This window comes from Lynx rufus, unplaced genomic scaffold (genome assembly GCF_022079265.1).
Source record: "Lynx rufus isolate CCGP_SWC_20201006 ecotype Redwood Valley unplaced genomic scaffold, mLynRuf1.p SCAF_8, whole genome shotgun sequence".
Lineage (NCBI taxonomy): Eukaryota > Metazoa > Chordata > Mammalia > Carnivora > Felidae > Lynx > Lynx rufus.
The window spans coordinates 46,133,980-46,382,153 of record NW_025814896.1 but is presented as its reverse complement, the minus strand read 5'-3'; the positions used below and the strand labels follow the sequence as shown (position 1 = coordinate 46,382,153).

The 248,174-nt window shown below is 40.6% G+C and overlaps 1 protein-coding gene across 1 annotated transcript; it reads right to left on the bottom strand.

The window, feature by feature from the left end:
* Nucleotides 1–48,515: 48,515 nt before the first annotated feature.
* KIZ (kizuna centrosomal protein) lies at nt 48,516–191,997 on the bottom strand. Its single transcript, XM_047068778.1, has 13 exons — nt 191,831–191,997; nt 184,417–184,479; nt 178,947–179,109; nt 170,019–170,111; nt 132,529–133,174; nt 131,824–132,142; nt 90,580–90,700; nt 79,660–79,825; nt 78,720–78,785; nt 64,291–64,395; nt 61,327–61,423; nt 51,056–51,099; nt 48,516–48,665 (listed from the first exon to the last, which is right to left on the bottom strand). Exons 1-13 carry the CDS (start codon nt 191,995–191,997, stop codon nt 48,562–48,564), a joined length of 2,154 nt encoding a protein of 717 aa, XP_046924734.1. The 3' UTR covers nt 48,516–48,561.
* Between the last annotated feature and the right edge of the window lie 56,177 nt (nt 191,998–248,174).

Below are 248,174 nucleotides of genomic sequence, written 5' to 3'. Positions count from 1 at the left end.
GGAGTCATTGCTGAGCATTTTTGTACTTCGAACCATAAGGAAGGTAAGGCACCCCTCCCATATGGTTGAAAGCTGAAAGATAAGAATGGGATTTATTGCCAGTCTGCAACCAAAGAAGCAGATTTAAGTCCCTGTTTCCGGTGGCTTTTGAATACAGCTAAATCCGTCTTCCTGCAGTTCGGTTGCTAAACCTCTCCTTTAATTCCATGAACCAATAAATTCTTTTGCCCTAAGCTGGTTTGGGCTAAGTTCCTATCCCTTGCCAAGGAAATAGTACAAACAGCCCAGTAACAACATTTGAGGAGTACACAACTAATTCACTGGGTGCTAAAATTGCTTTGCGTAAATTAGGTACAAAAATTGAAATTTTGGGCAGAAAAGGGGAGAGTGAAAGGTAGAGAAGAGAGGGAACCTGAAAGTGGCAGGAAGATATAGGCTGTGTTGTGAGATACCTTTCTCAGCCTAGTGTTTCCAGTAAAATCTACTAAACTCAGGATGGGTGTCTGTTTTGTTTTGTTTTGTTTTGTTTTGTTTTGTTTTGTTTTGTTTTGTTTTGAAATCAAAAAAGAGGATGAGTCTCATGTTGGGGTCACTGTTGTCTAAACCCACAGAGCTACACAACATAGCAGATTTCGAGAAGCAGAAGAGGTGAGGAGAATTTATAAGTATTGGAAATTAGAAGGAATATTTAACCAGGTTGTAAACTTCTAAAGGCTGGGAACTATTAGGTTTTGAAACATTAGGTTTTTTGCCTAAGCCTGAAGGGGGCAGAGAAAGGCCCCCAGCTGACATCTGGATTACATTAATATGAAGATAATATGAAACATATAGAAACCAGTATTTTTAAACATTCATAAATTTATTTTAAAAAATTTTTAAATTTAAAATTTAAAAAATTTTAAAAAATTTAAAAAAAATTACAATGTTAATACATTGTAATTATAGAAAAGAGTCTTTGTGGGGCGCCTGGGTGGGTCAGGTAGTTAAGTGTCTGACTTCAGGTCATGATCTTGTGGTTCACGGTTGCAAGCCCCACGTCAGGCTCTGTGCTGATGGTTCAGAGCCTGGATCCTGCTTCAGATTCTGTGTCTCCCTCTTTCTCTGCACCTCCCCCACTTGAACTCTGTCTCTCTCTCTCTCCCTCTCTAAAAAATAAATAAACATTAAAAAAATTTAAAAAAAAAGAATCTTTGAGAAACTGTTGCCTGTGATTGCTCTCTGGATTACCAAGTGCTTCCTTTCCCTCATTGTCTTTATAAAATTCATTTTGAATAATGTGATATGTTTGAAATAATAGTTGTGATGGTTAATTTTATGTGTCAGTTTGACTGGGCCAAGAATGCCCAGATACTTGGTCAAATTTTATTCTAGGCTTTTTTTTTGTGTGTGTGTGAGGGTGTTGGCATAGGAAATTAACATTTTAATTGGTAGAGTAAAGCAGCTTGTCCTCCATAATGTGAGTAGGGCTCACTCAGTCAGCTGAAGGCCTGAATAGAACAAAAAGACCAGCTTCCCAGAGCAAGAGGGATGTCTTCACTAGACTGCCTTCAGACTTCACCTGCACCCTCCCCTTTGCTGGGTCTCCATGCTGCCAGCCTTTGGACTGGAACTGCACCATTCGTTCTCCTGGGTTATCCAGCTCATACTGCAGATTTGGACTTGACAGTCTCCCTAACTGCATGAGCCAATTCCTTAAATATATATCAAATAAATAAATAAATAATCATTCTGTTTTTCTGGAGAACCTTGACTAATATAGACTTTGGTACCAGTCTGGTTTTAGAGGACTAGAATCTTCAAGATTAATTTTCTGAATTGGTTTTGGGGCTTCTGGAATTGACTGTCCAATCTGATTAGAATTAAGCACACTAATGACTGTCTCCATTAGTAAAGAGAGCACTGAGAGTCCACGGTGTGACCTGGCAATAGAGAGATGCAAAATATCACCATTGGATACCCTCATCAACCTAATCAACTTTAAGAAGAACAAAGCATTTTTGTCAACCAACAAATATGTAATGAGATTGGCTGGTTGCTCCTGGCATCACGGAGCAAAGTGGAAGAAGAAAAAGATGAGATCAGGGATTCAATTTCCCAGCTCAAACATCATATAAATGACCTCACAGTGTCTATGTCTGCCCTGAAAGAGACATTTATCACCTATAGCAGAGCTGATATTGCTGAGAGCCAAACTCCGAACCTCATCATGGGAGTGGCTGACTTATAACACAGATGGCAGTCCCAGCCTCCCAGGTGTCTGCTGTTAAGATAAAGGCACTGACTGGAAAGGAATGAGGTCCTGAAAACTTGAATGCCGACATGTGAGAAAATTGATGGAGTTGGGAGCCTATGACCATTCATTCTGATTCGTCTTTGCCCATAGAAGCAACCTCTCTATTCCCACCGTGGAGATTAACTCTGCATTGCTTGGGGAAACTATAATGGCCTCCCCTCTTTCAAGGCTGTTGCCTTGAAAGATGATACTGATTCTCCTCAGGACCCACTCCCACCACCCCTCTTTGCTTCTAGGCAATGTCTTAGTCTCTTTGGACTACTGTAACAAAATACCATACACTGAGTGGTTTATAAACACCAGAAATGTATTTCTTACAGCTCTAGAGGCTGGGAAGTCCAAGATCAAGGAGGTAGCAGGTTCAGTGTCTGGTGAGGACCTGCTTCCTTATTGACAGTCCTCTTCTCAGTGTAATGTCGCATAACAGAAGAGGCAAGGGATCTCTTTAGAATGCACAAACATTCATTCTATCTATAGCAACCTGTAATTAGACACAAGTCCCAGCAGGCCACTAAAAGTGAGGTGCAAAGTGTGACCCATGAGGTGCACTACATTCCAAAAGAACTACTTAGATTTTCCAATTTATACAGACAGAAATCCAGAGAGTATGTGTGGGAATGGATACAAAGTGTGTGAAATAATGTTAGAAGAAACCTGAAGTTGGGTCAGGGCAAATTTATTGATGTGGGCACACTAAGCAGGGATTCTGCATTGAAAGTAGCTCTGGGGGTTAGAAAGGGGTCTGACAATTTGGTTGGCTGAAAAATGGACAAAAATATGGCACACTGTGAGCAAGTTAAAAATGCTGGACCTGCCTTGGTTTAATATAAAAGAAGAGAAAACTCAAGCCTGGTTTACAAATGGTTCTGCATAATATTCAGGCACCACTGCAATACTATAGCCCCTTTCTGGGACATCCTGAAGGACAGTGGTAGAGGGAAATCTTCCCAGTGGGGTGTACTTTGAGCAGTACACCCTTGTTCATTTTTCTTGTTAGGAGAAATGGCAGATATGCAATTATATACTGATTAATGGACTGTGGCCAATGGTTTTGCTGGGATCAAGGACTTGGGAGGAGCAGAAGTGGAAGATTGGTGACAAGAAAGTCTGGGGAAGAGGTATGTGAATAGATCTCTGTGGAATGGTAAATCTGTGTGTCGTGTCAATGCACATGAAAGGGTGACCTCAGCAGAGGAGGATTTTAATAATCAGTTGGATAAAATGCCCCATTCTGTGGATAACAGCCTCTTTCAGAGCCACCCCTGTCATTGCCCAATGGGCTCATGAACAAAGTGACAGCAGAGGCAGAGATGAAAGTTATGCATGGACTCAGCAACATGGACTTCCACTCTCCAAAGCTGACCTGGCTACAGCGATGCTGAGTGCCCAATTTGCCAGCAACACAGACCAGCACTGAGTTCCCAGTATGTCACCATTCCCAGGAGGCATCACCCACTACCTGGTGGGAGGTTGATTATATTGGACCACTTCCATCATGGAAGGGGAAGCATTTTGTTCCTAATGGAACAGACATGCACTGGATATTAATTTGCCTTCCCTTCACACAATTCACGTACCAAAACTACCATCCGTGAACTTACAGAATGTCTTGTCTATCATTATGGTATTTCAAACAGCATTGCTTCTGATCAAGGAACTCACTTCATATCAGTGAAGTGTAGCAATGGTCTGTGCCCATGAAATTCACTGGCCTTTCCATGTTCTCTACCATCCTGAAGCAGCTGGCTTGCTAGAACAGTGGAATGACTTTTTAAAAAATGTTTATTTATTTATTTATTATTTTTTTTTTAATTTTTTTTTCAACGTTTATTTATTTTTGGGACAGAGAGAGAGACAGAGCATGAACGGGGGAGGGCCAGAGAGAGAGGGAGACACAGAATGGGAAACAGGCTCCAGGCTCTGAGCCATCAGCCCAGAGCCCGACGCGGGGCTCGAACTCACGGACCACGAGATCGTGACCTGGCTGAAGTCGGACGCTTAACCGACTGCGCCACCCAGGCGCCCCAAAAAATGTTTATTTATTTTTGAGAGGGAACGAGAGAAAGAGTGCAAGTGGGGAAGGGACAGAGAAAGAGGGGGACAGAGGATTTGAACCAGGCTCTCTACCAACAGCAGAGAGCCTGTTGCAGGACTCGAACTCTTGAACCATGAGATCATGACCTAGCTGAAGGTGGACGCTTAATTGACTGAGCCACCCAGGTGCCCCTGGAATGTCTTTTTAACTACTCTGTTACAGTATCAGGGGGGCAATATCTTACAGGACTGGAACAAGTTTCTCCAAAGAGGCTGTATATGCTCTCAATCAGCATTCAGTATATGATGCTGTTTCTCCCATAGCCAAGACTCACTAGTCTAGGAATAGAGGTGTGGAGATAAGATTGGCACTACTCACTATTACCCATAGTGACCCAGTAGCAAAATTTTTGCTTCCTATATTTGTGACCTTACACTCTGCTGACCTAGAGGTCTTAGTTCCAAAGCAGCAATGCTTCCAACAGGAGACACAGCAATGATTCTGTTGACTGAGAAGTTAAGACTGCCACCAGGCCATTTTAAACTCAGGCAAAAAAGGAAGTTACTGTGATGGACTGGAACTACCAGGGGAAATGGGGCTGCTACTCCATGGTGGAGGTAGGAAAGGGTGTGCCTGGAATGCAGGAGACCCCCGTGTTATGTCTTAGTGAGATTAACATTCAAATAGGTGGACTTTGAGTAAAGCAGATTACTCTCCAGAGTGTGAGTTAAAGTCTTCATAGAACAAACATAGAACAAAGACAGACTTCCTCTGCACAAGAAAGAATTCTGCCAGCAGACTGCCTTCAGACATGAACTGCAACTCTTCCCTCAGAATCCAGCCTGCCAGCCCCACTCCCCATCAGATTTTGGACTTGCCAAGCTCTCTCAATCTGTGTGTGTGTGTGTGTGTGTGTGTGTGTGTGTGTGTGTGTGTCTGTCTGTCTGTCTCTATGTCTCTCTCTCTCTCTCTCTCTCTCACACACACACACACACACACACACACACACACACACACACACACACTTTTGATTCTGATTATGTTTCTCTGGAGAACCCTGACTAATATATTGGTCAAGATACCTAACCTTTCTGCACCTTAGTTTTCCCAACTATAAAATGAGGATTATATACTTCATGGGGTTTCTGTGAAGATTCAATGATACGACACTCGGAGCATGGCCCAAAACATGCCAAGCACCCAGCAAATGTTAGCCATTGAATGGTTATCTGTTGGGTTTTTGCATTGAGGAACCCTCACAATTTTGTTAGTGTGATCCACCTAAAAGATCTTGGACAATTTAATCACCTAATGGAGCTTCATTTTTCCATCCCCCACCCAGCATTAACTTCCTGGCATTGAGGCTGTCTTCATTCTTTCTTGGTTGTATTTCCTACACATTCTCACCTCATTGAGTGTATGCTGCTAGTCTTCCCACCACCTTCCTGCCAATTCAGATTACACTTTTTCTCTCTCCTCTTCTCCATGAATGTCTTCCAGAATGTGAGTGCAAACTGGCTCCTCCCCACTGTCATCTTCCATAGCATTCCCTGACTTCTATATGGCATCTCATCTTCCATTTCATTATTCCTATGAACATTCTGTTTAATCTATCAGGGTAAGCTGGGTTTTGCTATGGTAATAAATAATGCCTGAAATCTCATTAACTTACTGTAAATGGGGTTGGGCTACTCCCCAGGGATATCCTCCATAAGGTGACTCAGGGCTTCAGCTGCTTTCTTCCTGTAATTCTGCCAGCTCAACACATGACCAGACCATTGTTACCAAAAGGAAAGACTGAGCAGGAGGGATGTCCTGGGTGTTTTTTTTTTCTTAAAAAATTTTTTTAATGTTTTTATTTTTGAGAGAGAGAGAGAGAGAGAGAGAGAGAGAGAGAGAGAGAGAGAAAGTGAGTAGGGGAGGGGTAGAGAGAGAGGGAAACACAGAATCTGAAGCAGGCTCCAGGCTCTGAGCTGTCAGCAAGAACCCAACGTGGGGCTCTAGCTCCTGTACCATGAGATCATGACCTGAGCTAAAGTTGGATGCTCAACTCGGGTGCTCCAGTCCTGGATGTTTTTAAAGTCCAGGCTTGGTTGTGGCTTATTCATTTCCACTTTGGTCCATTTGACCAAAACCCAGTCACATAGTCCCAACCCAACTGCAGAGGAAATAAGGAAATATAGTCTTGCATGCCCAAGGATAGGAAAAGGAAAGAGGATTGGTGAACACATGGCTTTGTCTCTGCCACACTCCTCAGCAAAGTTGCAAATCAAATTGGTAAATATATATTTATGGTCCACAGTCTTTGCTATGTATGTTGGGTACCATAAGCAAAATAAATTATTTCTCCCAAAGAGCCTACCATCAGTAGCAAGGATAAGTGACAGCCACAAAATATAAAATAATAAAATAAGTCACAGTTTAGCCAACAATAAATAAGTCTGATATCATGGTGTATGACTGCAAGTCCAAATGAGCTGCATAGATAATAATTGCTACAGACATTGAGAAAAGGCAGAGATCTAGTCATCTAACAGGGTCGTCAGATGATAGGGAGAAAGAATACACTGAGTCTTGCAATAACAGTAAGATTTGATTGAAAATAAAGAGGTGTGGAAGGAGATACTGTAAGTTCCCTGGAATCCAGCAGATTCTCAATAAATACATTTATTGAATTGAGTTCTTAGAGCAATAGTTCTCAAAATGTGGTCCAGAGATCCCTAGGGTCCCAGAGACTCTTTTGAGGGGGACTTGAGGTCAAAACTATTTTTATAATATTCAAGTGTGATTTACCCTCTTCACTTTCATTCTCCAAGACTATAATGGGATTTTTCAGAGGCTATGGGATCTGATATCTTAACAAATTGAATATCAGAAGTAGATGTGACAGTAATCCAGTTGTCATCTATGAAGCCAGACATTGAAGGATTTCAAAAAATGTAAAACAATGTCATTCTTCTCACCAAATTTCTTCTGTTGGGGAAATATAGATACTTTCATAAGATATGTTAATGTGCATGAGTTTCCTGCTATTTTAAGTGAATTAATAAATTAGTATTTTAAAATTTTCTCAAGTTTGATTTGTAACATGGGAAATATTGATAGATATAATGCACAAAAGCCCCTTGGAGTGGTCATAATTTTTAAGAGTATAAAAGAGCCCTGAGACCAAAAACTTTGAAAATCTCTGTCTTAGAACATAAAATGGAAATGGAATCTACATGTTTCTGCTCTTAGAAACAATGCAAAGCTTATTTTTCAATTTTCCAAGATTTTTGTATATTCAGATGTTGTCTCAAGTGCTCCTTGCTACCTAAAACACTCTGCAATCATTATCACCAAGTACAAATAATAGCTACAAATGAACATGACATTGGCAAGCTGACACACAAACATGTTTGTTGATACACATCCTATCTCTGTTGAACTTCAGACTGGAGCTCAGAAATAAAGGTACAGGAGGGCAATACAGGGATGTAGATAACCAAAAGATGTATTTTTTAAAGTTTATTATTTATTTTGAGAGAGAGAGAGAGAGAGAACAAATGGGGTAGGGGCAGAGAGAGAGGGAGAGAGAATTCCAAGCAGGCTCCACATTGACAAAGCACAGAGACCAACGTGGGGCTCGAACCCATGAACCGCGAAATCATGACCTGAGCTGAAATCAAGAGTCAGGCACTCAACCAACTGAGCCACCCAGGCACCCCCCCAAAAGATTTATTTTTAAGGCCGTAATATACACATTGCTAAATTTATTCAGAAAGATTATTTAACTCTAAACTTTCTCAGTGTATACTCATGCCTTAAGTTAACCAAAGAGCTATAACAATAAGTAGTGTACTCCAAAGTATGTGAGAAATAGGATCTGTGGTCAAATAATTTTGGGAGCTTTGGGTTAAATTGAGCTGAGTAGACCGCAATTCTATGGCCCTCTTTGAGCCTTTTTGTATGCCCCATTTCTACATTTCTCTAACCATGGGAACCCCCCCCCCTTTTTTTTTGCAAGGCATTTTGCAGGTTTTGTATCCCTGGGAAACAGTATGAATAGATGCTATAAGTGTAAGTGTGTACAGGATGCTACTGATGTTTTAGCAAGCTTTGGCTGCCTGTACTCAGGTTGCCAAGAATAGGATTTGACCAAAACCATGAGTCTAAATCCATACTTGTTATTACATGGATTTAGATGACAAATCCCATGCTCTAAAATGTAACCCCAAACAGTCAAAGCCTGCTAGAACATGATTCGCTTGTAAAGCAGGTACAAGATGTCCTAGATCCAGCACTATGAAAGGGTCCTACTACATTTTATTTCCTAATATGACATCTGAGAAAATTCTGGCAGATTTCTGTTTAAGGCCGCAGGTTGTATTGTCTCCTAAAGCAAAAGACAGGGAGATGACAGAAGGCACATATTTCAGAGTTGAACGGTAATAATTCCCTCTGGGTGTATAAATGGGGGAAGCTGGCTAGAAAAGACCTTGTTTAGAGGATAATAAAGTGTAAAGCACTCAGAAGTGTTGAAGGTAAGACCTCAACCCTACAAGCTGATAAGCAGGCCCAGACTTTTATTTATAGTGACATGAGTGACATTTATCTGCCTTTCACTAGAACATCTAATCCACTTGTCAAGGTGTGTCTTGAACAGAGACCTGGTTTCTGGCCATGGTTGGCAGGCTTCGCATACAAATGTGACTACCCTGGCTGAAATTCCCGATTGAAAAACACATCAATGGTATATGAAATTATGGAGTAAATATATCAACCCAGTTTCAATTTGCCTCGGAGACAACATTGTCTGAAAAGGGTCTTGGCTTTGTGATAGAAATTATAGTCTGTCCGTGAAAGTAGAAGTAGAGATGAATTACTGAGGGGTTCACAAATCCCAGTGTCTCGCTCCTTAGCCCCAAAGTACAAGCATAACAGGGCCGTAGATGTCTCTTCCTTACCCTCAGTTGTTAACACAGTTCACTTTTAGGAACTGAAAATCAGAATGAACCGAGAACACCTACAAAAACTGCCCAGCTGCTATAGTTAAGGAACCGTTAGAGATTCAGGATACAGTGCTCTCTTAAGGAGCTTTTTACAGATTATAAGGCATGACACATTTAAAGTTAGCAGTGATAAGCAATTTGAATAACAGTTAAAGAAAAAGAAGGCCATGGTTATTTACAGACAAATTAAACTTACTAGAAGAGTACAGAGGAGAGAAAGAAGAAATAGTTGCTGTGGGTAGGGACTCCAGCTAGAATTTATGGAGGAAGTGAAATTGGAAGTGGGTCTTGATGGAAGAGTAATATAAACAAGATCTTCAGCAAAACTGATATGTTATTAATTAATTTCAGGCCATAGGGATCCTTACACACACACATACATACACACACACACACACACACACACACACACTCGCATGCACACTCTCCTCCTCTATTTCCTGTTCATATGCTGCTTTGGTCACTTAATCCACACTGCCATTTATTGTTCTTCAATGTAGGGTCTTTATGTCATAAGACTTCACCTCATCTTCATACTAGAGACAAGTACCTTAGGAAAGTTTCTTCTGTCTCCTCTTTGCCATGTGTAGAACTGTGCCCAAACAGTTCTTTTGTTCTTCACTAATCAACTTTATTAAGATATCATTTACACACATTAAAATGAATCCATTTTACATGTACAGTTCAATGAATTTTGACAAATGTATGTACTCGGGTAACCACCACTACAACCAAGATACAGAACAATTCCATTGCCCCAAAAGTTCCCTGTGCTCCTGTGTTGTGGCAACTCCTTCCTCACCCCTGGTCTCAGGCAACCGTTGATCTGCTTTATATCCCTGTAGATTCATTTTTTTCTAGAGTTTCCTATAAATGAAATCATACCATTTGTAGTCTTTTGTCTGCATTCTTTTACTCAGTATATGTGTTTTTAGAATTCATCCACGCTGTATGAACCCATCGTGTTTTTACTGCTGTGTAGTATCTTGTTGTGAACATGGTACCATAGTTTGTTTACCCATTAACAAATTGATGGATACTTGATTTGTTTCCAGCTTCTTGAAATAAAGCTCCTATGGACATTCCTGTACAAGGTTTTTTTGTTGTGAGGAAGTACATTTTTACTTCTTTGGAGTAAATACTTAGGGATAAGGGTTGCACTGGAGGTATATGTTTAGCTTTGTAAGAAACTACCAAACTGTTTTCAAAGTAATTGTACCATTTTACCTAACTATGTTTGCTGATTATAGGAATGACCTCCATGAGCATTTTTGTCACTGGAAACCTTGGAAGGCTCTCTGATTTCCATAGAATAGAATTCACACTCCTTAGGCTAGCATCCTTGGCCCTCTACAATCTCCCTTTATTTTATTTTATTTTCAGACTTTGTCTTCCACTGCTCTGGTATATGCTCACTTCACTCTCTTCACTCTCTCATGCACCACTGTACTACTTGCTCATCCAGAAATGAGCCATACCTAAGTCACAGTGCAAGTGGATTTGTACAAGTCCAGCTCCTCTGTTTACCTTGTTGTCCATGTGACCAATGTCACATGCTTGACAGCCAAATGGCCAGGGTTAGGGCTCAACAGGGTCAGGATTAGGCAACAACTTACATGTGTGACTCAATACAGCCCTAAGACAGATTTCATAAACATTATTTTTTTGAAGTTTTTATTTCATTTTATTATATATTTTTTAATTTACATCTAAGTTAGTTAGCATATAGTGCAACAATGATTCTAGGAGTAGTTTCCTTAATGCCCCTTACCCGTTTAGCCCATCCCCCCTCCCACAACCCCTCTAGTAATCCTCTGTTTGTTCTCCATATTTAAGAGTCTCTTATGTTTTATCCCCTTCCCTGTTTTTATATTATTTTTGCTTCCCTTCCTTTATGTTCATCTGTTTTGTATCTTAAAGTCCTCATATAATGAAATCATATGATATTTGTCTTTCTCTGACCAATTTCGGATAGCATAATACCCTATTGTTCCACTCCACCAAAAGTCTGCTAGAACTGATACATGAATTCAGCAAAGTTGCAGGATACAAAATCAATGTACAGAAATCAGGTGCATTCTTATACACTAATAATGAAGCAACAGAAAGACAAATAAAGAAACTGATCCCGTTCACAATTGCACCAAGAAGCATAAAATACCTAGGAATAAACCTAACCAAAGATGTAAAAGATCTGTGTGCTGAAAACTATAGAAATTGAAGAAGATATAAAGAAATGGGAAAACATTCCATGCTCATGGATTGGAAGAATAAATATTGTTAAAATGTCAATACTACCCAAAGCTATCTACATATTCAATGCAATCCCAATCAAAATAGCATTCTTCTCGAAGCTAGAACAAGTAATCCTAAAATTCGTATGGAACCACAAAAGGCCCTGAATAGCCAAAGTAATTTTGAAGAAGAAGACCAAAGCAGGAGGTATCACAATCCCAGACTTTAGCCTCTACTACAAAGCTGTAATCATCAAGACAGCATGGTATTGGCACAAAAACAGACACATAAGACCAATGGAATAGAATAGAAACCCCAGAACCAGACGCACGAAAGTATGGCCAACTAATCTTTGACAAAGCAGGAAAGCATATCCAATGGAAAAAAGACAGTCTCTTTAACAAATGGTGCTGGGAGAACTGGACAGCAACATGCAGAAGGATGAAACTAGACCACTTTCTTAAACCATTCACAAAAACAAACTCAAAATGGATAAAGGACCTGAATGTGAGACAGGAAACCATCAAAACCCTAGAGGAGAAAGCAGGAACAAACTTCTCTGACCTCAGCCGCAGCAATTTCTTACTTGACACATCCCCAAAGGCAAGGGAATTAAAAGCAAACATGAACTATTGGGACCTCATGAAGATATAAAGCTTCTGCACAGCAAAGGAAACAATCAACAAGACTAAAAGGCAACCAACAGAATGGGAAAAGATATTTGCGAATGACATATCGGACAAAGGGCTAGTATCCAAAATCTGTAAAGAGCTCACCAAACTCCACACCCGAAAAACAAATAATCCAGGGAAGAAATGGGCAGAAAACATGAATAGACACTTCTCTAAAGAAGACATCCAGATGGCCAACAGGCACATGAGAAGATGCTCAACGTCACTCCTCATCAGGGAAATACAAATCAAAACCACACTCAAATATCACCTCATGCCAGTCAGAGTGGCTAAAATGAACAAATCAGGAGACTATAGATGCTGGAGAGGATGTGGAGAAACGGGAACCCTCTTGCACTGTTGGTGGGAATGCAAACTGGTGCAGCCACTCTGGAAAACAGTGTGGAGTTTCCTCAAAAAATTAAAAATAGACCTACCCTATGACCCAGCAATAGCACTGCTAGGAATTTACCCAAGGGATACAGGAGTGCTGATGCATAGGGGCACTTGTACCCCAATGTTTATAGCAGCACTCTCAACAATAGCCAAATTATGGAAAGAGCCTAAATGTCCATCAACTGATGAAGGGGTAAAGAAATTGTGGTTTATATACACAATGGAATACTACATGGCAATGAGAAAGAATGAAATATGGCCTTTTGTAGCAACGTGGATGGAACTGGAGAGTGTCATGCTAAGTGAAATAAGCCATACAGAGAAAGACAGATACCATATGTTTTCACTCTTATGTGGATCCTGAGAAACTTAACAGAAGTCCATGGGGGAGGGGAAGAAAAATAAAAGAGGTTAGAGAGGGAAAGAGCCAAAGCATAAGAGACTCTTAAAAACTGAGAACAATCTGAGGGTTGATGGGGGGTGGGAGGGAGAGGAGGGTGGGTGATGGGTATTGAGGAGGACACCTTTTGGGTTGAGCACTGGGTGTTGTATGGAAACAAATTTGACAATAAATTTCATATTTAAAAAAAATACCCTATAGTTCCATCTATGTGGTTGCAAATGGAAAGGTTTCATTCTTTTTGATTGCCGAGTAGTACTCCATTGGTGTGTGTGTGTGTGTGTGTGTGTGTGTGTGTGTGTGTGTGTGTATACACATATGATGTGATATACATATATATATATACACACATATACATATATATGTGTGTATATATATATGTGTGTGTGTGTAGTGTGTGTATATATATACGCATACACATCTTCTTTATCCATTCATCTATTGGTGGACATTTGGGCTCTTTCCATACTTTGGCTATTGTTGATAGTGCTGCTGTAAACATTGGGGTGCATGTGACCCTTCAAAACAGCATACCTGTATCCCTTGGATAAGTACCTACTAGTGCAATTGCTGGGTCATAGGGTAGTTCTATTTTTTAATTTTTTGAGGAATCTTCATACTGTTTTCCAGAGTGGCTGCACCAGTTTTCATTCCCACCAGCAATGCAAAAGAGATCCTCTTTCTCCAAATCCTTGCCAACATCTGTTGTTACCTGAGTTGTTAATCTTAGCCATTCTGACAGGTGTGAGGTGGTATCTCCTTGTGGTTTTGATTTGTATTTCCCTGATGATGAGTGACATTGAGCATTTTTTCATGTGTCGGTTGGCCATCTGGGTGTCTTCTTTGGAGAAGATTCATGTCTTTTGCCCATTTCTTCACTGAATTATTTGTTTTTTGGGTGTTGAGTTTGATAAGTTCTTTATAGATTTTGGATACTAACCCTTTATCTGCTATGTCTTTTTGCAAGTATCTTCTCCCATTCTATTGGTTGCCTTTTAGTTTTGCTGATTGTTTCCTTGCTATGCAGAAACTTTTTATTTTGATGAGGTCCCAATAGTTCATTTTTGTTTTTGTTTCCCTTGCCTCCGGAGACGTGTTGGGTAAGAAGTTGCTGTGGTTGAGGTCAAAGAGGTTTTTGCCTTCTTTCTCCTTGAGGATTTTGATGGCTTCCTGTCTCACATTTAGGTCTTTCATCTATTTTGAGTTTATTTTTGTGTATGGTGTAAGAAACTGGTCTGGGTACATTCTTCTGCATGTCGCTGTCCAGTTTTCTCAGCACCACTTGCTAAAGAGACCGTCTTTATTCCATTGGATATTCTTTCCTGCTTTGTCAAAGATTAGCTGGCCGTATGTTTGTGTGTCCATTTCTGGGTTCTTTATTCTGTTCCATTGATCTGAGTGTCTGTTTTTGATTTCACAAACATTATTAAGTTTGAAATTATGTTTGTCTCTAAACATGCCAAACATGTATCTAGGATTTGAGAAATCCTTTTTTGAAAGGGAAGCGAGGGGCGCCTGGGTGGCTTGGTCGGTTAAGCGTCCGACTTCGGCTCAGGTCATGATCTCATGGTCCGTGAGTTCGAGCCCCGCGTTGGGCTCTGTGCTGACTGCTCAGAGCCTGGAGCCTGTTTCAGATTCTGTGTCTCCCTCTCTCTCTGCCCCTCCCCTGATCATGCTCTGTCTCTCTCTGTCTCAAAAATAAATAAATGTTAAAAAAATTAAAAAAAAAGAAAGGGAAGGGAATACAGAGGGCACTCTCTCTTCATAGATGCAGTCCACAAACATTTAGTGAGCATCTTTTATGAGCAAAGCTTTGTGGGACATACAGACACATGGTGTCTCTGCAGGATGAGTGTGAGTCACTGCAGCAGTAGGAAAGGGGAAATAGCAGATGGCTCTTAGAGAGCCTAAAGTATCTAAGTGGGTAGATGTGACTTTAACTGAAGCACAAACTGGAAAATTAGAATATATGATTCATGACAATTACAAAGAGGAAGAAAAAAGAAAAAAGAGCAATGTAGTTCACCCTGCCTCATTATTCATTCACTGCTTAAGCAAATAAACTTAAAATCATCCATTTGGTGATGCTGAATTTGAATGAAGTCTATTGCTATTAGAAATATCATCATGGGCAAGATTAGGCTCCATAATTTCTCCTGGGCTCAGCTTGTGGTTTCTTCAAGGTAATGCTAATCGTGAGAATGAGAACAAGGTTAGAAAGGAGCAGAATCGTGCACTTAAAAAATCTCCAATGGCTGATTTTGCTTGTAACACAATGATATCAATTTGAACAAGAAAATACATCAATAATTTAGTGTATAGAGTGTGCAAGCACTATTTCTCATTTCTTCTCTCTTTTTTTTAAAACCTGATTCACACTGTTCTGCGAATCCCCATATTCTTTCCCGAAATGAATCTTCCACCTGAACTAGTGTGTTTCTTTGTCCTAACAGATGTTGCTTAAATAGAATCATTCAAGAAACTTGAATAAGAGCTAAAAGATAGAATTGGACTCTTGTTTTATGCAAAAATGTGTCATTATTTGGTTTATGGCTGCACAATGTGTACTGCTCATACTCCAGATGTAGTATAGCATAATAGAAGAATGCCTTAAATTAATTAGCACTCTCAGAAATGCAACAAAGGTAGGGATCCAAAAGCTTTTCAGTGAGTGAATAGCAGTAAACATGTTTCTATCTTTATATCATGGAATCACTTTCCTGAGAATTGGCTCAAATCTCTAGCATTTACAGAGAGTTCTTTAGCTGATGAAGGGGGTGGGGGAGGAGGGTGGGAAGGGAGAGGATTTTATGATACCAAAGACCAGGAAACTTTTTCACACAGCTTATCCCACCACCCAAGACAAATCAAATGACCTAAAAACTCCAAAAGGAATGCATTGCCCTTCTGTGTAGTACACAGAGATTTTGCCCAACACATGAGCCTGAATTGTATCATCCAATTCGTATCATCCAACTCATAGTCTTATTTCTTTTTTTTTTTTTAAATATTTTTTTAGGTTTAAGTTTATTTATTTATTTTTTTTTCTTTTTTTTTTTATATGAAGTCTATTGACAAATTGGTTTCCATACAACACCCAGTGCTCATCCCAAAAGGTGCCCTCCTCAATACCCATCACCCACCCTCCCCTCCCTCCCACCCCCCATCAACCCTCAGTTTGTTCTCAGTTTTTAACAGTCTCTTATGCTTTGGCTCTCTCCCACTCTAACCTCTTTTTTTTTTTTCCTTCCCCTCCCCCATGGGTTCCTGTTAAGTTTCTCAGGATCCACATAAGAGTGAAACCATATGGTATCTGTCTTTCTCTGTATGGCTTATTTCACTTAGCATCACACTCTCCAGTTCCATCCACGTTGCTACAAAAGGCCATAGTCTTATTTCTAAAATCTCATTTGTTTGTGTACAGCCAGCATTGCCAGGCTAGGAATGCTCATTTCCAAAAAGGTGCTGTACTGAAGAGAGGGCTGTCCTTCTCTAGAAGAATAAAATACCTGGAGTTTTAACTTTACCTTGTTACCCAAGTCATGGATCCTGGTTCCTAAACCTACTGCTGTGTGACCTTGAACAAGGGTCTCCCCTCCTTTGGATCCTACCATCTTCACCTGTAAAATGAAGAGCAACACCAAGTCACCTCTAAGGATCCTTCTGGCTCTAATGGCTCAGAATTAGACATTCCTTCCATTGTCTGAAAGCCTGTGACAATTGTGATCTGTATTTAAAATGTTGATATACATGGCCTTAGTACCACTTATTTTCTGCTGTGTGGGTCTTCCTTTCCTGGAGTCATTCAATGCAGTCAATAACATTTGAGAAATCTGAACTGAGCAGCTACTGTGTGCCAGACTCTGTTGTATGTGCTGAATATTGGGCACAAAATGCCTGGTCTCCTAAATTTTACAGTTTTATTTGGGGTGGGGGATGGGGTGGGAGAGAGATAGCAAATAAGTGAAAAAACAATGTGTAATACTATGTTGAGTTGTGGTAAGTGCTTTTTGTTTTACTATAAAACAGGGCAAAGGGATGGGAGGTAATGGTGGGGTGGGGCCTCTTTTTTAGGGTCAAGGAAGGTCATTTTTCCATTTTTTAAATCGGGCTATAATTGAAATACCATAAGATGAACAGTTCTTAAAGGTTCAGTCAATGGGTTTTGGCAATTGTTCAGACCTGTGGTGTGTTAAAACATGTCTGACAATTCTGTGGCCTTAGTAACTTGATTCCAATGCACAGAATGTGGTGGAAGGGACATAGTGTGACTTTTGAGGCTAGGTTAGAAAAGGCAATACAGCTTCCATCTGACGCTCTTTCTCCCTCTCTTTCTCTCTCAACCCATCGACCATGCTGTAAGGAAGCCAAGCAGTCACATGGAGAGGCCAGTGTAGGTATTCCGGCCCACAGCCCCAGCTGAGGTCCCAGTCAACATCAACATCAACCACCAAATATATAAGTGAATGGGCCTTTCCAGCTCCCAGCCTTCAAGTTTTCTAGCTGAGGTCCCAGATATCACAGAATATATTGTTCCTGTTGTGTTCTGTCCAAATTCCTGTCCCACAGAAATTCTCAGAGATAATAAATAGTTGTTTTGCATAACTGAATGTGGGGTCGATTTGCTACACAGCAATAGATAACAGAAACATCCATGGGAGAGTCACCATCCAAAATGAAATATAGAATGTTCTCTTGTGCCCCTCCAGGCAATTCCCCCTCTACCCAGAGGCACCTCCCTCTAACTTTTACTGTCATAGATTAGTTTTGCTTATTCTAGAGAAGGAAGACGCTCAGGATGAAATGAGTTTTGATTAGACACCTGCAGGTAGTAAGGGAGTGAATGACACTGGCAAAGATCCATGGGATGTAGACAAAGGGAATAGCCAATGCAAAGGCCCTCAGACAGGACAATGACTAGGGAGTTTGAGAAACATCAGGGACTAATTTGGCCTGAATGAGGTGAGTGAGAGATAGGAGCTGGGAAAGGGGGCAAGGATCAGATGAGATAAGGTTGACAACCACAGTGAAGAATTGCAGTTTTAGTCTGGACAAGAGGAGAAGCTACTAGAGAGTTTTTAGAATAGGAGTGACATGGTCTGGCTTATGTTTTCAAAGGAATTCTGGAAGTTATGTGGAGAATTATGGGTGGTAAAAGTGGAAACAGGAGCTATGGGGGGTTAAAAATGATCACAAATTCTTGGCTGCTCTGCTCATCCAGAGGTGGACTTTATTCCTCCTGATTTAAATCTGGCCCGTCCTGTGACTGCATTGACTAAAAGAATGCACAGCAGTTATTCTGTGTAACTTCCGAGACTGTAATTTAAGGACTGTGCATTTCCCTTTCAGTGCTACTCCCTCATAGAAGTCATGCTGTGTGGCAGCCTAACCAGACCCCTGGCTAATAACTCCAGCTGAGCTCCTAACTGGGAAGTCATCACAAACTGCCAGCCATGACAGTAAGGTCATAATAATCCTTCTAGCCATCCCACACCCCAGCTGACACCACATTAAGCTGTAGAACCCCAAACAAACAAACAAACAAACAAACAAAACAAAACAAAAGCTGTAGAACCACCTGTTCAACTCACAGAATCATGAGAAATAATAAAATGGTGTTACCTTAAGCCATTAATTTTGGGATGGTTTGTTACACAGCAATAAATAACAGAAACAACCTGTAGGAGACTATTAGTCTGGGTGGGAGATAATGGTGGTGTGACCTAGAGTAGTAGAAGCAGAAAACAAAGATGACAGGATTTGTTATTATGTAATAAAAGAGAGAGACAAGCTCTGGGTGATGCCGAGGATTTAAGCCTGAACACTTAGAAGAACAAAGTAGTCATTTACTGAGATAAGAAGAATGCCTGAAAAGCAGGTTTGGGGAGAAATCAAGAACTCAGATTTGAACGTGTTGAGTGTGATATGCTGATTAGACTTCCAAATGGAGATGTTGAGTAGGCAGGTAGATCTGTCGGTCTGAAACCCAGGGGAAGAATTTGGGCTGGAGACTTAAATTTGGAAGTCTGCAGTGTATGTTATTTAAAGTCATAAATAGAGATGCCATTACTTTGGACTAGTGCTAAAAAGGAAGAGAAGAGTTCTGAGCACTAAGCCTCAAGGGAACTTCAATATGTAGAGTTCAAAAAGATGAGGAAAAATCTCAAAGGAGACTGAAAAGAAACTGCCAGTGAAATGAAAAAGAAATCAAGGGACTGTGTCCTAGAGGCCAAGAGAAAAACATGTTTCAAGAAAGAACAACTGTGCCCAGTGCAGCTGATGGACTCCTTGAGTACAGCCATGAAGTCTGCTATTTTACCAATCATTTTATATTTGTTGAAACTTGCTCTGTGGCTGAGTATGCAATTGATGTTTGTTAATGTGTCTTCTGCAGCAGAAGGGAGCAGTATTCTGTACATGTCAGATAAAACTTGCTAATTGTTTTCAAATCCTTTATATTTTTCATTATTCTTTTGGCTTGTTTGATCTCTCTATTACTGAAAATAGCTTATTAAAACTACCCACTAATGGGTGATTTTATATATTCCTCTTTGTAGTTTTGTTAATTTTTTCCTTTATATATTTTGAGGCTATGTTATTAGGGGCATTCAGATTTAAACTGTTTAAATTATTATAGTGTTACATCCTTATGAAGTAATTCTTTATTTTGGGAAATGCTTTGTGTCATAAAATCTAATTTGTATAACATTAATATAGCTATACTAGCTTTCTTTTGATACTTGTCAAGTATATAATTTCTCCTTTTTCTTTCACTTATCCTATATTTTGCTTTTTTTATGTGTTTCTTTCAAATGAAAAACAGCTTTTTTTTTCCTTTTTAAATCCGACCATCTCAGTTCAGGTGCCAGACAGAGAGTTAAGAAGCCATCCTAGACATCCAGCCCAGGTGAGCATTCAGATGACTCCATGTTCAGCCATGGGGTTACCAATGCAAGATCCCAAGCAAGCACCGCCAAGCTAATCCCAGTCAACCCACAGAACTGTGAGAAATAATAAATTATTATTTCAAGCCGTTAAGTTTTGGAGTGGTTTGCTACACATCAGTAGGTAGCTGAAGAGAAAACTAATAAGAGAAAATAGAATAGTGGAAATACTCCCTCCCCCATAAAAAAAAAGAGCTAATGATTTGACTATGTATAAAATATTAAACTCTTGTATGTTCAACTAAAAAATATATAGAAAGATAGAGACCTATTCTGCTTCCAGTATCATGTGAAACCAAGAGCTCTAGGCCCCTCTAGCCCCACAACAGGTAGATACTACACATTCTTTTATATGTATATATATATTTTGTATATACAAAATATATATATACATATAATTTATTGTCAAGTTGGCTAACATACAGTGTATACAGTGTGCTGTTTTGGGGGTAGATTCTCCTAATTCATCGCTTAAAGACAATACCCAGTGGTCATCCCAACAAGTGCCCTCCTCAATGCCTATCACCCATTTTCCCCTTTCTCCCACTGCCCCCCGCCCCGCATCAACCTTCAGTTTGTTCTCTGTATTTGAGTCTCTTGTGGTTTGCCTCCCTCCCTCTCTGTTTGTAACTACTTTTTCCCCTTCCCTTCCCCCATGGTCTTCTGTTAAGTTTCTCAAGTTCCACAAATGAGTAAAAACATATAATATCTGTCTTTCTCTGACTGACTTATTTCACTTAGCATAATACCCTCCAGTTCCATCCACATTGCTGCAAATGGCAGGATTTCATTCTTTCTCATTGCCAAGTAGTATTCCATTGTATATATAAACCAAATTTTCTTTATCCATTCATCAGTTGACGGACATTTAGGCTCTTTCCATAATTGTTGAAAGTGCTATTTTGCTAAAGTGCTATTGTGCAATAGCTAAGTGCTATTGTTGAAAGTGCTGCTATAAACATTGGGGTAAATGCGCCCCTATGAATTAGCACTCCTGTATACTTTGGATAAATTCCTAATAGTACTATTGCTGGGTTGTAGGGTAGTTCTATTTTTAATTTTTTGAGGAACCTTCATACTGTTTTCCGGAGTGGCTGCACCAGTTTGCATTCCCACCAACAGTGCAAGAGGGTTCCTGTTTCTCCATAACCTCCCCAGCATCTGTTGTTTCCTGAGTTGTTAATTTTAGCCACTCTGATTGGTGTGAGGTGATATCTCAGTGTGGTTTTGATTTGTATTTCTCTGATGTTGAGGGATGTTGAGCATCTTTTCATGTGTCTGTTGGCCATCTGGATGTCTTCTTTGGAAAGGTATCTGTTCATGTCTTCTGCCCATTTCCTCACTGGATTGTTTTTCAGGTGTTGAGTTTGGTAAGTTCCTTATAGATTTTGGATACTAACCCTTTATGCGATATGTCATTTGCAAATATCTTCTCTCATTCCATCAGTTGCCTTTTAGTTTTGTTGATTGCTTCCTTTGTTGTGCAGAAGTTTTTTCCTCAATGAAGTCCCAATAATTCATTTTTGCTTTTATTTCCCTTGCCTTCGGAGATATGTCAAGTAAGAAGTTGGTGCAGCCGAGGTCAAAGAGTTTGCCGCCTGTTTTCTCCTGTAGGATTTTGATGGTTTCCTCCATTTAGGTCTTTCATCCATTTTGAATTTATTTTTGTGTATGGTGTAAGAAAGTGATCTAGTTTCATTTTTCTGCAGGTTGCTGTCCAGTTTTCTCAGCACCATTTGCTAATGAAGCTGTCTTTTTTCAATTGGGTATTCTTTCCTGCTTTGTTGAAGATTAGTTGGCCATATATTTGTGGGTCCATTTCTGGGTTCTCTATTCTATTGCTGTATGTGTGCATTTTGTGCCAATACCATGCTGTCTTGAGGATTACAGCTTTGTAATACAGGCTAAAGTCCAGGATTGTAATGCCTCCTGCTTTGGTTTTCTTTTTCAACATTACTTTAGCTATTTGGGGTCTTTTGTGATTCCATACAAATTTTAGGATTGTTTGTTTAGCTCTGTGAAGAATGTTGGTGCTATTTTGATTGAGATTGTATTAAATGTGTAGATTACTTTGAGTAGTATCGAAACTTTAACAATATTTGTTCTTCCAATCCATGAGCATGGAATGTTTTTCCATTTCTTTGTGTCTTCTTCAATTTCTTTCATAAGCTTTCTAGAGTTTTTTTTTTTTTTTTTTTCAACGTTTATTTTATTTTTGGGACAGAGAGAGACAGAGTATGAACGGGGGAGGGGCAGAGAGAGAGGGAGACACAGAATCAGAAACAGGCTCCAGGCTCTGAGCCATCAGCCCAGAGCCCGACGCGGGGCTCGAACTCACAGACTGCGAGATCGTGACCTGGCTGAAGTCGGACGCTTAACCGACTGCGCCACCCAGGCGCCCCTCTAGAGTTTTTAGCATATAGATGTTTTACCTCTCTGGTTAGGTTTATTCCTAGGTATTTTATGGTTCTTGGTGCAGTTATAAATGGGATCAATTCCTTCATATCTCTTTCTGTTGCTTCATTATTGGTATATAGAAATGCAACTAATTTCTGTACATTGATTTTATATCCTGCCAATGGGATCAATTCCTTCATATCTCTTTCTGTTTCTTCATTATTGGTATATAGAAATGCAACTAATTTCTGTACATTGATTTTATATCCTGCAACTTTGATGAATTCATGGATCAGTTCTAGCAGGGTTTTTGGTGAAATTTTTTGGGTTTTCTATGTAGAGTATCATATCATCTGCAAAAAGTGAAAGTTCCACTACTTCTTTGCCAATTTGAATGCCTTTTATTTCATTTTGTTGTCTGATTACTGAGGCTAAGACTTCCAACACTATGTTAAACAACAGTGGTTACAGTGGACATCCCTGTCATGTTCCTGATCTCAGAGGGAAAGCTCTCAGTTTTTCCCCATTGAGGATGATATTAGCTGTGGGCCTTTAATATATGGCTTGTATGATGTTATGTTCCTTCTATCCCAACTATCTTGAGGGTTTTTATTAAGAAAGGATGCTGTATTTTGATAAATGTTTTTATTGCATCTATTGACAAAATTATATGGTTCTTATCCTTTCTTCTATTAATGTGATGTATCACATTGATTGATTTGCAAATATTGAACCAGCCCTGCAGCCTAGGAATAAATCCCACTTGATCATGGTGAATAATTCTTCTAATATACTGTTGAATTTGATTTGCTACTATCTTGTTGAGAATTTTTGCTTCCATGTTCATCAGGGATATTGGCTGGTAATTCTCCTTTTTAGTGGGTTTTTTGTCTGGTTTGGGAATCAAGGTAATGCTGGCTTCATAGAATGAATCTGGAACTTTCCTTCATTTCTGTTTTTTGGAACAGCTTCAGAAGAATAGGTATTAACTTTGCTTTGAATGTCTGGTAGAATTCTTCTTGGAAGACATCTAGCCCAGGACTCTTATTTGTTAGGAGGTTTTTGATAACTAATTCAATTTCTTTGCTGGTTATGGGTCTGTTAAAATTTTCTGTTTCTTCCCTTTTGAGTTTTGGTAGTGTGTGGATGTCTAGGAATTTGTCCATTTCTTCCAGATTGTCCAGTTTATTGGCATATAATTTTTCATAGTATTCTCTAATAATTGTTCATATTTCTGTGGTATTGGTTGTGATCTCTCCTCTTTCACTCATGATTTTATCTATTTGAGTCCTTTCTCTTTTATTTTTGAGAAGTCTGGCTAGGGGTTTATCAATTTTGTTTATTCTTTCAAAAACCAGCTCTTAGATTCATTGATCTATTCTACTGTTTTTTTTTAAATTCTATATTATTTATTTCTGCTCTAATCATTATTATTTATCTTCTGCTGGCTTCAGGCTTTCTTTGCTGCTGCCTTTCTAGTTCCTTTAGGTGTGAGGTTAGGTTATATATTGGGGACCTTTCTTCCTTCTTGAGATAGGCTTGAATTGCAATGTATTTTCCTCTTAGGACTGCCTTTGCTGCATCCCAAAGGGTTTGGACTGTTGTGTTTTCATTTACATTTGCTTCCATATATTTTTTAATTTCTTCCTTAATTTCCTGAATGACCCATTCATTCTTTAGTAGGATGTTCTTTAATCTCCATGTATTTGGGGGCTTTCCAAATGTTTCCTTGTGGTTGATTTCAAGTTTCATAATGTTGTGATCTGAAAATATGCATGATATGATCTCAATCCTTTTATATTTGTTGAGGGCTATTTTGTGACCCAGTATATGATCTATCTTGGAGAATGTTCCATGTGCACTCAAGAAGAATGTGTATTCTGCTACTTTTGGATGAAAAGTTCTTAATATATCTGTTAGGTCCATCTGGTCCAATGTGTCATTCAGAGCCGCTGTTTCCTAATTGATTTTCTGCCTAGATTATCTGTCCATTGCTATGAATGGAGTATTAAAGTCTCCCACAATTATGGTGTTATTATTAGTAAGTTTGCTTATGTGTGTAATTAATTGATTCATATATTTGGGTGCTTTATATTGGGGGCATAAATATTTACAATTGTTAGCTCTTTTTGATGGATAGACCCCTTAATTATGATATGATGCCCTTCTTCATCTCTTGTTAGAGCCTTTGTTTTAAAATCTAGTTTGTCTGATATAAGTATGGCTATTCCAGCTTTCTTTTGACCTCTATTAGCATGATAGATTGTTCTCTATCCCTTCACTTTCAATCTGCAGGTATCCTCAGGTCTAAAATGAGTCTCATGTAGACAGCATACAGATGGATCTTGTTCTTCTTTTTTAATCCATTCTGATCCTATGTATTTTGATTGGGGCATTTAGTCCATTTACATTCAGAGTGATTATTGAAAGATATGGATTTAGTGCTATTGTATTATCTGTAGGTTATATGTTTGTGGTGACACCTCTAGTCCTTTGTAGTCTTTACAGCATTCCACTCAGAGTCCCCCTTAGAGTCTTCTGCAAGGCTGGTTTAGTGGTCGTGAACTCCTTAGTTTTTGTTTGCCTGGGAAAGCCTTTATCTCTCCTATTCTAAATGACAGCCTTGCTAGATAAAGGATTCTCAACTGCATAGTTTTACTATTCAGCACTTGAATATTTCCTGCCACTCCCTTCTGGCCTGTCAAGTTTCAGTGGACAGGTCTGCTACTACCCTTATGTGTCTACCCTTGTAGGTTAAAATCTGTTTGTCTGTTTGTCCCTAGTTGCTTTCAGATTTCTCTCTTTATCTTTGTATTTTGCCAGTTTCACTATGTTATGTCATGGTATTGACATAATTTTGTTGATTTTGAAGGGAGTTCTCTGTGCCTCTCGAACTTGGATGTCTGTTTTCTTCCCCAGATTAGGGAAGTTCTCAGCTATAATGTGTTCAAATAAACCTCCTTCCCCTTTATCTCTCTCTTTTTCTTCTAGAACTCCTATGATATGGATATTATTTCATTTCATTGAATCACTTAGGTGTCTAATTCCCCCATTGTGGTCTAGTAATTTCCTTTCCCTCTTTTTTTTCAGCTTTACAACTTTCCATAGTTTTATCTTCTGTTTTACCTATTCTCTCCTCTGCTTCTTTCATCCTTGCTGTCACTGCATCTGGTTTATTTTGCATCTCATTTACAGTATTTCTTAATTAATCGTGACTATTTCTTAGGTCTTTGATCTCTGCAGCAATAGATTCTCTGCATCTTCTATGCTTTTTTCAAGCCCAGCTATTAGTCTTATGACTAGTATTCTAAATTCTTGTTCAGATATATTGTTTATATCTGTTTTGAGCAATTCTCTGGCTGTCATTCCTTCCTGGAATTTCTTTTGAGAAGAATTCTTCTGTTTCATCATTTTGGCTAGGTTTCTGTCTTTTTTGCTTATGTGTCCTGTACTTGTAAGTACTATATTAAGGGGTCATATGCTGTCCAGGGCCTGGCACTTCAGGAAGTGTTTTTGGAGTGTGTTGCGTGCACTCTGTTGTTGCATATTTGGCTGCCCTATTCCACTACGAGTAGTGGTGGACTATTTGGACCTTCCACCAGGTGTGCTTTGATTTGCTTGTTGAAGTAACCCTGGAAAAAAGGAAAGAGGAGGACACCTTATCCCATACAAAGAGAGAAATGAAAGGGGTGGGGAAAAAAAAAACACCAGGCAGAGCTTCAAAGAAACTATAAGGCTTAATTTAGAGGGGGGGGAGAATAATGAAGAAAGAGATACAGGAAATGTGTAAAAAAAAATAGAGTAAAAATGCCTGATTAAACAAACAACGAGAACAGAGGAAGAAAGAAAGAAAGAAAGAAAAAAAGAAAGAAAGAAAGAAAGACATATATGATAAGAATGGACCAAAAATCAAATCAGAAACTATGAGCCTGATTCCAAAGGAAAAAAAAAAGAAAGAAAAAAGAGAAGGGTAGAAAGAAAAAGAAGGGAAAAGAGAAGAAAAAAAGAGAAAAAAATAAAAAATAGAAAAAAAAACAGACTAATGTACAAAACCGTAGGACAGTTGTCAGTTGGTGCCTGGGACTGATGGCTGTACTGGTTTGGAGGTGAGGCCAGCTGGTTCAGTCAATGTTAGTCCCATTCAGTATACAAGCAGTTACCAGGCTCGGAGAGGTGAGGCTTGGTGTAAGTTGTCCTGCCTCCACTGGGGGCCCTCTGTTCTGTTCCCTGAAGGAAGATGGGGAGAAAAATGGCAACAACCCAATCTTTTATCCCCAGACCAGGTGCCTCAAACCACACTGTTCAGGCAGCCCTCACAGAGTAGTGTAGGTGACCAGCTTGCACTGCTCCACAGTCTCCCTCACCTTCTGGGCACTCGGCTGAGATTCAAACCCCAATGTCTTAAAGGGTCTCATACCTCGCAGACCTGGTTCTGGGGTAGCACCACTCTGCCCTTGCCCAGCTGACACAAGGTCTTGAACTCCTGGTTCTTTTGTCTTGGGGGTGGCAACAAACTCTCTTCCCACAGTGCTCAAGAGAAGGGACTGTTGTCTCCTAATGTGCCCCTGAGATGGCTACCGCCCTCCCCCCCACCCCAGGGGCTGGCTCCCTCTCCTCCAGATGCACCCACAGGGCAGGAGCTCCCGTCTAGAGAACATTGGCATCACTGAAAATTGCAATCTTCAGCTCCTAAGGCTGTTTGTAAAGTAGAAACTGTATTTATTGCTCCCTGGCCCATGGTCTGGAGAGGTTTTTCTCTTGTCCAAACACAAAATACCACACTTCCACAGCCTCTCTTTCTCATCCTTTTGTTTCTCCACAGAAGGGGTTCCCTCCCTTCCATGCCTACATTTTATCTCTTCCAATTCACGTAAACGCACCTCTGTCCAGCCAAGTTGTCTCCATCCACCTGTGGAGATTTTTCTGTCACTCCACAGCCTGTATACCTGGGTGTTCCAGTGTTCTGACCTCAATACAGCTGAGTTTGAGGGATGAGGGCAATCCCGGTGCCCCTACTTCTCCACCATCTTAACTCCTAGTCTAATGCAATCTGCCTCTGGTCGTGCCTGTGGCTGGCTCAGCCTCCAAACAGACTGCAGTCTGTGTCTTAATTATTTGTAGTATAGTGCATTGTAAAATACTTATTAAAAAGAGAGACTTTTGGTCATGGTCTCATGGTTCATGAGTTTGAGCCCCGTGTCTGGCTGTGTGCTGAGAGCTCAGAGCCTGGAGCCCACTTTGGATTCTGTGTCTCCCTCCCTCTCTGTCCTTCCCCCCCCCCCCATGCTCTCTCTCTCTCTTTCAAAAATAAACATTGAAAAAAAATTAAAAAGGGAAACTTTGGGGCACTGGGTGGCTTAGTCGGTTAAGGGTTGACTTCTGATTTCAGCTCAGGGTCATGATCTTGCTGAGAGTGTGGAGCCTGCTTGGAATTCTCTCTCTTTCCCTCTCTCTCTGCCCCTCCCTTGCTCATGCTCTCTCTCTCTCTCAAAATAAATAAATAAACTTTAAAAAAAATTTAAAAAGAGATACATTTGATGTACTCTATATTTTTAAATGTCTTATGAAATATAATAAATATAATATGGTTTCCTACCTTTTGTTTTGGATAAAATGAATATTTTTGGCCACACAATGGGTACATAAGCTTCTATAGGCTTATCTGAACACCTTCCTATAATCATGTAGAGTACAGTATGGGAAAATGCTTTCTGATGGTAAAAACAACCAACTTGTAAATGGACTTTGAAAGATAAATTATTCATAAGATGGGTTCAAAGGCAGTTGAACTATCCAGTAAAGTTTAAATTCTCCATTACTCCTGAAATTCTTCTGCTTCTATTCATCTGTAATTACCTTTAATTGGGAACCGACTCAAAGCTTGACTCTTGCCATTGTTGGATGGTATTATTTTAGCATGTAACTCAGCTCTTCTATTCTTTTCCATGTTCTACTAGGGATCAGTTCAGAAAAATTGTCTAATGAACTGCAAGAAAAAAAGGGATTTTCTACCATGTCACATAATTTGGAGACATGGTTCTCCCAAAGTATGAGGATGTGCAAAGAAAACAAGGTGAGAGAAGGTAATCAATGCCACCGAGATCTAAGTCAGTGTTTCTGAAACTGTGGCCCCTGGACCACCAATAATAGCATCTCCTGGAAACTTTTAAGAAATATATGTTCTCAGCCCCCACCCCCAGACCTCTGGATCTGAATCTTTGTGGGTGGGGCCCAGGAATCTTGGTTGTAATGCTTTCTCCAGGGGATTCTGATGATTCTGATGCCACTCAAGTTTGGGAATTGATGTTCTAAGGAGTGGGGGAGGAGGGTTAGAGCCACACTGCCTAACAAGCCAGCTGGCTTTCCAGTGGACACAGGCATGCAAGCAGGAAAGGGAAGCATCTTATACTAAAGGGGCAGGCTCAAACAGTGCCAGGTTTGTGCAGATTCAGGTGTTCAGGTGAACCAGAAACTGCAGGAACATCTCCAAGTAAAGAGTTTTCTATGTTCACAGAAAATCCACAGGGAACATGTTAAAAGACAAAGTGAGGCATATTAAAAATTATAAGTTAATTTTTGGAGTGCCTGGCTGTCTCAGTCAGTGGAGCATGCAACTCTTGATCTAGGGGTTGTAAGTTTGAGCCCCAAGTTGGGTGTAGAGATCACTTAAAATCTTAAGTAAAAATTATAAGTTAATTGGAGGAAAAATTGATTTGAATCAGGGAGCACCAAACAAGAAGTGGTTAGGAGCACTCCATGCACAAGAGCTAGAAAAGGAAGGACTTCCCTAAAGAAGAGGCTGAAGCAAAGCAAGGAAATGATTGATTGGCTGTAACCTGAGTGGTTGCCTTATTTGAAAAAGTCTAGTTGACTGTGATTGCTTGTCTGTGGGTTTTGATTTCTAAACGTTGAGAGATTTATAGGCTTGAGTTTTGGTTTGTTTATGCAGGCTACTAAGGCATTAAGGCCGCCTCATCGACTGGCCTCCTTGTTTAATTAATTTAACACTAGTAAGAGCAAAAATAATTTCTGTTTGCTGTCTCCACTGACTCCCCAGCCTATACCTGATTCTGTTTCAGAGAAATCTTCTTGGGATGTTGGTTTTCTCATTGTTGAGTCTCACCAGACAAGTAAGAATGTGGAGGTTCCAAGACAATAGCTATGGGAAGCCTTGGCAGAATAATCTTATGGGGAAAAGTTTGGGGGCCAGGGGCTGAGGGCTACTGGGTAAAGACAAAGGTGCAGGGAGCTTCTCCCTGACCTTGTGGTCTGCCTTTCACAGGCCATGGAGCATCCCCCAAGTCCATCCCTTCAATAAGAATGTGGCCACCTCAGAATCTCTGTTTATAATCATGAGGATGGGAGAAGATGACCATGATCCCAAACTGCAGCCATAATACTATTTGACATCTATTTACAATTTCAGGATTAAACTTTTTGCTGTCCTAGAAAAAGAGACTGATGGGTTTGGCCAATGGATGCAGAGTTACAATGGAGGGGTGAAGAATGGTTTCAAACAAGCCTTGTAAATAAGCTATGCAAACAGGACCTGGTGTGCTATTCTGGACTCATGTGGGCCAATGTTATCTCCCACTTTCTGCGAAGAGAGGCTCAGAGTGACTTAAACCTTAGGCTTCTTCAGCAAATTACAAAGCTAGGAGCTGTGACAAATGCTTTCCTGACCAGGGCAACAAAGGCAGCATGAAGATCTAAACACTTTGTATTTAAAGATGAATTCAGGCCAAGACTGGCCTCAGAGGGAGAACCGCTTAGTCTCTTTCTGCCCACTCAAAGCCAGGCTTGAGAGTCCTACTGGGCTGAGAGGCTCTTCAAGGATCTCAAGTTTGCCCAGCAGGGATGATGTTGACCTTCTGTTTTAATCAACGGTTCTTCCCCTGAGGCCACACGGAAGATGGAGCCTGCAATCTGTCCTTTCCCCTTCTTTTCTCTCTCTGAAGCCCTTCCTTAGTCCTTGCAGAGCTATTTCCTTGGGAAGAAATAGGTAAACATTTACATCTGACTTCCATGGTCCTAGGGATAGTCTGTGGGGTTCCCAAAGTAGTCTGTTTTCTGATGGTTTCCTGGGGTAGAAGGTGGAAGAGGGGAACTGTCCAAACCAAAGGTCATGCATGGTCCCTTTCCCTGCAGGCAGAGGACTTACAGGAAAGGGACTGTGCCTTAGAGAACTGAGAACATGAATAAACCTTCCAAAGCCCTTGTACACATTTTGGTGTCTATTAGAATAAAATAATGACTTCCCTACATGATGCAAAAGCAGTAGAAGCTCATCAGGACCCTTCAGGATCCTTCCATGCAGTATCAATAAGAAACTTGTGAATTTATTTGACTTTAGGCTAGATAATGTGCAAACCAAGAAAAATTAGAACAGTGTATGTCTGGTTCTTCCTGCAAAAAAAAAATTCCTTTTGTTAATGCCATGACTAGTGTTAATAGAGTCTTGTATTCTGGACTCCTCCCTGAATCTGGAGATATGCTACCATCTCTTCCACCAACAGAAGCAAGAAGGTCCTGAGCTGACTTACTTTCACTCTCTTGATACCACATTGCAAAAACTGTCCACCTTCTTTTCTTCCTAATCACCGGGTCTCATTCTTTCCAACCATCACTTCCCAGAGTGATTAATCTCTACTCAAAAAAGGTACCCTGAAGTAAACATTAAGGAGGTAGGCATTCCCATAGAGGAAATTACTTGGAATTACTAATATTATTACAATATACCATATAAGCAAGGATACTAAGTGTTTATGTATGACCATAAATGAAAATAATATATATGAAACATGTTATAACCTAGAAAAGACTAGTTTAGAATAGTCTTTACCACAAATGATAGCTCCTGTTAAAACTCAGGACCTGTGACAAAGGTAGAACAGGTGTTGCTCCCCATTCTGAGAGGAGCAAATTGCTGCCCAGGTAATAATCACACTGTGAATTTCTAGTTATGATCCTTTTCTTCAGTAAGTTCAATAATTCTACATGTCTCTAAAAACCAAATGCAGTGAGTAAGCCTCAAGTAGCTTCTGCAGCTTAAAAAAAAATTGCCCTAAGGATTCATTTGGGCACAAATAACAAAATTCAAATATAGACTATCCGTTGAATGCCATTGCTGAGTTAATGTTAATTGTCTTAAATATGACCATAGTAACGTGATTCGGTAGGAGATGTCCTTATTCTTCAGAGATGCAAGCTGGAGGATGTAGAACATCCATCAGGGAAAAGGGTACCACAGAGGAAAGGAGAGTAGAGGTATCAGAAGCCCCCACTGGTTGGCTCAAGACCCCACTCAGTTAGATGAAAAACATACTTTTTTGCACATCTCTTGCTGCATAAATAAACCAGTCTGAAACATAGAGGCTTACAACAACAATTGCTTGTTTGTTCCCAATCTGCACTTTGGGCAGGCTGCTAGTATCTCCTTTGTGTGGCATCACCTCTGGTGCTCAAAGGGTTGAGGGCTGGACTTGCTGTTGTCCAGGTTCCTTGGTTCTCCTCCTCAGATCTTCTCATGTTGTTAGCTTGGACTTCCTTACAGCATGGTGTTCTCAGAGAAGTCAGATTTCTTACACAGTAGCTGATTGCCCTTGAGCAAAAGTTGGAACCTTCCAAGTGTTCATAAGTCTTAGGCCTAGAATGGGCACTGTGTCAGTTCTGCTGCAGGCCATAAGGCCAGGCCAGATTAAAAGACTTAAATACCAGAAGGAGAGGCTCATTGTGGGGGTCACTAAATGAACAGTTTGCCACACATAGGGATCAGGGACTGTGACCAGTGATATTTCCAATGGGCCAGGAACGGCTGGAACAGGGTACATGAGAGGTGACTATGTTTCAAAAATCTTTGGCTCCTTGATCTCTGTTAATAGTAGTTGAACTGTTCCGTAAAAACAGAGGGAAACAAAGGTATTCTTCTTGCAGCTCCTCTACAAGAATTGAAGAAGCTCATCTACATTGGGATATAGTATAAAATATTTCCCAGACATATTTGACCATGGTGAACACTTTATAAGAGTATGCTTAGAGACATTAAGAACTGTAAAGACTCAAATTTGGATGAAAGTAAATTTAAAATTTAATAACACTTTAAAAAACTGTGGTAAAATATACATGACATAAAATTTACTATCTTGGGGCACCTGGGTGGCTCAGTTGGTTAAGAATCCAACTCTTGGTTTTTGCTCAGGTCATGATCTCGAAGTTCACAAGTTTGAGCCCTGAGTCGGACTCTGTCCTGATGATGCAGAGCCTGCTTGGGATTCTCCCTCTCTCCCCTCTGTCTGCCCTTACCCCCCCCCGCCCCTCTCAAATAAATAAATAAATAGAAAAAAATTACTGTCTTAACCATTTTTTTTTCAACGTTTATTTTATTTTTGGGACAGAGAGAGACAGAGCATGAACGGGGTAGGGGCAGAGAGAGAGGGAGACACAGAATCGGAAACAGGCTCCAGGCTCTGAGCCATCAGCCCAGAGCCCGACGCGGGGCTCGAACCCACGGACCGCGAGATCGTGACCTGGCTGAAGCCGGACGCTTAACCGACTGCGCCACCCAGGCGCCCCTGTCTTAACCATTTTTAGGTGAATAGTTCAGTGGTATTAAGTACTTCACATTGTTGTGCAATGATCACCACCATCTGCAGAACTCTTTTCATCTTGTAAAACTAAAAGGCTATATTCATTAAACACTGATTCCTCATTTCTATCTCCTGTCAACCCCCCAGCAACCACCACTGCACTTTCTGTCTCTACAAAATTTATCCACTCTTAACTATGTAAGTGGAATCATACAGTATTTGTCTTTTTGTGATTAGCTTATTGATAGCCACCCTTGCTCTCTTTTTGTTACTATTTGCATGGGAGATATTTTCCATACTTTCACTTGCAATCTGTTTGAGCCTCTAGGTTTAAAGTGAGTCTCTTGTAGACAGCACAGAGTTTGATCATTTTTTTTTAATCCATTCTGCCAATCTCCGTCTTTTGATCAGAGAGTTTAGTCCATTTACATTTAAAGTAATTACCAATAATAAGGGATTTGCTTGTGTTATTGTGGTATATTTTATATGCCTTGTAGCTTTTTGGTACCTCATTTCCTTCATTATTATCTTCTTTTTTGTTTAGTTGATTTTTTTTTTGCAGTGAAATGTAATTCTTTTCATTTCCTTTTGTGTATATTCTATAGCTATTTTCTTTGTGGTTACCATGGGAATTACACTTAACATTCTAACATCATAACACTCCAATTGAAATTTATACCAGATTAACCCCAGTAGCATACAAAAACCTTGCTCCTATACAACACTGTCCTCACCCCCTTTCAGTTACTGATGTTACAAAATTACATCTTTATACATTGTATGTCCAAAAACATAAACTAGCAATTGTTTTTTAATGCATCAATCTCTTAAATTATGTAGGAAGCAAAATGTGAAATTATAAAAGCAAAGCTATAATAGTAGCTTCTAAACTAATAGTTTTAGAAAGTATATTAGTCTCTTAAATCATGTAGAATACAAAAATTTGAGTTATAAACCAAAGTTAAACTAATACCAGCTTTTGCACTTGTTTGTGTGTTTATATTTACTGAGATCTTTATTTCTTCATGAAACTTCAAGTTACTGTCTAGTGTCCTTTCATTTCAACCACAGCATTCCTTTTAGCATTCTTGCAGGGCAGATCTAGTGGTAACCAACTCTCTCAGCCTTTGTTTATCTGGGAATATCTTAATTTCTCCCTCACTTTTGAGGGACAGTTTTGCCAGATGTCAGATTCTTGGTTGACCGTTTTTTTTTTTTCCTTCAGCACTTTGAATATAACAGTCCACTACCTTCTGGCCTCGAAGTTTCCAATGGGAAATCTGCTAATAATATTACTAAGGATCCCTTATATGTGATGCATTGCTTCTCTCTTACTGCTCTTAAGATTCCCTCTTTGTCTTTGTCGTTCAACAGCTTGATTATAATGTGTCATGGTATAGTTCTCTTTGAATTCATCCTACTTAGAGTTTGTTGAGCTTCTTGGATGTTCATATTCATGTCTTTCATCAGACTTGGGAAGTTTGGGACATTATTTCTTTGACTAATCCCTCTGCCTCTTTCTCTCTCTCTTCTTTTTCTGAGACTCCCACGACGCATATGTTCATCCAATTTATGGTGTCCTACATGTCATCTAGGCTCCATTCACTTTTCCTCAGGCTTTTTTCTTTCTGTTCTTCAGACTCAATAATTTCAATTGTCCTATCTCCAAGTTCACTGATTTTTTTTCTTCTTCTGGCTGCTCTGCTATGCCTTTGAATCACTCTAGTGAATATTTCTTTTCAATTATTGTACTTTGTATTTCCAGAATTTCTTTTTAGTTTCTTTTTATGTTTTATATCCCTATTGATATTTCCATGTTGTTCACATTATTTTCCTGACGTTCTCCCTGTCTTTCTTTAGTTCTTTGAGCATCCTTACATACAGTTGTTTTAAAGTCTTTGTCTAGAAAGACTGCCCTCTGGTCTTTCTTTGTGACAGTTTCTGTTGGTTTCTTTTTTTTTCTTTTTCCTTTGAATGGCCATACTTTCCTATATACCTTGTGATTTTTTTTTTTTTAATACTGGACATTTGAACCTAATAATGTAGTAACTCTGGAAATCAGATTCCTCCATTTTCTTGGGATTGATGCTTTTTGTTTTTGTGTTTTGATTTTTGTAGGCTGTGTCTGTGCTGGGGATAAGCCTGAGGCATAAACTTAAGGTCTTATCAGGGCTTTTTTTAAGCCTGTGCCTTTCCTGGCCATGTGTGGTGATTTTTTAAGTGCCCTCATGTATGTGATTCCTTTTGAAAGTCCTAGACTTTATATGTCTGGCTCTCATAAAGGGGAACGGAGAAAGGAGAAAAATGAAGAGGATAAAAAGAGGGAAATAAAAGGAGTGCTGGCCCTTGAATTCCCCTGGAAGTTGTTTCAGTTGGAGTGGGAAGGGCTTGCAACATTGTGAGGAGAGGTGCAACAGTGGACACCTGCCTGTGTTTCTGCATCTCCAAGATCAGAAGCAACAATCAACAATCAGAACACAAATCCTCAATTTTTGGAGGACAGTGTCCTTATTGCCCACCCTGGCACCCAATAGTTGACTGATGCCACGTGCTATATGGCTGAGTGCAGGAGGAGGGGAGAGTGCTACAATGTTGGGAGCTGAAATTGTCCAGAATTAACTGCAACAGGCATTCCAATTTTCCTCTGGAAATTGCAAGTCTTGAAGCATACTCCAGAGTTCCAAAATAGTTAGATCAGCCAGATTCTGCCAATGCAATCACTGCATAGATCAGGAGACAGATTCCTGGTGCTTTCTACTCTGCCATCTTCCCAGAATCATTTCTTCTCTAGTTTGGACTCTTGTCCTCCAAACATAGAGGATGAGTTTCTCATTGTATTATAATTCTGGTTTTTCTGCTGTCTGTCTTCAGTGCCAACATGACACCTGCCCCTGAGTCTCATGATGTATGTTGATAGTCTTTCTTCTCCTATATCCTGCCAAGGGGATCTGAGGTTCAATGTCACTATAGAGTCAGAATGTGAGACTCAGGAGCCTAATATGAGCTCCTTTGGTATAAGAAAATCCTAATTGCTCAAAGGTAAAAGTAATTATGTGGTCACGTAGTCCCTTTGGCACATGCATGCCCAGAATGACTGAACTCCCACTTGCTCAATTTCTATTGGTCCTTTGAGACTTAGCCAAAGTTTACCTTCTTATATAAGCCTCATAGGACTCACTCACAGACAGTAGTCTATTTAATCCTTTAACTGTATTTCCATGGAATGGCAAATAATATTCTTATCTAATACTAATTGGGTACCTACTATGTGAATGATATTGTGTTGTGTACTGGGATTCAAATATAGGCTTGTTTGCCTCCTGAACCTGAGTGTTTAACCATTTCATGATTTGGCCTCTCCAGAGATGTTCCTCTATCAGTATTTAGCACATAGCATTGTGTGCCAAAGGCTACCAGTTTTCCACCAAAATCCATTTTCCTCTTTTTCCTGGCAATATGGCTGCCCAGCTGGAGATTGTTTCCCAACCTACTTTATAGCTAGGTATGGCCAAATAACTAAGCATTTGCTGATTAAATGTAAACAATAACCATGTCATCCCTTAATAGAAAAATTCCTTTCCTAGGACTTCCAGTCTCTACCTCCTCCTGTGTCTGCAACCCAGTTTGGCCATGCAGACCAAGATGATGCCCTAGGAATGGTAGAGGAAGAAAATGGAAGGAACCTGGATTTATTTTTTTTTTAAGTTTATTTATTTATTTTCAAGAGAGAGTGAAGGAGCAAGGGAGGGGCAGAGAGAGGGAAATATAGAATCCTAAGTAGGCTCTATGCTGTCAGTGCAGAGCCCAGTGTGGGGCTCAAACACACAAACTGTGAGATCATGACCTGAGCCACGATCAAGAGTCTGACACTTAACTGACTGAGCCACCCAGGTGCTCTGGAACCTGGATTTCTGAATGTGTAAGAAAAGACCATCTGCCAAACCTGGGGCTGTTAATGAAAGAGAAATAAATTTCCATATTCTCAAAGCCACTGTATTTGGGGGCCTATTTGTCATAGCAGCTAAAACATCACCCTAAACAATTTGCATATAGATGACCTGTTTCTTTCCTATGAGACAGGGAAGTCCTTGATTCATCTCTCCATATATTTGGCCTGGCATAATGGCTGGGGCATAGCAAGTGCTCCAGAATGAATGCTCTTGTTAAACAAGTGATTGAATAAATTGTTACTTCTTATACAATTGCAAAGATGCCTGTGAGAAATGTTTGAGCACTGAGAGTACATACAGGCATATCTGAAAAGGGAGAAAGAACTGGTCCTTGGCAAGAACTGGGACCAGGATGCAAGACTGACAGCATTCTTGTTGCACCAGAGGGAGGGATGTATTTTGATTTCAGCTGATTTCATACAGTTGCCGTAAGTATGCTTGCAAGTGCTATTAAGGCCTGGCCAGCAGGGCCCTATGAATACCATTTAGTAAACTACCATGGTGATTAAACCACAGGATGCTGCAGAATGGCTTCCTAGCTCTTTTCTCTAGCATGTTCCCTTGGTTGAGAAGCATCCAGCTTTAAATTTGGGAAGGCAGGGGATGGCAGCCATACTGTCCATCAGTATCATCTGTCGCCATCTTTGAGCTGCCAGCATGACAGCTGGGGTAGAGCAGGATCAGGTTGACTGGCAGAATGTTTTACATCTAATGAGTTTGTGCACAATAATAGTATAATAAATAAGGCTCTAGAGGAACTCGGTTATCGCTTGCATTCCAAAAGTGAGATATGGCCTTACCAGAAGCTCACAGAGCCATCTGTCATCAAATATTAGTCTTTGTGTCAATGGCTGGACTGGCCTGAGGAAATGGAAAACATCAGCGCAGTGAGGCAAATGGCGACACCACGTCGTTCAAAAAGATTTAAAGGGAACTACCTTAAGGAGCCAGAGATTTCCAGATGATTCTGAAATAAATACACAGGACCACTACCAGAAGCAGTTAGACTTGAAATCTTGGCTGCTGAATGCTAATGAGTGTTTCTACTGGATGAGTTCAGTTTCTGTCACTCGGGGTAAGTTCTTGAGTAATATAATCCTTATCTGCTTGGATTTGGGGCTGGAATTATTGCAATCTTCTTTAATGTGTTTTTGCCAGTTTGATACATCGAAATCTGATCGTCACCGAAGCACTTTGCTGATGACACAGCTGTAGTGACAGGAATATTGAAAGTGGACGAAAGCTTGAGAACTGGATAAAAGCTTTCAGGATTCATAGTTTGGTTTCCTTATTTTTTCTTGAGGGTAGGGAGGAGGGAACTCATGAGCTGTCACCAATGGAGAATTGGTCAGTGAATAACTCCACTAATGCTGAGAGTGGCAAACCACACGGTAATGAGAGAAGCCTGGGAGGATACAGTGGCGACCAACAATTTAAAAAGCAAGTGCAATTAGAAAAGCAATTCACCGAGATGAAAGGTTCAAGGCTAGCCAAATCCCAGTGGCAGAAAATGTGGGAGATTTTATGGGCCTTTTTCTAGATCATGTCTTCATCCAGCACTGACCTTCGTAGGATTTATGCCTGGAGGAAATGTGATTTCCCACTGTTGTTGGAAAACCCTGCCTACACTTCCGTGGGGAGCTACAGGGATGGATCCCAGGGACAGACTTCAGTGAGGGCGACTTTGGTCATTCAAACTCAACGTGATCCGTCCCTGAATTTGGCTTCCCTGTTTAGAACAACCCTTCCCAAGTGTATTCCAGGACCAGTACTGGTAGATCTTTACAGTAGATATGGTAGGATGGTGCTTAGCATCCATTCCAGCAGCCTGTGGTACGCTTGCTATACTGCAGATCCTGGAAAGCTAAAAATTACATTTTCTAGATTCGCCTCAGCTAGAGTTCTTTGTGATTTAGGCAGGTCCTACCAATCAGATGTATGGGATTTGGACAGTGGTTTCATAACAGTGGCTGAGATTGGTCAGTTGGTGTTTAATAGGCACAGAGCTGCAGTTGTACAAGATGCAAAGAATTCTGGAGATGGATCGTGGTGATGGCTGCCCAAAAATGTGAATGTACTTACTGCCACTAAACTGTGCCCTGAAAATGGTTATGATGGCAAATTTTACTTTATGTGTGTTTTACCATAATTTAAAAAAAAAAACTTAAAAAAATATTCCACTTTTGTGCACATATAAAAAGGCAAATGTAGTAGACCAATTAAATGTCACTGCTTTCCTAAAACTCCTTCACATATAGAATGTGCATCTTCTAAACCATTTTTTTTAATTTTTAAAAAATATTTATTTAGTTTTGAGAGAGAGCGTGAGTGGGACAGGGGCAGAGAGAGAGGGAAACACAGAATCTAAAGCAGGCTCCAGACTCCGAGCTGTCAGCACAGAGCCCGACGCGGAGCTTGAACCCATGAACTGGAGATTATGACCTGAGCCAAAGTCAGACGCTTAAGTGACTGAACTACTCGGGTGCCCTTAAATCACTTTTTGATTCAGAGTTGCTGATGTCAACAATTCTCCATGTTTTCCTTGTCTGTGCCATGAGGTGTGTTGGCAGGGTAACATTTAAGAGTGCTCCCCAGGGCACCTGGGTGGCTCAGTTGGTTGACTGTCTGACTCTTGATTTGGGTTCAGGTCATGATTCCAGGGTTGTGAGATTGAGTCCCACCTCAGGCTCCACACTGAGCATGGAGCCTGCTTAAGATTCTCTCTCTCTGTCTCTATCTCTCTAAAATAAAAAAAAAAAAAAAAGAGTGCTCCTCTAGTGTCCCCATAATTTTCACCAAATGGCTGCCGTGCATTCTGCACATTGGTACATCAGCTGAGGCAATGACGTCTATGCCCCGAGTGTTAACTGAACAACACGATACATGCCAATTGCAGAGTTATTCAAATAAAAAAAAAATGTGTTAGAAGCAATGACATATTTTTCCTGTTATTAGATGATGAGCTGGATAAGCCTAAGATAAGAGTGCAAAATTCTCTCTCTAGATGGAAATCTCTTCCTCTGTTTAAAACTCTTCAACGGGGGTGCCTGGGTGGCTCAGTCGGTTAAGCGACCGACTTCGGCTCAGGTCATGATCTTGCGGTCCGTGAGTTTGAGCCCCGCGTAGGGCTCTGTGCTGACAGCTCAGAGCCTGGAGCCTGTTTCGGATTCTGTGTCCCCCTCTCTCTGACCCTCTCCCGTTTATGCTCTGTCTCTATCTGAAAAATAAACAAACGTTAAAAAAAATTAAAAAAAACAAAAAATAATAAAACTCTTCAATGGCTTCCAAATACTGATCAACAGAAGAAAGTCCAGACTCCTTAGCATGTGATACAAAGTTCTTCATGACTCGTTTCTTTAAAAAATTATAAACTATTTTATTTAATTTATTTTTTATTTTTTTTAAATGTTTTATTTATTTTTGAGAGAGAGACAGAGACAGAGCATGAGTGGGGGAGGGGCAGAGAGAGAAGGAGACACAAAATCCAAAGCAGACTCCAGGCTCTGTGCTAACAGCTCAGAGCCTGATGCAGGGCTCAAACTCAGGAACGAGATCATGACCTAGGCTGAAGTCCGACACTTAACCGACTGAACCACCCAGGTGCCCCCAAAATTTGTAAACTATTTTAAACACACAAAAAATGCAGAGAACAGCATTACATGAATGACATGAAACACCACCCGAATTGGACAGATATTTGACAAATGTTACCATTTGGCCATATTTGCCAAGAATATTTGCTTGTTAATCTAAAGAAAGAAGCTGTTACTGATGCATTATACTTCTCTATTTACCACTCATCATAGTGTCTTCTTTTCTTCCCCAGCGCTGATCACTTTCTTGGAGATGTTGTGAACCCCTTCCTTGCATGTTTTTATACTTTTGTCATATACAAACCTTCTCTTCCCTTTCTATAAACAACACACTGCATTGTTTCATGTTTTTCACTTTTACATGTATTTTATGAACTGTATAAATCCTCCAGCAATGTGTTTCTTATTGTTTTCTTGTTGGTGGGCACTAAATGTCCAAATTTTTACTATTTCAAACAATACTGCAGCTAAGTTTTTGTCTCTCTATGTACTACAGTGAGAGTTTCTCTTTGTCCCATAGAGATATCAGAGAGCCACAAATGTGTGTCACATGGTAATTTAAATTTTCTAGTAGCCACATTAGAAAATGTAAAAAAAAAACAAAACTGGTGAAATTAATTTTAACAATATATTTTAACTCAACATATCCAATGTCTCTATTTCAAGCTATAACCAATATACAAATTAATGAAATAATGAAAAATATAATGATTTTACTTATATGTGGAATCTAAAAAAACAGTTAAGCAGAAACAGACCCATAAATACAGAGAACAAACTGTTGGTTGCCACAGTGGGGGATAGAGGGATAGGCAAAATGGGCGAAGGGGAGTGGGAGATACAGGCTTCCAGTTATGGGGTGACTAAGTCACGGGGATAAAAGGCACAGCACAGGGAATATAGTCAGTGGTACTGTAATATTGTTGTATGGTGATAGATGGTAGCTACACCTGTAGTGAACATAGCGTAATGTATTTACAAAATTAGCGAAGTATGTTATGTTATTTCTTTCAGAGACAGTCTTGAGATCCAAAATGAATTTCTCAGTTTGGACTAAGCCAAACTGCTCACGTGCTCAAGAGTCACGCACGGCTGGTGATGACTGTATTGGACAGTGTGGCTCTATATATTTAGAGGGAGAACCATAGCGTCATAGGATCTGATATGCCATCTGCAACCTTACTTGATGTGTGTTTCTTCATAGTTAATGAAAGTCCTTCTTTCCTGCTATCCTACCCAAACCTCAGAGTGATCTGCCTCCAATCTTGGCCAGTCTACTGGCTATGAAATGACACCCCACTGTACTTTTCTTTTGCTGTTTGGTATACTAGTAACTCTAAGTACCTTTTATGTTTACTGATCATTTGGTTTTCTTTGTCTATGAATTGCTCATTCTAATCCTTTTTTTCATGTTCTGCTGAGTTGTATTTTTTATTGATCTATGCTTCTCTATGTATACAGATCTTTGATGGGCATGTATCCTACATAAGTCATCTTCTAGCCTATAATTTGTCTTTTAATATTGGTGTTTCAGTTATACAGAATATTTTCATTTCAATGTGGTAGTATTTATCAATATTTTCTTATGTGAGTTTGTGCATTTTCCTCATGGGTTAAGAAATTCTTCTTTGTTCTGAAGTCATAAAATTAATTGCCTATTTTTTTTATTTAAGAGTTTTCAAGTTTTTCTTTTTCACATTTGCTTCTTTATTTGAGCTGAAATTTCCTTTGTATTGAGAGTGAGGGGGGTGCCTGGGTGGCTCAGTTGGTTGGGCATCTGACTCTTGATTTTGGCTTAGGTCATGATCTCATGGTTTGTAAGATTGAGCCCCACATAGGGTTTTGCACTACAGTGTAGAGTCTGCTTGGGATTCTGTCACCCTCTCTCTCTCTCTGCCCCCCCACCCCTGCACTCTCTCTCTTTCAAAATACATAACTAAAAAAACTTAAAAAGGAAAGAGTGAAGTAGAAATTTAATTTTACCACCTCACCACCTGAGGATGGTTACTATCAAACAACAGAAAATAACTGTTGGTGAGGATGTGGAGAAGGTGGAATCCCTATGCACTGTCCTTGAGAATGTAAAATGGTACAGCCACTGTGGAAAACAGCTTGGTACTATAATTATCATTAAACAAGCAAAAAATAGTATGGTGTTTCCTCAAAAAATTGAAAATAGAATTTGGTTGAGCTTCCTACATAGGCTCAGGTCTTGAAGTTTGTGAGTTTGAGCCCCAGATTGGGCTTGCTGCTGTCAGCACAAGCTGTCCCCCTCTCCCTACCCTTCCCCCACTTGCACTCTCTCAAAAATAAACATCTAAAAAAAATAAAAATAAAAATAGAATTGATGATCCATATGATCCAGCAACTCCACTTCTGGGTATATATCCAGAAGGCCTGAGATCAGGATCTTGAAGAGACGTTTGTACATCCATGTTCATAGCAGCATTTTTCACAATAGCGGAAACATGGAAGCAACCCAAGTGTCCATTGACAGATGAATAGATAACCACATATCCATTCCACATATCCATGGAATAGATAACCATGTATATGTGGCATATACATACAATGGAATATTATTCAGCCTTAAGAAGGAAAGAAATTCTGACACACATCTCCAGTGTGGGTGAACCTTAGGGACATTTATATGAGTGAAGTAAGCTGGTCACAAAAAGACAAACACTGCATGATCCCACTTATATGAGGTACCTTGAGTAGTCAAAATCATAGTGACAGAAAGTAAAATGGTGGTTGCCAGGGGTTTTAGGGAGGGGGAATTCAGAGTTTTAGTTAAACAAGATGACAGAGTTCTAGAGATGGATGGTGGTGATGGGTGCACATTGTGAATGTATTTAATACCACCAACTCACACATTTAAAAATTCTTAAGATGATACATTTTATGTTACCTACATTTTGCCACAATAAGAAAGCTTGGGAAAAAATGTACTGGGGGGAGTTGGAAGGGCATCGAATGTACCCTGAATGAATAAATGAATTAATTAATGGTGGGAAGGAGTGAGGCAGGGAAGAGGGAATGGCCTTTACTTTCTTTAATCTGGAAAGAAAGGAGATGTCAGCCACTAAGAGGTTGCAGCAAAAGGAAAACAAAGCAGCTTATACTTCAATCTCAGCAAAATAGGGGACAGGTTACATCCTTCAGCCAGGGGAAGAAAGAGGTTCAGAAGGGCTGGGGCAGTGGCGTGCCATTGATAAAGGGCCCTAAAGATGTCACTAGGCACTGAGAGTGAAATTTATGCAAAAATAAACATTTCATGATGACCATGTTAAAAAAAAAATTAGCTTGGTGTCTTGCCACGTGGTTTGCCAATTGGTCCAGTACCATTTATTGAAAAGTCTGTTACCGCCTTCCTGATTTCTAATACTACATCTGTCTACACTCAGTTCTCCTGCCTGGGAATATCACTAGAGCCTCCCTTCTGCTCCATGTTTTTATCTCTGAGCCACTACCACAGGGATGGTATTACTATATTATCTCCGACCCACTACCACAGGAGGATTACTATTCTTTATAATAAATCCTAATGTTTGCCACCACAAGACCTCCTTTCTATTCTTCAAACTTGTCATGGCCATTTTGGTCCTTGAAATTCCTTCTCAGTTTTATGACCAGTACTGCAAAAGACCTGTTGGGATTTTGATTGAAATGGAGTAACTTTCTGGATTAATTTGGACAGAACTGTGAATTTCAAGATATAGGATTGTCCCCAAAATGGAACATGTCATTCTCTCTTGTCTCAGTGTGTACAATTTTGTCTTTCAATAATTCCTTAAAAAAAATTTAGATTTTTGATACATCATTTTGGTTGTTACTGTAAATGACATCTTTCAAAAATTTAGTTTCAAACTGGTTTTCCTAGTGCATTGCTGAACTGTCACCAACTTTGCTGAGCTCCATGGTTCTGATACTTTGCCTTTAGAGTCTCTTGATTTTCTTTGGAGATCATCAGATTGTGTGAAAATAAAACACACACAGAGACCAGTCTTGAAAATTCTGGGCAGGGGCACCTGGGTGGCTCAGTTGGTTAAGCATTTGAGTTCAGCTCAGGTCATGATCTCATGGTTTGTGGATTTGAGCCCCGTGTCAGGTTCTGAGCTGACAGCTCTAAGCCTGGAACCTGCTTTGGATTCTCTCTCTCTCTCTCTCTCTGCCCCTCCCTCGCTCATGCTCTGTCTCTGTCTCTTTCTCTCAAAAATAATAAACATTAAAAAAACAGTTCTTGCGGTTCATGAGTTCGAGCTCCACAAACTGCTGTCAGCTTGTCAGCGTACAGCCTGCTTCAGATCCTCTATCCCCTTCTCTCTGCTCCCCGCCCCCCAACTTGCACTCTCCCAAAAATAAATACAAAATAAAAATAAAAATAAGAATATTCTAATGGAACCAATCACTATGAAGAATAAGTCACTGGTTCTGCACTGTTAAGCTGCTTGATGAAAACAGACCCCTGGGCCTCATTCCGTGTTTTGGTTTCAGTGCTCCTGGTTTGCATTTTGGCATGTGCATGACAAACTTCTATGAATTACTACTTCAGTGATTGAATAGTTTTGCTTCTGGTCTTTTCGAAACATTTGACATCTGTGGCTGAGCACAAATTCTTTCCCTCCCAGCCAGAGTTGCTACCTTCTCTTGGTGTGCCCCCCTGCCTTCGCAGATGTGTGCTCATGCTTGCTGCACACATGTCTTGTGCTAGCCTCACGCAAGCATTGCTTGTTTACACACATTCTTTTGGGTCTCAGTCTTGCAAGAGTCATCTCTCTGCCTATAGTCCCTTATTCCTCCAGCACCGCCCCATCCCAACAAATGTTACCTTCCCTAACTCAACCCAGGAGGGACAATGTTTTCACTCCTCTGAGCCTGTGTGTGTGTTTAAGCTTATCTATCATCTGTCATCATCTTACTGTACATAATGTACCTCGCTTCAAGCTTTGTCTCCTTTGTTGAAGTGTGAGCACCCTGAGGTCAATGACTATGTTAGATCCATCCTTGTATTATTCCCAATGACTAGCACAAACAGTGCCTGACATGCAGAAAGTGTCAGAAGAGGCTTGCTAGTAAGCAGATATTAAAGCTGTGTCTGAAGCTAGATTGGTAGGTGCTGGAAGGGCAGTTACCTCTGACATAGAGTTGGGTCCTTAGCACTGAGCTATAGCACTTGATTTTGTCAGGTGTTCAGGTCTCCATGCTAACCAAGCTCACCAAAGTCTCATTTATAAATTTGATGACCACTGGGAATTAATAGAGAATGTATATTCTGGTCTCTGCTCTCTGGTTCCTGACACAGAGCTCTAAACAGTTTTAAACTCTTGGAATTTCCCTGGGTGACAGGAGTGTCTTTTGTTCTGATGAGGTGATTCTGGGTGCGCTCCTGGTAGCTTCAGATTAGGGGCTCGTCATCAGGAAGACCAAGTCATGATGAGAAGCTTGGAACTTTCAGCCCCATCCCCCCATTCTTTGGAGAGGGGAGTGGGGCTCTGTAGAAGTGGGGTTGATAATCTATCATGCTTACATGATGAAGCCTCCATAAACATCCTAAAAGTAGGAGGTTTGGGAGCTTCCAGGTTGCTGAACACAAGCAGGTGCCGGTAGAGTGGCCCACCTGGCCAGGGCACGGAAGTTCCGCACCCCTTCCCACACACCTTGATATGCACTTCTTCCATCTGCATGTTCATCTATATCCTTTATCATACCTTTCATGATAAACAGGTAAAAGGAATTGAGTGTTTTCCTTAGTTCCATGAGCCACCTAGCTAATTATCAAAACCAAGGAGGGGCTGTGGCCATCGGATTTGTAGCCAAGTCAGACAGAAGTTGTGGATAACCTGGGGACCTACTACTTGTGACTTGTGTCTGAAGTCGGGCGGGGGTGGAGCGGTCAGCCTTGTGGAACTGTGTCCTTAACCTGTGGGGTCTGCACTAAGCGCAGGTAGTGTCAGAACTGAATCGCATTGCAGGACGCCCAGCTGGGGTCAGATAATTGGTTGGTGTGGGAAAACCCCACATGTCTGGTGTCAGGAGTGTTGTGAGTTGTGGTAGTGGTATGAGGGGACAGGAGAACGCGGTGGGGGGACGGTGGTTCATACAAATAGTTTACAAACTTACATTGTCCCACTGCCTTTACCTGGGGAAACAAGACCACCTATGGGCCAGTGCATGACCCTCCAGGAATTTAAACCCCTGGAGACCCCAAAATGGACCAGAGAGCTGTCTGGTGAGCACAGCACAGTGGAGCTTAGTTAGCCAGCCCCTTAGCCATGCCCACCAATCACTTGTCCTGTTATTTTCTTAGTATAATTTAAAAAGTCAATTATCTTCTTTTCTTTACAATGTATACAAAAGGGAAACTTTGTATTACTTCTATGCATTTTAAATCAGGGTCACTTGAGGTCAATAGGAAGGAAAAAAAGAATGTTATTAAATTTAGCTGGAAAATTTGCCTGCGAAGGGTGTTGGGTCCCAGGCCTACTCTACCACTATTCAGAAGTAAGATTAAGCATTAGGAAAGTGGTAGACTGCACAAAGCTAGGCTTTGTTCTGGGTCATCATCAGTACACATGACATGTGATCTCCAGCAAAAGGTGTTCAGATGTAGGACTCTGTATTCCATGAGCACTGCTGACAAATACCTGACTAGTGTGCTGGCTGAAGGGCTGTGTTATTGTCTGCTAAGATTTAAGAATTAAAAAATGAAATGTTCAAGACAATTTGAAAAACAAAGAAAAGGTAAAAACATAGAAAAGGTCTGGAAGGGTATCACCCAAATGTTCATGTTTACTGCTGGATTTTTGTGTGTGGAATAATTTTAGATTTATAGAAAAGTTGCAAAGATAATACAGAGTTCTTGTTACATCCCTCTGATCTTACCTTACCACAGTACATTTGTAAAAACCAAGAAAACAACACTAGTATAATTACTATCAACTAAACTCCAAACTTAATTTGGGTTTCCCCAAACTTTCCATTAATGTCCTTTCTTGGTTCGAGGATCCAACCTAGGATCCCACACTGCATTTAGTTGTCATGTGTCCTTTAGTTTGTGACTGTTTTTGTACATTTTCTTTGGAGCAATGTCGATTCAGAACTTTTGCTCATTTTTAAATTGAGTTTGTTGTCTTTTTATTGAATTATAAAAATTCTTTATATATTCTGGATACAAGTCCCTTTTTAGATATATGATTTGAAAATATTTTCTCCCATTCTTTTCACTTTCCTGATGGTGTCCTTTGCAGCAAAACGTTTTAATTTGGGTGAAGTCCAATGTATCTATTTTTCTCAGTTAAGGATTTTTGGTGTCATATCCAAGAGACCATTGCCTAATTCAAGGTCAGAAAGATTTACACAATGCTTACTTCTGAGAGTTTTATAGTTTAGCTCTTACACTTAGGTCCTTGATGCATTTTGAGTTAATTTTGTATACAGTGTGAGGTAGGGATCTAACTTCATTCATCTGCAGTTCTTTGGCTCTTCAGTTGTCCCAGCACCATTTGTTGAAAAGATCACTCCTTCCCCATTGAATGGGTTGGCACCTTTGTCAAAAATTAAGTGACCATACACATGAGGACTTATTTCTGGATTATCAGTTCTAGATTATATATAAATTGATATTTCACTGATCTGTATGTCTATGCCAGTCCCATACAGTCTCAATTACTACAGCTTTCATTTGTTTGTTTATTTCAGCTTTTAAGTAAGTTTCAAAATTGGGAAGTGTGAGTACTCCAACTTTGTTTCCTTTTTCAAGGTTGTTTTAGCTCTTCTGGGTCCCTTGGATTTCCATATGAATTTTAGGACCAGCTTGTCAATTTCTACAAAGAAAGCAACTTACATTTCAATGGGCATTGCATATCACTTTGTTTTTTGATAACACTTCAAATGAATATGCTAGTTTATGTTTATGCCATGGAATTTCACTCCAGTAGCAATATGGTCCCAAGTGCTCCTTTTAAACAATTAGGAAGCTTTAAAAGACATGTTTGTTTAGGACATCACATACAAACACAGGGTTTTAGGTTATTTAATGACTTTATTTCCAATGGTTGTTACCGCTTATTAGTCATAAAAATCACCAAAGTCATCGGCAGATGTGTTATGGTTTCTAGGGCGTAAAGCAGCTTCAATTTCTGAGTTACTGTCGTCGGATTCATCCCAAAAGGCTGGAAGAGAAAAACAGACAGCTATTTAACACCTCTCCACTCTGATAAGCTTGGCTTCATCAGTAGACTGGTTCCAGTGGACTGGAAGCACTGGCCTGCAAAAGGCCTACTAGGGACACTGAGGGCTGAACCTGACCAGGTGCATCTGGATGCACGTCCATACTGCACAAATTTGCACATCTCAGTGTGTTCTATGGAAACACTGCAGAATATTTCCTTCCCCTTTTGTTGTGCTCAGCTCTTTACTGCAGGATGGGGATTTAAATCAGGATTAACACAGAAGCAGGGTTAGCCAGGTATTTCACCAGGCCTGAGACCACCTCAGCTTAGCTGCTCTTGCACTTTGATCCCCTTCTATACTTCACAAGAAAGACATGGTGGAAGAATAGGAGGCCTTGGGTGCACATGGTTTACTTGGGAGGTGATCCTGGGAACGATGGGAGGGGCTGGAATAGTGACACAGGAAGAGAGGAAGCCAGCAGAGGGTGTGTTAATGAGGGGGGCTGGCAGTGGACAAGGCGGCTCAGGCCTGCAGGGCACTCTCTGAGAAACTCAGAACTCTCCTCAAATTGTCCCAACAAAGAGTAAGGCAGTGGGGTTATTTATTGACCAACTTCCATTTCTCATTGGTTGAAGGTTATTCTCATTCTCAACCAGGGCATCAACTCCCGGGTACTCTGGGCTGCCCCATTGGGGCTTGGCATGCGCCTGCAGCCAGAGAAAGCCCTTAGGCAGATGCACAGCTGCTTGTGGTGGAAGGCCACAGCATGCCCGCGAACTGCACTGTGATCTCCAGCGTGGTCGGACAGGATGTGGTGGGACACGGTCTGCTATATGGACAATCTCCATGACCACCGCTATCTCCATGGCACTCACTACCTGCCATTCTGTGATGACTTCTTATACACAACCCCATTTCATCCTTGTACCAACCTGGGGAGGTAAGTGTTAATGTCTCCATTTACTGAGCAAATGGGCTGAGAGAGGTTAAGTAACTGGCCCCAATCACAGAATTAGCGGGTGTTGAAGCCAGGAGTCCCACCCAGGTTGTCGGACTTATACCCACGCTCTCGACCACAACCTACTGGGACGGGGGTCTAAGCAGACAGGAATAGAGCAAGCCCAAGCTCTGCATAGGATATACCACAGTGTTAGCATGGAAGGTGGGGCTGAAAGGCAAATAGGAGCTCATGGTGCTAAAGAAAAGGGGGGAACAGCATGAGCAAAGGCACAGAAGTACAAGCGTGGTATACAGGCATACCCCATTTTCCTGTGCTTTGCAGAGACTGTGTTTTTTTATAACTGAAGGTCTATGGCAACCCTACACAAGGCAAATCTATTGGTGCCATTTTTTCAACAGCATTTGTTCACCTTGTGTCTCTGTGTCACATTTTGGTACTTCTCTCATTATTCCAATTATTATTATTTCCATTATTATATTTCCTACAGTGATCTGTGATCAGTAATTATGACTCACTGAAAGCTCAGATGATGGCTAGCATCTTTTAGCAATAAGGTGTTTTTTAATTATTTTTAAAGTATTTTAAGTTAATTTAATGTTAATTAACATTTTTTTAGACATAATGAATGCCATTGTACACTTAAGAGACTACAGTACAGCGTAAACACAACTTTTACAGGCACTGAGAAACCAAAAAATTTATTTGGCTTTATTACAGTGATCTGGAACCGAACCTGTAGTATCTCTGAGGTACATCTATATTTGGAAAAAGCTGACTGTGACTAGATCCACAGAGGACAAGATCTTGGTAGGGACTGAGCTGGAAAGTAGGGATGTGGCCAGACCACAAAGGGAGAAAGTTGTGGACTCTATCCTGCACATAGCAGGAGGCATTAACAATTTTTAACCAGGAAGGTAAGAAGGTTACATGAGATTTTAGATGCTGGTGGCCAGGTGGAGGACAATGGGGAGTGGGAGAGGGGCCAGATGGGAGGAAACCAGTTAGTGTCTACTGTAAGAGCCCTGTCATGTCATGAGCAGTGGGTACTCTCAGGGCATTAGCCATGAGGATGGGGACACAGTCAAAAACCATTTCACAGGTAGAATATACCAGTGTTGTCAATCAATTGGATGTGGAGGCTGGGATACCCTGCAAATTCATACTTGCAAGTTAGAATGCTATGCCACCGTGGCCCATGGCACCCCATATATTGTCAGCTCATAGCCCTGTCACCGAAGAATGGTTCCTCGATAGCTCTCCAATCCCCTCAGAGACCATAATCACCCTGGGGAGAGCCACAGGGCGCCCAGTGATCGCACACACGCTTCACAGTCCTTACAGGAGGGTGCAGGAAACAAGAAACACGTCACAAAACAACTCTGGGTTAAAACACAAGATGAAAATCTAGCCTCCAGTGATTTCTCTTACCTTTAGACTCTAAATTGGTAGTTAGTTTCTTTTGATTTTCATGCCTGAAAAATAAAGAAATAGCCTGAGTCTTGCAAAAAAAATGACAATCAGACTGATATTTTTACAATGAGCACATTAGCAAAGAAGTACTGCACTGAAAGGCCAGAAATTTTACACGTTCTCCCTGAGTCTTAAGAGCAAGAAGAAAATGTCAGGCGGCGCCTGTGGGGCTTAGTCAGTTGAGCTTCTGACTTGTGATCTCGGCTCAGGTCATGATCTCTCGGTTCGTGGGATAGAGCCCCGCATTGGGGCTGTGCTGACAGCATGGAGCCTGCTTGGGATTCTTCCTCTGCTCCTTCCCTGCTCTCTCTCTCAAAATAAATAAATAGAACACTTTAAAAAAAGAAGAAGAAGAAACTGTCAGGACCTCGGTGGCCAGAGTTACTTGCTGATGCTTTGGTGGGTGGGTCCCTATTGTGACAGCATCACCAGTATCCCTGAGTGCATTCTCTGCTGGCCCTGCAGACACCGGGTCATAGTGTGTCCTGCGGGCATCCCTTGCAGCGCAGGACAATGAGCACATGGGCGGTGAGGTAGAGGATCCACTTCCCTTCAACAGCCTTCCCAAAACATGTCCAGACAAAGCTTTGGCACTTTTAGACAAGCTAAAAGTGAAATACCCGAAGTAGAGAATCCAAGATAGAATACAAGGAGAAGCTGGCGGGGAAGATAAGATCCTCATCTCCATCAAGCCAGTGATACCAATCCTTAACGGCTTGACAAGGGAGTCCAAGATAAACTCTTAGTCTGCTTAATTAAAAACAGGAACTTAAGACAGAAAAACGTAAGTATCCTGGACACCGAGGTGTAGGTTTCTGGGTATCACATACACAAAGATGCTAGTGTCTATGGCATCTAATACCTAGCAACCTGTTCTTGCCAAGGTATTTGCTGGGATTTACATTGATATATTATTGCATTAAAACAGATTCCAGTCTCTTAGAGGAGAAGAATGTCAAGAAAAGACAGACCCCAATGTGTATGGTCACTGCTCATGGCCAGAACCCTGGTCCTCTTAACATAGGAAACCCTGTGAACTTATCTTCTCCCTCCTTTGTGTCAAGTCTGGCTAACCTATGGCTTAAAAATTTGCTGTTTTCCATAGCTGCCATACTTGTTTTTTTTTTTTTTTTCTGTAAAATAAGCTCCATTTAGGTATAATTTTCCAGGCTCAATATCTGTCAATGCTTCCTTTAAACTTGGTGCCTGTTTCATTATCTGTCATGACCAACTAGTGGCCCACAGCTGTTTCTCCATGAAGAGTGGATGGTCCTATGAAAGGGCCCAGCACTAACCATCAGTCATGGAGGCTGCAGGTAAGGTGGCCACTGACCATATGAATCCATCTTTCATAAAGTACTAGTGTATACACACACACATACACACACACACACACACACACACACACACAATGCAACTATGGGTTGTATGTCTACTATTTACCTACCTCTCATTTCATGAGGACTAGTCTAGATGCTGGAGGCAGAGGTGGGTTAGAACAGTGCTGGTGGGGGCCAGAGAGTCTCCAGCTGTAGTCCAGGTAATAAGAGCCACAGCGGGGAGAGGGATAGAGCACTGAGGGCTGGGAGAACAGGGAGCAAAGGGTGGGGGATGGGTGGCTGCAGGACCCCTGAGGAAGCAGGGCATCTCCTGGACTCTGCTTTGAAAGCCAGAGAGGATTGCACAGGCCAGTAAAGGGGTGGGGGGATGCAGTGGGATGTAGTAGCAGGGAGCCCTTGTTAAGAGCAAGGGCACAATGACAGATAAGCATGGGCCAGATCCCTGTGGCCCCAGCCACTTCTCTGAGCTCCAGAAACATGGCCTGTGCTCATGTGCTAGTTCTACTTGGCCGCCTCCCAAGCACCTTGTGGGCAACATGCTCATCCATGACCAAATTCACAATCTCCCTACTGTGATTCTCTTCCCTTGCCAGGCCAGGTCCCTCCTGTTTCAGTCAAGGGCACTCGGATCCTCTGCTCCCTCCCCAACCCTTTCCACTCCTAGGCCCTCCTGCACCCAGTCAGCTCCGATGTGTAAATCAATAGACGGGGCTATATTACAACTCAATCCTTGCTCTTCCCTCCACACTGCCACAACCTGGCCAACTACACCAGCATCTCTTGCCTGGACCTTTGTAACAGCCCCTAACTGGTGATGCCACACACACCCTGTCCCCTACAGTCCATCTTCCACTCAGCAGCAAGAATGAACTTCTCACTCCACTTCCTTGCTAAAGCTCCTTAAAGCCTTCCCATTGTTTTTTGATGAACTCCCTAAATCCTGAACAGCACCTCAAAGGCTGATCCCCAGACTTGGCTGGGTCTTTCTACTACAGCCTCACTTCCCCTACTGCTCCCCCACCCACCACTGATTCCTCACCCAAGTTGCTGTTTTACACTCATTTGTGTAACTAATGCATGTGTGATCACTTCTGCTATAGACTATGAGCTCTGTGAGGGAAGCGATGGCACCTGCTTCAGCTCCCCTGGGTAACCCAGGGCTTTGTGCTTGGTGATTATGTGCAGAATGAAAAGATGAAGCTCACCAAGAGCAGGGCCCTGCTTAAAGACACTCGACCTAGTTGCTGGCACATTATTTGACTTTCATGTTTCTACTTCTGTGACTTCAGAATCAGGTTAAGTTTCTTACCGGAATCGTGCAAGAAATCTGCAGAACTAAATGCATGTAGGTCACCCACTGAGAAAGGTGGACGCTGCTTCCAGGTGTCTCCTACTCCATCCCCATGCACTAGGGGCAATTATATTTCCCTTTGGGAAGCCAGCTCTGCCCACCAATGTGACACCCCAATTCAAAGCTGACCTAGAGTCACATGCAATTCTTAGGGTCAACAGTTCTTTCTGAGTCACACCTAATGTGTAAAGCTAAGACAAGGCCAACGGGCATAGTGGGAGAACTTTCCCTGGAATACTAGATATAGTCAACTTGTTGAGCTACTATAATAAATAAGACGAGGAACACATTCACTCTGGCAAAGTATAAGAAATGGAAGAGTTAATCTTATAGGCCATGGGATTGGGTCACACATACTTGGAGTCTGACTGCTTCGTCTTCCCTAAGAGCATGAAAGTAACATTTTCATCTTGTAAAACAGAGGTTGGCAAAGGTTTGCTGTAAAGAGCCAGAGGGTAAATGGTTCAGCTGTTGTGGGCTATATGGTTGTAGGACAACTCACCTTTGTGGCTGTAGCATGGAAACAAGCCATGAACACGATAGGTGGGGCTGTATTGTAATTCAACCTCACTTATAGGCACAAAAATTTGAATTTCATAGAACTTCCAGGTCAGGTGTCATGCAACATCATTCTTCTTTGGATTTCCTCCAACCATTTAAAAGTGTAAAAACCTGGGTGGCTCAGTTGGTTAAGCGTCTGACTCTTGATTTCAGTCCAGGTCATGATCTCATGGTTGTGAGATCGAGCCCTGTGTTGGGTTCCATGCTGAGTGTGGAGCCTGCTTAAGATTCTCCTTCTCCCTCTTCTTTGCTTCCCCTCGCCCCCCAAAAATGTAAAACCCGCTCTTAGCTTGAAGGTGTACAAAACCAGGCAGAGGCCAAGACTTGGCCCTGGGGCCACAGAGCACCGAGCCGGTTGAACAGGTGACACTGCCATACTTACAGCACACCAAAGGGTCTGCCTGTCCCCTGCATGGTCTTTCATGGGTAACTCTTAGAATCCAAGATGGCAGACTTGATTTTTTTTCCCCAGAAGGTTACAATTAGATTGGAGGTCCTACTTCAAAACAAACCATTTTCAGGTAAAACACCACAGACAATGTATTAAATTAAAATGTGACCATGTTCTGCTGGTCTCATCATAATGGGACAATGACCTCTGCAGAATTTCCCAGCAGGTTAGGTATTTTTTTCCCCATAGCTGTGCAATGAACACCACATACCCATGAAGGGGATGCTTAATTTACCTTTTGCCATATTGGCTTTATCACATATCTTCCCTCTGTCTACCCATCAAGCCATCTCATTTTTTGATGCTTTTCAGTAAGTGTTTATGAATTCCCCCGCTATTGATAAACCAGATTAGGACAACTCTAATCAAAGTCACTTTTGTTCTCATCCTTGCTAAACTTAAGAAGTAAAGGTTGGTCAGGGCCTTAACAGTTTTCATCCGAAGAGCAGCACCTGGCACCCACGTGCACAATCCGCAATCGTGGTGAAATAAGGTATCACTGAAATTATGTGTGTCAACTATTCATGTTATATGAGCAAAAGGCTAATGTAGCTAGGAATACTTAGTCAACACAGTCAACATAAATACAAAATTAGATGGCAAGGCCTACTGTAAGCATGAAGTTTTGCTTTGTGGAACTGGCAAGTAGAGACAAAATGAGAAGTGGAAAACCTATGAGCTTCTAAGAAACCCATTATTAAATTATAGCAGAGCACTTATAGATTATCCAGCGCTTTCACTGTATGGGTGGTGGGGCCCAGAGAGGCTGTGAAGGCTGTGCTTCAAGACACACAGAACTGTCAGATGGGAGTGGGGGCAGACGAGGACAGAGCCCCCCAGCACATGGATGCTTCCCAAATGCAAACACCTGTCTCACCTCGTGAGATGTGGTCAAACAGCAGGGTGGAGAGAACCTGGGTTGGGGCAGCCGGTCCCTGTCCCAGTGCAGGACTGCTGATGGGAGACAGTGTCAGCTCTGGGGCCAGACAGCCTCTACTCCCTTGATGCTCTACTCTGCTCCCTGTGTGGCCCTGGGCAAGCTCCCTACCTCTCTGAGCACTGGTTTTCTGTCTGCAAAATGGGGAAGTAGGCCTTCATTGCAGTGTTCTGGTAAGTTTAGAGAGAATCCTGCTTGACAGCCTGGCTACGGCAGGTGTGGGGGAGTGGTGCTGCTCACTGTCACAGCATTCGGGTGCACAACGGCATGTGCTTGGTTTGGTGATGGCACAGTCATGGGTTCTAAGTGAAGGTGACAAGTACTCTGGCACAGTGGCCAAGGAAAGGGAAAATGTGGGGACAGAGAGAAAGGAAACAGGCTGAGATGCATGAAGTCTACTCCTTAAGGAGCCTGATGGGCAGGAGCACTTGGGACGGGGAGGACACAGGGAAATGGCCTCTGCCAGGTCTTGCACAAGCAGGTCGGCAGAGCAATGGTTTGTTCATTCATCCATTCCCTTACTCCTTCACTGTCTCATAGGTCACACTACACATCAGCTCTATGCTGGGCCCACAGCAACAAACAATACCCATTTGATCTCTGTATTTGGGCCTCTCATGCTCCAGTGGGGAGACAGATACCAAAATAACTGTGACACAAGCCAAAAAGGGCAACTGTGGGGTAAGCTGAGAACTGACAGCAGCAGAATTAGGGGGTAATGTCCAGACCCCTAGCACATACCAAGAGCCCATGTCAAGTTCAGGGCCAAGAGCCAGATATCCTTTTACCAATAGACAGGACAGCAGTTAGGTGAGGACCCCAGTAATGCACTGTATGAGGGTGCATGCCCAGTGTGTTTCCTGGAAGCCAAATGCAGGGTGCACGATTGGAGAGGGTGCAATCGAGGTTGACTGCAGGAGTCTCCCTTGGGAAATGTGTGTGTGCCCTCCCTCTCCTATACACTCATGCAGAGACCTTTGTGGAATGTATGATTTCCTGCAGCTTGGGTACGTGATGCCACCCAGAGGTAAGGGCATCTAAGACAAATGCTTGAGTGAACAGTGGAGCTATACACAGAGGTTCACTTAGCAAGTCCAACCGTTATTGAGCACTGGTAATCAGAAAAGCCCTCCAAGCCCCCAGTGAGGAGCTCACAGTGAGGGGAAGGTACCTGCAAATGGTTACAATCCCTATGCTACAGATGATGGTAGAAATAGCCATGGGGCCACAGGAGGGGCGTCTTGTATGACCAGATCCTTTGCTTAGGAGACTTTTAGAAGGTTAATAGTTAAGCCCTGACAATCTAGTAGGCATCATCCAGGTGAAAGTGTGGGGCAGAAGCATTCCAGCAAAAGAGCAGGAATAGAAGCTGGGGCTCATGACATAGCTGGTTGTATGAGGGCATGACATGAGGCTGTCAAGTGGGCACAGGGGCATGGGGGAGCAGGCTGGAAGGCGCTGCAGACTGTAGGCCATGCAGTGCTTGAGAGGGGTATGGGTAACAGAAGCCCCTGAGAGACTCACAGCAGCAGAGGTGCAACAGTCAGGCTAGGATTTCAGACACTCATTCTTGGCCCTGTGGGAGGAGGAATCTGGAAAACAGCAGACCTGGGGGATGTCCTAATATTAGTAACACAATGATTCTCAACCTCATGGTCAATACTGTGTTGAAGGAAATAAGTATCCACAGCCTGTCAACAAACTACCCAAGTTATTGTGACCTTGAGGTCATGTCAGTGGAGTCTGGCAATGAGACTCTGAGGGTCCTGCCAAGAGCAGGGGTCTATGGGATGGGAGACCATGAGGGGGGGCGGCTACTAGTGGGAAGTGTCCTTCCTGTTCTAGGGTCTTACTATATAAGACTGAAAATATTAACTAATGAGAAGATGTGGTCTCTAGACTCCAAATTCTGTAATTTTTAATGATTTTGACTGCTAGCTAAAATCGGTATTAAAATGTCTCAAACAGCATCTTCAGCTACAATTTTGCTCAAGAGACATATATTTCTGAAAAATGGAAGGCATAAAATTATTCAGGAAGGAAGAACCCCATGAGTATGCCAACAAATCTCTGTAAATTCTAATTTTAAGGGCTGACCAAAGGCTGAGACAGTTTTAATTTGACAAAGTCCGAGCGCCCCCTGATGGTTAGCCAGGGACCCTGCAGCAGAAGCCTTTTTTTTTTTTTTTTTTTTTTTTTTTTAAGCTGCCTGGGGTCAATTTGCTAACTCCTTCCCTTCGGCTAATCTAGCAAGTTACTGTTCTTTCATGCTCTGTGTAGAAAAAAATAAAGTAGGTGGGTCTATGAGGAGAACACGTAGGATATTTAGGCAGCTGCTTATTCAGTAGGATTTAAGGCGATTGCAGATTTGCTAAGCCAGAGACAGAGAACGGGTGCTTTAATAAAACCTAAAGGACTTCCAGGAATACCTGATTTTTATTTCACTGGTATTGATTCCGTGCAATCTTTGTATTCTCCCAAGGGAAAATGGCCCAGTGACCACGCAAGGAGAGAGACACACGGCATCAGCTGCGGCCAGGCGCCCTCCGCTGGCCACTCTGGTGGTTGCAGGGTGGACACAAAATGCCACCCACAGCGGCCCTGCCAGAGTGCCATGGCTGGGTGACTTCTGCTACCTTTCCCCCAGGCAATTATGTTGCAAGCACACATCCTTTTCTTCGGTAAAATGTTATCTCGATCCAGACGGTAAACTGAAGTTACATGGCAGGCTGTTAAAATATACTCTCCATTGAATAAATGGATCCGGGAGCGTGAAAACCGCTTCCTGGGGAAGGTAAAGCGAGACAATGTTTGCAGAGGAGAGGAAGCTCTGGCATGCACCCCTGAACAAAAGGGAACAAGTGGTCTTTACTTGGAGAACGGCTTCCTATTAGGACTCACTCCTTCGTACATTATGCCTTTCATCCCCACTCAACCACAAAATGATTTTGCTGAAGCAAATACAATGGTAGAAAAAGATTTACACTGAAAGAATCTTTAATAATAAACTGTTGCCGATCTGCCTACTTGCCCGTGATTTATAATACAATAAACATCGGATTCTATTACGGCTCATGCACTGAAGCTGCTGCTCGGAAAAACGGAATATGAAAGCACCCGGATCCCACCACCATCACAATGAAATGAGCATGGATAAATGTGCTAAGAGTATCTCTTTGCATCTTTTATAGCTGGTGTGTATTAATCTGTAACGCTTATTAAGAAAGTCATTGCTATGCAAAGCAGCACCCAATCCCTTTCTCTGGCTTTTCAACAGAGTGCACTGTTTAGCCAATAGGACGGACCCTCTGGCCCTCATTCTGCATTCATCACAGGCAACATTTGCACAATGTATCTCTCAAAGGCGGCTGAAAAGAAGGCCTTAATACTCATGTAAACAACTGCAAACCAATTACTTAATGAATCAGGCCCACACATAATGAGGTGCAGACAAAGAGCTATAAATGCATTTTTGCACCCAAGCCGCTGCTTTAAAGTAAAATCCCTCAGCTGTAGTTTGGGCTTAACTAGCACATCATAATTATTGTCTCTAGGACATCAGAAGAAGCCATTTTTTTTTTTTTTTTTTTTTTAGGTCCAGCAGGGTCTTTTTTTTTTTTTTTTGAGGTTGCTCATCAGCTCACTGACAAAATAGAGCAAAGAAGAATTTTTAAAAGTGCTACAGCAGCACTGCACTGTTATGTTTATTCTCAAGTACTGGGTTTCGAGACCACTTGTAAAAGCAATAAAGCACGAGGAGTGACTGCAGTAAGTGGGATCCTTAAATGTAAGCCTCTAAGAAATTTCAGTGAATCCAGGCACAAACAGCAAAACCAGAGCTCTCCAAAGCCCAGGGTGGTGTATTAACAACACCAAACCCAGCAAAAGAACTAAACCGTAACAAACAGCACGCCAAACCCACACACTCAATGCCCAGACCTTTTTCATCACTGGATTATTATCAAGTGTCTAGAACCAAATGTTCCTTGAAGACCTTTTTTTTTTTTTTTTTCTTAAAGAGGGTTATGAGATTACTCATGATTTATTTAGAAAATTAATTTCATGCAGGAGCAATAGTAACACAAGGTCCCTGCCTCAAAATGGATGGGGAAGAAAGTTTGAATTTAGTTTAGTGAAATATAGACACAAGACATGAAATTACCAGGCCGAGAAAACATTCTTTGGGTCTAGCTGCTTTCTGAATGTATTTTAACATTGCCTGAAGAGTATATACATATAAAGACAAGTTCAAGAAGAATTGGGTTTTTTAATGCCTCTAAAATATAATGGAGATGACCATTTCCAACGATCTTTTAACAACTACAGGATGTGTTAGTGAGCCAGATGGTAACAGTGAGGGCTGACACCTACCTGTAGAACTTACTGTCTTTTAAAATATCCTTTAAAAGACCTAGAACTTGAATTTACAGGATAATCAAAAATATATAACACTTGAACATTCTTCCTGTCCCATAATTCATTTCCTCTCACTTCTTTCAAAACTAAGGATGAAAACCCAGGTATTAAACATGCTAATTTTTGGTAACTATATGAGTAGTTTTCTAAAACTGAACTTGTCGGGTTTCTAAAAGCAGCAACCTAATTTTAGAAAATCCATCTCATTTTAAGATATTCCAGTCCTAAAAATAGTATAATGTTTTTCAAAATATAAGTGAAAATAGGATTTTTTTTTCATTTAAAAAATACTACATTTCCGGATCAAATCGCTTTATATTATGGGATACTGGATATGATGTTAGAAATGTAAAGTTTCTGTTTTAAAATTTTGTCAGGGCAAGTTAATTCTAATGTAATGTAAGCATCTAAAAGACACCTTTTTAATGAGAAATGTTATTAGAAAAGGAAATTTGTGCAGTTTTAAACAATATGCAGCCAAAGCCTAAAAGGCAGGTATTTCCTCAGACAATTGCTTTGATTCCCATCTATACATTTTTTCCGACCCAATGCCATCGCATGGCTAGTATTTTATGTCGATGACAAATCCAGCACACAACTCACCAACTCACTTACGTTGCTTGAAAAACTTATAAGAGGTGCTGGGGTTCAGCAAATGTTGGATACATCTTGTTCTTTATGGACAATAAGCAAGGAAGTAGCAGAAAAGGGAAGACTAATCTTGCCCAAATGCCTGGTGAAAAAGAGGAATACAAAAACAAATACCCAGCAATTGCCAGTATATATATCAGCCGTCTCAGAAAGCAGAAACGGGCCACTTTATTTCTTTTAAGGCCCTATGTTTTCTCTCTGCCCTTTTCCGACACCCTCCATTGTGTGGTCTCTAAGCAGCCCTACTGCGAGCAGCTGTAGACGCTAATTTGTGGTTCACTGAGGTGTCAATTGAGTCTTAAACCAACGAAACAACAGCTGCAAAACAATACTTGGCTCTCTGGCACAAATATTTTCAAAGGTAGACTGGAGTTTCAACTGTTATTTTAGATAAACAAAAACCCAAACCATAACCTTCCCTCAAGTCACACAACAAAATAATATGCAGCCAGAGTTGCATTCATTACGGAGTGACAGTTCTCATCTTGTGACCGCTGTTCAGAAAGGCTTTCACGACTTTACCTTGACAAAGGACTTCCTTCGCTCGATGAAAAACTAGCCTCCGAGGCGATTTTGTTAGTTGTCTTTGTCTTGAGTATACCGCTGCCAATGTTCAAACCTGTGATAAGCACAAACGTGGAGAGTGAGTGCTGGCCGCCACGCAGCAGAGAAATGCACTGAATGAAGAAGCAGCCTCACAATAACTTTGGTGAAACAAACGTCGACGGGGGAAGATGCTGTCCAAGCCACAGAAGGCAAAGGAGCTTCTGAGGCAAGGAACAACATGTTGGCAGAATACTGAAAGGAAGTGTGTGTGCGTGTGGGTGGGTGGAGGGGCTTCCTGTGACATGCAGAAGCCACAAAAACAAAATCATTCAAAGACCTAAATTTTAAATGACCAAGTCACATGTCTGCGCATATGGGTCTCTCCTATGACACTAAATGCTGATAATTTACCTTGTTGTAACACATGGGCAGTGAGAAATCACCAAAATGATGGGTGCTGGGAACCAGGTCTCAGAAATCACTAACATCCCAGGATGACAGATACCCCTCTGCCAAATCCTCTCTCTTCCATCTTGCGGAGAAGAATGAAACTCCACTGAAAGCCATCAAGGCCACTCTTTAATCAGCCTGAAAAGGTTGATGGGGAAGATGACAATCCACATTTTCTCTGGAGCAGGGGAACCAGACCATGCCCCTGGTACATCCAGCTTGCAGGGCAACCCTCACCTCATCTCCTGGGTGCCCTTGGATGTCAGCTACCAGTCTGATTCTCAACTGGTCACTGGGGTCATGGATAGAGAGTGCATGGGCATCGCTGGGAAAGGCACTGGCAGAGTTTCTGACCTGTAACCTGCCTGTCTCACAGAACCTCTGCAGCCAAGTGATTCCCTTAATGAGGTGTCCATGTTTGCCCAAAGTGAGTCCCCCATGCTTAACAAGACAAGGTCTTCTCAGACATGAACATGAAGGCACAAGGTTTAAGTGGCTTGCCTTAAGTGGTCCAGAGACACAGCATAAGACCTATGAGCAGAAGTTAATTGAAACCTGAATTTCTTCAACAGTTAGATGAACTCTTGAGTTCAGGGTCCACAGCGCTATGGCTACCTGTAACAACGCTGTGAGGTCTAATACGGGTACATGGCTTCCATTTCCCTTCACCGTCCCATCCCACTTCCTGCTTTTCTTTGGAGCTCAGAGAAGTCCCTAGGCTCAGAGTAAGCATGAAAGTGAAAAGGTAGCCGTGACCAAACGTAAAATAAATACAAGAAGCAATGTCTAACTACAATGACAGCCAGGACCATCAGAAGCACCTCTGTGATCCCAGTGTTAGAAAATATGGAATCTTGCAAAGCATATAGTATAATTGTGAGGGTAGGTGAGGAAATTGGATCTAGGGCTGCTTGACTTGATACAACCTATCACTTCACTTATGAATAGATTAAGAAATGAATATATTAATTATTACTATCTTAACAGTACCAAACTGTTTAATATACATCCAAGGGACTATAACTTATGTCAAACTTACTTATCCTTTGAACCTGTCCATGGAACTATCATGAATATACTTAGCAGAAACAGACTTGTGGAGTCCCCTTCCAAATGTGTGTCTGCTAACAGGCTGTACTGTTCTGAGAGAGACATCACTGTCTTGGGGCCTCATTTGTAAAATAAGGGGTTGGATAAATACTTTCTAAGATCCCTCTGGACTCTAATACTGTGACTCAAATGTGAAGAAGGTGATGAAAAGCACAGTTGCAGGTTCACAGTGCTGTATCTTTCCATCCGGGTAAAGGCCCTGCATTATACAGCAATAGACTGCAAGGTCTCATGTTTGCGGAGTTCAAATAATAACCACCATTCTCCTAAGGGCTTTTCTCTAACAGGCACTGTGCTGGCATTTAACCTGCAAAGACTCACTGAATCCTCAAAATAGCCAAAATAACTGAATTTTACAGTAACTGATTCTAATACTAATATTATCTAAGAAATAGCTCTCCAAAGACAGCTAAGTCTGATACACCGTAAGTATGTCCCTCAAAAGAAAGGTCTGTCTCATGAGACAACTGGGAAACTTGGATATGGACTGGAAATTACATGATATTAAAAAATCACTATTCATTCTGTTAGGTGAAATTATGACACTGTGGTTTATGTGAAAATAAGGTCAATTAAAGTATACTTTAATGCATTTACTTTCACGAAGGGAGCTGAGGTGACTCCAACTAAAAAAAAAAAGGTACAAGATAAAAACCACTGAAAATAATAAAAATACAATAACACAATATATGAAAACAAAGAAAGTTACAGTTGAAGGAACTACATTTAAGCTTAAAATTTAGCTTTACTGGGATTTGCAGTATTTTTATTTAAAGAACCAACATTCTAAGGAGGGAAGGTAGCCCAGCCTGATGCTCCCACTGATGATTAATAAACTGGGAGGGGGTGCCTGGGTGGCTCAGTCGGTTAAACATTCGACTCTGGAAATCGGCTCATGTCATGATCTCATGGTTCGTGAGTTTTGAGCCCCACATCAGGCTCTGTGCTGACAGTGTGCAGCCTGCTTGGAATTCTCTCTCTCTCCCTCTCTCTGCCCCTCCCCTCCTCAAAGTAAATAAATAAACTTAAAAAAAATGAGAGAGAGAGAGAAACTGGGAGATATTGGGAAAAGAAGGAGTTTGGGGTGTTTCCAGTGGTACTTAGTGACAAGTTACTATCATGACATACCAGGTAGAATCCAAGGGACTGTTTGGGCCATTGCCATGCTGGGGGCCTGTACATATCCAGGAGGGAAGACTTCCAAACTGTTGTTCGTTAAGAACTGAAAAAGTATTGGCTTATTCTGACCTGATGGCAGCTTATTACAAAGCAAACTCCAGAAACCTTCAGAGGGTGACCACCCTTGCTTGAACCAGGCACTGGCTGCCCTCCTAGGTCCCCTGGATCCTCACTTGGAGCATTGAATATGCCCTTGCTTACCTGACAGTTGTATTACAGAAACATCCACTTTTTGGAATCTGTCTTCAGTGTGATTTATATTATCCTGAAGGGTAGACTGCTTCAGCAACTGGTAGGCTTTTGTTTCTACAGATTAAAAAGAAAGACACAGATAACTGGAAATTCACATGCAAAAGAATAAATTTGGACCCTTGCCTTACACCATACACAAAAATCAATTCAAAATGGATTACAGACTTAAACATAAGACCTAAGACTATTGGGGCGCCTGGGTGGCGCAGTCGGTTAAGCGTCCGACTTCAGCCAGGTCACGATCTCGCGGTCCGTGAGTTCGAGCCCCGCGTCGGGCTCTGGGCTGATGGCTCAGAGCCTGGAACCTGTTTCCGATTCTGTGTCTCCCTCTCTCTCTGCCCCTCCCCCGTTCATGCTCTGTCTCTCTCTGTCCCAAAAATAAATAAAACGTTGAAAAAAAAATTAAAAAAAAAAAAAAAAAAAAAAGACCTAAGACTATTAAATCCCTGGAAGAAAACGTAGCAGAAAACTTTCAGGACATTGGAGTTGGCAATGATTTCTTGGATGACACCAGAAACATAGTCAAGAAAATTAAAAATGGACAAGTGGGACTCTAACAAACAAAACTTTTGTATGTCAAAGGAAAAAATGAACAGAGTGAAAAGGCAACCTATAGAATGGGAGAACATAATTGAAGTAATATATTTGATAAGTGATTAATATCCAGAATATATACGGAACTTCTACAACTTGGCAACAACAACAACGCAACAATGACAACAACAACAACAACACAAATGACCCGGTGAAAATGTAGGGAAAGAACTTGAACAGACATTTCTCCAAAGAAGGTATACAAAAAGCCAAGAAAAGATGCTCAAAAATCACTAATCATTAGGGAAATGGAAACCAAAACCACAATGAGGTAATCAGGTCTGACCCATCAGGATGGCTATTATCAAAAGAACAGAAAATAACAAGCGTTGGCAAGGATGCAGAGATGTTGGAATCCTGTGCACTACTGTTGGGACTGCAAAATGGTGCCACCATCATGGAAAACAGTGTAGAGGTTCCTCAACAAATTATAAATAGAACTACCATATGATTCAGCAATCCTACTTCTGAGTATATATCCAAAGGAATTGAAAGCAGGATGTGGAAGAGATACTGGCACATCTGTGTTCACTGCAGCATTATTCATAATAGCCAAGAAGTAGAAGGAGCCCAAACATTCATCAACAGATGATACACAAATGTAGCATATACCTACAGTTGAATATTAAGCAGCCTTTAAAAAGAAGGAAATCCTGACACCTGCTACAACATAGATGAACCTTGAGGGTATCACGTTAAGCGAAATAAGCAGTCACCAGGAGATAAATACCATATGATTCTGCTCATATGAAGTATTGAAAGGAGTCAAAATGATAAAAACAGAAAGTGGAAAGGCGGTCACTGAGGGCAGGGGTGAAGGGGAAATCAGTGTTTAGTGGGTAGAGTATTTCAGTTTTGCAAGATGAAAAAGCTCCAGAGATCTGCTGCACAACAATGCGAATGTATTCAACACTATTGAACTGTACACTTAAAAATGGTTAAGATGGTAAACTTCATGTTATGCATTTTTATTCACAGTTAAGAAAAAAAAAGGAGAATGACCAAACATCGCAATTGGTCCATGACAATTCAAGTTTGTGCCTGTTGTCCCAGTATAACTATTAATAGAATCCCCTTTTGTTACCAAATGTTTCCTTATTTCGATGGTGACTTATGTGGTCACCTAAACCAAACACAGTGTGTTGGCATAGTCTGGCTACTGACTCAAGAAAAAAAAAAAAAAAAACAACTGTAAGGAAGAGTAGAACACTAATGGGATAGTTGATGATACTGATACATTATCATTAACTGTTTTAATTGTGGGAAAAAAGACACATAAATACAGAAAATTCTACTGCCCAGAAAGAAGTTTCTTAAATTCCTCCAGTGATGATACTTTCAAATGCATGCAGATTATTTTCTTGAACTGTCACTTTTTAGAAATTCTGAAGACAAACAAAAAACAATTTAGTTGAAGCCAGGTTTCAAAACTTGAAGATAAGTTGTATGAGTTTATCTGAAGTGGCCAAATTCCAGCCATTATTTTGAGTTGGTCTGTGGGTAGTCTCAACATCACAGTAAAATGGTTTCTCTCCTCTTTGGGCCTTGCAGAAGCCACTAGAGGAATGAATCTCAAGAGACAGAACTGATTTCCTTGGTTTCCTGGTCCCTCCAGAGCACTCCTCACCCTGGAGTGAAGGGGGACCAGAGGAGAGGCTGGGTGGGGATAGGAAAGTCAGGAAGACTAGCAGCCACAGGATGAGCTCCGAGGCCCGCAGCTGAGAAAATCGAATCTGGGCTCATCGTGCGGACAGAGTGTTTGCAGGGAGCAAAGCCAGGCACCCCTGAGGGATCAGCAGCAGCACAGACCTGGCTCAGGTCCACTTGACTGAGGTTCCCACAGGGCTTCTCATTGTGTCTGCTGTGAGTTAATATGGGGACGACTGTTGGGAACAACGACAAATAAAAAGAACCCGAGTGACACAACCTTCTGTATCCCCTCAAGTCTCAAGGATACCTGAATGAAACTGATAGCACAAACATAACAAAACAACATCCATGGCTGTACCTTCAACGTGGCCACAAAATAAAAGGATTTCTGCTGTCAGCACTGGGGGCTGGCAATCAGCTGCATCCCTGTGTTTGCTGGCTCCATTTAAGAACTTAACCATGAGGCCCTTCTTATTGGATTAAAACTACCATCACACTGAAGAAGAAGAATATAACTTCTCTTGCCCTACTGAGAATCAATCAAGATAAAAATAAGTATTGAAAATGAGCATCATATTTTGGAATGTTAAATGATATATAATTAAAAATACGTACAGATCAAGAACTCTTAACTCTGAAAATAACAAATTCTAAGGCAACATTTTTTTTTAACACTGCTGGATTGTGAACACACTGGAGCCAGATTTAGTACAGAAAACACCAGAGGCAGTGGATGCAGAATGGGAAAGTATTGTTTTGTGTGATGCGTGTGTGTGTGTGTGTGTGTGTGTGTGTGTGTGTGTGTGCGCGCGCATGCATGCTCGTGCGAGCTGCCCTGGGACAGAAAGTGTTTCTTGCTATAGGTTAGTCTCATTGTCCTAGGATGGCTTCAATAGGATGGCATCATAATACTCTCTAATTAAAATCATCACGTCCATATTACTCCAGACTTGTAAGGTTATTTTGGAAGAGGGGAGGTATTAATAAAATCAAAGACAGAGCATCTGGATTCTAAGTAGGTAAAGAATCATTGTAAAGGAGGTGAAAATGCACAGTTTTGTTTTTACTATATAAAAACTTTCCAGCCTTTAGGATACGAGTCCAGAGCATAATGACCATATGCTATTTCTGCATTCAATTACATTTATTTGGTCAAGGAAGAGATAGCAAAGCCAGACATTTAACAACAACAACAGAACACAAAGATTTTGTTTCCTGGCATCTGGAAACTTGAAGTGGGGTTTTCTCTCAGCTGATGTTTTAAGTGAATCATTTCACCCCAATGAGCTGGCTCTCCTGCTCCTCAGAAACCAGGAAAATGTGTACCTTTTATTTTCAGCTTGAAAAATGGCAAGCTAGTAGTTGAGAGGTAATTTCAGATTTGGGGGGATTAAATGTGTGGTCCAAATATTAGTGCTGATATTGTTACTGGTCTGAGTCTAGCAAGGGAGAAATGTAAAGTGAGTTCATGCTTAGCAGTAAGGGGCCATTTTACTACTCTGGAAAGATAAACCATTTCCACGTTCTGTGTACTTTCTATTCTGGTTTCCTTCCCTTCTTCTTTTTAAAAATTGGGGTGTAGTTGGCATACAACATTATGTTAGTTTCAGGTGTACCACTTAATGATCTGATAGTGTATATATTGTAAAATGATTATCACAATAAGTCCAGTTACCATCCATCACCTTACACAGTTACACTTTGTTTTTTCTTGTGATGAGGACTTTTAAGATCTACCTTCCCTTCCTTCTTGAGGGACTTGGGCTCTGTAACTGGGCTCTGGCCTTTCCCTTCAAGGTTGCCCCGAGTGTGCTTTCAACTTTACAACAGTTTTGGAGAGAGATAGCTCATCTCTCCTGTTCTTTTCAAGCAGAACCCAACCCCCTTCCCAAACACAAATCCTTGTTGGTATTTGATCCTTAAACCTCCTGTGGCCCTTCTCTGAGCAGGGTCATCGAAGCCCGCCTGGAAAACTTTTGTCTTGGATGTAGCTGCCCTGAACTGAGTGATAGAGGGAGGGTTGGCAAAATCAAGCTGGGGACTGCTGGGCACATCGCCTGCCCCATCCCCATGTGTGATTCTTCCAATGGTTTCATGGCAAAGTGAAGCTTAAAAGGTAAAAGGATTAAATGCATTCACTTGGAGGAATAAACACCAGAGACACCAAAACAGCTAGAGGCATTGGAGCAGCCAGGCGCGTGCTGCTGGCTATGAGGAAGTCTGTGTTGGGGATCAGACACTCAGAGCTGGGAGTCACTCTCCCATGGCATGTTCACATCCTTATTTTAGCCATTAGAGCTGCAACAAACAACATATGAAGGGCTGGGAGTGGACTCGAAGGCAATTTGCTGAAAAAAATAATTAGGGGAGGTTGAAGGCTACAGAGCCTATAAAGAAAGAGGGGAAGAAGGGTTCAAGTCCATAGATACTGCATACAGACTGGACAGGGTGGGACCATAAATGCAGACACTTACTGAGGCCGAGCAGGTACCATACAGAAGTAACTCTGGCGTAGTGGGAACAGTGGGCAGGGGAGCCCTGTAGCAGGGCTGGAGCCCTATCCACAGGGGACAGCTATTCTCTGGTGACAGCCAATTGCTGCCAGTTGGGAGAGTGGGCCAGACTTCTTGCCAGACTTCTGGCAAAATTAAAAAAAAATGTTTTTAATGTTTACTCATTTTTGAGAGACAGAGAGAGACAGAGAGTGAGTGGGTGGTGGAGGGGCAAAGAGAGAGAGAGAGACAGAGAGACAGAGAGACAGAGAGAGAGAGAAAGAATCTGAAGCAGGCTCCAGGCTCTGAGCTGTCAGCACAGAGCCTCACTTGGGGCTCAAACCCATGAACCGCAAGATCGTGACCTGAGCTGAAGTCAGACGCTCAACTGACTGAGCCACCCAGGCGTCCCTGGACTTGTCTTTTTTAAAAAATAAAACACTGCACGTGTCAAACAGAGAATACCTGTAACCTCAAAACTGAAAGGCAGTGAGCAATTTTTTCTTCACTGTGTAAGCACAAGAACCCTTAGAGAAAAACTTCAGCCAAGGGATACAAGTTTGATGTTAGGAAAAGCTTTTTTTAGCTGAAAGTTGATTGGAACATATTATCAAGGGGGGCTGCAACAGCTGTATGGAGATTTTTAATGAGCCATCTTTGGAGGCAAGACTCTAGTTTTTGCTAGGGGTGCTCCAACAATTCAGACATCCTCTTGGAGTGGTTTAGAAGGTGAGTATATCAACTTTATAAAGCAAAAGAGCAAAAGTTACTGGCATGAGGTTTGTGGCAACTAAGGCCCAGGCATTCCTGGAAGGAAGGGAAATAAAGGATCAGGCTATTAAAAGTTGCACTGTGTTGCCCAGCAAATTCATAGTTACTTAATGAATGAATGAAAAACAAAGAACGAAAAGTAACAAATGTAGAGGTTCGAGTTAGCTGGCTTAAACAAGGTAGGGGCAAAGTTCATATGGTTCCAAGGGGTAAGACTTTAGTTTTCCCAACTGCAAGTAAACTTTAAATCTGCAAATTGGAGGCCTGGGTGGCCCCTTAAGTCTTCATTTTCCAGCCTGTGACTTAGAACTCCAGAAAAATGTTTCTTCCCATTGGTAATGTCAGACTCTCAGGAAATTATTGAGTAGTGCAAACAGTTTGATAAAACAAATGTGTCTAAAGAATAGATTCGAATGTTCTGGTGTACACAGAAACAAATACACATGTGTCCTCAAGCCTTCCTTTCTGGGTCTCTCAGTCAAGCATCCATTGTATACTCAAATCTGTGTCAAGATTTAGTTTAAAAGTAGAAAATAGTGGAGGTTTAAAACATAAAACATGGCAAGAGGTCCCGGGGGGTTAAAATCTATCCTTGGTGATTAATTCCAGAGCAGTGACACAAGATAAATATATTTTTTCCTACTTTGTTACATATGCTGGCCAAACCCAATCATGTCTTCCTGCAAAGTGGTGAGGGATCACTGAGACTGTGTTTTTTTTTTTTTGACATGCATTTTGTGTCTAGAAAATGGAACAGCAAGGGAAAGAAAGAGAAAACATGCTGAATAAAGGGAGGTAGGAGATGATGTTGGTGAGAAAAGGAGAAAGAAAAAGCTTCAACTTCTTATCGGTCGTTCTCTTTTATATGCAAATGTACACCTGCTAAAATACTTCTAAATCTACAAATAAAAAGAAAATATCTGATGAACAAGTGCTTTTAACAACCCGTTACAAGAGCCAGATAAATGTGGGGTTCACCAGCCTCGAAGGGGTGTCTCCGAGGCAGAGAGTCTGCCCAGGGCTTTCGCAGAAATCCCCCATGAAGAAAGGGAAGAGCTGGGCCCGGAAAGGGAATAACAAAGAGGGATGCAAACAATACTATCACTCCGGCTAGAAAAAAACGACCTTGAACTGACAAGAACTGGGCATCTTCGAGTACAGAAGGATAATTACTATTCCCATCTGAAGTGTGCAGTAATTTTAAAATGAAATTTGAAAAGTACTTTCCATCTGCTGAGTTTCCCACTGCTATTACTCACATATTCCTACACGCATGCAATTTTCCCCCCACCCTGTGCTAGATATGTGGCTGATGCAGCAAATCCAGTCATCTTTGCAAAAGAAAATAAAAATTGGGGGATGCATTTCTAAAATTAATTCTGAAGATAAAGATTATTGCTTAAAATTCAGAATTATTCGTCTAAGTGTAATCTGCTCAAATGAAAATGAGAGACTATGAGGATATGGGTGCTTCCATGATCTGAAAATACAGAATACTCATTATATTTAGGATTTTTAAAGTTAAAGGCCGTAAGTCTATGTGAAGGTGAGACATACAAGGTTGGATCCATAACTACAATCGCTTTTCATGTCCAGATTTTCTGCCATTAACCTCACTCCATCAGTTGTCCTGGGCTGGTAAACCATCGCCAGGGAGAAGGCTGATGCATACAGAAGAGAAGAAACGCTGGATTCAGCTGACTTGCCTGGAGCTGCTTCAGAAAATAAGTATTTACATCACATTCTTAAATTCTATGGAGCAATTCAACAATTACACCTGAAAATAAACGGCAGGCTTGAAACTGCCCTTTAATGAATGTTCCAAAACTGAACTGAAACACTTCTGCTGGTATTACTTCCCATGTAAACTTACAGCTCTAGTGCCTGCCACTTAACACTGCTCAGTCCTGGGAGGTAAGTTTTCAACTCTGAAAGTCATAGAAGCTTTAACTTTTCAAAGATGGCACAATCTGATGAGGAAGCTGTATTTTATTGGCACTATTTGTTTTTCAAAACAGTATTTTTAGTGGCTTTGCAGGCAATGATTTATATGAGAAGAATCAGAAACAAAGACAGTAATATTATCATTTCATCATTTATAGTAGAACCAAGAATAATTGCTGTATAAAGATGAGCTGGATGCTAGAAACATAAAATACACAGAAAACCCCTCCTCATCCAGTGTAGTGAGTTGAAAAGTATCTCTCCCCAAATTTATGTCCACCCAGAACCTCACAATGTGGTCTTCATTGGAAACAGGTTCTTTGCAGATGTAATTAGCGATGGACCTTATGATGAAATCATCCTGGATTTATGTTGGCCTTAAATCCAATGACTGGGGTCTTGGTAGGAAGAGGAACAAACAGAGACAGAGAAAAGAAGTCAGTGTGAATATGGGGCAGAGACTGGACTGATACTGCCACATGTCAGGAGCCATCAGCAGCTGGAGCAGCCATGGAAGATTCTCCCCTGAAGCCTTCAGAAGAGCACAGCCCCCCTGACACTTTGATTTTAGACTTCCAGCATCCAGGACTGTGAGATAATACAGTTCTGTTGGTTTAGGTTTGTGGTACATTGTTATAGCACTCCTGGGAAAATAATACACTCCCTGTTCCCCAGTTTTACTGAAATATCTAAAGCCCAATCTCTCTTCTTTCTCTTTCTTCACTTGAGTCTCTTGTGTAAAATGGCAGTGTTTCACCACCTGACTTGCAAGGGCTCTCTCAGCTTTGAGACCCCCTGCTCCATGGTCCTCAAACTTGGGGGACCACATGGGTCTATGTAAGACTGATGCCTGGGTCCCACCCCCTCAGGGGTTCTGATGTCACCGATCAAGGGTGTGGCTGGGGCACGGATGTGTAAAAACCCTGCATGGGATTCTACTGCACAACCACTGAGAAGAATTTCTCTAGGCTCCTCTGAGTTGATTACCTTGAAGGCAGGAGCATCCAATCAAGAGCACTCTACAGAAAGATATCTTTAATTCTTTACTGACCACTTTAAATCAACACCACCACCCTCAATGTCACGAGTGAGGAATATTTTGCTCTAGCAAGCAATAGGCAGTAGGCCCCATGGGTGAAGCCCCAGCAACCTGACCCCTACCATATAGGAGGGCCATGGGGACTGCACTGGACAGCCCAGCAGCACATGGCAGGTTCCCTCGGTTTTGCACGAGTTGGGCGCTCCCTGTCTCAGGTACAGCAGGTAACATGTCTTCACATGATTTTTGTGCATTTCTGGGACAGGACAAGTGAGACACACTCTTAGAAAAGTCTGAGCAGTGGAGGTTGTACTCTGGCTGCCAGCAGTTGTCACTGCAGTCTTGTCTTCCAGGAAAACTCTAGTCACCAGCGACCACCTGGCTGTTGTGTGTTTCCAGCCCTTTCCCAGTGTGATGAGAAACTCAAGTAATCGTGTTTTGGGAAGCAGCGCCCAGAACCCCAAGTGGCAACCTTCAAATCTATGCTGACCTCCCACAAAGCTTTTAAATGGACGTACCTCAGTATGACCTTGAATATTTCAGCTTGCCAAAGAATATCAGTGAGAAATGGCACAGTCAGGCAACCACTTTCAACACAGCTTGACCAAGAGAATTGGTGTCAAAAGAATGAGAGGCTGAATGGACATTCTTAGAGGCTTAATCCTCTTGAGATAAAAGCTGAGAGGCCTTTTCACATGGAGCTTAAGGAGATGAGTTTTGCCAGGATGGGCACGTGGGGTGGGAAAAGAACTGGTGGAGTGAATGACTGAAAGAGATAGTATTCTGGCCTGAATCAACAAGCATTAAGGAAACTCCTTAATACTCTCATTTTTATTCATTCATTTGACGAAATAAGTACCCACTGTGTGCCAGATACTGTGTTAAGGGATGGGTTTTTATGAAATTTAGCATAAGCATGCATTACTTGCTGAAAAACTCATTTACCCCACAAAGGTAAATTTAGTGCAAATACAAGGAAAATTCCCAATGTGGTAAATTTTACTCGGGGGTACAAGCTGTTCAGAGGGAGACTTTCTCTCATAAGGTAGGTAAGTATCACTTTAATCCTGGCTTAAGTGTTTCAGGGAAACACTGAGCTGAATATCCAACTACTGGCACATAGTCTCAGGCCTAAGTGCACTCAGGCTCACCCCTCTTTATCAAGGGCAGACCTCTGGTACAAGCTATGCCCGGAAAGCCTCACAAGCTGCCCACCTCTCTAGGTCTAACATAAGGGAAATGAAACACACGGCTTTGTTCATCAGTGCTCTCAAAGCATCCTTTGCACAGCTCCTCTTTCGCTGGGATACACACTGACATTTCACTGACCCAGACATCCTGATGCAGTCAACTCCAACATAAAAAGAAATTGGAAGAGTGGTGGGATGGAAGGAGTTCAAGGCTTAAATCTTAAAGTTTGTGTTCAAGATCTAACACTCTAGCGACATGGCCTTGAGCTGGAATCTTAACCTTTCTAAATTTCTGTTGGACCATCTGTAGAACAAGGCACTGATGTTTATCTCACAGGGCTGTTATGAAGATTGGGGGTGATGGAGGCTTAGTGAGGGCAGGGTCGCATGCAGTCTTTTGCTGTCCTGGTATTTCCAGGATGCAGCCCAAGTAAAGATGCAGCATACATGCAAATGAGAGACTACTTAGTGTACACAAAAACCACATATTCACTGATATTCAAATTCATCTTTGATTTCTACCTGGATTCTTTAGTGTGAACAGCCAGACTCATAGAAGGAGCAGACTGCATTAACAACAGCAGATCATACAGGCTGTGGATGTGGGTGTGGGTGTGTATGGAAGGATTTCTGTGTAAATTTAAGCACAGATTATGGGAACCAGAGTTATGAAACTCACACTCTCCCAAATGATGATTAACAAAGCAGATGCCTTCAGAGTGACAGCAAATTCTTTAAAGATGAGCCCCCTTGCCAAGAAAACCTGTGTTTGAGAGTGATAAACAAATAAGAAAAGGAAACGAAGAAATGAGAATGGTGATACACTTGATTCCTTCAATATGGACTGAGGATCACAGACTTCTAGCATTAGAAGGAATGTCAGCATTCCCAGAAACAGGAATCCTTCCACAGAGCCCCTCTAGACAGTGGGTTCCTGCCATGGTTCAACCACCCGGCAGCTGGAGGACACACTTGCTTTTGCTGAAATGAAGAGTGAGGAAGTTCTTCCATGACTGAGCTGTGAATTCCTTCCTGCAACACTCACATAAGGGGCCCCTGGGCTACATTCTGTAATTATGCCTGATAAATGTTTGGTATGTGGCAGCCCCACAAATATTAAAAGATAGGTTTTGTGCCCTTTTCAGGTTAAACTTTCCCAGGACCCTTGTCATTCTGAAAACAGTTCTATTTCAGAGCTTCCCACCCATTCTGCCCAGCTTCCTGGTGCCTGCCCTGAATTTTGCCTCAGCCTCTTTCTTTACTACATCTCTCCTGAGATGGCTGTAAAACAAATAGTGTCACACAGAGGACCCACGCTGAAGAGGAGCACTTTGGACTGTCATAAGTTACTACTGTAACCTGCTGGTTGTCCATTCGGGGAGCATTTTAACATATAACTAACATATAACTTTCAATCATATCATCTGGGTTTAGTTACACTAAAGCAGCCCAGGGTCTTATTAGAAGCTAGCTTATCCATGAGGGATGTTTCCACAAAAAGGAACCACAGGAAAACACTGAAGATAAATTTAGACTGCTGAGAAAACCAGTGTCCTCACTAGACTTAAGGTTTTAACAAACGTTTCACATATATGTGTGTATATTTGTATTTCCCGAAATGTGTCTCACAGAACATTAATTCTGTAGGCCATTTATAGGAAGGATTCCATTTTCAGATAGGAGATTATTTGAAACTCTAAATTCACACTTTTAAATGGCTCATTTACAGGGCGCCTGGGTGGCTCAGTCTGTTGAGTGTCTGATTCTTGACTTTGGCTCAGGTCATGATCCCAGGATTGTGGGATCGAGCCCGGACCTGGGCTCTGTGCTGAGCATGGAACCTACTTGGGATTCTCTCTTTCTTTCTGCCCCTCTCCCTGCTCACACGTGCTCACTCTCTAAAATTAAAATAAATAAATTGTTCATTCACTGAAAGTTCTAAAAGTCTTTAGCAAGCTCCAGAGCACTGTGCTGGCTGTAGAGAGAAAGAGGGGTCAAATAGGGTTTGGTCACAAAACACGTATTCCTTGACATATCTTCTGGGTGGAGCACTGCACAGAGCAGATTTGGGGAAATGCTGCATCAGCTCATCAACACCTGTGAGACCACACCAAGGGAAGACTTCTCTGGTGATGAAGGACGCTGCAATGTCCTCAACTGTGGGCACCTCAGGCTTATGGTACATAAGCCCTCACAGAGACATCCGGCCTCCACCAGGGTAAACTCCAGGAACTACTTCATTAACTTCTTCATGGGACTAAGTAGAAGTTCCTAAAATATCATGGGACTCTCCTTAAGATTCTTTTTTGATAAAGTAAACATCCTTCTGGATTCAAACCATTCATTGAGTTTTCAAGTGGAAATTTCCTGCAGAAACTAATTTAGCAGTACTATGCAAAGTACTGTCTATGAGAAATTATGGCAGCAAAAGGCTTGGGGGGTCTTGGTCCCAAGTGGTTACTACAGTTCAGGAGGTAGCATTCATGTATTGAGTGTGTAGTACATGCTTGGTGCTTTCACACACATGACCTCATTTCAACTTTAGGACAACTTTTCCAGGTAGTATGTCTTTCCCAATACAGAGGCTCAGAGGGGTGGAGAAATAGAGCAGGGAGTAAAGAGCTGACATAGACAGCTGATGCCAAAGCCCAGGCTCAGCTGCCACATCTCTCCCAGAGGACAGCCCCTGGAATATTCTTTTCCTTTGGAATACTCTAGAAGGAATGCAGCTCACACAACAGGAAAGCCTCAACAAAATTATTATGAAGAGGGTGGCGGACTGTATCTTAAGCCAAACAGGACATCTGCCCTACTCTACCAAAGGCCAAATCTCCAAATAATTATGCCAAAAGTCACAAAGACCTAATAAAGAGACGATGGTCAAGAACTTGGAGACTGAACTAATACAATGTTATATGACAATTATATCTGGAAAAAATGAAAAAAAAAAAAAGAACTGAAGATCAAAGTAACTTCAGTGACACATGATACAATATAGTATTAAGCAGAGCCAAGGTGCCTGAGGCCCTCAGACATCAACTTCATGGGAGGTCTGGTGGGTGGGAAGCACAGAGGAGAGTGTGGTAGCCAGGACAGAAGGCAATGCTCAAACAAAGTCACTGGCTTTGCAAGTTTTTTTTTTTTTTCTTTCACATTTCCCAAGTTAGTTTATGACTACTACTTTGGCATAGAACCAGGCGCAAGGCATTTTTTTTTAACTGCCAACTATCAATGGGTCAATGGCAGGATGATGGAATTGCAATTTCTTTAAAGATCCTAATGGCAAATAATCCTTGTTACCTCTAGGCTTGTCACACCCCTTTCTTCAGGAAGAGGAGAAAATTTTGAAAGCCCAGTATTTAACTATCTCTTCTATTCTAAAGAAAGTCTATGAGAAAATACCATCTGCATTAATTTGGGGGAGAGTCATCTATATGCAAGGGATGATTCCAAAGAATACTGGAGAAGTAAGAATGGGTAAGTGGATCATTTCCTGGTTTCCACCCAATAAGCCTTTGTCATTTCCTCTGAAATAACTTCAGGGGTCATTAGATACTTGTGCATTCAAAGGTAAATTGCAAAGGAAAAGCATCTAAATGACTTCTTGGTTATTTGCAGTTTGGAATCATCCATACTTCTATTAATAAGAAGAGACTCTACCAGAGTTCTCTCAAAACGAAGAATAAGAAAGCAATAAACATCTCGCTGGGAAAAGGTTTAAAAGAAAAGAAAACCTCTGCATTTTGGAGTGAAATATTATCTGATGCAGAATATATACAATAATTGCTCTACTATAAACTCCCTTTTCAAAACCAGAGTTCATCGCAGAAACATGGGCTTAAAAAATTAATCATCAGGCCATGAATTGTACTGCCATAAACGAAAGCCATTCTTTTCTGCTTATAAACAACAAAACTACCACATATGCAGATGCATGCCTCAGTACCTCCGTGCAATGGTGTATTTACTTGTATAAATATTTAAAGTCAGACCTTTGAATTTCTAATGAAGTAGGACACCACTTTACAAAATAAGGTACTAGTAAATTTAGATGTATGACAAATAGAACTCTGTTCAGAATACTAATTGCTGCTGTTGATATTCTAAAAGTAAAAAAAGTAATGATATTCAGATTCCACATAAACAAGCCTAATACATGTGCAGAAATCTTAATAGGTCTTGATGAAGCCTTACTGCTAAAATTGTTAAATTATCAGACAGGCTAACCACCTCCTATTTTTGGTTAGTTTTAAGTTATCAGAGGTACAAGGCAAGCTTCCCGGATGGCATTTCCCCCTCCCTGCTCTTATTTTAATAATACACATTCAATTATCACAGGAAAGAAAAGAGTAACATCAGAAACATCTGTAGTTTGCCATATAATGACTGGGTGTTCCCCATGGAGACTGACCTTGTCACCCAGACGCAGGTGCTGAAAGGCTGTGTGATGGGGGTGCTCACATGTGTAAATGTAAGACATGATTATGAAGAATTCAATAGACACGGTTATTTTCCACCTTAGTTTATGTTAACGTAAACTCACACATCCTGCTCTTACAATTTAATCTCCTGCTCCAGCATGTAGCAGTTGAATATCCTCGCTCTTAGCGGAGTCCACAAACCACTAACCTAGAAGGTTCTGATTACATAATAAGGTTGAATCCTGTGTTTGAAACTCACAGGCGACCGTAACTTTACCTGTGATGGGGATCTTTGCTGCCATGCTTTCTTCCCTGCTCTCGTCTCCACAGCCACTGGAAACTTCTAAAAACAGAACACATGATGATAAAAGTGTATTTCAAGGATATATTTATGGAGTAGACCTTCGTCCTTTTATTTTAACTACCATTCCTTTTATTTTCATTGCCTCTCCATGTCTGTTTTTTGATTAGTTTATTTTTTTTTGTCTGAAATAGTACTGTTTCTAAAAGGAAACTGATTCTAAACCAAAAGTTCTCTCTATGCTGTTTTCAAGCAAAATAATTTAGCCTGACATCTATCAAATTCAAATGGGGCTTAAAACAAGTAAGCTTCAAATCCTGCACACGTATATCAACCGCTGAGTATGTCCTGAGCAACTCACAGCTCTCTTGGAAATACCATCACAGCAGTTTACTGGCATGAATTGACAGTAACACTAAAATTATCACAATTTCTGGACACTAAACATTGGCTATTAAATTTGGCAGGCATAAACTCAGATTCTTGGTCATCTGTTTAGACTTTTATGAGGTTCCATTACAATTAAAAAGAATGTTTACAAATTATGAGTAAATTTTACTAAGTGATATCAAAAACTTCACAGTATTTTATGGAATCATCTTCATCTTTGTGACACAATCAAAATGATCTACTGTCAAGAGGTTAGTTTTGCTAAGATTTCATTATTTATGAAAACTTATTTTGTTGGAAATTCAGCAGAACTGCAGACCTACGATTAGGTTTTCCATTCCTGTTAGACTAAAGGAAAACAAATACATTTACTAAAAGGTGGCTTAAAACAAGTAAGATATTATGTATATTAAAATCAGAGGTATTCTCTGGTCAGCTTAATTTTATACATATACCTTGAGAAAGAGGGTGTTATGGTGACTCTGAACGCACTTCTTCTGTGGACAGAATTTATAACAATAGTTACCTTGTTCCCTTGTACGAACACTGTTGAGCCACAGAGCGGGCTTTGCTTCCTTTATTCCACTATTGTCATTCAGAATAGATGGCAGGCTGCAAGATGATTCATTACTGTGAATAGCTGACCTATCATCACACTCTTCCGTAAGGGCTTTTTTCAATAATGCCGTTGCCTACGGTGTTTAAAAGAAAGCACAAAGAAATAAAAACAAACTCTAGTCACATTACCCTTGGTCTCAAAAACCCAGCCTTCAAATGTAATTTCAGGTTAAGCTTTACTTGGGATTTAATTTGCTTCCTGACATTTAACTGAAATTTAAATGTCTTCAAGATAAGACAACATCTGATTATTTTCCAGCATAATTTCTTTACAACAACTTGCACTTGCAGTGACACCTTTTTTGAGGACTTACGGAATGCGTAAGTGTTGACTCGTGAAGTATGTATATGAGATGTGAGCACCTCTGTTAATCTGGGCTTGTTTATCCAAGATTTACTCTTTCATTGCATGAATCTGTTTTTCGGGCATGTAAGACAGTTGGGTTTGGAAAGTAAAAGAGATCTGGAAAAATGTGACCTTAAGATATCCCCATCCTTCTGTTTTTTAAAAATTTATTTATTTATTTATTTTGAGAAAGAGAGTGAGCATGAGTAGGGGAGGGGCAGAGAGAGAGAGAGAGGGAGAGAGAGAGAGAGAGAGAGAGAGAGAGAGAGAGAGAGAATCTCAAGTAGGTTCCACACTGCTTGAGCTCAATCTAATGAACCATGAGATCATGACCCAAGCCAAAATCAGGAGTCAGACACTCAACCAACTGAGCCACCCAGGTGCCCCAATATCCTCATCCTTCTAGAAATGACCCCTGAACTTCCCCCAAACGGGAAGATTACAGAAAAACTTTGTGGCTAAGGAGGATATACTAAAGCAAAAAGAGAACTAATCTTATTCTAAATCATAGTCTTCAATCAAGGATAAAGACACTCTGCACTTTGCCCCTCAGTCTGCTGGGGAGCTTGGGAAACTTGCCCACCACACTGCCTATCTGTTTTCAAAGGGCCCTGAAGTGTCTTACCTGTATCAGCTCATGCCTCACGGGCAGGCAGGTGGCACAGATTTCATCATGGCCAACTTGAGCAGTGGAGAACAAGTGGCAATTAACAGGACAGGTTAATACTCACGTCTATTTGTCAGGTCAGCACTCTCCTCCCAAGAAATAAAAATACACTGCTAACAAGAGGTAACCAATGATGACATCACCTCCTTCCAGAGAATGTTTTTACCTCTCTTCCTACTTAGAACTGATGATTTGCCCAGTCTTTTGGCAGAGGAAACCGAGGTGGTGGTGCTGACCTATCACTGGTATCAGACAACAGGAGTAAACACAGGGTGGTGTTGAACCCAACCTGTGGGAAATGAACACAAGACTCTAGAAGAGTGGAACTGCACAAAGCCTCACAGGTTATCTTTAGTCTAAGTGAAAAGTGGTAAAACCATAATTATCTAGTAAACAAGAGGGAAGATAATAATCTTTCCTGTGATTAATATGAAAGAAAGTGAAGATGCCCTGACAAAGGGAATTACTGAGGCAGAACATGGAAGATCCAGCCTTGTGAGTTTGGCTTGGAACATACTTTGAGGTCACTGCTGTCAGCTTTGACATTCCTGCAAGGTTCTTGCCTTCTGCCTTTCCTAGGACCAGCTGGCCTCCTGGACTCATGCCCATTATAGAGGATTGCCATGATTGTAGAGGATTTAAGGAGTTCTGGTCTAACTTCGCATCAAGTTAGACTTATAGCAAGAATCTGTCTGTAGTCCACTTCTAGTAACCAGGTGCTTTTCCTCTATTTATTTAAATTAGTCCTTGATTTTACTTTTACTCCAGTTATGGTAACTCTGTACTGGGATGATCTGCACAGTATCTGTGTTTCTGCAGACTAGACTTCAGGTGTAGAGTCCTGTTTCCGAAGCTCAAGCGAGAGCTGGTTCCCATCACTGGCTGCCATAGTGCCCTAATTCCTGTTGCCTACATGGACCACTGTGCTGCACCTGCTTCCAGAATCTGTCCAGGAAGAGAGGTATAAAGAGTAGGACCACCTCTTTGAACTGCCATCACTCTGTCATTATGGTCTCTGGACCATTCCAGCATGTCTCAGTTCTAGATCTCCACCCATCCTGATCTAGTCTCTTCCCCCAGAGAGTTAAGCTCCAATTCTGTGTCCCCAATAATGCTGGCTATGTGAAAAGCATTTTAGAACGTGAACAAAATGAATTCGCCCAAATTCTGTAGTGAAAGCTGTACATTTCTTTTTCTGATAGTTAAAATAATCCAAACATTCTGAAAGAGCCTCAAATATGCATTTCTTCCCCATCTTACCTTATGCAATAGCTGTAACTAATAATTTCTTGGCATGACTTCATAATAGCCTCTGTCTTAACACATGTCTTAACACATATCTTAAGAATAGAATTGTTCAAGGGCTATTGAAGCTTCTTGTGCTTTGTGCTGTAGAATTTGCAGATACCAGAAACTGGGGTTGCCAGTGATTCAAACTATTTCTCACTAGGTCCTCAGAGATGACACATAATTTATCTCACTGGTTTGTGCATCCCTTTTCATAGAAGGGATCCCTTCCATGAAGCAAATGGGATCCCTTTTGCTTTAGCTGGGTTCCAACTGGGTCTCAGAAAGAACACAGAATAAAATGCTATACTAATACAGTAAATTGCTTTCTAATAAGTCCTTACATGCTTGATAACCATACAGCACTACCACTAGTTCTATACCAAGCACCCCTCTTCTTTCACTCCAGAGAGGTAAGTAGAGTGATAGGCATACTGCAGGTTTTTATTTATTTTGTACATTTCATGCCATTTATCTTTACTCAATACTCCTGTCTCTAGAATTTCTCTTACTTTTTTTCATAGAGACATTTACTAAAAGGACTCATCTTCTAAGATAAGTCTATAGATAATTTCTCTTTTTTTCTAAGTTTATTTATTTACTTTGAGAGAGAGAAAACAACGTACATGACTTGGGGGGGGGGAGAGAGAGAGAGAGAGAGAGAGAGAGAGAGAGAGAGAGAGAGAGAATCCCAAGGAAACTCCATGCTGTCAGTGCAGAGCCTGACTTGGCTCAATCTCATGAACTGCGAGATCATTAGCTGAGCTGAAATCAAGAGTCAGATGCTCAACCAACTGAGCCACCAGGCACCTCTATGTCTTAACAATGACTTTTTTATATCTGTGAAGATTTTTGGTAGAGGGTCAAATTATAACATGAGAATGGCTAGGTTGGCTTTACTGGATCATGGAGCCAAAAGAGAGCAGATGTGCCCACTGGGTCATCTGCAGAGGAATCCACAATATAAGGCCCTAAAAGCAGGGAATAATGATAAGCAGGACAGAAAGAAATATCAGCCTCAGACAAGGAACAGTCAGAAAGTTTCAAGTCAAAAAAAAAACTTCTGCAGAGTCAGAAGAAACATCTGTAATGTATTCTCAAGACGTACTGTTTGCAGACCTTTCAGAAGGGCATATTTCTAAGGAAGCCCCCAGTTTGAAGGAGTTTGCAGTCTGAGGCCACAACACTAACCAGTACCTGCAAAGGAACAAAAGCCCAGAGAAGAGAGAACAAGCTACTTTACACAGCTCATGCTGGGACTGAATGGGCTCTGCAAATTGGAGCTCTCTATGTGAAAAATGCCACCAGACAACAACTTTACTAGCGGCCTCCTGATGGTGCTTATGAATGGACTATGCTTGGGTTTCAACTTACCCGTTAGCGAATAAAGGCTCTGTTTGACTTCATACATTTGGAGCCTAGGAGGGAGATGGAGACTGTCTCACTTCTCTCAGTTGTCTGATGCCTAAGTCAATACCAACAAACTAGTCTCCTCACTTTTCTGGCTTCCCAGGAGCCAGGAGAAAGACACACACTGTTTGCAGGATGACTGATGGTGGTAGCTCCACATTTCAGATCTTATGAAAGATAAATCGTCCCATGAATTATACTCAGCAGGACACCTAGTTACTGGTTCAACTCTACTAGAATTTTTCTCAAAGTCCGATTTAAATATGGATCCTGCTAGGTCTAAAATCCCAAGAGTCATCTCTTAATTTATATCCAGAAACTTATCAATTATGATATTCACGTGCATAGATAAATGAAGATATTACTGGAAAAGACATTATGTCCAAAACACCATTAAAAGAAATGAAAGGAGAAAATCAAACTGCTCCAAATATTGTAACAAATCGTACCAATTTATATTAAAAAAGTTCTTACAAGTCAGTAAGAAAAAATATTTCTAACCTAATAGAAAAATGAGCAAAGAACACGGACCTGCAAATTATAAAAGAAGAAATACAAATGGCTAACAAATAGGTAGGGGAAAATTTGACCTCAACTATAATGTAAAGGTCAAATGAACAAAAAAAATTGGATGTCATTTGCACTTCTCAATGCTGGTGCTAAAAAAAAAAAAAAGTCTGTAGTATCCAGTTTCATAAAAAGTTCACAGAAATGATATTTTCATTCATTCCTCATAACTGATGACCCTTCCAGAGTGAGATGTACCAGTGCATAGCTATAGCCTGAGAGATGCACACACCCTCTGACTTGACAGTTCCACAGCTAGAAATTAATCCTAAGGAAATAGCATAAACAGTTGTAAAATCTGAATTGCTCAGATGTTCTTTGAAACTTTTTTTAGAGTAACAATTAAAAACAAATGTTAGGGGTGCCTGGGTGGCTCAGTTGGTTGAGCATCTGATCCTTGATTTCAGCTCAGGTCACGATTCCAGGGTCATGGGATCGAGCCCTGTGTCGGGCTCTGTGCTGAGTGTGGAGCATACTTAAGATTCTCTCTGCTCTCTCTCTCTCTATCTCTCTTTCTCTCTCTCTCTGACCCTGTCCCCAGCTCACGCTCTCTAACAATTAAAAAAAAAAAAGAAACCACAAAAACAAACAAAAGCAAACAAAACAAAACAAAACACAAATGTTCAACAGAAGTGTGGTTAAAGAGACTGGAGTATCCACACAGAGGTCTCAAACATCCATACAGATGTTTGAAATGATGTGATGTGATGTGATGATATGAAGGGAATGTGATGATATGAAGGGAAGTTCACTTGTAACAAGTAGGAAAAAAAGAAGCTTTGTACACAGCCAGTATAGCCCATGCTTGTCAATACATTAAATATTGAAAACCACACACTGCAATTTCAATTGACAATTTTCTTTTATTCTTTCTGTTTACCTTAATATTCCAAGTTTGGAAGTTTTTTTCCTGTTAGTTTTTTGTTTTTTTAAAACTTATGCTAGCCCTAAAAGAATGTGATTTCTGTGATAGGCAGTACAAATACAAACAGAAAGTGAATGTGAAAGCATCTAGTAGAAATAAATCCTGCTCTATATGTAAATCAGTGCTATTAATGCTGATACAAAAAAGCAAGAGAATTAGGGCTGTCAACAGCACATAACATTTTCTCCTAATACACATATTTAACTGACCTTCCTCAACAACCTCACTTTTGCACACCAAAAGTAATTTTTCAGAGTTTAAAATGAAATGCTCTTAAGTTATAGGAGGGGAAAGGGATAGAAAGAGAAAGGGATTTTATCTATGGAGCAACTGGAAGAGAGGGGGAAGTATTCATACAAGCCGGTAAATGAGTATTCAAGAGATAAGATAAAAAAAAAAACAAAAAACAAAAAACAAAAAAACCCCAAAAAACCAGGCCATCATTTAGGAAGAGTTTGAAGGGATTTCTGTGACCAGTCACCTGTCTCTTCTGGCAATGTGTGTGTGGTAGGGGACAGGACTGACCTACTGTACGAATGATACCAACATGCCCCTCTGCTTTTGCATGGAGAAATTCTCTTGGGTGGAAAGAGACATCACTTAGGAGAAAAGGAGTATTAAGGCACTTTGTGTTTTAATGAAGCACCCAACTCATTTTTTTTTTGTCCACATAAAGTAATTACAAATTTTTCTGATTTAAAAGCATGCAGCTCAATTATGTAATTACCTAATAGGTTATGCAGGTGCTGTGGATCTTATCTGGTCTCGAGGGGACATAATCTGAGTTTCGGTGGCTTTAATGATGTATTTACTCAAGAGACGGGATTGACTCCAGCTGACAGCAAAGGGACCCACAGGTAAACATCATTTACATGTGGCTGTTTAATTAGCCATTTACCCAAGAGATCAAAGTAAATATTTCTGAGCTTCATTAGATTCTTAACCAAGTAATTTCTAGCAGAGCTTCCTTAAATTTTGAAAATCTCTTAGTTTCACGATTTTTATCTATGGGGAACTATTTAACTGATACTATTTACTAAATGTGTATATTGTTTCAATGCAGAGAAACAACTCAAAGACACTTGATTTTGCTAATTGTGACAAGATGATGTGTGAACGAAGTAAGTCCTAGGACTCACAAAAGCATTTTGTCATAAAGTTCACAATGCCTGTCCTGCTCATGTCATTTTGTAATGTACTTCTCTCAGGCTGTGCATTTCTTTGGTCCCAAACTAACAGAAATTGCCTGCTTACTTCTATTTTTAAGGACAGACTTTGTCATTAATTTGTTGGTAATTTTTATGATTGTCACTAATATGAGATCAGGATCATTTAAAAAGGAACAAAAAAACCTACCAGGGGACTCTCTCTAGAATAAAAAAAAAAATTTAAAAAAGGGGCATCTGGGTGGCTCAGTCAGTTGAGTGTCTGACTCTTGATTTCAGCTCAGGTCATGGTTCCAGGGTCATAGGATCAAGCCCTGTGTTCAAGGGCTTATGATTTTCTTATGCTTGTGATTTCTCTTAAGATTTATGATTTTCTCTGTTTCTCCCTCTGCTCCTCTCCTCCATTCGCACTCTCTATCTAAAATTAAAAAAAAATTTTTTTTAAGAATCTAAAAAAAACCTGCTAGGGGAGGCATACTATCATTTGAATCCTAAGCTATTAATTGGGCAGCCCCCTTTCCATTAATAATGGAGTTTTTATTTGAAAAACCATGACTGAATTGTCTGGAACTTGGGACATGTTTTCTAATATGAACAACTTAAAAAAATAAGATGATTAGATAGCAAAGTGAAGTAGACCAATACTTCTTTCACCCCTTTTTAAAAAATGTTTATTTATAGACTCAAAATGGTTGAAAGACCTAAATGTAAGACAGGAAGCCATCAAAATCCTAGAGGAGAAAATAGGCAAAAACCTCTTTGATCTTGGCTACAGCAACTTCTTACTCAATACGTCTCCAGAGGCAAGGGAAACAAAAGTAAAAATGAACTACAGGGACCTCATCAAAATAAAAAGCTTCTGCACAGTGAAGGAAACAATCAGCAAAACTAAAAGGCAATCGACAGAATGGGAGAAGATATTTGTAAATGACATATCAGATAAAGGGTTAGTATCCAAAATCCATAAAGAACTTATCAAACTCAACAACCAAAAAACAAATAATCCAGTGAAGAAATGGGCAAAACACATGAATAGACACTTCTCCAAAGAAGACATCCAGATGGGCAACGGACACATGAAAAAATGCTCAATGTCACTCATCATCAGGGAAATACAAATCAAAACCACAATGAAATACTACCTTGCACCTGTCAGAATGGCTAACATTAACAACTCAGGCAACAATAGATGTTGGCAAGGATGTGGAGAAAGAGGATCTCTTTTGCATTGTTGGTGGGAATGCAAGCTGGTGCAGCCACTCTGGAAAACAGTATGGAGGTTCCTCAAAAAGCTAAAAATAGAACTACCCTATGACCCAGCAATTTGCAATTCTAGGCATTTATCCACGGGATACAGGTGTGCTGTTTCGAAGGGACACATGCACCCCCATGTTTATAGCAGCACTATTGATGATAGCCAAAGTATGGAAAGAGCCTAAATGTCCATCGATGGATGAATGGATAAAGAAGATGTGGTATATATATATATATATATATATATATATACAATGGAGTATCACCCGGCAATTAAAAAGAATGAAATCTTGCCATTGGCAACTACGTGGATGGAAGTGGAGGGTATTATGCTAAGTGAAGTTAGAGAAAGACAAAAATCATATGACTTCACTCATATGAGGACTTTAAGAGACAAAACAGATGAACATAACAGAAGGGAAACAAAAATAATATAAAAACAGGGAGGGGGACAAAACAGAAGAGACTCAGAAATATGGAGAACAAACTGAGGGTTACTGGAGGGGTTGTGGGAGGGGGGATGGGCTAAATGGGTACGGGGCACTAAGGAATCTACTCCTGAAATCATTGCTTCACTATATGCTAACTAATTTGGATGTAAATTTTAAAAAATAAAAAATAAAATTTTAAAAAATGTTTATTTAGTTTTGAGAGAGAGAGAGAGAGAGTGCGTGCGCAAGTGGCAGAGGGGTAGAGACAGAAGGGGTAGAGGATTTGAAGCAGACTCTGTGCTGACAGCAGCAAGCCCAATACAGGGCTCAAACTAATAAACCATGAGATCATAACCTGAGACAAAGTCGGAGACTGAGCCACCAGGGTGCCCCAATACATCTTTCACCCATGACATGGCTGAGATGTGAAGTACTTGCAGTGAATGGAATGAATGAAAAACACTGTTGTTATAAAATAGTACTAAATAAAATGGACAATAAAACCTGAGAAAATCTTGCTTAAGAACTACATTTATCAACAGATATGGAATGGACCTGTTTTTCCCTAAGAATATTGTTCTTTATTTACTGAGTCCCACAAAATGCAGTAAAATGCAAATGTGTGTGGGAAGGATACATACAAGGTTATCTGTGAAAAGGGAAATGGGATCCATGAAAGGCACATGGGGGCTGTGTCTATATCTGCAATAATTTATTTCAGAAGAGGAAAGGGGGGAGGAAGCAGGTAAGAGGAGAAAGAGGAGGGGTAGGGCGATGGGGGGAGGGGAGGCAGAAGGTGAGGTTTGAAACAAATATGGTGCAATGGTAACAACATCCATGAACTTGGGCAGGCATGGGACTGTTGAGATAATTATATCATTCTACGTGCATATTTTGAAATGCTTAAAGTCTCTCTCCTCTCTTTTTTAAAGAGGTGAGGAGTGGGGGGGAGGCGCTTGGTAAGGGCTGAAGGTGCTCTGAAAGGCTTGTGGGGGCGATGGCAGAAGTTCTGGACCACAGTGACACAGACATGTAACTTTGGTGCAGAGAGGGCAAGGCTTGCCTCCAGGAGGGACACATGTCGAATCCTTGAACTTTGAACATGATAAAAATAAAAACTTAAAAAGGATCAAAGCCAGAAAACCCTACATTACAAAGATGAGAAAATATACTTTGAGACAAAACACATTGACAAGACAATAAATTTAGAGGAAGTGCCACCTCTCTCAACAGATGGCATTCTAGGGAACAAGGAAGACTACAATGGGCACACTCTAGATCTGGGCTTCTGGGTCCTCCCTAGTGCTCCTCTAGGGGATCTACTCCATCGCTTTCCTCTTTCTGTTCAGCATCTTCACACTCACCCACGGGTGCCTCCTTGTCTGGTCAGAACCACTGTGGGGGTCCCTCCTCTGCCTTCTCAGTCCAAATCCAAGGGGGTACAATTCCCTAAGGCACTGCAGAAATCTTATTACAGCCCTGCTCAAAAAGCTCTCAGGGCTTTCCAGGGTCTAGTAAAGCAAACACAAACTCCCTACTTGTGCTGGACGGTCATTGCACACAGGGCCCAGCACCACTTCGGACCTTCTTGCCCACCACCGCTAGCCTGAAGCCTGCCTTTCAGCCAGGAGGAGCAGAGCTTGGGTCTACTTCCTGGGTCTGTTCTTTGGCTCCTAACAGCCCTTCCCTGTCACCCCTGCCCCTCCCTGCCTGATGCAACCCCCTGTAATCTTAGCCTGTCAAAATTCTGTCTTTCTCTCTTTTTTAAAGTTTATTTATTTATTTTGAGAGAGAGAGAGAAAGAGAACACAAGCAAGGGAGGAATAGAGAGAGAATCCCAAGCAGGCTTGGTGCTGCCAGGGCAGAGCCTGACTCAGGGATCCATCTCACAAACCATGAGATCATGACCTGAAATCAAGAGTCAGACGCTTAACTGACTGAGCCCCATTCTGTCTCTCTTTTAAGGGTCACCTCAATACTTCTCTACTCCCTCCACTGTAAGGTCTGCCTCACTTGTTCTCCAGATGGCTTGGCTCCTTTTACTGGAGGCCGATATTCTCTGATATTTTCTTATTACACACATCCTATTATGCCATTTCCCAGAAGGAAATGTTACATTTTATTTATCTCTTTCCCTTCAATGGATCTGGGCTGGTACCTTTATACAGAAATGGATCAGTACATATTTGCTGAATTAACATGTATGATTACTCAGTATTTTTTGTTGTTTATTTTTTAGAGAGAGAGAGTGTGTGAATTGGGAGAGGGGCAGAGAGAGAGAGAGAGAGAGAGAGAGAGAGAGAAAATCTTAAGCAGGCTCCACATTCAGTGGCGAGCCTGACTTAGGGCTCAATCTTCCAAGCACAATCTCTCAATCGCAAGATCATGACTGAGCTGAAATCAAGAGTCAGACACTCAACCAACTGAGCCACCTGAGCAACAGGTGCCCCAGACTGTATTTTTAAAGTATAGAGTGGGGAAAGAAAACCAGAATGCTACAAGATGCTTCTAAGTTACTTGGAAAATGTTGTGGTCATTATGCTCAGTTAGGTTACCTCCAGGATCTGAACGTAGGAAGTTGAGATTCCTACACAAAACTCTGCACAAAAGGCCTGAGATCAGAAAGTGTCAACAAACAAACCACAAAACCTCACTTATTACATAACATTTTTTTCCAAATATTTTAACCATGGTTAAGAAGGTGACTTATTTCCTCAAATGAATCATTTGTATAATCTTGAAATTTCATTTTTTTTTAAAATAAAAATTACTAACCTTTGTCGTCTGGTTCACTTTTTTGACTGGGAAAACTTCAGATGGCTTAACTACTACTTCTCTGATAGAATTATCATGTTCTTTCAAGGTGGCAACATGCTGACCTGGTGCTTGTTCAGATCTATAAAACAGAAACAGGAGACACATTAGACATTGGCAGTACTGTGTGACTAAATGAGATTCCTTCATTTTTAAAGGCCCCATAATCAAGCTAGTGAAGGATTATTTATTCAGAAAAGTCAGGAACCTAATATATTCTAGACTAAGGTAATTTTCAGAGTTCAGGTATGTTTTTTTAAAATTTATTTTGGTTATGATTTCATTGTTAAATGAGCATTCTCAACTTTGACCACATACTGGAACCACCTGGGGAACTTTGCAAAATCTAGGTGCCTGGTGCCATCACTAAAGGATCTAGTCAAACTGGGCTTGGGTGTGGCCTGGCCATTGGGATTTTTTTAAAGGCCCTCAGAGTGGTTCTAATATATAGTAGCCATGGTTTCAAATCATGGGATAGATAGTCCAGCTCCTCTTATGTGTGGTTAAGAGAAACCCATCACATTTCTTTCTGAACAATAATTTATCCTTGTTATACTCTCACTAAGGTCTACTTGTAATTAAAAAGCATTGAGATAATATTAGTAAAGAGTTAAAAAGTGAGCATGTATTATATGTGCAGACTCTGGCACGTAGTACATCTCTAGGGTAGGAGATGTACGAGATGAGCCTGGAACATCTGGGCATCACAAAGTAGGGAAACTCTCAGAGGCTACTGAGTCATGTTAAAAGGCCTCAGAAGCTCCCCTGAAGGGGATCCCACTGGCCCAAGATGAAACAATTTGAGCACCAACAACAATGACTGCAATGGACTGAAACACAGCAAATATATGAAAATCATGAGTTCATTTAAAAAATAAATAATAAAAAAATACTTAAGTTTTAAAAATAATAAAAACCTTTGGATTCAGCCTTTCAAATCAAGTACATCTTGTCACATGCTACATGGATGAATCTTAAGGACATTATGCTAAGTTAAATAAACTAGTCATAAAAAGGCAAATACCGTATAATTTGACTTAACGTAAGCCATCTAAAATGGTCAAATTCATAGAAATAGTGATCATAATGGTGCTTGCCAGGGGTTTGGGGGGAAGGAGAAATGGAGAGTTGATTAATGGGTATAGAGTTTCAGTTCTGTAAGACGAAAAAGTTCTGGGGATCTGTTGCACAACAGTATGAATGTACTTCATGCTACTGCACACTTACTTAAAAATGGTTAAAATGGTAACTTTTGTGGTGCGTTTTACCACAATTAAAAATATAAACCAACCAACAAACAAACCTTTGGAGGCTGGTAAGGCAACTACTCATTCTGACAATTGGTAAGTAAAGGGACAGTATCATTTATCCTGCCTTTGTGGTAAAAAAAAAAATGCATTTCAGGGTTACCAAGTAGTTGATGGGCAAAGTTCTTCCAACTAATAAATGCAGAACAAATGAATAAATTAGAAAAGCCACCATTTCTAAGTCCAGATTAATGAATGCATCTAAGAGATGATTATAATTTTGTGAAAATTGTGTAACAGTAAACGCTGTACTAAAGGTATCAGTGTGCCAACACTCGAACCCATGGATTAATCCTAGCAACACTACCAGTGGGACGACCAGCCATCGTGTGCTGCCTGCAGAGGTGTACCAGAAGTAGTAGCGCCACTTATGATGTTGTCTTGCCAAAATAACTGGCCTGGAACATAATCTTGTATTTGTATCGAGCTACCAGTTTATGGGTAATATCACTTGGATCCTGGTTCAAACAAATCAAATGTAAAAAGACTGAATCAAAGACTGAGACCATCAGGGCCAACTGGCAAAAAACAGGTATTAGATAAGGAATCTAATTAAACAGTAATGTATTAAATGCTTATAGATTAAAGAGATAAGCATTTGTATTTGTAAATGAAATGTTTTGTCTGTTTTAAATGACTCAGGAAAAAAATGTGGGGAAGGGAAAGAGATAACACAAGTCTAAAAAAATGTTGACAATTGGTGGATCGGGATGATGAATGCATGAAATTTCATTATGTTGTTATATTTGCTTTTGTGAATTTTTGTTTCAAAGTAAAAAGTTAAAAAAACAGTGCATTAATATCTGTGACTTGATTGGAAATGCATAAAAATAAATGACTGAGATTGATGGATAGATGGAAGGATGGAAAGACAGACATAAAAACATCAGTGCAATAAAACGTCAGTGGTAGATATGGGTGGTGGGTGTATGGATGCTCACTGTACCATTCCCTTTATTTTTCTGCATGTTTGGAAATTTTCATAATAAAATGTTTGGGGGGAAAAGTAAGTCTATATACAATTCAGAACCTTCTTTAATGCATCTCAATTGTTATAATCTTTGCTTCACCTAACCAAGACTTGCATAAAGTGGGATGTGTCAGGGGGATCCCTGAACTTCTTTAAAAACTTCCTAGAATGATTCTAAAGTTTCTGGCTCGTCTGGTAGAAAGGTCCTTCAGCACATTGAATTTCTTAGTTTCTTCCAGACTTCACTGAAGTCATAATGCCACCCAATTCCTTTGTTCTGATTCTATATAAATGAAGGAACATCCATTTACATTTGGTTTCACAATAGATTTCACTACTGGGAAAATGCACTCACAGGTCATGAGCAAATTCTAGTCTATTCAACTGTTGTATTTCTTATAATGAGTAAATCAATTGTGTTTCTGGTCTGAAAGCATGTTTAGCTAAATTGAATTAAACTTGAAAACAGGTTGATTTTGGATGAATTAAATCAATTAAATTAGTTGGGATGGATTGAATGATCAGAGACCAATGTCTCTGGTGATTGATACACATGACTTCTGTAGAGGCAAAGCCAAGGCAAGACTCTGGCTACTAATACTCCCACCAACTATAACCATCTCTTGGGTCTTGGGATGAAGAACTTGCTAAGGTTTCCTATAATTATTATACATACTTCACAAAAGGACAAAACCATTAATTGACTTGCAGGGGGTCAAACAGCAAAATGAGCTCCTGAAGGAGGTACAGCATCAAGAATTTGTGACTTTGGAACAGCTAAGTCAAAAATCAAAGCACAAAACCAGGCTTTTCTGCAGATTTATTTCAGGATAGATTGGGCAAGGAGTCCAAGAGTCATGGCTGCCTTTGTATGAAGTGTTGCCCATGGTTCTACATGAATACACATATCAGAAGATCTGCAAAGTGGTACAAAGGACTTAAAAAAGTTTTTTTTTTAATTTTTCCACCTTGATTGGAAAATTTATAACATCAGTGCCACACAGAAAGAAAAACAAAATTTGGTGTCAGATAAATTATATACTCCTCTAATTAAAATTTTAAATTATTTATTTACTTTTGATGGAGGAGAGAGAGGAAAGAGAGAGAGAGAGAGAGAGAGAATGTGACCAGGGGAGAGGCAGAGAGAGAGAGAGAAGAATAAAGGGAGATCCTGAAGCAGGCTCTGTGCTGTCAGCACAAAGTCCAATGTGGGGCTCGAACCCACAAACTGTGAGATCATGACCTGAGCCAAAGTTGGACGCTTAACTGACTGAGCCACCCAGGCGCCCCAATATACTCCTCTAATTAAAAATATAACAAAAGAAGAGACTTTAATCTTTAATTAACTTCATATATTTGGACTGGCTTCCAATCAGAAAATTGCAATTAAAACAAATGTACCAGTTCTTCCTAACCACAACTGATTTATAACAGATTGGTAATTTGACCAAAGTTTTAAATGGAGACAAATTAATAAACAGCCTGAATTTTGTTATGAATACAGGCAGAATAAAATAAAGAGGATTTTACATACTGTAACCCAAACAATATAAAGCTGACTCAATTTTTCAGCATGATTTTGAGAGTACAATTGGGCAATTGTATTTGAGAATAGCCAGTAAAAGAGACAACTAATTAGTTGCACCTGGAAAAACGTATAAAGTAATAGGTAGTCTCATTATGGTTTTTGTATAAGATAAAACTACTTATTTAGTAACCATTTTCATTTTAAAATATGTTTTCCTAAAGGCAACGATGAATGGAACTTTTTATCAAGTACCCCAAATGACATGAATCAAATTGTAATAACTCATCATGGTCTAAAATAGTGACTTGATACTCTACCTAATAGGAAGCCTTTCTTTCAAATGAAGGACTTTGAACACTTAATCCTTGATGTAGCAAAGATCAATAATGATGATAAGAATCATTTTGTTCTTTTTTCCTTTAAGATGCTTCATTTTATGAGCAGGAATTTGGAGGTCTTCACACTACCTTTTAGAGTATGCTATGAGGCAGGTGTCCCATTCTACACATGAGATTAGAGAGACAGATGTCGATTGCCATGGTTTGGTCAGGGGCACAAACAGGAATTCGGACACACCGAACATGGCTCTACTGAATGGGCTTTAAGGAGTTCATAACCTGTTAGAGGCTTCCCACTCTGCCTGGCTTACACTTCTATGACATCAGAGTCATTAGCAATTGAAGAACAAAAGCACATCATTCTTTCCAAATCTGTGTTTCTGGAATGGTTTATCTAATTGACTAGTCTGATCCAGGGGAGATCACCAAGCATACAGGAATATTTCACTTAGGGGAGTAGCCAGCAATAACTACTGATGTTGAGGGGTGCAGGGGGTGGCTGGAGCAAGGAGGGTAGTGGGGAGCTGGATGCCACGGTTAAAACCATTAGAAGGAATACGTATTTAAAGACTTGACTACTTGTCTCTCACAGGTCATATAAACACTTGGCACTTTTTCTGAAGCTAGAGAGTGAAGCAGTGACAATCTGAATGCACTAAACACTACTATCCCCAGTCACAGTACATGGGACAATTCTAATTGTAACAGAACATAACACTGACATTAGTAACCATTCCTGACTTCTTTATCCGGCTTTAAAAATGATTGTGGTAACCAGTCTTGAAGGCTCCAGATATTAATTTTAAAATTTGTGTTGGTCATAAAGAAGGCTCATTTCTTAGGAAAGGCTGATTTATACATAACTGTAGGTCAATAGTAATGTAAAATGCAACCTTTCATAATGGAAATCAATGCTTTATCATGCATGTTGAGAAACTACAACAAACATCAGTCTAGTAGATGTAGATATTATATCTTCTCACCCACAATCACACTTTGGCAGCCTAGGTTAAGAGAGTCAAACAATGAATCATTTAGTCTAACAAGTCAGTTTGCACAGAGAATTATAAATGCATATATGCTTCCTATGCCACACGTCACACTATGGTTTATGCCGAATAGTATATCAACAGACATAAAAGGCAGTGAGAAAGAAACAGGAGCCCAGGGAAAGAGCCTCACGACACATAAGCACCGAATGACCTATAGAGCACAGAAAGACTCCTCCCAGCCAGCTTCTTCCACCACCTTGTAAAGGAGTATTTTAAGACTGCTGTTTTTTTTATTTCACATGATAAATATATGCCAGAGGATTTTCCTGTATTTTCTTGCCTTTATTGCTTCAGGCTGAAAAGCTATTGAATAGGAAGGTCATTTCCAACATTTTCCATAACTTGGGGATCACTAGTGGAGATGTAGAAGTTGATGTAAATAAACTCAGGACTTGTGAAGCTCATCTTGTGGTCTGTGAAATGGAACCATTCGCTTGGCCAAGTTTTCTTGTCACAAGGCCCTTTTAGAGACCATTATTTATTTGACTTCTCACGCCTTAATGGGATCCAATACACACTAGACTTAGGCTGAACTCTACTCTAAAAACTTGTGAACATAAAACAGCCTACAGGGCACATTAAAGATAGAGAATGATATTGGAGGTAAGATAACCAGACCCCAGAAGCCCCTCCCAGGCTCTCAGCCAAACAAGGTCCTTGCAGATAGACTTTCACAGACACCCTTCTGCTGACCACGCCTGAGTAATCATCTGTTCTCAACTAGTAAATGGCAGGATATATTTTACTAAGAGGAAATAGAGTCAACCCCCAAAATACAAATCAAAGTTAGAACACAGGCAACATTTACGCCACATGAATTAGGAACCCACCAGATAACAGTACTGGATAAACCATTACACACATTACATATTTGTAATTCTACGAACTCGGTAAGCAGCCCAATACCACAAAACTTCTGAGGCCATGAAAAGAAACCCAACTGCCTAAAAGGCGGGTAGAGGGTATGGAATTGGTTTCTAATTGACTTAGGAAAAGTGTACAAGAGTCATGGTTCATATGTGCTGACTACCTTGCAAATAATTAACTCTCCCTCTCTCTCTCTCTCTCTCTCATCCCAGAATTGTGGCCATTTAAGGGATATCTCTGAAATGGTGGCTCTCAAACTTGAGGGAGCAGAGTTCCCTTAAGGGCTCATTAAAACACAGGTGGCCGCACCCACCTCCAGATTCCTGATTTAGTGGGTCCTGGGTGAGGCCTGAGAACACCTGTTTCTAACAAGCTCCTAGGTCTTGTTGATGGTCCAGTGACCCATACCTACAGATTGGAGACCAGTATCACTAGCACGACCTTGGAAATTAAGGAGTGCTTCCCTCCCGGTGGTGGTTATACTGGATGGTATCCTGGGTTGCTCTCGGGTATACGAGTATGCCAAAGGCTACCTGTGCTCCCTTCCCCCTTCCAAAGTAAACCCTTAAAACATTGCTATGATCAGGGATTGAGTGTATATATCCAATTAACAGAAACAAATACATTTACAAAGTAGTAAATGATACAGTTTGTAAGAAAAGGCTAAATTGACAATTATAAGTGACGACCCCAGTGGTGACTGTGTGAGTTCCTCTGTGACCCTTTACATTTGGAAGTGTCTGGGAGCAAGAACAGCCATCCCACCCCGCAGTGATTAATACTTGACTTGCTTTTCATCACTGCCACCCCCAGGTAAGAGTCCTGGGGGCTGGTGAAGGACAGCTGCTCTGCAGGCTTCAAGGTCTCCTTTCAGAATGTCACTGTGATTATAGAGCCTATAAAATAAAACAGGTGCTGCATGAGATGTTTATTTAAGCACAGACGGCCCGCTTCTAGAATCTATAGTGGTTTTCGTGGTTTATTGAAATATATCTGCAATATAATCTAGACATAAAAATGCACCAACTAGACTGTCTCTCGACAAAAATGTAAAATGGGGCAGTTTGGGAAAACTTGTTTGTGTGCACGTGGCAGTTTTAAATCCATCAGAGGAAGCAACTTTTAACCCTTTGAAGACTTTAATGTTTTCAATCTACAGCTATGCAATCTCATGTCACATTGCACCTGACTGATAGGAATGCTAGATAATCTTAACAGCGGAAAAGGCTAATTTTATATTGTCAATCATAACAAAGTTAGAGCCCCACAACTCATGTGAAATTTACTTAAATTGTCACTGCTGAGAAATTGAAAACTGTTGGCTAGAGTATGGGTTATATCCTCCATTCCTGAATAATAAAAAAAATGACTATTATTTCTTCATTTGGATCTCACTACAATAACATTTTCTTTGTAAGAACAGGAAGGCAAGGGAAGAGGGATTTAGCCTTCATTGTCTACTTCCAGGTAGAGGGGAGGAGTGGCAGAGGCTAACAACTTGGCCACTGTTTCTAGTTAGGTCTGTCATGGTACCAATAGCCTCCAAAGAGATTGGCTAGCAACTTGCCTTAAAAAAAGGTGTCGGGGCGCCTGGGTGGCGCAGTCGGTTAAGTGTCCGACTCAGCCAGGTCACGATCTCGCGGTCCGGGAGTTCAAGCCCCGCGTCGGGCTCTGGGCTGATGGCTCAGAGCCTGGAGCCTGTTTCCGATTCTGTGTCTCCCTCTCTCTCTGCCCCTCCCCCGTTCATGCTCTGTCTCTCTCTGTCCCAAAAATAAATAAACGTTGGAAAAAAAAAAAAAAGGTGTCTGTTTGGGGGAAAGCATGATTCTAAAAAGGTATTGGGGAGGATATCAAAAAACAAAACAGTATTTCTACATTAAAAAAGATCACAGTTGGGAATGTTTGATACATGCCCCCAAATGAAAATGAAGCAATTCCTAAGGCAATGGGTTAACAGCAAAGTATTATTAATTTGTAATTAGTTCTATAGTTGGTTAAGTCACTGGATCCATTTGATGGCCATGTGCCTGATATCATGGGGATAAAAGAGATGTGATCTGTCCTACTTGAGGTTGAGAAAAAACTGTGGGCATAGTACCCTCCCTACCCCTACCCCCCCCCCCCCCGACACCCCTCACCATTCCCTTACTCTGATACAGGCTTTTACCCTGGGCAGGAAATAAAAGTGGATCCCTGGATTCAAAACCTGTTCCGGGCTCTGGGCCACACTGTCAGTGTGCCAGCTCATTGCCAAGTCCTGACCTGTTGTCTAGACTCTGAGTTTGGAGTCTTAGTCCCTATGGGCCAGACCCTGGGTTGGGCCCTTCACTTATGAGCTCTGCTGCCCAAAACCTTCCAGACTCCTGGCCTATGTCACTTACAGTACCTAGGAATACTTTTTTCTTGGGTAAAATCTGTGTCCTAATTCTTCCTGGAAGGCTTTATCTTACGGCCACTCAATTCACACAACAATACTTGCCCTTAAGAAGAGGAAGATAAGCCCATCAGTGGTGAGCCAATTTTAGAGATGTAAAGGGGAGCTCAGGATGAGTAGGCAGACAATCAGCAATGATGAGGAAGACCTTCTGCCAGCGATCATTAAGACAGAAGGGGAGATAATACTGCAAGCTCAGGAGCAGGTGATAGGAAATGCCAGGTAAGGGGGGGTGTGGGTGCCAGTAAGGAGACAAGTTTGTCCAGGTAGGGACTGCTGTTGGTGGTGATAAGCTAGTATGGGTGACTGGTGAACAACACGGGGGTTACGGGCACCGAACGCCCATGCAGTCAAAAATCCATACATAACTTTAGACTGCCCCCAAACTTAACTACTAATAGTCTTCTGTTGACCTGAAGCCTTACTGATAACATGGTTAACACACATTTTGTATGTTATATGTATTCTATACTGTATTCTTACAGTAAAGCTAGAGAAAATAAAATATCATTAAGAAAATGATAAGGAAGAGAAAATACATTTACAATACCGTATTTAGTGACAAAAAAAAAAAACAACAAAAAAACCACGTATACGTGGACCTGTGCCATTTAAACCTGTTGTTCAAGGGGCAACTGTAATGGGAAATAAAATTCAATATAAAACTCTGGTGAGAAAATAGCAACAAATCTTTCAGATGTCCACCACGCAATGGCTGGTTTCCTAAAAGCAGTGTTTTTGAGAGGGTTAGCCTGGCGGCCATATGCTAATGCTACTGGTGAGGCCCCAGGAGCCAGGAGACTAAGCTCATGTTCTAGGAGCCAGCAGGGGGAAAGCAGTGGTGGGTGAGGCAGAGGAGGGAGCGATCACCCACAGTGGGGGCTGGTGGGGGCAGTCGTGGAAGGCTGGGGCCCGTGCTTCCTGCAAAGGGCCAGCCACTCACAGCTCCCACTGTGAAATGGGGGTCTCAGTGATGCTGATCTTCCTAGTGTTCAAGAGAAGCTAGAAATCTACAATTGCAAAGTTTATTTTTATTTGCCATGTTCCAAGTTTACAAATGTGGCAGTTAACTCAAAAGAAGGTTAAATACTATGCTGCACAGAGCCTGCCTGTGGGTTTGGGGTCTCCAGTTCGACTGCCTTTAATTTGATTTTCAGAACCAGGTGGTGCACCCTGAACAAGGACCATGGCTTGGACGTTTCTATACCTCCTCTAAAATGTCCCCACGGGTAGTGGAAGTTAGCAGACACTCACTAATGCTGGGGTACCAACGTAGGGTGTGGGCAGGGTGTTGCTATGAGAACAGCCTCCCTCCAGGGGAAGAGTGTTTTATCTTTGCCATTCTTAGGAGTGGTGATAAGAGAAAGCAGACAGTTTTTTGTTACTGTTTATCAAATTCTCTAGAGAAAGCGCATCCCTCGTTGCCTGTGTGTGCATCTCTGTCCCCATCGAGCACGGTGTGCCAGTGTTCAGTAACACCTGATTGTCCAGTCACATAACCTTTGTTCTTTTCCAAATGTGAGCCTCCTGTAGACTAGCTTATCTCACACCGGTCTAGATGCTTCTCTGACCATCTCATTCATCGGGCTCTTTCTTATCCCTGATTTCCTTTAGCACTCACCATACAGACGGCATCCTTAGTTACACTAAACAGTCCCCTAGTTATGTCCTTTCTGCTTAGCCTTCTCAACAAAACCAAAAGCTTGTTGAGAACAGCAATTGGACTTGTGAACTGTTATGTTTTAAGTTTCATGTAGCACTCAGCATGACACTGAAGACACACTTAACAGCAATATGTGTTGAATGGCAGGCCAAGATTTAAACCCAGATTAGAGAAATTCATGACACACCTATTTCTACAGTTTTTACATAGTTGTTCTATCAGCCCAGTACTTCCAGGGCTGGGCAACAAGTGATCAATGAGATGGATAATTACTATCTGCACAGAGCTTACAACTACTCTAGATGAACTCAAGTTTCTCTGGCTGAAAGAAGAGTTGGTATGTGCTGGGGATTTCTAATAGGTATTTCCCCACATGGTACCTGGCTCTAGTTTGCAAAATATCCATCAGTCCTTTGCTAAAACTAACTCTATTCAAGAATTCAAACACTATGGAACTAAAGATTAAAGACTATGTGTTATGGAAACACTGACTAACTATTGGAATTCAGGACTCAACTTCTTTTGTGTCTTCTATTTGTATTCCTACCAAAATGATTCCTGCTGGAGGGGCATTGGTCCAGTGAGGCCAGGTCCAGTCTTGCCTGGGGAATGTGTGGACTGGCCTGGCCTCAACACACGGGGCCAGTTTGTTCTTTGTGAAGTCCAGCAGGTGGACAAATCTGCTGGTTGACAGGGAATTGTTAGACACACAAATGGAACCTTTAAGAGGTGTATTTTATTTTACCCAGCAATGGTTAAAGCATACAATACATAAAATTTTGGGAGGGCCTAATTTAAAATAATTCTTCCTAGTTTCATTTTCATCTTTTACTGACACAGAATTTTGGAGATAATTTGAAAGAAAACAACCCCATTCTAGGCTAATGTGAACACTCAGTATATGTATTTTAAAGTGAGGAAGCGAGAAAAGTGCTATGCTTTTTTCTTTCAGTATTGTGACCTGAGAATTACTTTTTGACAAGACAAAAACATAAAAATAGAAACAAACCCTGTATGAGGGTTACAGAAAGTAAATGATTCCTTAACGCTGCCAGGTAACTCTCACCCATTCCTGTAGGTGTTACCTTTTCAGGGACTTCGAATTTAAGCATTTCAGCTGCAGCACTACAGGCTCAACTTTCAGGTTTTATTTTCTCTAGGGAACAACAGTCTCAAAATAGTATGGTAATCACTGATGGTAAATGGTAATGAGTTGGCTTACAAAATTTTTAATGCTACTGAAAGATTGTAAAGCACCAGGGCTGGTCACAGAGCAAAGTTTTAGTGAAGGAAATCTGTATTTCAAAATAAGCAAAATGAAAAGGCATCATTCGAAGAGGTGGTCCACAATCTGGGAGCTTGCAATTTAGGAATAACCCATACACAGAAAGGTGGGAAAGGAGCAATACATAGGACCTTTGTTTCCAATTCCAGTGCCTGCAGCAACACTGGCTGGAAAACTCAACTTGCTCCTCTTCATCGGTTTGACGTAAACATAAGAAGGCTTTGATCTTTAAGCTAAGAGCACATGTTCGGGACAGAAAAGATTACTTTTTAAAACCGTCATTTTATCTAGTTCTGGTTCTGGTTTTTTACACTTCATTCCCATGGACATTTGTTGATTACAATTAACATTTAAAATCCTAAGAAGCATGAGGATTCTTTAGTTTAAATAGAACAGAGTGCATTCATGTACCAAACATTCAGACCACAACTGCTACAAAATATAACTAACGAACCAAAGCCGACTCTTGTCAGTCAAAACCTGAGACGTTAATTCAATTTGTGGAGCTTACTGGTCATCCTGAGGCAATTTAGCACCTTCACCAATAAGAGAAAACCTCCAGTGACCTCCCACCCATAGGTATACAAATACAACAGAGAACCAGAGAGGTCTCTAGAAGCTCTACCTCCATAAAGATGCAAATTAAGATTTAAACAGTGTAACAATTGGCCAGAGCTAATCCTTTTACAGAGGTGTAAATGGCTATTGAGAACTGAATTCCGGGCTGCTAGCTTTTGTTAAGTATCATTACAGACAAATTTCATCAGAGAGTAATGCCAAGCCACCAACTCTGAGGACTATGGATAAAATAGTTTCATAAATCCAGTGCAATTTGTTTGCTTTGATACCAAATTTCCTGACCATAAATCCAAACAAACGTGTAAATATAAACCACATCAAGAATTAGTGCCCTGGGAAAATAAACTGGAAGCTACTATCTCAAGCCTGACACCCGATGGCTGGAACAGCTGTATGTGCGGCCACAGTGAAGTTTGTATATGGGGTTTTGTTTGCCACACAAAACAGTTGTAGAAAGGACAAACACATACATAGTTAAACAGTATTTTTCTTTTAACGGGCTGTCTTACAAAACCTATGTTTTGGTGGCTACCTCGGTCCCCATTGTGCAGCCCTCTGGGTGGTCCCTTCCAGGGGGCCACTTGAAGGGAGCACAATGACAAAAAGGAGGAAGGAGGGGACTGCGACACAAAGGCCAACAGAGCAGGGCGGTCTGCGGCAGGCTAAGGACCAGGGGTCAGCAAACAACGCTCCTTCTCTTTACCCAGGAAACAAGGGCTCCTTCTCTTTACCTGGAAACAGTGTGATTAAGCTGACAGCTTGAATTATGGGTTACATTTTGTAGGGTACTGTCCGTCTGTGTTAAGGTCCCCTCCATTGTAGCGGAGGCTGCACAAGCAAAACCCTTGCCTTTTCCCCCACTTTGGCCTCAAAACAGACCTCATCACTCTGTAATTTTCAGAACTGCTCTCTCTCCCAGGCCACTTTTTTTTTTTTTTTTTAATTTTAAGTTCCTGAACGAGACACTGGACAGCCTGAGAGAATTTGTAGTAGGTGTTTTCTTCATCCTTAAACAGAGATAAGCAGCCTGAACTTATAAAGAGATTTTAGTAGCCCAGAATCATTAGTTCCAGCTGCAGACATCCTTTGTGAAATGTGTAAGGGTCCCAGTCTGTTTTCTCCTTGATAATCTATGGATCCCCTACTTAACACTTTGGTTGATAAAAACCCTTGCAAGGAGGGTGAAGACCAGAAACATTTACTCTTGCTCCCTGGGTTTCCTTTCAGTCAGCGCTGACATGTTACCAGAGGGGCGTTGTCATTAGGGCTGCACTCCCCAGTCTCAGGCACACACAACAGATTTATGGAGCCGTTCACTTAATTACACCTGGCTTCAAATATCTGCTGCAAAAGAGAACACGGTAAACGTCCTACCACCATACACCTTATGCCTTTCAAAAATGGAATACAATCAGGACCTTCATTTTGGAAAAGTTTAAAAAATATTATGAACATAATAAATTTCTGCTTATTAGACATTATCATAATCATTTCTACAATTAAGCTCTACGGAGTGCTTTTGGTAAAAGGGCATCTGATATTGTCAGGGTAGTTCCATCTTTGTTGGGACTTCATGACTGATGGAGGACCATAAAACAAAATCAAACTTTTGCTGTGCTGTTACCTGGCTGCCTCTGCATGTGTGTGTGTGTGCATGTGTAAGAAGGGAAGCATGGAGCCTCAGATTGGGCTGACAAGGGTTACAGCACGGGAGGGGATCCAGAGAGAAGGGAAACCAGAGGATACAATGGGGTGGTGGGTGGGCTTAAGGAGGGCTCTTGCCGCATCCAGACCCCATAATAAGTTAGTATGCCAGTTCGTGGGATAGGTGAGTCTCCTTGGAGGCCAATAACTGATGAATGGGAATGAGGTCCAGTGCAGTCACCCTCACTGAGGGGGAGCTCAGATAAGTAGACCAGTTCCCTCTCTGGATTCTGACTCCATGTTCTGGGTCCACCACCATGAAGACAGTAAGATGGAAGTGGCAGCTCCCTGGGAGGACACTGCCAAAAAGAACACTTGGCTGTTGACATTTGCCTTCTGCTATGCCAGGATGGTAGAAGTCAAATGCAGGACTGCTGAAAAGACTGCTGGTTTGCTGCTGGCCCTTCACAGGTCATTGCTGTATTACGACAAAGAAGCTGAATCAACTTATTACTTAAATGTGCATTCACCTAAGAGGCTGCTCAGAAGAAGCCAAAGACGAAAAGAGAAAACAAGAAACAAGAAAGTGGGAGATGCTAAATCATCAGTACGAATTAATAAATGGATTAACTGTGGAGGAAAGGCAGGCAGGATGCAAACAAGAAAATGAAAGCTAACAGCTCCGCCCTCCCACATAGACCTTGGGAGCCAGGTGATAAGGCTTCTTTCCTTTGGGTCAGAGTTCAGGGGATGTCAGACAAGCAAATCCCTGATTCCTGCTAAGTATACTTTTCAAAACAGTGGGAACCAATTCCAAGTGCGCTCATTATTACATATGTAATAGTGCTTCCAAACTACCAGGTGCAGTGCATGTCCTTGTAAATACATAACACAGCTCATCAGTAAGGACATAGGATGCATGACTCAATACCAGAAATTCAGGGATTTGATTGCCCAGGAAAGTAGTGCTTTCCAATGTTTAAGGTGGCAGAACACCTGGAATTCACAGAACTTTTTTTTTCAAAATAGCATGAAATATTGATATATTTCATTTCATCATATAAAATAGAAACATTTTTATAAGCAATGACTATATGTATGCAATATAAAAATCAAACCACAGGTACATATATGCATGATTAAAAAACCAATCTGTCAAAGCTAACAAGATCAGCTGCTCCACATTTTGTTATTATTCATCTGCTGCTCTCATGCATTTTATCTTCAAGTAGGCAGGCAGTAGCAGGTACCAAAGTTTTAGTAAAATGATTTTGAGAAAGTTCTCAAAATCACAAAGATTCATTGTCCTACAAACTTGGAAAAGATCATTATACTCAACTGCAGAATAATTCTACTGAAATACATGTGAGAATCACTGCCAAAAAACCCCCCAAAAAACGAAACCACATTATTTTAAACAGCAGATTCAAACACATTTCCTGTCCATCAAAATGACAAGCAGATTAAAATAAATTTACACTGACAAAGGAAAATAGGAAAAAAAGACAACTAGTTCAAAGCCGTAAAAGACAGGGGATCCAGAACTGCTCCTCACATCTGGGGCACTGGGGTGACTTGGTCGGTTAAGCATTTGGCTCTTGATTTTGGCTCAGGTCACTATCTCACAGTTCGTGAGATTGAGCCCATGTTGGGCTCTGCGCTGACAGCACAAAGCCTGCTTTGGATTCTCTCTCTCCCTCTCTAAATAAATAAGTAAACATTAAAAAAAAAAAAAAAGAATTGCTCCTCACATCTCTCTTACAGGCTAAGGCAACAGTGCAATAGTTGGGAAACTAGGACTTAAATGGTAAGATTAAATATAAAAGTACAAGCAAATATATCAAAGTCTCGGTTTTTGCTTAACTTTTGAGATTTTCCTTGTCTCACCTGCTTGTCCTGTCTGCACACACTCCCTGCAAAAGTCCTCACTGAAGGGAAGGTTTCCCACTCAGCTCTCAGGCTCAAATGTTCTTTTTCAAATCCCACCTTAAAATGCATTTGGGTTTTCCAGAAGGCTATCACTAACAGCTCAAAGACTGTTCTTTAAAGGTGAGAAATATAAGTTAAAGAGACTAAAAGGAAAGATGAGCCATAAGGAAGTGAAGGAGGAGGAATAAAATAGGCAGCAAAATGGGGAAGTGAAGCCAGAGATGAAGTGTTGAGGTTTGCCACCCAGCAACCTGTAACATTTCAGTTTTGCTCTAAAGAACTACCACTCCCCCATCCCAACCACTCCCCACCATGGATGGGGCTCAGGGTGAAGTCTGGGGTCCAGGTGCAAGCTAGTGGAGCTCTCGCCTTGCTACAGTGACTGTGGAAGGGCTAGGAACAGGATGGGATCAGAGCCAAAGAAAGATTTTGGCTCAGCACTCCAGGACAAAGGCCACCAGGATGCTGGGGCTGAGAACTGAGCCAACCCAGGGGAAATGGAGCCAAGAAAAACAGAGGAGTCAGAGCCCAGTGGCATCATCTGAGCCTTGGATGAAGCCAGGCTGCAGACTATCTACCACAGGACTTCTTGCCACATGCCAATAGAGTTCCCTCTGACTTAAAGCTGTTTAAAATAAGTAAATACAACAGAAATAGTAATGGACACAAAGAGTAAAGAAATTTTAAAAGAAGTGAAAAGGCAAAAATTTTCAGTAATTCCTTGCTTTTGCCTCAGTTTTATTTTTATTATAAGCATGCTAAGCATTTGATTATAAAATATAAAATACTTTCTAAGGATATTTAACACACATGTCCAAAAAAGTGGCCGTTAAAAGCATCACCGTTACAGGAAGCTTTCCAAGGCTGTCAGTGAAAGCTATGAAACCAGCCATATAATCAAAGGTGCCCTTGCCTCCACAGGGCAAACACCACAGAGCTGCAAGACATGTTTTTTAATCTTTGGAATTCAGAAGATTAAAAAAAAAAAAGCCCACAACAGCTTTATTGACATATAATTCATATAACATAAAATTCGCTCATTTAAAGTATATATTCAATGGTTTTTATTAACAGACTCATAGTTGTGTAATCTCCCACAATCTAATTTTAGAATATTTCCAAAAGATAGTTTGGAGGGCTTGTTTTTAGCGTAACTATTTTTCTGATTATAAAAGCAATACTTATTCATTATTAAAAAAGCCCGAGTGCTATCTTGGACACACCTCCTTTGGCTGTTTCTGCATCCACAAAGTCTTCTTTTGACCAAGTGTAGCAGCAGTGTGGCTGCCTATTCACTTCCCAGCTCCTTACTTCCCTTTCACAGAACCTCAATTTTGTTTAGGAATCAAACTTCCTCTCGAGTAACTCCAATTCAGGACTAGATCACAATTAGTCTAAGCCAGGGGTAAACAAATCCAGCCACGGCCTTCTTTTGTACAAGCCTGGAGCTAAGATTTAAAAGGGGAAGAAGGAGGGAAAGGCGATGGGGGTGGGAAGAGGAAAACAAAGCCTAAAATATTTACTACCTGGTCCCTCCCACTATAGGCTTCTTTCATCTCAGCCAGTTATAATAACCCTTGCCAGTGATTGACTTAGGAATGGGCCTGTGACTGAATTTAGGCGATGAGATGTTAGAGGAAGTCTACTGAAGGCTTTCCCTGCTTCTAATAAAGAGAATGGAGAAGAGCAAGTGTCTTTCTATCTTTGGTGTCTCTTTACCTTTGTGGTATCTAGATGAAGTTCTTGGCACTTGCATTCGTCAGCTTGTACTGCTATAACAAAATGCCACAGATTGTGTGCCTTAAATAGCATATTCATTTTTCACAGTTTTGGAGGCTAGGAAGTCCAAGATCAAGGTGCAAGTTGATTTGGTTCCTTGGTGAAGACCCTCTTCCTGGCTTATAGACAGCCACCTTCTTGCTGTGTACTCACTTGGCAGAGGGAGAAAGAGAGCTGTCTCAAGTTACTTCTTAAAAGGGCACCAATCCCATTATGAGGGCCCCAGCCTCAATGACCTCATCCAACCCTAAACACCTCTTAAAGCCCCCATCTCCAAATACTATCACATTGGGGTCTAGGGCTTCAACATGAGTTTTGAGGGGCACAATTTAGTCCATAATAGCATTCTGCTGCCATCTGCTCCTGGCCATAGGATAAGGCCAGTACTGAGGCTGACAGCAACAAAATGGAAAGGGTCTGGGTCTCTGATGACAGAAGTGAAGGGTGGCATTAACCAATCTGAAGGCCTGCTTTATTCCTGGACTTCCAGAAATAAGAAATAACAAATATATTTATTATTGAAAGGAGTTTGAAACAGTGTTCCTGTTATTTGCAGCCAAGAGCAACCTGATATATCAAGATAAGTTATAGTTGAATGTTCAACAAGGCCAAAACACTAACTTTGAAAAACAACAAACTCTTACAGATGGCTTTTCAGTAATTCAGATTCATATTTCACTGAAAAAAATTTAAGGAGGTATCTTAAAATGACAATCCTGCTCCTGTCACCCTGGCCCCCACCATATCTCCTCTTATTTTTACAAATATGAGCAATAGAAGGATCCTAGGCCCATTTGCTATTAGCCCCATTTTCTTGAAAACCTAGCCATGTTCCAGTCTTTCCTACCTTGTTTGGGTCTTAAACAACCAGGGCCTGACTGTCAGAGTTTCCTCTCCCAACATCTGAAACCATGGTAAACTTGTCCCACTCAGAATAAACTACTTTCAGATCTCAAATTTGTGTTGAAAGAGGTTTAGTTTTGCTACACCCTGAGCAGGATTTGGTCCGTTGTTCCCTCCCTGGCAGAGGTGTAGGTCTGCTACCTTCTCCTACTAGCCTCCCTCATCTTTTCCTCCTCTACCATCTCCCTCCCCTCCCTTTCCAACTCTTGTTTGGCTCCCAGAAAGCTGGGGCAGGGCACCTTCACATGTCATTGGGAGACTGCTCTTAAAATGTTGTGATTTACCCAAATATCAAATGGTAAAAAGAATTCTAGGAAAATAGTGTCAGCGTAATTTTTTTTAAAAAATCTCTCAGAATTCCCCTATAAAATAAAAAAGAAAGACAACAACTAGTAGAGCAAACCAAAAACTCACAATATCTACCAAAAATTAGGTGACAGAACACAAGGCAGTGTGACCAACTCAAGAGCAACCCAACCCATTACATCTGCAACTGTACAAAAGGAAGTGGAGGGACAACAAAGAGACACAGGATGTTCCCCAGAACACAAAAACCTCCCCTCCACATCAGCAGGTGGCACTCACCAGAAGGACAGCAGCCCATCTGGAAGGGGGTCTGCAGGCCCATTTCAAGGGTGAGAACAGAGGGGCTTGTGGCAGGGACAGGAGCGGCCCTGTGGTCTGGGACCTCACTGTTCTCAGTGCTTTTTCAGCAGAGAGTTCAGCCCTGAGAAGAAACTGCTGGAAGTGACCTCTAAGTTGAACTGAACTGAGGCAATAAGAAAGACTCTTTCCACTTAATGTGGATGAGGGGAAAGAGGCAAGAGATCCAAGAAAGCTAGAAGCCACACTTAGAAACATTATGGGAGAACCACAGAAGAGGGAGCTCTGGAGCCATGAAAGCAGGAAAGCCAGCCTGGTTCACCTGCTCTTCCAGAGTGTGGGAGAAGGCATCTCATTGGAAGGCAGTCCCAGAGGTGATTCTGGGTCCCCTTATCAGTAAAATGCAGGTAATGACACCTCTACTACATAGGACCATTGTCGTAAATGAGATAATGTGTATAAAGTGACTGGCACAGCATCTGCTATGTAGCAAGCACTCAAAGATAATAGAAATTATCACTATTATTATAAATATTAGCATATCAAGTTTATATGACAACCTTAAGCCTAACCCTAACAAAATATTAAAGATTTTGGGTAGGTCAGGTGAAGTGTGGTAAAACTCCACTGTTCCACTCCAGGGGACACCTCCCGAGTTGTCCGCCCCTGGACTTGGTGCGTCTCTCCCCACATCAGTACTGGATGTGGAACTACCCAATTCTGCCTTCAGCCTTCCCATTCCTGGGCTGTATGCTGCCCCTGTTCCACCTGCTCACACATCCTTGCTTCAGACAGACCCTACAGCTGATTAGTCTATGACCTTCCTTGAAGGTAACTTTTCAGCCCTGATTACAGGCATGCCTCAGAGATACTGTGGGTGTGGTACTAGACCACCGTGTGATAAAGTGAGTATCACAATAAGGCAAGTCAAATGAATATTTTTGTTTTCCAGTGCATATCAAAGTTATGTCTACACTATACTGTAGTCTGTTAAGTGTGCAATAGCATTATGTCTAAAAAGACAATGTAAATACTTTAATTTTAAAATATGGCTAAAAAAATGCTGACCATCATCTGAGCTTTCAGTGAGTCATAATCATTTTGCTGGTGGAGGGTCTTGCCTTTATGGCTGCTGAGTGATCAGGGTGGGAGTTGCTGAAGGCTGGGGTGGTTGTGGCAATTTCTTAAAGCAATGAAGTTTGATGCATCAATTTACTCTTCCGTTCACGAATGATTTCTCTATAGCAGGTGGTGCTCTTTGATAGCATTTTACCCACAGTAGAACTTCTCTCATGATTGGAGTCAATCTTCTCAAAACCTGCTGCTGATTTATCAAATAAGTTCATGTATTCTAAATCCTCTGTTGTCATTTCAACAATCTTCACAGCTTCTTCACCAGGAGTAGATTCCATTTCAAGAAAACACTCTTTGCTCATCTATAAGAAGCAACTCCTCATCCGTTCAAGTTTGATCATGAGATTGCAGCAATTCAGCCGCATCTTTAGGCTCCACTTCTGATTCTATTTCTCTTGCTGTTTCCACCACATCTGTAGTTACTTCCCACTGAAGTCTTGAACCTTCAACTTGTAAAAAAAATGCAGAATATGTGAGGCTCAATAAAGTGAAGCACGATAAAACAAGGTATGTGTCTTTTTTCTGGAAAGTATCCCTTTTTAAGGAAAACTTCTGGTCACACCCATTTGGATGATGATTTCCTGGTTGAACTCTCCAAGTTCTGGGGCTTTGCTGGTGACCTTATATATTGATGTTAAGTACAAACTATACTTATAGTGAGTGCACCATACCCAACACTTTTCAATGAAAAGGGTAAAGTAAAACAAAATGCCCATTTTGTCATGATTCTGATTATTTGATGCTAGAAAAGAAATTTACCAAATTACCAACAGTCAGGAATAAGAGACACAGAAGCCAAGTTCATTTCTAACTTAAAAAAAAAATGTTGGCCATTCCTGTTTTACTTCATGTATGTCCCTGGATCTTGACTTCTAGAACCATCATATCAGGTTATCATCAACTAATAAAGATTCAAATTATAACATATGCCAGCCACTGTACAAGTGCTTTAGCTGAAAGAAATGAATCTGATGAAGGTGGAAATGAGAACTAGAAGTCAAGTTCAATTAGTCAATTTCAATACTGGCCACAAAGAGATACAAGATGACAATTACAAGAGGTCATGGCTTTGCCATTCCTCCTGTGATTTCACATGTCTAGAGCAGGGAGACAGCAAGAGAACATTCCAAACCAAACAAATGTGTTCCCGATTTGTTTCCTGTGATCACCTCTAGTTAAAGAAATGGAATTAGCATTAGCCTGACAGGAGAAACAAAAGGAAGGAAACAGGTTCATATTCTGGATGATTTTTTGTAAATGGGTGTAAACCATAACAACATTTTGAAATAGCATATTCTACAGGTCAGCAGACAGTCATGAGTTTGGAAGGCTTTCCAGTAACTACACATACGAAAACAAAGTATTGTGTGCAAACTACAGAGACAGACTGTTAAAAGACTTGAGAGGGTTCATACAGGCAAGAAAGATAAAATGGAAAGGAAGAAAACCTTCCAAGTAACAGATTTAAAGGGGGAAAGGCAAACCAAGTTAGGAAGGCCTTGGCCAAAGCTATGCATTTCATAATTAAAACTCAAAGGGGCCAAATGATATCTGGTTTCCTTGGTCTTCAGAAAGGAAGCAGCAGTTAATGGAAGTGATGATGAGGGAGAAGAGTGGGAGGCAGACAAAGAGCAGGCTTTGGGTACCAAAACCATTTCTGGACAGGGAGGGGCTATCCTCAAAACCATTTCTGGACAGGGGTGTTCACTCTGTGATAATCAATCAAGCTGTATACTTACAATTTGTTCACTTTTCTATGTGTATGTTATACCACAATAATAAAATTTATTTTTAAAAGTGCATATGACAAAGACTTCAGGTTCTCCTCATGGCATCCTAGGTAATGCAGGTGAAACCTTGCACTAAGAACAACAACATATATTTGAAAAATCTCCTTGACAGCATTAGACAGATAAGGTAATGAAGGACTACAGGATCAAATGTAAAAAAAAAAAAAGAAAAGAAAAAAAGAAAATTCAGTGAAATGAGCTTAGTATGTGCAGCAACTTTTCTTTGAAGGGCATGTGTAAATTCCAGAACAGGAAGCTGAGAATCTGAGATGCTAAGTAGAGCTTTGGACAAACCCACAGAGTTGGAGAATAAAAACCGACATTGGGTCTACTAAAGAAGGGAACCCTAATAAATCGCCCACACTTTGAACTGGAACCTCAAAGGGCTACTTTCTATAGATAAGGGTGAAATAGAATAGTCTGGTCATCAAAGGGACTAAAGTCTGGCTCCAAACCATCAAAATACTCACACCTGGATGAAAGAATCCAGGATTGCTTCTGCCCCAGACACATGCCAAAAGCATATGTAAATCCTCTCCAGAGGAAGAGAACATCTTAGGTCTCAAATCACTTCAAAAATGCTTCTATACAATATCCATTCAAAAATTACCAGAGATTTGAAAAAAACAAGACAGTGATTAAGAAACAAAAGAAAATAGACCTTCAAGGAATAAATGGAGAAATAGTGTCTAAGGTACTTATATTGCCCAGGAAGAATGTAAAAACACTAATTAACAACAGATTTTTTAAAGGTCTGAAACTTATAGATCAAAAGTTAGTGAACTCGCAGGTTAAAACTATGTAATTAATAAGCTTGAGCTAATAAAAGTAAGGAAACAGGTTCATATTCTGGATGATTTTTCATAAATGGGTGTAAACCATAACAACATTATGTGAGCTGGGAGGGGCAGAGGGAGGGGAAGAAAGAGAGAGAGAGAGAGAGAAGAAAGAAAGAAAGAGAGAAAGAGAGAGAGACAGAGAGAGAGAGAGAAAGAGAGAGAGAGAGAATCTCAAGCAGGCTTCACACTCAGCAAGGAGCCAACACAGGGCTCAGTCTCACAACCGTGAGATCATGACCTGAGCCGAAACAAAGAGTCAAACACTTAACCAACTGAGCCACCCAGGCACCCCAGAAATGAATGAGTTTTTAAAAAGCAATAGATGGGATAAAATCTGATTTGAAGAAAAGTAATAGCATAGACAAATCTTATGCAGGATTGACTCATTAAAAAATAGGGCAGACAAAAAAATTATGAGTGAGAAAAGGAGCATAATTATGGATACAGTAGAAATCCTAAAATATAAAATAGGCCCACACATTTGAAAACTTAGAAAATGGATCTATTTCTAGCATAGTATACATTTGCAAACTGAGTCAAGATGAATGAAAACATAAACATATGAGCATTTAAGAAGTGGAATAGGTAATCAAACACAAATTGACGGGCTCTTCATTGGTAGAGCTGTCTTGTAAAAAATGTTTAAAGAGGTTCTTCAGGCTGTAACTTTCGCAAGTGCTCCTCAGTACCCCACAAGACTGTCTTTGCTACAGGTCACTCACCTCATCTGACCCAGGCCATCAACATAAGATGGCTGGCAAAGGCTGAGGTTCAAGATGGCCAATGGAGTTGTTGTTTTTTTTATTTCCTGCATAGACACCAAGGAACAATGACTGTGATTATTGCCTATTTTGCTAATGATCAGGTATCAGAACTACCACCCCCTTAGAAACCCGGCCCTGGACTTTTACATTTTTAACCAAAGTAAAGATAAGGAGGTCCCAGATTTTTCAGACTGAAATAGGTTTGCTAAAACAAGAGGCACAAGCAAAACTGGAGAATGATACACTGATGGCCTCATCGCTGGCGCTGGGTTATTTTCCCAGAAATGTAATGCACAACCTGACTTTGGGAACAAAGGCAAGAATCTATGGGGTGGCAAGAAAAAGTTCAGGGGACCACCTGCATTGAGGGGTAGAGGTCATATCCAGGAAAAACAAGTGACAGTGGTGAAGAAAAAAAGCAACTGAAAACAGATATCTGAAGGCATCATAACATCTGAAGGAATGCTGAATTTGTGTGTGTGTGTGTGTGTGTGTGTGTGTGTGTGTGTGTGTGTGTGTGTGTTTTCAGCTCTTAAAGTGAATTTAGGGAAAATTCTAAAGGAACACAGTTATAACCTGTGATTCCTGGCAATTATGATTTTCAGCAGCAATCCTTTCTCAAATATAAGAACTTCCTTCCTATGTTTAACTTTGAAGAGGAGCTAAATTAACAGCACTGGATGAGATTCAATCTATGTGATCACATTTTTATGACCTTGAGAAACCAAGGCTTTCATTTGACTTAACTTAAAAGGCAGCATTACATTTTGCTTTCAGTCGTACTCCAGGGGGGAAAGAACAAAGCAACTTTGCAAGTACTTTGTTCAAGTTTGAAGAAAGGCACACAGCTCTTCACCAGATTATTTGAGACTGGAAGGTACAAAAATCAATATGGATGGAGCAAAAGATCAAATTGTCATGGCTTAGTTTTCCTTTCTTTTTCAATTAAAGAATCTAATTTGCTTCCTGAACTTCATTATTTGACCCTATGAAATAATATCCTCAATGACACTCCAGTTATTTAGGCAGGGGAAGGTTACTGGGAAACAGCCCAGGGTACCAGTTAGGACTGTGGAGGCAGCCAAGTTCAAAGTGCACTGAGATACTTTGTAACTCTGAACATAGCCTCTCTGTGTCTGTTTCCTCCTCTGTAAAATGGTGATGATAGTAGGAAAAAATGGATTTACAAAGCTGTCAGAACAGTGCCCAGCACAGAGTTGGTGCTATTGAAGGATACTGTCACCATTATGATTGTGATTTGGGGGATAGAGCATAGAAATTGAGAGCATGAATTCTGGCATCTGACTATCAGCATGGATGCTAGCAGCACCTCTGACTAGCTCTATGATCTGGGAATGTTACTCAGTCTTTCTAAACCCCACCTGAGACACTCCACTTGACACCAACGGCACAACTTCTCGGTTCTCCTCATTCTTCCCTTGCATTCCTGACCTTGAATATGGAGTGAGGCTTGGCCTGTTTTCCTATTTATAATCACTCCCTAATGGCTTCCGGGTATATGATTTAAAAATGCATTTATACTCAGATGATTTAGTAAAATTGCAGAATACAAAAACAACAGACAAAAATCAGTTGCATTTTTATGTAACAACTCAAAAAGGAAATTAAATAAACAATCCCATTGACAATAGAATTAAAAAGATAAAATATTTAGAAATAAACTTAACCAACAAGGCAAAAGGCCCATACACTGAAAACTACAAACCATTGTTGAAAGAAATTAAAGAAGGCACAAATAAATGGAAAGACACCTCATGTACATGGATTAGAAGCCTCAATATTGTTAAAATGTCCAAATTACCCAAAATTATCTACAGATTCAATATGATTCCTATCAAAATCCTATGGGCATTTTTTTTACAGAAATAGAAAAAAACAATCCTAATTCATATGGAACTACAAAGGACTCTGAATAGCCAAAGTACACTGAGAAAAAAAGAACAAAGCTGGAGGACTCACACTTCCTAATTTCAAAACATATCACAAAGCTACAATAATCAAAATAGTATGGTACTGGTAGAAACAAAGGCATATAGCCAAGAGGAATAGAACAAAGGGCCCAGAAATAAATCCATGGAGTCAACTGATCTTTGGTCAAGCATATACAATGGGGAAAAGATAGTCTCTTCAACAAATGGTGATGGGAAAAATGGATATCCACATCCAAGGATGAAATTGGATGCTTATCTTATGTTTTTCTTTTTGAGAGAGAGAGAAGAGGGAGAGTGTGTGTGCACAAGTGAGAGCAGAGGAAGGGAAGAGAGAGAGGAAAAGGGAGAATCTTAAGCAGGTTCCACACTGAGCATGGATCTCACAACCATGAGATCATGACCTGAGCTGAAATCAAGAGTCAGGTATTTAACCAACTCAGTTACCCAGGAGCCCCTGGACCCTTATCTTATACCACACACAAAAGTCAATTCAAAATGTACTGAAAATGTAAACATAAGATCTGAAGCTTTAAAACACCTAGAAAAAAACAGGGGAACAGCTTCCTGGCATTGGTCTTAGCAATTATTTCTTGGGTATGATAACAAAAGCAAAAATAGTTGTCTATTTGTATGGGAATACATTGAACTAAAAAGTTTCTACACAGCAAAGGAAACCATGAACTGAGTGAAAAAGCATCCTATGGAATGGGAGAAAATATTTTCAAAACATATATACGATAAGGCATTAATATCCAAAAAATATAAGGAACTCCTACAACTCAACTGAAAAAAAAAAAAAACAATTTAAAAATGGGCAAAGGATTTGAGGATCACCTGGGTGGCTCAGCTGGTTGACATCCAACTTCGGCTCAGATCATGATCTCATGGTTTGTGGGTTCGAGCCCAGTGCTGGGCTCTGTGCTGACAGCCTGCTGTCTGGAGCTTGCTTCAGATTCTGTGTCTCCCTCTTTCTGTCCCCTTCCCACTCATGCTTTGTCTCTCTCTCTCTCTCTCTCTCTCTCTCTCTCTCTCTCTCAAAAATAAACATTAAAAAAATTTAAAAATTATAAAAATGGGCAAAGGATTTGAATAGATATTTCTCAAAAGAAGATATACAAATGACCAAGATATATGTGAAAGGATATATATGAAAGGAACTTCAAATTAAGACCACAATGAGATATCACTTCAATGATGTTAGAACACCTATCGTTTGGGGGGGATAAAAAGGCCAACAGGAAATAACAAGTGTTGGTGAGTACATAGAGAAAACTAGATTCTTGTGCACTTTTGAAAGGAATGTAAAATGTTGCAGCCGCCACAGAAAACAGTACAGAGGCTCTTTAAAAAAAATAAAAATAGAACTACCATATGATCCAGCAATCCCACTTCTGGGTATTTATTCAAAAGACCTGAAATCAGGATCTCACAGTGATAGCATCACTCTCATGTTCATTGCAGCATTATCCACAATAGCCAAGAGGTGGAAAAAAACTAAATGTCACAGACAGGTGAATGGATAGAGAAAATCTAGTGTATATATACAGAATGGAGTATTATCCATCCATTAAAAGAAGGAAATCCTGTCAGATGCTACAACATGGATGAACCTTGACGACATTATGCTACAAGAAATATGCCAGTCACAGAAGGACAAATACTGCATGATTCCACAGATATAAGATATCTAAAGTAGTCAAACTTAGAAGCAGAAAGAATGGTGGTTGTCCCGGGGCTGGAGGAGAAGTCAATGGCACTTGCTATTCAATGAGCATGAAGTTTCAGTTAGTCAAGATGGAAACGTTCTAGAGATATGCTACATAACACTGTGCTTACAGTCAACAATACTGTATGTACACTTAAAAATATGCTAACTTTTTAACAAATGGTACTAAAATAACATCCATATGCAAAGAAAAAAGTGAATCTAGATATCACCTTATACCCTTCATAAAAATTAGCTCAAAACGGACCACACAATGTAAAACACAAAACTACAAAACGAAAAGAGAACAAAGGAGAAACCCTATATGATGTTGGGTTATGGCTTTAACTCTTTAGATACAACAACAAAGGCATTAGAAATAATTGATAAGCTAGACTTCATTATAATTAGAAACTTGAAAAGTAATAGCAAGAGAATGAGAAGACAAGCACAGACTTGGACAAAATATTTGCAAAAGACACATCTGATAAAGGACTTGTATCCAATATATACAAAGAGCTCTTAAAAGTGGACAATAAGAAAATAAACAACTTAATTAAAAATGGGCAAAAAGAGACACCTCACCAAAATATACAAATGATAAGTAAATGTATGAAGAGATGCTCAATATGTCACTAGGGAATTGAAAATTAAAACAACATGAGATATTATTACAGATCTATTGAAATGGCTACAATCCAAAAAACTGACAACAACAAATGCTAATATGGCTTTTAAGCAACAAGAATTCTTATTCATTACTGGTGGGAATGCAAAAAAACACTCTGCAAAACAGTTTGGCAGTTTCTTACAAAGCTAAAGTCTTACCATACAGTCCAGCAACTGTACCCCTTAGTATTTACCCAATGAGTTGAAAACTATGCTCACATAAAAATCTGCACAGAGATGTCTATATCAGCTTTATTCATAATTGCCAAAACATGGAAGCCACAAAGATGTCCTTCAGTAGGTGAATGGATAAATGAACTATGGTATATCCAGGTAATGAATATTATTTAGCCCTTAAAAGAAATGAGGTATCAAGCTACAAAGAGACATGGAGGGACCTTAAATGAATATTGCTCAGTAAAAGAAGCCAATCAAAAAAGGCTACAAACTGTATGATTTCAAGAATATGACATTCTAGAAAGGTAAGACTATGGCAACTGTAAAAGGATCAGTGCTTACCAGGGGGTAGGGGTAGGGGTACGAATGGGTGGAGCATGGAGAATTTCTAGTGCAATGAAAATACTCTTTATGATACTCTAATGATGGATATATGTCATTACACATTATCGAAATCCACAGAATGGGCAACACCAAGAATGAACTGTAATTTAAACTATGGATTTGGGGTAATCATGATGTGTCAATGAAGGCCCATCAATTGTAACAAATGAACCACTGTCATGCAGGATGTTGATAATGAGGGAAACCATGTATGTGTGGGGGCATAAGATATATGAGAAATCTTTGTATCTACCTCTCACTTTTGATGTGAACCTAAAACTATTCTATAAAAATAAAGCCTTAAAAAATGTTAGGGTAAATCTCATGTTATGTGTGTATGTGATTTTTCAACACATACATTTATATTTCCAGAATTTGACTACTTCTCACTGCTGCTACTGTGGTCAAGGCACTACCATCTCTCCCTGGATCACTGTGATATTCTCCAAACAGGTTTCCCTGTTCCCACCCTTTCCCCAATAGTTCACTTTCCATTAAGTAGCCAGCGTGATTCTTCATCTCCCTTAAAGCACAATCCAAAATTCTTCCTATAGCCTACAAGACCCTTCATGATTTGGTCCATTGATACTTCTCTCACTCCATCTCCTACCTCCCCCCCTCACCTCTTCTTGTCCAGCTGGATTGGCTTGTGTGCTGTTCCTGGAAACATCAAATATGCTCCCACACGAGGGCCTCTTTACTTGTCATCCCCATTGCCTGGTATGTTCTTCCTCAAGATATATCCCATCCATCGCCCAGATATGTAAGGGGAGAAAGGAAATATAAATTGATAAACAAATATACCAGGGTGAAAATTAAGGTGACAAAGAATAAAGCAGGTTAAGTGATAGAGAAGGTATGGGTACAATTTAATGTGGCTTACTCACTCACTTTAGGTCTCTACTCAAATATCATCTTACTGGAAAGACTCTCCCTAACCATCCCATATTAAGTTGCATCTATGCCTTCTTTATACACTTAACCTGCTATTCTTTGTCATCACACTTTCCACACAGACTGTTTATCAGTTTATGGTATCTTCCTCCCCTCTACATGGATGATCATAAATGTAAAAGCAAAATAGTGCCTGGCACAGGGAGGCACTCAATAAATATTTAAGGTAAAATGAACGAAGTCTTATAGTAGTTATCTGTAGACTCATAACAAAGTACCCCAAAACTTGGTATCTTATAACAACCATCATTATATTATATGTGATGATTTTGTGGATCAAGAATTAGGCAGGGCTTGGCTGAGTGATTCTTCTACTTCATGTGTTAAGAGAGGTTGGTTGGGGTGAATGCACTTGTCTAGAGGGTCCAAGAAAGCTTCACTGCATGTCTGGCATCTTGGTGGAGATAGCTGGAAGGATGGGCCCAGCTGGGACTATAATCTAGAGCACCTAACATAATTTCTTCAAGCACAGCAGTCTCAGATTAGTCAGATTTCTCATAGTGCTTCAGGGTTCCAAGAACAAGTGGTATAGCAAACAGGGCAGAAACTGCATGGCCTTTTACAACTCAACTTTTAAGGTCAGAGAGCATCAATTCCACCATGCTCTACTTAGTTAAGCAGTCATTAGCCTACCCAGATTCAAGGGAAATGGACAGAAACGCCATCTTTTGATAAGAAAGGTGTTGAAAAAATTGTAGCCATATGTTTCTTTCCTTTTTTTTTTTTTAATTTAGATTCAAGTTAGTTAACCTATAGTGTAGTACTGGTTTCAAGAGTAAAATTCAGTGATTCATCACTTACATATAACACCCAGTGCTCATCCCAACAAGTGCCCTCCTTAATGCCCATCACCCATTTAGCCCATTCCTCCACCCACCTCTCCTCCAGCAACCTGCAATTTGTTCTTTATATTTAAGAGTCTCTTATGGTTTGCCTCTCTCTGTTTTTATCTTATTTTTCCTTCTCTTCCCCTATGTTCATCTATTTTGTTTCTTAAATTCCACATGAGTGAAATCATACTTGTCTTTCTCTGACTTGACTTATTTCACTTAGCAAAATATACTCTAGTCCCATCCACGTTGTTGCAAATGGCAAGACTTCATTCTTCTTGATCACTGAATAATATTTCAGTGTGTGTGTGTGTGTGTGTGTGTGTGTGTGTGTGTGTGTGTATCTCACATCTTCTTCATCCATTCGTCAGTTGATACACATTGGGTTCTTTCCATAATTTGGCTGTTATTGATAATGCTGCTATAAACATTGGGGTGCACGTGTCCCTTCAAATCAGCATTTTGATATCCTTTGGATAAATTCCTAGTAATGCAATTGCTTGGCCATAAGGCAGTTCTATTTTTACCTTTTGAGGAACTTCCAAACCGTTCTTCCCCTTTCTCCATATCCTCACTAACATCTGTTGTTTCCTGAGTTGTTATATTTTAGCCATTCTGACAGGTGTGATGTGGTATTTCACTGTGGTTTTTATTTGTATTTCCCTTATGATGAGTGACATTGAGCATCTTTTCATGTGTCTGTTAGCCATCTGGATGTCTTCTTTGGAAAAGTGTCTATTTATGTCCTCTGCCCATTTCTTTACTGGATTATTTACTTTTGGGGTGTTGAGTTTAATAAGTTCTTGATAGATCTTGGATACTAACCTTCTTCTATCTGATATTTCACTTGAAAATATCTTCTCCCAGTCCGTTGGTTGCCTTTTAGTTTTTTGCTTGTTTCCTTTGCTGTGCAGAAGCTTTTTATTTTGATGAGGTCCCAATAGTTCATTTTTGCTTTTGTTTCCCTTGCCTCTGGAGACATGTCTAGTAATAAGTTGGTGTGGCCAAGGTCAAAGGGGTTGTTGCCTGTTTTCTCCTCTAGGATTTTGATGGCTTCCTGTCTTACATTTAGGTCTTTCATCCATATTTTAAACTGCCACAACCCCATAGTGCATAGTACCGAGCTTTGGGCCTAGCAGGCATTCAGAATATTTTGGTTCAAAATGGAATTATAGAGTGTGATTTTCAATTGTATATTCAATTAGTTACATACTATAACTAGAAGGAAGAACAGTTTGATTCTTTTATACAGGGCTCCAGAAAAAATAATTAATTTAAAACAGTCTACTTAATTGCAAAACCAAAAATGTAAACATAAAACTCAAATCTGAATACTTGTGATGGCCTCACAAGTAGACAGGACATAGCTGAGGAAGGAATCAATGAGCCAGAAGATATGCTAGTATACAAACCTGCCAAAATGAAATGCAAAGAGAAAGAATGAACAATAACAAAAAAGGAACAGAATATCCAAGAACTGTGAGATAATTACAAAGGGTGTTAACATACAAATAATGGGAATATCTGAAGAAGAAAGAGAAAGAAGCAAAATAAATATTTGAAGTAATAATGGCCGAGAATTTTCCAAAGTTAACGACACCAAACTATAGACCTAGGAAGCTCAGAGAACATGAAGCAGGATAAATATCCAAAAAACTACCTTTAGGAATATCATGAAAATCCTTAATGTGTATGCAATGTGTATGCACCTAATAACAGAGCACCAAAATACATAGGCAAAACTGATAGAACTTCAAGGAGAAACAGATAAATTGACCATTACAGCTGAACACTTCAACACACCTCTGTCAGTAACTGGCATATCCAGCAGGTAAACAAGCAGCAAGGATATAGCTGAAGTGAAGAGCACCATTAATCAACTGGATCTAATTGACATTTACAGGATACTCCATTCAACAACAGCAAAATATACATTCTTCTCAAGCTCAAATGTAACATTTGCCAAGGCCAAATATATTCTAGGCCATAAAACACACCCCAAAGAAATTAAAAGAACATAAGTCAGAGAGAGTATGCTCTCAGACCACAATAGAATCAAACTAAAGATCATTAACAGAAATACAGGAAATCTCAAAATATTTGGAGGTTAAAAAACACATTTCTGAAGAACACATGGGTCAAAGAAGTTTCAAGAGAAATTTAGTATTTTGACTGATGAAAATGAAAGTGCAACTTATAAAAAGTTGTGGGATACATCAAAAGCAGGGCTTACAGGGAAATTTATAGCATTGAACACGTATATTAGAAAAGAAAAAGATCTAAAAATGAGTAATCTAAGCTTCTATATTGGGAAATTAGAAAAAAAAGGGGGGGAAATTTTCCAAAGTAAGCAGAAGAAATCATAAAATCTAGAGAAGAAATCAATAGAATTGAAAACAGGAAAACAATAGACAAAATCAACAAAACAAAAAACTGTTTCCTTGAAAAAAAATAAACAACAAAACAGATAAACCTCTAGCCAGGTGTATTAGTCTTTTCAGGCTGCTATAACAAAATACTACAAACTGGGTGATTTAAACAACAGAAATTTATTTTTCACAATTCTCAAAGTAGGGAAGTCCAAGATCAAAGTGCTGGTTGATTTGGTTCCTGGTGAGACTTGCAGATGGCCACTTTCTCACTGTGTCTTCACATAGCTGGAGAGAGCTCTAGTGTCTCTTCCTCTTCTTATAAGGGTTCTGGCCTTATGGGATTAAAGCCTCACCTTTATGAGCTCATTTAGCCTAGATCACCTCCTCACTGTATTTGTATATCTCTGAATACAGTCACTTGCAGCACTAGAGCTTCAGCATATGAATTTGGGGGGACACAGACATTCAATCCATAATATAAGGCTAACCAAGAAAAAAAAGATATACACAAGTCATAATGAATGACAGACCATCATTATTGATCCCATGTACATTAAAGGGAAAATAAAAGAATAATATGAAAAACTCTAAACTCACAAATTTGGTAACTCAGATGAAATGACCCAATTCCTAGGACACAATATGCCAAATCTTACACAAAGAGAAACAGAGAATCTGAATAGAACTATATATGTTAAAGAAATTGAATTAATAATTGACAATCTTTCAGAACAGAAAGTACCAGGGCCAGATATGTTCACTGGCAAATTCTACCAATCATTTAAAGAAGAAATTATACCAATTCTCTACAATCTCTTTCAGAGGATAGAAGGCAAGAGAATACTTCCTAACTCATTACATAAGGCTAGCATTACCCTAACACCAGAACCAGATAAAGACATTATAAGAAAAGAAAATTACAGATCAGTGTCTCTCATGAATATAGATGCAAAAATCCTTAAAAAAATGGCAAACTGAATCCAAGAATGTATAAAAAAATTACACACCATGACCAGTTGGATTTTATCCCAGGTATATCCCTGATTTAACATTTGAAAATCAATGAATATGACCCATCACATCCAAAGCTAAAGAAGAAAAATCATATGATTGTACCATTACATGCAGAAAAAGCATATAAGAAAAGTCAATACCCATTCACAATAAAAATTCTCAGCAAACCAAGAATAAAGGGGGAATTTCTTCAACTTGATAAAGAACAAATGTTCTTCAACAGATAAAGAACAAAAAACCTATAGCTAACATCATATTTAATGTGAAAGAACTAGATGCTTTCCCCAAAAGATCAACAACAAAGCCAGAATGTCTCCTCTCACCACTCCTATTTAACATTGTACTAGAAATCTTAGCTAATGCAGTAAGAAAGAAAATAAGGGACATCTGGGTGGCTCAGTTGTTTGAGCATCTGACTTCAGCTCGGGTCATATCTCACGGTCTGTGAGCTCAAGCCCTGCATCAGGCTCTCTACTGTCAGCACAGAGCCCACTTTGGATCCTCTGTCCCCTGCCCTCACCCCTCAGAAAAAAATAAACATTAAAAATTTTATTTAAAAAAAAAAGAAAAGAAAAGACATATAGATTGGGAAGAAAAAAATAAAACTGTCTTTATTCATAGATCACATGCTTGTCTATGTTGAAAATCCCAAAGAATCAAAAACAAAATACTCCTGAAGCTAATAATAATTATAGCAATATTACAGGATATAAGGTTAATCTACAAAAGTCAATTGCTTTCTTATATAGCAGCAATGAACAAGTAAAACTTGAAATGAGAAACACAATACATTTACATTAGCACAAAAAAGAGAAAAGTACTTAACAATAAGTCTAACAGTTTATGAACAAAAACGACATGAAGAAAACTACAAAACTGATGAAAGAAATCAAAGATCTAAATAAACAAAGAGATATTCCATGTCATGCATAGGATGACTTAACATTGTTAAGATGTCAGTTTTTCCCAACTTGAATTCCCAGTTCTGGATTCAAAACAGTATCAATCAAATCGCAGCAAGTTATTTTTCTGAATATTGACAAACTGATTCTAAAGTTTATATGGAAAAGCAAAAGACCCAGAGGAGTCAATACAGTACTGAAGAAGAGCAAAGTCAGAGGACTGATACTACATGAATTCAAGACTTACTATAAAGCTAACATAATAAAGACAGTGTGATACTGGTGAAGGAACAGATCCTAATGGACCAGAACAGAAAACTCAGAAATAGACCCACACAAATAAAGTCAACTATTTAACTCTTCAATGCAAAAAGGATAGTCTTTTCAACAGATGGCACTGCAAAGAATGACATCCATAAGCAAAAAGACAAAATGAATCTGGAAACTGACTTTGTGCCTTTCACAAAAATTACCTCAAAATGGATCACAAATCTAAATGTAAACTGCAAAACTATAATATTTCTAGAAGATAACATAGTAAAAAATCTAGGTCACCTTAGATTCAGTGATGGGACCTCAAGATGGTGGCAGGGAATGTGAGTGGCTAAGCCCAGCAGTACTGGTGGGCCAGCACTCACTGCTGGGGTTCACTGCCCTGGGAGAGGTTAAATAAAAAAGAAAAAAACACAAAACAAAAAACTTCTGCCTTGAAAAAGACACTGTCAAGAGAATGGAAAGACATGCTACAGACAGGGAGAAAATATTTACAAAACATATTATCCCCCTGATAAAGGACTTGTATCCAAAATATGCAAAGAATTATTTAAGCTCAATAATAAGAAAACAAACAATCCAGTTAAAAACTAGGCAAAAGAACTGAACAGGTACCTCACCAAAGAAGACATACAAATAGTAATTAACTACATGAAAACATGCTCACCATCATATGTCATTAGAAAATTGTAAATTAAAATACCATCGTGTACCTATCAGAATAGTTAAAATTAAAAAAAAAAACTGATAATACCAAAGGCCGACAAGGATATTTACTGATGTCTACACAAAAACCTGCACGTAATTGTCCACAGTGTCTTTATTCATAATTGACAAAATGTGTAGGTCACAAAGCTTCAGTAAGTAAATGGATAAATAAGCGATGGTATATCCAGGTAACAAAATATTATTTAGCACTAAAAGGAAATGAGCTAGCAAGCCATGAAAAGACAAGAGTTCAAAATATGCATATTGCTTGAGGCCCCTGGGTGGCTCAGTCTATTAAGCATCTGTCTTTGGCTTGGGTCATGATCTCACAGTTCAGGGTCGGGCTCTGCACTGACAGCAGGGAGCCTGCTTTGGATTCTGTCTCCCTTTCTCTCTCTGCCCCTTCCCCGCTTATGCTCACACATTCTCTCTCTCTCTCCTAAAAGTAAACATTAAAAAAATTTAAATGCATAATGCTTAGTGAAATTTGAAAAGGCTATATATACTGTATAATTCTAAGAATATGACATTCTGGAAAAGGCAAAACTATAGACAATAGAAAGTTCAGTAGTGACCCAGGGTTTGGGTGAGGGGGTGGAAAGAGAGATGAGTAGTAGACAGAGCATAGGGGTTTTCAGGAAGTGAAAGTATTCTGTATGATGTAAAGGTGCATATATGATACTACGCATTGTAAACAAAGCAAAACCAAAAAACCATCAATACATTGCTTCATTCACTAGAAAAGTCACCAGAGAAATACTGTTTGCATGAGAAACTGCTTGTTGAGTAATGCAGTTGTGCACACCCACTTTTCTAGGTCCCTACGAGTTGACCATGTTCCATGCCTGCTCACCTGCACGTGGCCATGTGTGAAAATGCACTTGCTCAGATGGTGAGGGTACAGGGCAAGAGAAAGCACAGGTCGGTTGCTGGGCCCAACCCAGGTAGCTGCTAGGTCACTCACTTTGCCACCCTGGCACCATGTGCTCCCACACTGGACCCTGAACACATCTGATTCAGCCTGCCTTGGGTCACTATGGGTAGTGACTTCTACCCATAAAATCTTGCAAAGATACAATCCCTGATTCCAATTTTTCAATTGGATCATAACTGCTGCATAACAAATTACCACAAATTTCACACTTACCATAAACCTTTCTCACAGTTTCCATGGGTCAGAGGTCTGGGTCTAGGTTAGTGGAGCCTTATTCTCAGAGTCCCACCATGCTGACATCAAGTTGCTGGCCGGGTCTACAATCTTGTTTAAGTCTGGGTCCTCCTCGAAACTCACTGGTCGTTGGCAAATGAATTTCCAGCCAACGATTTCCTACCATGTGGCCTTCTCCACAAGATGGCAGTTTGCTTTTTCAAGGCAAACAGGAGAGTACATCAGCTGCTTTGAATCTCTGACTTCAGTAAGGACCCAGTCCCTTTTAAAAGGCTGATCTGATCAGTTTAGGTCAGGCCCACCCTGGAGAATTCCTTTTTTGATTAGCTCAAAAGCAACTGATTTGGGACTTTATCATATTTGCAAAAGTCTTCATATCTGTCATTTAACATAGAGTAATTGTAGGAGGGAAATCCATCAAATGTACACTCCTACCCACACTCAAGGCAAGGGGACTATACACAGTACACACCAGGAGGCAGGACTCTGGGGAGCCACCTTAGAATTTTGCCTACCTCGTGGATAATTAATCCTGACAAAACTAATCAAGTCAGATTAATTCTCCTAAGTCAAGTTACGCACCATACTATCCTTCAGCAGTTGTGCAAAAGACAGAAAATCAACCCTAAATTTATTAACCAGGTATTCTAGGCCTGTTTTCAGCCATGCCTCAGGCACCATTTTAAACCTTTATTTTAAGGAGTCCTGCTCACTGAGCCTCAATCACACCCTTTGCTCTGCCCACCCATCCCCTCTGTGCACTCATCATCTACATGCCTGCCAGCACTCCTCTCAGAGAACTAACCCATCTCTTCCTACCTCCTTCTTACTCAAAGCCTCAACAGCCTTCAAGATGACACATCAACACCTGTTATAAAACCTTTCCTGACCTTTGGACCCATGATGAACTTACTTTCATTTGAATTTGTCCTAAAATACTGTGGGAGGGTTGCAAAAAATGGCCATAAGCTTCCCATCCCTGTGTGTCTCCTCTTTTGCAATGTGACTCTGCCACTCATCTTATCAAGAGGTGGACCTCTTGACTTTTTCACCTGTTGACTCTGGGCTGGGCCTTGTGACTTTCTTTAGCCACGGGACACTTGCAAATGTGACTCAGGCAGACACTATAAAAGCATCTGGGCACTGGGGCTTGCCCTCTTGCTGTCTTGGGAACTCTGCTACCACCACCAGATGACAGGCTAAACGACTCTCCTGGATGAAGAGGGGCACATAGCTAAATTATCCTTGAGGCCCCAACTGACACTGGGCCAACACCCGACACATGAAAAGCAGCAAATATCAGGTTAAGTCATGGAGTTTTGTACCAATGTTTACAGCAAACTGTTTACTGTTTAAGAATAAAAAGATTCTAGGGGCATCTGGGTGGCTCAGCCAGTTAAGTGTACAACTTCGGCTCAGGTCATGATCTCATGGTCCATGAGTTCAAGCCCCATATCTGGTTCTGTGCTGACAGCTCAGAGCCTGGAGCTTGTTTCAGATTCTGTGTGTGTCTCTCTCTGCCTCTTCTCCACTCATGCTCTGTCTCTCTCAAAAATAAAAAATAAAAACATTGAAAAAAAGAATAAAAAGATTCTAGGTCTTCCTTTTTGACATTTTTTTTAAGCTCAGATTTATTTTGGTATGCTTTCTTGTGAAAAGGGTTAACTCTAACTTGTGATGAAGGAATTATGCATGAAGCACAGCCTGGTTTTCAATATCTGGAAGTATCCATGGGAGTGGGTCATGAAGCTTCTCAAAAACACTTGGCTTTTAGGTAGAAGCAACCCAAGTGTCCATCAACAGATGAATGGATATACAAAATGTGGTATGTCCATACACCAGAATATTATTTAGTCATAAAACAGAATGAAGTTCTGATACCTGCAATAACATGTATGAACCTAAAAGATCTTATGCTCACTGAAATAAGCCAGACAAGTGCAAATAATGTATAATTACCAACAGAATAGACAAATTTACAGACAGAATGTACATTAGAGGTTACCAGAGACTGGAGGGAGGGAAGAATGAAGAGTTACAGAGTTTATATTTGGGGTGAGGAACAACTTTTGGAAAGAGATAGTGCTGACGGCTGCACAGTATGGTGAATGTAATTAATGTTACTAAATTATATGCTTAAAATCGCAATTTTAAAATGTTTTTTTTTACATTTTAGCACATTTTTCACAAATCGATAATGTAATACACCCCAAACCCTTGGATTATACACTTTAAATGGCTGGACTGTATGTTATGTGAAGTATATTTCAATAGAGCCATTAAATTTTTTTCTAAACAAAACAAAAAACAACCAAACAACACAAAAATAATCCTTGGCTTCACTTTTCCCCTCTAATGGAAACTATCCAGCATACTGTATTCCTCTTTTCACCTTTACTACCAGGAAGCTTAAGACCAAGTTTCATGTCCAAACACAGCAATTTAGTGGGCATACAGATGTGCTAAAACATAATAACTATCATCATCATCAAATCAGAGGGTCCAGTTTCCTGTCTGTATCTTTCTATGTGTCTGCCTTTGTCCCATCTCTCATCTTTCTTAACTAAAATTCGTTCAAGTGACTTTTCTCCAAGCCCCCCAAAGACCCTAAAGCTAACTGAGGTAATGAACCTTTGAGGTCACAGTGTCAGCTCTGTAAATACAATGTTATAGCCCCAGATTAATAATTAACTTTCAGAGCAAGGGAGAACAACTCATGCTAAAGAATAAAGAAGAGAAAGTAGGGCCTCAAAAGCAGTAGGAATGTCAGCAGGTTAACCAGCATCATTTAAAAGCACTGCCAACCTATTCGTGGGAGTACTTTCACCACAGACAACCAATAGGCTCAAATTTGATAGCACAGACATCAACCACTGCTGACTGACCTTTTATTCTGGGAACATTCTTTTAAGACAAATATTCAAAAATTCACCAAATGACCATATTTCCCAATAAGTTTTGGAACACAATATCCCAAATTCCCAAGGAGCTTGGCTTTAAGGTCATAGGAAAAAGTCATTCACATAGGAGAAAAGGGGATAGAGTGTTCTTAATTCCACACACATGCTCATCGTTTTTCATCTCAGGAAAAGACTGAATTCTGAGTGAAGACACTAGTACACGAGCCCCCTTGTTAGCCTACCAAAGTGCTAACTTGGCCAATGGATTGGTATGAAAAGAAGCCTGTGAATACAAAACCCAGAATAGATGATTTTATCTCCGGTAATAAAGTTTCTGATGATATAGTATATAATATCTGTACCTCTTTGATGAGAGAGAAGTATTATGACTAGAAAAATCCATTTGGCTTGCCTCTACAATAAGTAAGTCCAGGAAGTTTGTCAGTGCTTCCATCCATAGTGCAAGTGCTTTGTACTTGATGTGCTCTTAATAAATCTTTCTTGAACTCTCAAACTATAAATTAAACTTTTCACCATAAGTAGATTATGAATGGTGAAAAGCAACATATTGAAAGGTACAACAGTGCTCTAAAAGAGAGTGTATATCCCAATACACAACAATGCCTACTTGTCTTTTCACTGCTGCTGAGACCATTGAAAAGAAAGTGACATTATCAGGGGCACCTGGGCGGCTCCGTCAGCTGCGTGTCTGACTTTGGCTCAGGTCATGATCTCACAGTCTGTGAGTTTGATCCCCACATCTGGCTCTGTGCTGACAGCTTGGAGCTCAGAGGCTGGAGCCTGGAGCCTGCTTCAGATTCTGTGTCTCCTTCTCTCTCTGTCCCTCCCCCTCTCATGCTCTGTCTCTCTCTGTCTCAAAAATAAATAAACATTAAAAAAAAATTTTTTTTTTAAAGGAAGAGTGACATTATCATAGTACAAGAGAAATTTCTGAGGGTACTATGTAAGTTGAGGAGGCAGGTCTGCCCCAATGGCACAAATGTCATTCCTATGCCCCTGACCTTGGTTTCCCCATTTTTAAAAGATGACATCTACCTTAGGTTGTTTACTTAGGTTTCTTCTATTCCTACAAGAGATGTGATCCTATCAGTGCTATTTTTCATTGCAGAATAAGTTTCCTAATAGTTTCAATGCTTTCTACATAATTCCACCCAGTATCTCTAGTCAATAGTGAAAAATCATATGTGAGCTTTTATAAATTGGATATTAGAAGTGCTCAGAATGTTTAACACTAATGTTGTTCCTATTTAATATTAAAGATTCCAGTGTCTTCATTCAAAAAATGAAAGCTGACTTGGAAATATACTTAGCAGAACTTATAAACTCATGTTTAATCGTAAAACACAGTGGCAAGGAATAGAAGGATTAAGCAAATTAATTAGATACAAAGTTCTTAGCCTCTAAAGCTGAACTCCTAGTAAGTTTAACTATTTGTTACCTTCTGTGCTACCACAACTTCAAAAATGATTTACTTTCTAGAAAGCTGGAGGGCAGGGTGTAGGGGGGAATGACTTATGAATTAACCAGGGATTGTTTGGATATAATTATAAACTGCCAATCACCATGAGTCAATGATATTCAGACTTTTAAAGCTATTTCATTAAAAAGAAAGAAAATTAAACCTTATCTAAAAGACTGTTTATGGGACTTAAGGAACTTACACATCCATGGCTGAAGGTTCAATAATACATTCCCAGTGGAATGGTCTCTAAAAATGTCTATAATTAAAAACAGAACAGTAAAAAAAAAAAAAAAATGAATGTCTTACTCTCTTGTTGGTGAGTGAGTGGCGGATTCCTTTTTTGAATCAGGAGAGCTTAGGGTTTGCAAAATACAATTATGTTTTTCGGTGGATAGGGCATCTCGTTCTTGCTCAAAGTGGATTAATTTTAAGGCCTCTATTCCATTTTCTCCTTCCATCACGTCACCCGGATTTGGCTGTGGTTCTGAACTCTTGAAAATCAGATCATCTTCACTTACAGAGACTGTGAGATCACTGCTGCTGCTGCTCAAACTTTCCTCCTCTTGCTGTTCCTGCATTTTTCTGAAGGGTTTCTGTGATTCTGGGTCCCCAGGAGGAAGATGATCTATAAGAGGGAATATGAACAGACTACTGATCACTAACTTCAGGGAGAAGCGAGGTTAACACATTCTGCCTCACAGGCAGATAAATTACTCAGTTAAAAACATGTAGAAACAATCCACAATTAATTATATAGTACGTGAAAAATCATTAAAAATATCTTTAAACCTATCACAGTGGGTTTTAAAGTCAGTGAATTAGCTTGCAAAAATATTTCCACCTGTGTATTTAAGAACTCATGAGAATGGAATTTTGTTAGCCAAGTCACTGGTTTGCTTTTTGACAGAGGTAAAATTAAAGTATGTATTTTGTTCTTACAAAAGACCACCACCACTCCCAAAACCTAAACACCAAGAAAAACCAGCAAACAATCTCAGCCTCTCAACCCACCTGGGAAACCTTCCCAAGCAGAATCCTTCTCTTGAGAACACTTATTTACAGATGCACAGTATTCTGAGGCTGATAGCGGAGAGACTGGCGGTCTGGCTCTTTCTTCCTTGACTTCAATACATTCCTGTGTCAGTATTTCTCCCTCTGATCCCTCTGATCTGCTGCAACTGTCACACTTTAAATCAGTGGTTCTGTTCTCTGGACTTAATCTTTCCTGTAACGGGGAATGGAGTTCAGCAGACTTTTTGCCTTTAGATAAACTACTCCCGCCGTGACGTGTGTTGCTTCCTATCTGTAAGCAATGAGTTTGTTCCTCCTCAGACAATGCGCTGGCTGTGACTGGCGTTTTCTCACCAATCTGAAGAGATGTCTTTCCATCTATTTTGTCAGACTTATTTAAGCACTGTGTGTCACTATTAGTTTGTACTACATAGCTGTCTGTCACATTACCGCTCTGGGCTGTCTGTCGGTGTGAATGTGGGTCAGGAATTGAAAAGTTCTTTGTGGGCTGGGGAGATTTCTGCTCTGTACTGAAACCTCCAATGCTTGAGATGGCTGACATTTGGCGGCCCATAAAGATTGTTGCTGGTTGATACAATCCTCTTGACATGGCTGTCCCCGAGTTAGTTCCTGCCTGCCTTGCAACCTGCAACGCCAAGGTAGAGGTGAGTTAAACATACTGTGTCTGAACGATTGGGTTGTTTACATCCTTCTCAAAAATGAAGTGAGGAAAAGGAAGCATGGCCACTGAAATCAACACTGACCACATTTTATAAAACCCACGGCTTCCACAAAATAAGTCAGAAAAACGGTACAGTCCATAGTATTTACTTTGAATCACAATATTGGTTCCCCAAACAAATATTATCTAACAACTATGTAATCTACATTTCAAAAAGAGATGCACACATTGCACAACTATGTGAAAGTACTTAATGCCACTGAATTGTACACTTAAACATGGCTAAAATGGTAAATTTTATGTTACATATGTTTTAGCACAATTTAAAAAACTGAATTCTAACCACTTTTCACAGAGAGGCTTGGATTTAATAGAACTAGGGAGATACTATACCAAAAAAAAAAAAAAAGAAAGAAAGAGGGAGGGAGAGATGCATACAAAGGACTATAGGAGTTTTAAAAACTTTCTAGTATTATAGGTAATATAAAAAAACACTTCCACTAATCATATACAGGATTGCATTAAAATATACTCCATTTGTGCAAAAATAATCCTGATTGCCAGTCAAACTGCAAATAACAGTTTTTCCTCCACATCTTCAAGTAATTTTATTTATTTATTTTTATTTGAAAGAGAGAATGAGTGCAAGGTGGAGAGAGGGGCAGAGGGAGGAAGACGGAGAGAAAAAGGGAGAGAGACAGAGAGAGAGAGAGAGGGGGGGAGAATCTTAAACAGGCTCTATACTCAGTGTGGAGCCCAGTGCGGGGCTCAATTCCACAACCCTAGAGTCATGACCTGAGCCAAAACCAAGAGTTGGATTGTCAACTGACTGAGCCACCCAGGTGCTCCTCAAGTAATTTTAAAGACATGTAAAGCAATTTAAATTTACAGTCATGTCTATGGGGAGAATGAGCATTGTCTTTTTTTTAAAAAGAGAGGGGGCTGGGTGAGGCAACAGAAGCAATCAGTTCAGTGGCTTGGTCAAGGACACACAGTGGGAAGTAGAACTGGATGTAACAATAATGAAGCCTTGAGGAAGTTACACGCTTTTCTTTTGAAGGGACCAAAGCATCTCTACAGACCTGACAGCATTTAGTTCACAGAGGCTTACAGAATAGATGAGGAGATATATTTGCATCTCTCTTTTGCAGACAAAATCTGAGGCCCAAATTTTAGAAGAGAAAATGTCACATACACAGCTGAAACAGAATCCAGGTCTTGCTTCTCTTCAAATATACCATCCCTCCCTGAAAGCATAAAACTTCTAGAAGAAAACACAGGCAGTAACCTCTTTGACATAAGCCTTAGCAATAGTTTTCTAGATATGTCTGCCTCCTTAGGCAAGGGAAACAAAAGCAAAAATGAACTATTGGGACTACACCAAAAAAAGCTTTTGCACAATGAAGAAAATCATCAATAAAACACGAAGACAATCTACTGAATGGGTGAAGATATTTGCAAATGATATAGCTGATAAGGGGTTAATATCCAAAATATATAAGAACTTCTATAACTCAACACCAAAAAATAATCTGATTGAAAATGGGCAGATGACCTGAATAGACATTTTTCCAAAGCAGACAGACAGCCAACAGACACATGAGAAGATGCTCAACATCACTCATCATCAGGGAAATGCAAATCAAAACCACAATGAGATATTACCTCACACCTGTCAGAATGTCTAGAATCAAAAAGGCAAGAAATAACAAGTGTTGGCAGGGATGTGGAGAAAAGGAACCCTTTAGTGCACTGTTGGTGGGAATGTGAATTGGTATAGCCACTGCGGAAAACAGTACATAAGTTCCTCAAAAAATTAAAAATAGAAATACTATATGGTCCAGTAATTCCACTACTGGGCATTTACCCAAAGAAAATGAAAATACTAATTCAAAAAGATATATGCACCCCTATGTTTACTGTAGTATTATTTACAATGTCCAAGATATGGAAGCAACCTAAGTATCTATCAATAGATAAATGGATAAAGAAGATGTAGTGATTACTAAAGTAACACACACACACACACACACACACACACACACACACACACACACACACAGAGGAATATTACCTGGCCACACACACACACATACACAAATAAGATCTTGCCATTTACAACAACACTGATAGACCTAGAGGACATTATGCTAAGTGAAATAAGTCAGAGAAAGACAAATACCATATGATTTCACTTATATGTGGAATATAAAAACAAATGAACAAACAAGCAAATTTTTGTTTAAAAAAAAAGCAGAAACAGGGAACCTGGGTGGCTCCATCAGTTAAATGTCCAACTCTTGATTTTGGCAGCGCAGAGCTTAAGATTCTCTCTCCTTCTCTCTGCCCCTCCTCCCCACTTGCTTTCTCTCTCTCTCTCTAAAAAAAAGCACAAACATACCCATAAATACAGAAAACAAACTGATGGGTGGCTCAGTCAATTAAGCACCCGACTTCATCTCAGGTCATGATCTCACAGTTTGTGAGTTTGAGCCCCAAGTGAGGCTCTGTGCTAACAGCTCAGAGCCTGAAGCTTGCTTTGTGTTCTGAGTCTCCCTCTCTTCTCCACCCCTCTCCCGCTCACTCTCTGTCTCTCTCAAAAATCAACACTGAAAAAAAAAAAAACCAAAAAAAAAAAAACCCAAACTGATGGTTGCCAGAGGAAGGAGGGTGGAGGGATGGGCAAAAAAGATGAAGGGGAATCAGAGGTACAGGCTTCCAGTTATAGAATGGATAAGTTACGGGAATGAAAAGTACAGCATAGGGAGCACAGTCAATGCTATTGTAATAGCATTGTATGGTGTCAGATGGTAGTTATAGTTGTTATGAGCATTGCACAATGTATACAGTTGTTGAATCACTATGTTGTGTAGTGAAACTAATGTAACATTGTGTGTCAACTATACTTCAATTTTAAAAAGGGAAAAAAGTGGGGCACCTGGGTATCTCAGTCGGTTAAGTGTCCAATTTCGGCTCAGGTCATGATCTCACAGTCTGTGAGTTTGAGCCCCATATCAGGCTCTGTGCTGACAGCTCGGAGCCTGGAGCCTGCTTCAGATTCTCCCTCATTCTCTTCCCCTCCCTCACTCATGCTCTGTCTGTCTCTCTCTCAGAAATAAACTTAAAAATTTTTTTTTAAAAAGGGAAAAAGTGGGGCGCCTGGGTGGCGCAGTCGGTTAAGCATCCGACTTCAACCAGGTCACGATCTCGCGGTCCGTGAGTTCGAGCCCCGCGTCAGGCTCTGGGCTGATGGCTCGGAGCCTGGAGCCTGTTTCCGATTCTGTGTCTCCCTCTCTCTCTGCCCCTCCCCTGTTCATGCTCTGTCTCTCTGTCCCAAAAATAAATAAACGTTGGAAAAAAAAAAAAAGGGAAAAAGTGAAACAAATAGCACTAATAAGGGTAACTACATTGGTAAACATAAAAGATAGCATAAATATATTTTTGTAACTTTTTTTCTCCTATATGATTTAAAACACAATTGCATCAAGCAATGATTACAAATATATGTTGATGAGCAGCATATGAGATATAAAGACATAGCTTGTACTATAATTACAACACAAAGGAACAGGAAAGGAATAGAACTGTATAGCAACAAAGTTTTGGCATGCTATTAAAATTAAGTTGGTATTAGTCTGACTAGATACTTATAAGCTATTAATTATAACACCAGGAAACCCACAGCAACAGAAATGATAGGGAATCAAAATGGCACACTAAGAAATATATATTTAAAGCAAAAGAAGGCAGTATGGAGGATAAAAGGACATAAAAAGATATATGGAAAAGAAAGTACAAAATGACAGAATAGAATCCTACCTTGTTAGTAACCACATTAAGTGTAAATGGATTAAACACTACTATTAAAGTCAGAGATTGGCAGAAAAGATTTTTTAAAAGCCATGATCCAACTATATGCTATCTAAAGTGACTCATTTTAGATTCAAAGCCACAAACAGGTTAAAGGAACAGGAGAGTAAATGATATATGAACAGAACCTCAAAAAAAAAATATACAGACAGTAATCAAAAGAAAGCTGAAGTGGCTATACTAATACCACATGAAATAGACTTTAAGATACAAAATTGATACTAGAGACAAAGGACATTTTATAATGTTAAAATGGTCAATTTGTGAAAAAGATATAACAATTAGAAATATATATATATATATATATATATATGACAAAAAATTCCTAAAATACATGAAGCAAAAACTGAAAGAATTAAAAGGACAATTCAATAATAATAGTTGTTATTACTCCACATTCAATAAGACTCCACATTGCACAATATATAAAACTAAACAGAAGGTCATTAGGGAAATAGAAGACTTGAACAACTGTAAACCAACTAGACCTAACAGACATACATAGAAGACTCTACCTACCAACAGCAGAATCCATATTCTCAAGTGCACATGGAAATTCTGTGAGATAGACCCATATTTTTGGCAATAAATCAAGTTTCAATACATTTAAAGGGTTAGAAAGTATGTTTTCTAATGACAATGGAATGAAATTAGAACTTAATAAAATAAGGACATTTGGTAAATTCACAAATACGTAGAAATTGCAAAACCCACTCTAAATAACTAATGGGTCAAGGAAGAAATTACAAAGCAAATTAGAAAATAGTCAGAGATAAATGAAAAGCAAAACACAACATACTAAAGCCTACAATGAGCAGTTGTAGAGGCAAATTCATACCTACAAAAGCCTATATTAATATTCATAGCTATAAAAGCCTATATTAAAAAAGAAGAAAGAACTCAAATCAATAGCCTAAACTTCCATGTTAAGAAATTAAAAAAAGAAGAACCAATTAAATCCAAAGCAAGAAGAAGGAAGGAAATAATAAAGATCAGAGCAGAACTAAATGAATTAGAGAAGAGAAAAGCAGCAGTGACAATCAACAAAACCAAAGGTTGATTCTTGGAAAAGATCAACAGATTGACATATGTTTAGCTAGACTAAGAAAAAAAAAAACTTAAGTTATCAAAATCAGAAATGAAAGTAAGTACTTTGCTACTAACCCTATAGATATAAAAAAGATTATAAGGGAATACTATGAATAATTGTATGCCAACAAATTAGACAACCTAGATGAATTGGACAAATTCTTAGAAAGACACACACTATTAAAACTGACTCCAGAAGAAATAGAAAATCTGAATAGACTTATAACTAGTCAAGAAACTGAATTGTAGTAAAAAAACTTACCCCAAAGAAAAGTCAGGATCACAACTCTTCACTGGTTAATTCTACCATAGGTTTAAAGAGTTAACACCAATCCTTCATAAACTCTTCCAAAAATAGGCAAGGAAGAAAAACTTCTTGACACACTCTATAAAGTCAGTCCCTAATACCAAAACCAGACAAAGATATCTCAAAAAAGGAAAACTACAGGCCAATATTTCTTATGAATATAGATGTAAAAACTTCCAACACAATACTAGAGAACTGAATTCAGAAACAAACAAAAGGAATTATACATCATGACTAAGTAGGATTTATGCCAAGAATACAAAGTTAGTTCAACATATGAAGATCAAGTAATGTAATAGAATAAAGGGGGGGAAAAACTCCCAAAAGATTATCTCCATAGACACAGGAAAATCATTTGATAAAATCCATCACATGCTCATGATAAAAAGCACCAAACTTGGAATAAAAGGGAACTCCCTCAACCTGATGAAGTGCATCTCTGAAAAACATCCAACAACATAGTCAATGGTGAAAGACTGAAAGCTTTCTTCCTAAGATCAAGATTAACACAAGAATATCTGTTCTTACCACTTCTATGTAACACAGCATGCAGATTCTAGCCAGGACTGTATGGTAAGAAAAAAAGAAAAAACGAGAGACATCTAGATTTCAAAGAAAGAAGTAAAACTATCTCTATTGGCAGATGACATGATCTCATATAAAGAAAAACCTAATGGGGTGCCTGGGTGGCTCAATCGGTTGAGTGTCCAACTCTTGGTTTTGGCTCAAGTCATGACCCTAGGGTTGTGGGATAAAGTGCTGCACTAGGCTCCATACTGAGCGTGGAACCTGCTTAAGAAAGATTCTCTCTCTAGCTCTCCCTCTGCCCCTCCCCTCCTCAAATTAAAAAATGAAAAGAAAAGAAAAACCTAAGGAATCGCAAGAAAAGATTAGAGGTAATAAGTTCAGCAAGGTTGTAGGATACAAGATCAATATACAAATAGAAATAATGTATTTCTATTCATTAGCAATAAACAATCTGAAACTGAAATCAGAAAACAATTCTATTTATAATAGCATAAAAACACAGAATAAATTTAACAAAGAAGCACAAGACTTGTATACTGAAAACTACAAAACATTGATGAAAGAAGTTAAAGAAGGCCCAAATAAATGGAAAGACATTCTGTATTCAAGGTACATAAGACCTGAGATTAAGATGATCAAATCTGGGGTGCCTGGGTGGCTCATGGCTCAGTCGGTTGGGTGTCCGACTTTGGCTCAGGTCATGATCTTGCGGTTTGTGAGTTCAAGCCCCGCGTCCAGCTCTGTCTGACGGCTCCGAGCCTGGAGACTGCTTTGGATTCTGTGTCTCCCTCTCTGCCCCTCCCTGCTCACGCTCTCTCTCTGTCTCTAAATAATAAATAAACGTTAAAAAAAAAAGAGGACCAAATCTTACTCCCAAATTGATCTACATATCCAATGCAATCTCTATCAAAATCTTGGCTAGCATTCTTGCAGAAATTGGCAAGATGACACGAAAATTCATATGGAAATCCAAAGAACCCAGAATAACCAAAGCAATTTTCTAAAAAAGCAAACTTGGAGACCTAATATTACCCACTTTTAAAACTTACTACAAAACTAGGGTAATTGTAGACCTCATTGGCATAAGGATAAACATACAGATCATTGGAACAGAATTGAAACCCCAGAAATATTCATGCATCTACAGTCAACTGACTTGTTTAAAGACATTTTTAAAGAGTAGTTTTTGATTCAAGGCTAGAAGGGGCTGGAATTGGTTATTTCCCTTCCTCCACATTGAAGGCTATGCCTTCTGGGTTGGTATTTCTCTTCTCTCAGGTCAGTTAGGCTCTGGTCAGTTTCTCCTGAGGGCAGATCTTTTTAAGAACAGAATTCTTTCCTATATTTCAAAATGATTACTTTTTCCCTGACCATGCCTGAATTATAGGGGGATTTTTCTCTGATATTCACTGTGCGGAACTGGTAAAGCTCCCTGGAATTAAAACACAAAAGGTGGGATCGGGGGGCTATGACTAGGTCTCTCTGGAGTTATCTCTCAGACCTGTCCATGCTGAGCCTCCAGCAATTTGTCAATTACAGCTTGGATTTCTCTATCCTGGCACCAGTTATTGTAGTGGTTTCAGCTCTGCTCTAACAAGCTGTGATTCTCTGTATTCCCTATTGGTCTCTCCAATTTTAGAGGCAGCAGATTGCTCTGTAACCCCACTTCTCTGAGAGATCTAAGAGTTGTTGATTCTTTGGTTTGTTCAGCTTTTTACTTGTTAGGACAGTGTGGTGACTTCCAAGCTTCGTATATGTTGGGTCAGAAAGCAGACTACAAAGTAATTTCAGTAGCTGAATATTATCCTATTCTATAAATGTACAATAATTTATTTAACCCATCTTATTTTGATGGACCTTGGTTTGTTTCCCACCATCTACCATTCCAAACCATGCTGCAATGATGATCCTTGAGCGTATGTCTCTCTGTACACATGCAAGTACAAGACAGCTTCTTATAACTGAAATTGCTGGATCAACACTTGACTTATAGGATATTGCCATTTTGCCATCCAAAGAGGCCATTATGTCATTATTAAGAATATTCCATTGCACCATAAGGTTTAAATAGCAAAATTATAGTAACCAACATTCTGATTCACCTGATATAAATATTATTTGTGACTTCTATTCCTTTTGTCTCTCTATTCCTTTTGTAATTGAAAAGCTAATATAAGAACAAAGGCAAATTTAAAATAGGCAAAATCACCTATTACCATTATCCTAATCTAACAACTACTTTCATTTTTCCTATTGTCAAAAAAAAAAGTTCTTTAAATATATGGCTTCAAGGGATGGGCTCTTGTGTAGAAGTTAAAGCTGGCCATATGCTGAGGTCAGCTAGTAAAAAATTGAGGCAAATCAATGATCAGACTTATGGGTTTGGGAGGTCTTTGGTTTTTCACTTTTAAGACCCATTTAGAGAATGTTAATGAACCAATACCAGAGTAATTACTAACCCAGCACAGGGAATACACACCTCCCTCTTTGGTGGTCTGTTAAAGGCCAAAACATAAAGCAAAGGAGTAGGCATGTCTTAGAAGAAAGCCACCTGGGGAAGGCCAAATGAAGTGCCCTGGATTACTCCTTTCTACCAGTAATTCTCAAAGTCCTCTGACTTACTAAGAGGCCAAAAACTCCAAGTCCATTCCCACTGAACAAAGAACCCCAAGAGCTAAGAAATGGAGAGAAACAGCAATATAGTAACCTGCACAATCAACAAAAGTAGCATGTAATGATTTAACTTACAGTAAATGCTTCTAAAACCACAGTAAGTGAAAAACAGCAACAACAATTCAAAACAGTGCTGTTAATGAAGAATACTTCATAAAAGTAGGAGAGATTCCAAATCTCTATGACAGCAAATGGTTATAAACTGCCATTTTTGCCAAGCGTTCAACACTTTTTAGAATATGGAACTGCGGATCCTCAACAAACTCTACTAATATACTACTTACCAACATAGTAATCAATGAGAACATCACATTTATTTTAATTTTTTAATATTTTAAAAATGTTTATTCATTTATTTTGAGAGAGAAAGAGAGACAGTGAAATAGAATATGAGTGGAGGAGGAGCAGGAGAGAGAAAATCCCAAGCAGGGTCCATGCAGTCAGCACATAGCCTGACTCAGGGCTCAATCTTACCAACTATGAGATCATGCCCTGAGCAGAGATCAAGAGTTGGGCACTTAACTGACGAGCCACCCAGGCACCCAGAACATTACATTTTAGTGGCGTATAATAAATCAGAAGTTATGGAAAGGTGGCCTGTAATTATGCATAAAATTAGAATCTACAGACTGGTGCATTTGTTTGCCTATAGGACCAAAAGAGACAACTTGCATTTGAGGATCTGTTGAGACCCAATAGGAAGTTTTTTCTGCTCTATCTCTAGTTACTCGTTTGTGGGGGAGGAGGGTTAAGTTTTTGGTATGATTTCAACCTTACAGAAAAGTTTCAGGAATCATAAGAAAAACTCCCCTAATATCTTTTGTCTAGAATAATCAATTATTTACATTTTGCCCCATTTGTTTTATCATTCTCTCTCTACATATATGTGTATGTTTATACACACACACACACACACACACACACACACACACACACAATTTTTTCCTGAACCATTTGAGGGTAAATGGAGATAACTGGTCCCTCTCCCCCAAACATTTCAGTGTATATTTCCTGAGCACAGGGACATTCTCTTTCATCAGTAGAGAGAGTTCAATGATTAAAATCAGGAAATTCAACATTGATAAAATGCTATTTTCTATTCCACAGTCCTCATTCAAACTTTGTTACTTGGCCAAATAATATCCTTTATATAGCTACCTTTTTCCCAGTTTCAGGATCCAATCTAGAGCCATCTCTCTTTGAGCTTATTTTAACCTGGAACTCCTCAGTCTTTGTCATTCCTGACCTTGACATTTTTTAAGAATATAAGCTATCTACTTTGCAGACTGTCTCCCAATGTGTGTTTGACTAATGTTTCCTCATGATTATGTCCAGGAACCACAGAAGTATGTTTACAGTTTTCAGTAACAGGAATACTACTCTGATAAAGCAAATTTATTGGGATGGAAATTAACCCCCAATCCTCCCAGTATGAAGCAGAATAATTAGAAATATTTGTTTAAAAATTTGCCTTCTTAGAAAAACAAAAAAAATTAAAAAACAAGAGGGACAACAACATAATATCACTTTATACCTATTACATTAAATTTTAGAAATTAAAATTATAACACCCAATCCTGGATTGGGTCCTGGAACAGAGAAAGGACATTGAGGGAAAATCTGATGAAATACAAAGTCTGGAGTTTAGTTAACAGTAATGTACCTAAGTTAGTTTTTTACATCTGACAAATGTGGCATTGTAATGTGGACCATTGTGGGAAATGGGTGAGGGATCCAAGGAAGCTATATTGTCTCTGCGACTTTTCTGCAAATCTAAAATTATTCTAGAATAAAAAGTTTACTTAAAAAGATAACCCCTTGGGGAGGAGAAGCCAAGATGGTGAAACAGCATGGAAGTTTTTTGTGTGTCTCGCGTCCAAGAAATACAGCCAAACCAACACTAAACCATCCTACACACCTAGAAAACTCACTGGAGGATTAACACAACAATCTGCACAACCTGAACCACAGAATTCAGCAGGTATGTGGCACGAAGAGCTGAAGTTGGGAAGTGAGGAGCAGGAAGTGCGGTGCTTTTGCAAGCAAAGAGAGGATGGAGACTGGTGGAGGGAGAATATGGGTAAAGCACCCCTCCCCAAAAGCAGCTGGAGAGAAAGTGGAAAATTGGAAACAGCTGCAGGGACTAAACTAAAAAGGGAGAAAGGAGAAAGGAGAGGGTTTAAATTCCAATAAGACTGTAAACAAGGGGAGTGCAGTCTGCAACTCTGCATCTTGATACCTGGCAGTGCTCTGCTGGGAAGGGTGAATCCCCAAGAAAAGAGTGGGGTCCGGGAGGTTCTCAGGCCACACAGGGAAAAGCAGTTTCACTGCTGGAAGGACATTTGGTAGAGACTGTTGAAGCTACCTGGTCCCAGCAGACTCCAGAAGGTGGCCACATTTGCTGGTGCTGGGTCAAGGTCATTACGGTCTGGCCTGGTGCCAGATGTGTGTTGTGATTTTCCACAATCCCTGAAAAGCTACTGCTACACTATCTCGCAAACTTTTTCTGGGGCAGGCTGGTACCTGGCCGCAGTCTCAAGGCACCGGCAGCAGCAGGGTCTAGCAAGCATTCTTGGGCACAGCCCACATTCGGCCATTGCTCACTCGACCATTGTGCAGTGAGACCCTCCTGCAGAGGGGCAGAACGGGTCAAAGCTACAGTCCTTCAGAAGTAAGGGGCTGGGAAAAACAGCCACATTGGAGACAAAACTCGGGAGACAGATACTGCCTGGGGTCTGGTCATGGAGAGTGAAAACGCAGGGAGTGGACAAAAGCTGAAGACAGAGGACAGGTGTGCGATTGCTAATCTGGGAGAACAGAGTTCCAAAACTAGAGACTGGGTAGCTGGGTGGCGCCATTTTCACCGCTCCCGCGCATGTGCATACACACCTAGGAGCGCTACAACACTCCACCCCACTAGGGTAGCAGCGCCATCTAGTGAAGAGCAGAGTCATTATACTGAGCCCTGTCCAACTGGGCCAACTTCACTCTTCAAGAACACAAGTCTCACCGCCTGCTTAGTTTATGGACTATAAAGCGCTACATAGTCTGACTTCTAGGGGAAAGCGAAGTAATTTCACTCCTACTTCAATCTGTTAGCAGGTCCATCTATTCAATTTTCTTTCTTTTTTTTTCCTCTTTTATACTTCTTTTCTTTTTCTTGAATACAGAAAGAGAAAAAATTCATTTTTATTAAAAATTTTTTCTTTAATTTTTATTACTGTATTTTTTACTTTTCTGGAAAAATTTCCAAATTCTATTTTACTTCCATCATTTTATTTTAGTCTACTTCAGTGTATTCACCTTTTTAAATTTTCAAACAATTTCCTTTTTTTCTTTTTCTTTTTCGTTTCTTTTCTTTTTCTTGAATGCAGAAAGAGAAAAACTTCATTTTTACTTTCAATTTCTATTAAAAATATTTTTATTTCATTTTTTACTATATTTTTTGCTTTTAGGTAAATTTTTTCAAATTTTATTTTACTTCCATCATTTTATTTTAGTCTACTACAGTGTATTCACTTTTTCAAATTTTCAAACGATTTCCCTTTTTTAATCTTTTTTCTTTTTTGTTTCTTTTCATTTTCTTGAACACAGAAAAAGAAAAAAAATTCATTTTTATTTTTAATTTTTATTAAAAATATTTTTCTTTAATTTTTCTACTATATTCTTTACTTTTGTGTATATTTTGTCAAATTCTGTTTTATTCCCATCATCTCATTTTAGTCTACTTCAGTGTATTCATGTTTTAAAATTCTCGAACGATTTCCTTTTTTTTACTCCCCCTGCTTTTTTTCCCTAATCTGTCAAACCCCTTTCAACACCCAGACCAAAACACATCTAGGATCTAGCATCATTTATTTGATTTGTGTGTGTGTGTGTGTGTGTTTTCATTTTTTAATTTTAATATTTTTTTCATTTTAATTTTTCTACCTCATTAATTCCTTTCTCCCTTCAAAATGACAAAAAAAAGGAATTCACCCCAAAAGAAAGAGCACAAAGAAACGACAGCCAGGGATTTAACCAACACAGATATAAGCAAGATGTCTGAACCAGAATTTAGAATCACCATAATAAGAATACTAGCTGGAGTCAAAAACAGATTAGAATCCCTTTCTGCAGAGATAAAAGAGGTACAATATAGCCAGAATGAAATTAAAAATGCTATAACTGAGCTGCAATCATGGATGGATGCAGTGGTGGCAAGGATGGATAAGGCAGAACAGAGAATCAACGATATAGAGGACAAACTTATAGAGAATAATGAAGCAGAAAAAAAGAGGGAGATTAAGGCAAAAGAGCACGATTTAAGAATTAGAGAAATCAGTGACTCATTAAAAAGGAACAACATCAGAATCAAATGGGTCCCAGAAGAGGAAGAGAGAGAAATAGGGGTAGAAGGATTATGTGAGGAAATCATAGCAGAAAACTTTCCTAACCTGGAGAAAGACACAGACATCAAAATCCAGGAAGCACAGAGGACCCCCATTAGATTCAACAAAAACCGACCATCACAAGGCATATCACAGTCAAATTCACAAAATACTCAGGCAAGGAGAGAATCATGAAAGCGGCAAGACAAAAAAAATCCCTAACCTACAAGAGAAGACAGATCAGGTTTGCAGCAGACCTATCCACAGAAACTTGGCAGGCCAGAAAGAAGTGGAAGGATATAGTCAGTGTGCTGAATCAGAAAAATATGCAGCCAAGAATTCTTTATCCAGCAAGACTGTCATTCAAAATAGAAGGAGAGATAAAAAGTTTCCCAGACAAACAAAAATTAAAGGAGTTTGTGATCACTAGACCAGCCCTGCAAGAAATTTTAAGGGGGACTCTCTGAAGGGACAAAAGATGAAAAAGTATATGTATATATACATATGTATATGTGTATACACATATACATATACACGTGTATATGTACATGTGTATACATATATATATGTGTATATATATATATACATATACATGTGTATATGTATATATACTTTTCCATCTTTTCTCCCCTCAGAGGGAGGTATTTATTTATATAAATAAATAAATACCAAAAGCAACAAAGATTAGAAAGGACCAAAGAACACCACCAGAAACTCCAACTCTATAAGCATCATAATGGCAATAAATTCGTATCATCTAGAGTGAGTATCAGTACTCACTCTAAACGTCAATGGACTCAATGCTCCAATCAAAAGACATAGGGTAACAATGGATAAGAAAACAAGATCCATCTATATGCTGTTTACAAGAGACCCACTTTAGACCTAAAGACACCTTCAGATTGAAAATAAGGGGATGGAGAACCATCTATCATGCTAATGGTCAACAAAAGAAAGCCAGAGTAGCCATACTTATATCAAAAAATCTAGACTTTAAAATAAAGACTGTATCAAGAGATGCAGAAGGACATTATATCATAATCAAGGGGTCTATCCACCAAGAAGACTTAACAATTGTAAACATTTATGTGCCAAATGTGTGAGCACCCAAATATATAAATCAATTAAACACACAAAGAAACTCATTGATAGTAATACCATAATAGTAGACTTCAACACCCCACTCACAACAATGGAAAGATCATCTAATAAAAAAATCAACAAGGAAACAATGGCTTTGAATGACACAGTGGACCAGATGGACTTAACAGATATATTCAGAACATTTCATCCTAAAGCAGTGGAATATACATTCTTCTCTGGTGCACATGGAACTTTCTCCAGAATAGACCATATACTGGGACACAAATCAGCCCTAAGTAAGTACAAAAAGATCGAGATCATACTGTGCATATTTTCAGACCACAATGCTATGAAACTGGAAATCAACCACAAGAAAAAAATTTGGAAAGGTAACAAATACTTGGAGACTGAAGAACATCCTATTAAAGAATGAATGGGCTAACCAAGCAGTTAAAGAGGAAACTACAAAGTATATGGAAGCCGATGAAAATGATAACACCACAACCCAAAACTTCTAGGATGCAGCAAAGGTGGTCATAAGAGGAAAGTAGATAGCAATCCAGGCCTTCCTAAAGAAGGAAGAAAGATCTCAGATACAAAACCTAACCGTACACCTTAAGGAAGTGGAAAAAGAACAGCAAATAAAACCTAAAACCAGAAGAAGACAGGAAATAATAAAGATTAGAGCAGAAATTAATGCTATCAAAACAAACAACAACAATAACAACAAAAAAACCCAGAAGAGATCAATTAAACCAGAAGCTGGTTCTTTGAAAGAATTAACAAAGTTGATAAATCACTAGCCAAACTGATCAAAAAGATAAAGGAAAGGACCTAAATGAAATCAAGAATGAAAGAGGAGAGATCACAACCAACACAACAGAAATAAAAACAATAATAAGAGAATATTATGAGCAATTATATGCCAATAAAATGGGCAATCTGGAAGAAATGGACAAATTCCTAGAAACAGACACTACCAAAACTGAAACAGGAAGAAATAGAAAATTTGAACAGACCCATAACCAGTAAGGAAATCAAATTAGTAATAAAAAATGTGCCAAAAAACAACAGTCCAGGGCCAGATGGCTTTCCAGGGGATTTCTACCAAACATTTAAGGAAGATTTAACACCTATTCTCTTGAAACTGTTCCAAAAAATAGAAAAGGAAGGAAAACTTCCAAACTCTTTCTATGAAACCAGCATTACCCTGATTCCAAAACCAGACAGAGACCCCACTGAAAAGGAGAACTATAGACCACTTTCCCTGATGAACATGGATGCAAAAGTCCTCAACAAGATATTAGCCAACCGGCTCCAACAAAACATTAAAAAAATTACTCACCACAACCAAGTGGGATTACACCTGGGATGCAGGGCTGGTTCAATATCCGCAAAATAATTAATGTGATTCATCACATCAGTAAAAGAAAGGACAAGAACCATATGATCCTCTCAATAGATGCAGAGAAAGAATTTGACAAAATACAGCAACCTTTCTTGAGAAAAACCCTCAAGAAAGTAGGGATGGAAGGATCATACCTCAAGATCATAAAAGCCATATATGAACAATCCAACGCTAATATCATCCTCAATGGGGAAAAACTGAGAGCTTTCCCCCTAAGGTCAGGAACAAGACAGGGATGTCCACTCTCGCCACTGTTATTCAACATAGTATTGGAAGCGTTAGCCTCTGCAATCAGACAACACAAAGAAATAAAAGGCAGCCAAATCGGCCAGGAGGAGGTCAAACTTTCACTCTTCGCAGATGACATGATACTCTATATGGAAAACCCAAATGACACCACCAAAAAACTGCGAGAACTGATTCATGAATTCAGCAAAGTTGCAGGATATAAAATCAATGCACAGAATCGGTTGCATTCCTATACACCAACAATGAAGCAACAGAAAGACAAATCAAGGAATCGATCCCATTTACAATTGCACAAAAACCATAAAATACCTAGGAAAAAATCTAACCAAAGAGGTGAAAAATCTATATGCTGAAAACTATAGAAGGCTGATGAAAGAAATTGAAGAAGACACAAAGAAATGGAAAAAATTCCATGCTCCTAGATAGGAAGAACAAATATTGTTAAAATGTCAATACTACCCAAAGCAATCTATGTATTCAATGCAATCCCTATAAAAATAACACCAGTATTCTTCAGAGAGCTAGAACAAATAATCCTAAAATTTGTTTTTGTTTTTTTAATATGAAATTTATTGTCAAATTGGTTTCCATACAACACCCAGTGCTCATCCCAAAAAGTGCCCTCCTCAATACCCATCACCCACCCTCCCCTCCCTCCCACCCCCCATCAACCCTCAGTTTGTTCTCAGTTTTTAAGAGTCTCTTATGCTTTGGCTCTCTCCCTCTCTAACCTCTTTTTTTTTTTCTTCCCCTCCCCCATGGACTTCTGTTAAGTTTCTCAGGATCCACATAAGAGTGAAAACATATGGTATCTGTCTTTCTCTGTATGGCTTATTTCACTTAGCATGACACTCTCCAGTTCCATCCACGTTGCTACAAAAGGCCATATTTCATTCTTTCTCATTGCCATGTAGTATTCCACTGTGTATAGAAACCACAATTTCTTTTATCCATTCATCAGTTGATGGACATTTAGGCTCTTTCCATAATTTGGCTATTGTTGAGAGTGCTGCTAATAAACATTGGGGTACAAGTGCCCCTATGCATCAGCACTCCTGTATCCTTTAGGTAAATTCCTAGCAGTGCTATTGCTGGGTCATAGGGTAGGTCTATTTTTAATTTTTTGAGGAACCTCCACATTGTTTTCCAGAGCGACTGCACCAGTTTGCATTCCCACCAACAGTGCAAGAGGGTTCCCGTTTCTCCACATCCTCTCCAGCATCTATAGTCTCCTGATTTGTTCATTTTAGCCACTCTGACTTGCGTGAGGAGATATCTGAGTGTGGTTTTGATTTGTATTTCCCTGATGAGGAGCGACATTGAGCATCTTTTCATGTGCCTGTTGGCCATCTGGATGTCTTCTTTAGAGAAGTGTCTATTCATGTCTTCTGCCCATGTCTTCACTGGATCATTTGTTTTTCGGGTGTGGAGTTTGGTGAGCTCCTTATTGATTTTGGATACTAGCCCCATGTCCGATATGTCATTAGCAAATATCTTTTCCCATTCCGTTGGTTGCCTTTTAGTCTTGTTGATTGTTTCCTTTGCTGTGCAAAAGCTTTTTATCTTCATGAGGCCTCAATAGTTCATGTTTGCTTTTAATTCCCTTGCCTTTGAGGAAGTGTCAAGTAAGATAATGCTGCGGCTGAGGTCAGAGAGGTCTTTTCCTGCTTTCTCCTCTAGGGTTTTGATGGTTTCCTGTCTCACATTCAGGTCCTTTATCCATTTTGAGTTTATTTTATGAATGGTGTAAGAAAGTGGTGTAGTTTCATCCTTCTGCATATTGCTGTCCAGTTCTCCCAGCACCATTTGTTAAAGAGACTGTCTTTTTTCCATTGGATATTCCTTCCTGCTTTGTCAAAGATTAGTTGGCCATACTTTTGTGCATCTAATTCTGGGGTTTCTATTCTATTCCATTGGTTTATGTATCTGTTTTTGTGCCAATACCATGCTGTCTTGATGATTACAGCTTTGTAGTAGAGGCTAAAGTCTGGGATTGTGATGCCTCCTGCTTTGGTCTTCTTCAAAATTACTTTGGCTATTTGGGGCCTTTTGTGGTTCCATATGAATTTTAGGATTGCTTGTTCTAGCTTTGAGAAGAATGCTGGTGCGATTTTGATTGGGATTGCATTGAATGTGTAGATAGCTTTGGGTAGTATTGACATTTTGACAATATTTATTCTTCCAATCCATGAGCACGGAATGTTTTCCCATTTCTTTATGTCTTCTTCAATTTCCTTCATAAGGTTTCTATACTTTTCAGCATACAGATCTTTTATATCTTTGGTTAGGTTTATTACTAGGTATTTTATGCTTCTTGGTGCAATTGTGAATGGGATCAGTTTCTTTATTTGTCTTTCTGTTGCTTCATTATTAGTGTATAAGAATGCAACTGATTTCTGTACATTGATTTTGTATCCTGCGACTTTGCTCAATTCATGTATCAGTTCTAGCAGACTTTTGGTGGAGTCTATCGGATTTTCCATGTATAATATCATGTCATCTGCAAAAAGTGAAAGCTTGACTTCATCTTTGCCAATTTTAATGCCTCTGATTTCCTTTTGTTGTCTGATTGCTGATGCTAGAACTTCCAAGATATGTTAAACAACAGTGGTGAGAGTTGACATCCCTGTCATGTTCCTGATCTCAGGAAGAAAGCTCTCAGTTTTTCCCCATTGAGGATGGATGATATTATTTGTGGGCTTTTCATAAATGCTTTTATGATGTTTAAGTGTTCCTTCAATCTGGACTTTGTTGAGGGTTTTTATGAAGGATGCGGATTTTTGTCAAAAGCTTTTTCTGCATCGATTGACAGAATCATATGGTTCTTATCTTTTCTTTTATTAATGTGATGTATCACGTTGATTGATTTGTGAATATTGAACCAGCCCTGCAGCCCAGGAATGAATCCCACTTGATCATGGTGAATAATTCTCTTTATATGCTGTTGAATTCGATTTGCTAATATCTTATTGAGATTTTTTGCATCCATATTCATCAGGGATATTGGCCTGTAGTTCTCTTTTTTTACTCGGTCTCTGGCTTAGTAATCAAAGTAATGTTGACTTCATAGAATGAGTCTGGAAGTTTTTCTTCCCTTTCTATTTTTTGGAATAGCTTGAGAAGGATAGGTATTATCTCTGCTTTAAGTGTCTGGTAGAATTCCCCAGGGAAGCCATCTGGTCCTAGACTCTTATTTCTTGGGAGATTTTTGATAACTGATTCAATTTCTTCGCTGGTTATGGATCTGTTCAATCTCTATTTCTTCCTGTTTGAGTTTTGGAAGTGTGTGGGTGTTTAGTAATCTCTCCATTTCTTTCAGGTTGTCCAGTTTGTTGGCATATAATTTTTCATAGTATTTCTTGATAATTGCTTGTATTTCTGAGGGATTGGTTGTAATAATTCCATTTTCATTCATGATTTTATCTATTTGGGTCATCGCCCTTTTCTTTTGAGAAGCCTGGCTAGAGGTATCAATTTTGTCTATTTTTTCAAAAAACCAACTCTTGGTTTCATTGAGGTTTTTAGATTCTATATTGTTTATTTCTGCTCTGATCTTTATTATTTCTCTCCTTCTGATGGGTTTGGGGTGTCTTTACTGTTCTGCTTCTAGTACCTTTAGGTGTGCTGTTAGATTTTGTATTTGGGATTTTTCTTGTTTCTTGAGATAGGCCTAGATTGCAATGTATTTTCCTCTCAGGACTGCCTTCACTGCATCCCAAAGCATTTGGATTGTTGTAGTTTCATTTTCCTTTGTTTCCATGTATTTTTTAATTTCTTCTCTAATTGCCTCGTTGACCCATTCATTCTTTATTAGGGTGTTCTTTAACTTCCATGTTTTTGGAGGTTTTCCAGACTTTTTCCTGTGGTTGATTTTAAGCTTCATAGCATTGTGGTCCGAAAGTGTGCATGATATGATCTCAGTTCTTTTATACTTATGAAGGGCTGTTTTGTGACCCAGTATGTGATCTATCTTGGAGAATATTCCATGTGCACTTGAGAAGAAAGTATATTCTATTGCTTTGGGATGCAGAGTTCTAAGTGTATCTGTCAAGTCCATGTGATCCCATGTATCATTTAGGGCCCTTGTTTCTTTACTGATCTTGTGTCCAGATGATCTATGCATTGTTGTAAGTGGGGTATTAAAGTCCCCTGCAATTACCACATTCTTATCCATAAGGTTGCTCATGTTTGTGATTAATTGTTTTATGTATTTGGGGGCTCCTATATTCGGTGCATAAACATTTATAATTGTTAGCTCTTCCTGACGGATAGACCCTGTAACTATTATATAATGCCCTTCTTCATCTCTTGTTACAGCCTTTAGTTTAAAGTCTAGTTTGTCTGATATAAATATGGCTACTTCAGCTTTCTTTTGACTTCCAGTAGAATGATAGATAGTTCTCCATCCCCTCACTTTCCATCTGAAGGTGTCCTCAGGTCTAAAGTAAGTCTCTTGTAGACAGCAAATAGATGGGTCTTGTTTTTTTACCCATTCTGATACCCTATGTCTTTCGGTTGGAGCATTTAGTCCATTTACATTCAGTGTTATTATAGAAAGATAGGGGTTTAGAGTCATTGTGATGTCCGTAGGTTTCCTGCTTGTAGCGATGTCTCTGGTACTTTGTCTCACAGGATCCCCCTTAGGATCTCTTGTAGGGCTGGTTTAGTGGTGATGAATTCCTTCAGTTTTTGTTTGTTTGGGAAGACCTTTATCTCTCCTTCTATTCTAAATGACAGACTTGCTGGAGAAAGGATTCTCAGCTGCATATTTTTCCTATCCATCACATTGAAGATTTCCTGCCATTCCTTTCTGGCCTGCCAAGTTTCAGTAGATAGATCCGTCACGAGTCTTATCGGTCTCCCTTTATATGTTAGAGCATGTTTATCCCTAGCTGCTTTCAGAATTTTCTCTTTATCCTTGTATTTTGCTGGTTTCACTATGATATGTCATGCAGAAGATCGATTCAAGTTACGTCTGAAGGGAGTTCTCTGTGCCTCTTGGATTTCAATGCCTTTTTGCTTCCCCAGGTCAGGGAAGTTCTCAGCTATGATTTCTTCAAGTACACCTTCAGCACCTCTCTCTCTTCCTCTTCTGGAATACCAATTATGCATATATTATTACGTTTCATCACATCACTTAGTTCTCTAATTCTCCCCTCATACTCCTGGATTTTTTTTATCTCTCTCTCAGCTTCCTCTTTTTCCATAATTTTATCTTCTAATTCACCTATTCTCTCCTCTGCCTCTTCAATCCGAGCTGTGGTCGCCTGCATTTTATTTTTCAGCTCATTTATAGCATTTTTTAGCTCCTCCTGACTGTTTCTTAGCCGCTTGATCTCTGTAGTAATATTCTCTGCTGTCCTCTATACTTTTTTCAAGCCCAGAGATTAATTTTATCACTATTATTTTAAATTCATGTTATGTTATATTGCTTAAATTGTTTTTGATCATTTCGTTAGCTCTTGCTACTTCCTGGAGTTTCTTTTGAGGAGAATACTTCCATTTTGTCATTTTGGATATAGTCCTTGGAGTGGGGCAGAACTGCAGGGCTCTTCCTCTGTGCTATCTGGAGTAACTTGCATTGGTGGGCTGGGCCACAGTCACACTGGTGTGTACCTTATCTTCCCCTCTCCCAAGGGCAGGACTCACTGTGGAGTGGTGTGGCCCCTGTCTGGGCTACTTTGACACTGCCACACTTGTGGTGCTGCTTTGATGGGATCTGGCATATTAGCTGAGGTGGATCCGCAAGGTGCACAGGGGCAGGAGGGGCAGACTCAGCTAGCTTTGCCTTCGGTAGTCCACTTTGGGAGGGGCCCTATGGCACTGGGAGGGAGGCAGACCTGTCGGAGGGATGGATCCACAGAAGCACAGCATTGGGTGTTTGCGTGGTGCAAGCAAGTTCCGTGACAGGAACTGGTTCCCTTTGGGATTTTGGCTGGAGGATGGGTGAGGGACATGGCGCTGGCCAGCGCCTTTATTCCTCACCAAGCTGAGCTCTGTCCTCTGGGGCTCAACAACTCTCCCTCCCATTGTCCTCTAGCCCTCCCACTCTCTGAGCAGAGCTGTTGACTTATAACATTCCAGATGTTAAGTCCCACTGGCTGTCAGAACATACTCCATCTGGCCCCTCTGCTTTTGCCAGCCAGACTCAGGGGCTCTGCCCTGCCAGGTGGGCTGCCCCTCCACCGCCCTGGCTCACTCCTGCCAGTCTGTGTAGTGCGCACCGCCTCTCCACCCTTCCTACCCTCTTCTGTGGGCCTCTCGTCTATGCTTGGCTCCAGAGAGTCCATTCTGCTAGTCTTCTGGTGGTTTTCTGGGTTATTTAGGCAGATATGGGTGGAATCTAAGTGATCAGGAGGATGCGGTGAACCCAGCATCCTCCTACGCCGCCATCTTCCCCACACCTAAACCCAAATAATCCTAAAATTTGTATGGAACCAGAAAAGACCCTGAATAGCCAAAGCAATCTTGAAAAAGAAAACCAAAGCAGGAGGCATCATAATCCCAGACTTCAAGATATACTACAAAGCTGTAATCATCAAGACAGTATTGTACTGGCACAAGAACAGACACTGACATCAATGGAACAGAATAGAGAACCCAGAAATGGACCCACAAACGTATGGCCAACTAATCTTTGACAAAGCAGGAAAGAATAGCCAATGGAATAAAGACAGTCTCTTCAGCAAGTGGTGCTGGGAAAACTGGACAGCGACATGCAGAAGAATGAACCTGGACCACTTTCTTACACCAGACACAAAAATAAACTCAAAATGGGTGAAAGACCTCAATGTAAGACAGGAAGCCATCAAAATCTTCGAGGAGAAAGCAGGCAAAAACCTCTTTGATCATGTCCGCAGCAATTTCTTATTCAACACGTCTCCAGAGGCAAGGGAAACAAAAGCAAAAATGAACTACTGGGACCTCATCAAAATAAAAAGCTTCTGCACAGCGAAGGAAACAATCAGCAAAACTAAAAGGCATCCAACAGAATGGGAGAAGATATTTGAAAATGACATATCAGATAAAGGGTTAGTATCTAAAATCTGCAAAGAACTTCTGAAACTCAACACCCAAAAAAACAATCCAGTGAAGAAATGGGCAAAACACATGAATAGACTCTTCTCCAAAGAAGACATCCAGATGGGCAACCGACACATGAAAAAATGCTCAACGTCACTCATCATCAGGGAAATACAAATCAAAACCACGAGAGACCACCTTACACCTGTCAGAATGGCTAACATTAACAACTCAGGCAGCAACAGATGTTGGCGAGGATGCGGAGATAAGAGGATCGCTTTTGCATTGTTGGTGGGAATGCAAACTGGTGCAGCCACTCTGGAAAACAGTATGGAGGTTTCTCAAAAAACTAAAAATAGAACTACCCTATGACCCAGCAATTTTACTACTAGGCATTTATCCAAGGGATACAGGTGTGCTGTTTCGAAGGGACACATGCAACCCCTATGTTTATAGCAGCCTATTGACAATAGCCAAAGTATGGAAAGAGCCCAAATGTCCATCCATGGATGAATGGATAACGAAGACGTGGTGTACACACAATGGAGTATTACTCAGCAATTAAAAAGAATGAAATCTTGCCATTTGCAACTACATGGATGGAACTGGAGGGTATTATGCTATTAGTCAGAGAAAGACAAAAATCATATGACTTCACTCATATGAAGACTTTAAGAGACAAAACAGATGAACATAAGGGAAGGGAAACAAAAATAATATAAAAACAGGGAGGGGGACAAAACAAAAGAGACTCATAAATATGGAGAACAAACTTTGCTGGAGGGGTTGTGGTGGGGGGATCGGCTAAATGGGTCAGGGGCATTAAGGAATCTACTGAAATCATTGCTTCACTATATACTAATTTGGATGTAAATTTTAAAAAATAAAAAATAAAGTTAAATCAAAAAAATAAATAAATAAACCTGGGCCCCTCAATGTAAGACAGAAAGCCATCAAAATCCTTGAGGAGAAAGAAGGCAAAAACCTCTTTGATCTTGGCTGCAGCAACTTCTTACTCAACCTGTCTCCAGAGGCAAGGGAAACAAAAGCAAAAATGAACTACTGGGACCTCATCAAAATAAAAAGCTTCTGCACAGTGAAGGAAACAATCAGTAAAACTAAAAGGCAATCGACAGAATGGGAGAAGATATTTGCAAATGACACATCAGATAAAGGGTTAGTATCTAAAATCTACAAAGAACTTCTGAAACTCAACACCCAAAAAACAAATAACCCAGTGAAGAAATGGGCAAAACACATGAATAGACACTTCTCCAAAGAAGACATCCAGATGACCAACCAACACACGAAAAAATGCTCAACATCACCCATCATCAGGGAAATACAAATCAAAACCACAATGAGATACTACCTTGCACCTGTCGAATGGCTAACATTAACAACTCAGGCAACAACAGATGTTGGCGAGGATGCAGAGAAAGAGGATCTCTTTTGCATTGTTGGTGGGAAAGCAAGCTGGTGCAGCCACACTGGAAAACAGTATGGAGGTTCCCCAAAAAGCTAATAATAGAAGTACCCTAACGACCCAGCAATTTGCAATTCTAGGGATTTATCCACGGGATACAGGTGTGCTGTTTCAAAGGGACACATGCACCCCCATGTTTATAGCAGCACTATCGACAATAGCCAAAGTATGGGAAGAGCCCAAATGTCTATAGATGGATGAATGGATAAAGAAGATGTGGTATATATGTACAATGGAGTATTACTCAGCAATCAAAAAGAATGAAATCTTGCCATTTGCAACTACGTCGATGGAACTGGAGGGTATTATGCTAAGTGAAATTAGTCAGTCAGAGAAAGACAAAAATCATATAACTTCACTTATATGAGGACTTTAAGAGACAAAACAGATGAACATAAGGGAAGGGAAACAAAAATAATATAAAAACAGGGAAGGGGATAAAACATAAGAGACTCTTAAATATGGAGAACAATCTGAGGGTTACTAGAGGGGTTGTGGGGGGGGGATGAGCTAAATGGGTAAGGGGCACTAAGGAATTTACTCCTGAAATCATTGTTGCACTATATGCTAACTAATTTGGATGTAAATTAAAAAAAAAAAAAGATAACCCCTGGGAAGCAGCGTGCTGGGGATAGGCTTAACAGTATAAACGTGCATTGAATAGTAAGTCCTAGAGATCTAATGCCCAGTACAATGAATATAGGCAACAATATTGTATTACAATCATCAAACTTGCTAAGAGACTAGAACTCAATTATCCTAACCACTGAAAAGAAATGGTAATTATGTAATGCGATAAAGGTGCTAATTATCACAAAATGGCAATCATATTAAAATATATATGTAACAAATTAACCTGTTATACACCTTAAATTTATACACTATTATAAGTCAAGTATATTTCAATTAAAAAATAACAGTAACAACTTTCAGAATCTCCAGTAGTGATGAAGGTTAGGTGAAATAGATGCTCCTGTATTGTTGGTAGTGAAATAAACAGGCAGAATCCTCTGAAAGCAAATAGGAAAGAATCCAGCATCAAGAGTCCTAGACATTTTTATTGTCTTTGATTCTTTCATTTTACAAGGAAACACGTTAAGGAAATAAGCCTTACAGGAAAATAAAAAGCTATGGGACAAACAAGTTCATTTGCAGCATTACTTACAATCATGAAAGGTTAGAAGCAAACCACATAAAATAGGGCAAGTCACAAAAATGAGGCAAATGAAGACGATGCCATAACAAGGGAAATGTTTAGATATGGCAAAAGAAAAATAAAACGCAAATTATATATTTAATATGCTTACACCTATGTAAAGATAAATCAACAGAAGAGAAATTAACCAAAATGTGTTTATATAGGATTATGCCAGGAAAATGAACATTGTTCTGCTCATCTTGTCCTTTTTCCAATTTCACAAACTTAACAAAAACCATTTTATTGAGATATAACTCACATACCATAAAATTCATCCTTTTAAAGTATGCAATTCAGAGGCTTCAGTATAATCACAGTTGTGCAACCATCACTATATCAATTTTAGGACATCTCATTACCCCAAAAAGAAACCCAGTGCCCTTTAGTAATCACTCCCCATCCTCCCTGACCAGCCCCCAGCCCTAGGCAACCACTTATCTGCTGCACCATTTTACATTCCTACCAGCAATTACTTAAACTTTTATAACAACAAAAAATGTACAATAGGCCTGTACAATTGAACTACTGCTTGCTGTAAGGCAATGCTACATCTCAACTGGCTCAACATTTGCAAAGTAAAATAGTGGCTCCAGTAAAATACAAGCTGGGCTTCTACAGGTTGGCAGCTTTCCTGTTTGCTGAGATGGGTCGTGAGACAGTTGCCTCTTTTCTTTTTTAAAACAGTCTGCATTTTGTTTGCTTAGCAACAGGAAATAGGGTGGTCTTTAATCTTAAAATTCTGACATTGTTATGTGTCTCAAGCAGTTTCTGAGCCAGGAAAGCTGAAGAGAGAATGTTGTGTTTCACATTCTTGTTGACACAGGAATAATATTAGGAATTGAACAGTTTGAGACAGACATTATTGCCAAAAGAAGGTGCATGTATCAGTATTTAAGGATCTGAAATAATTATCAATGTTTCTACGCCTTCCTATTACTTTCTGTAGCTCAGTGCTTGAGGTAAATCTCTAATCCAGGATTTTGGTTCAGTTCTTCCTTTTCCTGACACAATTCTCTATCTGTAGTTTCTTTAAACATTTTAGGAGCTGGGGAAAGTGATTGCAAAGGAAATGAATATGACTAAAAATACTTTTCAGTGAACAGAAGGTAACTTTTTTTTTTAATGTTTATTTTTGAGAGAGAGAGACAGAGCATGAGTGGGGGAGGGGCAGAGAGAGACAGACAGAATCCGAAGCAGGCTCCAGGCTCCAGGCTCCAAGCTCCGAGCTGTCAGCACTGAACCCAACACAGGGCTAGAACCCACAAATGGTGAGATCATGACCTGAGCCAAAGTCAGACGCTTAATGGACTGAGACACCCAGGGCCCCCAGAAGGTAAACTTTTAAAACCAGGACTACATCTTTACTGGGGGGAAAGAAGAGAGACCTAGTTTACAATTATTATAATGATGACTTAGTTAATAATTACTAACTACAGGGGCACCTGGGTGGCTCAGTCAGTTAAGCATCTGACTTCGGCTCAGGTCATGATCTCATAGTTCATGAGTTCAAGCCCTGTATCACTCTCTGTGCTAAGAGCCTGGAACCTGCTTCAGATTCTGTGTCTCCCTCTCTCTCTGTCCCTCCCCTGCTCACACTCTGTCTCTCTTTCTCTCTTAAATAAACATTTAAAAATTAAAAAAAATTACTAACTACAGCTGTCAAAGCAGGTAGATCTTAATCATTACTGTACTTTGAAAAATACATGTTATACTTCACATTCTTTAAAAAATACTCAGAAAATCTTAATTTTTTTCTTACTATATTATTATTTCTTTCACAGGTAAGGGAATTGAGAAATATCAAGATGAATGCAGACTAGAAATGGAACCATCAGACCAAATTTTCAGCTTTCACACAGTTCAATGATTATTTCTAGTTTCTGTGTAAGCAAGTCCTTAAGTCACATTGAGATTTCAAAAACAATCCCTTAATAAAAATTTATATATAACAATCCTGAAGGAATTATTTAATTCATCATGTGTTATAAACTGAATTGTGTCCCCCGTCCCCAAATTCTTATGTTGAAGCCCTAATTCCCAGTATAACTACTGGGAGACAGAGTCTTTAATGGGATGATTCAGGTTAAGTGAGTTTGTAAGGGTGGGGCCCTAATGCAATATGACTGGTGTCCTGATAAGAGGAGGAGATACCAGAGATCTCTCTCTACACACACACACACACACACACACACACACACACACACACACAGAAGAGGCCATATGAGGACAGAGAGAAGGGACAGCTGTCTGCAACCCAAAGAGAGAGGCCTGATCTTGGACTTCCAGCTTCCAGAATTGTGAGAAAATAAATTTCCATTGTTTAAGCCCCCAGTCTACGGTATTTTGTTACGGCCACCTGAGCTGACTAAGACATCATGCCAAAGCAATTCTTAAATTTTTTTTTTTTCAACGTTTATTTTATTTTTGGGACACAGAGAGACAGAGCATGAACGGGGGAGGGGCAGAGAGAGAGGGAGACACAGAATCGGAAACAGGCTCCAGGCTCCGAGCCATCAGCCCAGAGCCTGACGCGGGGCTCGAACTCACGGACCGTGAGATCGTGACCTGGCTGAAGTCGGACGCTTAACCGACTGCGCCACCCAGGCGCCCCTTTGCCAAAGCAATTCTTAACACTTCTTTCATTTTGCCACTGTGTTAGATTATAGACACAATCAATTCACAACTAAGGCCACAAAGAGATATCTCTGGCCATTAAATCCAATAGTCACTAGAACCATATTAATTTTAAAATGGATCCGTTAAGTTTAGGCTTCAAAGGTATCTTCTAGAAGTAACTTTGTTGGGCAAATCCCTATAACATAAATCAACTACAAGCTGTTACCACCCGGTGGCTTTACGTCCCATTTCTTTAACTCATAGGTAGCCTCTCCATCCCCAGAGCTCGTGTCACCACTCTCTAGATAAGTGGCAAAAAGCTGGACCAAAGAATGGCTACTCTCACGGAGACCAAAGACGGAGATGATGGGGACAGTGGTGAGAGTGGTGGCAGGATCAGTGAACATTTGCCAAGCACTTACCAGGTGTCAAACAGATTTATATTCATTACCTTTTTTAATTCTCAAAACAACCATTATTATTGTACTCATCCTTATGGGACTTAGCAAGGTTGAACAATGTGCTCTTGGTCACAGATTCAAACCCACACACGAGGACTCCAATGCCCATCTCTTTTGCTACAACACTCAAAATGGAATTAATGAAGCTCAAATTGTATCATTGAGCCACAGCTTTTTTGAAAAACAAACATAAAAGTCTCTAATAATAAATTGGAAGTCTACATCTAATTTCCTACTAAATTCAACCAGTATAAAATCAGACCTATTAAAATAGGACACTAAGTGGAACCTGTACCTGATAAATAAAACCAAGTCTATATAGGGTAAATGGGAAGAGTAGGAGAAGAGCAGATAAAAACTTCAACAAAAATTCAGCATTCCTAATTTGTACCAATTGGTGATTTTCAAAAAATAAACATACACACCCCAGCACCAACATTTTCCCCAATACCCCTAGGTTTATGCAATTAACCTTGATCAAAACAATAGAAAGCCACAGCTTGCAAAAAAAAGAAGCTTAACAAGTGTCTGAGAATATCAAGACAATAGCCTTTTCTTTTATAATACACTTTAGTATGCTCTGTACATGCTCTGTGGTTCCTACACAGGGTGGCTCAGTATATAACTGTGTCTCTTAGAGCTTCCTGTTAAAAAAGAAATGTGCAGGACTACATTAGAAAGACAGAATGCCAACTCCAGTTTCTAATTTTGAGAGATGTGAGGATAGAAGCAACTAACACACTACAATTAAAAGAGCGATCCCATACACAGGCAGGCTCTTTCTTCCTAAAATGGATTAACCACTGCTCATCCCTTCCTCAAACTTTTTGGTTTTTTTTTACTGTATTAACATTATTTAAAATTTTTTTAAATGTTTATTTATTTTTGAGGGAGAGAGAGAGAGAGAGAAACAAAGCATGAGTGAAAGAGGGTCAGAGAGAGAGGGAAACACAGGATCCGAAGCTGTCTCCAGGCTCCGAGCTGTCAGCACAGAGCCCGACCCAGGGTTCGAACCCATGAACCACAAGATCATGACCTGAGCCGAAGTTGATTGCTCAACCGATTGAGCTACCCAGGTGCCCCTAGTATATTAATGTTATTAAACTAATTAATTAGAGTTTCTATTTCTTGAGGATAGCTGGATTGCTGGCACAAAGCATACATGTACATCCAACCCCCTGAACAGTCAAAAATCTGTATATACCTTAACTACTAATAGTCTCCTGTTGACTGGAAGCCTTATCCACAACACAAATGGTCGATTAACACATACTTTTAATATTATATGTGTTATATACTGCATTCTTACAATAAAGCAAGCCAGAGAAAAGAAAATCATAAGGAAAATACATGTACAAACTGTACATAAAGTTCAACATCTGTGTATAAGTGGACCCGTACACTGTTCAAGGGTCAACTGCATATATAATTGTGATAGTTATTGCCAGATTCCTTTCCAAAAAAGTTCTAGGCACGAATACATTTTTTTCAGACTATATGAAAAAGACTTTTTTTTTCTAATATATTATTTCATAGAATATAAGTATATGAAGTTTGGAAAATCTTATAAAAAATGGAAATCAAAATTTGTTCTCCTGTGGAGGCTTCCATAATCCCTTGTACCATCAAAGGGAGAAAAGAAACAGTGTTTTCCACAAATTTTATCTTCCTCTTGCCAAATCGGCTTGTTTCCGTTTCCCCTTCTCCTTGACTTTTTCTCTCTTCCCTATCACTCTACTACAAGATGTGTACCTATATATATATGAATGCAATTTTCTCACCTGTAAGAGTCTTTGACACATAACACACTTGTCACATAATTCCACCACAGAGACAGCAAAGGAGTGATAGCTGTGTAGCCAAATGTCTTCACAAAAGGAAAATTTAAAAATATGGTTATTTTCGTTCTTGACTGTGAGAAAGAGGTTAAGTCTCTTCCAGAGAGACTTCTTCCCACCATTCTCCTAAGTGAAACCTTTCTTGCAATGACTGAGAAGCAAAGTTGATGTATTTATTAATTAAGGCTCTGCCACTGACCAGCTATGTGATCTGGAGACAAGTTACTTAATTTCTTTGGGCCTCCATCTCCTAATTTGTAAAATGGGCATAAAAATAAATCTTACTTCGGAAAGTTGTTGTAATGAGTGTGCGTAGACATGTGTGTGTGTGTGTGTGTGTGTGTGTACTGTATTCTATAAAGTCCTTAGAACCGTACCTGACACAGAGTAAGACCAATGCAAATGTTAGCTGTCAATCTGAGCCACACTACCCACTTGGGAGGTACCCTCAAAAGGAAGCAGGATGTGGAGAGTTCAAACTTCATCTGGCCTCAGACTCCAGTGGAATGGGGCACACCCCTCGCTCAAGAAGAATGGCTCCCTCCTCTTCCTCACTGCAGGCTGGTGGGCTGCTACCACTCACCAGGTGGAGCAGTGGATGGGCCAAGACCCTACCGTGCAGGAGCTCATGGTCTAATGAGCATGGAGAGAAGAGCATTTTCTAGCCTCTCCTGAAAAAAAAGGCCTGCAAATCTAGTATTAGCGCCAGGACTTGAAAAACTTTGTGTAATTCAGTTTAATTTTTAAATGTCTTGTGAATAGAAACACATACAAGTGAAAAAGCTATTTAGATAAAAGAGGCCCAGATGAATACCTTCTGACTTTGTCATTGCTCTAGGTCAAATAAAGTCACAACTCTGCGAGGGTGACAAGCAAGGTACAATGTCCCAGTATTAGAAACCTGGGCAACCGCTGAGAGCCCCACTTTAGGGAGATGCTTGCACTCTTCAGAATTGAGCAGTGGTTCAAGGAGACTGCTGGTGAATGAGGTACTCTGGGCCAGTAAGGGTAAGAAATTGGGGCCTATATAGATAACTTTAAGTAATAACCCAACCACTTTACTCTTGCCCTGCACTGCTCTCTCCAGTAGCCGGTATGACAGGGCCAGACCCATATCTATGGGAACCTCACCATCCCAGTACATGCCCACAGTGTCCTTCTGGCCTGGGAGCTTCCCTCACTGCTCTGCAGCAGCCAGGAGTAGAGCCAGCCACAACATTCAGTCAATGACAGATAGGAACTGAAGAATATATCCCCACTCCCTTTTCTACGCCCATGTGTGAAGACACTAAGGCATGTGCTACACAGTCTTCCAAGGTTCCCCAATAGGACTGAGCTCTGGCTGCTCACAGTAGTAACCCATTCAATCATTCAATCACACACTACTGGTTGTGTCACCTTCCTCTCTCCTCTGTGCTTCCTGGGACCACCTCCCAAATAAACCACTTACACTCCAATCCTTGTCTTAGGATCTACTTCCAGAAGATTCCAACCTAAGTCATTTTCTCTTTATGGGTATTTCAGGAGAGTCTTATGACTCCTTTACCCTTGCCATCATGTTATTTCAATTACTTGTCTCCTCCACAATGCCGGTCACTTCAGCCCTTGGAGATGAGCCCAGGCCCTACAGTGGCTGCCTTGGTCTTGTGAATACTGCTCAGATCCCAGGAGCCATGGTCTGTCCTCTGGAAATGGAACTCTTCCCATCATGTAATACTGGGCTGTCTTCCCTGTTTGGTGCCTCCCCTGCAACAGGGCTGCTCCCCACCACAGTTTCACCACCTCTCCTGACACAGCTCCAACCCACAGGTGAAGCCACTGCACACAAAGTGCACATGTCTTCTCAACTGGAAGTTCTTCTTCAGCAGAGCTTTAAGGTATTTCTTCTGCCCTACCAAGCCAACTCAAATAGATTCTCCTTTTAGTGTAAACATGAGCTGTTCAGAGACAGATGCTCTGCTTTCCCTGGCTCACCTGATTTAGCTGGAATGTTATAGCACCAAATGAGACCAAGGTTAGGCACAAATGCAGCATCTAAATGGATAATTAGAATATTTTGCATGATATTGGCCAGGGTGTTTTTATTGGATCAGGAATTTTTCCCAACTTTTGAAGAGCATTTCACCCACACCACCTCAGATGGCAGGGCAGCAAGATGGCTAACTGCATGGACACTGAAGCCAAAGAGTCTGGATTTGAGTTTTGGCTCTGCCTCGCTGTGTAGTCTTGGGGAAGTTAACTAACCTCTCTGAGCCTTCCCATGAAATGAGGATAACAACAGCATCTACTTCCAGGATTGTTGAGATGATTAAATGAGTTGATGACCATAAAGTGCTTCGTGTAGCACCTGGCACAGAATAAGTGTGCACTGATCATTACCCATTGTTACAATTAACATGAGAAGTAGAAGTAACAGCCTGCATAACCATTCTCCATGTGACCCTTGCAGGAAGTATTACAACAGTGAAATGGAACTCTCCAGTTAGCCTTCAGCCCTGTGACAAGATTCCCTGGTCCTCCACAGATCTCCAGCCAGGCCTAGCATGGTACACTCTTGCTGTGAAAGATCCAGTTCACTTCTGCTTTTAGTAGAACATGTTTCACAGTATAATAGTTCAAAGATTGCCTTGGGTAGTTTCAACATTTTAACAATATTTGTTATTCCTATCCAGGAGCATGGAATCTTTTTCCTTTTTTTGTGTCTTCTTCAATTTCTTTCATACAATGGAGTATTACTCACCAATCAAAAAGAATGAAATCTTGCCATTTGCAACTACATGGATGGAACTGGAGGGTATTATGCTAAGTGAAATTAGTCAGTCAGAGAAAGACAAAAATCATATGACTTTACTCATATGAGGACTTTAAGAGACAAAACAGATGAACATAAGGGAAGGGAAACAAAAATAAAAACAGGGAGGGGGACAAAACAGAAGAGAATCATAAATATGGAGAACAAACTAAGGGTTACTGGAGGGGTTGTGGGAGGGGGGATGGGCTAAATGGGTAAGGGGCACTGAGGAATCTACTCCTGAAATCACTGTTACACTATATGCTAATTTGGATGTAAATTTTAAAACATAAAAAAAAAAAATTTCTCTCTCTCACACAAACACACACAAAAATAGTTCAAAGAAACTTCACAAACCCCATCCCAAAATTGATATCTCATTCACAAATGACAATACATACGCTTTGATTTTTTTTTTAATTTTTTTTTAACGTTTATTTTTGGGGAGAGAGAGACAGAGCATGAGCGGGGGAGGAGAGAGAAAGAGGGAGACACAGAATCTGAAACAGGCTCCAGGTTCTGAGCTGTCAGCACAGAGCCCGACGTGGGGCTCAAACTCATAGACCGCAAGATCATGACCTGAGCTGACGTCGGACGCTTAACCGACTGAGCCACGCAGGCGCCCCTTGATGTTTTTTTATGTATGTTCTCTAGTCACTGCTCATATGAAAAACTAAGTAACTAGAACATGCCAAAAGACCAACAGAATTAGAATTTACACCCTGCCCCAACAACAAAAAAATGCAATGTATAATAGAGGGAAAGGATTACTGAATTATAGTAAAATTTGTGAGGATCCGAATGGGGGCTTGAACTTTGTCTTTTTGCTATCTATTAACCAAAAACCAAAAGTTTACTAGGTAAACTAATCATGGAAACAAGCTTGGGGAACAAGTAGACCAATTATTAATTCTCTTAAGAGAACACAGAACTCTGAAAAGTAGCCAGAGGAGGCATGAAAACTCTGGATGCCTTATTATGAAACTGAGCTGGAGTTTTACATTGAGAAAATGGACAATCACTGCTTGATGACTTTTCTTGATAGAGTATCCATATTACTGCTATGGTTGAAAGGTATACAATCACTTAAAAAATATAGCTTCTTATAATTCAGAATTATCATTAATTTGACAAGCCCTCTCCCCCTCATCAGTGTTTTCCACTTTAATGGCAACCCTCAATTTAGGCTCTTAGTTAATTCTTCCTGTCTGAACGAACCCTGATTCTTCAGTTCCACCAACTCCTTCCCCCAGTTCATCCTCCATGGCACCTCCAGCCTCATCTCCCTGCTGCTGCACAGCTGTGATGTCACTGCTCCATCCACAAGTCCTGCCTTTACCTGCCCCAACACATACACACACTATTACACGTGCCCGCGCGCACACACACACACACACACACACACACAATTCCAGGAGGAAATCTCAATTCTTAATGTGGCACTAAGAAGTTCCATGATGTAACTTTCCAACCTTACTGTCTACCACTTCCGTACAAGAACACTGGACTTCAGCCAGGCTGCACAACTGCCCACTGGGCTTTCCTGCTTCTACTCCTTTAATCATGGCATCTCCTGGCCTTCGAATGTCTAACACATCCCCACTGACTGATATCTTTCCCATCCTTCACACTAGTTCAAACACCACCTCCTCCACTGAGTCTTGGGCCACTCATTTTGGTAGAAGCATACCTTCTTTCTTCATGCAGCACATGCCCACCACATGTAACTGGCATTCATTACATACTATCTTGTGCCTTAGAAAGGACATCTCCTTGTAGGAAGCACCTTGAGCACAAGCACTGTGGAATTCATAGGGGGATCTACTGTGGCTTCTCACACAGATCACATGCTTAAAAATGATTTATTGACTTCAACCAGTGACACCATACTGCGCTTCAGGCCAATACCTGAAGACCAACAACTCTGGGAACAGAGACTAATTCATATGACTGTCTAAAGAAGACATGTATGGATTTCCACCGGAAAAAAAATGTAACTCATATGATAAGCAATTATTCTGGAATTAGCATATAATAAGGATTCATTAATTCATCATTTTACTGAAATGTATTTACCTTTTAATTGATGGAACACCAATAAGAAATTGAATATAGGCAAGAAAGAAATTTCTCAAAATGTTACCTAATTGATTGTTATATACAGTCAATAATCAAAGCTTTTAAGATGACACTTTATAGTACACAGGAAAATACCTGTCTTCTAATTATTATATGTAACATCTTTAAGGGGTTGTCAGCTGTATGTCTCTTGCCCTAGTTTTAAATATAACTTAAAAGGAGACTATGTAATTGTATGTAAGGTAAGGGATCACTAGTGCAAATAGAAAAAAAAAGTCTCCCGTTTTACTTAAGTACCATTGACACTGCCGTACTAATGCCTTTATCAGGAATGGCATAGAAAGAACAAACCGGCTTATAGATTAAAAACACATCAATTATTTCATGACCCAATGTCAAACAGAAAAACTGCCTGAATGGTTTAGAAGTCTATCACATCATACCACATTTGGCATACATCTAATGGCACAGAAATCATTTATCATTAAAAGGCCTTTTTATATAGGTCAAGGTTTCTGGGGCTTGGTGTTTTGTATCTTACAGTTTAAAGAATGCTCTAAATTCTAGGTTTTTTAACTTTTTAATCTTTGGGAAGGAAAACTAAAACTTCCTATAAACTCAGATTAATGCCTGCTAATGCATGGAAAAAAGGAAAACTAAAACCTTCCTCCTACTATAAAAACAAAATAGTGTGGCCTCTGTTTCTTTTCTGATAAGAGTCTTAAATACCAAACAGTTAACTGCATAATAACATTTACTGGCAGCCAGGCAGCCTGCTTAGCAGATATATAAAGCAGGTAAAAGGAGAAAAAGTTAATTTCTTGGCTGAATGATTCCATCGGTAGCTATAGGGCAAACCTGAAAGTCTTTTAGTAAAGTAGCAGTTGGTTCTTCTATCAATCTGTAGCACACATACTCTTCCAAGGAAAGCATTAAATATGAAAATCATATCCCGTTATCATCTGTTTCCAGCTTTCAGCCCAGTAAGCTTTTCTTAATGAATGCTGCAGCCTAAGGAACAAGCACGCTGTTGGCTTTTCTGAATAATGGAGTGATGCTACCATTTTTGCTTATTACAATATCGACTGGCTGAGGGGGTTTCACACATAGTCACAAGTGACTACTCTTGCCAGCATGCTCCAAGTTATTACAAGATGTTTTTAGACATTTCATCTAAAAGAGCTTTACTGCTTTTAGTGAAGAAAACATCTATGGTCTTGAACAGAATCATTTATATGGAGATAGGCTGCAGGATTAGAAGCCTGCATTACGGCAGATACATAGCAGAATTTATTTAAGTATTCCTTGCCAGTCTTTTTGTCTGTTGCTTAGATATGCAATCTTTTCTTTCCACTTTCTCTGTGAAAAGGTTAAAATGTACAAAATTATATATACAAAGAAAAGCAAAATTCCATATTTTGTTTACCTTTTATTTAAAACATTTCTGGAACGAAGAAAAAAAGCAGCGACAAAGCATTATCTAGAGAAACATAATTTCACCTGCTAACAACACTAAGGTTTTCTTTGGAATCTATCTCTTTTAAACCTGCTGTGACTGCCTTTTAGCAAATTTAACTGAATTAGACATTAAAGCAATACTCTATAAGTCTTTAAATAATACTTAAGGTTTAATAAAAAAGGTCTCTGTAATAACATGATTTTATTTAAAACAATATAGTAAAAGAGAAACACTCCAGGAATCCTCTGTTAACAGAAAGTTTATTGTTTTAATTTATTACCTTTTCTCTGTCTTCATCTTTCAGTTCACCTTTTGTTCCAGGTCTATCTTTTGAGAGTAGCTGTGTCTTCTTAATTTGAGCCTCATATTCGGTCTAAACAGAAACAAAGTTTTGATTTTGTGGTGGCTCTTATTATAACCAGCATCTGCCTATATTTTTTAGTCTTTAGAGTATAAAACAGTGAAGTAGAAAGTAAAAGTTGATGTTACTAAGAAATTCAACTTATCTTAGAATAGAAAATTTCACAAATAAAATGTCAAAAGCTGAGGTCTATAAAATGCTGTATGTTTTTACATAAGACCTGATGGCTTCTTACTGTCTTCCATCAATTTAGGGAATAAAACCTTAGCATATTAAGCTATCAGGAAAATCCAGTTACTTTATTATGAAAGCAGCACATTAGACGGTGTTTACCCTGAAAAGTTTTGTCCTAAAGGAAAAGAAATCAATCCTATGGACTTCTTATCTTTATAGATATCTACATTAGTATCATGGTCCTACTAATCACAGGAACAGAGTATATTATTTACTAGCTCATCGACTTGAAACAAACTCCATTTTCTATGAATAAAAATATACAGGAAACATCAATGATCAGTATCATAGGAATGAAGTTTGCTCTGGCACTAATAACTACATGAAGATGCCTGCATCATTATCGCACCATAATTGATGAAAGTGATTCCACCATAAAATGACTTTTTCTTAAAAGCAAGGCATAAAAAGGGCTTTGATTCAGTATGTTAGTAATTAAAGCCTTAAGAAATTCACGGATGGTGGTTCATCACAGATAAGTATCAGAACATTTTCTAAATTAGGCCGTGATGCACTGCAATTAGAAAAACACCTATGAGATAATCAGAGAACTGTTTTCTTAGTTCTTAGTCTGAACATGAAATTGGCCTGAGCTTTGTTTTGACATATAAAAAAACAGACAATCATCATGAAAACTCACTTGTTTCCCTCAAAATATCTTAAAAGATATTACATGCTGCCCCATTTTTAATAAGAGTTTAGCAGGGAATTTTTTTTCTCTATCAGAATGCTATTAACATGATAGATGACAGTAATAATCTAAAGAAATACCTAATTAAATGAAAGTTTTATAAGGCCGGTAAAAAAGATAAACCAAGAAAAGATTTAAAAATAAGGCAATTAAAACAATACAATTTACATCTCTCTGTTCTACCTACTCCTTTGGACTCAGAGATAGTTACTTTTCAACTCCAAGAGCTTTCAAAAGGCATACTTTACAGATTCTAAGGGAAAGTATCTTTAAAAAGGGATGGGAGTGGATTATGAAATAAACAAAATAAATATTGAGGTTTATTAAATAATTGCTGGTTAAATAAAAACTCTGTTCCTGTGGCTACAAATATTTTCTTATGTTCTTTGAGATCAGTTATAAACACGCAACAGGCATCATACCTACTTTTCTCATTATGGGATCATTTCAGAGCCATACCTTCTAAAGACAGAGCACTTTCTCATGGAAACATGACTTTTGTTTAATTCATTCTGCTGCAGCAAAAAGCTTGTAACTGCATTAGGACTTTATAAAGAATAGTAACAGAAGTCTCAAGAGTCCAAATTACATTGCTCTCAATGCATCTGAAAAATTCACTGAATTGTAGGTACTTTCCTAAATTAGTGATACAAATAAAAACTGAACAATGTACTTGAAATCAAAAGTTGCTATGATAAATTGAAAATTGATGCAAACTATAATTCTGCATCCCCTAGGACCACAGATTTGCACCTACAAACATTTTGTTCTCTTTGCCTTTTATTCATACATATGATACTTGGTTACTATCCATCAAATTTACCTCCTAAACATTGGAGAGCAGGGATTTTCAACCCCACCTCCTATTCTATCTGCATATAAAGGGTTGTACTATGTTTAAAAGTTTTTTAAGTTTGGAAAACTGTATAGACAAATCTTTCCAAAAATTCCCTAGCTAAAAATGATAAAATAGCAGAGCATGTGCCCTATTTTTCCAACCATCAGTCTTTCCATGTTTTATGCCTCACTTCTTCTTTGATAAGGTCCCATTATATTTCCACAATACATCAGGATTTGTACTGCATCCTTTCTGTCTGGTGCTGATTCAGGTCTCTGTTCCCTTATTGCCATGTGGCCCAGATTCCTCTTACATTTGCTGTTTCAGGGGCCAAAGTTCTCATGGCCCAGTAGCATCTGCCAGTCCACAGCACCTCTAAGGACAGTCCCCTCTTCCCACAAATCCCCTAGGGAAACCTATTTTAATGAACTCAAGAGCACTGAATCAACCTATCAGGTAACTAACTTGTTCCATCTGCTAATGTATTGCTTCCCAGCACTGAGCTTGATGCTGCCCACCTAAATTTAGGAGAACCTTTCTATTCACTTCCCCGCTGTGCACAAACAATTTCATCTCAGCTCAACTGATGAAATCTGTTGATGATCATCTGGGGTTATCTGAAGGAGGTGGAGGTCATGGGATATCTTTCAGGTCTCTGGGATATGTTTCCACGTTAATAGCACATCTCATTTTCCATTCTTTTCTTCTTTTCTTCTGTATCCCCACTTACATTCCTTCAAATTCCCCTTGTCACATTACCATTTGCCTGAAAGTGCCACCACTACCTTTTTTTTTTTTTTTTTTTAAACAGGCTTCCTTCTTTCAGTGGTCTCCAGGATTATATAAAAATTCTTGGTTACAGAACTGAACAGACATTTAAGATCTGCTGGCCCAGCTTCCTCATGTTAGAGTTGAAAAAATGGGTACAGAGAGTTACATAAATTGTTTGAGTTGACAGTCACAGTCTTTTCTCTTCTCCTATTTTTTCTAGGATATGGGTTTCCTTTTATTATTTCTTAAGCGTTTATTTATTTTTTAGAGAGAGTGGGGAAGGGTCAGAGAGAGAGGGAGACAGAGGATCCGAAGCAGGCTCCAGGCTCTGTGCTGACAGCAGAGAGCCCAGAGTGGGGCTTGAACTCACGAACTGTGAGATCATGACCTGAGCCAAAGTCAGACACTTAACTGACTGAGCCATCCAGGTGCCCCTATGGGTTTCCTTTTTAGATGTTTTTTTACAAAAAGGTATGCAGGAACACTTATTTATATTCAACTAATACATATTAACAAGTAAGACACTCTGGTTGATAAAAAATGGGAAAAGCTACAGACTGTCCTCCAGGAGCCTGAAGGTCCTGCCCTGCCCAGAGTGGCTGTCACAATGCTCAGTAGGAATCAAATGAGGGCTCAAATATTTGTTCTCTTCAAATTTTATCCCTCGTAGGCATATATACCCTAATGACTGAATTTCCAACAAGAATCACATCTTTAAATAGTGACATTGTATCTTCAGAGTGCCTCTGCTATTAAACAGAAATGCTCCTGGGAAGGTATAACACAGGATAGAACCAATACCACATTAGCTCTCACATAGTTGTTCATGGTCCAGAAGAGAGCAAGTTGAAAAATACAGAATTAATTTTCAGTCAAGGGGGAAGTCCCAGTGCTTACTGAGTGCTTAAAGAATAGGGAGGTGTTCCTCAAAGCTTACTGAGTGCTTATTATGTGCCACATTGTGGCCCAGATACTGACAGCACTGAAATAGTAAGATGAGGAGCCCACAACGAGGTGGAAACCGGCCATGTAAACAATGACAACACTATGAAGGAAGTGCTTACTGAGATAATTACGGCCCAGATCTAAGGCAGGATATAGAGAGAGAGGGCTTCTAGTTGAAGAAGATAGGAAATGATGTGATGCTTTCAAGAAAATATAGCAGTCAGCATGTTTAAAACTTGGTGGATGCATGTGAGTGAGTGTATGAGTGTGTAAGAGAAAGAATGTGCACATGATTGGAAGATAAAAGATGGAGAGGGACAGTGGGAAGACATGGGAGTGGAGGGAATACTGCATAAGAGATGGAGGGAAATGGAGGAGACAGGTGCAGGGAGAGTAGAGCGTGGGCAGAGAGTGAGCAGAGATGGGAGGCAGAGATGGGGAGAGAGGAAGGAGGTGAAGGGAGGCAGTAGGGAAGAAAAAATGTGCACATGTCTGTATATTTGTGTGAGACAGAAATGAGAAAGGACATGTGTGTGTTAAGGGTCATAAGGTTGAGCTGCAGGGTGGTATGCAGGCAGACGCCAGCATCTGGGCTTTATCCTGAAAGGCTGAGCAAGCACTCAAGGATTTCAGGCAGATGAGAGATATCATCAGATGGGGACTCTCCCTGAATGCCCTGACATACCAGCCTCATGCCTGGCACTTGAATGGGGAAGGCTGAAACAGATGCCATGCTCCACACATGTCCCTGGGACCCTTTTGGGTGCTCCTAAGTCTCAACATCCCTGTCTCTGTGCCTAAAGAGCCTGTGGTTAATTTCTCTTCCCCACCCCCACCCCCAATCTCTTTGTCATCAGCCTTTAATCAGTGATGCTCAGGAGCCATGTCTGCATATTCCAAATGCTCGGAACCATTTGCCAGGGTTTCCCTGTAAGTTCCAGATGCTGACTATGGTGGTTGGCTTGATAATACACCCTTTTCCATGGGGGTTGTTGGGGGAGGTGGGATGATGGTGTCCCGTGGTGGCGGCGGCAAGGCCTGTTGGGCGGTTGCCCGGTGGGCCTACAGCAGCACGGCAGCTTTGGGGCTGGCGCCCTTGCGGGGCCCTTAAGGTGTCAGTGTTGGGGTGGCGGCTTGCGGCCCCTGGTCCCCCACCTCGCTCGCCCCCACCCTGTCCAGGTACCTAGGGCGTCGCCCGCGCGGAGGTTTAAAGACCCTTTGAGGGGGTCGCCCATCCGCTTCGGGTCAGGGTGGTCAGGCCTGTGGGGAGTCGTGGAGGCTGGTTAAAAAAAAAAAATATATATATATATATATACACACACACACACACATACACACAATTTATATATGTACACACATATATACATATATGTATATAAAACATACATTTGTGTATATATATAAAACATATATTTGTATATATATAAACATATATATGTATATATACACTAGTGTGTATATATATATATACACACACTATTATATATACAAATACATATATATATATTTGTATATATATATACTAGTATATATATACCCTTTTCCAGCTACCTGTCCTTCCCTGTTTCACCTCCCCACTTGCCTCCTGACATCCCATGCACTTCCCAGATGAACCACTTACATTTGAATCCTTGTCTCAGGGTCCACTTCAGGAGAACCCAACCTGAGATAAGCACAAAGGGCACCAAACCATCTGCTTTAAGGCCCAACTGGGGCTCTTCTACAAGCACCAACGCAGGGAGAGGGAGTAGAGGCAAGAAGGGGGAGGGAAGGACACAATCTTCACAGTACTACTAATATTTATATTCTTGAACTGAGCTTAGTTGGCCTCTTTATCTATTTGACAAGTAGCAATATAGCCACAACACCGTGTTTTCAAAATGACATGACAAATCAACATCCTTAAAAGCCCTGAAAATTATCATAGGCCCCCAAAGTAGTATAATTCATAAAATCAGTTTAAAATAAAAAAATTCATAAAATATGTTTGCCTTTATCCCATTTAAAAAGATTTTAATATTATATAATAAATAGTCTTACAGTCTTACAAAAAGGGAGAAATTCACTTAATACAACTTGGGCCAAATCCCCACTTCTCACATACTGCCTCATTTCGTTTCACTTTCTGGAACTCTACCAATTATTAGTCCATTTGCATCAACTATATTCTATTCAAGGGGAAATACTCCTGGCATTGTGGGGTGTGTGGGCAATATGCTTCCCCAGAACACCTTTCTCCTAAGACTTACATGTGGTCAGTCAGTGGAGGTAAACATCTGCTACCTGAGTGGGGCAGAGTCCAGCCTTCCTAAGGCTACCACTGGATACCAAGATGAAATGAAGAGGAGGAAAGGAATGGGAAGACAGCACGGCAAACATTCCCTACTCTGAATCTCTGCTTACTGTACAGCTTGCTGAGGTAAGTGGTGTCACTGGCTGGAGTTTCAAAGATTGCTGCCTGCATTCAGCTTTGGACTCAGGGTGACTCCCAATGGTGCTCCCATCTTTCCCAACTGTAGCTACATGATCTGCTCTTCTGTGCCATCACAGATTGTTTTCTAAAGGCATTCCTTATCCATTTTAAAATGCTTTCAATATAAAAGTATGGATTCTCCCTTTCAAATTCCTCCCTCTCACATTTGGCTATATCATCAAATCAATAATTAAGTAAAAAAGCATCAATGTGAAAATAAAAGGAAAACTTCTATTATTTCCTTTTTTCTATTGGGAAGGCAAAATTCCCTGCTTTGTCCATCACTTTTACTTTCTCTGTAAAATCTCTGAACAGCAAAGAGATTTACAATGTTTATAATAATTACTTTTTGAATGTTAAGTATTCCATTTGAATACTAAGAAAGAAAAAAAAAACTGTAGTGCTGTAGCTAAAACGTGCTATTGTTTGAGCACATCTACTTCCAGATCTTGGTTTCTAAATACCCTTCCCCACTAAAAGGAACCACAGCTCCTTGGAAAAGAGGCTAATTCCATGTCTGAGGCAGCGGTGTACAAAGTAAACCTGGAACATGTTGTGCCCCAAAGCAAAGAAGGCTCAGGATTAATGAGGTCAGGCCAAAAGGACACAGAAGCCAATTTGAAGAGACACTCCCAAGCAAAATTTGGAGAAATACAAACAACAAAAATAATAACTACAGTAATTGATAATATACTAAGTAAAAATTCGTAAGTATATGGTGATATTTAAAAAAAGAGAAAGAGGAGAGAAAAGAAAGAAAGCTCTTCTTTATAGAACAATTTAAGCTAATAAAGAGGAAGATTAAATTAGAAAATCCCTATTCCACAACCTCCACCACACTGATTCAAGCATCACTAACATATCCTAAAACCACTAAGTAAAAGGCTATTTAGAAACAAGATATTCCCAAGATGTCAAACTATCACTCCACAGATTATATGCTCAGTTGCAAATGGAAAAAAAGGTCCTTATAAGAGAGATCTAGAGCTTGCCATCTTAAGCAATGCATCAAACTCAACCTCACTCAGGTCAGACCACCTGACATCACGACTCATAAGCCTCCTGATGGGACACAGTAGGATGTATGTAACCTCAGCTGTGATTATTTAAATTTAACCAATTAAAATGAACAAAATTAAAAGTTCAGTCAGTGTCACAGCCACATTTTAAGTGCTCAGTAGTCATGTGTGGCTAGTGGCTACTAAATTAGCACCAGTATAGATCGGGAACATTTCTATCACTACAGAAAGTTCTTTGGGCAGTGCTGGTCTAATCCAAATTTCCAGTTAAATTATGCCTCAAAGAAATAACCAAATTCTGAATGTGAGTCATTATACAGGCAACTAAATTGCCTTCTTCAAAAAGCCAGTGTCATGAAAAAAAAAAAAAAAAAAGGAAGAGCGGTAGGACACTAAATTTGATTTAGAGACCAAAAAACCAAAATAGCAAATGTAATGTGAACCCTAGTTGGCTCCTGGTCTGGAAAAATAAAGAAAATTTTGGGAGGAACTGGGGAAATTTAAATATCAGATAGATATTAAGTGGTACTATGAAATCATTATTAATTTTCTTGGGTGTGATAATAGTAGTGTGATTATGTAGGAGACTGTCTGTGTTCTTAGGAGATCCACACTTAAGTATTTAGGGGAGAACTGTTATGGTGTCCACAGCATACTTTCAACAGCTCAGGAAAAAATGTACACACACACACACATACACACACACACAAAGCAAATATACCAAAATATTTACAACTACTGTATCTGGGTACAGAATATGTAAGTTATCTTAGTCCATTCAGGCTGCTATAACAAAATATCCCTGACTGGGTAGCTTTTAAACATCAGAAATGTACTGCTCACAATTCTGGAGGCTGGAAAGTCCAAAATCAAGGTACCAGTGTGGTCACCTTCTGGTGAGGGCCTCTTTCCTCATTCAGAGCCAGTACCTTCTCACTGCATCCTCACCTGGTAGAAGTGCTCCAGAGCCTGTTTTAGAAGGCACTAATCTCATCCATGAGAGCTCCACCCTCATGACACAAGCCCCTCTCAAAGACCCCTGGTATGAACACCATCACATTTGGTTAGGATTTGGTTAGGGTTAGGATTTCAAGATACAAATTTCAGGACACAAACATTCAGACCACTGCATAGTATTTTCATTTTCCTGTGTACCTGAAATAAAGCCTCAGTGGGGGAAATTGCTAGAGGAAAAAAAAAAAAGTAATTAAAGGCTACTTCTTCTATAACCAGTATTTTGTTGGGTTAACATGAGCAACAACCCTTGGCCAGCACAACTGCTTAGAGAAAAAAGGCCTAGCCCTCCTCACTGGGCATAATCTGTGGAGGAGAAGGTTGCCCAGCACCTTAAAGGAACGAGATGCCATAATTCAGAGAGGGCTGCAGAAAGCAGTTGCTCTGGGTCACATAGATGAGGAGTATGAAGGTGAATTCCGTGGGGCCAGTTCTACCCTCAGTGTTTCCCAACACACTGCCTGATAGGAACAGAGGAGCCCAGGGAAAAAACCTGTTAAAGAAGGAAACGGTCTCTGGAGAGAACCCTAATGCTGCTCAAATTCAGTCATGAAGCCACCAAATACCACGTGCCACGTAGTGACTAGTGCCCATGTCTGTTACAAGTTAATTATTTGTGCAGTATAACAAAGTACAGATATTCCATTAATTCCTCAACTAAAGTAGAATCTAAGAAAATTCAATTTCAAGTTCCCTGATCAAAATTTGGCCACATGGTAAATCACAGAGAAAATGAGCAATTCTCTTATGGATGAACAACTAATGACCACCACTGATCTGAAACTTAGTGCTTGTTACTTCCTTCCAATTTTAGCAAAAGAAAGAGAAATAAAGAGAAATATAGTGAAAAACAAGATGTTACCTTCAGTTCCTGAAGCTTCTCTGTATTTGTAGTAAAGTGTCCAACATGAGCTTGGACATGCTCAAATCGCTTTAAATATTCTCGGTTTCGAGTATGAGCCTTCTTTTCTGATTCACATATTTCCTTCAGGTATCTCTTTAGTTTCACATACTTCAGCTTAACTCTAGAAAAATAAAAGCAGATTTGTAAATTATGCAGTTAGACACTAACAAATCAAAGAAAGAGATTTTTCTCAAACAAAATTGTTAATGAGACAATGTTTTCTGAGATACTTTACCTAACTAAACACTGAAAGCTAAACAGCAGAATGTACACACATTTTTAGAAGAAATTAATGCAACATCACTGAGTATCACATCCAGGCATAACTCTCCTGAGAAATATATACAAGACTACATTATAACATTCACACAATAAAGATTTATATGGATTTCTTTCTCAATATTAAATGTGGTTTCAAGAGCAGTGGCTATGTGGCCATGGTCGGATGAATAGTCCATTAGCATTCTTTTTATGGCAGACAATTTCAGAACTATCTGCTCATATGGAAATAGAATCAAACTATAAACCACAATCCATAAACATTGAGAAATTCTAAAATTTAAAATACCCAAAAAGTTCTCCTTTAGATAATATTAAAAATTTATCAGGAACTGTAACAACCTACTATATTTTAAAATATTTTATGATAATATATAGGCTGTGACTCTACTCAAATTGTGAACAAAACCTTTAGAGACTCTCATCCAAAGTGTAAAACAAAAGGCACACATTGGGATGCTTGGGTGGCTCAGTCAGTTGAGCGTCCAACTCTTGATTTTGACTCAGGTCATGATCCCGAGATTGATGAGATTGAGCCCCGTGTCGGGCTCCACCCTGGGCGTGGAGCCTGCTAAAGATTCTCTCTCTGTCTCCCTCTGCCCCTCTCCCCTGCTCCAAGGTACTTTCTCTCAAAAAATGAATGAGTGAATGAATGAATGAATAATGAATAAACAAATAAATGAAAAGGCACACTATATGGCTCAAGTTGTGCAGCCCACTCTTCCCACAGAACCAACCCTGCATGTTCTAGCTCTTTCTTCTTCACAAATTTTATATCATAAGAGTACGTGATATGAAGCATTTCTATTGTTAGTTCAATAAAATAATTCAACATTTTTATTAAGTATCTAATAATTCAAGTATATATTTTAATTCAAGTATAGTTAACACACTATGTAATATTAGTTTCAGGAGTATAATTCTATACATTACTCAATGCTCACAATTTTCATGTTCTTCTATCAAGGAAAACTAAGATGAAAAGCACAAAAAAGTTCACCCTCAAAAACAGATTCGTAAACATGCTGCAGATATTAAAAATTAATCAGCAACTACTGGCACAAAAACAGACACTCATATCAATGGAACAGAATAGAGAACCCAGAAATGGACCCACAAACGTATGGCCAACTAATCTTTGACAAAGCAGGAAAGAATAGCCAATGGAATAAAGACAGTCTCTTCAGCAAGTGGTGCTGGGAAAACTGGACAATGACATGCAGAAAAATGAACCTGGACCACTTTCTTACACCAGACACAAAAATAAACTCAAAATGGGTGAAAGACCTCAATGTAAGACAGGAAGCCATCAAAATCCTCAAGGAGAAAGCAGGCAAAAACTTCTTTCAACTTGGCCGCAGCAACTTCTTACTCAACATGTCGCTGGAGGCAAGAGAAACTAAAGCAAAATGAAATATTGGGACCTCATCAAAACAAAAAACTTCTGCACAGCGAAGGAAACAATCAGCAAAACTAAAAGGCAACCAATGGAATGGGAGGAGATACTTGCAAATGACATATCAGATAGAGGTTAGTATCCAAAATCTATAAAGAACTTCTCAAACTCAACAAATAGTCCAGTGAAGAAATGGGCAAAACACATGAATAGATACTTCACCAAAGAAGACATCCAGATGGCCAACCGACACATGAAAAAATGCTCAATGTCACTCATCATCAGGGAAATACAAATCAAAACCACAATGAGATACCACCTTGCACCTGTCAGAATGTCTAACATTAATGCCATTAATGCTAACATTAATGCATTAATGGCTAACATTAATGTTGGCAAGGATGTGGAGAAGGGATCTTTTTTGCATTGCTAGTGAGAATGCAAACTGGTGCAGCCACTCTGGAAAACAGTATGGAGGTCCCTCAAAAAATTAAAAATAGAACTACCCTATGACCCAGCAATTGCACTAGTAGGCATTTATCTGAGGGATACAGGTATGGTGCTTTGAAGCACCCCAATGTTTATAGCAGCACTATCGACAATAGCCTAAGTACGGAAAGAGCCCAATGTCCATTGATGCATGAATGGATAAAAAAGTGTATGTATGTGTGTGTGTATATATATATACACACACACATACACACACACACACACACACACACACACACACACAATGAAGTATTACTCGGCAATCAAAAAGAATGAAATCTTGTCATTTGCAACTACGTGGATGGAACTAGAGGGTATTATGCTAAGCAAAATTAGTCAGAGAAAGACAAATATTATATGACTTCACTCATATGAGGACTTTAAGATACAAAACAGATGAATATAAGGGAAAGGAAGCAAAAATAATATAAAAACAGGGAGGGAGACAAAACATAAGAGACTCAAATATGGAGAACAGAGGTTTACTGGAGGGGTTGTGGGAGGGGGGATGGGCTAAATGGGTAAGGGGCATTAAGGGAACTACACCTAAATCATTGTTGCACTATATGCTAACTAACTTAGATGTAAATTTAAAAAATAAAATAAATTTTAAAAAAAGAAATAAGGAAATGGAAAAAAATTCATCAGCAATAGACCTTAAACCTCTACACCTAAGCGAAAAATTTTCAAGAAATTCTTTATCATGCTAATAATTTTGTGCTTTTGACCTTGGTTGGCTGTCCCCATTTTTCCTTCTGAAACAAAAAAAACTTAAAACTGGTTTTATTGTTGCCCATGTCTGCCACTTTCGACGCTGAGCGACAATAATGGAGGTGGAACCTAACATACTGTCTTCCACATGCAGGCACCTGGTGAAGTTGCTGGTGGTGGCCAGTGTCCAGCTGGAGTACATACAATAGTAACCATGCCTTCTCCACCCAAAGTCTAGTTTCATTCCTGCCCACATGAACCTTCAAAGCTCACCACTTCAGTCACCCACCCACTCGTGCAGTCATTCATATGTGCAGTACTGTGAATAGGAAAGCCACTCACTAGTCAACAGGGAAAACAAAAAATTAGATGAGTCCAATGCAGTGTGATAAATGCTACGAGGGAAAACTGCCAAGGACTCTTACAGAGTGGGCAATCTGACCCAGTTGAAGGGGCCAGGAAGGCCTTCCCAACAGAAATTAATTTTTAGTTTAGACATGAAGGGTGGGTGAGAATTAAACCCAAAACTGGGGAAAGCAAGGGTGAGAAGATGAGGGGAAACACTCAGGGGAAATAGCATGTTGGAAAGCTTAAGGGCAATAATTAAGAAGAATAACAGTAATACTGATTTTAAAAATAGCAACAAATAATAAATTATTGACTCTTACACAGGGCCAGATACTGCTTTAAGGCTCTGTTAAGTCCTCATAGCTACCATTATCCCAATTTGACAGATAAAGGAATGGAGGTACAGAATGTTGAAGTAATTATCCTAATGGCACATGGCTAACTGCTGGTGGGGCTCAGACTGAACAGAAGTCCCTGGTAACAAAACCCACCTGCTTACATGATACTACGAAAGTCCCTGTCATGCTTCAGACACTGAAGGTTCTGTGTAACATGTTAGTGGAGGCTGGTGAAAGAGGATGATGATGAAAATGAACCAGGGGCAGATAATGGAGGGTCTGGTAAGCTGTTGTTCCGGATACTTCTCAGGCCCTCCTTACATCCTCCTGGCCCAGCATTTCCTCTCCAGCCATGGTAGCACCTGGTATCTTGCTTTTCCAGGGCTGCTTCTCTGTGTTTGCAGCATGGATGTGAGAAGGAGTTAACACCTCCCTGGTGGCCCTGTCCAGTGTGGGATTACGGATAGGTAAATGGCCCCCCTTTCTTCTCTTGAGTGAACACTTGTGAGGAGCAGAGAGGCAATCTACATGGCTCCTCTGAAGATCTAAAAGGATGGAGCCCTAGGTGCCCACAGCAGTGACCAGCTCCTATTTCATTCTTCCCAGCCCTGCTTGCCAGTTTTATGTGACCACTTCCTAAAATAAACTACCATCTACATACAAACCCTTATCTCAGACTCTGCCTTCTCAGGGGGAAACCAGGTTGAAACAGCCATGTTAGACAGTTTGGATTTTATCCTGTTGGGCAGTCAAAGAAAGGATATTTTTTAGCCAATCATACCCTCTGTCTTCTAGGAAACAAGAGGGGAACAGACTCAGCAAACTGACAGCTTGCTAAAAATCTCCAGTCTCTTCTCACCTCCCCCTTCCCATCACCATTATGCCAGGAAGCCGCCCCCAAACAGGCTGCAGGAAAAGTCTACACTCCATTGGCCACCCTCTTAGCTGCAGTCTAGAAAAATGGCAGCTGCCACAGATGCTCTCAGACTTGGGCCCACTTCTGAGGCCATGGCATCCATAACACTGCTATTCCTTACACTATTTTACTGGCTTCTTGTCTCTTCTAGAACTACTGGGGACATATCAATGTCCACCATGACTGGTATCCTTGGAAATACACTCAATCCTACACCAAAGAATAATTTTGCATAGGAGGAAATAAATGGACCTGATGGGTGATTTGGTTTTAAATCTCTCTTCTGGATGAGGTGTTTTCATTTCTCACTCATCTTATGATGTGGCTAAATCACAAAATTAATGCTATCATAGCCAGAAATTTTTCATATGAATAATATTGGAGGTAATACCACACATTTGGCTTAAGGATGAAGTTCAATTTACATAAAATAGAATTAAAAATATTAAAAGTTGGCTCTTCAGATTAAGTAACCTGGAAAGGACAACATTTATATTATCCATTGCTCATAATAATTTTCACAGGCATTGTCAAATATCCATGAACAAATGAGACATCACGTAACCCTGCCTTCAACAGTTTGTTGAAAGGTCAGCTATAGTCATTATGCCTTAATCATTACACAGGCTCAATGTGTTTAAATTGTGATCAAAAAGATAAAGACTATGATGCATCTTATTCCTCAGACATTTAAGCAAAATAGATTCTGAAATACCACGAATACCAAATAGCGAAAATAAAATCATCTTACACAAAATTTAGCCAAATTTATTCCTACATTTGATAGTGATTATATTAAATTTCAGTATTTACTTGAAATGATTACATATTAGACATAAGAGAATGGTAAAAGTACTGCAATTATGGTATCTGTAACATACATTAGGGTTACACTTTTTTGATTAACATATGCCAATTGGTTTAAAAACTATTCCCACTATCACATCTTACCTGCATACATCAGACTGATTATATTCATAAAGTTTCTTTTCCAGGTCCAGTCTCTTTTCTTCACTATAAAATAGAAAGAAAACACTTTATGAATAAATTACACTGATAAGTAATAAGCAGCTGGATTTAGAACATGATCTCTTTTGAAATTACACCTTTGTGAGAATGCATCTCTGGACTCTCTAAGAAGCAGAAAATGCCAGCTGATTGAAACTCAAGTCACAAAAACATTTGGTAGTCACCGTGGGAGTCTAGAAAGCAAATGATACCAATATGAAGCAAAAAGAACAAGATTTTCAAAGTAAATGGGGGAAATGCACTAAGAAAAGACTGGAAGGTAGATTCATTCATTCAATAAGAATTTCTTGAGTGCTATGATGAGACAGGAACTGTTCTAGTCCTGAAGACTAACATGGGGAACAAGACAACCAAGGCCTCTGCTGTCAAGCAGCTGACATTCTAGTCCTCACCTGGACCATTGTTTTAATGTTTATTTATTTATTTTGAGAGAGAGAGAGAGAGACAGACAGACAGACAGACAGACAGAAGGGGAGGGGCAGAGAGAGAGAGGGAAAAAGAGAATCCCAAGCAGGCTTTGCACTGTCAGCATGGAGCCAAATGCAGGGCTGAACTCACGAACCATGAAATCATGACCTAGGCCAAAACCGAGTTGGAGGCTTAACCACTGAGCCACCCAAGTGCCCTGAATTTGTTTTTGTATTTGTTTTTTTTTTTTTTTTGAGAGAGAGAGAAGTGGGGAAGGACAGACAATAAGAAACATGAATACATAAAATATAATATGGCCAGATTTCTCTGGACAGTGGCATATGCATGATAGGGGTCCCGCCAGGTCAAGACACCACACTTCCACAAATCCACCTTGGATTGAAGATTGGTGGCTTGCTCTACTCCCAACCAGACTTGGGTAGAGCCAAGTCTCTGAAAAGTAGGCCCAACCCCATTCAAATTTAATAAAGATCAAGTCCCCTAACACAATTACTTCAAATTTGGAGGAATTTCTTTCTATATCTTTGTAACATCATGATCTGTCACTGACTGCCATTCCATGGAGCTACTCCACTAAAGATTTATTAGCTTGTGTTGTTCAGGTGACTGCTGGCAGTAAGCTAGAGGACAGACCTTACCCTGCACACCTATATGCCCAAGCCTGATAAGAGGGAAGGGAAACTGGGCAGCAGACGAGGTGGTAATAGCCAAAGCCAAGGGGCTACGGGGTAAAGCTGCTGAACAGGACTAGCCATCCCAATCCCAGAAAGAGCCCTTGGGGGGTTTGACCATGGGGGGTTCTGTTCTACCACCAACATACCAGCTTCCACTGAAGCCAAATTGCTAATCTAAATTAATACTAACTAAAGGCCAAGAGAGAAATCACATAATGTCTGCAAGAAAAATGCCAAGAAAAAAAAAAAAAGACTGAATCAAAGACATATCCAAACAGAAGGCGACCTCAGGTGGCCTGCTAAGGGAAAGGGGCTGAGCCCACATTCCATTTTGGAACTCTTAATTATTAGTTTCCGTTTTCCTTCAGATATATTTTCCCTTCTAAAAAAAAAAAATCTCAAAAGTTACTCTGTTAGTTGCATTATAAGTAAATTTCTTTGCTTAGCATAATCTAGAATGGAAACTACCATTTAGCCAAATTCTGTTAATGGGAAAATGGGGTCCAAAATCCAAATACTGAATCTTGGCTTGGGCAACACAATTTATCTTTTTTTTTTAATGTTTATTTATTTTTGAGAGAGAGACAAAGCATGAGTGGGGGAGGAGCAGAGAGAGAGGGAGACACAGAATCCAAAGAAGACTCCAGGCTCTGAGCTGTCAGCACAGAGCCCAAGGTGGGGTTCAAACCCATGAACCATGAGATCATGACCTGAGCCGAAATTGGACGCTTAACCGACTGAGCCACCCAGGTACCCCACAATCTATTCCTTAATTGGGGTATGCCCATGCCTAAAAAGGAAAAAAAAGATTACAAGGAAAAAATTCATAGAGACACCATTTTTTTAAGTAGTAGCTCCACACAGATCTTTACTTTCTCATCTTCTAAGAGTGAACTTAGAAAAGAAATGAAGGAAATATGGTATAATTGCTTCCATGTTAGAAATTTTTATTAGTCGCTTTTTCCTCTTCTAAGATTTCATGTTCAACACTTAGCTCATATAGAATGAATGGCTGGACAGTCAGCTAGCTGTCGCTAAATTACAAAGACAGAAAGACCCTAAGTGTATCTATGACCTTGTGCCCCTGATGTCATGCTTCATTTCTATGCTATTCTTGTCAAAAAACGTGATCAGAGTCTGGTCATGAGGAACCATCAGATGGACCCAGCTTGAGGATCACCCTCTGGAATGAAAGTTGTACTCTATGAAACTTTCAGGAACACAAGACAGGGAATGACTGAGGAATAGCTCCGGACTGGGGCTGGGGAGACTAAAGAGACATGGCAACATGGGTGCACAGATGGGAGCCTGGACCATTAAAGGAAAAACACAGCCTTGGGACAGTTGGCAAAATGGACACATGGTGAAATTTTATTGGAGTCTGGGTACTGGTATCCATCAGTGTTGATTTTCTTACTGGGAGAGTTATAGGGTAATCACGTAAGGGAGCATCCCCTTTTTGGAAATAGACACAATTTTTAGGAGTAATGGGGCATCATTTCTGTAGTTCTCAAATGGTTCAGAAAAGACTAATAATTTAAACAGGTTGATAGACAAAATAGAAAAAAATGGAATTCAATGTTAAGAGTTGGGGAATCTGGGTGAGGGGAATACTAGACACTTGCAACTTTTTTTGTAAGCTTGAATTTAATTCAAAATAATTTTGAGATGCCTGGGTGGCTCAGTCAGTTAAGCGTCTGACATCAGCTCAGGTCATGATCTCACAGTTCAGGGGTTCAAGACCCACATCAGGCTCCGTGCTGAGAGCACAGAGCCTGGAGCCTGCTTTGGATTCTGTGTCTCCCTCTTTCTCTCTGCCTCTCTCTCTCTCTCTCTCTCAAAATAAATAAACATTAAAAAAATTAAAAATAAAAATAATTTTAAAAATTCACCTATGACCTCTAGTGAAAAAGGACCACAGCCTTTTTGGGAATCCGTCACCTTCTGTGCATCAAGTTCTTTTTAATCACAAAGATAAAACTTCTTTGTTCCTGCTCTGTCTTTAGTACATACAGACATCTGCAGGTCACACTTCTCTATTATGACACTTCATATGGTGAAAAATCGCAAACACTTCCCGGCCTTCCGCTCCAGACAACCTAATGCTAATCTCATTAACTCTTAATCACAGGCCCTTTCCCCAACCTCCTCACCACACTGCAGAGCTTCAGAATGCTGTCCTTCATTTCTAGTTTAAATTTAAGATGTAAAACAAAACATTTGCCTCAATAAAAAGCCACAGAGGGACGCCTGGGTGGCTCAGTCAGTTAAGCATCTGACTACGGCTCAGGTCATGATCTCATGGTTTGCGGGTTTGCGCCCGTGTCGGGCTCTGTGCTGACAGCTCAGAGCTGGGAGCCTGCTTCGGATTCTGTGTCCCTTTCTCTCTGCCCCTCCCCCTCTTTTGCTCTTTCTCTTTCAAAAACAAATAAACATTAAAAAAAAATTTTTTTAAGCCAGAGAAAGGTTTACAGGGAGGATCTCTTGCAACCCTTACATACTAAATCTTTATTTCAGAATATCTGAAACACCAGCCCTGGGATGTGTATCCATAGCCTATGGTTTCCATCACCTGCTCCCCTCACCTGGACCATTGTTTTAATGTTTGTTTATTTTGAGAGAGAGAGAGAGAGAGAGTGCGCGCAGGGGAGGGGCAGAGAGAGAGGGGAAAGAGAGAATCCCAAGCAGGCTCTGCACTGTCAGCACAGAGCCCAATGCAGGGCTTGAACCCATGAACCATGAGATCATGACCTAGGCCAAAACCGAGTTGGAGGCTTAACCACTGAGCAACCCAGGTGCTCTGTTTTTTGTTTTTGTTTTTGTTTTTTTGAGAGAGAGAGCTCACACAGGAGGGGAGGGGCAGAGGGAGAGAATCCTAAGCAGGCTGCAGGTTCAGCACAGAGCCCCAAGATGGAGCTTGATACCACAACTGTGAGATCATGACCTGAGCCAAAATCAAGAGTTAGATGCTCAATCAGCTGAGCCACCCAGGTGCCCCTGGACCATTCAAAGGTTAACACAGCTGGGTGGTCTTTACAGCAGAGCCACATGGTTCCCTTTTCTCCTTTTAAGCCACTTGTTATTCTGTTTTTGCCTCAACACCAACTTCAGCTTTACTCAACTAATATCTTAGAATCAATTTCTGGACTATTATGATATCTCACTCTGAATCAATACTGGCATTGAAAGAACTGGGGCTAGTTAATGGGCCTTTTAAAGGGATGTTTTTATATAATTATAAGAGTCAATTCCACTCACATGTTTCTACCGTGCTTGTGGCACTACACACACGGTAACGAGTCACTCCAGCAGGCTCTTTAAGATTCCATGATTGATTTCACCACAGTGCAGAGAAAACACCATATACAAAGAGGAAAAAATTAAGACTGTATAAGTACACCTACATGTGACTACAGCTGAGACAATCTGGGCTAGAAATATACCACTTACAAGAGAAAGACCCAGTTATTAGACCAGCTAACACCACAATGTCCCAGCTCTAAGAAGGCCAGAAAAGGGCAAGTTTTTTTTTTTTTTTTTTTTTTTTAATCTCACACCTCCAGGAAATTTCTGGACTGATAAAGCAGCTGTGATGATCCAGGGATGTAGATTTTAAAAGGACTCTGAAGTTTTACAATCCTTGCAGTCACTGAAATTGGTTAAAAACCAAAACTAAAAGCAAGTACACTCAGTCAAATAGGATACAAACAATGATATTCATTACTTGTTGCTTTGCAAAACTACAGATTCCTTTTTTTTAATGTTTATTTATTTTTCAGAGAGAGAGACAGAGAGCGCATGGGGGAGGGGCAGAGAGAGAGAGGGAGACACAGAATCTGAAGCAGGCTCCAGGCTCTGAGCTGTCAGCACAGAGCCCAATGCAGGACTTGAACTCACAGATCACGAGATCATGACCTGAGCCATAGTCAGATGCTTACCTGACTGAGCTACCCAGGCACCCTGCAAAACTAGATTTCAACTTTTTTAGTATGAAGCTAGTTACTAGAGAAAAAAAAAAAAAAACCTATGGTCTTACCTTACATATAATTCAATGCTCTTCATTTCTGGTGAAGAACTAAGGTTCAAAGAAGCTGAACAAACTACTCAAGGTCACACAACTGTTCCTAGAGTAGAAACCAACTTTCCACATGTCTACTGCAGTTTCTCTGTATCCAAAGTTATTTGCCTCTGTGCTTACTATGCATTGGAGATAGTTATGGACTTTTAAAATGAAATATGAATACACACTGCAACAGATTTGTACTAACTAAAAAAATAAATTTAAAACCTCCAAATGCAGAACCGTGAATAGGCTATAAAATCTGACTTGAATTCCTTATATAATTTCAACAGCCTCACCTTGCTTAACAGTTAAAACATTAAGTGTTAAACATAAAGTGAGTAGTAATCATTACAGTTATTATACCATAAGGACTATAAGCAGCCAGGTGTTCCTAGCATGGAAGCAAAAATGATAACTCACAATGAACTTAGTTCAAAAAGAATGCCATTTGAACCAGTAACATTTTAAAATTAGAAGCTGGGCTAAGAGGGGTGCCCGGGTGGCTCAGCTGGTTAAGCGTGCTGACAGCTCAGAGTCTGCTTCAGATTCTGTGTCCCCCACTCTGTCTCTTAAATATAAACATTAAAAAAAAAAGAAGTTGGGCTAAGAGATAACGAAAGGTCTTAGATAACTAAGCTATTCTTCTAGCAAAACAGAGTCAAAAAGCACTTTGGGTGCACTAATGTGCAGACCAGTGTCTTGTCTTTTAACTATAAGGTGTGTGCAAACATTTAATACTGTCTTTGAAATATCATACTGTTCACTTTTCCTGGTTGACTAAAAATGGTCATGATTTAGTGACAATGGGTGGGTACAGTGTTGTATATAAAACATTCATAACAGCTGGACCCTGGATGGTTGACTTTGGGATTTCTACCATTCACTCAACAAACATTTGTCAAGCTCCTCCTCCACCTCAGCTACTCTATTATCAGCTAAAGATCTAGCTAGATATGGTTCCTGTCCTCTTGGAATTCTGCATCTCAGCAAGCAGCCACTTGTCTACAGTGCTACAAAAATATAGAGATCACATAATTTAGAGACTGGGTTGATCAATACTTGCCACATGGAAGGCACTGCAGGAAGTGATTTTTTTTTTAAGTTGGAGGTGAGGAGGTCCCCAGAGTGGGTGAGTGGCACTATGTCAGAAAGAAAAATAGGATATAGAAAAGGACTGAGGGATAAAATATGGTGAGGACAATTATGGAGGCCTGTTGTGGATGCTCTATAAATATTTGACAAGAATTAAATCTAGGATAAGATGAATATAATTCCTTTTCATAACCACTTACTCCTGCCTTTACATGTAATTATTGTTGTCATTTTAGAATTGTCACACACAAAGCTCTCCTCTTCACTGAAATGATTTTGTAACTTTTAACATTCATTAAACGCTTTGTTTATCAAGTGATCCAAATATCTATTTCCTTTCTTGTCAACTAATGAGATTTCCAACTCCAATTAATTTAGCAGCTAAATAATAGTTCCAACAACTTATCTTTTATGTTTGTATTTATAGTAAATTGCTTTATAATTTTCTCTCTGTGCTCTCAGATCTAGCTGTTTTCAGTGGCTCTCATCTTTCATGTCTTAATCAAAGTATGATGAACCCTCTGGAAGCTGGACTTCTGCTGTAAATTTCACCTCTGCTGGAAATCTGGCCAGCCCTCGTTCCTCCCCAAATGTTTCCTGCATTTAAATGTTTCCTGCATATGTTTCACACACACACACACACACACACACACACACACACACACACACACTCCCCGCCTGCGTTCCTGGACTTGTCATCATTGATGCAGTGCAGCTGTCAGGGTGGGATGACAATTTGAAGAGAGACAGGGGAGGAGGCGTGTAGAAGGGGAGTAGAGAAATTCACAAGGCGTGATTGAGAGTGACAGGCAGGAGAACTCCACTCTCACTTCTAGGCACATGCAGTGATGCGGCCGCATCTTCCGGCAGAGACCTCCAATAAAGGCAGTGGGCCACAGTATTTGGTAAACTTTGTCCTCCAGGCCCCACCAGGAACTTGGGGCGGGGGGGGGGGGGCGTCGCGGGCGGACCCGGGCCCTGGGAAACACGGCGCGGGGAGTGGCAGGGAACAGGGGTTAGGGCACCATCTAACCCTCGGCGGGGCCCACTCCCCGCCCCCGCCCCGGGTAGGCCGTACCTGTCCCGCAGCCCGTGCTGGAGGCGGCCCAGCCTCTCGTAGTAGTCGGGGCTCGCCAGAGGCGCTGAGGATGAGAAGGCCGGGTGCATGCTACCGCCGCCGCGCTCGCTCTGCAACGCCAAGGGACTGTCGGGTGGCTGGGTTGTCCCAGGCGACGGCCCCACCATGCACCGCGGGTAAACAGGGCCCAGGCCGCCGCACAGGGGGGCGGGGCGGAGGCCTGCAGGGGCGGGGCGCCGTGGATGGGCGGGACAGAGGGCCCCGGGGGGGGGGGGGGGGGGGGGCGGGACGGCGTGGAGGGGCGGGACGGCGTGGAGGGGCGGGACGGCGTGGAGGGGCGGGGGAGGGGCGGGGGAGGTGGCGGGGGAGGGGCGGGGGAGGTGGCGGGGGAGGGGCGGGGGAGGTGGCGGGGGAGGGGCGGGGGAGGTGGCGGGGGAGGGGCGGGGGAGGGGCGGGGGAGGTGGCGGGGGAGGAGGCGGAGCCTCTTGTAAGGCTGCGCAGGTCGTCTGCGAAGGGCGGATGCTCGCTCAGTGCTTGTGTCCAGGCAGGACGCGGCTTGGCCGAGGTGCCCTGGCCTCTCCGCCCGAAGTCTGCAGTCTCCCTTTCCTCTCACCCTTCAGAATTCTCCTGAGACAGACCGTAGCCCACCCCGAGGCAAGGAGGCCCTGTAAGGGACAAGTGAGAAGTGGGCCTGACTACTAACCCCCCACCTTGATAGAAGCTGGAGGGTGGGGGCACCGCTGGGCGGGAGCACTTCACTTGATTTTTTTTTTTAATATTTATTTATTTTTGAGAGAACGCGCGCGCGCGCGCGCGCATGAGTGGGGGAGGGGCGGACAGAGGCGGACAGAGGATCCACAGCCGGCTCTGCACTGACAGCGAAGAGCTCCATACGCGGGTGGAACTCACAAACCCTGAGATCATGGCCTGAGCCCAAGCCGGATGCTTAACCAACTGAGCCACCCAGGCGCCTCTCACTTGATCATTTTTGCCTTTGGCATCAGACTGCATGAATTTTCCAAAGCTCATTCTCTCCTTCCTCCCCCAGCTGTCCCTCCCTTCTTTCAGGATTTCTGAGTTCCAGGCACTGTGGTAAACTTGTTTTCCTACCACACTTAAAAGCAGAAAAAAACACTACAAAAAAAGACAAAACCCAAAATACTAAGCAACTGCTCTCAGCCCTGACAGTAGAACAACCCATTGCTTGAAAGTCCATGCTGACCAAGGTTGTGGTTAATGCTGGTGACATTACTGGTTGGTGAAGAGGGAAAAGTTGCTAACTAGGTGCTCATGAAGCAGGCATTTGTTTGTGTAGACCAAGCTCGGTGTACAAACGCCCTGGTGAATCCTTCCTCATGGATTCTGGACCCAGACTCCTGGGCTTGAATCTCCTCTTCCTCTGCGCAGCTGTGTGACTGCTGGCAAGTTACCCTCTTGATGCCCAGATTTCTTCTTGTAAAACAGGGAGGCTATTAGTGCAGGATCCACCTATGCTACTGTTATAATAATTAATTAATGTGTGTGATGTTTATAAGAGGGCCCCACACATAGCAAGTTTTTATCATCATCATCATCATCATCATCATCTTGGGGGATAAGCTTCCTGCAGAAAAACAAACATATTTAAACCCACAGTGCAGAAGAAAAGGAACTACTACAGTATAGAGTTTCTTTACTCTCTTATTCTTCACTTGGCTTCTTTTCTTAGTCATTAATTTCACTTATTCTTAGGTGTGACTTAAGCTAGAAAATTGATCATTAGTAAGACAGATGGGCCACTTAAAGGTTGGCAATATAAAATTATGATGTTACTCAGCCTTCTCTTTGTATTTGCCAAGTCTAGGGCAAGAGTACATGGAGGCCTGTGTACTGTCTCTTGAAGTATTAATTATAACTCATGATGACAGGTTATAGATAAACTATATTCTCTCCTCCAACCTTGACCAATGTACCTTCATAAGAATCTGGAAAGTCACAGGGGAATTTAGTTCTGTGACTCATTCCCCAACTTACCCTCTTATTTATCACCCCCAGGCTCAGTCCTGCACTGTGAGGGGCTCCCCGTACAGGCAGTAATGTGTCTCCTTCACTCCAGTCCACAGGTCCCAGATCTATCATTCCAACCTTAGTCTCTTCTTGGCCATGCATCAAGCCTGATGGTGACCACACCAGTGATAGTCACCCTCACAGGAAGGATCCAAGAAAGAAGTCTTTAAAGGCCTTGGAAAGTTAGGCCCCTTTGAACAAAGAATGTTGGTGTTGTAGGGACCTGAAATGTGTTCTGGAAGGGTGTGTGTATGTGTGATCTTCAGGCAAGCATGTACCCTGGCCTCGGGGCCTCTTTGCTTTGTATGGAGTAGCATGGCCAAAAAAGAGCCAGAACAGCCTATGTAATACACAGAAGCTGGGGCAGGGGCCCTCTTACCTGGGTCTAAGAGTAGTACTAACATTCCATTTTTTAGTTGTTGTATGAAATCATTACACCAAATTGATTCTATGGTCATGTACAAACGTTTATTTTGCTGATTTCAGCACAAACTACATTTTGCCACCACTCTGGGAAAAAAATGCATATTTTTAGCATATTTTATTTAGGTTCACTCTCACCCAGGTAAGTTTTTAGAGGGAAAATATTCCTCTATTAACATAACTAATTATTTTCAGCAAATATACAGAGTAAGCAGATGAAGCAGTCACTTAGCATCTCAAATTTTTATTAGGTCATTTTAGGGAAGCCTAAAATTAAATGTAATTAAACAGTAAATAGATATTTCAAAATAATTACAATTTGCATTTTATGGTTGGATTTATTAATGACATATGACAAATCTAGATGCAGGACCTCCTTTATTAACAATAGCACATAGCAAACTAAGTGAATATTTCTAGAGTATTTATGCCAAAATTATGCATTCTAAATGGTGACACTTTTAATAAAATGCAGTGTTCTTCACTTTGAATATTTAATTTGCTGTAGCACTGTCTTTTAATATTGTTCTTAAATCCCTTTACATTAGCAGAGGTGATTTCTGTAAGCAGCTCTACTTTTACTTACCTGGCCTAGAGGCCAGCAAGTCTGCCTAGGTGGGCAAGGCTTCCTATAAGCTACACAATGTCTTAGGTGGAAATTAGAGAGAATCTAGTCACCCTTTATTTTTTAGAGGAAGAAAAGGATTCAGGGCAGGTAAGGGACTTGGCCAAGGTCACACAGCTGGCAATCTGTGTTATACCAGTGAATTGTTCTAAATACGGGTCCCCCGGAGCCCCACTAAGCAAACAGCAAGGAAAGCCAGTGTGTCAGTCCTGTAGTCATGGATCTTAGGGTGACCCAAATGAAACTGCTGCTTTTGTAAGCTCAAAAGCAGATTAACAAATAGAAAATTGGTTTTGGAAATACGTTGGAATTAGAATTGGACAATTTAAAGTTTACGTTTTTAAATGCCCTTTTAAAAATGGATCCTGTATATTTGAGTCAATAACTGTTTGAATATTATGTTTGTTTGCTAGGGCCGCCATACTAAAGTACCCCACATGGGTACTTTAAACAACAAAATTTTATTGTGTCACAGTTCTGGAAGCCATAAGTCTGAGATCAAAGTGTCAGCAGGATTGGTTCCTTCTGAGAGCTGTGAGGGGGGATCTGTTCCATGCCTCTCACCAAGCTTCCAGGGGTTTGCTGGCAATCTTTGCCATTCCTTGGCTCATAGATGTATCACCCCAATCTACCTTCATGTTCACATAGTGCTCTCCCTGTGGACACGCACATCTCTGAATGTCTCCTTTTATAAGGACACTAGTCATACTGGATTAGGAACCCACCTTCCTCCAGTATGACCTCATCTTAACTAATTACATCTGCAATGACCTTAGTTCCAAGTAAGGTCACACTCTGAGGTATTGGAAATTAGGACATCAACATGTGAATTTGGGTGGGAGTTGGGGGAGAAGCAACTAAACCTACCACAAACAGGAGCATGGAAAAGTATTTCATTATTTGCAATCACTATGCAAATATTAGACCTTGTGTCCTATGCTATGAGAAAATTCAGTTTGTGAGAAAAGATGACTCCAAAGTGGAAAGTAAGAGAAAAAAAAGAAGAGAAGGTAGGAGAAAAGACTATCACATACATGTGTGGATGCAACCCCTCCAGCCACTGAACATTTACACTGATGTAAGCATTTATTGCCTCGTTTAAACCCTGTGAGTGAGGGTTTTTTGAGGGCTCCACACATTTAAACAACAGGCCTAAGATTATGCTGCCAGTGTCTTCTTGGCCAGCTAGCAGTAAGTAGTGCTAGAATTCCAACACAAACCTTTTCCAATTCCAAAGTCTTTTCTTAACCTCCATTCTACATGGCCTTGAAACTCACCATTTTCTATTAATCAATACCTACTGATATTTTTTATTTTCCAGTATTAGATGTGTAAAATATAATGTATGCAGGAGGGTTTTCACATATACATGGTTCATTTGTTTGGGGGAATAGTAATTATATACTGACATGGAATGCATTTTTCTACATGCTGTGATATAGCGCTATGTGTTCACCATTCTGTTCATTTTCCTCTTTGGCACTACATTTCTCATCCTTTCTAGCAGTTTAGATGGGTCTACATGATGGAGTCTGGCCAATGAAATGTGAACAGAAATGATGCAGTCACTTCTAGGCATGGCCTGCAAATATGCTATACTCTCTTCCCCAGTTTTCATTCATTGGCCGCCTACATGCAGAGATTCCAATGGAGAACTCTGTGGCTCTGAAAGAAGAGAGAATTCCTGAAAAAAGCACAGGATGTGACTTGGGCAAGCAATCAGCCTTTATTGTGTTAAGCCATTGATATTTGGGGGTTGTTTGTTTCAGCAGCTGGCATTACTTAGCCTGATTAATACACAAGCATTCCACAGAACACTTACACAAGTGCATCAAAAGGCCTTTCCACAACATTCTCAAACAGGATTTACATGACTATCCAGATGGTCAAGGAGACACCAAACCTGGAACTCAGAGATTGAGGGTCAATATCTGAGGAAGAAGCACCTAGAGTAGCTCTATTAAATGAGACTTTCAGCAATGATGTAAATGGTCTATTTGGTGCTGTCCAATATGGTAGCCACTAGCTACATGTGACTGTTGAGCAATTGAATATGGCTAGTGCAAATGAGGAATAGAATTTTTTATTTCATTTAATTTTAATTAATTAAAATTTAAATTTTATAGGACATGTGTATCTAGTGGCTACTATGTTGGACAGTGCAGATCTAGAGATAAAGTGGAAAGATGGATAAGCACAGTGAGTTAAGGGGAGATTATAAGTTACCAGGAGGTAGAAAGATAGGAGCTAGAATGTGAGATGCCATCCTTGTTGGGAGGTAATGGTGGTCAGCAAGGGAGGTGTGATCAGTAATTTTATGTGTCAAGTTGGCTAGGCCATGATGCCCAGTTTGGTCAAATACCAGTCTAGATGTTGCTGTGAAAATATTTTTATGATTTAAATCAGTAGATTTTGATCGAAGCAAATTGTTTTCCATCATATGGATGGGCCTCATTCAATCAGTTGAAGACCTTATGAAAAAAGACTGAGGTCCCCAGAAAAAAGAATCCTGCCTCCGGATTGCCTTTGGATTCAAGACTGTAACATCAATTTCTGCTGAAATGTCTAGACTGCAGGTCTGCCCTATAGACTTTGGACTTGCTTGCCCCTACAATTGTGTATGCCAGTTCCTTAAAATCTATCAATCTCTCCCTCTCTTCAGATTCTCTCTCTCTCTCTGTCTCTCTCTCTCTATCATCTATCTTATCTATCTATCTATCTATCTATCTATCTATCTATCTATCTATATCTCTCTATCTGTCATCTGTCTTACCTACCTACCTACCTACCTACCTGTCTTACAGGTTCTGTTTCTCTGGAGAACCCTGGCTTATACAGGATAGCATGAGGTTACTAAGCGAATTTTGCTCAAAGGCATTTATAACAGCTAATTTGAAACAATAAGAATTGGGTGCAAATTCCAATAAATAAAGTGAAAACATAGTTTTCCTCATTTTATTTCATATCATGTAAGCCACCAACTAATGTGCGGGTTTCTAAAATACACAAGTTCTGTGATAGCTAAATAACAGCCAAAAATAGAATAACAGAGCATTGAAATGGATCTAGCTAGAGACTTCTAAAACGAGATGGGTTCACTTCATCTCACAGCTCTTGCATACCTATGATTTCCATGGAAGTCCTTGAATTTGTGCTTCCATGAGCCCTCCAGGACTATCCCTTTGTTGACAAAGAGGAATCCCCAGAGGCGATAGATTTGCAGCACCAAATCTTTCTTTGCATGTACTCTTTTCTCCCTGTAGGACTGGATGGTGGCTTGGTGCTGCCCTGCACCCAGGGACTGCTCTGTAGCTGTGGCTCCCTGGGTGCATGAGTAGCAGCCCTGCCTCCCTAGGTGTTGACGTCATGCGTGAACAATCTTTGAATGCTGAGATTCTCCTTAAAAATCATTTGGTGGATTTTATAATTGTTTGCCACTTGGATGCACTTCTCATCAGGGTTCAACAAGTACTCCTAACGACAAGGATTGGAAACAAAGGGATGCTCTGGGCTTGCTCTTACAACTCACAGACAGGTTGAAACCAAACGGTTTTGCATAATAAATACCATTTAATTTGCCAGCTATGTAGTTTATATTTATAAGGTGACAGGATGAAGAATGTTCCACTTCTCATCGTCTGCAATTATCTGTAGCATGTGTCTTTGTAGAAATGTTGACTTCATTCATTCCTGGGGCACTTGGATGGTGGCTGCCACACAGAGCACCCTCCCTGCTCCAACAAACACTTGCCATCATGTCCTAGAGAAGTGGTAGAATACAGAGGTTAAGAATTTTGGCTCAGGTCCCCCTCTGCATAGTATACCTTCTCTTACAAACTATGCAAACTTGGGCAGATTACTTAAACTTGCAGTGCCTCAAATTCTTCAGGCTTGTTGAGCAGATTGAGTGTGGTAACCTGTGTGATGCACTTGAACCATGTCTGATAGAATTAACCCTCAATAAACATAAGTTAGCATCACTTCTTCAGCAGGCAAGAAGAATATCCCTTTGTGAGATGGAGAGAGCCATCAGAGGTTAGGGCCCACGTTCTGCTTCTTCCTAATTGTCTGTCTTGCAAAGACATTTCCCAAGTTTTCTCTCCATTGTCCTTCATCAATCCTCACATGCCCACTGAGAGGGGTTGAGTCACCTGAACTTATCACCAAGGACTCAGTATGTGGTGTTCAGTTGGGAACCTCAACCATGGTTCAGTTTCACTCCTTTTGTGTTAGCCCTTGAAGATGAGGAATCCTAGCTTACCATCTCTCAAGAATAGAAGTCAAGGGCACGGGATGGGGTATGTCAAAAGATCACATACTTTAACATCTGGAGACCTGAGTTCAAATCCTAAACTTTCATCATACCATCTGTGTGACTCTGAGCACATGTCTTAACATCTTGAATGCTTCATTTTGCTAGTTTCAGACTTGAGGGTAATGACATTTTTTAATGGAGTTACTGTGAGGTGTGAATAAGGTACCATTTGAGAGGCTCTTAGCACAGAACTGGCCCATAGAAAACATTCAATAAACAAATGGAGATTAGTAAATGGTCAGTATGGAGGTTAGCTTCCAATGTCTCCCTGAGGACAAGGAGAATTCCTAATTTCTTAGGACTTTTATTTAATTTTATTTTTTAAGTTTATTTATTTTGAGAGAGAGAGCAAAACATGGGAGGGGCAGAGAGAGAGGGAGAGAGAGAATCCCAAGCAGGCTCCATGCGGGGCCTGACCCCACAACCATGAGATCATGACCTGAGCCAAAATCATGAGTCAGTGCTTAACCAACTGAGCCACCTAGGCACCCCAATTTCTTAGAACTTTTAAATGTAATCAAAGAGGATGGCAACTGGTTCATTTTGTTAATGGTTGTGTGTACACACACATGCACCAATAAATATCATCAAATAGCTACCATTAATGGAGCTTTACTTTGTTCCTAGCTCTTTATAAGTATTGCCCCCATTTTCCAGATGAAAAATCTGGGGCACATCAAGGTACACAATCCAACTGAGGCCACACAGCTCATAAGAGGAGGAGTGGTATTATAACCTACACAATGTAGCACAGAGCCCAGACTCTCAACCACTCTGTTCTACTTCTCACAATGACAAGTATTTGTTCATCAGGGAAAATGAGGCATGAGAGGTAATACATGACCAAGGCAGACCACTGTAGCTGGAGCAGAAGTTGGAGTGGGCCTGTGGAGGTGTGATGGAGGTGTTGTGTCTCCCCAGTGGTAGACTTTCTTAGGCTAGACTCAACCTGGAATCTTGGCAGCTATTTAAATAATACATTGGGAATATTTTAAAACCATGTTTCATTATCACAACTCAATTGTAAGTCTTCTGCAGGGAGGAAGACTGGCATATATTTCTTTGGTGTTCTTTAGCTTAGCTGCAGGACTAAAACCCAGCAAGAAGATTATCCCCAAATACCAACTGATGGGCAGAAGCAGCAACAAGAAGCATTTTTAAAAAATTGCAGTATAGTTCACATATTATAAAATTCACCTCTTTAAACCATACAATTCAGTGGTTTTTAGTATATTCTCAAAGTTATGTAAACATCACCGCTCTGTAATTACAGAATATTTTTATCACCCCCAGAGGAAACCCTATAACCATTAGCAGTTCTCTTCATTCCCCTGGACCTTTAGTCCCTAACAACTGCTAGTCTACTTTTGGTCTCTACTGATTTGCCTATTCTGGAAATTTCATATAAATATAGTACATAGCCTTGTGTCTGAAGAAGCCATTATTTTTTATTTTTATTTTTATTTGACTTTTATTTATTTTTTAAAAATTTTTTAATGTTTATTTATTTCTGAGAGAGAGACAGAGCATGAGTGGGGGAGAGGCAGAGAGAGAGGGAGACACAGAATCCAAAGCAGGCTCCAGGCTCTGAGCTATCAGCACAGAGCCCGACGCGGGGCTCGAACTCACAAACTGAGATCATGACCTGAGCTGAAGTTGGTCGCTCAACCGACTGAGCCACCCAGGCACCCCTATTTTTATTTGACTTTTAATACATTTTATTAATTTATTTAAAAATTTTTTAAAATTTAAATCCAAGTTAGTTAACATAAAATGTAATAATGATCTCAGGAATAGAATTTCATGATTCATCACTTACATATAACACCCAGTGCTCATCCCAACAAGTGTCCTCCTTAATGCCCCTTGCCCATTTAGCCCATCCCCCACCCAACACCCCTCCAGCAACCCTCAGTTTTTTCTCTGTATTTAAGAGTCTCTTATGGTTTGCCTCCCTCTCTATTTTTATCTTATTTTTGCTTCCTTTCCCATATGTTCATCTGTTTTGTTTCTTAAACTCCACATATGAGTGAAATCATATATTTGTCTTTCTCTGACTTATTTCGCTTAGCATAATACACTCTAGTTCCATCCATGTAGTTGCAAATGGCAAGATTCCATTCTTTTCAATTGCCAAGTAATATTCCACCTTATGTATATATACCACATCTTCTTTATCCATTCATCAGTCAATGGACATTTGAAGAAGCCATTATTTTTTAAATGTGATAGGACGGTCAATATGGAGGTTAGCTTACATAATGACCCTTGCCTTTGTTTGCTGGGGCTGCCATAACAAAGCAGACAGATGGCTTAAATGAGAGATATTTATTATCTCAAAGTTCTGGAGGCTGAAAGTCCAAGACCAAGGTTTCAGCAGGGTTGATTTCTTCTGAGGCCTCTCTCCTTGTCTTGCAGCTGGCCACCTTCTCCCGAGTGTCTTCATGTGGTTTTCCCTCTGTACTTGCCCATGTCCTAATCTCATTTTATTAGACCATCAGTTATATTGGATTAGTCCCACACTAGTGACCTCATTTTAATTTAACTACCTCTTTTTAAAATATTTATTTATATTTTTTGAGAGAGAGAGACAGAGAGACAGAGCGCACGCAGGGAAGGGAAAGAGAGAGATGGAGACACCATCCAAAGCAGGTTCCAGGCTCTGAGCTGTCAGCATAGAGCCTGACGTGGAGCTCAACCTCATGAACTATGAGATCATGACCTGAGCTGAAGTTGGACACTTAACCAACTGAACCACCCAGGACCCCTAGTTTAATTATTGTTTTAAAATGCCTATCTCCAAATAAAGTCACATTTTGAAGTGCTAGGGGTTAGGGCTTCAACATATGTATTTTGGGGGGAACACAATTCAACAAATAGCAGCCCCTCAATGTTCCTTTCCACCAGGAGTTCATGCCCTTGTATATTACTCTTCCACATTGAATAGAGGCTAACTCATGTGATGGTGATAACATCCAAGGATGGCTCTCTTTGTGAGGACACCTGAGCAGTCCTTAGGAAGGGGCCATTAGGAGAGTAACTGAGGCTTCTTGCTAAAAGCCAGTACCAACTTAATGGTCATGTATGTGAGTGGGAGTGGATCCTCTAGCCCTATATAACCTCCTGATGACTGTAGCTCTAGCCAACATCTGACTATAACCTTGTGAGAGAACTCAAGAGAGAACTGAGCAACCAAGCTTTTGTTGAATTCTTTTTTTTTAATTTTTTTTCAACGTTTTTTAATTTATTTTTGGGACAGAGAGAGACAGAGCATGAACAGGGGAGGGGCAGAGAGAGAGGGAGACACAGAATCGGAAACAGGCTCCAGGCTCTGAGCCATCAGCCCAGAACATGACGCGGGGCTCGAACTCACGGACCGCGAGATCGTGACCTGGCTGAAGTCGGACGCCTAACCGACTGCGCCACCCAGGCGCCCCAACAGTGGTGACACTTAATGCAGTAACTATTCACTTTAAAAAATTGGCTTTATAATGTTATAGAGATAGGTATCTTTCTGGTGCACCACTGGGCCACCCCACTGTAGCACTACGAGTGGGTCATTCATCAAAAGAATACATGTATCATGCTTATGAAAGCATGATCTCAGAAATGCTGCTGGTGAAAACTCTGGTGTTTTTAAAACTTGCATCGTTAAGTTATACTTACAGATATGCTCTACCACTTTAAGGTCTCTCTCCCCAGTTTTCATTAGATTTTTTTAATACCCCACACACCACTTCTACTCCATTTTCTTAGAGAAATTATCCCTTCTTGGTTTTAGTGACCTGCACCTGAGCCCCTCCTTCAATCATTAGCCATTTATGTTGCTGCCTGAAACCACATAGAGTCAGATCTATTACTTTGTAGATCTATTACTAGCCTTAGGAGACAAGTGGGGCAGAGTCAGTACTGCACCATTAGTATCCAAGTACATGCATCTCAATGTTGTATCATCATTATTTCAAGTGTATACTCTCATATTCAGTAAGACTAAAGGACACAATCTAGAGCCAGAAGACCTGAGTTCTAACTCTAGCTCTGCTACTGGCTTGATCATTTGTCAAGTGACCTGCCTTAATTCAAGTCCCAAAGGCAAATCTCAAGACAAGGTGTTTTGTTTTGTTTTGTTTTGTTTTGTTTTGTTTTGTTGTTGTTTGGCACAATTGGTCCATGTAAGGTGTGATCCCAGGAAGTGGTTGACAGAGAGGAAAAGTAAGACATGAAAGGGAAGGAAGCAGACATAACATGCCTTAATGAGTGGGTCACCACTGTGGGAAACTATTCTCAATTCAACTGTGACATCTAGGCGACTATGTAGCAAAGAACAGAAACATCCTGATTTAGGGATGTGAAAGTAGGGTTTTTATTATCTACCTACTCTCATCACTCGCTGATGGAAGATTGCTCCTGGTGTTTCCAATTGTCCATGCAGCGCCAGGACCAAAGAACATCCTCAGGCAGAGAGATGCAGGATGTCCTTGGCTATACAGAAACTGTGAAGGTTGCTTCTGGGGGGGGGAAGGGAAAATGGATTTGAACAGAGTTTGCTGTGTTTGGAAGTAGCATGTACATTAGCTAGGAATTTAGCCTTTGGCCCCTTAATGGAGTACTTCATGGTAGGGCTTTCTGAGCACTTAATTCTGGGCCTAAAGGGTGCTTAGCATGTGAAGGTGCAAACGAAATTACTATATGGTGTTTAGAATATCAAGCATGCTAAGTGTTTGCCCTGGGTAGGCCTTTAATACACATGATCCCACCAATCCTAATGTAGTATGGCAAAGTAAGCATTATTATCATGAGGCTCAGAGATTGTTCAAGATTCCACAGCAGATAGAGAAATAGAGGTCAACCAATCCATGGTCATCTATGTGACAAATGTCCTCTAAGCTGGCTAAAGGTGAGTGGCGACACCAGGCTATGTCTGACTCCCCTTCAGAATGGCCTGCTGAGAACTAATAAATGAGGTTATTAAGGTTGGAGAAAATATCAATATTTTTAAAAAATCCATGTTTCTATATACCAGCAGAAAACAATGAAACTTAAAAAAAATACTATTTATAATAGCATACAAATTGAAATACTTAGGGATAAATCTGACAAAAGATGTGGAAGTTTTATACAGTGAAAACTGTGAATATTGTTGAAAGAAATTTAAAAAGATCTAAATAAATGGAGGGAACTCTGGGTCAGGAGACTCAACTTTGTTAAGATGTCAGTTCTCCCCAAACTGATCTATAGATTCAATGGATTTCCAATCAAAATCCCAGAAGTCTTTTTTTTTTTTTAAGTAGGCTTCACACCCAACACAGAGCCCAATGTGGGGCCTAAACTCATGACCCTGAGATCAAGACCTGAGCCAAGATCAAGAGTTGGATGCTTGACTGAGCCACCTAGGTGCCCCCTAGCAGGCTTTTTGGTAGAAATTGATAAGCTGACTCTAAAATTCACATGGACATGCAAAGGACCTAGACTATCCAAAACAAGACTGATTTCTAGACTTATTACAGGGCTGCAGTAACCTACTATCTTGCTTAAAAAGAAATGGTTCAACTGCCTCCTCGTGATTTGGGTTGAATAAGTCAGTGGATACACTCAGAAGCTGGAAGGTAGGAGGGGATTGAGCACAAGCAGGTTTCATCCTGAGCCTAAGTCTTGGGCCAGTTTGTTGTCTTGTGACAGTGGCAACTCCAGTGCATTCAAGAAAGTGACTTTTTTTTCTTGCTGATTATATACTTGCGGATTTTCTGGCTCTTGTTTTTGTAAGATTGGGAATAGCACTCTTTTCAGCTCTCTACAACACCAAGAAGAAACTGTAAATCAATGAAATGAATTTTAAATAAAAAGGAGAGGGGATGAAATAATTCAGTGGTCTAGAAGTGACAATGTGAAATAAAAAGAGGGCCTCAGGCCAACTGGTTGCTTAAAGGTGTGTAGAGAAACTAAGACTGTCAGAAAGCCCTAACGTCAAAGTCAAGGTTCTCTGTCACTTTCTCATTTTGAACACCACATGAGATTCCTTCTCCACCATTCTATAAATTACTTACCTCTTAAAGCTTCCTTGAGTATTTCAAAGCTGATTCTCTGACATGTTGGAACATGTTGGAAATTGTGACATCATTATCTTTGGGCAATAAAAGGATAGAAGGGGAAAGAATAGTATGCTATCGCAGTAGAAGAAAAATGCAAGGAGTTCCCATGACGTCCCAAATCTCAGAAAATGCCCCTGGCATTCCAAGAGTAGAATATTGGACCTCACGTTATTTCCATTAAGATATTCAACTATGTCTCTAGAACATTTTGGCCACATCATTGACAAAAATGATTACCTTTTGGACTTTAAGGCACAGAACAGATGAACATAAGGGAAGGGAAAAAAAAATAATATAAAAACAGGGAGGGGGACAAAACATAAGAGACTCTTAAATGTGGAGAACAAACAGAGGTTTACTGAAGGGGTTGTGGGAGAGGGAGTGGGCTAAATGGGTAAGAGGCATTAAGGAATCTACTCCTGAAATCATTGTTACACTATATGCCAACTAATTTGGATGTAAATTAAAAAAAATTAAATAAAAAGAAAAAAATTATTACTTCTTGTTCTGTAGAATGCCTATAGACATAGTTGATTGTCACTGTGTTTTACAGAAGCATTAGATAAGAGCTCCCTCATCATGAAACCACAGAAATATTTAAGGTTTATTTGAGCAACTTTATAGAGAAAGTGAAATAAAGCTTCTTTCACCTTAACTTACCAACTGTTTAATTCCATAACCTCTTTAGGTCCTACAATTTTTATAGTTCAATAGTTGGTCCATATTATCTTATTTCATTTTTAATTGTTTATTATTTTCCTTGCCTCAGTATTAACAAATTATGTGTTATCAATTTAACAACAGCAAAATATTCCATCTCACTAATAAGTCTTGGGATTTTGAGAACAAGAAATTTTGAAAAGATCTCAATGATAAATCTAGAAGATATTCACTGTAGAAATGATGAAACTGAGACCCAGAGAAGCAGAATATAGAATATAGTAGACAGTGTCAGTTCCTGTTCTGATTATTTCTTGTTTACATGATAAATTATTTTTTTAATGTTTATATTTTTGAGAGAGAGAGAGAGAGGGAGCGAGCATGAGTAGGGGAGGGGCAGAGAGAGTGAGGGAGACACAGAATCTGAAGGAGGCTCCAGTCTCAGAGCTGTCAGCACAGAGCCTGACAAGGGCCTTGAACTCACAAACTGCGAGATCATGACCTGAGAGGAAGTTGGACGCTTAACCACTTAATGGACTGAGCCACCCAGGCCCTCAGATAAATGATTTTTTATTATCTTTCATGGTTCTGTGGGTTGATTAGATTAGAATCAGCTGGATGGTTCTTGTTTACAGTCTATACCAGTGTCCTCCAAGGAAACAGAACCATTTATATAATATATAAATACTTATATATCATATATTTATGTATACATTTGGTTTATAATTTATATAATGTATATAATATTTATATAATTATTTTACACATTAATATAAATATACATAATTATAGTTATCATCATCTTAATTATATGATAATTATTGTATAAATTGTATTATATAATTATATGTTATATCAAGATAATAACTATAATATATAATCATAATTATATATTGATAATATAAAGAAATGTAAATTAATAATTATGCAATTTATAATATATTATAATTTATATGTTATATATTAAATTATATACATATATACTTTTTGAAATCTTTTTTTGAAATCCTGCTTGGGCAGGAGTTGGTGTAGGCAACTCCTACAGTCGTGAGGCAGAATTTCTTCTCTCAACCTCAGTTTTTTCTCTTAAGGCCTTCATGACTGGATGAGACCCACCCACATATTTGAGGGTAATCTCCTTATTTAATGTCAACTGATTTTTGATGTTAACTACATCTACAAAATACGTTCACAGTAAAATCTAGATTGGTGTTAGATTAAATAACTGAATACTATAGCCTAGCCAAGTTGACACATAAAACTATCACATGGCCTCTCATAGGGGTATAGTCAGATGTCTTCTGAAGACTCAGTTGGGTGTGATGTCCAAGATGAGTCATTCCCATGGCTGGTGATTTGCGCCAGCCATCAGCTGGAAGCTCAGCTAGGGCTCTTGACCATGCCAAACTTATCCCTCTCCATTGATTTGGAATTCTCTCAGCAAGAGGGCTGAATTCTGAAGGGAGTGTCCTAGGAGCCAGCATTCCAAGAAATAGGAAATGGAGGCTGCTAGGCCAGTTAAGACCTATGTCTGGAGCTGGTACAGTGTTCTATTGGTATGTACTATGTTCTATTGGTCAAAGCAGTCATGGAGCTCACTCAGACTCAAGAGGGTGGAAAAATAGATTCCATCCTTTTATGGAGGAGTGGCAAGGCCATACTACAGACATATGGGCTGGGAGATTTAGTTGTGGACATTTTTGGAAAATATAATGGCACTCACCTTTTCCATGTACACTGGCCAGCCATCCAAACTACCAGCACCTGCAACCCTGTGCCTCAGAGCTTTCTCTGGTGACCAGGGTCTGCTGTGCTTCTTGTGGGACAGGTTTGCAGCTGTGTGGAATTAACACTCACCTCCTATAGTTCCCAGCCAATAATTGACAAGAGTTGGATACAATTCCCTTGCTTCCCAGATCTCCTCTAGCAGGATTAAGTTCCAGTTGCAGACAATGGTAACTTGCTTGATAATTCACTCTTTATTACTGCCTTCCTTTCACTCTTTCTCTTCCCTCATCCCCCTACTATATTGCTTCCTGAGATCACCTCCTGAAAAATTTACTTGCTCTCAAATCTTTGTCTCAAGGTCAGTTTATGGGAGAACCCAACTGAAATTATAGACTAATGTGTCCAAAGTCAGAGCTAAAACTAGAGGCTAAGCTAACCCCCGCCACCCCAGTCAAGAGTACTTCCCATATTTGTTACATTCTGAAAGTTTCAGAATAATCAAGTGCTTGACTTTATTGAGTGATGGGGGAAGGGCTTATAAAAGAGAAAAATTTGAAGTATATATTAGCTATACTAAGCAGATGTTGGTTGGAAAGAGCACTGGACTAGGAGTCAAGGAATCTGGCTTCTTGCTTATTATTCTGCATCATGAATAAATTGTGTAATTTCCCCAAGCATGAGCTGGAAAGACTAAATTCCCATTCCACAATCATACCTCCAGCATTCCTGAGAGAGTCAAACAGATGATTGCAAAAGTGGTTAACTGGAAGAAAAACAGGCAAATGAATGGAACAATTTATTTTTTCTCAATTTTAATGGTTCATTCAACAAAATATTGTTTTTTTTCTTTAATTTTCTTTTTTATTTTTAAAAATCTACATCCAAATTAGTTAGCATATACTGAAACAATGATTTCAGGAGTAGATTCCTTAGTGCCTCTTACCCATTTACCCCATCCCCCCCTCCCACAACCCCTCCAGTAACCCTCAGTTTGTTCTCCATATTTAAGAGTCTCTTCTGTTTTGTCCCCCTCCCTGTTTTTATATTATTTTTGTCTCCTTTCCCTTATGTTCATCTGTTTTGTCTCTTACAGTCCTCTTATGAGTGAAGTCATATGATTTTTGTCTTTCTCTGACTAATTTCACTTAGCATAATACCCTCCAATTCCGTCCACGTAGTTGCAAATGGCAAGATTTCATTCTTTTTGATTGCCGAGTAATACTCCATTGTATATATATACCACATCTTCTTTATCCATTCATCCATTGATGGACATTTGGGCTCTTCCCATACTTTGGCTATTATTGATAGTGCTGCTATAAACATGGGGGTACATGTGTCCCTTTGAAACAGCACACCTGTATCCCATGGATAAATCCCTAGTAGGGCAATTGCTGGGTCGTAGGGTAGTTCTATTTTTAATTTTTTGAGGAACCTCCATACTGTTTTTCAGTGTGGCTTCACCAGCTTGCATTCCCACCAACAATGCAAAAGAGATCCTCTTTCTCTGCATCCTCGCCAACATCTGTTGTTGCCTGAGTTGTTAATGTTAGCCATTCTGACAGGTGCAAGGTGGTATCTCATTGTGGTTTTGATTTGTATTTCCCTGATGATGAGTGACGTTGAGAATTTTTTCATGTGTCCGTTGCCCATCTGGATGTCTTCTTTGGAGAAGTGTCTATTCGTGTCTTTTGCCCATTTCTTCAGTGGGTTATTTGGTTTTTGGGTGTTGAGTTTGGTAAGTTCTTTATAGATTTTGGATACTAACACTTTATCTGATGTGTCATTTTCAAATATCTTCTCCCATTCTGTTGTATGCCTTTTAGTTTTGCTGATTGTTTCCTTCGCTGTGCAGAAGATTTTTATTTTGATGAGGTCCCAATAGTTCATTTTTGCTTTTGTTTCCCTTTCTCCAGAGACGTGTTGGGTAAGAAGTTGCTGCGGGCAAGATCAAAGAGGTTTTTACCTGCTTTCTCCTTGAGGATTTTGATGGTTTCCTGTCTTACATTGAGGTCTTTCACCCATTTTGAGTTTATTTTTGTGTTTGGTGTAAGAAAGTGGTCCAGGTTTATTCTTCTGCATGTCACTGTCCAGTTTTCCCAGCACCACTTGCTGAGGAGACTGTCTTTATTCCATTGGCTATTCTTTCCTGCTTTGTCAAAGATTAGTTGGCCATACGTTTGTGGGTCCATTTCTGGGTTCTCTATTCTGTTCCATTGATGTCAGTGTCTGTTCTTGTGCCAGTACCATACTGTCTTGACGATTACAGCTTTGTAGTATAGCTTGAAGTCTGGGATTGTGATGCCTCCTGCTTTGGTTTTCTTTTTCAAGATTGCTTTGGCTATTCAGGGTCTTTTCTGGTTCCATACAAATTTTAGGGTTTGTTCTAGCTCTGTGAAGAATGCTGGTGTTATTTTGATAGGGATTGCATTGACTATGTAGATTGCTTTGGGTAGTATTGACATTTTAACAATATTTGTTCTTCCTATCCAGGAGCATGGTATCTTTTTCCATTTCTTTGTATCTTCTTCAATTTCTTTCATCAGCTTTCTATAGTTTTCAGTGTATGGCTTTTTCACCTCTTTGGTTAGATTTATTCCTAGGTATTTTATGGTTTTTTTGTGCAACTGTAAATGGGATCAATTCCTTGATTTCTCTTTCTGTTGCTTCATTGTTGGTGTATAGGAATGCAACAGATTTCTGTGCGTTGATTTTATATCCTGCAACTTTGCTGAATTCATGAATCAATTCTAGCAGTTTTTTGGTGGAGTCTTTTGGGTCAACAAAATATTGTGTTTTAAATTTTCTTGCAACCCTCTCACGTAGACTTGATCCACATTCTACATTTCAGAAGTACACAATTGCCTAGTCCATCATTCCACACTGTTTGGATGATCAGGTTATATTGAAAGTCTCTGGGTGGTTTTTTTATTTTTATTTTTTTTTAACATTTGTTTATTTTTGGGACAGAGAGAGACAACACATGAGTGGGGGAGGGGCAGAGAGAGAGGAAGACACAGAATCGGAAGCAGGCTCCAGGCTCTGAGCCATCAGCGCAGAGCCTGACGCGGGGCTCGAACCCACGGGCCGCCAGATCATGACCTGAGCTGAAGTCGGACGCTTAACCGACTGAGCCACCCAGGCGCCCCTCTGGGTGTTTTTTTTTTTTTTTAATTAATGTTTATTTATTTTTGAGGGAGAGAGACAGAGCATGAGTGGTGGTGAAGGGGGGATGGGGGGGAGGGTTGCATAGAGAGGGAGACACAGAATCCAAAGTGGGCTTCAATCTCTGAGCTGTCAGCACAGAACCCAACATGGGGCTTGAATTCACAAGCCGTGAGATCATGACCTGAGCGAAAGTCAGATTGAACCATGAAAGTCTGTAGATTGTGCCCTGAAAGTCTCTGGTTTTAAAAATAAGTCTTCAGATATAATTTTTAGCAGAGAGTTGCCAGTGGCCTACTTTAACAAGAAAGGGCTCCTGGAATGGAAAGTGATCTCTCTGACCAGACAACAAATGTTCTATCATTGCGGAGCATACATAGGCATGAATGGCCTGGATAAGATTTTTTTTTTCCATTGGTTTATTTAAAAAAGAAAATTCTATGTCTTATAGCTCCCCCCCCCAACTCACTAGCTTCTTTAGGATTTATGAAATTCACCTAGTTCTTGGTGTGTGTGTGTGTGTGTGTGTGTGTGTGTGTGCTGGGTTTTTGATACCTATCTCTTTGTGTGCTAGTGAGTAGGGTAGAAAAATACAGACAACAGATTAATAGGAGACAGGATATCTCAAGAATGGTCTTGGACACCAGTAATAATATTGATAATTTTCTGTGATAAAATGTAACCACGGGGTCAGGATGTATCTATTTATTTGCTTACTAAATCGATCACACTTTACTGGTTGAGAAGGTAAAATGTGATTTAGGTTCTAAGGATTTGGAATTTACTTTCATTTGACATATATTTTTATGTTATATTTTTTAAGGGAAATAATTTGATTTGGTCTACAGTTTGTTTAGAAAACTTTACTTTCCAACTTGACTGAATCCACAGTTATTTCCTACAGGAACTGGCCTCTTGCTACACCTAGCCTTGGCTTCTGCTAAGGTGAGAAAAGACTTAATTTCGGAATTACATTTCCCTTAAAGACTAATTTCAAACTGAATATTAAAAAAATATGTTGGTTGACAGATTCATATCTACATTACCCCCTCCAGGGCAGCGGACGCTCTTTTGTTTGTTTTCTGCTGGTGTGTTAGATCCTGAACACTGAGAACTAATTAGCCTTCTTTGTGTCACTAAAACAACTTTTTATGAGCACTTGCTTCTTCATTGTATGGAATCAAATCCTACTAACTTTCATTCAATTGGTGTATTCATTAAAAAATATCCATCTAATAGAGGGAAAGGGGAAAAAAACTAGAAAATAAAATCAGTTTCTTTAGAGTGAAACGCATAGATTAGTTTTAAAAAGAAAGCCTCAATTTAAGGATTGAATTGAAAAAAAAAAAACCTTTATTTTCCTTTCTTGACATCTACAGTATGCAAAGGTAAGAAAGCCCTTTTGAACTGGGGGGGGGGGAGTTGTCCTTTGAAATGACTTCAGTGATATGATTTCATCTGTATTTCAAACGCATTAATTTCACACCGTCCAAGCTAGGTAATGAAGATGCACAGATTCGGGTCAAATTCACCCTCCAGAAAAACTACAAATTAAGATGCTGCTGATTGATCCGCTGCTGGCTGTCTTAATCATCTTGATCAAAATCCAAACATTAAGAAAAGGGGCCCGGAGAGATGCCTTTGGGCTTTTGACAAACCCTCGACCAAACTCTAGGCTAGGCTAGGCTAGGCGGTAAGCCCAGCCTGTGCTTTCCTAATCTTTTTCCAGGCAAGAGACCCCATCAGCCCGCGTGGGGCTCGCAGCGTTCCTCGCGAGGGCTTCGACACCCCCACCCCCACCCCCCAAACCCAGACACACCCCGACCCCGCGAACGGGTCTGGGCTGTCAAAACACGCAGCGGCGTGCTGAGTCCCAGTAACTCGCATGACGATTAATGAGCGACTTGATAATTTAATATCGCGTGTGATTAAATTATAAGGCGTGGGGGAGGGGAGCTCTGAGCTCCCTCGCCCGTCAGGGCCGACGCCGCCAAGCCTCCGGGTCTCCGCTGAGTGCGGACCGCGCTCTTCCTTCGCTCAGTGCCTGGCAGGCTCGGCAAGCGGCGGGTCCGCGCCTTCCCAAGGTCAGTGGGCCGCGGGAGGGGAGGGCGACGGGGTAGGGGTTTGAGGTGGGGGGAAAGGTGACTCGAAGAGCCGAGGGGGGAGGTGCTGGCACCAGGCAGCGTGGGTCTGAGCGGAAGAGGTGGGTGAGCGGCCGGCTGTTCCTTGGCAAAGGCGCGGAGGGGTCCGGCAATGGCCTCAAAGGGAAGATCTCTTTCTGAAATCCCCTGTCCCTCTGGGACCCCGAAACCCCTGGAAGAGGGGGCGCGCGGCCTGGTCCGGCTGGGTCTCCGCCCGGCCCCCACCCCATGCGCCTGGACTTGGAGAGGGTTTCTCTGCAGGCAAGGGGTGGCGGCCGGGTTGAGCCCCCAAAGCCCCTTCTCCCCAGCCGCGGACCCAGCCCTGTCCAGTGCCACGCGGAGTCCAAGCCAGCCTAGGGTACGTCCGGAAGGAGAGAGGGAGTATAAAACCACGCAAAAGCCTGAAGCCTCTGGAAAGCGGACAGACGCTGACAGTCTCTGGGGTTCCCAGCTTGATTTATTGGGGAGGAGGCGCGGGAATCCTATCTAAGCCCCTTTGAGGTTACTGGAGGGACTCCTTACTGTCACTCCCTTCTCCTTAAAGACTGGTCGGCAGGCTCAGGCGTGGCCACCCCTTCCTCTGGAAGTGTGAGCTCAGGTTTCGAGGCGAAAGCCCCCCGTGGGCCCGCGTGGGTAAAGGGGCCGACTGCCCGCACAGTCCCCGCAGCCCTGGCGCAGCCCTGCACAGCCCTGGCTCAGCTCCTGCGCGCGAGATGTAGACGGCTGCCTTTGCTGCAATGCAGAGCCCCTACTCTGCGTGGAGGACGGCAGTATTGGAGGGGGAACCCGAGAAGCCCCTCGGTGGGCCAGAGGGAGCGTCGCGTCTTCGTGGTCTCATCGGAGGGCTTCACGTTCATCACAGGGAGGGCAGGCCCTCGAGAGGCGAGGATGTCTTCAGAAGACCCTAGGAAACCACCTGGGGCTGTTCAGACGCGGAGCAGGAGGGTGAGAAATGAAAATGCCCGATCAGGGCTCCCGAGGGTGGGGTGTCCAAGCTCTGCTCCGGGCCTGGCAAGAGGATGGGTACTGGCTGGATTTTCAGCCAGGCAATGAATGCTAGAGGCGATGCCGCAGGATGAACCCAGGCTACCTGCTGATCGTCAACTAGAGGCCCGAAAGAGCTCCAGGAATGGCGCCTCTGGTGTCGGGTGTTTTGGGCTCCAGATGCGATGGCAGAACGTCCCTCCGAGGTGCAGTGGCAGATGCTCCCTGCTAGGAAGGGATAGAAGCTTCCCAGGTCGGGTTCCTCGGATATGCAGGAATCACCACCCTTTTTTTTTTTTTTGGCTTCTTTAAAAATTTGAAAGTAGCGCCAAGCGCGGAGGGTGGTGGTGGTGGTGGTGGTGATTCCCCCCTGCTTGGCGTAAACAAAGGTCACAGTACTGGGGGAGACTATATATATATATATTCAAAACATCCAGAGAGACTATGAGAATGGAGCTGCCTAGCTAGAGCAGAAACAAACCACAAATTTGTTCTAGGAGGCTTAGCCCGACATACCTCAAATTACCAGAGGGTGTAGGTAGGCTGTACCTGCAAACCCAGGATATTCAAAACACACAAAATGCTCCTTAGGAAAAAAAGTTTGAAGGTGCGGTGGGGTGGGGTGGAGGAAACACACCCAGAAACCTTCTCTCACTCTTGGCCTGCATGTGTCCTTGGAAGCGCCTTTACCCCGGGTGGCTTTGTTCCGGTCGAACTCCACTCTGTCCAGACCCACAGGTTCTAAGGAGGAGGCCGCCCCCTCAAGGTGCCTGAGTACTAAGTAAGTAAAAGAGTTTCATAGGCAAGGATGCTGCCTGCGACCGCCTCCGTATCTGGGAATAATTCGGCAGAGAGGTAGCCCCGGACATGACCAGTGTGCATGCTGGCACTGGACCCCAGCATACTGACACGCCCCAAAGCCAGACGGGAGATTATGGAAGGCTGCTTATGTCCCTGTTCTTAAAACATTCCTGAAGTTTGCTCCTCCTCCGTGCTTCTGTCAGATACAAGCTGCATCCCTTTATCTGGTTTCCACCCAAAACAGTGGCTGGGCCCACGGAGGACAATTTGAAAGGACGGGGCCAACTTCTTCCTCCAAAAGGTACCACTTACTGTGTGAATAACAGAAGCCTCGTGGACGCAATACCTTTCCCCGGAATTAAATTTGGGTTCCAGAAATGGGACTGGGAAAGTCCTAGACAGAAGTGTGTCCTTGGAAGGAGGGACCCCCGCGTTCACGATATTAATGTGTTGTGATGACGGGCGCCAAGCTAGGTTTTCCTTCCCAGATTATTGTCCATCTGTAGTCTGACTAAACGGCGCCAGGATACCTTGAGAGCGATGGCCATATCCAATTTCTAACGACTCCCAAAGTTGCAAAAGGAGGAAAAGTTAGTTTTCTTTCATCCACAAGATCACTCCTGTTTAATGATGTCGGACATCTGCAAAATGACGTCGAAACCGGCGGCGCATTGGGTGGCATTGTTCACTCAACCTGCCGGGACTGAGCGCTAGTGCCTTTTCCCTGTCTCCCGAGGGCGAGTTCGCGCATTGATTTCACCCCTCGCTCTCAGCCTGCTGCCGAACACCATTTAGGCCAAGATCGGGTATAATGGGAAACACTATCAGCAGACAATTACCCTTTCAGAGGATTCACTTCTCCTCACAGACACTGTTATTTGAGAAATAGGATCATTTGATTTCATATTGCACTAAATAACACCCAGCCGGTTCAAATTGCCAGCTTCTTAAAAACCGCCCATTGGAATAAATTGCGGCGGCCTCTTTTGCTTTTTCAGGGCAATATGATGGGCACCGGGCAGAACTTGTAAAAATAACTACAAAGCCAGCCCTGAGCTGTCGCTATTGGTGGGAACAGCTCTGCTACCCTGCAGGCAAAGGCATTTAGCCACCCGATTTCCTGCCACCTCCCCCTCCGCCCTCCAATTTAGCGATGGTTCATCCACCTGGATTTGGGATTAAAATGCACAGCCCTAGCCGCTCGGAGAAAGTGCTTCGGGATACACCTCGAGTTAGGGATGAGCAGAGAGAGATGGGCGGGTGCGAAAGGCACGGATTTGCTTGGGTGCCGCCGAGGTGCCAACAGGGCTTTGACGCTGGGAGACAGCCGAGGGTCTGGGGTTCGCAGTTGGGCTGTGCACTCCGCAGGTTCTCGGGTCTTGGGTTCCCACCTGGAGCGTGCCACTGCCGCCGCGCCCGGCTTACCCGTGCACTCTCCAGACCTGCCGGCCGCTGCGACGCACTCTGACCTCAGTACCTGCGCCAAATCGGGAGCTGTGGCTCTCGGGGTCCGAGTTGGGACGGAAAGAGAAGGGAGCCTCACTGTGGCTTCAGTAAGGAGTCCAGAGGGACAGAAAGCGGGCGAAGGAGAAAGGGAGAGTTCGCTGCACACCCGCCGCCAGGGACATTTCAGAAAGAATTAAGCTTTTTAAAATTGGTCACGAGCTGAGGTTTAATAGACACTGTGTTCAACTGAGTGACAATTGTTCAGCTCGATGGGGGCGATCCATCCCCCCTCACTTTTATGTAAAACAAGATTTGACTCCTTGGTGCTTGTTTCATTCGTGCTAAGGGGATGGGTGAATTTAAAACCAACGGGGCCTTGGCGAATCTGCCCTTTGAAGTCTTTATTACATTTGTGTTAATGTACTTCACGAAGGCCGAATTAGACTCCCTCAGGTAAATTGAAGGCCGCATCCTGGGAACTCATATGTGCACCCCAATTCGAGGCATGAGTTGGATCGCGAGCCCCAGAGGGAGTTAGTCTGGGCCTTTGGGGACTGGGTGGGAGCGTTTTCTCTTCCCTGGCACTGGGAGGAGCCAGGGAGCAGGGGTTTGTGGACATGAGTCCAGAAGGAAGGTTGCAGGCGCGTCGAGTGAGAAACTAAATTTCTTCTGCTGGGCTTGGCGCAGACTTCAGTGCCGGGGCAATGTCGGGGGTTGAGGAAAAGGCGCGGATGCCCGCCCTAGATGGAGTGATGGGGCTCTGAGAGTGCCTACACCCTCCACTTGGCCTTGCCCTGCGGACCCTGAGCCGCGCTGCGCCTTAGCGTTTTCCCCCTTCACTCATTTCCCCCAGCAAATAAAAGCACAGTCCGCGAGCATCAAGTGTGCGTGCCCAAACCAAACTCTGGACCAAGTTGTGCGCCTGGGCCTTTGAAGCTGCCTTCCGGGCCTGGGAAGAGGCGGCGATGCGCAGTTTCCCACGCAGCCCGCTCTGGCCCTGCGCCTCTAGATCCAAGGCAGGCCTTGGGCTGCCCACCAGAGCCCACGAAGAGTCCCGGCGCGTGCTCCATCCAGGTCCCTACCTCAAGGCCCTGGCGTCCCCCCCAGCTCCCCTCTCTCTGCCCCAGCCCCCCCCCCCCGCACTCAGGGCGTTCTCTCCCAACTTGTCTTCGCTTCCCCGTGGGGGCGCAAGCAAGGAACCCTTTTCTTGCCAAACGCCAAGCCCAAACGCAGCCACTTTTTGACGAGGCAGGGAAAGGGTGATCAAATTCGGAGGAGCCGGAAGACACGTCTTGACCGACTCCAATCTTCTCAGCAGGCAAGAATGGAACCACAGAGCTACCTCTGTGGAACCACCGCGCCTCTGCCCTCGCTATACTGACCCGGGGCCGGAGCCCTGGAGCAGGCAGAGGCTGCTGCCGCGACTAGTTGCGCCCCTGGGGTTCCCCAAGGGGGCTCTCAGGACCTCGAGGGTCCTCCGCACGCACCTCTTTCTCTCTCAGACCAGGGCCGGGGCAGCGCGTTCAAAATCGGCCTCCAGCACTGGGTGGGAGCTTTGTGTCCGCCCTGTCCCGGCCTGGGAGCCCGAGGAGAGGGCGGCAAGAACCAGTTGTCGCAGCTCCCGTAGGCTTTTGGCTTCGGGCTTTGGCTTTGGCTAGGGCGTCCTCCCCTTTGCTCACTATTCCCGCCCCCATCCCTGATCTCCTCTAGGCAGTGCGGACCCCTGCGCCACCCTCCCTTGCTTCCTCTCCTTCCACGTCGCCTAGTTTACCAGCGCGTTTTGTTCCCTTGTCGGATTCCCGGCCGAGGGGCAGTTACCGTGCTCTCCTCCGATGGACGCTAATCAAGTAATTTCCCCATCCCAGCCCCATCAAATTGCTCTTTAGCTGTTGAACCGCGGAGTTTTGCTCGCCTTTTCACATGCTAATCATTCCCATTCAGCGGCTCTCGGTGGGGCTGTTTGTCGCGGGATAAATCTCCTTGTTTGCCGGCTGCATGATTAATTGATATTGTTGTCTGGCTTTTGTGGGGGCCGTGAGGAGCTGAAAGGCGGCGCGTTGTGACTGCGCCGGGGGCCGCTGGCTACATCATCGGGCTGCCGAGGTCCCGGCGAGGTCGAGCCGGGGCTGATGACATTATGCGCCCGATTTGGTTTTCCTTATTAAAAGGATGATGAAAGACTCGGAGACCCCAGTTTTACAACCCACCACTGGGGCGTAGAAACCGCACAGAGTTTAAGCCACAAGCGCAGACAAAGCCTGGACGTTTGTTTAATTCTGAGAAAAGAGAGGGTGTCACTCTCCACGCGAGACAATTAAATCGCATTTCGGCCTACCCGGGATTTCCATAGGAGTTGAACTTGCGCGCGCAGCGGTGTGTGTGTGTGTGTGTGTGTGTGTGTGTGTGTGTGTGTTCAAATAAAGAATAATTTTTGGGGGGGGAGGGAGAGGGGTGTTTGTAAAGACAGGTTAAAACACTTAAAAAATAAGTAAAGGGAATCCCGAGCACAGAAGACCTTACAGGTTGCGGTCGAGGAAAGCGGCGCAAAGGCGCTTCCAAATCTGGACCCGGGTTTGCCAAACGCTCGCTGTTTAGACCTAATCACCTGCCACAAAGGGGCCCGGCGCTAACGCTCAGCTCTCAGGATCACTAAGGCCGGTAACCGCCTGCAGGCCAATATATTATTTGCTATCCGGGTCCCTGCTCATTGCTGCAGTTTTCCTCCTTCCGCAGGTGTACAGTCAAACCAACAAATTCCTCCGCGCTCGGCACCCCTCCCGCCTTCTCCCCTGGGTCCTGGGGTTTTATCCTCTACGGACATCCCTGAAAACTTGGAGATTCAATTAAATAATTCCAATTGCGCGGTGCTCCTACCGCCTGCTTATTGCAAATATTTCCTTTTTCGAGTTCCTTAAAAAAAAAAAAAAAAAGCAAAGAGAAGAAAAGAAACTGTCGCCTTCGCTTTCACTGCGCGCGGGGTAATTGATAGGCGCCATCGGAGGTCAGAATTTGCATAAGAATTAAGAGCAGTAAATTAATTTAATATTCCATGCACATCTCCAATTATTCCTGGAGACCTTTGTCTCCGCGGCTGCCAGAGAGGGGATTCAGCTGCTCTTCAGCCAAACAACATCTGTGCGGTTAATAATTTGATAAACAGCTCATACAAATAGTTTCTGAATTATCTGGCAGCCCAATGACTATTCAGTTTGGAAACGCTTTGGCAGGGTCTCCCAGCGTCCTCCGAGGGCCTCAGGCGCCCGCTCAGACAAATGTCTTCTTATCTTTTAAACATCAGCAGACGACAATGTGTAGGATAAGTCATTATCATTAAGTAATAACCCTACCCCTTAAAAAAAAAAAAAAACGCCTGGGTCATCACGGTGTCGGCAGGTCGTGTATCAAATACCCTGAGATTAATAGACCTGCTAGGGAGGGGTACTGAGTGAAGAACTGCCTGAAGGAAGAAGACTTGGGTGTTGGGGGGGGAGGTGAAATAGGGGGCTGCTTTCTTTAATGTCCTGGATTGAAATTGACTGACTACACTTGTGTATGCAAATATCTACTGGAAGGGGAATGTGGTAGGTGGGTGAGAGGAGATCAACTTTTCACTGGATTGCCTCTTGTACCTTTCAATGTTTCCCTACATGCCGTATTATTTATTCCAAAAATAAATACGTAAAAGACAAACTGAATTACCAAAAAGCAGAGGTGAATTATTTTGGCTGCCTATAGTCCTTACCTGACTTCTCCCCATTCTTCCTCCTGACCACACTTCCTCCTTCCTACCTTCACCCCCAGCCAGTGCCTCCCACCCCCATCCTGATAGCAACTTCCCACAAAGCACAAGTATGTCACCTAAATGTTGAGTTGGCCACAGTTTGGAAGGAAACACTTTGCACAATGATGCCATACTGTTGTCAAAACAGACCTGAATTTAGACACGTTTCCCTTGCTATTCCTGTTCCTATACTGAAGATTTCATAGCTGTGATTATGTTCCTTTATCTTTCTGCCACCCATAGCAGAGCCCTGTTCCTGATATTAAGTCTAGAAAAGAACCATTTGATCTTGAATGAGACTCAGACCGCTCTAATTTTGCAACCTGTGCATTGCAGCTCTTTTGACTATGAGTCTGTGTTTACCCTGGAATTGTTCTGCACTGACTTCACTATAACAGGATGTTCAACTGGGATCCTTATCTTTGTCTATACATTCTTACACGTTTGATGTATACACCTCACCCATTCAGTATTTTTTCTGTTTCCTACACTGCTAACAATCTAAGTACTTGAAACCACTGAAAACTACCCTGAAGTTCTGAGTAGTGTCTAAGCAGTAATATGATCGAGCTCTGTCCTTGTACTCTAATGAGCCTGGGGTAGCACTGAGCTTTAAATACAAGCAAGCTCTTCAGACTATAGGTCTAAATATACTTTACAATGAATACAACGTTTGCCTGGCTCAATTGAAGAATTACTTTTCCAGAAAACAAGTCATTGTGTCACAAGAATACAATAGCATTTCAACCAAGTACATTCATTTCTATTTTTTAACATTTTCTTCTTGCATTTCATTAGGGTGCCCCCCCCCACCCCGCCCCCGTGCCTTGCAGGTTTTAAAAGCATACAAATCGTCTCTGTTATTTATGATTAGGGGTCTCTGTCTGCATCTTTTTATTAATTTCTGACTTTGATTCAGACTTGCAGTCAGAGTGATTCGAAAACATTTCTTTTCTTAAATGGAACATTATCAATTCAATTGGGAACCATTCTAAACACCAACATATTCAGTTTCTTAATCTGCAGCTCTGATGTTACTCATTTTTATGCACACAACCTATCCCCTATGGCGTTAGTTTGTTTATGCTTGATATTTATCTTTTTTTACATTTGTTTGACTATTTTTCAAGGCAGTATATGGGCAGAAAATGGCTATTAAACAAGAATATGGGGAACTCTGATTATATTTTGACTATGTAAGTCAAGCCATAGTACACTGAAATTTTGCGGGTATTTTTCTTTCTTTTCTTTTCTTTCCTTTATTTTAAACTAATGAGCCCTCTCCAGAAAAGCCGTCTGGATACCATTAAAGTTGATGAGTTTGGAAGGATTATCCTGATAAATGCTTGGCTTCTTGGTGATTAGACACATATTTTCAGCAGTTTCCTAAATGAGACTGAGATCTGCATTTGGAGGGAGGTTTGCTGAACATAACTGGAAACTGTTGGTGAAAAAAATCTAGAGTATCACTTTATTTTGTAGAGTTCAAATCAAAGGTAACTGCTACTCATGTACACTTGCAGTAAAAATATTGGAAATACAGTATTAGGTGATATTCAGTAATTTAACAACATGTACCCTGTCATTTCCAACCTAATTATAAAAGAAATAAGCCTTCTCTCCTGTGAAAAGTTACAGAATAGACAAGGAGCAGAATAATGATTTTAAAAAGTGCTATCTTCTTCAAGGATAAAAGACTTTTTTTTTAATTTGAAGGAAAAGAACAGTGCAGAGCCATTAAAGAAATTCTCCCAATAAACAAATTTTTGCAATGATTTGAAAGAATGAATGATTCTGATTGCTCTTTAAAAAAAAAAGTGATTTTTACATATGTGGCCAGCTCAAACCCAAATCTATTGAAAAACTGAGTTTGAAAAATATAGGTTAGCATGTAAAAGTTAGGAACAGAATTCACTTAGGTAAACCCGTCTCCTCTCATTTTCTTCTATTTTAATATTTAAATAAGCTATGCTGGGTTCTCATACTGGATTTAAAAGGAAAGAGCTTCAATGCTTATCAGTCTATGGATAATTGCAAGCCACAGAAACAAGTCCAGATTCCTCAGAGATGACTGCAAAATGTCTCTGATCATTGTGGATGTCAGCCTGCCCCATGGTTCTTTTCCTCCACTCCCACCAGGAATCATGATTACAATCCACAGGTTGAGTTTCACCTAACTCCAGGTGCACCATTCAACACCATTGTCACTATGGATGTGTATGGATTTTCATTTTTTTTTTTTAATTTTTTTTTTCTCAACGTTTTTATTTATTTTTGGGACAGAGAGAGACAGAGCATGAACGGACGAGGGGCAGAGAGAGAGGGAGACACAGAATCGGAAACAGGCTCCAGGCTCCGAGCCATCAGCCCAGAGCCTGACGCGGGGCTCGAACTCACGGAACGCGAGATCGTGACCTGGTTGAAGTCGGACGCTTAACCGACTGCGCCACCCAGGCGCCCCGAGTGTATGGATTTTCAGACACTGCTCTGTGGTATGACAGCAAATTAAAGTTGAGGGAGAAGGCTGTTATTATTATTACTTTTAAAACATGTACCAAGGGGCTACATGGGTTAAGTGTAAATCTAGCTGGCTCTGCTTAAAGGAGACGGTCATGGATAGTGGGGACTGTGGACTCCCTGGGCCATTGGCTTTGGCCAGAAAGTTCAATCCAGCATCCTAGTGTAGACTGAATTTAAGAGGGGTTCCAAGGACTTACTCTGCTTTGCTGACTCTGTGAGGAAAGCAGATGGATCCTGCAGAATATCGGACTCATAAGCATGACATTTGAGACCTGCCACAGTCTGGTTGGAATCAATGTAGGGGTCAGAAGGAAATAAATGGTGGGCAGAAGGCTTATAGTTCTATCTGTCCACTAACTGGCTGTAGACACTTGGGCAATCACCTAATCTCCCTGTGTCAAGGATCCTGTCTGCTACTTCTCACCAATTTATTCTCTTCTTGCTAGGCACATGGATGCCCAGCTGGACTACATTTCCCAGCCTCCCTTGCAGTTGTGTAAACTCTTGTGACTAAGTTTTCACCAGTGGAATGCAAGCAGAAGTGATGGGAGTAATTGTCATCTCATACTTGCACCTTCCTGTTCCTTCTTACTGGCTGGAATGATGCTAATGGAAGCTACATATGGAGGATGACAAAACTCGCCCAATGACCTGGAGGATGACAAAACTCGCCCAAAGACCTGGGTTCACAAAATGACTCCCTAGAGCAGAGTCTGCACTTTCACCCTGAACTGTTATATGGAGGGAAATAAATGTCTATTTTGTTTGAAAAACTGCATATTTGGTTCACTTTGTTACAGCACTTACCCAAAGCAATCTACATCCTGGCTTTCTTTTGCTTTTTCTTGCTACTTTTTTTAAGTGCTTATTTATTGATTTTTGAGAGAGAGATAGAGTGCAAGTGGGAGAGGGGCAGAGAGAGGGAGAGAGAGACTCCCAAGCAGATTCCACGCTGACAGCACAGAGTCTGACATGGTGTTCAAATGCACAAACTGTGAGATCATAACCCAAGCCAAAATCAAGAGTTGGTTGCTTAACCCACTGAGCCACCTAGGGGGCCCAGGCTTTATTTTTCTTAACTGTAAAGTGAAAGTATCTTAGTTTGGGTTTCCCCCAAAGCAAGCAGTTTATTGGGAAGTGATCTGAGGAAATGCCAGTTGAGGAGTGGGGTTGACAGACAGGAAAATGCAGGCAGCCATTAAAGTGCACTTTAAAGCAAATTACCATTGTGGGTAACTGGGATTTAATTCTATCGAGGCAACTTTGAGAAATGGTATAGAACATCTGCCTTAGAATTAGTCCACCTGAGCCAAAGTATTTATACACCAACTCCCATCAATCATTAGCTGAGGATTACTTTTCATGGGCAGTATTTCCTCAGCATGTCTGGCCTGTTTCATAGGCAAAGTAGGCTTTAGGGACCAAAGGAAGTACTCAGGCAATGCACCGCATATGCTGGTGGTTGGATATTGAGCTGGTAGGCATTGAGGTTTAAGGGCAAAGGTCTACTGATAGGACACTGACCACATCTGCTACAGAAGGCATTGATGAATAGTCTTGAAGCTCCCCTTCCTACATTGAAGTTATCTCGACTCAGTTTATCAATCTGTTCTTCCAGTTGCTAATCTGAAATGCCTACCCCAGCCAGGCTGGTTTACTTGATTTAGTGCTCCCCAAATACCATGAGCATTTATTCTCCTTTTATTTGTGCCATCCTTTCATGGGGAAAGTATCCCATCACGGGTGTACTCCCCTTTTTTGTCAGCATTTAACCAACCACTCTAGAACTTAGTGCCTTAAAACTACAATAATTTGTTATTTTTCACAATTCCATGAGTTAGAAATTGGGGCAGGATCTGCTAGGCAGTTCTCCTCCATGGAGAGTCAGCTAGGCTTATTCACCTGGAACCACCAGGATGGCCTCTTATCTTCAAGGACATCTCTTTGTGTGGCTGTGTATCATTCAGTAGCCCAGTGAGGACCTCCCTGCAGGACAGCAGCTGGGTTCCATAAGGGAAGAAGTAGAAGCTGCTAGTCCTTTGAAGGCTTGTGCAGCCAGAAGTCTCAAAATGTCATTCCCATTTCATTCTATTGGTTAGAGCAGATCACAAGTTCTGCCCAGGTCAAGGGGGGCAATAGGCTCTTCCTCTTTGTGGGAGGAGCTGCATATGCATAAAGGAACAAAATACAGTGGCCATATTGTATACTGTCCATCATGCCTACCCGCCCCTTTTGCACTTATTCAAATTCAAGACATATTCCTGTCCATGCTCATATAGAAAGCCTTTGTTGTTATGCTAGGCCACTGGGGTCTTCTAGCCCTGAACTCTGTGGGCGCTTCTTATCACACACACTTCTTATCTTGTCCTTAGTTATTTATTGTCTTGTAACACTTTGTTGCTACCCGTTGCTGCCTCTTTGAGAGCAGAAAATGCATATTAGATTTCCAAGAACATTTTGTATAGTGTGTATCTCTAGTTGTAAAAACTAACTTTCTTCCTTTGCAAAAGCAAAGGAAGGGCATAGAAGTAAGAGGTGGGTGGAAGGAGTCACTAGCATGTATATGCCCTTAGGCTAAGAACTAGATCAGTAGAACTCATTTCTAGTAGATTTATCTGGAGTCTTCAACTGTAAATTCTGAAAATCAAATAATTCTGAAATCCTTCCAGCCTAAGTGAGGCTTAGGTGACACACATAGCCACACGAGGGAATGGCCATGTTTGTGAATGGACTGGATCACCAGGAAGGCCTCCCCTTCCCAAACACCACTCCTCTGCCATAATGATTCCCTTGTGTCAAGCTTTGCCCTCTTTTAAAATTCAAGTACTACCTGAGGGAGATGAGTGGGAAGGAGAGGGGAGGGAATTTGAACCTCTGATGTTTTAGTGATAAATTAACTGATAAGAGAAGTGTTTCTCTTTCAACAGAAGAAACTGGGACAGCATGGATGTGCTGGAAGATTGGAACCTACTGATGCTGAGGGGGGTAGAATTGAGGAGGAGGGATCCTTATGGCCAAGTGGTCTCCTTTCATTTCAGCCAGGCCAGTTGTGAAGAGACATTCTCAAGAATGTACTGCCCTGGGCTTTAGAAGGTAGCTACCATTCTCAGAGACAACAGAGAAAGATAAAAAACATCAGTCAAGGGAAGATTCTAGAACCTATGCATATGTTTTTGTGGGTTTGTAGTCAGCAAATGGACATCCCTCCAGTCTCTGGCATTCAGTCTCCTACACTGTGACTGGGTCCTTTGTCTCTAGGTTTCCAAAGGTAGAGTAAGCCTTTAGTGGGTCTATGGTGTCCACAGAAAATGAAATAAGAGTTGTTGTTTTCCTTTAATAGAACCACTAAGGGAAGATCAGCAGACAGCAGGGATGCATAAAAGTGCAAAAGACGGACAAGACTTCCTCTGTTTCTCCTAGTGACAAGTGGGGGTATTTCTATAGCTCCCTGAACATATTCTCTCTGTAACTCCCACCCCACTTTTTTATTAAATGCCCTGAATTGCCCTTTGGGATCAAAACTTTATCATGTCAATCAAAGTAGGCTTGCTTCAGCTCACCTCATGGCTAAAGATATCAGATGTGTAAAAGATGATGGGTTAGACACATTTTCAGGACTAGTAGCTCTTTGTGCATCGATGTTAGCTAGCATGCAGAAAATGCATTTTACTGGGCTCGTGGAAATGTGTGATGGATGTCAGCTCTAGGAGAGACAGAATACAGTATGGATTCTACCCTGGGTCATACCTGGGTTTAAATTCTACCTCTGTTGTTAGTCTTGTGACCTTGAGCACATTTGAAAACTCTGTTGGATGTGTGAAAAGTTTTCCTCATGAGGAAAGTGAGAATAACAATAACAATAAGTCACAGCATTGTTATATTGAATAAGTAAAGATGTACTAATTTTTTTTTTAATTTTTTTTTTCAACGTTTATTTATTTTTGGGACAGAGAGAGACAGAGCATGAACGGGGGAGGGGCAGAGAGAGAGGGAGACACAGAATCGGAAACAGGCTCCAGGCTCTGAGCCATCAGCCCAGAGCCTGACGCGGGGCTCGAACTCACAGACCACGAGATCGTGACCTGGCTGAAGTCGGACGCTTAACCGACTGCGCCACCCAGGCGCCCCAAGATGTACTAATTTTTTAGAAAGTTCCCTGAAACAAAATTATGTTTAATAAATGACTTTCAAAGAAAAGTTATTATTTTTTTTTTTTCCTGGAAGCCTGTACCTCCCATTCCCTTTCTCCATTTTTTTTTTAATTTTTTTTTCAACGTTTATTTATTTTTGGGACAGAGAGAGACAGAGCATGAACGGGGGAGGGGCAGAGAGAGAGGGAGACACAGAATCGGAAGCAGGCTGCAGGCTCTGAGCCATCAGCCCAGAGCCCGATGTGGGGCTCGAACTCATGGACCGCGAGATCGTGACCTGAGCTGAAGTCGGCCGCTTAACCGACTACGCCACCCAGGCGCCCCTCCCTTTCTCCATTTTACCCATTCTGCCGAACCCCTTGCCACCAGTTTGTTCTCTATATTTATGGGTCTGTTTCCGCTTTTTTGTTTGTTTGTTTTTCACATATAAGTAAAATCATATGGTATTTGTCTCTGTTTCTGACTTATTTCACTTAGCATAATATGCTCTAGGTGCATCCAGTTTGTTACAAATGGCAAGATTTTATTCTTTTTTTATGGCTGAGTAATATTCAATTATATATATATTTATAAAATTATATATACCACATGTTATTTATCCGTTTATGTATGGATAGATATTTGGGTTTCTATATCTTGGCTATTATAAATAATGCTGCAATAAACACAGAAAGGCATATAACTTTTTGAATTGGTATTTTCATTTTCTTTGGGTAAATACTCAAATACTCAGTTGAATCGATGGATCACATAGTGTTTCTATTTTTAGTTTTTTGAGGAGCCTCCATTTTCTACAGTGGCTGCACCAATTTACATTCTCACCAAGAGTACCTGGGGATTCCCTTTTCTCCACATCTTCTCTAACACTTGTTATTTCAAGTTACCATTTGATCATTTTACCCTATCATTATGCTTGCACATTCTGTGTATGCATTTTCCATTAACTATCAGAAATTATATGAAGGTGGCTCAGTCGGTTGAGTGTCCAACTCTTGATTTCAGCTCAGATCATGATCCCAGGGTCATGGGATCAAGCCCTGCATTGGGCTTCATGTTGAGCACAGAGTCTTCTTAAGATTCTCTCTCTTTCTTCCTCTGCCCCTTCCCTCCTGTCCCTGCCTTAAATAAAAAAAAGAAAGAAATTATGCAAAGGCATGATTCCTTAAGATCAAGAAGATTAAGGATTACCAGCCATCCTGTTACTTGAAGAGAATCTTTTGGTTCCAGTATGGGGGTTCATAAAGAAGATGAGATGTTAAAGCCATAACAACAAGGAATTCTTTTTGATGGTTAAAAACACAAATGAGCTGGTTATAAAAATTGGCAGAAACCCCTGGATGGATCTCTTCCTTCTGCTTAGAGCATTCAACCCCAAATTGTCCATTGACTGGGAACTCCTACAGCTTCACTGTTATAATCTCTTATAAGTGTGTAAAGAAACCCTTCTCTTTTGGATGATCTCTAGTTATTGAGAGTCATCCTTTTTGGCATTTGCTGAATCCCAACCACACTGAGACTTGCTCTTCACATGGGAAACTTGGTAAACAGTACTGCTTGTTCCATCTTTATCACTTGACTAAACTTCTCCAGGTGCAATCATGTCTCAAAAAAAAAAAAAAAAAAAAGCAAGAGTATTTTCTTCTTTTCCAAAGGCTATTTGTTGGTTGATGACACTACAGAATTTGCAGTGTCCTTAAACGCTTGCTGGAGCAAACATCTCTCCATTGACTCTTTAATTGGGCTGAAACACCCTGATGAGGGGGGCTTTATTTAGCCTTTTCAGTGAGTTATTTGCCAAGAAGCCAGGGCCCAGGGATTTCAGAAGGAACAAAAAGAACTCAGTAACTTTATAAGACTCTGCTCCAAAAATTGAAAGAAGGAAAGAAAAATGTCTGAAAAAAATTAATTAATTTTTTTAAATGTTTATTTATTTTAGGGAGGGACAGAGAGTGAGAGAGAGAGAGAGGCAGGGAGAGAGAGGGGAGAGAGAATCCCAAGCAGGCTCTACACTGTCAGTGCAGAGCCTGATATGAGGCTTGAACTCCTGAACTGTGAGATCATGAGCTGAATGGAAATCGAGATTTGGACACTTAACCAACTGAGCCATCCACGTGCCTCCGGAGAAAATTAATTTAAAGATAAATACCAGACAAATGTAGAAAATCACTGGAAATGAATGTATTTACAGATGTCACCTTTCCGAAGGCAGTTAGATTTTTGAGTTTCATTTCATTCATTGTAGTCTGTGCCCATTGCCAGGGATGTATTCTTCCAGGGAAAGTAAAGGCAAATTCCTTAGCATTTGTTTTACATCACCCCACTGGAAAACTCATCAAAGAGCCATTCCTGATGGCAATTAGAGATGTAAATGAAATGGTCTCCTTTTAGTATTTGGTTGAGATGGCCCAAATGTTTGGTAGTCATTAAACCTTCCCCAAGCAGTATTCATGGTAATAAACCAAAGTTGTCAACACGCAACATCATTAAAGCTGTGTCAGTAGTCACCAGTGGAGGGAAATGGAAATCAAGTTCCATCAGAATGCACTCATTTCCAAACTATGGCTTCTGTCTCCACTTTTTGGGGAGGGGGATAGGTTCCACAGTCTCTTTACTGAGTTTTTAATCGAGTTGCTATTCCACTCTTTCTTTTATGGAGCCATAGAAGTGTCTGTAATGAAAGATTAAAATGGTTCTGTGCAGTGGTTTGCAGTGGCTGTGCCCAAATAAAATATGACAGCTCTCTCCTAGGGCCTATATGTAAGCAGAGGGAGCTTGGTAACAAGCCGCATTATGCTCTCTGCCATGCATACTGATTGCAAATTGCGTGGGTTCTCCTCCATGCCATGAGAAAAGGGAAAAGGGGTGTGTGTGTGTGTGTGTGTGTGTGTGAAAGACAGAGACAGAGAATTTTTTTTCTACCAACTGATTATGAACCTCATGCACAGGAAGCACCACAGAAATCAGGCTCAGATTTCCTGTAGTGGAGGACACCCTCCCCCAACCCCGCCGCCCCCCCCAACCCCCCCCTCCCACACACACACTGACAGGCTAATGGCTACTTTCCCAAAGAGTGGTTAGAAAGTAGTAAATGGGACTGTGTTGATGCCGCGAGAAGACCCGGGCAAAGATCAAGATACCCAGCAACATATCGGATAACACATAATTGGCGGGTCACAGCCAAATGAGTGTAGTCATGCATCGCCGGGCAGGCCTTTGCTGGTGATAAAGACACTTGTAAACAATTCAGTGCCAGAACATGGCAATAATATGTTGATCCGGCGTGTAATGAGGTGTCCCTGGAATCAATAAGCAGTCCTGGAGAGCAGGGAGCAAGGGCAGTGGCTGTCTTTTTGATGACCTTTCCTCACCACCGAGGACCCCATCTCCCCTGAAGAGGACTTTTCTCATTTTGCAGCCAGCTCCGAGTGTCAGAACTTCCATTCGCAGCCGGCAAATGAACAGCCAGGCCCTGCATGCTAATGAAGTCCGGGCTATTTTGCACCTTTTCATCCGCACATTATGCTCTTGACTCTGGAGAAGGTGGGAATTAGGCCGGACCCCGGTGTCAGACTGCCTGATGGCTCGGCTCCGGAAAACTGGTAATTGAAGCTGATGACTGATGCGAGGGAGGCCTGAATTTGGAAATAAACAGTTTCAAGCACTGCATGTCATTTCTAGAGAGACTGCTGCGGGAATGGAAATGAGCTCCGTTTCTTGAATCTAATGCAGTTTCTCAGCAGGAAAAACACCGTCTTTTAGACAACAATGCCAGTCATTAAGATTTAAATGTTCTGGCGATAATAGAAGAACTGGCCTCCCGGTTCACAAACAGCACTTATGTAAATGTCTTTCAACACCCAGATCTACATTTAATCCACGCCCAAGAAGATAACTGTGTCGGAAATCGGAAGCAAATGCAATTCTTAGTCTATAAATATCATTCATAAGAAGAGAGAGCAAAACAGTAAAATTGTTTGCTAACCTGTCACATAGCACGGCCTGTCAGCACCGGTGGTGGGAAGGCAACTCCTTGTGGAAACAATGAGAAGACACTGGGAAGTGTACAATAAACACCTGGAAGCCACACTTTTACTGGTTCTTTGTGCACTGCTGTATTTCCTTCCAGATGCCCCATCCTAGCCTTTCATGTAGAAGGGGCAAGAAAATTCCCTAGCTTAGATGCAGAATCTGTGTTTGGATAGTGGATCTCTCTGTTCAGTGTTGCAACAGAAGCCCAGATCTGGAGCCATTCACTTGCAATCTTTTAAAAGAAGTTCCTTCGTCCAGGGTTTATATCATTTTCCCTGCACATTCCTGGGTTGTCACAAAACCCCAGACCAAACATGACATACTGTTTCATCCCCTCTCCCCAGTCTGCTGAGATTAGTTGGACATTGTGCTGCCTATGCAAAAAGAAGAGCTTGTAACCCCCACACGGCCTTTTGTGTTTTAAGAGGCTTTAAAAATCATTTTTACTAGCATCCTTCCATCCCAGTTCTTCCTGTGCAGGTGGAACACCGTCAGGGAGAAAATTATGAGCCCGGAGAAGAGGAGAGTGAGGCCAGGGGTATCATCGCAGGCCAGAGTGATTCATGAATAACCATCGGTTTGCTCTTTTCTCAATTCTCTTCCCTACCAGAAGTGAGATTTCGATACTTCGGGCCTTTTTCAATTTAATGGTGACATACAAGATTCTCACTGGCAGTCTTTGGTTTGTTAGCGACATCAAGGATATCAGTACAACTTGAGAGAAACCGAAGATGGCTGGGGTGTTATTGTCACTTCAGTTTAAAGGTAGCAAACCTATCTCATAAAGGATCAACACTGAATTATTTCAACATTTCAGAAATATAGATAAGCAATGCATTTCTAATAGCATACTTGTGGATCCTAGATAGATCAATGAATATTCAGCAATCCTTTGCATGAAATATATGAAACTCAATGAGAAAAAGGATAAATCTTAAAAACACACGCATACAGGCAAACCTACCCCTCACTGTGACAATGTCCTTGTGTCTCGTGGGGTCTCCCACAGCATAATGGCTAAAAAAGAGGGAGAAAATTGGGGTCACTAAAATGGGATAATGATAACCACAAGGCTTTCTGTGCACGGTGTACATGTACACTGGGAATTCAATATTTATAGAGTGATTCTCTCCGTGGTCAGAGCAGCGTTGATTTTTTTGAAAAGCTTTTATGTGTGTTTCCTCACTGGACTCTTCATCACAAGCCTGGCACAAAGGTCTATTTTATTAACACACAAGAAAAGGGAGCTAAGAGAAGTGATACGATTTTTTTTTTTTTTTTAAGATCACACAGCCCATGCAATAGTGAAGCCAGGACTGGAACTTTTGTTTTCAACATTTGCCATGGTATTCGTTTCTGTAAGCCCATGCTCCCCTGTATAGACACCATCAATCAACAAAGGAAGTTATGCAGTATTTGGTTATTTTACTTTTATCTTTCACAAGCTCTACCTACCTCTTCTGTTGCCATTATGAGGTTGAATTGTTCTGATGTGGAAGCAGGATGTGTGACTCCAATTGTCCTGAGGAAGAATAGCCAAGAGTAAGATTTCTTCCAGTCTTTTTTTTTTTTTTTTATCACAAAATACGGATTTATTTATTTATTTATTTATTTTTTTTTTATATGAAGTTTATTGACAAATTGGTTTCCATACAACACCCAGTGCTCATCCCAAAAGGTGCCCTCCTCAATACCCATCACCCACCCGCCCCTCCCTCCCACCCCCATCAACCCTCAGTTTGTTCTCAGTTTTTAAGTCTCTTATGCTTTGGCTCTCTCCCACTCTAACGTCCTTTTTTTTTTTTTTTTTTTCCTTCCCCTCCCCCATGGGTTCCTGTTAAGTTTCTCAGGATCCACATAAGAGTGAAACCATATGGTATCTGTCTTTCTCTGTATGGCTTATTTCACTTAGCATCACACTCTCCAGTTCCATCCACGTTGCTACAAAAGGCCATATTTCATTTTTTCTCATTGCCACGTAGTATTCCATTGTGTATATAAACCAAGGCCACTGGAGGTGACTGTTATAGTAAAAGCATCCCTTTTGTGTGGAGAGAAGCTGCCTGGATAAAGAGCAGTGATTCGACATAGATTAAGGGTTACAATCATGTGCTTGGCTTTGGTTCAAATCCTGGCTCCATCACTGTCTCAGTAATAGCAGGTAGATAGTCTAGGGTGGAAATAGGTAGTCTAAGGTGGAAGAGAACAGGCCCCATGATGCTATCAGTGTCCCACGTTCCTGTTGTCTCCCTGTTCTGCCTTTTTTTGAACTTCATTTCCACCTTAAGGTTGCCTCAGGGTTATGTCCTGGCTGTACAGCTTGAGTCAACTTATCTTAAGGAGGAAGAAGGGAGGAGAGCAAAGCAGAGTCAGATGGTTGCTGTCCTTTCAAGGAGCTTTGCTGGAAGCAGCTCTACCCCTCAACAGCGTCAATAGCTCATGGGCAAGTTTTCTCATCTGGTTATTGCTACCTACAAAGTAGGCTGGAAAGGGTAGATTCAAAGCTGACAGGTTTCTGCTCGTTCTACAGTCTGGGTTCTCTTACTAAGGAAGAAGAGAACAGATACTGTGTAACTAGTTAGAAGAAGAGTTTGCTGCCACCAGCACTTACTAGATGTGTGAATCCACGCTAGTTCTCAGTTGACTTGCCTGTCTCATGGGGGATCTAGTGGCTCTTTCCTCACTATCAGACCAGGATGGGCTGTGAGAATAAAGTGAAATATTTTGCATGAAACCCCCATTGTAGTTCTGGGCACATAAATATTAAGATATGGTGACCTAGGGGTGCCTGGGTGGCTTCGTGGATTCAGCATCCAGCTCTTGATTTTGGCTCCAGTCATGATCTCACAGGTTCGTATGATTGAGTCGCTCATTGGACTCTGTGCTGGGTGTGGATCCTGCTTGAGATTCTCTCCCCTCCTCTCCCTCTGCCCCTCCTCTGCTTGTGTGGGTGCAGGCATGCACATGCTCTCTCTCTCTTAAAAAAAAAAAAGATACAGTGACCTAAGAAATGAGGTATGCAAATATGCTCAGCTTTACTAAAGATCACAGAAATGCAAATTAAAACCTCAACAGGATATCACTTTTCTCTCCTTTCCAGTTGACAAAAATTAAAATGAACAATAATGTACGTTGTTGGCAAGTTCATGGGGAAATGGGCATTCATAAACTACTAGTGAGATAACTGGAACAATGGTTTTGGAGGGCAATTTGGCAGTAGTCCCCCTGGGAATCCAGTCTAGGGAAAAGTATTTGCACAAATGTATAAAGAGATCTGTCTGACGATGGTCATTGAAGTACTGCTTGTAATAGCAAAAAAAACCCCACAAAAAAACCCAAAGAATTCAGAAAACAAAAAACAGCAAAAACTGAACACATCCAAAAGAGGAATGTTTAATTAAACTGTAGAACATCCATAGTATGGCTCATTATGCAGAAAATTAGAAGAAAGAGGAAGATCTGTGGGTATGTAGTGATAAGGAATGAGAAAAAGGGAAGACATATTAAGACCTAGTTAAGTGAAAGTAACAAGTTGCAGAATGATATGTAGAATATGATGTCATATATGGGGTACCTGGGTGGTTCAGTCGGTTAAGTATCTGACTTCGGCTTAGGTCATGATCTCATGGTTCCTGGATTTGAGCCCTGTGTCCTGACAGCCCAGAGCCTGGAGCCTGCTTGGGATTTTGTGTCTCCCTCTCTCTCTGCCCTTCCCCCTGCTCATGCTCTGTCTCTCTCGGTCTCTCAAAAATAAATAAATTAAAAAAAAAGAGTACATGTGTTTAGAATATGTGTCATATATTTAACTCATTCCATACTGTATTCCAAATGACTCTTTTCTCTGTTTTTCTGTCTCTGTCTTTCTCACTGTGTCTCTCTCTAGACACACATATATAGATATTTATAATATATTTATACCATTTATAAAATATTTATACTGCTGTATATAATGGAATAAATATATGGTATACTTTACACCATTTATAATATATTTATACCATTTATAATATATTTATAACATTGTATAGCTAATGGTCTAGAAATGATTACACCCAACATTGATCACGTCTTGACTTGGAACAGGAAAATGGTCAAAGAAAGTTGATCTTTGGTCTTGTCTGGTTAGTGATTTACTTAAGTGATTTATTTTTTTTTTTATTTAAATTTTTTTTTCAACGTTTATTTATTTTTGGGACAGAGAGAGACAGAGCATGAACGGGGGAGGGGCAGAGAGAGAGGGAGACACAGAATCGGAAACAGGCTCCAGGCTCTGAGCCATCAGCCCAGAGCCTGACGCGGGGGCTCGAACTCACGGACTGCGAGATCGTGACCTGGCTGAAGTCGGACGCTTAACCGACTGCGCCACCCAGGCGCCCCTTAAGTGATTTTTTAAATGCACATTTTTATTGCAATATTGTTAGTTGGCAAATTTCTATGGTTCTCATATTTATACTTCATGTCTTATGAGTGGTGGCACCAAGAGTTTTTGTTCCAGACTATGTATTCAACTATGTTTGTATAGAAAACAACCTTGGAAGACAGAGATGGTGTCTCTGAGGTGAGGATAAGTTTATCTGCTGTCCAATGTAGTAAAGACACTGTCCCCATCTGGGACAAAGTTTGAGCAGTTTGCTTGTAGCCCCTTTAAAAGGCAGACTTTCTAAGCTTAGGGTCCCTCAGGTCTGCTGCAAACCCTATGCGTGTGCTGCATTCACAGGGGCCCACCTCCCTGTCACCCCCACAGTACTTAGAGGTCAAAAGGAATCGATACAAACATGAAGGCCATCATAGCCTATAATAAAGTCCGTCTCTGACCCTGAAGTCTCATGTCTTCTGCTGGCATCCCTGAGATTGTGGCAGGCTAAAATCTCAGCATGTTCACAATGCAATGTAAATATTGAATAAGTGGATTCACATGTATAACCAGCACCAGATCCAGAAAAAGATCATTACCAGCATCACAGAAATCTCCTTGATGTACCCTTTTAGTCACTACCCCCCCCCCCAAGGGTAACACACTCCTATCTAACCGCATAGATTAGTTTTGCCTGTTCTGAACTTTATATAAGTTGAATTATATGACATGTACTCTTTTGTGTACATTTCTTGCAACATTGTGTTTATAAGATTCATTCATTCATATTGTTACAGATGGTTCATCATAATCATTACTGGATCAGTAAACCACAACTTACATATTTATTTTATTGTTGATGGATATTTACATGATTTCTAGTTTTTTACTATGTAATTCTTTTTTTTACCAGTTTTATTGAGATATAATCAATGTACATCACCATATAAATTTAATGTATGCAGCATAATGGTTTGACTTACATGTATTGTGAAATGATTACCTCAGTAAGTTTGGTTAGCATCCATCATCTTACACAGATACAATAAAAAGAAATAGCAAAAAAAATTTTTCCCTTGAGTTGACAACTCTTGGGATTTACTCTGCTGACAAGTTTCCCATATACTTTATAGCAGCATTAGCTGTAGTCATAATGTTGTACATATCCCTAGTATTTATTTATAACTGAAACTTCGTACCTTTTGATCACTTTCCTGAATTCCCCCAATTGTTTCTTCTTTTTAAAGAGAGCATATTTATATATTGCTTACATGATTTTCATTATAGAAATTTTCAAGCATGCACACAAGTAAAAAGAGTGATATAATGATTCTCTTATGTGCCTGTGGCCCAGCTTTAACAATGATCAACTTCTGAAATTTTGTTTAAAATTTTTTTTAACATGTATTCATTTTTTGAAAGACAAAGAGAGAGCACAAGCAGGGGAGGGGCAGAGAGAGGGGGAGACACAGAATCTGAAGTAGGCTCCAGGCTCTGAGCTGTCAGCACAGAGCCTGATGCGGGGCTTAAGCTCAAGAAACGTGAGATCATGACCTGAGCCAAAGTCGATGCTTAACTGACTGAGCCACCCAGGCGTCCCAACTTCTGACATTTTGTTATAATTAAATTATAATTACAACTTAATGGTATTTAAAATGAAATCAGTCTTTTTGTTCCCCACTTTTCTTCCCCAGTTTCAAGATGAAAGTGTCTCTATAGTGGAAGAATAATACCAAGTCCCTCTCATGATCATGCCATTAAGTACATTTATATCTGGTTGACATCCAAACTTATTTCTCTGGCCAAAAGCCCTCTGATGAACTCCAGGTTCATATATCCATCTCTGTTTGGATGTCATTTTAGGTCTGGTTCCTCAGAAGCAGACCTTACATGAGGGTTTGTGTTTACGTGATCTATAAGGAGCCACTTTCAGAAGAAACTAGAGAGGGGATGGGGAAAATAGGACAGGGATAGAGCAGGTGAGGAAACGAAGCATCACACAATATCAGGCAAAGTTCTGCAGAAGGCAGCTTCAGCTTGGTCCCACAAAGGTGCTCTAAAGTATACGTTATGTCTTGAAGTTTGTTCCAGTGCAAGAAACAGGAGCTGGGCTATTACATTCTTGCATTCATCCATCATCATTGTCCGAGGGTGGCTTTGTGGGGGGAGTGGTGAGCGAGGACACAAACTCCCAGCCACTTCCAATTTGGCAGTGGAGCAGCAGCAGGGTCTGCTTCTAAGTCTATTAAACATCTCAGACTATATGTGTCCAAAACTCCTGAGACCCCTCCCCCAACTCCCATTCCCCAACTCCATCCTTCCAATTACTTATACAGAGCACCTTGGAGTCATCCATGACTCTCTCTCTGTTACACCTTGTCAATATATCAGGGAATCAGGTTGTCTCAATGTTTAAAATGTATCCAGAATCTCCTCATTGCTTCCACTGCTACCCTGCTGAGCCACCATCTTGTCTCATGGACCTACTGCTAGAGCTTCTTAGTTTCTCCTGGCTTCTACCAGTTTCTACACTTCTACCTTCCCCCAACTTGTCTCGTCCTAGCAAAGCAGGATGAAAAGTCCTGTCGAAATGGAAGTGATCCTGTTAGTCCTCTGATCAAGCTTTTTTTAAATTTTTTAACGTTTTATTTATTTTTGAGACAGAGAGAGACAGAGCATGAACGGGGGAGGGGCAGAGAGAGAGGGAGACACAGAATCGGAAGCAGGCTGCAGGCTCTGAGCCATCAGCCCAGAGCCCGATGTGGGGCTCGAACTCATGGACCGCGAGATCGTGACCTGAGCTGAAGTCGGCCGCTTAACCGACTGAGCCACCCAGGCGCCCCTGATCAAGCTTTTCACTGGCTCTCCATTTCCCTCAGTGTAAGTCACGATCCTTACACAGTGGCCTACAAGGTGGTTCCTTCCACCCTTACCTGTTTATCTCTTGACCTCCTCTCCTACCATGGTCCTATTGCTCACTGTCTATGGCTGCATGCTCTCCTGGCTGTCTCCTGAATACACTAGGTTCCATAGCTGATCCCTTTGCCTGCTACATTTTCCTCCCAATCACATAGCTCCCTCCCTCATCTCCTTCCAAACAGCTCAGTGTCACCTTCTCAGTGAGGTCTACCTGGACAAGGCTATTTAAAACGGTAACCATTCTCCATTTCCCTGTACTCTTTCTCTCTCTTACCTTGCTCTTTTTCCCCCTTATACTATATAACTCACTTTCTTATTATGTGGATTGTTGACTCTCTGTCTTTTCTCACTAGAAGGTAAACTCCATGAAGACAGGAATTGTTGTGTGTTTAGTTCACTGATGTATACCAAATTCTTGGAATAGTTCAGATGCACGGTTTATGCTTAATACATATTTGCTGAAGGAATAAATGCATTTCCATAAATCTCAATTTAAGAATACTGTCTCAAAGGAATATGCTTAGATTCAAGATCAGCTGTCTTTTGAGTTGTACCCCTTCAGTGACCAGTCAGTGGATATAGATTGCTCCTAACCAGGGGCAGAAACTTGGGCCAGGCAGCTCCCTTCAGCTAATGGCTGTTTCAGGGTGGGACTCAAGAGTAAGTCCTAAGTAGGCAGTCTGTCATGCAACCATACAGTGAGTGCCCCAGACATAAAGAAGGACTCTGCCATAGTCTTACAGCATCTGCCGTAGAACACCCCTTGTCCTCCGAGGTGCACTTGCTGCATATCAATTGATCCCTTCTGGATTCTCCTTGTTTCTTCCTGGCAGAATGTAGTTATAAAAGCAAAGTTAGTGGGATGAGAGCCTCTGGTCTCCATGTCCTTCGTAGACTGTTGCTGCTCTTGATCATTTACTATCAAAACTTGTCAGGGAAAGACTAAGAGGCATTCAGTGGGTCACCTGGGTGCCCTGCATGTTCCCCTATCCCACTAGGTAAGAGCAGCCCCACCTCTTCCTGATCAGGGCCAATTACCCAGCCAGGATAGTGACCCATCTCCTGGCTTGCTGGTCTCTTGGCATGAAGATCCTGAAGTTGGCATTCATATATCAAAGTTTAGTGGGCTACTTACATACATCCCTGGTGGAAGTGTTCCCCTTCTTGGGAACTGGAATGTCTAGAACTACAGAACCTAGAATTACAGAGATAGAAGTACCACTTCTCTAAATAAACCACTGAAAGTGATGGTGTGTGGGGCCACTTCTATGTTCACTCTAGACCTATTGATTTCACCTACTGGGAACATGGTGCCATAAAATGGTCATTGATTTTGGGTGTATGCCACAATCTGGAGGACAGAGGCCCATCCTTGCATGATGTTATTTCTCAGCTGGCATATTGGCTGTGCTTTGAAAGGATCATTTAACTACTCTGTCAGGCTGACAGTTTCTTTGTGGTGGTGAATGGAGTAGAGTTGTTAGACCTCATGGACATGAGACCACTGGTGGACCATCTTTGTTATAAAGTAGACCCTTTAGTCCAATGTGACATAATGAGGGATCTTATGTTGGTAGATTAAATACTCTAAGCCCTATAAATGTGCTTCTGGATGAGACCCTAAAGACAGGACAAGCAAACTCATACTTGGAATATATGTTGGCTCTGGTGAAGAGGAATAGCCCCTCCTTCTAGAATGGGAGAGGTCTAGAGTAATTAACTTGCTATGAAGTGGATGGTTGATCTCCTTGAAAAATGGTGCCATAATAAGACCATTGGTCCCTGTGGTTGGCATATTGGACATTCAGTAAAAGCATTAGCCATGGTGAGATTGACCCCATGCTGTTGAGCCCATGCATGACCCCCAAACCTGCCATCATCCCATTTTAGTTCACATACTTATTTTGCTGACACTAGAATAATTGGTGATAGAGGAAGGCCGAGTCATTTTGTCTACCTAATCTTTTACTGTCTTTTCTGTGATGGAAATTTACATGATATATGAAAATTCTTATATTTCATATTCACTTCAATATGTCCATTCACATGCCTCTATCTTAGAAGATCCATCCATGTGATTCAGGTATTAGCTTATGGAGAGAAACTGCTGGTGGATGGCATGGAAGGATGGCCACTTGCTTATGTAATTACTGGCCCTTTAGGATCTGTACATGCCCCATCCTGGATCTGCCATGTCAACCTTACAAAGGATTACTGTTGGGCCCGCCCTTCCTTAAGAATCTGAGTCTCATAGAACCCAGCTTATGGCAGGCTATTCTGGCTGCAGAGTCACTTGCTGCCTCATTTAACATGTATTCCATCTTTTTTATTTAAAGAAATTTTAATGTTTATTTATTTTTGAGAGAGAGAGAGAGACAGAATATGAGCAGAGAAGGGGTAGAGAGAGAGGGAGACACAGAATCTAAGGCAGGATCCAGGCTCTGAGCTGTCAGTACAGAGCCCGACATGGGGCTCAAACTCATGAACCATGAGATCATGATCTGAGCCGAAATCGGACGCTTAACCTACTGAGCCACCCAGGAGCTCCTAACATGTACTCCATCTTTGTCTGGCCCCAGAAGACTACCAACAGCAATTTTTCCCCAATCTTTTTTTTATTGTGGTAAAATACACAAACCACAAAGCTAACCATCTTAACCATTTTGACTGTACAGTTCAATGATAATAACTACATTAATATTGCTGGGTAGCCATAACCACCATCCATCTCCAGAGCTTTTTTCATCCAACAGAACTGAATCTTCATGCCCATTAAACAGTAACTCTCCATTCTCTCCTCTCCCTCAACCCTGGCAACCACAATTCTATTATGTGTCTCTATGAATTTGACTACTCTGTGTACCTCATAAAAGTGGAATCATACAATATTTGTCCTTTAAATGTCTGGCTTATTTCACTCAATGCAAAGTGCTCAAGCTTTATCCATATTGCAGTGTATAGCAGAATTTCTTTACTTTTTAAGACTGAATAATATTCCATTGTATGTATGTACCACACTTTGAGAAGCAGGGTTTTGGATGGCATAAAGTTCTGTACTGCCGATGGTATGGACTTATTCTAGAACTCTAGAGTCTATATTGTGATTCATTTCCTGAGTCTTACGTAAACTTCACTGGCCATCGTTTCTCGCTACATATGCCTCTAATATCACCAGTACTGTCAGATTGTATGACCCAAGTAGCAGGCCTGATCTGCTGCAGAGCTTTTTTGCTCTAAGCCCCATTAAAGCTGGCAGCCTTTTGTGTCACTCAGTAAATGGGTTGGAAAATTTTTCAAAATGTGGAATATTTTCCCACCAGAACCTGAATAGGTTTACCAGGCATTGTGTGAGATGCACTAATTTGTTCTTTTCCTTGAAGGGGATGTTACATCATGCTTCAGACCACTAAAAACTTCACTGATGGGTAGGTTCCTGAATATGGTTTATCTCACATTTTCTGGAGCACATATATTGTACCACTTCTTGCTCACTTGGTCCTATTAACTTAATGTCATTAATACACAGACCAATGTGATGCTCTGCAAGATGTCCAGCCAGTCAAGGTCTCTATGGGTCACAGAGTCATGCCTAAATCCCATAGGCCTAAGGGAGGGAGTGTTTACATAGCCCTGGACCAAGCCTGCAAATGTAGTGTTGTCTATCTTGGGTTCTGCTCTGGTTCTCATTCTTGATAAGTGTGGAAAAGAAAACATCCTCCAAATCAATGGCTACATGCCATGACATCAAAGCATAGTAATCTGTTGTACAGGTACCATATCTAGCACAGCTATCATTGTGGCTATGATCTGGTTCTATTTGAACTTAGTCCATGATCATCCTTGAATATCTGTCTTGGTTTTGCAGGGTCAGATTGGTGAATTAGATGAGAATATAATGGAGATAACTCCTCTTTCCTTTAACTTATAATTTCTTTTTTCAATAATGTCTACAATTTCCCCTGAATGATATTGTTTCTGTGTAACTTCTTGGTGAAGAGTGGGGTGGGAGGGGGTTGTGTCAGAGGGGCTATTTCACTTGTCTTCCTCACTATATAGCCTTCACATTATTGGTAGAGGAGCCAATGTAGGTATTGTGCTAACCACCAAATACGTCCATTTTATACCAATAGATAAGTCCATGGATTCAATGAACACAATGGGAGCCTGGCTAAGACTACTTATACCTGCCCCAATCTAATAGGAATTCCATGATGATGCTTTGGTTCCTTGGGTATCAAAATCACATTAGACCCTGTGACCAAGGGCCCTCAAAATGTTTGGGAGGCAATCCCTCTTCTGGAAGGTTAACCTGAGGGGATCAGATGTGGACACATTAACCCTTCCCAAGGAAGGGTAAATTTAGATCCCAATCTTGTATTAAGGTTGGGTTATGTAAAGATTTTCAGGGGAGGGTCCTTTTTTTTTTCCTGCCCATTGTTCATGTTGAGACAGAGCCATTTTTTGCTTTCTACTTACATGGGGGAGATTTTCTTTTCTAGTTTACCTTTCACTGAGGTATGGTTTTCTGGGAGATGCTGTTTTATGTGAGGTGTTTCTATTCCTCATCTAGTGTAGGCACTGTCTTCTGTCTTTATAGGCAAATCATCAAAATGAAAGCTTTTTGCTATCAGTTAATGATATCTGACTTCAGGTGAGCTGATTTCAATGCTTGCGTATCTCTCTGTATTTCCGTCTTCGCTTTGTTTCGGCTCCTGGGAATTTTGTTTTCTTTCTTACTCATGTGTTATGAACTGAATCAATGTGTTGAGGTCCTAACTCCCAGTACCTCAAAATGTGATTGTATTAGGGATAAGGGCTTTAAAGAGGTGATTAAGGTAAAAGAAGTCATTAGGGTGGGTCCTAATCAAATTTGATTGGTATCCTTATAAGAAGAGAAAACTTGGACACACAGAGAGACACCAGGAGTGTACATGCACAAAAGAAATACCATTTTATGACACAGGGTGTCACAGGAAATACCATTTTAGGACACAGAAGGTGGCCATTTGCAAGGCAAGGAGAAAGGCCTCAGGAGAGCCCCAGTCTACTGACACCTTGATCTTGGATTTCCTAGTCTCTAGTACTGTAAGTAATAGATTTCTGTTGTTTATAAGTTACCTAGTCCGTGATATTTTGTTATAGCAGCCCAAACGGACTAAGACAGATGTGCAAGTTGAGAATATTTTCTCCCAGTGTGTGGTTTATCTTTTCACATTCTTAATAGCGTCTCTTGATGAGTTTAAGTTTACATTTTGATGAAGTCCACTTTATCAGTCTTTTTCTTTTTTTAATGGTCCATAGTTTTTGTGTCTTGTTTAGGAAATCTTTGCCTACCCCAAGTTCATGATGATCATGATGATCATCTCTATGTTTTCTTTTAAGACTTTTATGGTTTTAAATTTCACATTTAGATTTATAGTTTATCTTTAAAAAATTTTTAATTTTATTTTTTTTTGAGAGAGAGACAGAGTGTGAGTGGGGGAGGGGCAGAGAGGGAAGGAGACACAGAATCTGAAGCAGAATCCAGGCTCTGAGCTGTCAGCCCAGAGACCAACGTGGAGCTCAAACTCATGAACCATGAGATCATGACCTGAGTCGAAGTTGGACACTTAACTGACTGAGCCACCAGGCACCCCTAAAAATTTTTTTTTAGTTAATTTATTTATTTTGAGAGAGAGAGTGAGCGTTGGAGGAGCAGAGAGAGGTTGGAGGTGGGGGAGAGAATCCCAAGCAGATTCTGTGCTGTCAGTGCAGAGCCTCATGCAAGGCTTGATTTCATGAACTGTGAGATGATGACCTGAGCCAAAGTCAAGAGTCAGATGCTTAACTGACTGAGTTACCCAGGCACCCCTGATTTATAGTTCATCTTGAATTAATTTTTGTGGATGGTGTGAGGTAAGGGTCAAGTTTCATTTTTTAAATATAGGTTTCCTGGGATGATATATTCAAAATGCTAAAAGAAAGACACTGCTAACAAGCAGTATTGTACTCAGCAAAGCTGTCCTTCAGAAATGAAGGCTAGATAAAGACTTTGCCAAACAAACAAATGCTAAGGGAATCCATCACCACTAGACTTGGTTTACAGGGAATGTTGAAAGGAGTTTTTCAAGCTGATATGAAAGGGTGCTAACTAGTAATATGAAAACATATGAAAATAAACAACACGCTCATAAAAGCAAGTATATAGCCAGCTTCAGAATCCTGTAATACAGTGGTATGTTAACCACTTAACTCTAGTATAAATGTTGAAGGACAAAAATATTAAAGACAACTATTGCTATGATAATTTGTTAATGGATACAAATATAAATATAAAAACATATAGAGGCACCTGGGTGTCTCAGTCAGTTGAGCATCTGACTCTCGATTTCGGCTCAGGTCATCATCTCACAGTTCCTGAGACTGAACCCCATGTTGGGTTCTGCATGGACAGTGCAAATAAGTAAGCTTAAAAAAAAACATGTGAAGTGTGACATCAAAAACAAAATGCATGTGTGTAGGAATGAAAGGTAAGAGTTTTTGTGTGATCAAAGTGAAATTGTTATCAACTTAAAATACACTGCTAATCTATACAATTTTACATAAGCTTTGAGGTAACCACCTATGAAAACCCAAAACCTATAACCGATACACACAAGACTGGGAAAGTACATCACTTTGGAAAATCATCAGTTCGAAAGGAAGGCATCAAAAGAGGAAGAAAGGAACAAAGGAACTACAAAACAGCCAGAAAACAATTAACAAGATGTCAATAGTAAGTCTTTACCTACCAATTACTCTAAGTATAAATGGATTAAGTGCTCTAGTCAAAAGGCATACAGTGGCTGAATGAATTAAAAAAATAAAAGACCCAACTACAAGCTGCCTACAAGAGACTCACATCAGCTTCAAGGACACTTATAGGCTCAAAGTGAAGAGAAGATGGAAAAATATATTCCAAACAAATGGAAACCAAAAGAGAGCCAAGGTAGCTATACTTACATCAGACAAAGTAGACTTTAAGCCAAAAACTGTAAAAAGAGACAAAGAAGGTCGTTATATAATGAGAAAAGGGTCAATTCATCAACAGGATTTAACAATTATAAATATATATGCACCCAATACCAGAGCACCTAAATATATTAAGCAAATACTAATAGATCTGAAAGGAGAAGTAGACTACAATCCAGGGAATAATAATAGCAGGGAACTTCAAGACTCACACTTTGAACAATGAATAGATCATCCAACAGAAAATCAAAAAGGAAACATTAGACCTGAACTATACTTTAGACCAAATGGAACTGACAAACCTACACAGAACATGCCATCCAACAGCAGCAGATTATACATTCTTCTCAAGGGCACACAGAACATTCTCCAGGACAGATTATAGTTTAGGTCACAAAAAAGGACTCAGCAAATTTAAAAACATTGAAATTATACCATGTATCTTTTCTGACAAAAATGGTACAAAACGAGAAATCAATAGGAGCGCCTGGGTGTCTCAGTTGGTTAAGCATCCGACTTCGGCTCAGGTCATGATCTCGCAGTTTGTGAGTTCGAGTTCCACGTTGGGCTCTGTGCTGACAGCTCAGAGCCTGGAGCCTGCTTTCAATTCTGTGTCTTCCCCTCTTTTTGCCCCTCCCATGCTCATGCTCATGCTCTGTCTCTCAGTAAGAAATAAACTTAAAAAAAAAAAAAAACACCTAGAAATCAATAATAGGAGGAAAACTGGAAAATTCACAAATATTTGGAAATTAAATAAAACACTACTGAGGAATCAATGGATCAGATGTTTCTCTTTTCTTTTTTTAAAAATTTTGTCTTGGGGCACCTGGGTGGCTCAGTCAGTTGAGCGTCTGACTTCAGCTCAGGTCATGATCTCACAGCTCGTGAGTTCGAGCCCTGCATTGGGCTCTGTTCTGACAGCTCAGAGACTGGAGCCTGCTTCGGATTCTGCATCTCCCTCTGTCTCTGCCCCTAACCCACTTGCATTCTGTCTCTGTCTCTCTCTCAAAAAAAAAAAAATTAAAAAACATAAAAATTTTTTTTTCTGTCTTCTAGTAGTTGTCTCCAAAACCCAGTTAACATGGTCTCCCATAAGTTCTTGATTTTTTAAATCTTTTCATGTTTTCTACTGAACTTCTGTTATATTACATGAGGATCTGGTTCATGTATATCCTTTCCTTATCTTCTGCTCCTAAGTTTTGGTAGGTAAGTCTTTTGTTTACCAAACTTTCTTTCCCTTATATTTTCTTTTTTCTTTTTCTTAAAAAAATTTAAAATATATTTTTAATTTTCAATTTATTTTTGAGAGAGGGAAACAGTGTGAGCAGGTGAGGGGCAGAGAGAGAGAGAGAGAGAGAGAGAGAGAGAGGGAGACACAGAATCCGAAGCAGGCTCCGGGCTCTGAGCTGTCAGCACAGAGTCCGATACGGGGCTTGAACTAATGAACCACGAGATCATGATCTGAGCTGAAGTCAGACGCCCAACAGATTGAGCCACCCAGGCGCCCCATTCCCTTATATTTTCTAATTTAAACCACTTCGCCATATATTGCTGCTACTGTAGAAAAACAGCATTTGCTTTATGTATATGAAAACAGTCACTTACATGTCACTTTTCTGGATGTAAATATTTTTTTCCTTTTGGATATAAATGCAGTTTTCATCTTTGATTCAATCTGTATCACTTCAATTAAAGGACAGAAAAATAAAACTCACATGGGAATCCTGTGTGTGTGAAATGGAAGCCTCATCAAATATTAAGCCACACACACACACACACACACACACACACACACGCACAACCCAAGTTAACACCTGATTCTTTCATTTGAGGAACAAGGGTGAGAAACTCTTTGAAATCCTCCCTGGGATCCATGTAAATGACCAAGATAGTTAGGTAGCAAATGATCTTCAAAGTGGGCATCCTTCCAACAAATGTTTGCATTGATTTCATTATTTCTAAAGGCTGATTGATGCCAGAAAGAACAAAGAGATAAGGCAAAAACCATCCCTTTTATTGTCCCCCTCCCCATCCTGTATTTTAGAATGAGCATGTGACATTGGGCAAATTCTGTGGTCATTTAAGAAATTTCAGACATTCTCTACTGGGGGCTAATATATGCTGATGGGTAGGGTAAGGACAAGCTGTACCATGGGCTCAGGTGTCCAGAAGTTCTGTCTGCTCTGGTGTTTATTTGTTGTTCTTTGTGACATTTATGGATTAAACTGCTTAAGAAAGGGTTAAAGACAACTAACCAGTTGTTCTAACCTAATATCAAACAATTACAGGAAAACCTTGGATTGGGAGTAACTTGTCTGTGAGTGTTCTGCGAGGTAAACAAACATTTCTAACAAATTTTCACTTGATAAACAAGCGATGACTTGCAATATGAGTAAGTACCAGATGTCGAATGTCACATGATCACAACTGAGCCGGTGTTCTTGAAATTCCCTTTGATATATGAGTGCTTTGGATTACAAGCATGTTTTTGGAATGAATTATGCTCACAAACCAAGGTTTTACTGTATTTTGTTTGAATTTTTAATTCTTTAATTTTTAATATGTAAAATCAGTGTGACTTTTCCATAGTGCAGATGAAGAAATAAGAGTGGGTTTTCAGCTTGTGTTAAATAGATATAAGGAAAGGGTATATGATGCCTTATCTGAGAATTTCTTAGCAACTGAGGCAAGAGGACAGAATACAAAGATGAGATCACCGGAGGACAAATGAAGCCAGGTGGTATAGAGAAAAAGCCAGAGCCACCAGGGTAGCTGGATTCATTTATAGGCAAGAATTTTTCATTATGAAGAAAATTATTCCTGATTCATAAATATAGTGTTTGTTAACAAAGTTTTGGTGCTGAAAGCATTATTGAGAAAATGTACATATATGGCAAGAAATGGGAGCTTTCATCATATATAGTTGACCCTAGAACAACACAGGTTTTGAACTGTGAGGGCCCACTTATACATGGATTTTTTTCAATACAGTACAGTTCATGAATATATTTTCTCTTCATTATGATTTTCTTAATAATGTTTTCTTTTCTCTAGCTTACTTTACTATAAGAATACAGTATATGTATATAACAATATAATACATCTAACATACAAGATACATGTTAATTGATTGCTTATGTTGTCAGTAAGGTTTCCAGTTGACAGGAGGCTATTAGT

Excerpts from the sequence above, each read along its gene's own strand:
- KIZ (XM_047068778.1), bottom strand. The coding sequence starts at position 191,997 with ATGGTGGGGCCGTCGCCTGGGACAACCCAGCCACCCGACAGTCCCTTG. Across the intron at positions 90,701-131,823 it reads ACTCACTCACCAACAAGAGA|ATCTGAACAAGCACCAGGTC; the intron begins GTAAGACATTCA and ends TCTGTTTTATAG. Across the intron at positions 48,666-51,055 it reads TACCAATTTAGAGTCTAAAG|CCTTTTGGGATGAATCCGAC; the intron begins GTAAGAGAAATC and ends TTTCTCTTCCAG.